This window comes from Emys orbicularis, chromosome 16 (genome assembly GCF_028017835.1).
Source record: "Emys orbicularis isolate rEmyOrb1 chromosome 16, rEmyOrb1.hap1, whole genome shotgun sequence".
NCBI lineage: Eukaryota > Metazoa > Chordata > Testudines > Emydidae > Emys > Emys orbicularis.
The window spans coordinates 11,917,067-12,171,025 of NC_088698.1; the positions used below are offsets into that span (position 1 = coordinate 11,917,067).

The window sequence follows — 253,959 nt, forward strand, 5'->3', positions numbered from 1 at the left end:
CCTAAGGGCTGCATGCATTTCGCATCGAGTGTTTTAGAAATTCATGCCTAGCTGGAATAAGAACATTGTGACGCACAATACACAAGTTCTGAACTTCCTAGGACTAAGGGGCTGAACAAAGTGTGTGTGTGGGGGAAAGAGTTAAGAGCCATTTTAAGCAGCCCCCATTTAATATGAGGAAATGCTGACTCTTGGAGCCAAAGGATTAGTTCTCTCCTATTTGGCCCTGTCTAGGTCAATGTAATCAAGCTCATACTATGAACCTTTGGCAGGCTATATTACCAGACACTGAGCATGTCTTTTCTTCCCTACTGACAAGTTAAGCTGGCTTGGCCAGCTGTACACACTTGATTCTGTTTTCTCCAGCACATCCAGGGGAGACAGACTTTCCTTGACAGGATCAAAGGTAGACAGTGCTCAGTCTCATTTTTAATTCATTCTAAAAGTTTGTTTCAGAAGATCCCCTTGGAACTGCAGGCAGATCTTTAAAGAAAACACCAGCTCCCCTGATGAATATCCACACACAAGGCTCAAGCTGGAAAAGAGTAGATGATCTCACAGGAAGATGGGAGCGCCAGGTTTGGTGATAAGCTAGTCCATTCCTGCAAGCTCAGGGTGTCCCATTCACTTACAGGCAATAGATTTCCTTGGCTCAAAATAGAATTTATTCAGTAAGAACAAACAATACATTGCAGAAGTGAGTTGCTCTCAACCCTTTTGGCACCAGTTGCTGTTAATCCCATTATTGGTAATGCGAAGCTTAAAACTCCTATTCTTAGTGTCATGTTCCATACATTAATGAAGGAGGTTGTTACTATTTCCATCTAACCCTTCTTGGCATGAATTAACAGAGACTAAAATTGCTGCAGGATGAAGCTAGAGTACTCAGCCCCAGCTTCTCTCTACCAGCTATGAGTGCAAAAGAAAAATGGAAGTTTGGCTTTTTTTTTTTTTTTTTGTAAGTTAAACAAATATTTGCAAGTCCACTGAAGGATAGAAAAGCAAGTTAGTGCACATGGGGAGCAAGCTTGGATTGCCCCAAAGGTCCATAATGGTTTTTAATACACAGTCAGTGCCCATGGCATTTCACTCCGTGCACTAAATTGTTTTGTACAGGGAGAAATTCCCACATCAAGACCTCAATGTCAGCCGCTGAAGGTTATGACACAACACAATAAGCAGCAGCATCTGTACAGCAGAAGGGGAAACATACTTTGGCTGCATCCCCACTGCAATGGAGAAGGAGTTCTGTATTGATGGAAACTCCCCTATGCAATGAGAAGGGAGCAGACTCCTTAACCACTTGTTACTGTTTTATGTCACAAGATTAATCTCTCAACAGTTTTTGGGTGACTGAGGAGAGTAATTACCACTCAAACAAAAAATCCTTAAGGCCTGGAATGGCAAAAATAAAACTATGGATTGGGAGAAGAATATGCAACAGTCTGACTGCTGCAAGCTAAAAAAATACACTTTTTTCAAAAAGATGACAAGTTCAACCACATGGAATGTAGACACAGTGTTTTCAGGTTTAAAATACAGTGCAAAGTCCAGTTTTAAAGGGACAATAACAGGTTAAAAGGCATTTAAAAATTAGTTTCCATACCTGTTACCAGTATGTTATTAAACAGAATTTGAGTCTAATTTACTGGTTTCAGCACTGATGTCATTAATTTACATTGTGCATTTCACCTAGGTTGGACAATGAAAGTAAGACTAGGCAATTTGGCTTCTATACTTTGATGTCATGTTTGCATTAGACACTTCTGAGGACTGCAAGTTTGAAAACCACATTTTACACAACTGAAACCTTGGGTCTAGGTCAACCTATCAGTGTCCCTTTAAAGGTAGCTAATCTCTCTGCCTTCACCCCTCCCCGATAGGGACCTACAGGCTCTGTATGAATGTAACTAGTTTGCAACACATTGAAGGGGAGAGTGCGAAAGACTGTAGGCACAGGATAGGATAGAAACCACCCTGGTCAACATTCTTAAAGGCATCTGTACCTGATATGTATATGGATCATCTGATTATTTTACTGCTCTCAGCATGGGTATGTGATATAGGGCACATACTCCTACCCCAGTTTTACACAGTAGTGTTGTTGAATATTTTCCTCACCCAGGTCCTGCTGAGTGATATTTTCCATTACTGAACCATTTTTCTTGGAAGTGTGAGTTCCTTTGTATATAAAATCCTCTTGTAGTTTCTAAAGGGACCCCAGAGCCTCTCCAAAGCGGATTTTCTGTCCAGGTTTGAGATGGAAGTTGAAGTCCTTGGGTGCCTCGAAGATCAGAACGATGGTCGAGCCCAGGTTAAACTCCCCTAAATGTTCTCCTTTCCTCATGGGGATGCCCTCCTTGTTATTGTTTGTTATGAAGCGGAAGTCATTGTAAGAGCCTTTGGAGTAACAGGGGCTGTTAGTACGCAAATCCTGCAGAGAGACAAGAGAAAGGAATATGATTTGTGAATTTTAGTATGCGCTGGGCTACAGTTTCAAATAGTAACATGCAACAGTGCTAAATACAAGGTGGAAGAAAAGATCTGTACAGCAGACACCCCCTTCACATCCTGGTCCTAGACTACATTAATCTAATGAACAGTAGTGCCAACTGAGTAATACTTGGTAGAAATCTTCTGTGTTTTAACTTTAGCTTGCTATTAGTTATGAGGAAATCAAATAATTAACCAGTTATGCCTTGTTTCCTCACATGAGTTATATAGTACCACTGACTCATTAGCAAAGTGAGACTTCAAAGGCAGGAGTCCTACTCACCCGGTCGAAGTAGATGCGGATGGAGCCAACATTTGTGGCTCCTACCGCTGTTAGGGAGAAAAAGCCATGTTTCCAATCACCACTAAGTACAACTCGCTCATTATGGCAGAAGAGTTCCTTGATCCAGCGGGCAACACCAGGATTCACAGACATCAGGGAGCCTGTAGTAAACAGGAAGAGCAAGATGAAGTATTCTTTGTTCTTGCAGCAGTATTTTGATAGATTTAAGGCACAATAGTTTACAGACCAAGAAAAAAGGCCAGATTAAAGCTCATTTCTAAGAAGTGAGACAAATACTAAGTATTACCAAGAATATGAAGGATCAGAAGATGCACAGAGGTTCTATTGCACTGTGCACAGCAAGTAAAGCCTTCAGCTGGGCAGTAGCAAAAATAGAACGGTCACTAAGGGTATGTCTACACTGCAGCTGGGAGTGGGCTTTCTAGCCCAGCTCCCAGCTCCACTGGAGATATACTAGGTGGGGAGCAGATAACACATGAGTGTTCTTTAGCTCACAGAGCTGCTCTATCATCCAGCATGTCCAAGGTCCTGCCACATCCCCTAGAAACAACAGGAGCTGAATGAAGGGAAAATATTTATGCCAGAAACTAAGGCATATTAACACCCCTCCACAAATGATGTATCAACCTAGTTAATTTTTGCCCTGGGCTCAGACCACAGCATTTCACCCTAATGCCATCTCTCAGAGTTCACAGCATCACCATTACATGCCCTGAAAACATTGCTATCACCAAACAGGCAAGGAGGAGGAACCCAGCTACCTAATGAACTCAAAACAGAATAAGCCTCTTTCTGAGCCTGGATTACTGAGCGCTCCACAGGAGCTGACTAAAATCTGACTACACATAACGGCTCTACCTCTAAAGTCTAAGGACACAGACAAAAGTCTTTATATCTAAGGGATGAGCTCATTGGGCTGCCTTGCCAAAGCTATAGGGAAAAAAAACCAAAAACCACCCCAGCCAACCCCGCCAGTCTCTCAAATGCCCTTTGCAATGTGTGAAGAAGTGGTTCTGTAGCACTTCAGATCTGAGTCACCATAGCTGGCCAGATGTGAACATGAAGGATTAATAAATGGATCTAGGATCCCGAAAGAAAATGAATCACAATAGGAACCTTAAAGGTTTCCACCCTGTAACACAATATAGGGGAGCACACAGTGCATTAGAATGTTTCATTAGAGCCTGTACTCCTATGCACATTGCTCTATTACAATGGATCTCCTGGCAGCATTTCCCTAAGAAACCCCTGGCTTAAAGGGTTTACTCAGCCACAAACCTTAGCTTCACGCTGAAGCTTGGCAGATCAACTTTCTTGCCATGTCTTGTCTCTCTCTCACACATAGCATCTGAAACCGAAACCAAGTCCAACTCCTCTCTTTGTTCCTAGGTAATTAAAAAAATGAATTTCCATCTGCTGGACTAAGGAGCATGACTGTCTGCGAAGGAGAGGGCAAAACTCCATAACCCCAATTCAAATCAAGTGATTGTGCTTAGTGTCATCCTCTGAGTCTCTGATGTGCAGGGTTATCCACAACAATCAGATGCCCCTCTAGGGCATCCTCTCTTTTACCAGCACCAGGGCAGTTTACTGTGGTGGGTGGGGAATGCCCTTGTTCCCTCTCAAGATGCTGACTGGCATTCTTCAAGCTCTTAACAGCCATTTCAGTAAAGTCTGCTGGAAACAGATCTGTCTCTCCCTACACCTCTGTGTTTAGTTGGGAGACCAAGTTATTCATCTTCAACATTGATTATTTGAGTTAAATTGGTAGACTACTAAGCCCTGAAATTCATTAGCACAGTATTCAGGATTTTGGGGAAGCATGATCCTCGGTGTGTTTTTTATGACAAACTGCTGCCCTCTGATTCTCTAGCACATCACAATTCAAGTGCTCTGACTGAGGCATCTCTCAGTAACCCCCCTGCTTTGACACCTGCTCTGTTTCCCCTTCTTATTTATGGAAGTAGAATCTACCTGGGAAGTGGCGTCTGTGCGACACTCTCCAGTCGGTGGGTGAGTGGAAGCAGTGATAGTCCCCAGGCGCCAGGTAGATGACACAGTGATAGAGCTCGTTCCCCTCCTTTGTGACTAGCTGGTTCTGCAATGAGCTGCAGGATGAGGCTGCAGTGGAACAGCAGAAGACAAAAGGGGTTAAAAGGAACAAACAGAATCTGTGAGAGAACGTGTTGTGTGACAAGTCTCCAACGGGAAACGTGCTACTGTGATGCTCAGAAAACCAATGTTAACAGCAGGTCACTACATACAGCCCACACAGTGACTCCGGGGGCAGTCACTGGCAAGAGAGCTTACATGGATGAATCCGCAACAGAATTCCAAACATGTAATAACCCTCAGTGAACACATTGGTGGGGACCATGCAAATCCCTTTCAGGGTACGTGGTAAGGAGAGGAGTCAGCCTTAGAATTAATTCCTTGAGTGTCCAGTGCTGAGCATGCTCTCAGGCCGCACCTTCTGCCACTATAAACCAACCATCCTCTCACTTGTGTTATTAACAACCCTTAGGTTATTAAAACAGGGAGAATGACAGAAATCCAATGTACTTCTCACTACTGATGCTGTTCACTTTTCCACTTCCCTCGGCTTGGACAGTGAAATCAGACTTGTCAGTGTTTGGGTTGTGTAAATGCTGCAGGAGAAGGCTTCTGGCAAATGTTGTAAATTTGATTTTATAAAAAAAAATCTACATTTTACGCCAAGCTGAGTTGACAGGTTCCTTAACCCCTAAGATTTCATGTAAACTGGAGATCGATACTTGGATCATAGAGGGGGATACAGAGCATGCAGTGGGAGGGATTTGCCTGGTCAATTTGTCCTTTGCCTGCTCCCTATTACTTCGGGGACAATTCAAGCTGACGGCATGTCCCTCTTCAAAGGCCCACTCTGGCTACAGGAAGCTTTGAAAGGTAGTGCTTCAAGGCCAAGAATCAGCATTTTAAAAAGCTTGTGTCCCTTTAACACACAGCTAGGTTTTAAACATCTTTGAAGTCCAAGCCCAGAAGAATCCAAAGAACTTTAAAGAGCCCCAGCTTCCCCAGACAAAGCAGCAGGGGCTTGAGACGGAGTCTCATAGAACACAAATAATTTGTCTTAAAAGACAGCTCAGAACTATTGGGGTGCTGACCGAAGTTGCGGTAATGTCCCAGCTTACAAAATGCTTTAGTTGCATTTTCATATACATTACAAAAACAATCCTGCAGCTTTCAAAAAGCGCTTCTTTCTGTGGCGTATTGCCCATACACAGGTTTAACAAAAGATCTTGTCACCCAAACCAAGAGCCTTGAAGACAGAGCTCTATCTCCACAGAGCAGGCACAGCAAAGGCAGTGACAATACAAACTTCCTCACAGTGCCTCAGCCCTGACCTGAAAGGCAGACCTCTAGGCATGAGAGCAGAGATCAGTCTCCATGCGGGAGTGTGGGGGGTTGCTGCTGCTGCTGCTGCATAAATTGGGTCTAATAGAGTAGTTCCTACAGCTTCAGTTTTTGCTAGCCAAACATCTGGGCATGTTTCAGCCTCCAGCAGGAGCAGCCTCATTATGGTCACAGACCTTGACATTACCCAGAATCCACCCAAGATAACCATGCACTTGAGGGAACTGAAAAGTTCAAATGTAGAGGAAAGGGCTGAATCAGAGGCTGAGGCTGCAAGAGAGGGACAGGCTACTAAGGAGATTGGGGAATCCAACATTACACCCCACATGTTATTCCTCAGTTTGAGCTATAATGAAGCAGAGTTGCCTGTGCTGATGGCAAAGATTTGAGAGCAGATAACTATGATTCACCCCCTCCCTGCAATTACTGGGAACAGTGAAATGACAGAAACAGGTTAGGAGGCAACTTACTTTGGCTAAACTGCATGTCTTCTGTGCTGGTGCACGGCCCCAGGAAGGACTCCAGCGAGTAGGTGACACCCTTCACCTGTTCCACTTCGCAGTTTTTCACTTGTCCAAAGTTCAGAATCTTTCCATCTGAGGGACTGATCTACAGGGAACAAAAAAAGTAAAATGCAGTGAAAAATCCATGCATCCCTCACGCTTAGCCATCAGAAACACAAGTCCACTGATCATTTGAACCCCAAAATTTCACATCTCTTCCCCTTTATATAACCTCTCTCCCCCCCACAGGGATAAGCCTAGCCTCTTTTTGTTTCGGACCTTTGATATTTTCATAGACCAGAAAGGCAAATAGGAAGGCCCATAAGTGAGATCCAGAAAGACCATCATTTGTTCACAGTGAATGCCAATGCTGTGACCACTAAAGGGACTTACAGGTTTCTCTTTCAATGAGAGTGCCTGCTCTAGTCCTGTGCCTCGAATAAGTCAGGCTGGACTTTTACCCACTCCAACCAAGTAGTTCAGTTAGGGCCATGATCTGTTGCCATACAGCCAGGCTGGATATGGGTGTAACCAAGAGCAACAACCCAGACAGAAAAGGGGTGAGTGATAGACCCACAACTCCACTCAGGCCAGCCCAATATTCGGAGTTTTGGCCTACAGACATAGCTCACATTCCAAGGTGAGGGATGGGGACATTTACACATCAATGTGTAGCTCCACTAGAACAGAATAAACATTGCAAACCCCTCGTTCTCTCCTCACCACACTGTGATAGCAGCAGACTGGCCGGGACTGGGGCTTCAGCTTCCTGCGGAAGAACTCGCTGAGGTTTCTATAGTGATGAAGATCTTCGACAGCTGCTTCCTTCATGTTCACTCCAAATGTCCAGATATACAGGCTGTAGACAGGCTTCCGGAGCCAGGTGGGCAGCTCGACCTGGTTCAATCGACCCCAGGCTCGTGAAAGCAGTCGTGTTGGTACCGATTTGTACAGAGAAACCTAGAGAGAAAGGAATTACACCATGCTATTTCTGGTCTTTCCACTGCTCAGCCCTTCTTCCCTTCCAATTCATTCCTACTGTGACTCCCTTCACTTCAGTGGAGTTACACCAAGGTTCTGGTCTTGTCAATAAAACAAGACCAGAACCTTACCCTCCATGCCCCCATGCTGATGTGTAGGGATGGGGGACCAGATGGAGCTCAATGTAAACCCTTACAACAAAAGTAAAGCCAATTAATTTGGATGATTCATCTTTTCTGAGAAAGATACAAAATCCATTTTGTCACTATAATTTCTGTTGTTGTTTTTGTTGCCTTAAGGCAAATAATAAAAGCACAAACCCATTCTTCCAATCGCAGCACAGAAGCCCTGCCAGCCAGGTACAGTGGAGGGCAGCTACAATGCATGCACCCTCTTCCCCTTGTATGCTGAAGCTTCATATGCGAGTTAGTGGAAACTGCTCCCAGGAGGCTCACAGAGAAGCAGTGCATTTGGGACATTCTATTATAGCACTAATTGGAGGCACTGAAATATTACTAATATATTTATTTTTTTGAACAACGCAAAGAAAACTGACTTAGAAATACATTTCTGTCTGCATTTCAATGCCTAGTGTGTTGCTTCTCCCAAGCCCATCTATTTCTGGAATTATAAAGTGCCTTGTCTACACATAAAAGGTGCACTGCTTTTAACTATACTGGTATAATTAAAGCAATACAACTCCTCTGGTGTGGACACAGTTACACTGTGCTTATACCTGTGTCGCTTACCATAAAGACCAATAAACTATATCCATATATTGCACCTTTCTACTGGCATAACTGTGCCCGCACGAGGGCTTATACCAGTGTAACTATAGTGGTCAAAGAAACAAACAAAAAAATCACACCGCAAATGATAGTTTTATCAGTACAAGAACTGCGTGTACACCAAGCCTTAGTGTTTGGGCAATTCCAAAAAATTCACTCACCTGTTGTTTGCGGTACTTGGTATCACCCACACAGCTCATGAGAGCATGTTGTAATCCCAAAGATATTTCAGAGGGCTCCAGCCTTCCTCTAAGTTTTACACAGGAAGCTGTTTTCTGCAAACCACTGGTAAAAGTTTGCAGAACAGGGTGGCTGGCTAATTCCAACCCTGTGAGTAAAAGGGTTCTCTCATTCCTTTCATTAGAGAAAGAGGCACTATTTATTCTCTACTCTATGGGTATCCCTCAATGTTAGGACCTGCAGAATGTAGCAATAAATACGAATAGATTCCTCTGGAGAGCTAGTCCTTTAGCCCGTTTGTTCTATTAAGCAAATTTATTTCACCTGCTAATGGATGATACTCCACTCAACTCACCTTCACTCAGACCAGTCCAGGATTCTGAGTTTTGACTGTGCTATGGATGATGCTTACAAATAAAATCCAACCATTTGAGAGAGAGAGAGAGAGAGAGAGAGAGAGAGAGAGAGAGATTGCCAGCTTAATCTTACTTCAGACTGAAACGTTTTAAACCAACTATTGTTACAGGTAACACTTTAGACCATGACAATAGAAGGATGAGAGAGAAATATTGCTGTTTTTTCTCATGTTTACACTTTACACATTTGACAGGCCTTGGACAGAGTCAGTTTCATGGTATCCCTGTAGAAACAGTTTCACCTATTTGTGTGGTTTTCCCACAGTTACAGAAGAAATTAAAATATATATATATATATAGATATAGATATATATATATAGATAGATAGATATATAGATATATATATAGATATATATATAGAAAATGTGATTGCAAAACCGCAAAAATTGGCAAGGTTTTTTTTTGACAAGACATCGCCTGAAAATACATACTTCATTTTTGCAAGTGATGGGGTTTCAAGTTGATAGTCTCTGTTTAATGCAATAGCTGTTGAAATGGCATCCTCTCAAGAGCGGGCACATTTGTATAAGTTTGCAGTAACAATGTCTAGATGATGTTCGCACACTGTAATCAGATGCGTGCAGGTCCATGTACTAAAACTAAATTTCATAGTTTGAGTCAGGGATGCCTGCATTAGTACATCCTCTGGGCAGTCAGGATTCCAGTCACCCAAGAAGGAATTGAACAGCCAACCATTCTCACACAAAAATTGCAGCAAAGGAGAGACTACATGAATGTGTCCATGAAAAGGGATGGAGAAGAGGCATGGTCTGCCTTAGCCCTAGCCCTGATATTTGTGGGTATTACTGTCTGAATGAATGCAGCTGTTTCCATTGATTCCCCTTGTTTGTTAGGGGATCATACACAAATTCTATGCTCCTAAAAATTCATCATCTGTCTCTGAAAGGAGAATTACATAATCCCTAAAGCTTCACCACGAAGAAAAAAAACCAGACAGTTGTGGTAGAGGAAGGTATGAACTGCAGTTCTGCTTTAATATCAGCCATCAGCACCATGCTGTCTGTCTCTCCCCCTGCTGCCAGCCTCCCTCCATTATAATAGAACATTTGCTCACAGGGTTGTTACAAAGTAGAGACCTGCTCACACTTACCCTGCTCATAGGCCTCCATCCCACTCTGGTCAAGGGTTTAAGAGCACCGAAAGGCAGAAGATAATAGAGAATAGTCAGAGGCCAAGAACGGAGTTTCAGAGCAGGCCTAGACATACAGCTCAGCTGGCCCAACCTCCGCCTCAGGGCCAGCTGGGGGAATTGCAACCTGTAGGATCACACACACACACAAGAGGGTCAGCCAACTCAGCCTCAGAAACACCAGCTCCTGACAGAGTTTGTTCAATGCTTGTCAGTGATTCTGCAACTCCCTGCTCCGTGACTTTGGTTCAAACCTGCTCCTTTCCCAAAATACAGGACCAGGCCACTTCAAAAATGAATATGAGCTGCCCAGGGCCTGGGGTTCATCGGCACAGGACAACTTCTATTACTCATGCCTACTGGCAAATTAATTAATGGCAAAACTTTTTGCATTAAACAAAGTCTGAGATAAGGTGAAAACAAGGCTGCAACTGGTCCAGCCAGCTAACAGTAGAACATACACAATATGTTATGGAACACCAAAAGGGGGAAAACCCAGGAACTTATTCTTCTGGTGTTTGAAAGAAGTAGCTACTTGAGAGGAAACATTTGCCTGTACCCTCTCCTGTTCTTGGAGAGTTAGAGTGATCAGCACAGTAAAGCACTTTGAAAGCTAGAATTCTAGGAATTAAATCCCTATTTAGGGCAAAAGTGTTAGGCAAGTGCTAAGGAAAGAACAGATGATATTCCAGTGAAACAAACAGCCACAAACCCAGGGCAATGTTGTCTCTGGCTCCAGGATTTCAACAAGGTCTGGCATTATGGGAATCCTGCATTTCAGAAGTTCCATCTACAGTGCTGTTCCTACATGCAACAGTAGGATGAAACTGACCTAATCCTAGGCTCTCATTCTGTTGGGGGAGAGACAGCTGCAGTAGCATAAGCACAATGTGCTGCTGCTAAGGGAAAGGGAAGGGTCTATATTTGCTTCTCTCTCCTGCCTGTCTTTAGCAGCAGCAGCAGCAAGAGGGAATCACGCCTGTACCTCCTGGTCTCTTCAGGTGAGCCCCAGAAACAGGCAGCAGCAGAAGCGGTCAACATCAGATAGTGTACGGCCAGCTGGCCGTACACTGACTGTATTGTGTCTGTCCTACAAAGGATCACAAAAGCCATTGGGGACAAACTGAAGTACTCCTGCAGCAGGCCTGCTAGCAGTTGGTTCCATCTGGCCAGCTATTTAACACTTCAGAGACAAACAGAAGTGGGATTTGTGAGTTAGCTATTTGGGCAGTGTGCACTGAGGTCAAAAGGCACCTTTCAGGTTTTACATTCCTTATTGGGCACCTCAATCTTAGACAGACGATACAAGAACTAAAACACACATACTGCTAGGGTAGCAGGGTAGTTACTATCTATGGCCCATTCAAACTTTGGCCTCTTAAGCAACTGGGTTTAGGTGGGGTTTTTTGTGAAGTAGATGCCTGAATTGAGAACAAACTCATTTCACATAAAGAGCCATCAGGTGGCTGACAGACTATGACTTGTGGTCATTACCAGCCTGAGCCAGAACTGAACCAGTGACTCAGCATGGAAAAGCTCCACACCCCATTCCTGTTTCCATGAGACATCTCATTGCTCCAGTTTATGCTGTTTGAGTCTTCCCTGGGCAAACTCTCTTATTCCTTTCTTCCCTTGGGGTCTCCCCAGGGTACCTCATGCTTAGCCTCATTCTCAATACTTCCTGTGTCTCATCATTAGGTTAATATCCACCCGACTCAGGACAAAACATCCAGGCCTGTTTGGCACTGTGCTAACTGCTGGGGAACAATTCTTCTCCCTGCATCTTTGGAGGGGACATAGTGTGCTGAGCATGATTGTATGTGCATGCTGATTGGAAGGGGAAGGCTCCTGCTACAAGTTATTTTGAAGATCACTCCCATCCCTTGCAGGATGAAAAGATCTGAAGAGTGAGCTGTAGTAACACACTCTACAGTTCTCTCCAAGAGAGAAAGGAGCTGGGAGACTAGAAAGGGCCAACTTGCCCTTTTCAGGACTTGGGTCAAAAATTAAAACATCACCTGAGAAGCTGCTACTGTCACCATGTGGGCTGAAGACGGTGCCTTTGGCTCACCGATTTACTCTGTAGGCTAACGTTACTTCCGCCAAGGCCAGAGAATGGCTGTGCGCTGGAGTGCAAGAAAGACCTGAGTAGCTGAAGTATTGTCTCAGCAGCGCTACAGCAGGCCTCAACAGCTTGAGGCAAGACCAGCGCACAGCACAGGAATAAGAGACAACTCACCTGCAGCTCCTCCTCCCTCTCATCCGCCAGGGCCCAAGAGCCTGACAGAGAGATGGCCTCTCCGAGAGTTTCGGAGGACAAGGTACTGCTCTTCCCTCCCATCTCCTTCTCCCTCCCTTCACTGCAGACGATCATGAACCAATCCCTGCAGAGCTGCATCCTGGCAGCTTGCTCTAAAACCCCCTTCCTTCCCACCGTCTTGGCCTGGTTTTAGAGGATTCCCTCTCTAGATTTTTTGCTCTCCCATTGATTAAAAGGGGACCAGAAGAGAAAGGAAACCTCATCATTTCTCTTGTTGTACAGCAGCAACCCCTCCCTTGCCAATTCAGCGCATTCGGAGATTTATAGTAATTAGGCCAAACAAAGGCTTTGCAGATGGTGGTCACTCCTTCTGCCCATCTACCCTCCCTTCAGTCGCCATCCTGCAAAGCAGAAAGCACCAAACAGTACCTGAAACGGGCTGTCCTATTTGGTGTGCCCCCGGCAGAGCCAGCTGGGCCTGGACTCTCCAGTTGCGGGTGCTGCTCCCCGGCACAGCTGCCGCTGTTCCCTGAACGTAGCCGTCGGACATGAATTTTAACTTTGCGGAGGTTGTAGCAAGAGGGAGGAGGGTTAGATAAAGCTTTACAGCATCTCACCATTTCCCTGTTTGCAGATCTGGTCCCTGCAGGGTGTTTGACTGACACATCATCAGGATGGCGGTCGGTCGTAAGTCTCAGTCTCTCTCTTTTTTCCTCTACCTCCCCTTCCCTTGCTCGCTTCAGCACAGGAGGGAGGACACGACGTGACAGCTCCTAATTCCCCCGCTGGTTTGTCTCCGGCTTCCCTCTCTGTCTTTCCCACTTGCAACTCGGCTACGAGGTTCCCAGCTATTGCAAACAAACAGGCATTGTGTCACACTTCAGCAACCCTCTGCAAAAGCAGCTTTGTGCAAGACAAAAGCAACCTCTGCCTACAAGCAGCCCCTGCTCCTCTCTAGCCAAGGTTGCCATCGAAGCTCAACTCCCAAACGAACACCCTGCAGTCTCAGGCTGCTAGGAACTAATGCACTATTATCAGAATTGCAGCTGGCTGGCCATGCACAGTTATCCCAAGAGCCAGCCTGAATGCGAGGCTGGGAGGAGGAGGAGGGATGGCGGAGAAGAGGAGGAGGGAGATAACTCATAGCTTCAATTCTGCACTGCAGTAACTGCAGCTAGATCAGTTCTGGGCTACTGAGCAAGCAGATGTATATGCAAACACTCACTCTGCCAGAAAACCCTTTCCTTCTCACACCGTCCAGCCTGGGAACAGAGGAGAGGAAAGGGAGGGAACATCTTTTCTATCTCATACAGTCCAGTTAGAGACCAACACCCATCTCAGGAACACCCTTTCCATCCCACACTGTCCAGCGAGGGAGCAGGCAAAGACAGAAAAAGGGAAAGAACGTTCCTTTATAGATATACATCCCTGCAATGAAACAACAGTTCCAGCGCCAGCTTGAGAAACAGGCTCTGCAGAAGTTCAATAGATGCTTTATACAGTGCGCAGTACTTCAACAATTTTTACATCCAGCAGAACTCAGAAGCCAAACCACCAGTACCATGGGGGCAAGAGGGATTTTTGCAGTCTTGAAGACTGCATGCCCATTTTGTCTGGCACAGCTTTCGGAATATTCATAGGGTGAGAAGTCCTCTTCCATATTGCAAATTATATCTGAAAGCTGTTGACTAAAAACTGGCATTCCTGTGTTTCTTGGCTGCACCTGGATTGCTAATGAGGGAAACTGGCAGCAACAGGAACCCAGAGCCAGAGATCAGAACTGAGCTTACACCTGACTTCTGTGTCAAGTCCAACACCAGAAATATTTTATGGTTCAATATTTAAGCAAAATGGTTAAACACTAATGTTTTAAGTCAAAACTAAGGTAGACAGCAGTTTAGGATCTCCAAAGCATGCCCACCCTACTAGACACCCTACTAGTGCCACAAGTGATGTGGAGTGAGTCAGTAAGGACTTTGCTGCATTAACCCAAGGTTGGATAGGAGGTTATATATTATGCTGAGGGGGAAAAGAGAAAATGGGAGGGAGGGGCAACATTTGGAACCACATTTAGTGCCAGCCTGAGAGAATCTTTCAGGAGGAAATTCATTTAATAGAAACATATTGGAGACAAATTCTTTATCACAGATCTGTTACAAGATTCAGGTATAGACTGATTTTTTGCAACTGTATATTAAAGGGACACTAGTAAATTACAATCTTATTAGTTTTTAAAAGAGTTAAAAGTAATTCCAGGCACTACACCTACCCCTTTTCCCCTCCTGTGATCCCCTGCCAGTTTTTGTGGTTTTATAATCATGCTGTCCTATGTTTTACAATGCTTCTTTCTCTCTTCTGTTGCTATGTGAAATACCCAGATGAAAAGGGGAAATTGACTATATACAGGGAAAGTGTCAAAATTCACAAAGAAAAATCTGGAAAAATAGCCGAAACCTTTCCTCTCTGTCACAGACAGGAATATTAGGAGTTGCTAGCAATAACAACAGGTGCAAATTTTCAACAGAAGTGTGATTTAAATCAACAGTGTCCCTTTCAAAACACTGAATCAGACCAAAGTGGAAATCATTTTCACCACCAAGATCACAAGAAATGCTCAGCATGCATGCAAGTTCCAGAATCTGTGACAAGGGAAAAAATACAGAACTGGTACAGAAAGGCCAGAAGACGAACAGTGCTGTCTAACAAACTTTTTCTCCTCCTCCTCACATTCCAGACATGCAGGGGCTCCTACACACAAGGAGCCTGCACAGGGTTTTCCTCTTTGCTGTGATTTTCATCTTGTTCTCCAAAGGACCCCACCCCCACTTCACATTTACCATGGATGGTAAAGGCCAGAGCAAACAAGTTTCATCTGCACTCACCATTTATTCCACTCTTCCTTCAAAAGTATGTGAGGTAAATACACATTTCAGCACAGTCTATTTCAATGGAAACAGCCCAATTAGCTCTCTCCTTTCAAAGAACTTACCACATCCTAGATCAAGGCGGCAGGGGTTTATTTCCCCAAGATTTTACAAAGGAGTGGAGTGAATTGAACAGCCAACCTGCACCCCAGAAGTGAATGAACATTGAAAATATAATTCCATTGTTTAATGTTGATACTACTGTAAATTCAGATCATGTTCATGGAAAGGGAACATGTGGTGAGGGCTACCCCCTTTGGGGCAAAAACCATGTCATGATAGACTCACCTTCCTAGGTGAAGTTCCCAGGGAGAGAGATGGATTTCAGTGCTATATAAGCCATACTTCTCCATGGCTACACAAAACTCACCTCCTCTAAGTAAGAAGCCTTACATTTCTCTTATCTTCTGTCCTACTGACCCCATTACACTCACCAAGATGCAAATACCGGACTATTACCCATGGATGAGAGCCTGCCCCTCCTCTTGGCTGAGACCTGCTTAAATACTGACATACAAACATACATGGCGAGTTGCCATGCCAGCAGCTACTGCACAGGAGGGATTAAGGATACAGTAGGGTTTGGCTGCTCAGAATTTAAAGATGCCTGCAATGGAAGAAAGGGGAAATGACTGGATCCTGGACCATGCCAACCCTACCCTCAGCCCAAGTGTTCTGAGGAAGGGCGAAGGAAGGGACTGGCCCAACTGAGTAATTGATGCCCAGTCTGAATCCCTCTCTCTCTGCTGAGGGATGAATGTCACGGATTTACACCTGGACTTCTTCTCAAATCTCAGGACAGTGCTGCAAAGCCCCTCTTACTAGCTTCACTGATGGGCCTCAGAGTTCTCTAACTCTTCTCTATGGGGAGTCTGGGGCGTCAGCCCCAAACCACTCCTACCTCCTTGAACTCATCCAGAATGCATATTAAGTGAATAAAGGAAGTAATGACCATCTGCACTATAAATCCCCTGAGGAGAATTATCTAACAACAGCTAATCTGTCAAGCTATGCAACTCCACTCTGCTCCATCAGTTCATATAAGCATCATATCCAGTGACCCCGTTTAATTACTTGCCTTCTTATTATTTCTCCAAGCCCTTCCCTCAGGACTCCAAAAACACTAAGCCTGGGGATTTACAGGAATCAGAGACTGGATTAAACCCACAACTGTACATTAAACTGAAACGACATGAGCACGCGGGGCTGGGTTTAGAATCATCCAGTCTGGATGCTAGAAGCCTCTCCCTCCCCACTTTCTTCACATGTTAACAGTATTGCCATTTAAAATAGATGATATAACTTAACACATACTGCTGGGGAAAGCTGTATGGTTAAGCATAAGCCATAAAAGTGGAACAAAAGAAAGTATCAAGCAGCAAAGATAGGGGTATTCTGAGACCCACATCACACTATTATACAGAGGAGATCCGCTGATAGTGACAGTATTAGTTTATCATCAATAGTTTAATTCCTTTCCCCTGGCCATAGTCAATATCTTCTGTTTAAACTTATATGTACAAAAAAGTATCATCTCTCTTCCTTCCTCACCAACTTATTATTCTGCAGAAATCCAGCAGGAGAAACAATAGCTTCCTCAACAGCCAATCAATCAGGAGATCCTGCTATTCTAAAAGCATAACAAAAAAGTGCTTTTGGACATTAGGGAAACAACCGTGAATTGGCTGTTGTAGAAGTCACATGATTTTTAATGCTGTATATTTCACTCCCCAGATTCCTGCTGGCACCTATGTAAACCTTAGCTCTCTTTGTGAGTGTCTAGGCACTGACTGAGAAATGTACCAGATGCCCTGATACAGCAGGTCTTTTTTCCATCTCTAGTTTCAAGGATTCTCTTGCCCATTTTTTATCTCAAGCAGGCTTCCTGTAATTCCCCCTACTAAGAGAAAGGTTTGTGTAATTAGCTTCCTTTAAATGGATAGTTGTACTTCTCAACAAACGGAAATAAATCAGCTTTTTAGAATGGCCATTAAAACATTTGTTTATTCAGCTCTAAAGACTGCACAAAGTTTTTGGTAAACAATCCTTGATCTCTTCTCTGGGGCAAGGAAACATGTCTTATCTACTTTCATAAAGCAACATGTACATGTACTCTAAGTATTTTGTAATATAGTCATATCTATGGTTCTATACACATATTTAATTTCATATGCTATCTGATAAAATGCCTTTCACACAAGATGTTCATAAAGCCAATTCCCTTCTAGGATACAGACATCTAAAATGGAAGCATATGGAAGGTGGGGAGGAATGGTTGCTTTAGACCTTCCTACTAAAAAGGAAAGCTCTGTTAAGCGCTCTAGAATCCTGAGTTGGAAACTGAACAAAGAAGCGGTGAGGCCTCACATACAATTCAGAAACCTACATACAAACCTAACTGAACAAATACTTCAGACTGGGGGCTGGGGCTATTTTTAAAATGGGACTATTAACTCTGTAAGTGTTGGTTCCTCAGATCAGCAGAACTCAGATTTCTAGCACACCAATTCTTTTTTAATTTGGCCTGAAAACCCAAGAAAACAGTGACTAAGAATTGGTGGTCTTTGGAAGTCTAAAAGTGCTTACCTTAGCTGTACAGCACTCCTGGCAGCTGCAGAGGCTGACTCTGAATGAAGCTTGTTTCAGTTCCTTCACAGACTTCTTGTTTTTAATCTACTGAAATGTGACACTGACCTGGCTTTTTTGTTTGGGTTTTCTAAGACAAGTGAACAAAACAATGGAATGTAACCCACATAAGTGTTCCTGACAAATGCACAGAAGACTGGTGCACCAAGAGGGAGAAAAAAACCCTAAGCCATGCCCTGCAGAAATCATATGCACTGATGTGTCCATGCCCATCCTATTAGCCCCAAACCATGGTCCTGTTTCCAAGATCAGCTGATTGTGACCTTCCGGTTCTAAACTACTTCTTCCGTTTCCTTGCCGTGAAGTTGGGATGTACCCACTACATTTAAGTAGGAGTCTGCTGTACTGTGGAGAGCTACATGCTGTGGAGTTTAGTATTACTCTCTTCAACAGAACAAGCTCAGCAAGAATGTGAAACTTAAGATAGTTTTGTTTTCAGCTGGATAGCTTTCTGTGGAGAGCAGAATGATTCTGTGAGACCACCACTACACCCAACAGGCCACCAGACCCCAATCACGATCACCCTGCACCCAGCAGTCACTACGTACTTGAATAATACTAAATCCCAGCCCTCTGGCCTGACACTGAATCCGACCAACCCAGCACCCTGCTAGACAAAGGAAGCTGTGTCTATGCATGCTGAAAGGCACAGAAAGAAGAGAGGGGGTTAAATTTAAAACAATCTGTGTTCGTTACCCACACACCCGCCCTGAATAGAAAGAAAGTATTAACCCAGCTGCCTATGCATCTTTCTATACCCTTAAAACTACCCACTGATATTGCAAAAAACGTTCAGTTAGTTCATCAGGATTTCTGAGCTGTAATCCTCTTCTCATGTCAAACAAGTCACAAAACAATCATCTCTCACATTTATACAGTTTCTAACAGTTTATACCCTAAATTCGGTAAATGTGGTGAACACCCCTCAGCAGAAAAAATACATTTTACTATAATATAGCAACAAATTATTTCCCTTCCACACAGTAGGTATATGTATTTCACCTGCAGCTGTTGCTGTTGGCCAAAATAAGCCTCTAAAACACTCCAGGAGAATAACTTCTCAGATCCCCAATGGCTGGCTGGCTCGCAGTCTGTCTACTAGATCTGATCTGAGCTGCTCTTTGCTTTAAGAAAGCAGCAGGATGCCGCTGGTCCTCCTGTCCAGCTCATGTTTCAGCCATTCAGACTCCAGGGTGGGAACTGTTAAGGACGTCTCAATATTATCAAAAGCATCTGCATTCCCACAAAGCCCCGGCTCTCTTTTTCCCCTTTAAGAGGAGGAGACAAGGCAGAAAAAACTGAAAGGAAACTAAAAGGGAGGGGGATAAGATTGCATGACAACATAGTCTCTCAGTTCCCCAGATGGCTTCCCAGCAGTGCATTTACAAAACAGGAGACTCATATCAGGGGCTTGGGAGATAGTATCCAGGCCTCCGTTAACAAATCACCAACTGAAAACATATTAAGACAGTTTAGGGTGAATACCAGGGACAGTTTCTGACAATAATGTCTGTTGATCATGGAACAGTCTCCCAAACAACCATATTACTTGGGAAATTTAAAAATTATACTGGACAAAGCACCAGTTCACTACAGAGCAATTCTCCAGACCAGGGATAACATTTGATACCAGTTGGATAGCAGAGAGCATGTATGTGAAATGATCCAGTTTGGATTTTCTGTTGCTGCTTCTTGACATGTCACCAGAAATGTTGATGTACATGTTCCCAGCCAAAGAGTACATACAGTTTTATAAAACCCTTCAGAACATTCAGATAGATTGCTCAATAGTCCCAGTTACACACATTTCAACAGAAGGTGTCTTGTGTAACGGAAGAGACACTGTAGCAAAAACTATCCATCTGAAAACACAGTTTGAACGCGACATTGAACTCTACATCATTTTAGGCTAGCTGAAAAATGTAGGGGAAATTGCAGGCAAAACTTTTGCCACCCCACCCCACTGTTCCCTCTCTCCCCCTGTTGAAATTTGAACCTTTTTGAAATTTTCTGATGAATGCTACATGAAATCAAATTTCTTTTGTATAATTAGACATATGTCCATACAGCACCCAGGCATCAGAAAAAACAGAGGAGAAAGTATGATACACAACAGGCCATCTGGTCTAGGGATAGGATTTCACTCTTCACAGGCAGAAGAGCCAGGGTATGGAGTTGCACAGGTGGAGGATTTTTCATGGATTCTTTCTTGGGATATCCTGGTCTATGATTCAGGATCTCCCATCACAGAACATACTATTACTACTACACCACATGCTGCCTTACTAAAATGGTACTGAGTAACGCTGCCTCACTTGTCCACAAGCAGCACTATAGAACTATCCCTGTGCTACCCATCCACCTCAGTAGGAAACATTGATTTGCAAAAGTGGCGAGCACCAAACAGATCCCTAAACGTGAATTTAGGGACCTAACTTTAGGCTTCTATTTTTTAAAGTCTTGGCCTGTGATATTAAGCTTCCCCCCTAGAAGAGATGGTTTTCACCTTGTTATTTGCCACATACAATATCAGATGTCACTATAAACAAGTGCCACCTCCTAAGGTTCACTGGGTTCTCTCTAAAGCTGTATCTTTACTTGGTTTTTGCCACTCATACTATGACAGCCACCATTACACAAAAAATAGTATTGCAAAACAAATTAGATAAGAACTGTGGAAGCAAATAAAGGACAGCAGTAAGGAACTGCCCTCTATTTAAACTCTACTCATCTTGTCACACTGTTTATCCAAACTCACTCTTTGGCCAAGGTTTCCCTGTGTAAATTATGCTATCTGTATATCAACAATGCCACAGTATCAACAGAGATGGAAGTGGGTGGAATTGCTCCTGGATACTATATATCCAGGATACTAGGCACACAGAGGCCTTGGCCAGGAAATGTTCTCAGATAGATTTGCGCTTACTGCCTCAAATTCCTTCTTCTACCTATATGATAAATATCTACCTCTTTCATTCAGAGCTCTCTGCTTTGCCTCATCTAATTAAATGAAAGCTAATCCCTTTTAGTAATCACAGCAAGAGACATACTAATAAATTAATCAGTTCAAGCTATAAGCCACATAATGTCTCCAGGAAAGTTATAAAGAAAGGTCCATGCCAGAAACCAAGTGTTCCCTGTTCTCCTGTAATAATATTTTCATGATTTTTAAAATTCACTGCAAAACAGCATATTTAAATAAAATTCACTGAAAAATAGCATAAACTTTACTGCAGTGATATCCTCAAACAAACCAGTACTGTGCCAGTGCATGAGAACCAGTTACTGAAAATGACTGTCTTAGTTTCAATGATGTGCAGCATCAGTGGTGAAAAAACAAATGATACACGTAAAATTTCAGCTTTAAAGAAACTACATGTGGCATACAGCTCTTCCACTCAGGACTGATTTAATGCTTTGATGAAGGAAAATCATGAGAAGACAACAAACCCTTGAAAACAATATTTAAGCCTTTGTTTAGTGACAAATATTAATCATACATCCTGTATGAAAGTTTTCAAAATATACTTGAGGCAGAGAGAAGAAATTGCTTCTATCCAGTTTCATTCTTTGATATTCCAACTCTACTTTTTTGTTGATCAAGATGAATCAATATTGACATACTATATATAGTTACATACTAAAAGAATTCAAGTAGGAATCATTATTGAGGCACAAGTTATTGCTTATTTTCAAATTTATTTCTGATTGTACATGAATCTACACACTTTGCTAAACAGAATTAAAAACCAAGCTCTTTCACAAGGGACCATATCTACCTGTCTGTTTTCACCAAACCTAGCACAAATAATAAGCGTTTTGCCAGTTATCACCCAAAACACTTCACTTCAGGAGAAGATTTAAGTCTTTAGGTATAAGAATTAAAACAACTAGATGTAGAATTCAAAATGTGACACCCTAGCAAACGCTAGGATTTTAGGGAGGCATTTATTTTTTACCTTGATCAATGGATTCATGTTATACAAAGCAAAAAAACTAATAATGTTAAGTCATCAGGTGAATCTTCCTCAGTGGCAACCCATATATTGAAGGAGGATAAAAATAATTGTATTTAAAGTAACTATTGTAATACCTGAAATTAGACAATTGTTTGAATCTATTTTTATTATTTATATCATGACTATCACAATATTGTGACTAGAATTGGGTGTCAACACATACTGGTATCAGTGTTTAGCATTAAGCTACATATTTATTTTCCTGTATGTTTATATCTATAGTCAGGACCACAAAGCATTTAAACATATGCTGTTGTATTTGTGATAAAAATAACTGGGACTTGCTTTGGTGCCAGTTATATATTTATTTTTTTTAATTGAAAAAAAATATACGTCCAGCATTTTAAATAGAAGTTTTATTCTTCATGGTGCCCCTTTTATGAGCTGCTTTTGTTAGTCCTTGGACCACACTACAAACAGGAACTATTTTTAGATACTTGGGAGGGGCAGACATTATGGTGATGGGGGCCATATATGTACAAAGAGATTAGATTTTACCTCTACACTCACTGGCCCTGGACAGCTGACCCTGTGTCAAAATAGCGTATGGGTCACCTCGGAGACTACAGACACCACAATAAGTTGACCTAGAATAGGGAGAGACTCCCTGAATATATTACGTCTCTAGCTGCCTTTCCTGCAGAAGTGAATCTCTTTCTACATGGAATTGTCAGGTCGAAGAACACAATGTAAGATAGTCTGACTTATGTCTCTTCAAACACACACACACACACACCCAGGACCTGTGGAATCAGGAAATTGCAGCAGAAGACCAACACTGTTCAGAAGTTAGGGGTATGCACAGCAGCTTCTTCCCCAGTCCAGTACTGCAGCGTTTCAGATGCCTCTCATATCCATGTTTTCTCTCTCTATAAGCTGTCTGCAGGTTCATCCCCTGGTCTTATAAACAAGGAGATAACCCTCTTCTCTCCCTTGCCAAGTTTGCTTCCAGGGATGCCAAAAATGCACAGAAGGGAAATAATGCAAAACCACAAGTCAGCAAAAATAGATGCTCCAGTTTCCAGTGAAAGGCACAATACAGCTATTATTTTGTTTAAACCCTCCATTGTTTGTAACACCCTCTTTGAAGTCTGAAAATTGTCTCTCTCTTTTCCAGGTATTTCCCATTTGGCAGCCTTCCCCTCTCCACTCCATGAAAACATACAATGGAGCGTAAGCCAACAAAGTAGGTACCAGAAAGGCAGTGGGAAAACCTGTCAGTGTGCTGTGTGTGTACCTGCTCACCTGGAATCCTGCGTAAACGTTTGAAATTCTTTATGCGATTCCCCCCTACACAAATAAATCCTTCAGTACTAGTCTTGTCTAAAGCTAAATCTATGCTTGCAGCTCAGAATTTAACAGCAATCCCAAAAAACCCAAGCCAGGGTATTAACACAATGGAATAAAAACAGTTGGGTAAGGAAATATTCCAATTTCACACTTCCAATGGGTTTCTCAACAATGAAATTTTTTTTTTTTTAACTATGAAAAATACTTTAGGGTCCTTTTAAATACGACTACTCCCCAGAAACTTACAAGTCCCATTTATGGTACATAAAGCCACAAAATATTTTACTAACCCTATTTTAAATAAGCTCAAGCAGGTTGGGAAAGGGAAGCATGGAGGATAGATCGCAGATAAATTCCTCGCAAACTGTTACAGTCCAAACTGTTCACATCTGGACTCTTCGGATCAAATCCAATTTGGGTCCCAAGTAAAAGTCAGTTTAGGGAGATTTCAGTCTAGTCCCTAATATACATATGCCCAAAACACAACTGACCAAGCACTCAGAAATGGAAGAGGAACAGAAGGATGCTACAGGTCAGATTGAGGCAGAGGAGCATGTCCTGCACTAGCATGAGTCCCTCATTTTCAGAAATGCCAAATTTACTCAAAAACAGAAAACGGGGTGGGGTGAATAAAGTAGTTTGTAACTAGCTGCCTGTATGTTTTGCAACAAAAGAAACCTAACATATATATTATAAACTGTTTGGTCAATGTAGAACTGTATAATGTATTTAATGTTCTGTACATGATATGGGGTTGTGTAATTTTTCTGTTTTTTTTTTTTTTTTAAATGGGTCATTTAGGGTACTACAGAACATGTCCATGCACCTGATATTCATACTTCAGTTTCACGACAACTTAAAGACAAAGTGACAACACTAAAGATCTACAATCACTAGAGTAGAGAAGGAACCACCTTTGAAGGGACAAGCTCTCTTTAAAGGTGTGGATGAGCTAGAGTCATTAGAGATTAAGATAATATTGTTCTGCGGGAAATAGTTCTCAGCAGGTGTTCACAAGGGATCTAGATAAGAATTGCCTTCATACTAATTCTGAATAGTAGTCACATTTGTATGGTACATTCCCTATCCAAGGATCTCAAAGCTTTTCACAAATATTAATTCAGCCTCAACTTTCTTGTGAGACAAACAAGAATTACCCACACTTTCACAGAGGAAGAAATGAACGCATAGAGAGATTATGTGACTTGCCAAAGATCATGCTGCAACTCAGTGGCAGCAGTGAGAACACAACCAGTAATTCCTGATTCCCACTCCTATGTTTAGGGGTTAGACAGAGCAATCTCCTTCACATGCTGTAGACACACTTGTTATCAACTAGGATAATAAACTCATCACAAAATGTTTTTCAATGCTCATATATGTAACTGCAGAATGCCACTACTGTAACATATATACTGACTGTATTTCCTGCTTTAATAAAAAATGAGCAGGGGATGGCTTTGTGTGGCTTTTATGCTAGATTCCATTTCAATACTCAACAGTTAGCAAATTTTGAAAGTGCATCAAATCTTCAGATATACTACCAACTCTCTAGCATTGTAAGAGTACTCCAAGGCTGGGACATGAGAACATTTCTTCTACTGAGCACAAGAACTGAAGTTCCTTTAGAATCGCTGCAAACCCCACGCCTTATGCTTTATGCCAGTCAATCATCTTTAAATTCTATCACTAAAATACAAGTAAAAAAGAAACTGACTTAAACTGTCCAAGCTGCATCTGTTACAGCAATTGGTAGAAGAAATATGTTGGCAGTACTAAGAGGTGAGAGACACCTACAGTTCTTAACATGTCATTACATTGGCTTTAGCAAGCAGGACTGGGAGGTGAAGAAAAGCGCTTTATGTCTTCTGTCGGTTCGGGTAACAGAACACAATCCAGTTTTCCCCTTGTTGAAAGGAAGCAAAAAAGCATGTAGCAAAATGGGGCATGTGGTACAAACCCATCACAAATATCTTACCTCCCATTCGCTTGCAAGCTTGATTGGTATCTCAATGCCCATTTTCTCCAGCTGCTCCTCCTTGTACTTTTCATATTGTCTGTATCCTGCATATCCCCCACCTGTGGCCAACAGAAAGTGGAAGGGGCGCAGTCGGAATGTTCGCACTACCAGTGTGGCGTGAAGCTTTCTCCTGTCTAACAAGAAGAGGCAGATCTTTAGGAAACAGGGCAGCTACAGAGTAAAGATGAAGTTATAAGGGAGGAAGGTCAGATCAGATACTGAGAAAGTTATAGATGCATGCAGTCATTCCCACTGACACACAAGATGCATACAAGGTCCTGTTACTGAAGATGCACATACATAAAGATGGGTCACTGCTGACCTGCGCCACCAGGAGCCACTTCCTGAAAGCATGACTTGTGATTTAAAAGTATCGCTGATCCCCAACCTCCATATCAGAAGACACTCTGGAAATCATGAAAATCTTGTTTTCTCAGATTGTTTGGCTGGGGCCTGATGAAAACAGCACCTATTATTGACGCATGAGGAAAGGAGCTGACAATATTTCCAGTACAAACTTTAAACAGACAAATCATGAGAAGTTAGCTGAAAGCTGACGCTGGCATGATACTGACCAAAAGATCATATCCAGAATTCCTCCCTGGATTTTAAATATCCACTGGAGTGGTAAATGTCACCTGACCCCATTTCCAGCAAATATCTTAGATGGGAAGTTCACTTGAATTCTAGCAGAAATGTAAAGATGAAGGCTCTTTCCACACCAGAAGCTTAACTGTTCTAACTACAAAAATATTTAAATATGGTTACTGCTTACACAATTTCCCTCTCCAAAGCAGACAGGGATGGTATCAAACTGTATTATACCCCTCTCACTAGGAAGTGGGGATCTATAATACTATTTGGTTAGCACAGTTCTCAGCGATACAATCCTGTCAACACTGCTCAGGGAAGCTGCACTGGCACCTTGTAGCTAGCATCAAACACATTTAAGTAAGGCTGTAATTTCATAGACTTTAGAACAAAGGGGACCCTTAGATAATCTAGTCTGACCTCCAAGGGCAGCCTCCCCATTGGTGAATTGAACCCCAATCTCCCTTGTGACAGACAGGGATACTCACCACTAATAAGGAACATAGTTATTCAACGTGCTGCTCCCAGTGTGTGCAGGATGGAAGCGTTTAACAAACTGCAATGGTTATGGAGGGTTTTTGTTTCTTTGGTTTTTTAAATGTGCTCTTATGTTACTCCACATTTAAATGCTCTTTCCAATCTTTCTCCTCTATTTCTCCCTCCATTTGATATATGCATTATTGTAATTACTCCTGAGGGCAGTCTGTGCGAAAAATTTAAAAATTCTGCACACAATATTTTAAAAGTCTGCAAATTTTATTTGTCAAATAAATGTGGAGACTCCAGCATGGCATTGGAGAGCACGAGCCACTAGCTGCACAAAGGTGGGAGATCACTGTGCAGCACCCCCAACCCGGGACACGGACTCAGCAGGTGAGGCTGCACCCAACCCTGACATAGCACAAGGACTGGGCCTGCCCCAGAAACACCCCAGAGCCCTGCCCCTCCATGCCAGGTGCACCAGGTATGGACAGGCAGGCTCAGCAAGGCAGTATCAAAGTGTGGAGTGGCTTAGTGTGGGGGAATCCAGGTGAGGGTTAAGAGGGCTCTGTGTGGGGCAATCTGGGTGCACGTGGCTCAGTGGGGGACCTGGGTGCAGGGGGACTGGATGCACAGGGACTTGTTAGGGGATTCTGGGTGCAATGGTAATGGAACTGTGCAGCGGAGTCCAGGTGGTTGGGGCTCAGCGGGGGGGAGGGGTCTGGGTGTGTCTGGGGATAGAGCTCGGCAGCGGGGTCTGGGTATGGGGGCCTCAGTGGGGGGATTCCAGATGCTGGGGCAGTGGGGCGGGGACCCAGGTGGTTGGTCGGGGTAGTCCAGGTGCAAGGGGAGTGGGGCTTGTCGGGGGGGGGGTTCTGGGTGCGGGGGGTGAGGCTTGGCGGGATAGGCTGGGTATAAGGGGGTCTGGATGCACAGGGGTTGGGTGGATGGGGGAGCAGCTCCCTGTACAGTGATCCCCCACCTCCGCAGCTGAGGATAGGTGCAGGAAGTGTGGTGGTGGTGGTGGTGGGAGTTTGCAGAGCTACAACTGGGGGAGAAATATGGGGGTGGGTCTGACATGGCCCCAGATGCTGTGCAGGGGAAGAGGAAGTCCCATCCTTCCCAGCCCAGCCAGGACTAGCAGCTGAGCCTGGCAGAGGGTAGGAGACACCAGCCAGGTCTTCCCCAGTCCTGCCCCCTGACTCACAGTGATTTACCTCTCTGCCGGCTGCCCCAGGCACCTGAAACATACTGCTGGGGAGGGTCGTATGACCACTCTTGTGGCTTCCCTTTGCTTCCCCATCAGAAAGTCATTTTTTTCCTGTGGGAAAGCAAATAAATCTGCGGGGAACATAAATTATGTGCATGCACAGTGGCGCAGAATTCCCCCAGGAGTAATTACTCCTCCTGCTGCCCCCCTGCAACACAGTTTGCCTATGCTTCATTTGCTTTTCTGATTCCCTATTTCCTCTACTCTACCTTTCCTGCAATTTGTCTGCTCTTCACATCATCTATTTTTCATAGCTTCCATTTATATAGCCCCCTGGGTTTCTTTTATGGTTTACAACTATCTTTTTTCTACATTTGCCTTCCCTTCTTCAAATAGTCTGTATCTTTATTCTCCCTTGTCAGCTGGGCACATGGTCTGATATATACTTGTGTAATGGGACCTGGGACTAAAGGAGCCTGCCTTGAGGAAATCAGCACCATTAGTCCTAGAGATCAATTACTACGAAGTAAGAAAGCATAGCCTCATACATGAGGATCAATCACTGATCTAGGCTGGATCATCAGGACTCTCATTAACATGGTACATTGCCCAATCTTGGGCAAGGAACGAACAGCTCCACATCACAGTATTTTAGATTTATTTTCTATCTTTATATATGGGGTCCCTCAAAGAGGTGCTACTTTACCATGGTTAAATATTAGAAGTTTTTACAGTGAATAATCAGCTGCTGGAAACAGAAACAAGGCATTATATAGAATTACAGTATAATATAACTTTGTGGTTCTCACCATAGAGGTCCCAACCACCATAGCTTTCATTATGGCTAGATGGTAAGGGGGATCCTGAAACCCTATGGTTAGATGCAGGCAGGGGAGGAGGGGTGTCCCTGAAACTTTTTTCGGTTATAGCACTGGGTCATGGTATGGAAAACATTGAGAACCACTAATGTCGCTAATAATAATTGTTAATTGGCAAGCTCCTCTTGAGAAACAAGAAACAAGCCTTACACATTGCAATGTTTCCATTTTCTGGCAAGGAGGATACTTCTATGCTGCATTGTTACAGAGCAACAATGAGAGAGCAATAATAACGAATGGTAATACCAGTACATTACAATAGCAGCACAAAACAAATGAGGGAAAGTGACAGCAGAAAGTGTTCTCCCAAAATCTTTATAACAAAAACGTTTAAAAACCCAGGCCTAATAGGCTAATTGGGTATTTTAAAATGTGTTGATAATTCTGATATTCATACTGCAGCCAATCTGAGATTTCTCAAATAATGTACCACATCAAAGAGGCAGCACTAATGAATAAGAATCACTTGGTTTTGGAAAGAACTACCAAAGGAAAAAATCTGTCTGGGTGTGGATGATCTAGACTCAGTGGGGTGTAAGGAAGCACTGCCCAACGAACAAGGTCTCAGAATCAATTTGCCAAAGAACTGGGTATCATGTCCATAACATTCTTCTGAAGAGTGGATGAACCAGAATCAAACACAAAGGGCCTGCTCCTGCTCCCACTGAAGTCAACAAGTAGCACTGGGCCCTGAGGTTAGGGATCACTTACAAACTAGCACATTATGTAAGAAACAATTATATTGACTCGTTAGGCATCTAAAAAGGACCAAATCCCTTTCTAGTAATGTGGGCACACAACGGTCAGATGGTTTATCAAAATCTGTGAAGTTTTAACCATGAGCAAAAAACAACTAGCCTAGTATGCATCATTTTTAGTGCCTGGATGCTCTACTAACCTTCAGTGCTTACACTAAAAAAGGAAACTTGATAAAAGGACCCACCTATCAAGTTTTTGCCTCACTGAAGTCTTGTTTACTTTACTTAATTTCATTTTTATGCATATAAACTTTAAAAAGTGTACTCTGATCAATGTGCCTTAAAATCTGTCTTTACGTATAATTAAGGCTACGACTCTGTCACGAAGGTCACGGAATCTGTGACTTCCAAAGACCTCTGTGACTTCAGCCTGCTGAGGCTGGGAGCTGCAGGGCCCTGCCGCTGCCTGCGGTGGCCGGGAGCTACAGCCCCCATGCTCCTGGCCACTGCTGGCGGGGGGTACTCCATTAATCCCAGCTCTGGGAAAAAATAAAGAATGTGGCAAAAAGGTTATGAAGCTCCAGGAAAAAAGTTTACATCAAGAGGAAGATATTCAGTAAAGGATGGGGAAAATTTAGAATTGTTAGATGTTTGGGGGGGGAAAGTCTCATTTATCTCTTTAAATTTATAAAAATATCTATAGCCACCCATCCTATGCTCTTGGCACCTGCCTTAGTAAATAAATATGAACAACGTCCAATACATAAAAAGATATCCAAAGCCCTCTAACACTCAGCTGCCCACCTCCCCTAAAACCAAAGGGGGGAAAAAAAAAATGAGAGGCTTTGCAGTGTGCCCAGAAGTTAACAAATCTAGGCTCCGGTGAAATAAAAGGGTAGCGAGTTCCAAAGTCAAAGCACCTCTCAGAGAAGAGCTCCCTCCTATTTATATCCAGGAGACTCCAGTTCAAGAGTCTCTACTGATTTCAGCTGTGATAGTATGGCATGAGGAGGAAATTCTCTCAGGTAACCAGATCCCAAACCATTTAGAGCTTCATGGGTAAAAATTTAGTACCTTGAATTCAACTCTAGAGTGACTGGAAGTTTTATCTCCTCCACACTCCCCAGCACAAGTGCCACAGTACTTCTAATTCAGGGAATGTGGGATCCAACCTTTGATCTTTGGAATGGCAACATGCTGTGCCTAAGTCAAGTTATTTTTTCTGGATGAACCTCCATCTCCTTGTAAAGGACAAAATAGGTTTTCAAACTCCAATGTGACAAGATTGCAGAAATTAGTTACTTATTTTGGCAACGGTGCCATGTTCAGTGCAGCCGATACTGCCCGGTGACTTCAACTGAACATCCCGTTCCCTAAAGCTATTAAGAGTGACGGGAGTTCAGCAGTGAGCTGAGCAAGGAGCTAAGGAAAGCTTTTGTCTAGGCAGATTTAAACAAGAGGAAACAGCATCTGAATAAGTTTAGGTCTTCAGATTAATGTTAGGACTTTGTACAGACAAGATCAAACTCACAGGTTGTTTCAGACCCCTTCTAACCTCTTAATTGGGGTCAGCAAACAAGGAGAAGTGGAATTTTTCTTCTCTGGACACAGGGCAGGACATAAGACCCTGCTGCAACACTTCCTCGTCCTCCACCACCACCACCCACCCACCCAAAACAAAAGTGAACTGTACAGAGCAATAGTGGATTGGGGGTGCTCAAATCCCACCAAACACTGTGACTTTATTGAACAAGAAAATTGTAGCTATGTAAATATTAATAGGTTACTATGGATTAATTTAAAAGAATCGCACCATTCAGAAATGTATACACATCCTTTAGCAAAGGCTATCCTACGGGTTTGGGATAGAACTAGAGATAAAATAAATTCTTTTCCCTTGCCAGTGACACCCACTGCAAATAATCCACATTTTAACTCAACCCATGAACCAGAGAATTTTAAAAATTGGGAAAGACATCAAAGACATACATGGTTGAGCAGCTGTTCAAAGCATTTTTTCAAACTTATTTAGAAATCAAAATTAACTTTAACTGGTCCACTCTCCCATGGTACCAGTACCTTCAAATTAGGTATTATGTTTCTCGACTGTCTAGAAAAGTTGTTTTATATAGAAAGCTAATTTTAATAGAAGCAATGGCTTCTGGATGATTAGGAAGCCCTCCTCAAAAATCTAATTTATATCAATCTTTGCAGACAGCTTTCCTAACAAAAAAAGTCCATATATGACATGCTGGGAAAAGGACCTGGATAGACAAACTATCCTAGAGGAAAGGGGTTTGATCTGGAAAAGAGGACCTGCAACCTCAGTCTGTAGTACACTAAAACAAAATTTCTTTAAGGCCAGGTCTACACTACCGCGGTAGTTCGACGGCTGGCAATCGAAGTTCCGGGTTCGATTTATCGCGTCTGGTCTGGACGCGATAAATCGATCCCGGAAGCGCTCGCCGTCGACTGCGGTACTCCAGCTCGGCGAGAGGAGTACCGCGGAGTCGACGGGGAGCCTGCCTGCCGCGTGTGGACCGCGTCTGAACCGCGGTAAGTTCGAACTAAGGTATGTCGACTTCAGCTACGTTATTCACGTAGCTGAAGTTGCGTACCTTAGCTCGAATTTGGGGGCTAGTGTAGACCAGGCCTTAGATACTGTTTCAGAGGTACTTGTGGTGCCAATCAGGTTAAAAATATATGTATAGACTAAACGAGGATAATGTTGGAGAAATTCTGGTAGAAAGATTTTATGTATATATGGTGGACAAGTCCAATTGTTAGAGGGCATTGGAATTGTAATATTGGAAAAAACAAAAAGCGTCCAAAACTAGAGGAATGGTTCCAAAAAATGTGGTAGTTATGGGGAAATTAATGCAGCAATTACATACCCAACAAAGTAGACAGAAGACAAATAGATATTTAGATATCTGGTTGCTATTTATTCAATCCTTGGACAAACAAACAAACAAAAGTACTTCTTCACATAACACACACTCTGCCTGTGGAATTCATTGGCAGGGGATGCTGTGAAGGCCAAAACTATAACTAGGTTAAAAAAAGAATTTAAGTTCACAGAGGATGGGTCCATCAATGGCTATTAACCAAGATGGTCAGGGACACAACCTCATGCTCCGGTTGTCCCTAAGCCTCTGACTGCCAGATGCTGGGACTGGACGACAGGGGATGGATCACTTAATAAATTGCTCTGTTCTGTTCATTCCCTCTGAAGCATTTGGCACTGGCCTGTCAGAAGATAGGAGAATGGGCTAGATCAGTGCTCTTCACTATTTTTGAAGTGTGGACCACTTTGGCAAAAAAAACTTCAATGTGAGAGCCACATGGGGTGGGGCCGAGGGGTTTGGAGTGTGAGAGGTGGCCCAGGGTAGGGCAGAGGGTGGGGTGTGGGGGTGAGGGCTCTGGGGTGGGGCTGATGATGAGTTTGGGGTGCAGGCAGGCTGAGAACAACCCCCAGCCCTCTCCCTGCTGGCAGCAGCTAGCTCTGGAGAAGGGGCCCTCTCTTCCCCCTGCCGGCAGGCAGCACGGGAGCGCCGGGGCCGGGGGAGAGGCCCACAGCAGCCCTGCAAGGCCCAACTTGCTCCCCTCCCCAGTTCTCCTCCCCCGGTCCCTGCTGCATAGCCCTTTAGAGCTGCTGCGCGACTGCGCAGCTTAGAGGGAACGTAGGGAGCCGCACTTAGGGACGATGGGAGCCGCCACCGGCTCGCGGGCCTTGTAATGAAGAACATTGGGCTAGATGAACTATTGGTCTGACCCAGTATGGCCATTCTTATGTTTTTCTCATGTACATTTGCCTGCAGAAAAAACAGCACACCTGTCCAATATTTTTAAATATTAATGTTTGATACTTGCCTGTTTTGATAAATAGGAGTAGAGTCAGTAGTCTCACTGAATTTAATAAAATCACCAGAAACAACACATCTTGGATGGTGCTAAGAGGCTCACTCTGTAATATGGTGACACCTTATTAATGAGAGATTTGATTATTATATTACTGCATAATGTTTCTCTAAACACAATAAAAAAAAGCTCACAGTTGTAATGATCATCATTTAGTTTCTGATATTTATATGGCAAGGATTTATCAAACTTCCTAAATAAACAGTTATATGAAAATGAACTGTAATATTTGCCCTCAAAGTGAGAGGGCCATGCCCAGATGGGCAGCATAACTATGAGGGCAAATATTATTCTGTACATGCCACCGCGTCTTAAGCCTTGCTCCAGCTACATGGAAAATTATGCTGGATTTCAACTCTATGCTGGAAAGGCAACGGTCCCTCCCTTAGCCCTGCCCTGATTCCCAAGTTCAGAGTCATTAAGGCTACAAATAACTTGGAGTTCTAATCAACCTTAAGTTGTATTTAATCCTTCCACTTGTTACATAGCTATCACATGGCTGAAATTGGACTTCAAGGTCACAATTTATGTCCTGTTTTGAGGGAGGTATGTTTTTTAAAAAAAACAAACAAACAAAAATCAAACAGGTTTCAGCCTGCTAATCTATCTGCTAAGCTCTGTTGCTTTTCTTCATATTATTCATGATTGGTTAAGCCTGATGTCCCCATACTAAATCATTCACTTCACAGCGTAAAACTCAAAACTATCCTCTCAGAAGGTTTCATATTAGTTAAAATGGTGTGGTTTATCGTCAGATTTATTATCTATGATTATGCTATTACACAGAGCTCAGTATGCATCCATACAAACTCCTTCATCTTCACAATTTCTGTCCAGCAAGACCTGCAAGATAGACAGACCTGGCTGGGTTCTTGGGCCACAGCCTTTTTGCTACAGGTACTCTCAAGCAATTAACTATCAAAGGAGGTCAGAACAAATCATGAAACCAGTCTATAGAAAGATGAGACTTACTCATTAATGACCCAATCTCATTCCAAGTCTCTTACAAAACGCTGACTCAATTACTTTGACTGGTTCTAAAATAGGTATCAAAAGAATAGCAGTTTTGAGCTTCAGTATTTGCGGAAATAGGACATTGCCAATACCAGCCCTTTAAAAATTCCCTAGAGTACACTTAATGGCCCAGTATTAGTAATTTAAAAGGAAATGTGTTCTAGAGCAAAGGCTTAGGAGCTAGGAAGGTACTGTGTAATAAGGATGATTCGGACACTAGCTTGTTGTTTGATTTGCGTATCTTAATTTCCTTGTGCTTCAATCAACCCAACTAGAAAAAGAGGTAAATCTGGAACACCTGGTTCCTATGGCTTGGTGGTTAGTGCTCCATCCTGCTATGCAGATGTACGTTTGAGACCCAGCCTCCCACTCACCAAGATGGAAAAAAACTGCAGTGAACCACACAGCTCCTGGGAAAGACAGGGAGTGCCTTGCATTAAACAACAGTATCATCTCTGGTAGATTAAAAAGTAACATCAGTGAGTTCCAGAGGAAGCGCAATTGATACTTGAGATGATTTTGAAATTGCCTGTGATAAGTTATGAATATTATGTGTTGACCTGATTATTGTGATGTCTACTGTATGGTTATAAGTTAATTCAATAACAGTATTGTTAGGGAGAGTGCAGATCCTGAGATGCGTTTCCCAGCAAACATTTAAGAGACAATGCAAGAGCCGTTTACTTTGATGCTCTGGCATGACACCTTCCAGAGCTCATCAACCTGGTTTTGGGGCAGCCGGTCAAAGCCTGTGAGCAGACACAACAAAGAAGTTTGTCTGGATTTAAAGAGGCAACCCCTCAAAGGACAGAGGAAGAGCTAAGGTGAACTCAGTTTCCAGAGGTTCAGAGTCTGGGGTAAAATAAGCCTGCCTAGGACTCTAGCTAACATGGACATGGGTGTAGATCTTTTGTTGTTTTAAAATCCTCTCTCTCATGTGATGCTTTGTCCCTCCTGTTAATATTAAACAATACTTCAGTTTAAGAAGTCTGGTTGGTCACTATTCACCACTGGTACAAGCTCCGAAAGAAAAGAATTGCAGGTACTGAACCCAGTCAGAGCTGCTTGGGTAAGCATGGCTGATGCACAATATTGTACCCTAGGACCTGGTTTAAGACTGGGAGAATCACAGATTCCACTCAGAGAGAGGTAAGGGCTAGCGAACCAAGACCTGAGTTGGCTGCACTCACAGGCCAGAGAGGGGATAAGAAGAGCAGCTAGCTCTGTAACCATGACTATTGTCCTCAGATTGAAAGGAAGGCAGCTATGATGCAAAGCTTTGAGGATCTTAGGGACTAAAGAGTGTGAAAAACAACTCAAAAGAAAAACCATGTGCTGCAGTCAAGATTTCCAGGTACCTAAAATGCCCTCAATTCCACCCCAACAAAAGTATTTCTAGTTTCTGGGGAAACATCCCCCTGCGTGGTTGAAAGTGAGATCAGTTCTGCTTTTCCTGCTTTAGCAGAGGTCGAGCACTGTTCTGGAGAAACCTCTCTTGAATAGCTATTGAATAGTGCTATTGTAGCCGTGTTGGTCCCAGGATATTAGAATTGCTGTCATTTCAATCTACTCCTCCACAGGTAATGGCAGATCAGGGACAAGAGAAAGGAAGCTGTTTGCCATGATTGGGGAAGCTTACAATAGAGGTCCAGACTATTTGTCTGAAACACTCTTGCTGCTTAAGTTAAAAATTCTCCTTCCCTAGTATTAGCCAATATGAGGTCAATCAAAGTTTTATCTATCTTCTGCATGGACAGTTTCTACAGTGAGAAGTGGAGATTTGCCAGTTTTATGGGAGGAAATACGCTGGAAACACAGGCACTGATTCCAAGAGCAATATACACACAATATTTCAAGTATGTATATACCAATTACATCCCTATTTAATGTAACGGGGGAAAAGAGATTCTATTACTACCAATTTGCCTTCATTAAATATTTCTTCCTTTCACATACTAATGTAATACTTTGTGTTGCTATATTACCTTCTATCCAAAGATTTCAAAGAACTTGACAAAGAATTAAGCCTTATCAAAACTCTTATGAGATGGGTAAATATTCTCATTTTACAGATAGGAAAACAGAAGCACATATAAGAGTTAAGTGATTTTTGCAAGGTTACACAGTAAGTTCATGGTACAGCCAGAAACTGATTGCAGTCTCTTGACTCAGTCTTTTGCTTTAATCACTAGGCCATCGTACCCCCAACAAGACTTACCTATTTGTAATCACCTGTTCCTTCAGCTTTGAACTGCTGTATTTGGACAGAGCACCTGCAACTGAAAATATATAGGACAAAAAGATCTCTCACATACCAGTGAAAAGGGTTCTGAAAGATGGCTGTTTCCAGATGACCAGATTCTTCCTCAGAGAGAGGTTCTTGTGCCAGGAGAAACTACAGTCAGTCAGCACACTATATACAACACAAAAGAGACAGGTGTCTAAATATGGACATATTTTACCATGTAAGTGTATATAATTAAACAAATACAGCTAGATAAACTGTATATTCAGAAGCAGACTCACAAATAAGAAATAATCTCAAAGATTATCACGAAATTCCTATTGAACCCATTACGTCCTAGCCTACTCTAACAGTTCTTCCACCATCTCTAGGAGATTGTGTCAACGTCTCTCACAAGATTTGGGTTATTTAAATGTTTAATCCAGTTTATCTTGATTTTTTTTTCTTTCAAAATATCTATCCATGTTCAAGTTACATTAATGCTGTTACAGAGATTCGCCCTTTGAGGGAGGTATTGCGTGTGGATCTCTGGTACATCCTTCCCAGTACAATTTATTAATGGCTTCATCACATATATATTTTGTTCTATTTCCACCATGTTTGTGACTGTGAATACAATTTGCTTCATACCATGTTCTTATTTGCAATGCTGTTTGGGGCAAGATTTATTCCAGTTAAGATTTTACAATATTCTGTTACAGTTAGATCACTTTTTAAATTCTAATGTCATCTTCTGTTTTATATACTGCCTGGGCCCAGATTTTCTACAGCCTGTTTGCAAAGTTCTGTCTCTCTCTCTTTTTTTTAAACAGCAAATTAGTGCTGGTAAGAGGAGTTGAATGAGTGCCCTGGAGCCCAATTCTTCCCCTACCAGACACCAATAACTCCTTCTGAAGTTAATAAGAGTTTATTTGTATCATGCCAGAGAGAGAACACGGGCTCTGGAGACTTGCCAACATGCATCAACTTCGATCTGGAGGGAATGTTTACAATGGAGAAAGGAGTTCAGTCACCATGGTCAATTCAAATGGCCTCTTGCCAACTCTGTTGGTAGATTCTGTAGTGTGATCATTTGGCCCCAGAAACATTTAATCTCAAATAGGTCAGTAAACAGTTGTCACATGGGAACTTCTTTCAGTGACAACTCATTTCATGCAGACTCAAACATAAAGGTTAGAGGGTCCATGTCTATTATGGGTCTTGTGAAACATCTTGTCCCTTTATTTTTAGAATCACTCTACGGACTATCGAGAGCTTAGATTCTTTATCTCTTTCCCTGTTACTCTGTGTATTCTTGAACCATGATGCCAAGTGGCTCTGCCGCTCTGAACACACATAGTGAAGCTCTTAACAAGCCAGCACAGTGAGGACCTTCTCTCCAGAATTACACATTTAAAATTTACAGTTTAAGCTTTTCCACAACTGTGCATCTGAAGAGGAGACATCAGAGGGGGAACAGGAGAAATATGCCTGTTCAAAGTCTGTGAATAAACATGTTCTTGAAGCTTGGTCCCACCATATGCTGCCATTGGATGGGACTACAGGCCCAAGTTGTTAGAAAATGAGAGCCAAGTGTTCTAGTGCTAATGAGCGTATCCTCCTGAGAAGGACGGAGCTCTTGCAAAAGCTAGTACAACCTACTCATCCCGTGAATGTGGGTGCCATGAGTGATATGTCTCAGTAGCGCTCTCTCTCAAATCTCTGTGTTCTTTTGGTTTGACACCACACTGAACTCACAAGTGTCTTACTACGCTACAAGGCATTGCACCAACTAGAGTCTTTGGATTACATAAGTTGTCACTTCCTTATGTGCATGTCACAGTCTGATCAATGGAGGGCTCATAACTGTTGGACTTTAGGACAGAGTCCTACACATCTACAGACTTTACACTTAGGACACATCTCCTTTATTAAAATTCTCCAAACGGCACCCAAGAATAGGCTCTCTCTTGTCCCACACTGATTGTGCGTAAACTGAGGCCATGTCTATACAACAGGTGCTACAGCAGCACAGCTATGATGCTGTAGTGCCATAGACCATGTCTACACTACAACGCCACAGCTATTGTGTTGAAGCTGTGCCGTGATAGTTGAGCAGTGTAGACTCTTACATCAATGGAAGGCGGTTTTCCGTCAATGCAGTCAATCCACCTCTCCAAAAGGTGGTACCTAGGTTGACACAACCATTCTTCCATCGATCTAGCCGCGTCTACCCTGAGGCTTAGGTCAACCTCAGTGCAGTGCTCAGGGTGCAAAATTTTCACACCTGAGCAACATAGATAGGTCAATCAAAATTTAAAGTGTAGATTTGGCCATAGTGTAGCCACTTTGTTGGAAAATATTTTCCTTATAAGTTTAAGGTTTACTATGACTTAGTTGTCACATAAGCATTCCTTTATTAGTCCCAAAGGCCACTTGGTGTTGGTTACATCCAAAGTACAGATATAAGCATATACAGCTATATTCTATAACCCTCAACAATACAGTTATAAGTACTGGCCAAAACACTTACAACAGATTCAGGCCCAGGAGACACCTTCTTACCATCGTGTGACCCAGAGGGGTAATGAAAAGCTCTGACAGCCCCTAAAAACCTTGCTTTTTATACACTAAGTGACCCTGTTAGCATCTACAAACTCAAACATTTAAATGTATGACTATTTATCCTCATTCCACTATAACAAAACATACAGGGGAGGCGGGGGGCATTTAAGAATCACATAGCAACCGTGTGACCCAGTCAAAAGAACTGTGGACTGCGACTCAGAAATCCTGGGCTCTATTCCTAGCTCTGCTATTGGCCTTCTGGATAACCTTAGCCAAGTCACATTACCCTCTCTCTGTCTCAGTTTCCCCATCTGTAAAATGGGGATAACAACATTTCCCTCCTCAAAGTTCTTTGAATATGCTGATGAAAATTACGAGTTAAGAGCTTGGTATTATCACCATTACCTGGCCATAGCAGCACCTCAATGGCAAATCTACATGATAACAGCTTTAATGACCACTAACTCCTACTAACAACATTTTTCGGTTTAAAAAAAAAAAAAAAAACCACTAGAAAATTCACTGACAAAGCTTCATTAACTCAGAGTTACGGTTGCCCTTTGGTATCTCATACCTGTCCAGAACACAGAATTCAGCAAAACTCAACCCTCTGAAAACCAGGAAATGAAGAGTTAAGGTATATATTCACACAGCCACAACTCTGCCATCTTTGAGTAATGCTCCAATACAGCCATAGCACATACTTGCATTCAGCTCCTGTTCAGTATAGTGCAAAAGCAACCTATAGCTGTTCCACACTCAAACTAGCCTACTCCACAAGAAGCATACCACATGCCTTATGCACATGCTATCTAACGCTGTGCTTTCACTTGTCCGCCATTAAACCCACAGTCATCTCCCATCCAACTGCTAACACCAGATGGCAAGAACATTCCTGTGCCCCGCCAATTACACAAGCTACTCAAGGGAGCGCAGTGCTGAATCTCCCAAGGTACACGGGAACCTCTTTCCCTGGATCACACACACTGGGCTCAGGGAAAGGGGTTCACACACACCCTTGAGGGGTACAGCCCCCCAAGTGGCCTCATATAATAAATCAGATCTCTGCCAAGATGCTCCTGCCACCATTCATACAGGGAATGCAGCTGGAGTCCATGTAAGGGCTAATGCTAGATCCTGGGAAGCAGAGCTGGGGTTGTACTTAACTCTGAATTGCCTGATTTTCCCAAGTTTGAGTTTTGCTGAACTCTGTCTTCTGGTCCGGAAAGGCACAATGGGGCAAACTTAACTGTAGGTTAAGGGAGGTTTTTTTTGTCGGTAAATCAGTCTTGCCACTTTGCCCTCAGTAACTAGAACCTATGTACCTGTCTGTCCTCGATAACCTGAAGCGTAGCAATGAACACACACATTCAGACTCTCACTCCCAATGTATCTGAGCTGAGAGGGATTGTCTGTATGGAAGGAGATGAATGAGGGAGGCTGAGTTCAGATCCCCTCTGCCCTCACTGACCCTAGCTGAGGGATGTGGGGGAGTGGTGCCAAGCCCCAGCCCCTCTGCCCTCACTGACACTAGCTGAGGGATGTGGGGAGGGGGTGCCAAGCCCCAGCCCCTCTGCCCTCACTGACCCTAGCTAAAGGATATGGGGGGGGGGGTGCCAAGCCCCAGCCCCAGCCCTCTCTGACCCTAGTTGAGGGGTGTGTATGTGTGGGGGGTGCACAGCCCCAACCCCTCTGCCCTCACTGACCCTAGCTAAAGGATGTGTGTGTGTGGGGGGGTGCAAAGCCCCAGCCCCTGTCCTCACTGACCCTAGTTGAGGGGTGTGTATGTGTGGGGGGTGCCCAGCCCCAACCCTCTGCCCTCACTGACACTAGCTGAGGGATGTGGGGAGGGGGTGTAAAGCCCTAGCCCCTCTGCCCTCACTGACCCTAGCTATAGGATGTGTGTGTGGGGGTGCCAAGCCCCAGCCCCTGTCCTCACTGACCCTAGTTGAGGGGTGTGTGTGTGGGGGGGGGTGCCCAGCCCCAACCCCTCTGCCCTCACTGACCCTAGCTAAAGGATGTGGGGGGGGTGGGCCAAGCCCCAGCCCCTGTCCTCACTGACCCTAGTTGAGGGGTGTGTATGTGTGGGGGGTGCCCAGCCCCAACCCCTCTGCCCTCAATGACCCTAGCTAAAGGATGGGGGGGGGGGTGTGTGCCAAGCCCCAGCCCCTGTCCTCACTGACCCTAGTTGAGGGGTGTGTATGTGTGGGGGGTGCCCAGCCCCAACCCCTCTGCCCTCACTGACCCTAACTGAGGGATGTGGGGAGGGGGTGCCAAGCCCCAACCCTCTGCCCTCACTGACACTAGCTGAGGGATGTGTGTGGGGTGGTGGGCTCCAGCCCCAGCCCTCACTGACCCTAACTGAGGGATGGGGGGGGGTGTCCAGCCCCAGCCCTCACTGACCCTAGCTCAGGGACGTGTGTGTGTGCCAAGCCCCTGTGCCCTCAGCATCTTTGGGGGCGGGCGGGTTCAGAGCCCGTCTCCACTCTCCCCACAGCGACACGTGCCGGGGTCTCCCAGGTGACAGCGGGGGGACGCCAGGGCAGCGAGGGCAAGGACACGCCTCCGGCTGCCAGCGGACAGGCTGGGACGGTTCCCCACCCTGTGCCCGCAGTGACCTGCCCTGCCGAGGGAGACAGCTGCCTACCAGCCTGTCTCCTCCCCGGCCCCCCAGAGCCGTCCGCCTCGGCGGGCCCCTCCCCCCTACCTGCTCCTCCGCAGCGCAGCCCCGCACATTCGCTCCATGGCCGTCGCCATCTTGCAGCGAACTGCCGCACGCTCCACTCGGCGGGGGTACAGGAGGCAGGCAGGGGGCGGGGCCAAGGAGGCCGCAAGCGGCCGTGTTCGCACCGCCCCCTGGCGGCGGCCTGTGGGAGCGCAGCCACAGCCGCCATCGGGCGGGGCTGTGGTGTCTTGTTCCTACCTAGGAGGGGGCAGCGCTGTCTCTGCGTGAGGGCACAGTCACATTTTGCCTTTCCCTGACCGGTCTCCTCTATGTCCTACAGTCGCAGGCCATTTTGCAAACTCGTATTAGGGCTCAACCACCCTGCACCCTTCCTCCTGGAGCTGGGTAAGTGTTAGCCCCATTGTACAAAAAATGGGGCAGAAAGGGGCTAGAATTGACGTGAAATCATGTAGCAAGTGAGTGGGGGAGCTGGGACGAGAACCCACAAGTCCAGCTGCCATATCACTTTAGCCTAAGCTCTAAAGGATGTTTGCTCTTGTGAAACGAAATGTTATTCTACATTTGTGATGAGTATTTTTTCCTTGGCCAAGCTGAAACAGCAATGAGCATATTTTCATTTCCAGTCTCTATTTTTTTTCACATCACAACAAAGAGCTGCAGAACTAAACAGTTGTAAAGCAGCCCAAAGGAAGATGCATTTCCCCCCCAGCTCCCTGCCTTTTCACTATTACAGAACTCATATCTGCATTGAAAACACCTCTTATCTCTGTCTTCTTTAAACATGGGGAGCCAAATGCAGCCCTAGCCGAAGAGGTATGACTTTACTAGGAACAGCAACCATTAGCACCACAGCTGAATTAGGCCCAGGGTGTCATAAGGGTGCAAGAACATTTTAAATTGTCTGTAAAAGTACCATGCAATATGGGCTCAGTTGATCCAGTCCCTTAAAGTGAGCAGTTATGTCAGGAAGCAATTTGGCTTAGGGTGACTAGATAGCAAGTGTGAAAAATTGGGATGGAGGACAGAGGGGTGATAGGTGCCTATATAAGAAAAAGTCCCAAATATTGGGACTGTCCCTATAAAATCGGAACATCTGGTCACCCTAATTTGGCCTAATGTGTATCTCCCATCTGTTATTTCTCTAAAGTACAGACTAACTATTATATTGAATCTTTCTTAAAAGGTCTCCTTTTGCCAGCACCTATTATTAGCGCTATTATTGTTAGGACATACAGGAACTATACTATAACTCCCTCCACCTTACAGAGCTGGGGGAAAATCCCATCCCTGCATGGAGAGCTGGTCTGAGGAGGCCAGGGAAGCACAGACTCAAGTAGGTGAGTAATGTGAAGATTAGAGTTAGCCATCACATGGGCCTTTTTAAAAAAAAAAAAAAAACCTGCATGTGAAAACTTGCTTCATGCTTGTGGGGAGGCAGCTGAAATAAGGATAATACAAGATGTTTGTCAGAGAGGTGGGCGTGAGGGAGTTGGAGTTGCCTGTAATGATGAATGACTATTATGTGTTGACTTGATAATTGTGATACCTAATGTTTGTATATATTGAGTTGATGCAATAGCAGGATTGGGTCAGGAAGGGTACCCAGGAAAGGCGTAGTGGTGGATATATCTCTCAGCAAACACTTGAGATACAATCCAAAAGCCATTAATTTTGATGTCACAATTCATCGCCTGTTGGACCTGCCACACAGGTTGCCGCAGGAGTGACTCAGGCCCTGTGAAGAAAGATGGGAATCAAAAGATCCAGGAGGATTAGGAGACATGCACTTACTCAGGGAGTGGACAGGTTTTTGAGACCGACACCCAGCCTCCAGCAGTTATGATTCTCGGTAAAATAGATGTGTGTGTAGACCTCCTGTTTTAAAATCCTTTTTCTCTTGTGATATTTTCTTCTCATTGTTAAGATTAAACAACACTTTGGGTTAGGAGGGCTACCTGGTCCCTGTATTCACTGCTGGGTATGAGCTTCTAATGAGCAGATCCACACGTGAGCCTAGGCAGACCTGTTTTGGTAGGGACAGTCAATACATGGGACACTGCAGGCCAGGGCCCCACTCTCAGCGTGGTAAAAACCACGTAATTCTACCTTAGGAGGGATAAAGATGGGAGATCTGAGACTGGGCAGAGACCCGAGAGAGTTCAGAGGTGGAGCTAGTCTTGTAACCATGACCATGGGAAAGGTTACAAGGCAACAAATGCATTACAGTATGTGTCTTGGAAGCGTCTAAGAATAGAGAAAGGAGCAGTGTAGTCCCAATGCAGAAGTGCAAAAGGAGTAAGTGGGGAACATGGAAGAGTAGGAGCACTGGGAAAATGAATGAGTATAAGAGGGAGTGTATTAGGTGGGAGGGGTGGGAAGGAATACTGGGGAAAATGAATTAGTGGGGAGGGAAGAAAGTGTGCTGGGAAAGTCCATGGGTGGGGGTTGGGTCACTGCAGGAAAAAAAAAAAAAAAAACAAACCCTAGGGATTTAGCCTTCTTTCTCCAGAACACAGGAACTGGAGTATATGTGCCATACCCTGCCAGTGAATAGGAAAGGGTACTGAAGAAATCCCTATTAGCAATAGTTTATGCACTAGCTCAGTTCTGTGACAATGAGTGATATAAACCTCTGCTTAAACTCTGTTTTTAATGTAGGCATGATGGCCTAGTGTGCAAATAATAGGGCTAATCATATCCCCTTCTAGGATGACTAACAGGTAACCCTTCATTCTAAGTGCTCAGAGAAGGGAGAATACATAATACAGAGAAACTTAGATTCAGATGACATTCATGCTAGAACATGAAACAGCAAGAGACAGGAAAGTAAGTAAAAGCAACTGCTCTGGCCTGAATGCCCAGGTAGGCACAAGGAAATCACTTTTGCCCAGATCTCAAAGGTATGCAGACTCTTAATTTCAAAGTAAGTTAGGAGCCTAATCACACTTAACAATTAGATTGACTAGCTACATCACTCAAGGCTGTAAAAAATTTCATGCCCTGAATGTCATAGTTATGTTGACCTAACCCCTGTGAAGACAGCTAAGTTGATGGAAGAATTTTTCCATCAACGTAGCTATTGCCTCTCAGCGAGATGGATTAACTACCTTGATGGAAGGGTTTTTCCATCAGTGCAGGAAGTATCTACACTATAGGGCTATGGTGGCACAGGTACAGTGCCACTGCTGAGGTTATGTAGCAGCTGTCATATAGATGTACCCTAAATATCTTTGAGAATCTGAGCCTTTTTGATTAGAGTTATTTGTAACTATATAGCAGGTATAAACTTTTTTAAAAACATGATTTTTGGCAGTGGCCTTCAGAGATGTGTGGTCGAGTGGTCTGAACAAGTCTCTTAACCTCAATTTCCCCATCTGTGAGATTGAGATAATTCTTACCTACCTCAGAGGCATAGCTGTCCAGTGAAAAGGGAAAGACCTATTCATTTTAAAAGCAAAAAAAGTTAGCGTTGTCCCTCTGTCTCACAAAAATGTATTTACTTCAATGCTTTTTACTAAAGATCTGTTTTTTTGTGTGACTACAGTATTTCTCTTACCAATGGCACAGATTTCATTTATTTCTCATGGTACACAGTGTGTGTAGTTCTCATTAACAGTCTTCAACCACTGGTACACTTATGCAGGGAAATTGTAAGGATTAATCACACAGGGGCTGATTTTCAAAGAGTAAAAGCCCCAGATATGCAGATATTTTTACACAATTATCTTTCTTTACATGTTTAATTACTCTGCATACCCAAATATCCAATTTGCCTATGCAATCAAAATAACTGCACAGGAAAAGACAGGCACAAAAGTCGGGTTCTTACTATTTGTAAAGTACTTTACAGATGAAAAGCACCATCCTGAATTAATAACTCCTCGTGCTGCTATACTAGAATGGAAACCACAAAGTGAGACAATGCCAGGTAGGTGTAGGACAGAGATTTAAATTTAACCACCACAACTTCTTCCTGGAGCACTGCGACATTATCCAGGGTACTGTCTGGACCAATGGACAGCTATGTCCCCTCAATTCTCCAACCTGGGATGACTTTTACACTGCTTCGCTGTGAGACTAACCACTCCTGGTCTGCTCTCTCTCAGTCTCCAGCATGTAAATCACTCCCAGCTATACTGTATGAGTGCTCTAGCCAGCCACTCCTGAATTATATTACAGATGGAAACCAGCAAATTCCCAATCCCAGACTTGTCCCCAGAAATGTGAGTCTTGTACTGCCTGGTACCCTCCTGGACAATACAGGCTCATAGAAAGTCCATCATTTCATTAATAGAAAATGATGTGCACAAATCTTGTTATCCCAAATGGTGTTTCCCAAACACTTCAATCCAAACACACCGGCTTAGATAAAACAATAAAACGAGTTTATTAACAACCGAAAGATTAAGTGATTACAAGTAATGAGGCATAAAAGTCAGAATTTGGCTATAAGAAAATAAAAGGTAAGATGAACTAATATCTCACTTAACAAGCTAAGTGAATTCAAAGCAAAATGTCTCTCTTATCAGATGGTTTTGCAGTCTTATCGGATGCCTTTCAGCCAGAACCCCTCCCCCAGTCCAGTGCTCCTTTCCTTGTCTTTCAGACGTTGTGGATGTTTGGGGCAGAGAGAAAGGGAGGAGAGAGAATCTGGGGAATTTGCTCCCATTTCTTATAGCAATTCTCGTATTTGAGACTCATCTCCAGCTGGGGTTCAGGCAACAGAAAGTCTGTTTGCAAGGGAACCACCAGCTGTTCCATTACCAAGGTGATAGTCCATTTGATTATGTTGACACCTAGCTTAGGTGTTGGCTAGCCTTTTGTATCTGGGGAACTGGTTTCCCCAGACTTGGAACATGTCTTATACAATAGAACTTTATAACTTCACGTACAATGTTGCCACACACATTTTACCAGGACAGTAGCGTTCAGCAGATGAGTTTTCAAATGATACGGCACAAGGCGTACTTTGTACAAAATCTAGTTTGTAAAAAGGGTGAACATTAAGGTACAGACTCACAAGCACAGACAAGGCAACTAATGAGTTCTGTTCAAGGTCCAGGTGGTGTTTGTGAGCCTGAAGTTACTGCTGGAAGCCTACAGCAAAAAATTAGGCACCAGGATATTGCATGCTCCCACATTGTGTCTGCCTGAATGTTGTCAGGATTGTACCTCCAAGAGAGGCCTGCGCATGGTAGAGCATAAAATACACTAATGTTTTCCATTGATGCCTAGGAATTGGGCCTCTTGCGCCTCCTTAATCCTCCTCTCACCTCATGGCTGCCTACTCAGACACACCCTCCATTTTTCAGTCTTCTCTGTTGTTTCTATTGGTTTCTTGTGCTGATGCCTAACCCCTCTTGTTTTCTGTCAGCAGCTCCAGTCATTGCATTGGAATCCCTGGTATGAGACAAGAGGAGGCTTCGGGTATAGTGGAATTACTGCTGCATTGTTGTCATCATGAAGGCAGCCACAGCCACCTTACTTGTCCTGGCTACCTTCACCCTGTTCTCTTCAGGTAAGACTGGTGCAGAGAGGGAGGGAGAAGGGCAACAGTCATCAGAACATGAACTCTCAGGCACTTTATGCTTGGGTTTTTTTTTTTTTTTGCTTCTTATGGTACAAAATGGTTGCTGTTAGGTCTGTGTCTATTCTGATTACTTCAGTTCTCATCTGGTATTAGTCTCCTTGTTTGATCTGTGGCAGATGTTGACTTCGTTAGTGATCCTTGCAAAAGCTTAATGCAGCTGTTCCTTGGCACTTATGTTGCAACATTGTTTGCTTTGAATAGTTGATGGGACCTGTTTGTTCTCTAGCCCTAACACAGTGAAACAATTTAGGCCTAGCCTACCTCTAAAATTTAGATCAACCTACCTACACAGTTTAGGACTGTGAAAAATTTCTTGCCCTAAGCACTGCAATTATATCAACCTAACTTCCAGCATAAATGCAGCTAGGTGGATGGAAGTATTCTTCCACCAATCTAGTTACCGCCTCTCGGAGAGATGGATTACCTACATCGACAGAAAAAACTCCTTTCGTCAATGTAGACGATGCTTTCATCTATGCTTCTGTGCTACACTGGAACAGCTACAATCCCACTGCTGTGCTGCTGTAGTGTAGACATAACCTTTTTATATTTGGAATGGAGCATCTTAGAAACTAAGGTTCTCTCTTAAATCCAGCTGAACTATGATTAAAGCATGGGGCTTGGCAGTTCCTGACAGTATTGGCAGCTTACGTAATTAAACTTATACATTTTAAAATAAAATGCTAATTTCTGCAAAAAACAAAACCCAAACCCAACCCTATATTAAGAAAACAATGTTACACAGCTAAGCACTTAAAAAATCAGGGAGCTACAATGGTAAAGTTGAATATACAACTCTTTTTGAATGCATTTGATCTGGTCTTTAATTACATGATTATTTTGTTTACACAGGGTCCTCTCTTCAGTTACATGATCACTTATTATTTTGCATACATCTTTTTTTTACCACTTTAAACACACAGCATTTCTTTGTACCATGTATGACAATGTATTCTGGACAAATGTCCACGAAAGTCATTTAAATTAAGAGTGCACAGTAAACTGTACTTGTACAGTATCAGAGGGGTAGCCGTGTTAGTCTGGATCTGTAAAAAGCAACAGAGAATCCTGTGGCACCTTTAAGACTAACAGAAGTATTGGAGCATAAGCTTTCGTGGGTGAATGCCCACTTCATCAGACGCAAGACTGTGCTTGTACAGTGCACCACAGGTTAATTCTAGAGCTTAAGATAAAAGTGAAAATTTACTAGCATCTATAGGCCAATTTAGGTCCCAATCCTGCAAACATTTATGCATGTTCTTAACTTCATGCATAAAACTAATCTCATTGACTTCAAGGGGGTTACTCACATACACAAAGTTAAGCTTGTGCATACGTGTTTGCAGGATTGGGGACCAAATCTGTAACTAAATTAGCTTCATAGTTAATTACCTTCTCCGCTGAATATCACCAAGGAAGGCTGTGCTGATGGCTGAAAAGAATGTATAGGACATGGATGCGAACTATGAAACACATTCCTGTGATAACGTACTATATTAAAAAACCTACATCAGTAAAGAGAGAGACCATTATCACAGCGAAATTAGAATTGTCCAAGAATGAAAAATATTACCAAAAACTATGCCTATGCATCTGAGGTTATAGAAAAAGTTGTATTATATACTGTATTATTTCAGAAACAATAATACTTTGCACTTATTATCAAGACTGAACACATGGAAATAATCAGAGATCAGACTTCATCAGTTTCTTTCTAGATGTGCCCTCGGGACATGTGATACTCACAGAATGTTTTCAAGCATTAGTTAACCTGTATGTCACCCCTGGCACGGTAGGCAGGGAATGTTCATTTTACAGATGGGGAAATTAGCACAAATAAGAAATCTGTCTCTGCTCCACAGTCAGAGAGAGAGCTGGGAAAGGAACTCAGAATTTGTGAGTCACAGTTTTATACTGTAACCTCTAAAACAGAGTTCCCTCCCACAAACCCACTGCAGGAGCTATGGAAATGTGTAGTCAGTTCTATGTAGAACTCTAGCCTGAATGGATGCGGTCAATTTAGTAGCTAGGTCTTCATCTTGTCTCTGCTTTTTAGTATCAATTCAAGGCTACTACTGATCTGGGACACACAAACAATAGTCATCATCCTTTTTATTGACAGTGTCATTTCTGCCCCCTAAGGTGAGTTTGGGGTTAATGACGACCAGCTAACAAACACAACTTGACACGTCTACACTAGCCGCAAAATCCTACTTAAAGTCATTTTAGTGAAAACATGGCAGCTAACCCAGTTTAAAACATAACCTATTTTCCTGGTAAAGAATGGCCTTCATGATGCTCCATTCAGCTCTATGGGCTGCTTTCATGGGAGAGAGCCAAGAACTGAATTCCAATTCCAGCTCTGTTACTGCTTTTCAGTGTCATCTTGGGAAAGGCACGTAACCTCTCTGCACATCATCTATAAAATGAGGATAATATTTCCTGCCTACTTCATGGCAGAGTGGTGGGGTGGCAAGGATTAATGTTTGTCAAGTGCTCTAAGAACTTAAAATGTTCTAGAAACATTGAGTATTTACAAGCTACCCCAGTTCCTGTTCCTCCTTGGCAGATTTTAGCAAGTGAAGCAAACTTCTCTAACCAAAGGCAAGTCCAAGAAACAGTTTTTCATTGTCCCCTGGATAACTTAGGCAGCTACATTGTTTAGAAACAGGCCCAAGCCGTAAAATTCCCATCATGATCTCAAAAGCCCAAAATTCGGTAGTGTTTGGATCTAGGGTTTTGGTTCAGCATATTATATAGAGTATCTGATTTTTGCAAATGACTGCTGATTGGGGTATAGATTTCAAACTCACCCCTAGATCAGGTGGTTTTTTTGTTTTGTTTTTGGATCTGGTGCTTTAATGTGGGCCTCTCACTATTGAAAACAGAATCCTAGCACTGAAGGGGTAGTCGTAGGGAAAATAGTCAGGAAATGCTGTTCCAGTTAAATATGAGACTTTCCTCCCTTGGGCACTTTGACCCTAGAAAACAGTCTACTTTTTCCTGTTAAAGAACGAAAACTAAAATCAGCTTTGGTCAGTTTCCTCCCTCCATGTCCCTTCTTCTGAATCTCCCTCTCTCCATTTAAAGAGCACGTGTCTTGCCTTCTGATCCTGCAGGGAAGAAGTTCAGATGGTGCACCCTGTCTGACCTGGAGCAGAGGAAGTGTGCTGAGTTATCTAAAGCACTCCTGGCTGTCCTACCTCTGGCTACAATCAACTCCTTTGCTAGGGTTTCCTGCATCAGAGCTCAAAATACTCATGACTGTATCGACAAGATCAGGGTGAGTCTGTAGAGAATCGCAGAGTTTATCTTAACCCCAAGTCTAGTTCTTCTGTAGTGTGGGAAGTGGAGGGGGTGTAACAACTACTAGTAAATAGAATCCATAGGGAAGTGAAATCTAGGCAATCATGGTGATGGTATTTCATCTGTGACAAAGTACACAGTATCTGGGCAGGCAAGAAGAATCCAGGTGATAAAAATTACTTATCAGTGATACAGCCAATGATGAGACAAAACAGAGATTCTGTTACACCTTTGTAATCCCAATGAAATAAATAAGAGCTGTGTGGGAGCAAATGAGCAAAATCTGTCTCCTCCCTACAGCTGTTAAATCATGAAGACATACCAAAAGTCCCCTTGGCTTTTAGGTTTCAATTCTAGTTCAACTATATTTAACAATTTTTCTGCCCCTCCCCATTTTTAACCTCTAGTTAATCTTTCCTGAACCAAAGAGCTGTCCTTTTTCCAAATAAAAATATCTTTGAATTATAATTTATATGAGATGAGGCAGTGAAGTGACTGGAGGTTTAAGACAACTTTCACTGAGGGGATGGTGCTTCTCGTAGGGCTATGTGCATTTAAGGACAAATTCCTCTGGGGAGAAAGGAAAATATAGCCCTGGCCTTCCTAGTAGTACAGTTTCACTAATGCATCCGAAACCTGACTGGGAAAAGGGAATTCAGTCTTCATGCTCATTCAGCACTGGCTTCCTCCAGTGGATCCCAGCTCTGACTTGGAAAAAAAGAACTGCTCCTGAGGTCAGAGAAGAACCTGGTCTCCCACCTCTTCATTCAGTTCTGAGCTCCTTGTTAATAGATGATAAAGCTATACTTAGTAGGAGCTGCAGATAGTATGATTAAGGACGGAACCCAGCCTAGAAGTGTCTGAAAGGTTCTTGGGGATGCATGGTGAGGAGAATACTCAGCCAGTATTTGTGGATTGGGGTGGGGTGGGGGGGGAGAGACCTGGAGTGAAATCCAGACCTCACTGAAGTCAATGGGAATTTTCACCATTGACTTCAGCAGAACCAGGATTTCATCCTTGGGGTGGAAGGATCAAAGGAAAGGTGGAGAAGGGATGTCATCTTGCCAAATTAGGCTTGTGAAGAATACTCAGGCTTCATGCAAGATGAGTACTGACACAGACATGTTACATATTTGACAATCAGTTCAAGTTGACTTTCCACCATGCTGAGAAACAGGGATCCAACCAAAACTGAGAAAGCGTTGTGAAAAGTCTGTGGTGAGAGCTCTAGTCTTCAAGTTGCTCATTGTTCCCATGGACAGAGGGACTCTCTTAAATGGATTTTTTCTTTTTTTAAAAAGGTGAATAAAGCAGATGCTGTCTCCTTGGATGCTGGAGATGTTTATTCTGCTGTGAAGTTGTACGGCCTAACTGCGGTGGCAAAGGAGATCTATGAGGAAGGTAGGTTAGCCGACAAACGCCTGTTTCTAAAATACCGTCACTGTAACCTAATGTTATCACTAAGAGAAAGAGTAACAGAGAAAGCACCACAATGGATAACTCTAAGATGACCTCAGCCCAGAGCAGTATAGGAGACTCAATCCTATCCTCGGTGAGAGAAAGTATCTGTAGTGGTTAGAGCAGAGGATCAGATTCTATTCCTGCTTTGGACAGTAGCTCACTACGTAACATTAAGTAATTTGTCCCATCTCTGTGCCTCAGTAGCTCTAACTGAGGAGCTCTCACCTATTTCAGAGGGGGTTTGAGAGGCTTAATAGAAGTCTGTAAAGCACTTCGAGATAAATGTCAATAATATCCTGCACTTAAAGAACATTTTCCATCCTCCAATCCTGTCCCCAGTACCTATAACCCACCCCTTCCTCTGTCTCTGGAGATCCATTTCCCACTGCATACTGGAGTTCCAAGCCTTGCAGATAGACTGAAGATACATCCCTACCTTTCCCCCTGATCACAAAGCCCTCACCAAAGACATTGACAAATGGGAGGGAGAAGAGCAACAGGACTGAGCGGTGGGTGGGAGGGCGTTGACTTACAAGGAAGGAGTAAGAACTAAAGGCTGGCCCAGCCAAAACTAAAATTATACGATTGAAAAGATCTGAAGGGAGTAAACCCAAAGGAGAGAGTTGTATTAGGCTTGGTCTACACTTACCCCCCAATTCGAACGAAGGTACGCAACTTCAGCTACGTGAATAACGTAGCTGAAGTTCGAAGTACCTTAGTTCGAACTTACCTCGGTCCACACGCGGCAGGCAGGCTCCCCCGTCGACGCCGCGGTTCCCCCGTCGACGCCGCGGTACTCCTCTCGTCTAGCTGGAGTACCGCAGTCGACGGCGATCACTTCCTGGTTCGACTTATCGTGTCCAGACAAGACGCGATAAGTCGAACCCAGAACTTCGATTCCCAGCCGCCGAACTAGCGGCTGGGTGTAGACATACTGGAAGAAATGGGATGAAATTAAGGAAGGGAAAAATATTTGGCTGAATATCAGAATCATCACGGAATTAAGAGGTATTAGACTGTGAAAGATTCAGAAGGTAAGTAAGTGCCAGAAGCCCCACTGGTTGCAGAATCTGAAACTAGATGGCACAAATGCTCAGTGCAATGTTTCATGGAAATAAGGCCACATTGGCCTTGGACAGATGGACTGGATTTTCTAATAGACCTTTTCCCTCTCTAAGTTCTATATTCCTTGCTTTGCATGTTGGTAGCTCTTGGCTAGGCGGTAGTGTCAAACTGAGCAGTGATGTAACCAACAGAATGTTCCTTTTGGACCAATTCTCCTTTCCCGGCTTATGCTGGTAACTGCATTTCTTACATTTTATTTGAGACTTTTTCCTTAGCCCTGGCACAGAGATCCTCGCATCGCTGTGCACTGCAGCAGTTGTCCTAAGTTTATTAAAGGGATAGTTATTCTTCCTGTATCTCCCCTTTCCCATCATTAGGAAACTGCGTGTTTGCTGTGGCCATTGCCAGACGAGGAACTTTGGACATCCAGAGGTTAAGGGGGGTGCATAGCTGCCACAATGGAGCCAGGTGGACATCAGGCTGGAACATCCCACTGGGCTTCCTCCTGGCTAGGAATGAGCTCCTCTGGGATGAGGATCAGCCTCTGAGCCAAGGTGGGTGAGTGGACGGTGACAGACACCTCGGGGCCAAGCTCCTGCCTATGTAAAGGAGAGTAAAGTGGTGGCAGGTGTGACACCTACTGAACTATATGGAACACACCAAGACCAAAGAGCTTTTGGGTTGGTGGACCAGTTATCCACTTGGGAAGCTTAACCACGTGCTGCTAGCCCTCTTCTGCCAGTGTCTTTTCAGTGATTCCTCACACAACAGAAAAGCTATCTTAGCAAGAGCAACAGGAAACACCTGTGTTCTGTATTCAATGGGAGGTTGGGGGAAGGGAAGCATTGTACAGTAGCTTCTACAGCATATCGTCTTACCTTTCTATCGTGCCTTTAATTCCAAAAGGATCCCAAAGCCTTTGACAAATGATGGGCCTGATTCCTCACTCAAATCTCACCAAATGGAGGATTGGATCCTGCGGCTGCCCGGCACCAGTGAGGTGGAGAGTAGCAATCATCTGTGGTATAGCAAGTACACAACAGTGAGCGGAGGCTGGTCAAAGACTCCAGGTTCTTACAGAAAGTGCCACAGATTCTTTAATGAACACACAGAGCAGACAGGGCCCTGGATTTTAAGGGTAGGGGGCCCCCATGCAGTAAGTGCACAAAACTGAATTTAACTCCCTCAGAAGGAAGAAAGATGGACTTGACCCAACTAAGATTTGACCCTGTAGTTTCAGGAAGTATTTCATACCTGAAGCTTAGACAACCAAGCTAGCCCTACTGGAGACTAATAACTTTTTACAAGTAGCACGTAAGGAATGCTACTGTTATCTCTTCCAGGCTTTGCCACTTGACTCTTTTTCTTATGTCTATAGTGATCAGTCAGTATTTCAATGCCAGCTGCATCCCAGGTGTTGGCGTCACCTCCCCTCAGCTCTGTGCTCTCTGTCAAGGACCGAAATCCTACGTTAGGAACAAGAACCACTTCTGTGAGACCAGCAGCAGTGAGCCCTTCTATGACTCTGAGGGAGCCTTCAGGTGACCTCACCCCCACTCTGCTTGCATTAGAAGTGGCTTTGGGGGGAAGAAGGGATGGCAGGAGGAGAAAAGCAGGTTTAAGTGCTAATGGATTGTGTTAATCTCTCTGCAGGTGCTTGAAGAACGGAGTAGCAGATGTTGCTTTCCTAGATCACTTAACAATAATGAATGGCACAGGTAAACCCAAGTACTCCGATTTCTGTTGGCCTGAAACTTGTATTCTTTTCTACCTGGATGCTTTGGGGGGGAAGATGCCTAATGCATTATCGATTCCAGTTTGAGTTTAATCTAGGCAAGCAACTCTTGAGGGTATGCCTCAGCTCTCCAAGAGTCGGAGGGAAATGGAGAGTGGAAGGTTAGGAGGGGAATGGTGGCTCACAGGAGATGTTTCTTGTCAGAACCACCAAAGCTTTCCATTTTAGATTACTGCCTTAGCTCTCAGCTGGCTGAAGAAGTCACTATTTATACAGCATGGCTGATAGTATATAATGAGGAACCCTTTAAAATTCCATGGGTAGCTCTGCTAGAGGAGCAGTTTTCATTGGCCAGGCTTTTTACCGGACCAAAAATTTGCATCACATACCCAAGGTCAGTCGTTTGAAGGGGTCTAGCAGCTTCTTTTTCTTTAAAGAACATTTAAATTATTGCTTCTCAGAAAGCATCTCAAATTCCCCAGCCAACGTCCTTGTGCTTTAACATCTCTCTTTGGTAAGGGGAGCAGCACAGAGAGAAACCTTCCCTGCTGACAGTTGGCATTTACTGTCCTGCTTGGGCACTGAGACTTGGAGCAGGCTCCCTTGAAAAATGCTGTCTCTCCTCTGCCAGGCCGGGTTTCACTTCACAGCTTTGATAGCTGCCTCGTTGTTTTAGATTCAGACCAAGAGGAATATGAGCTCTTGTGTCCTGATGGATCCACAGCGAAGCTGAGTGCCTATGGCACCTGTAACCTGGGTCGTGGGCCTGGGCGTGCCATCATCAACCGCCACAACTTCCAGAAGATCACCAAGAAATTCCTCACCCTGATCCAGGTAATTTGGAACTGCTAATCAGGTTCCAAGCCCTCTCTGGGTGTAGATGGAATGAGCTAGACTGCAGGTGTTGAGGCTGCTCTGGGACATCCAGCGTTGTCATCTGCTAGGACAGGTACCCTGGTGAGAGTTCCAAAGGCTACTGGAGAGAGAGGGCGAGTGCGCACAGCCTTTAAAGTTAGATCAGAGTATCAAAGTAATACAATCTAGGAGAGAGAGGGCAGGAGTGGAGGTCTCTCTCTGCTCTCTAGAATACTAACAGCTGCTCAGTGTAGTGTAAATTTGGAGAGATCTTTGCTCTCGCTACATCCCTCCATTTGCTATTAATGTGTGGAGGGTGGAGATCTTTAAATAGTAAGGTCCAGATCCTCAAACATATTTAGGTATCTAACTCCCACTGAAGTCAACGGGAGTTAGGTACCTAAATATCTGTGGGCCTAAAGGCTTGGGGAAGGGACCACTTTTGTACAGCATGTATTAAAATCAGTGCTTGATCCTGATTGGGGCCTCTGGGCATTAATAATATATATATTTAACAATAGTGTCCAGCAATTACCAGGAAAGTCTGACTCCGGCATCTGCCTCTACCCTCTTTCTCTGGAGAAAGGAGTTTCATTCCCAGTTCCAAGCCTGGACTCAAATCTGAGGGAAAAATAATCAAACATATTTAAGAGGCAAGTGCTAGGAAAGCAGTAATGCCACATATTAGGGGGAGGTAATTTAATAGTATGGGCTTGGACCACCCTTATGGGCACAGGAGGTGCAGTTTGCCACTTCTTTGCTCACAGGGGCAGCTGCACTCAGAGGGGAGATTCACCCATGGGGGAGCTTTAAACTTCAGCCAACTTCTGGTAGCGTCTTCCTGGGATACACACAGAATTAGTGCGTCTCCTAGGTCTTTTGCCCAGCCACAGCCATTTTGCGGGCTATGCCCACTAGTTCCCAGGTATCTCTTCCTCGTCTCTCTTCCCATCCCCCCCCAAATAGAACAGGTTTGCAATGGGGTTATGGTGCTACAGTCCCAAGCTCTATCCCCTCCAGGTCAGGTTTCTCCCACCACAGACCATCACCTGTGCTCTGCTGATGCACTGAAGCAAGCGCTGGGTGTATAGCTTGACTAGGAGATGAGTAAATGGGGGACAGTGTAACAACATCTGAGTACTCAAGACTGCAAATACTCAGGTGGGAGGAGTTACACAAGAGGGAGTAACAAGGAATCTTGGCTAACAATTACGCAAGGGAAAATATAGGACGAATATCAGGAAAAGCTTCCTGACAGCAACATCTATTTGACTCTGGAATAGTCTCCTAAGCAAAGTGGCCAAAGCGCCATCCCTTGGAGATATTTAAAATTGCAAGGGACAAAGCACTGACTGGGGAACCATCCTGCCGTGGCCCTGGGGAGATAGCTAGGTCTCCTCTAGCTCTAATCTGATTCACTCCTAGAAGCTCAGGTAGGAGTGAGCAGTGGACAGGGAGAGGCCAGGCCACTGAAATTAAGAACATAAGAATGGCCATACTGGGTCAGACCAAAGGTCCATCCAGCCCAGTATCCTGTCTACCGACAGTGGCCAATGCCAGGTGCCTCACAAGGAGTGAGCCTAATAGGTAATGATCAAGTGATCTCTCTCCTGCCATCCATCTCCACCCTCTAACAAACAGAGGCTAGGGACACCATTCCTTACCCATCCTGGCTAATAGCCATTAATGGACTTAACCTCCATGAATTTATCTAGTTCTCTTTTGAACCCCGTTATAATCCTAGCCTTCACAACCTCCTCAGGCAAGGAGTTCCACAGGTTGACTGTGCGCTGTGTGAAGAAGAACTTCCTTTTATTTGTTTTAAACCTGCTGCCCATTAATTTCATTTGGTGACCCCTAGTTCTTACATTATGTGAACAAGTAAATAACTTTTCCTTATTCACTTTCTCCACATCACTCATGATTTTATATATCTCTATCATATCTCCCCTTAGTCTCCTCTTTTCCAAGCTGAAAAGTCCTAGCCTCTTTAATCTCTCCTCAAATGGGACCCATTCCAAACCCCTAATCATTTTAGTTGCCCTTTTCTGAACTTTTTCTAATGCCAGTATATCTTTTTTGAGATGAGGAGATCACATCTGTACGCAGTATTCAAGATGTGGGCGCACCATGGATTTATATAAGGGCAATAAGATATTCTCCGTCTTATTCTCTATCCCTTTTTGAATGATTCCTAACATCCTGTTTGCTTTTTTGACCGCTGCTGCACACTGCATGGACGTCTTCAAAGAACTATCCATGATGACTCCAAGTTCTCTTTCCTGATTAGTTGTAGCTAAATTAGCCCCCCATCATATTGTATGTATAGTTGGGGTTATTTTTTCCAATGTGCATTACTTTACATTTATCCACATTAAATTTCATTTGCCATTTTGTTGCCCAATCACTTAGTTTTGTGAGATCTTTTTGAAGTTCTTCACAGTCTGCTTTGGTCTTAACTATCTTGAGCAGTTTAGTATCATCTGCAAACTTTGCCACCTCACTGTTTATCCCTTTCTCCAGATCATTTATGAATAAGTTGAATAGGATTGGTCCTAGGACTGACCCTTGGGGAACACCACTAGTTACCCCTCTCCATTCTGAAAATCTACCATTTATTCCTACTCTTTGTTCCCTGTCTTTTAACCAGTTCTCAATCCATGAAAGGATCTTTCCTCTTATCCAATGACAACTTAATTTACGTACGAGCCTTTGGTGAGGGACCTTGTCCAAGGCTTTCTGGAAATCTAAGTACACTATGTCCACTGGATCCCCTTGTCCACGTTTGTTGACCCCTTCAAAGAACTCCAATAGATTAGTAAGACATGATTTCCCTTTACAGAAACCATGTTGACTTTTGCCCAACAAGTTATGTTCTTCTAGGTGTCTGACAATTTTATTCTTTACTATCGTTTCAACTAATTTGCCCGCTACTGATGTTAGACTTACCGGTCTTTAATTGCCGGGATCACCTCGGAGAAAGGAGAAACAAAAAGTCTCCTTCCCTTTAACCTCCAAGTGCCCACCAATGTGAATTATTATGCAGTTTGTCATATGGTTCAGGGACTTCTGGGTGCAAGCCCTTGATTATGTCTCCATCCCCATATTTACATTCCCTAGTGGATAAATAGTGCTTGTTGCCTCCGCTTCCAGGCATCTCTTATTCAATCAAAACTGAACACCGACTACATAAGATTTAAGAAAGTTTTTACAAACCTCCATATCCTGCCCCTGAAATAGCCCAGGGTAAGTGAATAATTTAACCAAAACAGATACATCTTATGCTGTAGTTTGGAGCTCTTGCCTAGACAATTGCAGACAGCAGGCTCCCCTGCGGGAGCAGAAAATGAGCATCAAAGCAAATCATGATCATCCGGATGGGACAGGAGAAGCAGCAGTTCCTCAAATAACTGGGTCCCAGACCATGTAGGGATGGAAACCAACACCTAAGATAGATGCATGGAGGGTTTGCCCTAATCCCAGGGAGTGTTAGAGTTCTGAGTACTACATTATGATCACCCCATACTTGCCATGACTCTAGACAGAGGAGGTGTAGCAACAAGGCGGCTAGTCACAGAGGAGACGAGCAGCATCTCTACAGCTAAAGCCATTGTACTTTTCCTAGCATCTCTTTGGGAAGAATGGAAAAGAAAGGGCCAAGTTTGAGCTCTTCACTTCAGTGCCATTCAGGGGGAAGAACCTGCTGTTCCGCGATGCCACTCAGCACCTGCAGCTGCTCCAGGACAAAGCAGAGATCTCCCACATCCTTGGCCTGGACTACGTAGCCCTCTTGAAGGGACTAGGCCATGAAGGTGAGAGCTCTCCCAAGGGAATGGGACAAAGAGGCCCCCACCTCGTTGCAAGGGGGAGACATGCACAGACCCAAAGAAGCCAATTGGTAAAGACAGCTCAGTACATGGGTGATGCTAACCCCATTGCACTCTCTTTCCTGCTGCTGCAGGGAGCTCACTGGACAACAGTGTGATACGCTGGTGCTGCGTCAGCAATGCTGAGCTCCGCAAGTGTGAAGAGTGGGCCCTGAACATCAAATCTGACCCCCTGGTCTGTGTCCAAGCCGCTTCAATGACTAACTGCATTGAGTTGATCAAGGTAAGAACCTATATGGAGTAAACAGGAATGAAAGGCACAGGCATGTCTGTTCTTGTCCCAAACACTTGGGGGCAATGGAGATAAAACCAACCAACAGAGGCACTGAAGAGAATGAGACTGAAGGGTCCTCAGCCCCCCCAGCCACTGGAGTATGGGAGAGATCGGCACTCAGTTACATAAGTTACGCAGGTTCTAAATTGTCACTGTCACAATTTCAGGGTTAACTACACCTTTGACACCACCTGTCCTGGTCTTCAAGGGCACCTACTTAAGGTCTCAGGCTCTCAACCATCACCTCTTTGCATCTCTCTCCCTCCAGACAGAGGGTTTACACTTGCAGTCCCTCTGCACCTCACTGTGATTCCTCCAGCAGGTCTGACTTGGGGTCCAGTATTTGTTGTTAACCTTTTTCCATAGGCTACACAACAGCGTATAGCAGTTATCAACTAGCCTTCACACAGCAAAATACATTCATTTTTAGGCAAAAGTACTAGAGGAAAATGTATAAAAACCAACACACATTCCTATATGTATGCTAACAGCTTATTAGAGGTCACCCATCGGTCCTAATAGGCCGAAGTTTTTTCCAACCCTTCCACAAGGTCCTGCCCTTTTATGAATTAAAAGAAGGCTGAAAGTTAGTTCACACTTGGCCTTCTGACACCAAAAGCCTTTTTTTGTTTGAATCTATGAAAAACCAGATTGAATTAGTCTACACAGGCCTCCCCGGGGGATGGTACCTCTCTAGAGTTGTTTCATCTTAGTGACTCACCTTAATCACCCCCTACAGTTTTTAGTTCCTAAGGAGGAACTAAAGTAGCCCTCCTTCATGGAGTAGAACACAATCATGCATAAATATAAGACTGTGGTCCCCAAATACTGCATGGGGTTGCAATATCGGTCACAGTCCCATGTGTTACTCTCTGATATTGTTGGCAGAGTAATGAGGCCGATGCAGCCACGCTGGATGCCACGCATGCCTACATTGCAGGGATATGTGGGCTGGTCTCAGTAGCTGCAGAATGCTATGGTGAGTTTTCTGTTCCACAATAATCCCTGAGGGGCAGGCAGTGGGAAGACCAAAAAAATAAAAATAAAAAGCTACCATTAAAAACCTGGTGAAATTGCCACGCAGCTGTGGGCCTAGCTGCAAAGGCAGGGGAATGGGAGCCAAGAGAGCTGAATAGTCTTCTCAGTTCTTCCACTGACTGGCTGTGAGCTCTTGGGCAAGTTACTTAATCCATGCCTCAGTTTCCCCACCTACAAAAGGAAACCGTTATACTGACCTGCCTCGAGAGATGCTGCAAGTCTCTAATAAAGTGTGTGAAGTGCTTCACAAGTCTTGGATAAAATGCTATAAATGCAAAGGATTATAGAAATTAATGGATGGGGTGTAAGATTCTTAGCCTTGAGAAACCAAAATCTAGAGGAAGCTGCATCTCCCCAAGAATTCTTGAGGTAAGTTTACAATGCAATGAAAGACCTGTGGCTGGCCCATGCCAGCTGACTCGATCTGCAGGGCTATAATTTTCAGAGTAGACATTCAGGCTCTGGCTGGAACCTGGTCTCTGGGACCCTCTTCCTGAAACCAAATATCTACACTGCAATTTTATAGCCCCAAATCCCAAGTCAGCTGAACCAGCCACAGCTGTGCCACAGGTCTTTTATCACAGTGTAGACATACCTTCAGTGGTGGGTGCAGGGAGGAGACAAAAAAACCTTTTTTCTGCACCTGTGATGTCCATGACACCACATCCATTTTGGGAACAGGGAATGTGGCAGACCTTAAACCCTTTTCTGATCCAGCACAGCTGGGAAAGGGAGAAGACCATGATCTGATACTTGGGTATGAGGAAGGAAACATTCCCGTATTCCAATTCTTCATCTAGCTGAGCAGAGTCCCTCTGTCTCAGTAACAGTCGATGTCATTAGATCCCCTGCACTGAGTAAGTGCTCACTGCCTGACTCACAAGCCACGTGCACTTCATGAGTGCATTTTTCTATGGTGGGAATGCTGGCAATGTGAGCCCTGGAATAGGCCTTCCCCCCACCCCAATTAGACTCTCCAGATGCATCTTTCCTATAAACGTGTGGCGTTCTTTAGTGATTATGTTGGTATCTAGTACATGCTCAGCGCACACTGAGCAGCCAGTCACCAGTTCTTGTGTATATGGTTTTGGGTTTTTAAACATCACTCTGCTCTTGCTCGTCTCTCCTGCCCAGGGGAGGGGTGTGCCCCAGCTGCTGGGAGAACAAAGAAGCTGACCCACCTTGCAGATAAAGGTAATGGAGGATCTTTGAGGTATGGGTTTCTACTTTAATTAAGTGAAGTGGCTCACCAGGATGCTCAGGGCATGTCTACACTTACCTCCGGAGCGATCGATTCAACAGGGGTCGATTTATTGCATCTAGTGAAAATGTGATAAATTGACCGACGAGCGCTCTCCCGTCGATTCCGGTACTCCACTGGAGCGAGAGGTGCAGGCGGAGTCGATGGGGGGGTGTCAGCCATCAACTTACCACAGTGAAGTAGATCTAAGTACATCAACTTCACATACAATATTCACATAGCTGAAGTTATGTAACTTAGATCGATCCCCCTCCCTAGTGTAGACCAGGCCTCAGGCAACTCTGCTGGGATAAGACAGGATTCCTAAGAGCTGTGAAAGTGGGGTGACTCCCAACTACTCAGCAGAGCAGCTAACAGCAATTGCAGGGCTCTGCTGGTTCATACTTTACCCCCACTGAGCTGTGATGATGTCATGCAGCAGACGCTCGAACTTCAGCCAAAAAAACCCAAACCCGTTCAAACAAGGCTCCATTAGGGATAGAGGAAGGTTAGGAGACAGGAAGAGGAGTTCTCGCTGTACGTAGAGGTAGTGATGGTACCTTGCCCTGAGCTACAGCTGTTGGGACTTACGCTAGCATAAGGGGTGTGCGCGCACTAGTTCTGGAAGAAGGAGAAACCTTCTGTCTGGGGGCTAGAGGGTTCACTGTCCCAGGCAGCAGTGCTAGGGCTGGATTTTTGTGGCTCAGAAGACAATACAGCTCTCAGTTCCCTGCAACTGAAAGAGCTCAGTACAGAGGACGAGGGAAGGGGAGGCAGGAGTGTCATTTTAGGGAGGATACAACCGGTTCTAAAACTTACTTTTAACATGGAGACTGTTCCCATCCAAGATGTCTTGCTGGCTCGGTTTAACTGGTTGTTGTCATTGTCACACAGCACTGCCACCTGTCTACGCTGTAGCCCTGGCAAAGAAGAATGACAGGCATGTAAATATCCATAACCTGAGGGGACGGCGTTCCTGCCACACTCACCTGTACAGTCCTGGGGGGTGGCTGCTCCTCTCCAGGTACACAGTGGGGGCTCTGGAGAACAACACTGTGAACTGTGATATCGGCTCTGGTAAGGACTGCACCAGAATATCTACCAAGTGGACAAATGATGGTGCCAAGGGGGTCTGGGAAAGAAGGAGGGAGGGAGAGTGGAAGACTTCAGTCATTCGTACACATCACTTATGACATTCACCATTGCTCCACTATGTCCCTCCAGAATACTCTCCTGGTCGAATGGATTTCTAGTGGGAGCACTGCTAGTAACCTCGACATCTGAAATTATTTATAATGTGCTTGTCACCACAGTATGTTTAAAAATATTAAATACTGCTCATAAGAGACAGATACCCATCCTCCCCAACAACTGCCCTCCATACCCAGCTTTAAAACCCATAATCTAATACCTGATCAAAGTGTCTTGCACCATGCTCTGAAGGTTGGCGGATTCTGTCTGTAATGGATCAGAGAGGTCAAGTGTTAGGAACTGAGCTGCCCTCAGTGTGGCTAATTAAAACTTCCAGCTATCGGCAAGTGAGCAGCATCCCTGTCTGTAGGTAATGTGATGCAGTCAGTATTCCCCCACATACACAGACTCACCTGCAAAGTTTAGTTTTACTTATTTGCTGTCTGCCATTCTCCCTCACCCAGCAGGAGTTAATTTGTGAACTCTTTTACGGTAGGTCTTAGAGCATACCTACTCAGTGGATAAAGTGTCTGGTCCTCTAATGTTAGTAGCTGAGTGAGACACGGAGACAGGCTCAGGAAATGCAAACTATCTTACAATGGAGAAATACAGTAGCAGTCCCTGTCCTGTATTAGGAAAGAACATATTTTGAAATGCCCCACATTGACTAACCTCATCTCTTCCTTCTCTTAGCTTACCAGAGTTACTTTTGGAAGGGTTGTATGCCAGGAGCAGACAGGAACCTATGCAAAGTCTGTATTGGAGGTGATGAGATGGAAGGGGCGAAAGTGTCCAGCAGGTGTGCTGCGAATCATAATGAACGCTACTATGGAAACATGGGTGCGCTCAGGTAAGTCCCTCTGTTTGAGGCAAGGATGCAGCTTAAAAGCATCACCCAGAAATGGCTCATTTCTTTTGCCTGCAGGTTTCCTAGGCAGGACTCTTATTTAAAAGCTGGTGACCGTAAAAATTGCCTTTGGGTCAGTGTATTTTATTTCAACTGCGATTGCTATGGGACTGCTCAGCTGGCTGGTGATTTTAAAGTTATATTGCCATTTCTAATGGCAAACTAGACAAGAGAGTGATTCTTACCTCAGAATCCTCTAATGATACTTGGTGCCCAAACCCAAGCCCACTTGGAGACCAACTGAAGGGGTAATAGTTGGAATTTGAACAAGTAGTAGTGCAGGATATGAAAGGCAATTATGTAGGGAGGAAATCATTCCCACCACCTAATGGAAAGAGAATATAAAATAACTGGAGACAGAGAAAGCATAAATAGAATGTTCCAATCTCTGTATTTACAATGAATGTAGTTGAATAGTATTAGTTTGGCAGCCCTAGAGACAGAAATCCAGATGCAATATGGTATTGCGAGCTTCTTTATACTGCCCTGCCAATATGCCTCAACTCCAATTTGGGAGTCAACTTTAGGAATGAGGAGGTTATTCAGTCTCCATGCCCACTGAGACTTTGGTCTGTTTGCTGAGATTGCCAGCAAGGAGGCAAATAGTTATTTGTAAGAGACACTCGTTCCCCAAGACCAGCACTGAGACCACTAACTCATTTCACACATAGATTATCCAGTTGCTTCAGCATATGGTGGTACCTTTTGGCAACCAGTGACCTAGACTAGACTCAAATTAGTATCCAAACCCTACAGTCATCTACTGCTCCCAGAAGTTCTAGTCTCTCAATCGGATATTGTGATAAACTATTGCTTTCCCTTGCACTAGGTGTCTAGTCGGCAGTCCCAGTGGAAGGAGCTTTGGGGACGTGGCTTTCCTGGAACATCATAACCTGCTCAAGAATATTGAGAGTGAGATTCAGTTTGTCCCATGCTTTGAGAATTTCAGCTGGTACCAAAGTTTCTTCCCACACAATGATCATGATTCCGAAACATCCACATACAAAGGTCTAATCTGAGCATGCAGCTGTTTCGTCTGGGTTTAAAGTCTGCATTTGAATGCTCCAATAAAGCACAAGATTCAGTTACAATTTAGTTTGAGGGGGAAGAGGGAAATAATCAGCGACAGCAGGAAGATAGAGAGAAACAAGACTTGGAAAGTGCCCATTTGGGAAAAAGGCCCCGTAATAGCTTCAGAAGACCCATTGACTCTCCCTGCCATCACAGCCTTGTCCAGAGGCTAGTATAGTTGTAGTAGTAGTTGTATACCCTTATGCTTGACCAGAGAGTGAAGAAAATCGGGGTAGTAAGGTAAGAGATACTAAAATATATGCTGAAGTGTAAAACCCTTGTTTGTGCTAGGAAATGCTCTGAGGCTCCTACAGACTCTACATGACAAGTGAACTGATCTGACTTTATCATAATGTGTTATTTTGGACACAAGAACAGTGCATATAAATGGCTACAAAATCTCACTACTGTCCATGTGAAATTAGCTACTTGTCAAAGTTCTCAACTAAGTTACTTTAGAAATGGCAAAAAGCAGAGCAGTACAACGGACAGAAGGGCTGCCAACCGGCATGTTTTAAAATGGAAGTCAATTTTGGTTCGAGCGGCTTAAAACAGAAAAGCATTGAAACCCCCAAACACTCCTTTTGCCAATCTTAATAGCAGATAAAACAGATCACAGCCTTCAGGGAGAGAAGAAGAAAAGGAAACTCCATTTTCATTTGGCCTTGCAAACCACTAAGTAGAGTCTTCCCAAAAGCACATTGAAATTTCTGCAGTCTAAATTCCAGAGAAAGGTGTTTGTAAGACACTGTGTAGTCTTTCAGAAAAGATACATGTACCCATAAGGAATTGGACCTCCATTAGAACAGACACACCGATTAGCAGTTTCTGCAGAGCAGTTAATGGCTGAATGGTCATGGAGACTGAATTACCTTTTCTCTAAGAGGTCTTTCCAGCTGCAGGTTAAGATGGATTGATGGGCTGATATGGCGTTGATATACATTGCAGTTGTCGCAGCCTACAGTCACTGAAATACAAAGCCTCCCTACAGAAACTCCTATGTACTGTGACAGATCCAGACCAGTGGGGTACAGGAGTCTGGTAGAGGGCAAATATACTGGTCACTGGATGAGTAGTTTTCTGTTCCCTGAGTGATCAGAGAAGGGGCTGCACTAGAGTAATCAGGAACCTGCTAGAACCAGTTAAGGCAGGCAGGCTTATTAGGACACCTGGAGCCAAGTAAGAAGCTGCTAGAATCAATTAAGGCAGGCTAATCAGGGCACCTGGGTTTTAAAAGGAGCTCACTTCAGTTTGTGGTGTGAGTGTGAGGAGCTGGGAGCAAGAGGCGCAAGGAGCTGAGAGTGAGAGGGTGTGCTGCTGGAGGACTGAGGAGCACAAGCGTCATCAGACACCAGGAGGAAGGTCCTGTGGTGAGAATAAGGAAGGTGTTTGGAGGAGGCCATGGGGAAGTAGCCCAGGGAGTGGTAGCTGTCATGCAGCTGTTACAGGAGGCACTATAGACAGCTGCAGTGTAGAGGGCAGGCCCAGGTTCCCCCCAAAACCTCCCAATTGACCTGGACTGTGGGTTCTTCCAGAGGGGAAGGTCTCTGGGCTGTTCCCCAACCCACATGGTGAATCTCTGAGGCAAGAAAATCCGCCAATAAGCCCCGGACCCACCAAGATAGAGGAGGAACTTTGTCACAGTACCTACTATACATGCTCTGTAGATGACTCTGGCAAGTTGTACTTTTTGGACCCAGTGCACTGAGAGTTTTTCCTTTCCAATGCTAATACTCTGCATGGGATTTCACCATGTCTCAACTGAGATCTAGCTGATGGTGTGGAACACAGGATTTACTGAGCTCAACGCTACTGCCTCTCCATTTCCTTTGCAGGTCTGCAAAGCTCAGGTTGGGCTATGGGTTATACCCTAAACGACTTTGAGCTGCTGTGTCTGGATGGAAGGCGTGTCGCAGTCACAGACTGGGCAGACTGTAACCTCGGTCCTGTTCCTCCTAACATAGTCATGACTCGACCAGTGACTACCACCAAGATCTATGGCTTCCTGATGAAATCCCAGGTAAGGCAGAAGATGGGAAAGGATTGTTATCCTGTTCTGGTTACACACTATTGAAAACCCAACCAAGGTCCAGAGTCCAAAATCTTCCAAACAAAATAAGAAATAAAGTACCTCCACAGCCAGCACTAAAGGTTTAAGACGGCACAGGAGACTAATGAAAAGACCATTCAGATTCACTAAAGGAGAGTTTCAGCACCAGTAGCTCCTACATCATGATCATATTCTTGCTGAGAAACAAGCCTCTGTGGTGTTGCAACAGACAATGAGTTAACATGCAGGAGGAGACTGCAAGAGCCCCAAATAAGGCTAGCACTAGCTGAATCCTGTACATCTCTCTCTACGTGAGGTTGCTACATGGCTGAAAATTCACGTGCTTCATCTATTTTGTTTTCTGCTTTCTGAGTTTTTTCTTTTCTTTTCTGTTAAGGAAACTCTGGAAACAAATCTGGATTCTAAGTTCCATCTATTTCACTCACAGAAGTATGGAGAAAGTGATCTGCTCTTTAAAGATGCTACTCAGTATCTTGTTCACACAAGTCACCTGGGCTATCAGTCAATTCTTGGAGAGCCCTTCTTTCAGCTGGCAGAATCTGTGTTTAACTGCACACATGCAGGTAATGTGACGTAGTTCATGTTGCGCTAGAACACACAACCTTAGAAGCATCCCTGGACAGTAGCTGTCAGCTCCCTACTGACAAACTCACTTTTGCTACTTCAACTGCTGCTAGGGAGTTCCCCCAAAGCCAAAATTCCTTACAGCAACTTCTGCCCGTGGGCACTGGTATGTGAATGTTCTATGGAGCTTCCCCACAGACAACATTGTTAAAATAACCGTTGCTCCCAGCTCCCAGTAGACACAGCACTTCTGCAGTAACACCCAATGACTGCATGGTTTAAAAAGATTCTCACACTATGGAGAGACAGTGAATACAGTACAGTGAATAGCTAAGCAGGTTATAGTTTAATCTTATGGCTAAATTCAATGGTAGTGTAAAGCAAGCACAGGTTTATTGAAGACAGGTCCATTTATACCAGTTGTGATTTTGCCCCTTGATCTCCATAAACCAGCTCTGTGATTGGGGGGTGGGTGGGAAAGAGTCACTCATTTCTTACTTGGAGATGCCAAGGTTGGGGGGGGGAGAGGTCGGTTTTTTACAGTTAAAATTTTAATTTTGCCTTTAAAAGGGACACTGTCACACTGAATTATTAAAAAACAAACTCTTTTCAATAGTATGGCTGGAGAATTTTAAATTATTATAAAAGTCTTGTATAAAGCTACTGAGAGCAACATCAAGGCATGCAACTGGCCATCAACAAAACCATGAAGCCAACTATATATAAGGTGCTGTTAAAGGCAGAGTAAACAAACTGAAAATAAAAAGATTCATACTAGCATTTCAGTTTTACTGACCTTAGGTGCAGTATGTATGAACTGTTCAGACAGAACTGTAATTTTATAGTTGAGAGTTTTAATTAAAACACTATATTTTGATTTATAGACATCTTAGAATTCTGCAAACAGGATATCTGCACATCTTAGATATGCAGACATATCTACAGACGCAACACACAGAAGTTCCACAAGACATCCACCACCCAAGTTGAAATCAAGAGATGCCAAGAGGATTTTCACCACTTGAGACTGGCTATTTTCTGTTTCATAAAAGCAAGAGAGATCTCATTTAAATACTGAAAAAAACTGAACCTTGCACCTACTAATATATATGCTGATAATGCTGCTCAAATGTCACTCCCATTTCCTATCCAGAAGCGCTGCCTGTTACCTACGTTCACTCCACTTAGTGTGGAGTATGGCATCATGCAGCGCAGTAGAGATCAGACAGCAAACCTTGAGACTGGGCCAGTGTCATCAGAAAAGCAGCACCAGCAATTAAGACCAAAACTCCTTAGTATTTCCAGTTTAAACCCCACTCCCACAATTCAGCATCTTTATAAGGACAGAGGCTACGCTGTAGGCTACATTGGGCCTAGGAATTATTCCTCCCTTTACAGACCATGGACATAACACAGGTTATTGCCTCGTTCCCTTAATGTTTTATTTATACTACATTTCCATTTAAAACAACTTGTTATCTGAGGTAACTGCAACATTTCTTTTATATGCATAGATCTTGTTATAGTTAGCCACTACACACTACCTATATATTTACATGTAGCATAGACAAGCAATAAGTGTATCCATTTCTGCTATGAATAGGGAAGGGTTTATTTCTCTTCTGTTTGTATGACCAACCAAGAACGTGTACCAAATGAATCAATACATTTTGCACTTATCCCTTAGCAAATTAAGAATCTAGAATGAGTAAGTTTCTACCATCAGAACCAGGTTCCTATATTTTTAATAGGAGGTGGGGATGGTGGGAAGGGAACAACAATGGAGTTCCCATTCTTGTCCAAAACAGCAGTACTTAACAGGGTATTTCTCATGACTGAGAATAATCTAATTTGTGTTCATCCAAACCTTAGGGAACCTTCTCACAATGTATATGGTTAAACTGTACGCTTTTTACAAGAGGAGATGCTGGGACACAGTGCAAGATCTCTGAAAAAGAGTGTTGTCTTGTGGCACATTATAGTTCACATTAACTTTTAAGAACTCAGTTGCAACCTTGTGGAACCATTGTACATTACCAGGCAAGAGGCTGATTCCTAGACCCATTCTCTTCATTAATTAGAATGGGCTGGGAGTGCTGCACAGGCAGGCTCCTTAGCCCAGGGTGCAGAGACCACCACCATTCAGCAGGATATTAAGAGTGGCAAAACAAATCCAAGCCAGTCCTCTTCAGACAGATGATGGGAAATTTAAGTAGGGATTGTGAGAGAAAGTTAGTTTTATCACTTGTAATTTTTGTTTCCCATAACAGAGGACATCCCCTGGTCTGGACATTACACCTGGACAGGGATCTGTGTTCTCTGCAACATCATTTCATCAAATTCTGCAGCAAGAACTCCTAGATCAGATAACAAGATGAACATATTCTGTTGCTATGAAATATTCTTCATTTCCATCCCCTCCCATTTCCACTGGGTTTAGATTACCCTAAACTACCCAAGGGAGGAGGAGTAAGAAGTGAAGGCTAGCCTGCTGCATTATCTGGAGAACAGCACAGGATGTGAGGTCATGGGAGCCATGCCACTTAGCATAGCAAAAAAACACACACAAAACTTGAAAATAATCATTGCTGAAAATATCTCACAATTTTTTGGTCACCGAATATTTGACTATGAAGCCTTAGTCAAAAATACTGATGGATATAAAATTTGTTGATGAGAATTTCAACATTTTTGCTGTATTCTCCAGATGGCTTGGTTCCATTTCCAGGCCTCTTTTCCTGTGATGTTCTCCAGGTTGTCTCATACATTCTAGGGAAGAGAGAAGCTTGTAGCCATCTTTATCAGCTTGTGTCCCCCCATAGCTTTCTAGGCCCTGGCTGCTGTGCGGTTCTCAAGCAGTTTCTCTACTTCTGGCTCCCCTGTTCCCTGGCTCCCTTCTGCCTGACTGGATGAAACCGTGCAGGGAGCTGCACTGTAATCCAACTCAATCGCCCTCCTGGGGAAAGCTAACTATAGCTGAGTCCCAACATGACAAAGAAACCAAAGTGCACCTTGCTGCCAGGGCTGGCTCTAACTTTTTTGCCGCCCCAGGCAAAAAAGAAGAGCACCGCCCCGCCGTAACACCCTCCCCCCCCCCCCCCCCCCCCAGCACCGCACCACTGACCCCCCCCCCCCCCGAGCACCGCGCCGGGCCGCCAAAACTCCCTCCCCCCCAGTGCCATGCCCGGCCGGGCCGCCCAAACCCCCAACCCCAGGCCGGGCCGCCCAAATCCCCGGAGCGCCGGGCCGCTCAAACCCCCTCCCCCAGCGCCGGGCCACCCAACCCCCACCCCCAGCGCCGGGCCAGGCCGCCCAAACCCCTGCCCCCTCTGAGCACTGCGCCGGGCCAGGCCCGGCCGCCCAAACCCCCGCCCCCCCCCCCCCCCCCGAGCGCCGGGCCAGGCCGGGCCGCCCAAACCCCCGCGCCGGGCCGTGCCGCCAAACCCCGCCCCGAGCACCGCACAAGCCCCCGCCCCCCCCCCAGCGCCGTGCCGTGCCGCCAAAACACCCTCGCGCTGCCCGGCCAAAACAAACAAACAAAAAAACCCCATCGAGCGCCCCCCGCCACCTCAACATTGGCTGCCCTTCTGAGGTGCCGCCCCAAGCACGTGCTTGGTCGGCTGGTGCCTAGAGCCGGCCCTGCTTGCTGCAGCAAAAATGATGAAGTCTGGGGCATCTTGGAAAGGTGTCAAATACTGCAGCCATTGAATTGCAGAGTACACAGGGTCCTGCTTCTGGGCTGGATCTGTTCATTTCACCATAATTAATGCAAGTATAGGCTTCCTCATGCTCCCTTCCTTTGAGTTCACACACCATCTACTGGACTGATGCAGCACTGAACTTTGAACCCAGGAGGGGACTTCCACAGCTGAGAATACATAAACTAGTAGAAAACATTAATAAGACAACTGTAGAATGTAGGATTAATACAATTAAAAAGCATAACAACTTCAACTACAAGTTTTGTTTTACCAGCAACATTTTTATATGTAGTTAGGGTCTGTCCAGAATGCTGGATGGCCTTTGTTATGAGAAATACAAATCACAGAAGAAAAAAAATCAGTTTTCTGCAGGAATGACTGGACAAAACTTTAGAGCAATAAATCTCTTATATCAAAGTGATTAAATCTTAGTTTGAAGTCATCAGCCTGGTTTCTTCCACAGATTGTAGTATATGAAGAGCAGGCCTAGTTAATTGTTTCAAATCTTTCGTGGGTTATGAATTCTGTCTGACTGTTCAGTGTCTCATAGGCAGGAATTTACAATACCTTACTACACCTCTACCCCGATAGAACGCGACCTGATATAACACGAATGCGGATATAATGCGGTAAAGCAGTGCTCCGGGGGGATGGGGGGTGGAAGAGCTGTGCACTCCGGCGGATCAAAGCAAGTTCGATATAACGCGGTTTCACCTATAACGCGGTAAGATTTTTTGGCTCCCGAGGACAGCGTTATATCTGGGTAGAGGTGTACTTTGCAGAGATCAACCTTGTCGCCCAACACTAACTGCTATGTATAGTGTAGAAGGCCTGTGTTTAATTCCCCAGTTCTCTCCCCACTGTCTTTGGGGTAGCAAAGCTATATAGAAGCAGTGGTATTCAGGAGGCGCAGTGCAAGACTCAGCAGCTACCCCAGCTAATCAGTGACTTTTTTGGCATGCTGGTGCTTGCAACATGGAACCTCTGGTTTGGACAGGAGAGAGCAAAGGAAAAATAAGAATGAATCAGACAGGGAAAGAATACAGAATTCATGCAGACCATCCTGCACTTGCCAGTGTTGTTGGGTAGTCTATAAACAGGAAAACATTAGGACCAAGAAACCATCACACTCCCTTACCTGAGCGCCAAGGTGGTGTTTGAAGATTCATTTGTCTGCATTGTACGCAAGCCTGCATGCAGTTTCTTCATCTCGTGTGTGCAAAATGTTACACAGTAGCCTAAACAGCTACTGGCTAAAGAGAAGCAATATTTGCACTTCTATTCAAGGATTTCAAAACACTACAGACAATGAATTCATTCTCACAGCTCCACTAAGAGACAGATATTATCCCCCTTTCACAGATGAGAAACCTGAACTAACTTAAGACACAAAATTAGAGTGGTATTTGAGGAATAAAAACCCAAAGTCTTTAGTAAACAATTAAAAGGTTCTCAAAACAATTTATTTCCATAAATTAAAAACACACACACAAAAGAAAAAAAAAATCAGTGGAATTTTAGATTCACAAACTATTGAACAGAAACTAATCTGCTGAGGCATAACAGAGGCCAATGTTACAAAAAGAGTACAAATTTCCATTGAGCTATTTATTAACATGATAATATCAGACACACATCTCATTCAGGCAGTTAGCATCCACTCTCCAGCAGAGTGACTGACATCTACCACATCACAGAACCCAACTCTGAATAGGATACGGTAAATGAGAATGGCCTGACAAAAACCACATCCGGAAAGCATCAGAACTCAAGTGTACACAATCCTGGGGATACAGGGTCATGAGAGCCCCCTCAATATGCATCAAGTACCTTTTGCTGCTTGGTTTGCAGCTGGATGAGAACATTAAGCTTTGATTTCAGTAAAATAAAAACCCCGTCCATCCCCAGCCAGCTACGTTTCTCAGGAAAGAGCCCAGCAATGCAAGCTGAACATCTGACAGAGTACATGGGGACAGCTCTGCAAATTCGCCTTTTAAATGCACTCACAGTAATTCACAGAGCCATATGTACACGGTCTTTTCCATATGACAAAAAAAATCCTCACTTGGGTGGCTCCATTTTAGGAAAAGGCAAGTGTACACTTCCTTATGCTAGAGAAGCATGTCAATATCCCAAAGTTTGCATCCTCCACATTTCTCTCATAAAAAGACTATATGGGACAGAAGCAGCTCAGATTGGAGTTTAAGACACCCAATCATTGCACTATTGTCCCTCACAGTATAAACTGCTGCCACAACCAAAAGTCAGAGCAAGGCTGCTGCTCCAGGAGCACTGCAAACAGGAACAGAAGTTGTGGAGAACTACAAAAGCATGATTAAGGTTAGACCACCTGAAAAGGGGGGGGTAATCTAGATTAGTTTATACCTTCATTACACAGCTATAAAAAAACCTTTGATCATGATAATGCTGAAGTGTTAGAGTTTTCAAAAATCCTGGGGAATGTGGTACATTGGGGAATCACAGACCTGAGCAGTTCCAGCGATTGTAAGTGAAATGGAGCTGAATATTTTCATTGTGCCTCTCTGCTGTAGCAACAAAAAGAGCTTTCTGTGACATGTTATTTCAAAGTGACAATAAACAAGGCCGAGAGGAAAGAAGCAAAGAACAAAAGGTAAAAACAAATTAAATGTTTCAAAGCACACGCTAAGCGGGCAGAACCCTGCTTGGACCTGAGTTTTCTCCCCACCCACCCACCCACTTCACAAACCCCCACAGAGGTTACATCCCAACTCCACCATAGAGCCAGACGATCCCTCGTTAGCATTAATTCCACATCAGTATTAATTCATTGTGTAATAGTGTGTCATTAAATCCCACATTGTGGCATAAAAATGAAAGCGAAGTCCCCTACTGCAGCTTCCAGTCAGTCAATATCTGTGCTGATGTCATGAATTGTATGGGGAGTTTAAAAAACATTTTAGAAGGCAATATCCACAGTAGTGTGATTAGTTATTTTCAGGGATCCCTTTCATAATATGAGGAGGACTGACTAAGGTATCACTTAGTAACCTCAATGGATCAAATGGACCCGTACAGCAGTAGCCAAAATGGTATGTCAATAGGCCCAAATTTTGCCTCAACCAGCATAAAACAACCAAAGCAGTAGTTTGCATTTCTATTTCAGTTTTCCTCACTGGGTAAAGATGATCAACCCCCAAAACAAGGGTGTAAACAGTGCAAGAATCCCAGCAAATGAGCTGGGAACAAAACAAACCCAGAACATTATTCACTGAAGTCACACAGTGCAATCATCCAACATTTCCTGCCTGTTCAAAGTTCTTGAATTTAAACAGATGGCTTGTCAGTTTAAGTTCTCTGTCAGGTCAACAACAAAGCTGGCAGAGCAGCAAGAAAGATCGCAGGGTATCCTCAACCCATGTTTGGGCTGGGTGAGAAAGCTCATTCACTACATGTCTGACGTACACACTGATTTTGGAGGTAAATAGAAAGTTGCTGTAGGGGCACATTGGTAAAAAAAAGTGCAAGTGGCAGGGAAAAGAAACAATGGAACTGTTAAACTTTGAGAATGTCACCAATGACAGCATCCCATTAAGCTTTGCCTGAATAACTCCTGTAGGCACTGAAGAACAGAAATTACCTGAATTGCAGCTTCAAGTAAGGATCCCAGAGGGGAGCACTGGTCCTCAAAAGTATGGCTGAGAGAGTACCCAGTGCTACTTCAAATTACGAATGGCCTTAAGTATTAACAAAAACCAAAAAACACACTTTCTATACATTAGGAGGCTTGAGTGAAACTCTTTGTACAACACTAGCCATTAAGTACAGCACTGCTGTATACTGAACCTCTAATTATATAAGCTATGTGAAGCTCTATCCCAAACTAGAATTCTAAGTTAAAATGGTAGAAAGATGAGATGGAGAAAAATCTGCTTGGCTTGTTGAGATCAAATTAGTATTCTTGTCAGAATTAAAACCGCTAAAAAGAGTATAACTTCACACTGAAGTTCCTGGTGCCACGTCTCTGAGCATAGTCCCACTAACTGAACATTAGTAATAGCCTTCTGCTACTCCCTACCTTCCCCCCTCCCTCCAAAGGCAAAGCATCAGCAAACCAGGTTAACAAATCCACTCTACAATTTGTTAGAACTTAGCATTTAGCGCCATTTTTCTTAATGTGTGATTAAAAAAAACAAGGTAAGTAACAGTAAAAGGCGCCTTTCATGCAGCAAATAAAGGAAAAACACATACAAAGTGCAACTTATTTAAGACCTGGTCATGTATGGCTGCTGACGACTGAGTGCAGGAAGGGCAACTGAATCACAGAAGAAAACTTCTGGGCACAGACATGGAAGTAATTAAAAGCAAATCAACGATTTTTCTTTAATTTTTGAAGTTTGTGGTATCTCAAGAACCCACCTCCCTAAATTCATCTCTCTGAATTCATCTCACCTGCCTCTGTCAAGTTGTCTGGACAAGCCACTACAGTAAACAGCAGACTCAAATGAATATGCAAAAGTTCAGGAGTATTTCGAATCCTAGTGTCATTGAAGGTGTACTATTTCCTCCTTCACTCTCCTTATCCCACCTGCAGGAGGCGTTTAAATATTAGCCACAATTTCTAAAGAGGTTGGGGAGGAATAGCATGCCTCCTGGCTGTGCTACACTCATGCAGGGGAATTAAAGGACTCTCTCCTGCATTATATGTGTGTGTGTGTGTATGTATATATATATATTATATATATATATATATATATATATACATACACACACACACACACACACACACTAGCACCTCAAAGAGGGTGACAGCCAACAAATGATCATCAGGTATTAGAACTGAGTGGTTGGCAAGGTCTGGAGAAATAGGCAGATCCCTCCCAAGCAGATCAAAGCATTAAAGGAACTGAGCCATTTCCCACTAGATGCTTCCCTCAGCTTCCAGATGCTTGCTCCCGTTCCTCCTCCTCTGCAAAAAAGGCTTCAAGGTCCATTAGTTTCTGAATCAGGAGGGCATCTAGCTCTCTGCCCTGTAGTGCAGCCTTTTTTGCCCGGGTGAAACTACCCGCCACTTTAACTCTGCTTCGTGCCTTCCTCTTCCGGGGAATAGTGAAGTCCTGGAACTCCAGAATCCGCTTCCTCTTCTGCTGGCTGATAGAGATCAAGGATCCATTTTTCTCCTTGGGCTCCTCAAAGATGGTTTCCAGACACCTGGGAAGGGCAAAGGATATAAGTTAGAATATCAGAGTAATATACTTCTTCGTTCACAGAAGTGAAAGGAACCATCCTGCAGTGTCAGGGAAATGGACTATATGACTCAGGCCTTTAACATCTCTAACTTCTAGGATTCTACAATTCAATGATCCTTCCGGGGCCTCTCGCATGCAAACTTATCTGGAGCTCATGCTTCTAACCAATGACCACTTCTCTTTAGAAATAGTTTCACATCACCCAACTGTTAGTATATTTCCTGGATAGTTTCTTGTTGGTGCATAGATATGCAGGTGGAATCTCCCTCTGCCCGTTTTAGTCCAAAAGCGCAGACCAAGGAACAGAGGCATCTTTATCCTAAGGAACAGAGGCATTTAGACCTAGACAACGGATTTAAAAAAAAAAGGGGGGGGGGTGGAGGGGGGAAGATGTAAAATTGTCTGTAAAGCAGTATTCTTGGTATTTTGCACTGAGGGGGTCTGTCCAGACCCTATATTCCAGGTCAGTATAAATTTGGAATATCTTCTTTGCTTTTGAATTTTGGAAATAATGGGTACTGTACATTGGCTGCACAATTAAATGAATGCAAATAAAAGGTAAATACAAAAAAGTGAAATTTAAACCTTCAACATCTATAAGTTCTCAATTTCTGCTACTGTAAACTTCCTGTCCTCAATCACTCACAGATATTAAGGACAGATTTTCAACCTGCTTTCTGAATTACCTTTCTTCAGCAGTTCAAATCAGAGCCATCATTTCAACTCTGTTTTGAAGGGTGCTTATTTTTCTCTTTTTATTTCCCAAAGCCCTGTAGTTTCATATCTCCAACCAGTTCAATTACATATGCCTCACCCCACCTGTTGGTGAATGTAACCAACCTGGTCGCTGGAGGGGACTTGTAGTTCTTGTTTGTGTAAATTTCTTCTAAACTAAATTCTTTCTTCTTCAGCCTGGAAAAACAAGTAGTGAATGAAGCCATGAAGCCAGGAGAATTTCAGAATCATCTTCCCCTACACAGGCAACCCGACATGGGGAAAATGTGGTTTTCGTCCCCCTCCTCAAACTCCATTAATTAATTTGTAATGAGTTTTAGAAAGAGATCTGAGAAGCTAGTTTTGATGAACCTTTCAAATGGTGCTTCAGGAAGTTGTGGGTTGTGACCTGGCATTTCTGCAAGGATGAATGCTCCTCCTAGCATGAAGTGACATTTCTAAACAATGATACTCAAAGGCAAAATAGAAAAATACCCTCACAGGTCACTGCCTTCTGGGTTATGAATAGGGGTCTACCAAATTCGTGGCTGTATAAATCATGTCCATGAAATCTGGTCTCCGGCTGCCCAGCTCTGAAGACAGAGCAGAGAGCGACAGCTGCTGCCCAAGCACCCAGCTCTGAAGGCAGCACAACAGCCAGCAGCATTGGAGAAGTAAGGGTGGCAATACTGCAACCCCCTAATAGATTTGCAATTCTCTTTTGGGTTGGGGCCTCCAGTTTGAGAAACTCTGCAGAGAAATAACACATTTTTTGTGGGTTGGTCATGGCATAAATACACATCCATGAAATTTGCTATCTATGCCATGACCAACCCATGAAAAATGTGTGATTTCTCCACAATTTAAGTAGATCCCTAGTTATGAAAAATGGAGAGGAGGAAAAAACATTTCAATGGCACAAAAGATTAATTAATGGATTTCATCTCTTGAGACTTGATTTAAAATTTGACTATAGACAATGGTAATTCTTTTGATGCAATTTCAAATGTAATCTCTGAAGAAACATGTTATCCTCAACCATCCACCAACTTGCCACTTCTGCTCTTCAACAGTGGCCCTGGACTAGAACAGGTCAGACTCAAGTACATTGGAAAAGTTGTGTATGTCGTTGACATAGAGACTGCCCAAATTAATATTCAGCTTTGGTTTTCCTACATCCTGTTGGACAGTCAGGTAAATTGAGATTGCAGACCAAAAATCTCAGAATTTGGGTTGGTAGGGGATTCTAGAAGGTCATCAGTTCTCTCTCCCTGAATTGTAGCAGGACTGATTTATTTCTAACATATCTGTGTCTACTTGAGTTATTCACAGCTAGACTGTAAGGGGAATTCCATCTCCTACCTTGGCAATTCATTCCATTGCTGCTTCTTAAGTTTTTCATATTTATCCTAAATATTACTTGGAGTAGTTCAAATCCATTACTCCTAGTTCTTTCTTTTCTGATTTATGAAAATTGATCTTTGTCCTCTGTAACATCCTATTTGTTTGGAGACAGCCATGTACCTCCTCATTCTTCTATCCAGACAACATACCCAGCTCTTAACCTTGGCTTATGGAGAAACTGAGTACCAAGACCACCTAACTAGGAAAAGACTAACTGGGCAAGTAGAGAGAATGGACAGAAGAGGAAAGCCATTTATTGGAATGGTGATGCTACAGTGCTGGACACATGCCTTAGAAGTAGCAGATCCCAGTATCACTGTCCATTTAAGAGAGACATCTCACCTTTTTGGTCTGGGGAGTCCCATGGGGGTGAGGTTAGGATCTGGCTTGGGAACAGTTTTCCGGATCCGGATCTGAGAAACTCTCTTTGGCCTCTTCTCTGGCTCAGCCTTTTGGACAAAGAGAAAGAAATATAAAATAAAGGAGCAATTGCTTACCTATCAGCAGTGTTCTCTTCCACTTGGGGTCTCCATTTTAAGTGTGTGTAAGTAAAACATTGTTTGTACGAAGCTAAGGCAGGCTACATATCAGGGAAATTTTGTAATATAACACTTTTTTGGCAACAAAATTTACATGCTCCAGGCAATACAAATGTATATCTATTTTTACTATAATGTATGAAACATCAAGCCATTCAGCAAGGAGAGTGACAGAGTGACGCAGCTTCACCACTGAGTTTCTTTAAATCAAAACTGGATGTTTTTCTTGAAGAAATGCTCTATTTCCACCACAGGTTATTGGGCTTGATGCAGGAATCACAAGGACAAATTCTATGACTTAGGACATCAGACTAGATGGTTACAGAGGTCCCATTTGGCTTTAAAAAAAAATCAAATCAATGAATCTTGCTAGTGTTTGTCAGTGCAATATATCAAGGGCTTTCTGGGAAAGGTAAGGAGGAAAGCAGTCTTCCAGAATTCTCTTCTCCTCATAGGCCCTCTCTATCCCTTTATGTTTTGCTTACCTCTTTCTGCTTCAGCAGCAGCTACTCCCAATTAACGCAGGAGTAGCACAGACCAGAGGAATGCAAGGAGCTATAGTGATCCAGGTCTTGTGTGCCTGGGGAACGAAGGTCCAAGCTCAGACCTAAACCCTAATCCTTGTCTAGTTGCAGTGCAACACTAGATTTCTAGGTTAACAAAGCCACCATTTTACTGTATGCACAAACACTGGCTGCCTGCCTACTTCCACTAATGAAGACAAGAAGCCACTCACTTTTTTCAGTTTGGTGGCGCTCTGGGATGTGGGACACAGTGGGAAAGAAGCATTGAGTTCATCAAAGGGATGGACCTGTAATTCAGGTACTGAAAGCCTGAGTGGAGAAATTGCCGATTCCGGAAACGTGCAAGACTTTGGTAGCAAATCACAGAGTGAACGTTCCAGCCTATAAATTTGAGGAGGGGGAAAAAGACAACAACAACAACAACAACAACAAAAAAAGGAGGGGGGGGGATGAAGAAGAAAGAATATTTAGATTAATGCCGGATTTTTATCGTGACGGCATTCTAGAATCTAGGACATATTATAAATTAGAACCTTGACTGGATTGCTGTAACTGTTTTCTTTGTTCACTAGATGTATTTAAAAGGAGATTGGTCTCCCACATAAGCACCAAAGATACAGGAGAGTAAATACCAGTGTTTGAAGTCCAGCTCTTGAACAAGATAAAGTATCTGGGGTGAAAAAATGGACCACAATAATGTCATGTATCTTCATGACAAGCAGCACAGAAGGGCTTAAAGATTATCTACATTTGCTACATCCAGTCATCTACTGTTGTGTGTATATATGAAAACACACCCATTCAGAATCGGTGTTACACTGAGGTTTTGGCAGACAAACCCTTAAATGGATCTACCAAAACCTGAAAAGCCAGACTGCCAGAATGTGGAAAAACTCACATCCCCACCATATGTAACAAATATTACAGGGTAAGACTCTTACCTTATCTCAGCACTCGTGGTCCTTGCAGCTTCTGTTCCGTGGACAGTCATGTGTGGTAACATGGCATAACTAGTTCAAAAAGAACAAAAAACAAACAAAAAGACAGCTAAATTAGGACTACACCATAAAAGGGGAGGAAAGACTTCATCAGTATAATCTAGACTCCAAGGAAGCAAAGAAACGTCAGACATGTCAAATGACCCTCTCTCTATCCCACCCCATCCCCCAAAAAACCCAACATGACAGCAACCTACATTTGTCATTAGCGTCTAAGACTCATTGACAAATTATCCAGGAGGGAAATACTTCTATTTTCACTTCTTAACCAAAAAGTATGATGAAGAAACTCAGAAAATTTCAGAAGGGGAGGAAGCTTGTTTTAAGTACGAAAGCTGGAGATGTTTTCAAGAGAGCCTGGGTTCTCCGTTCCAAGCTGGTTTTGTTTGTTTGTTTGAAAGGTAAATTTAAAGTAACAAAAAAATAAGCCCCGACAGACTTGCCTGCCAAACAAAAGGAGCACGGAAGCCAAACAAGTATGATCAAGGACTTCCACAAGATTAACGCCACATCCCCTCTAACACCTGTTGGAATGCTCTTAATTGATGGGAATATCCAAGTCTTTTCTATAAAGACTACTGGCTACACAGATCTATAGGAAGAAGACCTACACAGCAGTTTGGGATCTTCTAACACTAAGCTTCTATTTTTTGTATGTGCACTATTAGCATCACAAGAAAAATTAAATAACTCAGTAATCTGGATCCGCCTTGACTTCATTTGTTAAGATTAAGGTCATGTCTACACTACAAAATTAAGTCAACCTAGCCTAAGTTGGCATACAGCCGCCGCAGTAATTACATCACTTCTGCATGTCTACACTTTGCTCCTTGTGTCGGTGGTGTGTGTCCTCACCAGGGGTGCCTGTATTAATTGTATTGTTAGTGTGGGGCACTGTGGGACAGCTCCTGAAAGCCAAAGTAAGCTATGTAGTGTCAGTGTAGACACACACTGACACTGCGTCGACCTAAGTACATTAACTGTGACTCTACACTGCTAGTGGAGGTGGAGTTATTAAGTCAGCAAGCAGAGCAGTTACGTTGGCAGGAGCAAAATTTAATTGTAGACACTTCCATAGTTAGGTTGACATGACTTCCATCAAATTAACTCTGTAGGGTACACCAGACCCAAGTCCCTTATCTGTTCTCTCCATTTGCCTATAGCTAAATATATTCAACCCTACTAAACTTAGAAAGCTTGAAACTTTGTTTTCCATGTATCCCAATCTGTCTGCTAAGGAGCGTATATACTTTTGCCGTAGATTGCAGACAGCATGGCAGCAGTAGGCATGAACGACACTTACATAGATACCCAATGAATTTATTTACCACATTTATCATTAAGTGCCACATGTACAGTGCTTCCTCTCCACCAGTATTCTAGTCGCTACTAGTCTGTCAGTGCTAGAATTTGAACTGGTATGTGCATGGAAGTCTCACCTGTTGGTAACAAAATATTCTGCTTTATGCAGTAAAAATGCAGGTAAGACTGATGAAAACATTCCACTCCTCTAAAAAGTTTAGTCTCAGAAAGGCAGTAATGTGGAAAAAGGTTTTGCTTAAAGTAAAAATTCTGATCACTATCTGGTAGCAACAGCTTTACAGGAAGGAAAAACTATTCCAGTGTTCACTGCCTTCTCAGTTATGAAAAAGTCAAAGCTAAGTGAAAGAATCCAACTGGAAGGGAACTTTCTCATCACAAGAAAAGGTCCATGTGAAGCTTAGGACTGCTATGATTGATAGTGTCAAACTCTGCTGACACTCGTACATATCAAATCCTTTCCTGATATTCACCCATCCTCATCAGAATAGCTTAATAAATTTTTTATCCTATTAAGTGTGGGCAAGGAGATGGTTACTTGACCTTGGCATATATTGCAGCAAATATATTTCTCCACAAAGCAGCAGCAATTCCTTTATGAAAGATTGTTTGAGTACAAGAATCAGTCCCCCTCGCACTTCTGCCTAATATAGAAATTACACCCCTTTTTAAAAAAAAAAAAATGAACAGCTTACTAGTTTACCCAAATATTTATAACATGTTTTGCATTTTTAAATTTTTTAAATTATATTTCACAGTTTCTGTTTTAAACATTTCAGCTGGCTTTTCCTCCCACATTGTCTTATGACCAAATCCTTCAAAATGTCACTTTTGTTGTCTATTTTAGAAGCAGAATTTGCTCAGTGCTCTACTTGAGAGTTCATTGAGTATCACCCTATCCAGCTATTATAGCATGATCCAATAACTTCTCTTTAAAGAAACTGAGAGTGGGACAGAAGAGTCAACCACAATTTACATAAGAACATAAGAAAGGCCGTACTGGGTCAGACCAAAGGTCCATCTAGCCCAGTATCTGTCTACCGACAGTGGCCAATGCCAGGTGCCCCAGAGGGAGTGAACCTAACAGGCAATGATCAAGTGATCTCTCTCCTGCCATCCATCTCCATCCTCTGACGAACAGAGGCTAGGGACACCATTCTTACCCATCCTGGCTAATAGCCATTTATGGACTTAGCCACCATGAATTTATCCAGTCCCCTTTTAAACATTGTTATAGTCCTAGCCTTCACAACCTCCTCAGGTAAGGAGTTCCACAAGTTGACTGTGCGCTGCGTGAAGAAGAACTTCCTTTTATTTGTTTTAAACCTGCTGCCTATTAATTTCATTTGGTGACCCCTAGTTCTTGTATTATGGGAATAAGTAAATAACTTTTCCTTATCCACTTTCTCAACATCACTCATGATTTTATATACCTCTATCATGTCCCCCCTTAGTCTTCTCTTTTCCAAACTGAAGAGTCCTAGCCTCTTTAATCTTTCCTCATATGGGACCCTCTCTAAACCCTTAATCATTTTAGTTGCTCTTTTCTGAACCTTTTCTAGTGCTAGAATATCTTTTTTGAGGTGAGGAGACCACATCTGTACACAGTATTCGAGATGTGGGCGTACCATGGATTTATATAAGGGCAATAATATATTCTCAGTCTTATTCTCTATCCCCTTTTTAATGATTCCTAACATCCTGTTTGCTTTTTTGACCGCCTCTGCACACTGCGTGGACATCTTTAGAGAACTATCCACGATGACGCCAAGATCTTTTTCCTGACTCGTTGTAGCTAAATTAGCCCCCATCATGTTGTATGTATAGTTGGGGTTATTTTTTCCAATGTGCATTACTTTACATTTATCCACATTAAATTTCATTTGCCATTTTGCTGCCCAATCACTTAGTTTTGTGAGATCTTTTTGAAGTTCTTCACAATCTGCTTTGGTCTTAACTATCTTGAGTAGTTTAGTATCATCTGCAAACTTTGCCACCTCACTGTTTACCCCTTTCTCCAGATCATTTATGAATAAATTGAATAGGATTGGTCCTAGGACTGACCCTTGGGGAACACCACTAGTTACCCCTCTCCATTCTGAGAATTTACCATTAATTCCTACCCTTTGTTCCCTGTCCTTTAACCAGTTCTCAATCCATGAAAGGACCTTCCCTTTTATCCCATGACAGCTTAATTTACGTAAGAGCCTTTGGTGAGGGACCTTGTCAAAGGCTTTCTGGAAATCTAAGTACACTATGTCCACCGGATCCCCCTTGTCCACATGTTTGTTGACCCCTTCAAAGAACTCTAATAGATTAGTAAGACACGATTTCCCTTTACAGAAACCATGTTGACTATTGCTCAAGAGTTTATGTTTTTCTAAATGTCTGACAATTTTGTTCTTTACTATTGTTTCAACTAATTTGCCCGGTACCGACGTTAGACTTACCGGTCTGTAATTGCCGGGATCATCCCTAGAGCCCTTTTTAAATATTGGCGTTACATTAGCTAACTTCCAGTCATTGGGTACCGAAGCCGATTTAAAGGACAGGTTACAAACCTTAGTTAATAGTTCCGCACTTTTTCTTCTCACTTTAAGAGTGTAACATTTCTTGAACTGAATTTTAGGGACAGCATACTGCATTTCAGTCTCTTGTTAACTGTCCAGAGAAGTACTTAGATTTTACTTGGCTTCTCTCCATTAGTAATAAAGAACATTTCACAGTGATTTTTTAAAATTGGCCTTTAGATGCAGGGATTAAATCTTCACTTATGTTAACTGACTGATAGTCTGCAATCACAGCACAGCCTGTTAGACAGTTTGACTTGAGTGGGAAGAAAGACTGATGCCCATAAAACTAGCTTATCAAGTGCTGCATTCAGCATTAGCTTCCCATGCCAAGTGCTACATCTCTCAACACAAGAGACTAAAAACTCACCCGATACACAGATGTAAATTTTTCAAAAGGGTTTACATTTTTCTTACGATTAGTGGTGGTGATTAAGAATTACCAACTCTGTTCAGTTCTCAAACTGTAGCTGGACCTGGTCACTCCAACACAGTTAAGAATCTATATTATAGAAAGCTGTACATGAACTATTGCTTCACAAAGTCTGGCAGAGAGATCACAGCTCCACAGGATGATTGATTATAAAGCTGGTTCCGTAGGACACTATTTAGCTCCATTCTTTTATTCCCTAGGAATTTTATTTAAAAAGTTCCAAAGCTTATGCTTTACACTTGAACTAGTATAGAAGGTTTTGTCAAGACCTTGGTAGACCAAGAGAATTTACATCAGTAGATTGAATACTTGATTAGCTCTGGCCAGCAAGGGCCGCTTTAAACCTCAGGGGTCTCAGATCACAGATAGTGAAATGTATGTAGTTAGTTATCTGGTAAAATTTTTGCCTACACCAAAGAGGGACACAGAGAAGCCAGGTTCAACGTTTCTTTAGAGATCACAGTGGTAGGCAAGAGAATTCATCAGCTTATCTATTTTAATTTATAGGCTTTTCTATAGTTCTCATAATTGTAGTATTTGATTACCTCTCAAACAGCCCACCCCTGTGAAGTTAGGCAGCAGAATTATCCTATATTATAGATGGGACAACTAAGGCACAGAAAGGTCACGCAGGAAGCTTGCAGCATCTGCAGAGCCAGTGGTCCCATCTCTCTTCATTCCCCATGTAATGCCTTAAGTCCACCCTTCCTCTCATGCAATTAGCAGCAAAAAAACAAACAGTCTTTATTTAGTTTGATAAACTCACTCCTATTTAGTTTGATAAAAAGGCCAAAATTCATCAGTGATCTCAATGGAGCTGCACTTATTTATGCTAAGAGTGCATCTTGCAGAACGGTCAACAGGAATAGTTATACAGAACAAGTTACAATTAAAATCAATGTAGAACAGTTCATTAGAATGCAATTAAAAGTTTAACTGAGTGCACCACAATTATTCCTTTCTGTTCAGATTTGGAATTTGCACAGCCACGTAAGCCCATCTTGTCACGGCTCGAGCTAGACTGGTAGCTCAGGTGTCTGAAAAACGTTCCTACCTCAAAAATCCAGTGGCTCTGCAGTCATTTAGAACAGAGTTAGTGAAGTAGCTCATCTTTCTGCAATATATATTCTGGTGCATGGTGTGTATGTATTGCAGGGAGGGAGAAGAAGAGTTAGCGGTTCTGCCAGAAGAGGAGATTATTAAAGAAACCAATGAAAACGTACTCAAATTCAGATAACAGAGGCGGTTCTGTATGGAGGTGTCTTCTATTGAGCCATTTCCTGAGTGGAGTGTGCAAGGTTAAACAGGAAGTACCGGAAACTGACCCTCTACTCCAAGCTTTAATACCCCTCTCCCTCCCCAAAAGCTGCAACTATATACACTATGTATTTATTCTCAGAAAGAAGTTGATGGATTTTACCTGTTCTCGATGCCCAGACTTGGCTGCCACTTGCAGTGATTGGGATGGAGAGAAGTGAATTCGGAGGGACAGGCAGAAGAACCATGCTGGCTCCATATGGAAAGTACCCTGCCCAGTGAGTAGGGCAATGAAGAGAAGAGGTCATCTGATACGGAAGTTGGAGACCTTAACCCTTTCAAGCCCTGTGTGAATTGTGACATAAACAGTCTCTGGACAGTAGGAATTCGACTGGTTACATTTCTTCTTCTTGTCCAGATCCTGTAACATCCAGGGGAAGAAAGTGCTAACACTGTGTGAAGGCCAAGCATGGAGCACCCTGTTCTTCTTTTAGCTATGGGATTTCTCCTACTGTCATGACTAGGGATTACGGCCTCTGTGGTTGTTCGAGATAGAGCAGAAGACTGCAGCTTCTTACTGAGATTAGTGTCTTCCCTGAAAGCTGCTGTACCTGAGCAGCTTGGGGACAGGAGGAAAGAGAAGGTCCATTTTGAAGGCTGTGACGGATGTAACGGTGCCTCTCCTAAAGCTGGTATATCAGGTACACACTGTTGGGATGCAATCCCCCTGAGGTTTATCAAAGAATCAGAGTCCAATTTTATGTGAAAAGAAATTGGGGAAATGGGGGTATTGAAGACTGATGATGGAATGTTACTACTCCAGTCTAAAATGTGTATTTTGGTGGAGTCTACAGGATAAAGTGCCAACGGCTGAAGGTTGAACATCTTGGTGCACAAGCCATCAGCCTGGTGAGAGTTTAACTTCATGTTAATGCATGAAAAAACTTCCAGTAGCTTTTTAGATCTAAGTTGGCTGAACCTTTCAACCACTGGATGGTCAGAGGAACATTGCAGAGTCTTTAACCTGTGGATGCTTTTGGGTGGGGCCAGTAGTTTACTGGCCATAGTAGACAGCCTGCTTAACAGTGTTGGTTCTTTGGTACATTTACTAAGTTTCAAGCTGTTCAACAAACTGCACCTATTGGCTCTCTGCTTTGACATGTGGTCCAGTCTCATGGCTATTTCTGCTTCCATTACTGATGGTTTACATGCAAAATATACAGCGCTGAGGAGTTTGTGTTCTTGCGTAGGAACAGTTTCAGGGGAATTCCTTATAAAAGCTGAGCTTTTAACTTTACTTTTTCTTACAGTTTTGAGCTCATCTGGTGTGGGAACCTTCCTTCGTGGCTGCTTCTTTAATGAAAAAAGTCCTCTTAGTTTGTATGTACTTCCAAAGGCACCATGGATTTCATCATCCCCAGCAAAGCTTTTAGCTTGTGGTTCAGAGAGAGAAACAGGAATGAAAGGGGTATTATCTGCTGACAATTCAATGTGGGTCCCTAAATGAAAGCTCAGGCTTTCCACTTCGGAGTCCATAGTCTTTAAATGCTTTGCATTATCATCATCATCCTTGGAAATCTTTGGCCTTTTGGCTTCTTGTAAAGTGCTATATATTTGTTTATTGTCACTATCATTTATACTGCTCATGACAGCGAAGAGCTGCTCTCTAGGACCTTCAGTCTTCATGACTCTTGAAGATGTCACCAGTTCATTTGAAGAACTATCTAAAGGCTCACTATCAAACACCACGCTCTCCTGCAATGGGATTTTTGCTTTCTGTTGGTCTTTTGACTCCTTTATTTGCTGTGCCTGCCCCTCACGGAGTAGGATGTTTTGAGCTGGATGTACTTCAGTCTCCTCACACATCTTTCGCTTAAGAGTTTGACATTCACCTACTTTGTCCAATCTCTCTGCATCAGACACCTCATTTTCTGCACTGATTGAGTCATGTGGCGTCTTTATTTGGTCTCCTATAACCTCCTTCCTGTTGTCTTTGCTCTGTGAACTTAATTCATAAGGCAGACACACTTCACTGCAATCGAGACATTTTAAAAGTGTTTCTGTGTCGTTTTTTGACGGCTTATTGCTACATATTGTGTTATAATGGACTTCTGACGTTTCTTTGTTAACTAAGTCTTTAGATTGCAAATAACTGTCTACGATTTCTGAAAGCAACTTGACATCTCCTAATTCTGAGTGATCTTTAACGCAAGTTTTTCCTTTATTTGAAACGTTATTCAAACTACATTCTGGGATCTGTTCATTAGAGTAGGCTTGTGAAAGCTTTTCATAAGGCTCAGCCTTCAGAGGCACACAGCTTCTAACTTTGTCACCAGAAAATTTCAAGTCTTCTAGCAAAACTCCTAAATAATTTTTATGGTCAAAAATGGAATGCATTGGCAGCTTTATTTTTTCTGCAGTTACTGCACTTTGCCTCTGGTCTTTTACAGATGGTCTTTTAAACTTCTGTACACAATCAATACTGTCTGATGAAATTACATCCATCTCTTTTACAATTGGCTCACTATCCCCTGCACTTACAGACCTCTCCTTGCTGTGAGCATGAGAAGCCGTACACACTTCTAATTTAACTGCATCGTTTAGGGAGCTAATTGCTTTTTCTCTCTCTTCAGATGCGCTGTAGTTGCCATCAGCTCTTCTTTCAAATGACTCTATCAGCTCAAGAGGTTCTATAGCAGAATAGTCATTACAAAGAGCATTTGCTGAAGATGAATCCTGGTCAACTATCTGTGCATTCTCTGATGATGCAGGCAGCTCATCTTTTTGAGGCAGGCAGATTTCTGAGTTCTGAGCCAAAGGTGTTTTTGAAGTTACACCTTTCAAACTGGAAAGCTCTTGGTTTGCACAGAACTCTTCAGATTGCACTGGATTCACTCTCTCTGGACCATCAGCAACTGTAAAAGTCACAAGTTCTGGCTGAGGACAAGCTTTATTTCTTTCTATGATTCTATGATTTACTGAAGAATCCAACAGTAAGCATGTTTCATTTGTGATCTCTGGAACGAGAGTCATATCTTCTGGTGCACATGAAAGACTCTTGCAGGCTGACTGTGAGACAGAAAAGGATTCAACAATGGTCTTAATTTTATTTTCCGGGCCCATAACCAAGCTGCCCATGTTCAATAATGCAGAAAGTTTGGTATTTTCTGCCAATATTGTATGTTCTTTTTGATCTTCCTTTGCACTACTGATAGAGTCTGTGTATTCTGAATGATCCGCATTTACCAGACTTTTGGAAGAACTATAACCCACCATACTTCCTTTGAAAGTTCCTTGATCTTCCCTTGTACTGCTACCTACATTATAATATTCTTTTAATTCTACTTTCTCCCCTTCCGATAGATCACTGATGGAATCTGTGTATTCTGAACAGTCTGTATCTACCATACTATTGGAAGAGTTATCCACCATTACGTCTTTGAAAGTTCCTTGAAAACTCTTTTCTCTTAAAGACTTATGAACCAATGGAGTTGTGTCTTCATCTTTCTTTAGAGTTAATGGTTCATTTTCCTTGAAGCAGATAGATCTTTTAGGTTCATCCACTGCACTTGTCATAGTTTGTACACCAGTGTTCGATATTTGCTTATTTGAGATGTCTAAGTCATACTGTTGGAACTCTAGAACTTCATCGGCTACTCGGGTTTCATTTTGCTTGTATGAAACTGGCCCATTAAGCTCACTTTGACATGCAAGATATTGATTTTCCACCTGACAAATGGTCTCATTTGGTTGCTTTGAATGTTTAAAACCCGACAATTCTAAGTCAAAGGATTCGTCCAAATGTTTTTCATGACTTGGGATGCCGGAGTCTGTGTCACTCTTTGAAGTAGTGCCTTTGGAAAGATTGTATTCACAAGGTAACACAGTCTTCTTGTACATCTTTAGTTCTCCCTCTCCCAGGACTACTGTTGTGTTGCCAAGTTCAAGATGGATACCAAATATGTTTTTTTTCAAATCTCTGTTGACTGACTGTTCACTAGTCTCATTTTGGTGACTGCCTTTATGAGCCTTTACACTATCCACAGTTTCTATTCTATCAATTTCATCTTTCTGTAATTCATAAGAGTTAATTTGTTCTTGTCCCTTATCTGTATCAGAAGTTCTCTCTCTGGTGCCAGAATCTAGCCTTTCCTCTGTTATTTCACTATGGCCATCATAGAGTTTCGAGCTTTCTACTTCAACATTTGTATTTGAAATCTCCACTTCTGATAATCTAGTAGTGGACTCATCTGGAGTGCAAGCTGAATGCAATAGCTTTTCTGCTGTGGAAGTACGACTTGCCATATACTGAAACATATTGCTGCAATTCCAACTATCTTCACAAGGAACAGATTCACATGCTACATGAGTGTTCTCCTCGGGAGGGTTGACTGCCTTTTTATCATTATGTATAAGTAAGTCTCCTGTTTCCAAGCCACTGACTTCTTCAGTCTTCAATTTAGCCTGCGCTTTAAAGGAATCCTTGTTCAGTGTAGCATTATCCAAGCTGGTACTATCTGATAAGATGAAGCAGGTCTTGACAGCTGAACAGTGGTCTTTTATACACATGTCACTTTCTTCATTTTCCATATCCGTGACCATCTTCTCTGTATCCCCCAGTGCAGAGTGCATGCTCTTCTGGGAACCTTTACTTGCTACATTAGAAGTATTGAAACTCCTGTGATTTAGTAAAGACAATTCTTCCTTTTCATGAAGCAGAAGGCCCGCATGTTGTGCCTCCACTTTTGCAGAAGAAATGATGGATTCTTTCTTAGACAGCCTGTCCAGGTACACATCTCTGTTTGAAACTGCATCAGCATTACAAGAAGAAAGTTCACTTATAACCCCGAGAGACACTCTTGATTTTTCTGCATCACAACTAAGAGCTTCATCTAGTGTGTAAGCAAAGTTAGTTTCTTTGCATGTAGGCAGGTTGACATTAACACTATTTGCTTCTGGAGCTTTACCAAAACTGTTGTTCAGATCTTCTACCACTGAACTGCTGTTGGTTTCCTTTTCAAACAGTTGTGCCTCAAGGGAAACTTCATCTACCTTGGAGCCATAGTCCAGAAAATCATGAACAGTGGGAGGAGAATTTGCATATTTATTGTAGATATTTTTAGAGCATGTATGCACGTCTCCAGTCTGAATACTGACAAGGTTTTTTGTGTCCACCAACAGAGTTCTATTTTCTTTTGTATGTTGTTTTACTACATCACCCCAGCATACATCATTAATACATATTTGCCACTGGTCCCCATCCTTTTTTAAGTTATTAATTTCTGAAGGGATTCTTAAATCTCCTTTTGGAAACTCCTCAGTTGATGAAGCAACAGAACTAGGAACTGGCGAATTAGAGCTCTCTGAATGAACATTTTCTTGAATATCATACCCACTATCCATGCCACAACTGCTCTTCATAGCAGTTTCTCTCTGGATTTCAGCAACTTTCCCATAACCATAATTGTATGAATGGTCAGTGCAACTATCCATTTCCAATTGTTCAGCCTCATCACTGGACATTTCTTCACTCTGCACTGGAGAGAGCTGTTCTTCTATCACAGGTTTGGAGATCCAGTTCTCTAGAAACTCAGTTCTTTGACTATCACCATCACAGCTTGGGCTTTCTATCTCTTCAGCAAGATACTCCTCCTGTTTTTCACAGATCTCAGTAGTGTTGTCTTCCAGTGGCATATTTCCAGATTCCAGACTACACAAACTTCTTAATGAACCACATAATGCTTCAGAGCTTTCTTTTGAGAGAAGCATATCAACTTCAACCCTACTTTTAGATACAGGAACAGCACTGTTGTTATGAGGGCTGTTTTCTTCATCTTGCTGGTAAGTCTGGTAACTGGCAGGTGCTGCATTAGTTTCATTAACATGGCTTGATCTAGACAACTCTACTTCTCCAGTCTCTGAATCAAAAATAGCACAACCCATTGCGGTCAATGACACTGTAGTACAGGCTGTTAATCCTTTATATTCTCGCTTTTCTTGTGGATGTTCTTTTGTTGATCCAGTCTCCACAACTCTTAAAGGCTCTAAGGGAACTAAGGTGTTGGTTTCTGAAACCTCACCACTGGCCGTGATAGTGTCTATATCTGGGCATTCATTGTTCTCAGATGGAAGACCTTTACTCACTCTGTCATTCCTGTATCCTGCTTTACTAAATATCCTAGTCCCATCAGCCTTCATACCTTGTACTTCTTCAGTGGGCTTTGGCAGAATTTCAGGTGTCACCTGTACATTTGTTTGGTTTTCTTCTGCACAAGAAAAAAAATAAAATAAAAAATAAAAAATCAGTACTGCACACTAAATTAAAAAAACCTTCCATTTGACTTTCTTCTCTACTTAATATACAATTACGAACAGCACACTTTTGCTAATTGCTAATTAATCACTTTGACAAACCCCAACACCAGTTTACTTTAAAACAAATCAAAATTCTATTTTAATCCTAACTGTAACCTATTTGCATGGATATTAAACATAACTGGTATGGATCCAATATTATCAATTTCCAGATCACTGTAATTCAGGAGTTCAGAGCCAGAGATCATATGAATTCTATCAAACTAGTGCTTATTTTCAGTTGCATTTTTCTATGATGAATAGCAAATTACAATATGTACAGATTCAGAAGAGTGGGAAGTAGACAAGATGTGTATTTAAATTATCTGGTGGGACAGAGTCAGCGGTTTCAAAACTGAATGAATTTATACTCTCTTAATTGTATTACAGGAGAGAAGATTAAAAAGTCTCCTCTTACTATAACTTTTGTACTGCCAACTACTGTTCTCATGCAGACAAGGAACTAGAGGAAAATATGTATGCACAGTTGAAATGAAATTTTGCAATGGAGCAACTGTTTCAAGAGCATTTTGTATTTTTATTCCCTTTCTCTCTTCCAATCTATCCAAATGTTACCAAGGTTAAAAGTAAGAAGCTTGAGGTGGAAGAGACCCATTAGATTGTCCAAGTCCATTTCAATACCGAAACAGTCTGATTACATCTTTTTCTTAAATCTCTTTACTAATGCCTCTTCTTTCTCTACAACAAAAGGAGTGCCTCAGCTTCACCTTTGAATATTTTAATAAATCTGTTTCCATGTGTATCTTCTTTTCTAACCACTTCCTTTAGTGCGTTCTCCCACTCTTGGGTAAAAAGGATTTTCCTTTTAGTAGCCTCTACTTCTGTGCCAACTAGCTTCCTTCAGTTCATTTCATTTGTAAATTTTTCCTAGTTTGATATTTCTGGATTGGGAATCCATGCTCCTTTTATATAGGTGTTCAGCACGTTATCACTAAGATCACCAAAGATGTCTATATGTGTATGGCTCCATGAACACACTTAGCATTCTATTTATTCTCTATCACTGCCTAATCCCTGAAGTGCCACCGCGTGCAGAACTCTTCCGCCAAAGGAAGCATCCAATTAAGCTTGCAGGTCTATCTTATACAAGTGGTAAACATATTGATAGAGGTTCAAGTGTGCCTTACAAATTCCATCAGACTGCACTGAGACGAACTGTATATTTTGAGTGCCCTTCTGACATCTACAGAGTATTGAACACAAGTGCTGTATTCCATACACATGTAGACGGTTACTTAGCCAAGGTGTCCTGGGGAACCTTCCGGTGTCAGGATAGAGTGAAGTCTATTTTCTGTTGAATGCAGTGCGCTATTAGTGCTGCAATGTGGGATTTTAAAGTCCGATATTTTAGATGTATTGTCAAGCCCTGACTTAGGGACTTCAGAACATATCTTTGGCCTTGACTTGTACAGTACTGCATGATTGCACCTCCATTGGTACTTGAACCCATGACCAGGCTCTAGAATACAGGCTGTTGGGCAACTTCATGTGATGTATGTAAGGTGGTGTAGAAGGCCAGCCTTCCCTTTTCAATTACTTCCTTTTAAGTGTCATGCAGCTAAACTTCACTTTTCTGGCTCATGTTCAGAACTGGACCCCCAACTGCATAATCTCTCCTGCAGGGAAAGAAGATGGGCAGATAGACCAATAGACTGATCAGGTCAGAAGACCAAGGCTCTTTGGACACTAAGGAAAAATCAGAATCACCTGAGCTTTGTATCATTTTGCAGAGTATGAATACAGGTGGCAAGACATACAGAAAGGATTTCAGCCATCTCTTGGACAGGATGTCAATTGCTGTACCCTTGTGGTTCCTTCTCCTGGAGGTGCCTTGTTGCTCAATCTTGACATGATTAGATCCAGCGAGAGTGCACCCAAAAACCTGACTTGCAATTAAAAAAATAATCTTGAGATGGAGGCTCCACTTGCTTGAGTATATTAACTGTCTGCTGAGCCAGCTTACCAGGACAGTAGATTTTCATTTTATGAGCGCCTGTCATGGATCCTTCCTCCTTTTGTACTGATTTCCTTTGTGTGTGTGCACCCCAGATGTTCAGGTGGCATCTACAGTTATCAAAATGCTGCTCTGGCTCAGTAATCCTGTGACAAGCTAGATACATATTGTTCTTTAGCCATTAGCACAGAGACTTAGCCATCTTTCCTGGAACGTAGGTGCCACAGGTTGATAAATTGGTAAAATATGCCAGGGCAATTAGAGAAGAAAACTGACAATTTCACATGTAGAGTCTTGCCCAACAGCATGACACTTAGAAACAACAGTCCTTGGCTTTTTTGTAGTTAGGGACCTCTTTGGCTGTGTGTTTAGCATCCAAGCTCTTTCCTCTGCAGAGAGCTCTTTGTGGCTCTTGCTATCAATTCACACTCTACAGTGAAAGATCAACTTTTCCGGCATCTACTGATTCTTGTACTGACTTATGACAATACTGTTCTTATCTAAATATTGAGCTGCATACTGGCTAGCCATTTCCATTTATTCTCTGTGAGGGCACTCTTAGATATAAGCAAATCATCCAGCAAGGAGTAGACATAGATCTCATCTTGTTTGAGAAAGTTTACTGACGTTACTAAGTTCTTTCATAAAACTTATGTATATTGCTAGGTGAGAGTGTATTAGAAATGACAGCTACTGTAAGGAAAGCATCCTCTTATAAGACAGGGTTATAAAGATGTATAATCATATCATGTCTCAGCTTGATTGACAACAGCATATCACCTTAGAACAGTGTTCTGCTGCTTGTGCAGGGAAAGCCCCTGACGGACCAGGCCAGGCTGGTTTGTTTACTTGCCGCGTCCACAGGTTCGGCCGATCGCGGCTTCCAGTGGCCGCGGTTCGCTGCTCCAGGCCAATGGGAGCTGCTGGAAGTGGCGATTGGACATACTGGCCACTGCTTCCAGCAGCACCCATTGGCCTGGAGCAGCGAACCGCGGCTACTGGGAGCAATGATCAGCCGAACCTGCGGACACGGCAGGTAAACAAACCAGCCTGGCCAGCCAGGGGCTTTCCCTGCACAAGCGGTGGAACAAGTTTGGGAACCACTGCCTTAGAAGATAACCAAAAGAGTGAACCTAAGCATTTCCCTCTTGAATCCCAGTTCTCTCACACATCAGGAACTTTGGCCTAAATTTTCAAAAGTGACAAGTGATTTTGTGTAGCCAACTTCAGACACCTTAAGGCACCTGATTTTTCAGAAAGTAAATGCTCAATATTACTTAAAATCTGGTCTTCTTTAAGATAAATTGCGACACCCAAATGTTTAGGCAATATAAAAGTTACAAGCCTCTTTGGAAAAAAGTTAGGCATTTAGGTCTGATACTGCCTGCATCCTCCTGAGCCTTTGGGAACCAGGAAGGGAGTAAGGACCCAGGCCCACCTCCACTCTCCAAACTTCCTCTGGTTCCCAAATCTAGACTGATGGGTTGCTGCCTCCATATTTTTTTTTTTTTTTAAACAGAGAAGAGGTAATTCAATAAAGGAAGATCATAAATCTGCATGTGGGAGTCAATAACTATCACATAGCCCTGATGTGCTATGTTTAGTACCCATTTGTCCAATCTAGTTGGGATTCTATCTTTGCTAACTTTGTGCAACCTGCTTACTAGGTAGGGCTCTAGTCCAGTGGTTCTCAAAGCCGATCCCGCTTGTTCAGGGAAAGCCCCTGGCGAGCCGGGCCATTTTGTTTACCTGCCGCACCCGCAGGTTCGGCCGATCGCGGCTCCCACTGGCTGCGGTTCAACGCTCCAGGCCAATGGGGGCTGCAGGAAGGGCGGCCAGCACATCTCTCGGCCCGCGCCACTTCCCGCAGCCCCCATTGGCCTGGAGTGGTGAACCGCGGCCAGTGGGAGCCGCGATCGGCCGAACCTGCGGGTGCAGCAGGTAAACAAACCGGCCCGGCCCGCCAGGGGCTTTCCCTGAACAAGCGGCAGACCAGCTTTGAGAACCACTGCTCTAGTCTACTGTAAATCTATCTGGAGACCAAGCAGTCAGCAGGACAATACCAAGAGCTTTCTTTGAAAGTCACCCTTACATCATCCCTGTCAGGTTTTATTCCACTTTGCTTTAGCACTTTGGTTTACTCCCGTATTTCCCAAACGGGACGCATGAAAGGCTTGGCTTGCATCCTCTTATGCATCCTAGCGCTGGCCAAGGTCTTTCTGGACAACTCCTTGATAAACCATGTCCACTCACCCTCATAACAATCTTCCTCCTCAATACCTGAAGGACACTAATAGTTGGTTTGCCTGTATGTCAACCTTCAGTCACCTTATCCACATGATTGTAGGACATCGTTTTAGATCCCACTGTTCTGTGAAAAAATATTAGGGTGTCTAATTAAGCAATTGCCAGGAAAGAAAAATTCCCCAATGGTGCTCCCTGGCTATCTGATTTCCTTACTTTTAAGGAAATTAGCTCAGACAGGGAAACTGTCCAAGCCAGTAATATCCTGGCAAAAGATGTAGAAGTTGCCATAATTTCTTCTCAGGGAAGAATCTCTTCCTAGGTGCATTAGATCCTTAGACTGCATCTACTTTGGCTAGACTGCATCTACTTTGGCCTTAACCATATTCTCATTCAGTCGCAATGGAATCCTCTAAAGCTGCAAGCAGCAGAATATACAGCTCCAATGGAAAATATTTGGCTTCTTCACTCATTTTCTTCCACAAGAAGGAGGCTTCTCAGGAGTGTTCCAGGCCTGCTAGTATACTTCAAGGGAGATTCAAAACATTAAGACAAAAAGGCTTGTTCTCCTGAGACTTGGTGTCAGTCTGACAATTGTCTCTCTTCCCAAGAAGGGGATATGGAATTCTCCAACCTACACTTTTTTGGGGGGTGGGTTGGGGTGTGTGGGTGCTTTTCTGTAAAAATCTCCTTTGATAAGCTAGGTTCCAGACATTCACGGAATGATGATGGGGAGGAAGAGGGATGGATTTCTAGAAGATATGTTCTAATTCAAACAAACATTAATTCAGGGAAGTCCTATGGCCTGTGTTATACAGGAGGTCAGACTACATGATCACAATGGTCTCTTTTCTGGCCTTCCAGTTTATGAATCTGCGTTGCTTGGGCCTGCTCCATCAAGATATTAGAGATTTGATTAGTTTCTCTAGGATCTGCTCATTCCCTTAATCTGAATGAAAAACAACTGATAGTCAGGAGAAGCTTCCAACACTTTCCTCAACACGAAGGGAGGACAAGAGGATTTTTGCTTCCTTTTGGGTAGAACATGTTCAATTTTGCTTCTGTCCTTTTAAGATATTACATTCTTAGCCCTTATGGCTGATGATAACCTTCTAAATGAACTGAACATAAGCCAATGCAATGCTGTCCTCTTTGTAGAGCAACCTGAAACAGCTCTGCAAAGTACTGAAGGGACACCACTATCTTGAAATTTAGTCATTTAAAAAAAAGTTTAGAATAGTTTCACATACTATGGCTACTCCTGAGTCCACCTTACCATATATGGCTTTACCATCACAGTCTCCTATTTTAAATCCTTGTTTGTGTGTGGAAGGCAGAGAAAACTGATTGCACAGAGGACAGAAATTTAAGTTGTCAGTGACCAAATTCCCCATTAATATTGAACAGGTGGTTAAACTAAAAGAAAGTTTAACTGTAAACATTAAGTATTTCACTAATGATCACTTTAACAGAAACACTGATTTAATGTAATTGGCACCAGTGGTAGCTAGCTACTGGAATCATAGAAAAGTAGGGCTGGAGGAGACCTCGAGAAGTCATCAAGTCCAGCCCCCTGGAATGAGACATGAAGAGGAGTTCAAATCCCCAAAAGGTTGTCCCCTCCAACTACAAAGGGAAGGATAAGAAAAGGAAGGAAACATTGTAACAATGATTTTAATGTACCATGTAATTTTGAAATTCTATGCAAATTGCTATGTTGAGAATATTAAGACTGCACAGATAAGTGCCTCAAAAGCTGGACATATGGTCGAAATAGGACTTAACCTTAACATTGCTTTCTTTTGCAGATGCATTACAATACAGTCTTTAATTACATGATCACATTTCTCAAAAATACAATTTTTTTGTAACTTTGTAGCATCTCGTGCTAGGTTTTCATTTTAATATGCTTTTCATTCTTTTATGCTCACATTTTCATTGCTACAATGGTGCAGCAACTCTTTACTGACTGAATTTCTACATTAAAAGTTCTCTTCTCTGTAATTTGCGTATTTTAGTAATTTAGGCCCCAATATTGCCAACGTCGATGCACATGGCTAAAGTTAAGCATGTGTGTTTGTACAATTGAAGCTTTAATCTCTATGTACTATATGTAGTCTCTTCAATAAGCTACAAAGTTTTCTTTTGTGAAATTAAATGGATGAGGCAGTTAGCTGTAAAACTATTTTATCTAGAAACGTATGTAGCTCATGCATGCCAAAAAAATTTCAACATTGCTTTAGGCTTTACTCTTAAATGTGGTATGCTATGTATGGAGGGTTTATTCCATACTTTTCATATAAGTGACTTTCATGGACTGTCTAGCATACAAGTTGTAGTACAAAATATTACAAGAGGCTACATGTGTTTAAGAAAAAAATTGTATATCAGAATTCAGAAATGGTACGTAATCAGATTATATCACAATGTATATACACAAGGCACAGAATTAAAGGTTACACATGCAACCTTAACTAAGTATTTCCTGACTTGAATGTTGAGCTACAAACAAAGTTTTCTTAACTGAATGGAATTTACTTTTGAAAAAGAGTAGAAAAATCCAAGAGTTAGCAGACCCGCTGGCTTTTAAAAAAAATGGTAACAAGTAAATTCCATAATCTGGAAGCTATTTGGTTTATAATCTGGAAGCTATTTGGTTTAACACCACTAGATTCCTTGTCCCAAGCACCTTCTGAGGCTTATATGATTGGGGCCCCTGTCTTGGTGCCATGCAAAATGTGCAGCAGCCCTCCTTAATCTCTTCATTGCACTCTTCCTTGTGCTAGTACATTAGCCATAAACATGTACAGCCATAAAAATGAAGCAGTTTTTCTAGCTGGCATTTTATGAATTTAATAAAACTCCTTGGTAAAATATACTGTGCAGCATGGAATTCTCAAACTATTTTCAAATCAAAACTCTTTGCACCAGAACACTCAAAGACACTTCTTAACGAGAGTTATTTCCACATCAAATTTCATTGTGTGTTTACTTCTGGTCATTTCAACAATAGTTTTGTTCAAAAGAGGTCACAAGTTTTGGAAAAGAATTTCAATTTCTTTATGTTCAAAAACATCTGAACAGTATTTGCTCAAACTTTTGAAGACTTTTTCCATACTTTCAGAGACCAAGACTGGAAAACTGATCTCCACGCAAGCACAAGCTTGCTGTGTTGCTTAAGGCAGGTCTTTTCTTGGTTTTGTTTTATGCTCAGGGTATGTCTACACTACCCGCTGGATCGGCGGGTAGTGATCGATCTATCGGGGATCGATTTATCGCGTCTCATCTAGACGCAATAAATCGATACCCGAACGTGCTCCCCGTCGACTCCGGAACTCCACCGCTGCGAGAGGCGGAAGCGGAGTCGATGGGGGAGTGGCGGCCATCGATCATGCGCCGCGAGGACGCGAAGTAAGTCAATCTAAGTTGATCTAAGATACGTCGACTTCAGCTACGCTATTCTCATAGCTGAAGTTGCGTATCTTAGATCGATTCCCCCTCTCCCCCAGTGTAGACCAGGCCTCAGTCTGAATGATAGTAATTCACAGAACAGCAGCTGTAAACAGATACATCTGGTGCCACCAAATTACATGCAGGGACAGACCCAAATCTTCTATTTGAAATATTAGCTTTTAGTATGAAGTCAACAAAATCTGTGGTGACTGAGAACTCAAGATAGAACAGCCAAGCAGGCCTGATTTGCAATAAACACAGGACTGAAATCAAAATATGGTTGTTCCAGAATCCTGGAGTTAAACAGAGTCACAATATGCCTGCTTGCTGTGCAGAGAAAGAGAGAATAGCCACCAGATGCAGGCAAAGTGATCAAAGCATTTGTGGACAGAAGTGGATCATTAACAGGAGGACTAAGAATTAGGGCAGAAACCCCTCTCACTTTGGAAACTGCATATTCTAAAGTGTTAGATGGTGACTGAGTCAGCCAATTATTGTTTCTTTTGCACATCTCTACCGTTAACAATTTTCATGTAGTTTTGTATTACCTTATTTCTCAAAATCAAACAATAATTACTAACAAGAGCATCTGCACCGGAGTCAACAAGTATTTCAGACTAAGAACTACCAAATATGGACTCTCTTCATCAGAGCATTTCAATCACATCAGCACATGGCCAGGAGAGAGCACAGGATTAAGCTTTGCTATTGTTCTACACGAACAGGGCAGTAACTTCCACTACCAAAAAGAACAGAGGAGCTATCCCTGCAATCATTCACGCACTTCTGTTAATGAAAGAGGATCCTGAAGGAAAAAAGCTGAACAACTGAAATACACACCTTTACTCTTCAGAGGGCTTGCCATTTCAGTGCAGCAGATTCTTGAAAATTCTCCCCCACTTCGGTTTATCTGAGGCTTCTCCTGAAATAAAGGAACAAGTCACCACCATAGCAGCAACACCTGAGACTAACTGGTAATTATAGTTTTCAGAGTCTATTCCTAGACTCCAGGGACTGTACCTGTTAAGCCAGGCCTAACTCTGGACGCAGTAAGCATTAGCATACCACATAATATGCTAGGCTTTTTTGGGGAATGAGGGAGAAAGTCATGCATACACCATAAGCACACTTACAAGTGTGGTAATACAGGCAAATAATTGAACTGTAAGCACTTAATATGAGAAATTCTCCTTCCTTTCTGACCCACTGCCTCATCACATCTTTCCTCTTAAAAAAAATTTTTTTTAAATCCACTCACTGTTGAAGATACTGCATTAGTCTTTCCTATCCTCAGGAGGAGACAATTCCAGAGAAGATTTAAACTCAGCATCAGTAAAGCCTTGCCAAAGTAGCAACTAAAGCAGGAAGTGAGTTTAAATACAATGGAAAGCGTCCCAATATGAAACAGAATGGTAATCCTTCATCAAACCCCAAACCAATTATTATAATCCCTCTCAGTGGAATCCCTTGTGCAGATGAAAAACGCACAAGAAAATATTACCCTCTTCACTGTACTACCTTAACTTCAGCATTTTCTGACTACTTTAATTATACAAACTTACTATTGCATTAACAGTTTTTTGCATTATGTTTCCTAAATTTTGTTGAAGGATGAAGGGAAACACACAAGCACACACATTCTATAGGTACATTTCTTGTAATTACTATACTGCTGTCTCTAAGAACTACACACTCCTTTAAATGCACCACTGAAATATGGACAGTTCAAGAAATTTGCATATAATAGAAGCACTGGTTTCCCCCTGAAATGGTTAGAGGGACTAGGGAGAAGAGTGGGGACCCATCTCTCTCTCAGGACAAGGAGATTATCCCTAGGACCTGTTTCTCAGCCAAGAAAAGGGGTCTACAGAATTGCATAAAGACCTAATTTTCCACCCAGGAGAGTGAATGAGCAGTCTGGGGACCCACGCCCCCCCAGTCATTCATTTAAAAATTTTACACATTCTCAAGGCCCCACTACTTGGATGTTGGATATTTGAAATGGATGTATGATAATTGATCACTCACTCAAAATTAACAAAATTCTGAGAGAATAAGAAAGCTAGAATGGCTGAGCAAGGATACAGCAGAGCCAGGTGAAAGTCTATGGAAAACACGTTCTTTCTGACCTAAACAGTATCTTCATTAGCACTCATATCTTTTTTCATCCTTGCCTGGCTCAAAAATGGATAAGGGGACTTAATTCAAACTTAAAAAACAAACACACACAAACTTCAGAAAAATATCTTATCTTTGACAACTGAGCAGTCATGAAAAAAAAATGTAATTAAAAAGGTGAATATTTTAAGGAAGTTATGAGCACGTGAAACAGGAGGTTTTAAGCCATTCTTCAACCTTAACTACAGCTTTTTGCTCTCAACCAAATACTGCAATAATAATTTGTGGTCAAACAGCAATATTAAGTGTCACATATCACTGTACATTTAAGAAGGCATTTGCTAATATGTTTAGTTTCTTTTAATGTACTTCAGTTAAGTAGTTTTCACCCAGATGCACATGAAAGCGAATTCATTAGTAAAAGCACTAGAGTGTGAAGGCCCTAGAAATTCATCAGTAAAGGCACTAGGAAAGGCCAACTATGTGTTCCTCAAAAAAATTATTAATGAACTATTATGCATTTCTACAACACTTTCCATATGGAGACCTCAAAGTGCTTTCAAACATTGTCTCAATACTGCTTATAATATTCCTTATAATACTGGAAAGGAAAATGACTAAGTGACTCATACTAAGTGTCACAGTAAATAAGTTGCAAAGCTAAGAATAGAATCCAGGCCTTGTAATATTGTACCCTGGTTTTGAACTGCTAAATCGCAGTTTCCTTCTTAAGGCAACAGCAGTGTGACAATCATATTTATTAACTCCCCTGCAATAAACCCTCACCCTCAAAATTTTAAATGCAGACATGCTCCAGAACTCACAAGTGGATAAAAAGGAATGTTTAACAAAATATTTTAATATATTTATCTATAAAATGACCTATTCATGTACTAAACATTCACGTACTAAACATTCTCTAGTATATTTTGTAAAATAATGAAGTCTTAATCAATAGGAGCCTTAACTACAGCATTTTGCTATTTAAATCCTTGCTGAGAAATGAAGAGAGAATTGCCTTTGTGTGTATGAATTATAAATGTATCCACATTAGCAAAGTATTATATTTAATTTGCAGTGATGGGTGAAGCTGATGGATGCAGAGTGAAGACTCTTGATGGAAGAAGCGTTTTCTATTTTGTCCCTTGGTGTAAGCTCTGGCTCGTGTGCACTCTAGCTTTAGCAGCTACTTGACATGTTGAAGCCCATGTCACTTGTCCAGAGAACAAATTTTCAAACAGAAGGAGCAGTCAATTCACAGCTGTACTGTCCAATATTTTCAGAGCATAGAGGAGCCAAACCAATTGAGACATTTAGACTTTTTTCCCCCCAGTGATAAAACTCCAAAATCCACTCCACCTCACAATGTACGTTTCGGGTTTTATAAATATCTAGAGCAAATGTATATAGTTATCTTGTCTTGCCCTCCACACTAATTTTCAATTAATCAAACCCAAAGCCACAGAAATAGTTGGAAGATGAATCAATGATGCAAACTAATGTAAAGTCAGTCTACAGTGGCTCTACTGAAAAGAAAAATAAGAACTTTGAAAAATAGAAAATGGGATTAGTCATATGATTAGGAAGATTTCACTATGAAATCAGCTTTTTTTGGAACTGTAGAGAACCATCCTTGTTTAAAAATAAAAATTCAAAACCAACTTCAGTCTCCCATTGAAAACATGCTAAATTTAAATAATTCTCTAGTACAACTCCTACTATTTGCTTTGTAGTTTGTGTACCCATTACTGCTGCTACTAGGAAAAATAGTTTTTTGTTCACTACCCCCAGCAAAAAAGCCAAGTAAAAAAAAAAAGTATGAAGTGTGGTTTTATACAATTAAATTACTACCAAGCTTTGACTTAAATCTCCTCTCTCACACAAATTTTTAAAATGATAGGGGATTTGGGGGGAGAGATTCTGCTCAGGGAGAAAGAAAACAGCAGATGCAATTGTAAAGTTACGTGAACATCTGTAACATTTAAACTACCTTAATATGTATTATAAAGATATCAAAGAAACCTAAATGTCATCATATGACCACATTATGGAGAGACAATTATTTCTCAGAAATTTAAGTTTGAAGTTCACTTCCTGGTATAAGCTCAATTTTCAGTTCCTTACTTTAATCAAACTTTCTCATTTACTGTATTTACATGCTTTCAAGTGTTTGGAATTCCTTGTGCCAAATAGTAAAACCTGTAACACGGAATTTTCAAGTTAAACAATTTTTTTTTAAATAATACTTCAATGTTTGTGGGGGTTTTCCCCAGTGAAGTGTTAATTTCAATTTTATCTCTAAGCTCACAAACTTTTTTGCCTTGGAATAATAATTGGAACGTGAATGTCTGCTGGAGGAAAAAAACAACATATGAGCTGAGAGGCCTTATTATTTGAAAAAGGAAATAGAGACACTGATCCACTGTCCAATTATTGAAGAGTTGAGTTGAAAGATACAGCAGACTGCAGAGACTGTACTTAAGACATAAGTGATGTCATATATGGTTTCAGCATAAGATCTAGCACTGCTAGTTATTTTAATCTGGTACCAATAGCATGACCACATAATGGCTAATTTTGTTACCTGTATTATGACATTTTAGACTACAATGTATCCTCCTCAACAGTTGGGAAGAGGGACATTTGGCATTTGTGAAGGGTTTTTTTTAGGGCTGTCAATTAATCACAGTTAACCCACGCGATTAACTCAAAAAAATTAACCATGATTAAAAAAATTAATCGCGATTAATCACACTTATAACAATAGAATACAAATTGAAATTTATTAAATATTTTTGGATGCTATGATGGCAAGACTTAAAGAAAGAGAACAAAAAGCACATTGACATCGAGTCCCTAACAAACCCCTCTCTGCTATGTTCAAACATTCACTGTAATCAATTTCTTTCTTACCTGTCTCAACCACCACTTTTCTTCAGAGGCTAAAGCACAACATCCAACAAGCTCTTCCTCAGCATCTTGTGTTTCTTTCGCAGATCGTCTCTCTTCCTTCTGGCTCCCATTAGCACAAGTGTCCTGCTTCCCCAAGCTTCCACTTTTGGCCTCTTCGTTCTCAGCAAGGTTTCCAGCCCCCATAGACTCTTCAGAAAGGGATCCTGCCAGCCCATCAGATGTAAGCTTGTCCCCATGATCCAGGTTATCAGTTTCCTGGGAGCAATTTTCCACCCCACTAATCCTGTGGGACTCAGACAACAAACTGCTACTATGTGCTAGCACAAGTGTTGATGCTTCAGGTTTTGTATCTAGTCTAACATTAGGATCAGACCCAGCAGTAAGCTCAGTAGAGATGCTGACTGGCAGTCCAGTGTACAATTCCTGTACCACAGCAGACATGGAGGAATCAAGGGGATGTGGGTGGCTTCTCTCTTGGGACTCCACTCCAGATGATAGCATCAGGCAGCTGAAGACTGTGCCTTTCTAAACTCACCCTAAAAGTAAAGACAACACTAAATCACTACACAGACACACACATATACACAAAAGTAATCATTGTTTTTGTTGTTGTCCGGGACAAAGGTACATACGCCCGAGAAGCACCAACAAAGGGACAGATATTTAGAAAGTTTGGTCCCTTTTTAAGGCACTCACAGTAGGGCTCCTCCTCAGTCAGCAAACCAAAATGTTCAGCCAGGTTCTTTGAATATTAACTTGAGCCTGAATAAGTAATAAGTAATATAAAATGCAGTATGTCAACATTCTATTGTAACTTTGCCCTAATAAAAAGTTTAAACCAAAAAATAAAAGGGTAAGTGCTTCAAATGTGTGTGTTCAATAAGAGTATGTTCCAAATGAATTCCTGGTAAGAAAGTGATTCTACAATTACTGAGCGCTAGAGTAAGTGCCACACAAACCATGAATAAGGTTATTCCTCTCTTCTCACATCAGCAGTTCCTCCCTACCCCAACATCTCTTCTTAGCCTAAAACTAAGACCTTGTAGCGTGTATGAGCGTCTAGGAAATGGGAAGAGAGAAAATGGAGAGAAAAAGTATTTACTAGCACTTGTGGACCTAAAGCAGGGTGTCAAACATCCTACCAGTTTGATGGTAGTAGCCAAATTTCCTTTACTTTTCTATATTTTTAAAAATTTCTCTTTAGATGGAAAAGCCATACAAGAAAATGCATCCTAACACATGCACTATCACTTGCCATTCCTTGTGACTTCCCCATTATAAACAGAGGAAAAAGATGGTGCTATCACTAGGTTTGTTATCTAAAGTGAACCTTTGATTCATCTTATAGCCCAGAGCCCAACTCATCAGTATCCAATGGCCAATACTATGCTAGCAATAGCCATGCTCAAACAGTTATTGCTAGTACAGTTCTAACCATAGTGTCAGCATGACCACAACATGGTCAGCCACAAATTCTCTGAACTACATTAAGTAAAGGGTCACTTAAAAAAAAAATTTAAAGAGCCCTGATGCAAGAATACTATATACTTAACACTGACATGCTCATGAATCTCCATTGAGAGTTTCTACACAAAGCTAGGTCAGGTGGCACCAATCACTCAGCTAACAGCCAACAGAAGGTTAATAAAACCCAATCCTATTACTCAAATGTTGATCTTGCTGCTCTTTACACAGCTCAGAAACGTAGATGAACATCCATCAATTGTGCTAGCTCAATATTTCTATGCTATACATAACTAAAATCCCCAGGATTCTAAAAAAACAATAGGGGAGGAGGAATTTTGCTCAAAAAAATTTAAAACCTTTATCTTCAAAAACTTACACCATTTCTAGCAATACTGACTAGCATATGGCTAATTTTAAGAACAACAACATAATATGGTCTCAGTACACTAATGATCTATAGATAAATACAAACACTGACCACATACAAGTTAAATAAACACTAGGCATGGTTTCTTTCCTCAAGAATTGGTAATAAAAACATATGGGTTAAATTCTACAGACCCTGATTTTTCTCCCTCTTTAAAATGACAATATCAGCTGTAAGCAAAAGACAGCTGAGAGGTTGCAGAATCTTAGCATTTATTTACCAAAGGTAGGAAGAAGGACCCATTTGCTAAAACACTCCAGATTTATTTTCTTCTAGTCCTGTCTTACAGCACACGAAAAACACATTCCAGTCGTCTACAACACCTTTTCTTGTGATCCTGAAATGCTTTACACACACAACCTCTGCCAGGTATTAGGGAGGTTAAGTAACTTGCCCAAAGTCACATTAACAAAGTGAGTTGCAGACACAGGAATAGAACCCACGTCACCCAAACCCGTGACCTGTTGCAACATCTAGAAAGTGGCCCACCAAAAAGCAAACAATATAAAATAAAATTATAATATATATATACATACACACACAAACAAGCCTTAGGAGGTCCACTTCAATGAGACAAAAGAAAAGCAGAAAAGGTATCAAAGATATTTTCTGTCACAGAAGCTAACATTTTTACTGTAATCTGGCACTTGTGGATTTTAATTTGTATTCTACTATCAATGGGCTTTCCACCGTCTGACTAGTGACACTGTAGGTTACACAAAGGCTAATCCCTTAATATTTTGTTTGAAAAAGCCTAACAAACATGGAGACTAGCTTTGTCACTGTTAAATTAGAAATATTATGGAAAACTGCTGATTATATCACTGTTCATGAAACCAGCAACCCTAAAAACACTTATGACCCAACGGATACTGACCACTGCACCCAAAGCCCTTCTTATGTATGACGAGTTTGTAGACCTTGTTGGTTCTCATTTTGAATCAGGTACTCCAAGTAAAGAGGACAGATGACATCTTGTCTCCCTGGTAAGTAAAAACAAAAACAAAACAAAGAAACTCAGCCCTTTTCTTATTATAAAACTCTTCTACAGCTCTACATTTCAAGAGGAAAACCTTACAGATTCCAGTCTCAAAGAGCAACACCAGCAACACTGAGGCTCCATAAACAACGCATTTGTACCAATTCCATAGCTGCCTCAGATTTCCTATTTGTCAATATGCTTCACGCTGGTCACTTCGGACTTCACAGTCACTATTATGATAGAATTTGGGTCTTTCACATGAAAAAGACAGGACACCACACTTTGAACTAAAGAACAATTTCTATTAGCTGTTGACAGTACAACACAGAAGCACTTTCTCTCTCACAAACTCACACACACACATACAATCCAGAATGTAAAATTCAAGCCTAACCCTTTAACCAAAATGCTGCAACTTTTCTGGGCTGCAAACTCTCCATAATCCCTCAGATCAACCCCTGCCCCCCATGACAAAACCTGGGGTCAATACCTCATCTCGATGACACAACACACTGCAGAATGACAACCCCTTGGTCAGCAAAAGGCCCCCAGCCAGCACTGCCCACTACTCAGACAACTACAGGAATCAAGGAATCAACAATTAGGGGTGTCAGATCTCCTGCGGTCCAATGCTCCACCCTACCCGTGGGAATGAGCCCCCTGGGGGAGCAGACACTCCCCAGCAAACAGAAACATAGAAATGAAGGGATAGAGGGGACCCGGTCCAGTCCCCCTGCGCTGAGGCAGGACCATGTAAACCTAGTGTCTCCATCCCTGACAGGTATCTCTCCGCCCCCTCACCCCAACAATGCAGTGACCATGCCTGAGGTGGACCCAACCCTATCGCCTCCCCCAAAGAGAAGAGACCCCCCCACAATCCTAGGGAGAGCGCAATTCCTCCCATCCCCATGACAACTACACCCCCAGAGGGGAGGCAAATTCCCCCCCTCCCCGCGGAGAAGGAGATGAGTGATAGGCAAATAAACCCCAGAGCCAAAAACTACGGGGGTGGGGGTGGGGGAAGGGCAAGAGCAGGCCCCGGCTCCCCGATTCTTACTGCTCCTGGCGGCGGCTCGAACCAGGACAGGGGGCGGCTCCCGAGAAGAATCACCAGCACGGCCCACAGACCTGCCTCACTTCCTCATCCGGGACTTGCAGAGAGAGCGCGTGTGACGTAACTCCTAGCGCGGCACCATAGAGACGGGAGGGGAAAGAGAGGCTTCCTCAGACAGGGCCGCGTCACGGCGGTAGGCGGGGCCCGTGGTGTGGGGAGGTCATCCCCCATTCCCGGCTCGGGTAGCAGTAGTAGATCCTGGCCCTGGGGCGGGAAGGAGTCCTTCTTAGCTAGCTCCCTCGCAGCCCCCAGGGGACAGTATCAGACAACTTAGTGCACCTCTCCCGCTGGCCCCACTTCACCACAGCAAGACTTACCAAGATTAAACAGTGAAATACATAAAGTCAGCAGCACTGCATCACATATAAATGGCTTGTAGTCTACAAGCAGGTAAAACATGCCCAGGTTCCATGCTGATGGGCAGAAACACTCATAACAACATGCTACTTGGTGGCATGATATAGTGGAACACATGTCAACTCCTGCAATAAAACAAAATTTGTCCTGTTATACTCAGCATGTGTGGATGAAGAGACATCAAAAAAGTTAAATCCATGCAAAGTTTGACTGTTCATTTCTCAGAAATAGACAAAGAAAGGCATGAAAACTTTTTTTTTTTTAACATAGCCACTCATGTTCCTCAGAAAAGATACATCACGTACATTCAGATTTAGGCTCTGATCCTTTTCCCATTGAAAGCAATGGCAAAATTCCTATTGAGTTGAGTGGGAGCAAGTTTGGCCCTTTATCTGAGACTTCACATTTATTATTATTTAAAATATTTATCTCATAATCAAACCCCTAAAAGCCAAGCCAACTAGAGCCCCATCATGGTAGGCACTGTATAAATATATAATGAATTACAGACCTTGTCTCAAAGAGTTTACATGCTAAAAGACAAGATCTGGCATTTCGTCTCATTCCTTTTTCTGATCCCTAAGATCTGCAGGGCTCTTGTCCCCACAATAGCTATCCTAAAAGCATATGTTTTCCCATTATTTCTTGAAGTTACTTTCTTTTATCCCAGTTCTGCAAATCTATCCATGTGAGAACACTTTTATGCCCTGATTAAGACATTAAGTTTCTATACAAATGCAGGGGTCTGCCAATGATGATCAATTTGCAGGATTTGGTCTTTGCTGATTTACAGCCTATTCTTCTTGGTCCAGGAGAAAAGAACCTGCATGACATAGGAAGGAAAGAGGACTGAGGGAAAGTAAGAGAGAATAGAGAGAAAAGAAAGAAGCAAAGTTTTTAAGTTGACTTATAGCAGTCTGGCAACCTCTTTTGTTTCTGTTTATAATTGTTCATATTTAAAAATTGAATATTTAATTTCAACCTAACAACCAGATGGTGCTTACTTTTAACTAACAAGTAACAATATACTGGTCTAATAAACTCATTGGGCCTTCAATCTCAGAATTTATTCAGCCCACTCTGGGGTTATTTTATTTTCTAAACCGTAAACTCTTTCTAGTTACCCCATCAAAGCGGTCAAACAGGCAGCACCCATGGCTGCAAAGTTCTAGAATGCTTGGTATTATGAAGCTAAATGCTTGAAGCTGAAGAAGTGGGTTTTTACCCACAAATGCTTATGCCCAAATTAATCTGTTAGTCTTTCAGGTGCCACCGGACTCCTCGTTGTTGTTGTGGATGCCGATTTACACGGCTACCCCGATACTTGTCTGATGCTGTGCCCTGGGGGCTGTATTGTTCAGGTTTGGGAGACCGCGAGGGAGCTAGCTAGGAAGGACTCCTTCCCGCCCCCCACCCCAGGGCCAGGATCTACTACTGCTACCCGAGCCGGGAACGGGGGATGACCTCCCCACACCACGGGCCCCGCCTACCGCCGTGACGCGGCCCTGTCTGAGGAAGCCTCTCTTTCCCCTCCCGTCTCTATGGTGCCGCGCTAGGAGTTACGTCACACGCGCTCTCTCTGCAAGTCCCGGATGAGGAAGTGAGGCAGGTCTGTGGGCCGTGCTGGTGATTCTTCTCGGGAGCCGCCCCCTGTCCTGGTTCGAGCCGCCGCCAGGAGCAGTAAGAATCGGGGAGCTGGGGCCTGCTCTTGCCCTTCCCCCACCCCCGTAGTTTTTGGCTCTGGGGTTTATTTGCCTATCACTCAACTCCTTCTCCGCGGGGAGGGGGGGAATTTGCCTCCCCTCTGGGGGTGTAGTTGTCATGGGGATGGGAGGAATTGCGCTCTCCCTAGGATTGTGGGGGGGTCTCTTCTCTTTGGGGGAGGCGATAGGGTTGGGTCCACCTCAGGCATGGTCACTGCATTGTTGGGGTGAGGGGGCGGAGAGATACCTGTCAGGGATGGAGACACTAGGTTTACATGGTCCTGCCTCAGCGCAGGGGGACTGGACCGGGTCCCCTCTATCCCTTCATTTCTATGTTTCTGTTTGCTGGGGAGTGTCTGCTCCCCCAGGGGGCTCATTCCCACGGGTAGGGTGGAGCATTGGACCGCAGGAGATCTGACACCCCTAATTGTTGATTCCTTGATTCCTGTAGTTGTCTGAGATTATGGAGAGTTTGCAGCCCAGAAAAGCTGCAGCATTTTGGTTAAAGGGTTAGGCTTGAATTTCACATTCTGGATTGTATGTGTGTGTGTGAGTTTGTGAGAGAGAAAGTGCTTCTGAACTGTGTTGTACTGTCAACAGCTAATAGAAATTGTTCTTTAGTTCAAAGTGTGGTGTCCTGTCTTTTTCATGTGAAAGACCCAAATTCTATCATAATAGTGACTGTGAAGTCCGAAGTGACCAGCGTGAAGCATATTGACAAATAGGAAATCTTAGGCAGCTATGGAATTGGTACAAATGCATTGTTTATGGAGCATCAGTGTTGCTGGTGTTGCTCTTTGAGACTGGAACCACTTAGGCAGTGGTTCCCAAACTTTAACAACCTATGAACCCCTTTCACTAAAATGTTGTGTCTCGTGAACCCCCTGCTAAAAATGAATATTTCCAGGGAGTTTCTTCTTTACCTGAGTATAAATTATAAAAGCATGATCTTGGAAATATAAAATTTGTTTTTATGACATTCTTATTGCACACTATTTATTATTAATTATTTATCATTACAGTATTTTTATTACATTATGAAAACGGCAACACTCTTCCAAGATCTCACTTCCGTAGCTTGTATCACTTTGAATAAGTCTGTTCTAAGACAAGGCTCCTATGTTTCATCAAGGAGTATCAGATGTGAAACAGCATTAAGGTATTTAAGAAGCCAACTCAAAGAGTTCCTCCTACACAAGTATTCAGATCTTGAACAGTCCAGGCAAACAACGCACGTTACAACAAAGCTTAAACTTGTTTTTCATAATAATTTTAAAAACAGCAAAAAATATCCACCTCCCTTTCCATTTCTTATAAGGGGTCTTGAAGTTTAAATCTGCTCAGTGTGATAGATACACTTGCTTTGATCTGCTTAGCTCTTGGAAGACCAGGGGCTCCGTGCTGCTGGCCCCGTGCTACCCGGAGTCTCTAGGGACAGCCCTGTCTGCCATTAGGGAATTTTTCCCCTGAGAACCCCCTGTAACATTTTGTGAACCCCAGTTTGGGAACCACTGCCTCTGAGTTCCTCTTGAAATATAGAGCTGTTGAAGAGTTTTATAATAAGGAAAGAGCTGAGTTTCTTTGTTTTGTTTTTACTTACCAGGGAGACAAGATGTCATCTGTCCTCTTTACTTGGAGTAGCTGAGAAGAACCAGGATTCAAAATGAGAACCAACAAGGTCTACAAACTCGTCATACATAAGAAGGGCTTTGGGGGCAGCGGTCAGTATCCGTTGGGTCATAAGTATTTTTAGGGCTACTAGTTTCATGAACAGTGATATAATCAGCAGTTTTCCATAATATTTCTAATTTAACAGTGACAAAGCTAGTTTCCATGTTTGTTAGGCTTTTTCAAACAAAATATTAAGGGATTAGCCTTTGTGTAACCTACAGTGTCACTAGTCAGAAGGTGGAAAGCCCATTGATAGTAGAATACAAATTAAAATCCACAAGTGCCAGATTACAGTAAAAATGTTAGCTTCTGTGACATTAAAATATCTTTGACACCTTTACTGCTTTTCTTTTGTCATTTTGTCCTCCTTTTTTGCTATCCCTATTGCCTCTTGCTTAGCCACAGATTTGGGAGAGGCTGTAGTGGCCCAGTAGTATTGCTGCACATGGATATGTGTGGACTCCGAGTTTGTGGGTCCCACTGGCAGGATCTAGGAGCTCTGTGTAGGGTTTTCCACTTTATTCTTGTTGAGGTTGTGTGCGAATGGAGCCTTTCATTTGTCCGGAATGTTTCCTAGTGGTCAGTCAAGAAGAGTTATTGATGTGTTCCTGAGAAAAATCTGATCATACAGCTCTCACTGCTGCCTTGATAAAAGTCATGGTCATGTAGTTACAAAAGTTACATAGGATTCAAAAACAGCATTTCATAAATGTACTTTCTGGAGACTTAGATGCTCAGTTGCCCAGCCTCTTTGTTTTGTTTACCCACTGTCACTTTGGAATCACAATCACAGCATATTAATTAAGTTCTGTTAATAGTCCTTTATAATTCACTGTATCCCCACCAATGTTTTAAAACTGAGAAAAACAAAAGAAGTGTGGAGATTTTGGGTATTAAGCCGAGACTGGTTCCTCTTGCAAACAAATATTGTATGACAATCCTATGACTTGGAACAGCGGAAAGGTCTTTTTTCCCCAGAATTATCCTGCCTCTTCAGTCTGGTCAGAGTAGTTACTGTGTGAAGGATGTACTGAGTGGTAAATTAACAGATGGATGTGCAGCATATTACAGTGCATAAGTTCCTGTGTTTTCATTTTTATCTGTTGATTGCAGGCTGTCTCACTGAATTGCTATCTTTGTCTTCCAGATGACGAATTAATGATGAACCCCAAAGTGTTTCTTCACATCAAGCTGGGAGATGTTGTTGAAATTGCACACCCTAATGATGAGTACAGGTGAATTGTCTTTCTGCTAATATCACCAAGTGTAGCTGGAGCACCTAAAATACTAATCTCTCCATTCCTTTAGTGTGTAACAACTTGAAGAGTGAGTAGACACTGAGGGACCACTGGGTATGCCATACAGATATTTTGCTGCAGCATAGAGCTATATCTTTCTGTTTGAAAGGAAATAAAGGGGTGACTTTATCAAATGGCCTTCTTCTGTAGTCTGACATGTTCCATGTTATGTGGCATTAGAGGCTTTGCTGGCCATACTTGGGATGAGTAGCAGCTGTTCTTGAAGTAGTTCCTCAGGCCTTTATTTTCTTTCTTGCTGTTACATAGCGATGGTTCTTTAATCCCATGGGTCCTGAGGTATAGGTTTGTATAATAATAATTTAGCTCTTTTAGGGTAAAGAACGGTAACGTTGATCAGATCAAGGGAAAGAGATGTTTTAACTTGTTCTCTTAGAAATTGTTGGGTTCTGAGTACCTTTTCTGCTAGGTGAGTATTGTTAATGCTCTAGCTTATCCCCTATGCAGTATAACTAGGTGCCTTTATTGTGATGGAGGAATTCAAACCCTCCATGGTGACAGCAGGGTAGGTGGCTGGATTCTCCATGTCGTTGTTCACCTTCTCTCTCTTGTGTTCCAGCCCTCTGCTCCTGCAAGTGAAGTCACTTAAGGAAGATTTGCAAAAAGGTAAGACTCCAGACTCTTGTAGTGTGACTATAAGGCTTAACAGAGGAAATCACAATGAAATTAACCACAATTTCTAGGTTTTTTTTTTTTTTTTTTTTTAAATGACTCTCCTTATTGTAACTTGTCAAATCTCTGCTTTTCTCGTGGATCAATTGGGGGCTGCATGCCTGCTAGCTGCAGCAAACTGCTTGGAAGACAGGACAATGCAGTTTCCATTCACACTGTTCAAGTGGAACGGGGATACCTAGATCTAAAATGTATTATCAAAATAATGGCTTGCTTTGTATGTCCATAAGCAGGGCCTGTTCTCTCATTGGGGCTGTAGCAAGAGATGGATTAAATGGGAATAAGTATGCTCCCATTTTTCTCTTCCTTATGGCAGAAACTATAAGTGTGGATCAGACTGTAGCTCAGGTATTCCGACTGAGACCATACCAGGATGTCCATGTAAATGTTGTCGACCCAAAGGTATGTAATGTTACAACCGTGAATAACAATATTTCCATCTGCCTCAGCATTAGCACAGGGGCAGTCCATTTTTTTTGTCAAGGTGCATATTTCTTCGTCAAGGTCCAGACTCCAGAGAAAATAATAAAAATAATAACAATAATGATAAGTAAATAAAAAGATTTTGGGGTCTGTTCAAAGGCATCTGGTGGTCTGGATTTGGCTCACGGTCTGCCTATTGACTACCCCTAATTTAGCACAAATGGGAGTCCTTCAGATATCTTGTTTGCCTTAGAGTTAGAATTACCCCCGCCCCTTTTTTTTTTTAAATGGTATTTTCTCTTGTGCTTCAGATCAGCGCTGGGGGTGGTGAGTGTGCTTAGACCTTTACTTTGAACTTCACTAATCCCCAGAATATGCCAGCCTGCCACTCACGATTGTCCCTGCATTCCAGCCATATGAGCTTTTTCAGTATTTGTACTGTTAGACCTTCCCTCTTAAGAGCATTTACTTGCTTTGAAAGGGCCTTTCATGTAACATGAGGTCATATAAGAGAGTGTTGTATTGGGAACACACACTGAAATCTATGTACTGATTCCTTTTTAAGGATGTGACTCTTGACCTGGTGGAGCTGACCTTTAAGGATCAGTACATTGGGCGTGGGGATATGTGGCGACTGAAAAAAAGCTTGGTAAGGCCTATGATTGTAATGTGTGGGATGGAGGGGACACTGCCTTTTCTCACTGTTCATGAGGCATGAACATGGCTATCCTGCAGAGCTATGGAGCACTGAGGAAAAGCTCAAGGGCAATTGCTTCGGAGAAATTTGCCTCATTCCTTTCTGTGCACTAGTGAGTGGGACTTGAGTGAGAACTGTATGTAACAATATTACAGTATTTAATTAAGTTGCTTCACAACTTTTTTCTGGAAAATAGTGTTCATTCCCATGGATCACTGGTAGCCAACAGTATTAATGGCTGTTCATCATATTCTAAATTATTTTGACTGAACAAAGAGTATTTGGGAGAGGTTGGGTCCAAGTGAACGTCAGCCAAAAATGTGCTAGAATTAACTGTTCATGAGATTGCCACTTGTTAGACAACAGCTGAGGATTCCCACATTTCTGTATTCTGGAGTGCAGCCAGTGGCCAATCAGATGAGCAGTATACCAGATAAATGATAGCTGTTTCTCTTGCTCAGGTGCTCTCTGCTATATTAAACTATGTCCATTTACCTACACAAGCCCTAGCAGAATACTCTCTAGGTTGAGATGTTAATTGTAAATGTGCTAAGTGGCCTCCAGCTTTTAAGGTGGACTTTAGGGAGGGTGATCAGGGTCTCAGGGTTCTAACAACTGTTTCCTGTGAATCATTCTAGTTGCTTTGAGAGTTATTGCTTTTTCCATCATCTATAACTCTTCTGTCTTAGGTCAGCACATGTGCCTATGTCACCCAAAAAGTGGAATTTGCAGGTATCCGGTGAGTGCTGAATTGTCCTGATTTATTCTTATGAGTAGATGTAGAGAAGTGTTTATATGTAGAGATATTTGGCTGCACAAGTAACTGAAAGGAGAAATGCTTTGGGGGTTTGTATACCATGTTTTTAACTCTTCTAGCCATTAGTTAATTAAAATGTCAAGGCAGAAAGCTGATGCTTTTAGCCATCCTGCCCAGGTACAGAAAACTTATCTGTTGTTGCCTATGCCATTAAATCAGTGAGCTCAGCACACCCAATATGAGAACAAACAAAGGGTAGGTATATTTTCTGGACTCAAATCTCTGAAATATCTTATTCCCTAGTATATTCCCTCTTCCCATTTCAATGCTCTAAGTATCCTTTTTCTCCCCAATTTACCTATTTAATAGATTTGTGGATTATAAAGCCAGAAGAGACCATTGTGATCATTTAGACTGGCTTTCTGATTAACACAGACCATGGGACTTCCCCTGAATTAATTCCTATTTGAACTAGATCATATCTTTTAGGAAAACATCCAATCTTGATTTAAAAATTACCAGTGATGGATAATCTACCACAACCCTGGGCAAGTTGTTCCAGAGGTTAATTATCCTCATTGTTAAAAAATTTGAGCCTTACTTCTAGTCTGAATTTGTCTAGTTTCAGCTATAGATTCTTGTTATAACGTTGTTCGGGAGGTTGAAGATCCCTCTATTATCAAATTTCTGTTCTCCCCTGTTAGGTACTTTAAAAACTGTGATTAAGTGACCCCTTACCCTCTTCTTTGTTAAGCTAAATGGATTGAGCTCCTGGGATCTTTCACTCTAAGGCATATTCTCCAATTCCAATCCTTTATTCATTCCCATGGCTGTTCTTTGAATCATCTCCAATTTATCAACATCCTTCTTGAATTGTGGACACCAGGACTGGATACAGTATTCCAGCAGCAGTTTCACCAGTGCCAAATACAGACATAATTTACTCTACTCCTACTCAAGGCTGCACAGTTTCCAAGCATCCCACTATCCCTGTAGGCCACAACATCACAATGGGAGCTCATATTCAGCTGATATTATCAGCCATGACCCCCAAGTGCTTTTCAGTGTCACTGCTTCCCAGGATAAAGTTCCCCATCTGGTAAGTGTGGTTTACATTCTTTGTTTGCGCCCAGCTTATCAAACGATCCAGATTGTTCTGTATCCATGACCTGTTCTCTTCATTGTTTACCATCTCCCATTCTTTGCACCATCTGCAAACTTTCAATGATAATTTTGTTTTCTTCCAGGTCACTGATAAAAATGTTAAATCATATAGAACCAATCCCTGCAGGACCCCACTGGAACCATATCCTCTGTGTCCCCCATTTACAATTACATTTTGAGATCTGTCATCTAATTTCTAATCCATTTAATATGTGCCATGTTACATTTGTATCATTTAGTTTCTTAATGAAAATATTGTGCAGTACCACATCAAATGCCTTTCAGAAGTTCAAATATATTAATCCACATTATTCTCTTTATCAACCAAATTTCTAATCTCATCAAAAAAGATATCAAATTAGTTTGCTGAGATCTATTTCCCATAAACTCATGTGAATTGGCATTAATTATATTACCCTCCTTTAATTCTTTATTAATTGAGTCCTGTATCATTCATTCCATTATTTTGCCCAGGATCAATGTCAGACTGACAAGCCTATTACTACCCGAGTCATCCCATATACCCTTTTTAAATATTGGCACAGCATTAACTTTCTTCCAGTCTTCTGGAGCTGTTTGATCACTAACCTCCTTTACTTCATGTGTTGTGCCCATACTGTTTCCAGCAATGAGGATGATGCTTCCTCTAGAGACTGTCACAGCTGCTCTTATATCACCCAGAGGTGTGGGTGTAGGCTTTCTCTGCTATATGCTGTTTGATAGATATCTCTATTGGTGCTGGTCAAAGGAGTGATCATGCTAGTGCAGAACACTAAGCACTAGGCTGGCCTTGGGAATTCTGTTGGTAGTGATCCCTCTTAAGTCAATGACTGATGTGGCAGAGGGAAGTGTACCAAATGAGACATGACCTGTTTGTCTGAGAAACACTGGGCCTCATTACAGGAATAACTGAATGTAATCAGCTGTTTACTGTGGCTGAAATTATCTTGAGCGCTTTCTGTTCCAAGAGAGCCTTAAAGCCTATTTCCCATAGTTACACTGTGGTTTATACTACCCTGGAATTTCCATTGTGTCCCTGTGTTCTGACGCTGATTCAGTGGCATAATTCTTTGTTTGGTCACTTCATGGGTGTAGTGCAGGCTGCTCATTTCTGATCTGGAACTAAAAGGAATGAATTGCACCTGATAATAAATAAAAAAAATAAACCTGTGGCAGGAATTCTGAGCAGTATGCAAAAGACCTTAAAGCTCCACATTTAAGTGGTCTTCTTTATATCATTTGGTGACTTGATCTAATTGAAGAGGGACCTAGTGATGGGACAAATCTACTCATTTGGCTTAGGTGAATGCCACATAGTTTGCCTTTGGTATTTGGTGATAATGGAATACTGTTGTGACAAGAGATTTGGTGAGAGGGAGCAAAAGAGGGGTTGTGGTAGGGAGCTGCAGTGAGAGGTCACTTGGCACTGGTGCCACTTGGGGGCAGCCATTTAAAGTATGTTTTGTTTCGATGGATTTTACTCACAGACCGTTAAGGGCTATATTCATGTCCCAATTGAATGCAATGTTTGTCGTAGTTCTCTCCTCTCCATACCAGCTCTCTTTAACAAAGGTTATTTTTGCACTGAATTCCTTTCTTTGTTTTGCTTATAGGGCACAAGTGGGTGAGCTATGGGTTAAGAGTGAGAAAGTCACATGTGGGTACATCAGTGAAGATACCCGGGTAGGATTTTTAAAACATTTTTCTCCCTTTCTTTCAGCTGATGTTTCAGGGCTTCCAAACCAGTGTCTGGTCACTGTGCCATTGGCTGTAGCCATATTAGTGGTTTGGTAGCAGTTTTGTTGTTTAATATGTTACTGTATGAAATTTGATGATCTCCTTTGGTTGCTCTTTTCTTTGGACTGAGGTTGCGATGAGCAGAAAGTAGGTCTGTCGATTAATCGCAGTTAACTCTCGCGATTAACTCAAAATTAATCACGATTAAAAAATTAACCACAATTAATCACACTGTTAAACCATAGAATACCAATTGAAATATATTAATTATTTTTGGATGTTTTTCTACATTTTCAAATATATCGATTTCAATTACAACACAGAATACAAAGTGTACAATGCTCACTTTATATTAATTTTTATTACAAATATTTGCACTGTAAAAAACAAAAATAGTATTTTTCAATTCACCTAATACAAGTGCTGTAGTGCAATCTCTTTATCATGAAAGTTGAAGTTACAAATGTAGAATTATATACAAAAAAACCCTCTGAATTCAAAAATAAAACAATGTAAAACTTTAGAGCCTACAAGTCCACTCAGTCCTACTTCTTGTTCAGCCAATCACTCAAACACACGTTTTTTTACATTTGCAGAAGATAATGCTGCCTGCTTCTTGTTTACAAAGTCACCTGAGAGTGAGAACAGATGTTTGCATGGCACTGTTGTGATATTCTATTATTGTTTAACAGCGCAATTAATCACGATTAATTTTGTTAATCGCTTGATAGCAGAAAGCATTTATTAACTGGTTTTGTTTTCTGAATTGGCAGAAAGGATAACATAGCTGTTGAAATGTAAACTCTGAACAAAATGGAATTTTACCAAGGGACAATGTGCTGCCCCATTCACTAACCGATACTTTAAGTGAAGCCCTTGGAAGTTCCTTTTCATTATTGCTTGCTCACAAATTAATGGTGACACATGCTGCTGGCTGTGAAGGATGTGGGGAATAATAACAAATTCCATAAATCACATGATTAACACCATCAGTGCAATGAGTTCAACTATATTAAGAATTGCACAGGACTTTGAAAAGCAACCCCCTCAGAAGTTACTGCAGTGCTGTCTATCTAGTAGGCAGAGCTTATGTGTAGCTTGATAGTTAATGCCCATGTTAGAGAATGCTGGGATAACTGCTCAGGAGCTAAACAGCTTCCTTCTAGTTAATAGCCTTATGAAGCCTTCAACAGGTATGTCACCACTTGACACTCTCTCTCACTCCTTGGTAGGTGGTGTTCCGCTCAACTTCAGCCATGGTTTACATCTTTATCCAGATGAGCTGTGAAATGTGGGATTTTGACATCTATGGTATGTAGATAACTTTTTCTCACTGACATGATTTAAATGTCCTACCTTGTCCATAGACAATGCATTGGAAATATGAAGTTAGGGTCAGTTGCCATTGACACCAAAGCTGTGCTTTTGTTCCCATCATCTAAAACCTTAGCCCTGCTTGTTGTCGTTTGTCATGTTCCTTTCTCTGGTAACATCAATAGTGACTCTTAATGCCTGTAAGGTGGGCTGCCCTGATGCTAATACAACTTTTTGTACTGGAACCCTCAAGGTAAAGTTACCTCAAAACAGGGGTGTGTGGGGGTTTGTGTAATAAAAATGGCAGCTTTCTGATGCTTTTGTGTTGCTTTTTTGTTTTGTTTTTTTTGCAGGAGACCTGTACTTTGAGAAGGCTGTGAACGGTTTCCTTGCTGATCTTTTCACCAAATGGAAGGTACTGTTGCAGTTTCGTATAGAGCCTGCTTCTAAAAGAACAAGTCATCCCTTGTATTTGTCCGTTCTCCAGTATCACTTGTTTATCTAATGTGCTGATAGCGTCTTTAAAAAGAGCCACAAGCTGACTAGTCAAAGTTAAGACCCTGATTTTTTTTATTTTATTTTTTGTACACATTTACTGAGTCATCAATTGTAATTTCCAGTGGCCATGACTCCCTTAGCCATGGACCTTCACAGACAAGGGCCTTGGCACCAAAAAGTTCAGTTTAAATAAGAAAATCACAGCAATCTTGAATAAGACACTTAAGATGGGGGTGAATGTGAAATCAACAAATTAGACGGCAAGGATAGATTTAAATCCTCAAGAGCTCTAAATCTTGAAAACGTCAAATGCATGCAAAGTGTGACTGACATTGCCAGGTGTCCAGGAGGCAAAAAGTGTGCATGTTAGGGTTGTCTTATCTCCATGCTGCTTTTTGGCAGTGTTATGAAATTGATAGGAGCCGTGTAAGACTTTATGCAGCTGGAAACTATGTGAGATGTCTGTTTTATTGTGAGTATATTTTGTTTTAATATTGGGAATGGGGGGAAGAGGATGAGAAGTTGCTTTCTGGTTATCCTATTGAATATCTCAGGGTTTCTTTCTCTCCACTCCTCACCTGGGCCATATTTCCCTTCTGAAGGGAGACTGAGCGATCTGGTCAAGGTGCTCTCTACAGCTCATTAGTGCCATTTGGTGTAGCTTGGCACTACAGGACCTACACAGCAGTGTTGTACAGCCATATAAGCCCCGTGCATTGTTTAATACAGGTGTATCAGTGTTTGTTCTCCTTTTGTTTGTGATAATCTCTGCTTCCTATTCTTTTGTGTGTGTGCACTATTAGTTACTGATGAGTATGTGATTTCAGGGAGAAGAACTATTTTTCTTTTTCCCCCCACTTCTTTCTATTCCTCTTGAACAGGAGAAGAACTGCAGCCATGAGGTGACAGTGGTTCTATTTTCTAGAACTTTTTATGATGCAAAATCCATAGGTAAGAAGCTATTGAATAATATTTTCTCCTCTCTTCCTCCTTCTCCTCCTGCTACCCTTCCCCCCCCCCCCCTCCATACTCTTGCCTTCAGTCTGTCCCCCTTATCTCTTGGAGGTTGGTGTTAGCTAACAATAGTTTGTGCCAATGGGGAACTTAATTCCATTATTGGGTACTGTGTTCTGTAGTTCAGTAGGAATGTGTTACGCAGGGAGTATCAGTGACCGTGGATGCTTCAGGAGATGCAGACATTCCTCTATCTTCCATGGTTTCATATTGCATATGTACAACTTGTACAACTCTGAGTCTATTTTTATTATTTCTGTTAAGTCCTTGTTCTCCTCAGAAATGGAGGGGAAGAGAAGGGATCAGTGTATCTGTAAACTTGCAGAGAACCTTATTTTCTTGTACCTTAACTCAAGTATATTTCACAAGGTGAGCACAGCTTCCCTCTTTGTGTTAGGTGGATGCACTCTCTGTCCAACGGAGTCCATGCCAAACACAGTGGGTGCTTGATCAGTCCCTGTGTGAATCCTTTAAGGAAAAACCTAACATGAAAGGATGTAGGGCATATATGCAAATTGTTCCCAAAGTACTCACTCTTGTAGAAAGATCCCTGTGACTTCATTTTTAATCCAAATTTAATATTGTCAGAGAGATCTGATTTTTTTTCTTACAGATTTAGATGTACTCTAGAAATAACTAAAAAAGGGAGTAAGCGTATTGGGACCCCCTTCTGATTTCTGAATGAACCAGCTTCATCCTTGCTTTCCTCTCCATTTCAGACGAGTTTCCTGAGATACACCGTGCCTCAATTCGGCAGGATCATGAGGGAAGATTTTATGAAGATTTCTACAAGTATATTTTCCCCTGTGACGGTTTTGTGTTTTAAGGGATATTTTTGAACAAACGCATATGTAATTCTTATTAATGAGACACGTTTCTTGCTAGAATACATCACAAGGGCAAGATCTTAGCACAATGAGAAACATCCCTCTCTGAGTCCTGGCAAATTGACCAGTTCTCCCCACACTCACATTTGCAGCTACTTAGTTATAGAAATCGATGACAAACTTCAGAGGCTTTAGGGCAGGGGTAGGCACGCGTGCTGAAGGCGGCACGCGAGCTGATTTTCAGTGGCACTCACACTGCCTGGGTCTTGGCCACCGGTCCGGGGGGCTCTGCATTTTAATTTAATCTTAAATGAATCTTCTTAAACATTTTTAAAAACCGTATTTACTTTACATACAACAATAGTTTTAGTTATATATTATAGACTTATAGAAAGAGACCTTCTAAAAACGTTAAAATGTATTACTGGCACGCGAAACCTTAAATTAGAGTGAATAAATGAAGACTCGGCACACCACTTCTAAAAGGTTGACGACCCCTGCTTTAGGGCTTTCTCTGTAGTGCTAATGGTAGCATTTTATGTAAGACTTGGCTGTCTTTAGAATGAACTCTTTGTGGGGTGCCAGTGCTGAAACTTTGATTATATTTCCAGTTACATATTTGAGTCCTGTGTCTGCTGATCAGGATATGGTTATTGAAGCTTTCGCCAGCTGGTAAAGTTCGTCTAGCTTGGAATGCCAGTTCCTCCTTTAAAACGAAATGATGCTTTTCCATATTAAACATAGAACATGTTACTATATTTCTGTCTTACATGTAGGCTATAATGTAAGATCTTGTATAAGCCACAGATTGTAAGGTCTTCAGGGCAGGGACCTTGCCTGCTTTGATGTTTGTACAGCACCTAGCACATTATGGATACTAATACACATAATAAGATGGATGTCTGGTAGCTATCTCACCTGGGAGACCAAGTTGTAGAAGTATTCGCTCTCCTCTTTATCATTCATTTCCTCAAGCTGTAACTTGTGCATCCTTCTCTCCCTCTTAAAACTTCCTCTGAGAAGCCTCATGCTCTCCTTCCTTCTATGGTCCTCAAAAGTTGTGTTCCTTTTAGGGTTGTAGTACAGAATGAGAGACGAGAAGAGTGGACGTCATTGCTTGTGACCATTAAAAAACTTTTTATTCAGTACCCGGTGCTGGTGCGATTGGAACAGGCAGGTAGGGAGATCATTTTTGTTTTTTGTTTTTTTAAATGAAACTTAGCTGCAAAGCTTCTAGCTCTGGGTCTAGCAACACTCTACACTGAGGTTGCCTGTTCCAATGCTTATGGCACAAATGACATTCTTGCTGCCTCCATTTTCTTGTGGCTGTGTCTGAGATGGCCTGGGAAGCACAAGTTCTGACTCTGTATAAGGGAGAGGTGTGGGAATAACTCTAAAGTGTAGGAAATGTCCATTTGTCTGCATCTATTAAAAATGAAATTATTTCTTTCAATTTCTTGTTCAGATGGCTTCCCCCCAGGGTATAATTCTACCTCAGCACAAGGGAACTACCTGGAGGCCATAAATCTTTCATTCAATGGTGAGTAGTGAAGAATAAACTTGTGCAGAGTATAGAGAGGAGGGACCACAGAAAGCTACAGCCAATAGATTTCTGTGGAGTGCTGCTTGCCTAGCACTAACCTGTGAAAGCAAGGAGGGGAAGACTATTTAAGGTGTCACGTCTTTCATTCAACAGTAACTAGTCTGTATCTATTTCAGTGAGAACTGGTATTCAAGATGAAAGATCTGAAGTTGGGCAGTTTAGCTTCTTGGAACCAACTGCAAAGCTTTGTCTGCATTAAATATTTTATTTTCCTTTGTCTAATGTGTATCGGTGTGGCTTCTAGACATCAGAGTCCTCCAGTCACCATAATGTAGTGGCTTTATTTTTTTGTAGAGAGGCATATCATACTATTTGATCCAGTTGCTCCCTGTGTTTGACATCTTGTCTAAGTGGCAATAAAGCAAACTCTAGCAGACAGGACAGGCACCCATGTATATGCATGCCTACACCCATCATCTTTTGCCCTTCTTCCTACCTCTACTGCCAATCCACCATGTCTTTCAAAATCAGGGGGGAAACATTTTTGGTCATGGCCTTGTAGCCACTAACTGGCTGTACTCGTGTTTGGGGAAGGTTGCTTCCTAGCACCATCAGTAGTGAGTTATTTCTTGAGCACTCATGAAATCTTTAACATAATTTTATTTTAAAATATGTCTGTTCCTTGATTCTAATTTATCTCATAGTGTTTGACAAGCATTACATAAACCGCAACTTTGACCGGACTGGACAGATGTCTGTGGTTATCACACCTGGGGTGGGTGTGTTTGAAGTGGACCGTCTCCTCATGATCCTGACCAAACAGCGCATGATAGATAATGGTAAAATAGTTTTCATAACTAACTGGCAATGTTTTACAACCTCTGTGTATGCAAACAACCTTAATTTCATCCAGGTCCATTGCTTCCCTTAGCTCTCCAAAAGTCACCATCGCAAGGTCCTGTATCCATCTCGAAGACAGTTTATAGCTGGAAGACTTATTTCCAAATTAAGTGCAATAATAGGCTGATTTTTAGAGGTGCTGCACGCTTGCAGCTCCAGTTAGTTTCACTGGGATTTGTGAGTGCTCAGCACTTCTTAAAATCAGGCCATGAGGAACTTTCCTCTGAAAGACAATTTTATCTGATATGCATTAGTCATGGGGAAACTTTTTTCCTATCTCCCTTCCTGCACTCTGTATGGGTAAACCACAGCAATAACAACATCTGGGCGCACCTATGCTCTCCATCATTTTTGGCATTGCAGATCACTGTCATGGAAGCAAATGCATTGTGTTAAATATTAGACTAGAAAGAGCAGCCTGCTTATAAAGAAGGCTGATTCTGCTTCATGGTAGTTAATGCGAAGAAAGTATGGGATCATTAGCAGTTTATTGTAATCAGATTTAAAAATTTGGTTCAAATGCAGCAGATTTATGTAACTTTAACTCAGATTTATGACCTGTTTGGATTAGGCCAGCAGCAACAGTTCTGGATCGTATGTGGCTTAACCCCTTCGTTTCTTTGTTTTCAGGGATTGGTGTAGATTTAGTATGCATGGGGGAGCAACCACTGCATGCTGTTCCACTCTTCAAGGTAACAGAATCTTGGATCCCCTGAAAGTGCTGCTTATTATGAGACTAGTTGGCCAAAACTCTCAGTAATTATTGCATCTGTGAACTCTCTTCTCTTAGCTGCACAATCGCAGTGGTCCCGGAGATTCTCGCTTAGGAGATGACTACAATATTCCACATTGGATAAATCATAGGTAGGTGTGTTGTTGGGGTGATAGGTAAATATCAGCTAGTGCTGAGCCTTCATGCTGCATGTTCTTCTCCACTGACCTGCTGAATTCTTCATTTCATTCCATGTTGTTAGTTTCTCCTGCTATGCATGCAAAGCACAAGTAGAGCAAAGTGTATACATACAAAATTTCGAAGGTTATAGAGCAACTTGTAAAGGAAGGAGTCTTGCTGAGGTTCCATGTCCAGCAGACCCATTTCTGTCTTTGAAGTTTGCTTAGGCAAATGCAGGAAGTTAAGCAAATCAGAATGGACTGGTCAGATCACTTCAGTAAATCCTGAATAAGCTATTATGGGTAAGGAAAATGGGTCTGATGTGGGTAAAGATTGGAGCAGGTATATGATCCTAGTGAAATACTGAGGGCTGTAGTGTGATGCTCTCAACCACCAAGCCATGGTATGGTTATATTCCATTATTTCAAGTATCTTTTTGTTAAGTACTCTGACAGTATTCTCTGTTTTCATAAGAGGCTGGACCAGAGGTTGAATTACCCCCCCACCACACATACACACACGTGCACACATTCAACAATATCCATATAGCTGCTGCTAGCATAGGTAAGTTTCCTCTTCATGTCTCTGTATGCCTGGGTGTCTTGACCAGTAACCACTTACACAGATTCTGTCATATTCTGTCCTTCCAAGTAGATTGATCTTCTGATAGCTCTTTGCCTTATATGAAAGAGTGCTCTAGGACGTCTCATCTGAATCTTTTCTTACTGCAAGATACTCATCGCAAATAGTTGACTGGTTGCAAATTCAAATGGGAGAAGCTTGGGGGGGGAGTAGCTTATAAACAATTATGGCGCGATCATTAGGGGCAGGTAGATTAGGGAGAGAGTCACCAATGGCACATAGCATCATATCTTGCAGAAGTTAATGGAAGTGAACAATTTTCTGGAGAAAGAGGAAGGGAATGAGAGAGTTCAATTGTTAAATTATTGAGGTGAACTGTGAGTTAAGTTGCATTTGAGAGTCTAAGGGTGGGGCTTTATAGATTCCAGTTTTTCTTGAACTAAAGTGCCTTTGTAACCATCTATCCAAATCTTTCCTGATGTCTACTTCATCTCTTTTCCAGAAAGAGCCTGGCTCAAAATTCTTCCCTTTTCCCCAGTCTGTACAGGCAGGAAAATAACCCAAACTCAACACTTTTATTTAAAATGCTCATTTCCTAAAAGTTAACTAAACAAGCTTTTGTTTTTCCTTTCCAGTTTCTACACATCCAAAAGCCAGCTCCTATGTAACAGCTTCACCCCACGGATTAAACTGGCAGGAAGGAAGGTAGGCTGGTCGCTGGGATCTCTTCTTCCTGTCATCTGGACAAACTGGTGTCTCCTTAGCTGAGGCATGGTGTTCAGTCCTTGTCTTTTCCACATGGCCCCTAGTCCATATTAATTCAATTGTGACCTAAAGGAACCCCTGCCGCCTTATCATTCAAAAATACTTGTAATTCTTTTTGGTGCCAGGCTTCAGAGCCCTCTTCTAGCTCTGTCAGTGGTGACAAACTGGATTCTGTGCTAGTGACAGAATTCAAAGCTGTGATTCTTGGGGTACATCTGCACTGGAAATTAATGTGTAATAATAGCATGGTGTACGCATACTCATGCCAGCTCTAATCTAGCTAGTGCAGGTAACAATAGCAGTGTAGATGTGGCGTCATGAAACCCAGCACAGGCCAGCAACCCAAGCATGTAGTCAGAGTATCCAGCAGGCTTGTACTTGACCAGCTAGCCAGTATGGAAGCCCATGTTGCAATATCCTCATTTCTACTGTTACCCATGCCAGTACCACACTGGTTACACCTTACTTTGCAGTATGTACCCTTGGTATGATAGGGATTATGAACGTGGGGCTAGTTTGAAGACTTGCGCTTCCCAGTATGGGGTGAAGGGAAGCTCATGGTATTTAAAAGTGAATTGTTCTAGCTAATATGGGATATTGGAAAGCCTCTGTCTATCATGGGAAAATTTGAGGGAGAAGGGACACTGGGGAGGAGGAGAAAAATGTCTCGGGGGGTTGTGACTGGGTGTCAAATTTCTGCATCACTGAGATGGTCTGGCTGCCTTATCTGGGTCAGCAGAATAAACCCTGTAGTCTGATACCAAGTGTTAAGTCTGACCCTCAGTCACTGTGGGGTCAAATTTCCTTAGAACATGCTGACCTGTTTTATTTTCTTTATCACATTTCCTGTGTCTGCTCCTCCAGTTGCTGACAGAGAAAGTGAAAAACGGTCGAGACCCCTGTGAGTAATTCAGTACTGGAATGACCCAGTTGATTTAAAAAAAACAATAAATGGCTCTAGCAAGGCAAGTAAACTGCAATGAAACCACTATTGATGGGATTGAAAAGGGGATAATTGCGGCAAAAGGCAGCAAAACAAGACGCATGTGTCCTGGGGTGCTGGTATAGGTATCTAAGCTGACTTCCTGGCATGTGATCAATGGGGTAGGTTCTTAGCCCTGACTGCTTGTCAATGGCTAGAGGAGATGGTGTCAAGTTGATGTATAGGCCTTGGCCCTCTAGCAGTGTGGCTCGAGGGAAGGATGGGCCTTGACTGCCGTGCTTGAGGTGCTAGAAATGCCTTGTATACAGAATTAAATAATCTCTGGCTTTTCATACTGCAATACCACCTTTTTTCAGGAATGTGTGTGTGAACAGAAGGGGGAGTTATTTTGTCCTTACACATGAGGTCATTTCTGCAAACCTGCACATCCTGATTGGAGGTGGTCACAACACCTCATACAAATAGGAAGACTTGTCAGCGAATGACTGAATGTAAGGGAGGAATTAATAGTGGGTCTAAATCGCTGATTCCCAGGTGATTGCTTTCCCAGTTGAGCTAATGGATCTGTTTCAGTTGTTCTATAAATGACACTCTTCTATGCAGTTCCTTACCATATACACCACTACCTCGATATAACGCCACCCGATATAACACGAATTTGGATATAACGTGGTAAAGCAGTGCTCCGGAGGGGCGGGGCTGCGCACTCCAGTGGATCAAAGCAAGTTCAGTATAACACGGTTTCACCTATAATGCGGTAAGATTTTTTGGCTCCCAAGGACAGCATTATATCAAGGTAGAGGTGTATTTGCGGACAATTCCTTGTCTCTGAAGTGATAGCTGGCTGCTTCTAATTTGTCCAGCAATCTCAGATTTTGAACAGTAATTATAAATGAGACTCCAGTATTAAATGTTCTGTGTTCCAGCATTAGGGGCTCCTAAAGATGCTGAGAATGCCCTTCCCATTCAAGTTGATTATGATGGATATGATGCCCAAGTGTTCAGACTGCCTGGCCCATCCCGAGCCCAGCGCTGTACCACTTTCAGGTAGGAAGCTTTTAAGCAAACTGATTCTGGTTCAGCTTCACCACTTCAGTGCATTTGCTGACATATATAAAATGCTCTTGGGAAAGATGGGGAAGGCTGAACACCAAGAGCTTGGTCTGAGAATAATGTTTAGAACTAATATTTTCAGCTGGTATCAGTGAGCTTTCTGCTGGCGGCCTTCCCACCATGCTACTGTGAAGCCATACTGATGCTATGGGAGCAAGTAAAAGGAATAACTATCAATATATTTCCATCCAATTTAAATTTTGCTTGTTCAAACAGAAAAATTATTGTAGCCATCTCTCTTTTTCCTGTGCTCCTGTCAGATTTTGCAAGCTAAACATGGTTAGGCTGGTTTCATACTTGGATGACTTTTGAGGAACACATCGGAACTGCTGGAAGTGGAAATGGTCATTCAGAGATTGGTGCTCTGTCCTCTGAGATGACACTAAACAGGGTGGGTAGGGGTTGTAGAATTCCTTAACAACTGAAAGGTTAATTTCTGGATGTGAATTGAAATAGAGCTCATGACCATGGGGTCACTGAAAATTTCTGTGGCATTCCTCCTGAGTAGGGTGTTCATCCTGATGTCCTGGCCAGATGCTTTTTTTGACTAATTACATTCAATCTCCCTAAGTTCCTGGTGCAGTTTCATAAAGATGGGCCTAATGGGGCTGCTTCAGAGTGTCATCAGTTATATCTTTCCTTCAGGGCATGGGAGGCATTGTATTGGTCTAGGGGAGCTTTGTACACAAACATCTGCATACGTGGATTCATTCACTCATGTACTGAGCTGATAGAGCTCAGCTTGGAAAGATGCCAGTACCTTTTAAAGACCTTTAATTTAATTTTAAGGGAGCTCTAGAACGCCCTGGCCAGTCTGGTTTTCTAGCTGTGTAGGGCCTGGTTCCTTCCAAATCCCATCAATGCCATGGCTGGCTGGATGGCTGCAGAATTGTGGGAGGTGCTGAGCAGGCTCCCTTTGGAGCACTGCTGCCTAGCTAGGAGATTTCTAGTGTTCAGTATCCTATGTTGTTGGATAACTATTTAATATGCTAGCTAGGGAAGGCAAATGTGCCATTGCACTCATATATTCAAAGATGGTGACACTAACCCTTTACCACTATGCTTGGATTCAGCTATCAGTCTACAGGTTCCTGGATAAGTGGGAAGCTGTTGGATCCTCTTGATTTGCCCAGGAAGTGGGATTTCACTTCAGTGCTATTGAACCTATGTATCCTTCAGTAGGTCTGCGAGGGAGAGAGAGAGCCGCACCAGGAAGAGCTCTAGCTCTTATGATGTCTCGTCCAGCCCTTCCGTGCAGAGCCGCACCCTGCTCCCAGAGGAGGTGAGGAGCCAAGCTTCCGATGACAGCTCCCTGGGGAAGATCTCCAACATCTTGATGATCCCAAGGCCTCATTTGCACCAGTATGAAGTCAGCAGCTCCTTGGGCTACACCAGCACCCGAGGTCAGACTGAGGCACGAATGGAGATAGGGAAGTCCCTTTGGTTGTGGGGTAGGAAGAGAGAGGTCCTGAGTTCAAGTCAGTCACTTCCAAAGCAGCACAGAGGGGGCAATTTTCACTTCAGCATTCATGTTACAGCTTTGAAAATGTGTTTATCCACAATGCACACCTCTGCGCTCTGAGTTCAGTGCTGTCTCTCTCTTTATACTCGTCCAGTTCCCTTTTGTGTTCTTATTGGCTCACCCTATATAGGCAGGTTTCAGAGTGGTAGCCACGTTAGTCTGTATCAGCAAAAAGAACAGGAGTACTTGTGGCATCTTAGAGACTAACAAATTTATTTGAGCATAAGCTTTCGTGGGCTAAAACCCACTTCATTGGATGCATGCAGTGGAAAATACAGTAGGTATATATATATATATATATATACACACACACACACACACACACACACACACAAGGAGAACATGAAAAAATGGGTGTTGCCATACCAACTGTAACGAGAGTAATCAATTAAGGTGAGCTATTATCAGCAGGAGGGGAAAAAAAACACGTTTGTAGTGATGATCAGGATGGCCCATTTCCAACAGTTGACAAGAAGGTGTGAGTAACAATAGGGGGGGGAAATTAGCATGGGGAAATAGGTTTTACTTTACTTTACTTTTTTCATGTTCTCTGTGTGTGTGTGTGTGTGTATATATGTATATATATATATCTTCCTACTGTATTTTCCACTGCATGCATCCAATGAAGTGGGCTGTAGCCCACGAAAGCTTATGCTCAAATAAATGTGTTAGTTTCTAAGGTGCCACAAGTACTCCTCCTTCTTTTTCCTATATAGGCATTGACACTGATCTGCCCATTTCCCTTCCCTGTTAACATCTTCCTTTAAGAGATCTATATTCTCCTGTGTCCCCTCCTACCTTTGGATCATCTGTGATATGGATATGTGCAGCTAATGTTTCATTTTCCAAGCCACTTATGAATCTGTATAATACAATTGCTCTCAACAGTGGGTCCTGCGGGACCCCCTTTATAACTCCTCTCCATGAAGATTTACTGTCATTAACTATAACTTTCTGGATCCTTCCTCCTGCCAGCTAACAGAGCCATTTTGCTATGTTCACTGGTGTCTGCCCTTTTTATCAATTTCGTCCTCTGACAGCATGTGGTGCCTTCTCCTAAGCCCTGCTGAAATCTAGGTAAATTGCACTCTCTGTCCACCCTTCACCAGTACTTTGAAGCTCTTTAGAAGAAATCAGTCAGATTTTTTTTTTTTAAACTCAATCTGCTCTTAATGAAGGCTGCTTATGCTTTCCTTTTCACTGAGGTCTTGCCATCTCATCTGACACCAGTATCTGCCCTGTGATAGGAGTTGGACACGCTGGCCTGTAACTGCCTACTGTCCTATTCAAAACTTACTACTGCTTTTGCTGCTTAAGTTCTCCAGTACTTTCCCTATATCAAGCAATATATAAAGATAGATGCTGGTATTTCAGATAGTTTCCTTAAAAGTAAAGCAATATCTGAGGGAGGGGGTCAAAGACTTGGATTCTATTCTCATTTCTACCACTGACCAACTGTGTGACCTTAGGCAAGTCCCTTCCCCTCTGAGTCTGTTTCCCACTGTAAACTGGGGATAATTGATACTTACCTTTTGTAATGTACTTCATCTATGGATGAAAAGTGTTATATAAGCTAGCTAGCTATTATTGGGTTCTTAAGAGTTCTGCAATAGAGCCCATCTGCTCCTACTGATGGATATCTGTGTATGTCATCTTCTGTAACCTGGAAACTATCCCTCTTGCCTCACTAAACCTGATACAGGAGCGTCTGCCCCATATGGGTAGGGTCTTAAGCCTCTTCTTCCCCCTTCTCATTTTTTGCTATAACTGTGCCCAGGATGTATTCTATTAGCTCTTCCATTTCTATTTCTGCCACACCTGTTTTCTTCTTTAATTGGATCTTTCGTTTTACTGCTTTTGGGAACTCTGTTTCCTTATTAAATATCCTCTTTCCTTGTTGTTTGCAGTTTCTTCTGCACTCCACATTTTTATTGCCTTGAGTTTCCTCGTGCATGGTCTGGACCTTTTTGTATTCTTAACTTCTTCACTAACTTTCCCTTAGATGCCCTGTATGCCTTTGTCTAAGACACTTCTTCTGCGTTCTCCAATCCTCACCACTTCCTTCATTTCTTTCCTTCATTTACACTTAATTCTAAATAGATGCTTTTGTGCCGTGCATCAGATAGTAGTGACTTAAACGAGCTCACCAAGATCTTGTATCCTGTGGTGAAAGCATGCTGTAGTTTAATGATTCCTACCACTTCTTTCAATGGTTGAAACTGCCCATTTTTTAAAAAAATTGAGTACTTTACTTCCTTAGATCTCCCCTTTGCCCAATCTCCTATAATTTCGCTGCAGTTGCTCTCTTTAAATTTCTGCTTCATCATCAATATTTTGTTATAACTTGTCAGGAATGTCTAGCGTTCTGGGTGAGAACCCCCTGTTTATTATTGAAAAATAGGAAGAAATAACCGTTCTTCATGGCTTGTTTAGAAATTGCTTCCTCTCTGGCTTTCCTACTGTAATGCTTTTAAATGCAGAAAATCCTGGTTCTGTGTTGTCTGGACTCCCATTTATAGTGTAATTTCTGGATTAGTACCATCTGCCTCCTTCAGCCTCCCTCTGCACATCCCCACTTGTCCTAGTGGCCCTTATTTTACTAAGTAGTGCACTAAGTGTGGCTCTTGTTTGGTTTTATGTTAACTGAAAATTGTGTTTCGCAGATGTCCTTGAGAATATGCTAGAGTCACAGCAGCGAGACTCCAGTGCACCAGGGAGGTTTCATGTAGGCAGTGCAGAATCCATGCTGCACATTCGTCCTGGAGGGTATACGCCACAGCGGGCATTAATAAATCCCTTTGCACCATCCCGCATGCCCATGAAACTCACATCCAATAGGAGGCGTTGGATGCACACTTTTCCTGTGGGTGAGTCTTTGTTATAGTATGTTTTTTGAAACTGTTAAAGCTTTGAGCTTTAACATGGGGAGGGCACCCCTCTAGATAAGCTGGCAGAGTGAACTGTTCTGGTTTCCTGAGGTAGAATGCAGCACAATGGGGACTGAGCCAAGTACTGACTCAACCTGATGCCCTATTGTCTCTTGGGAATGTTGTCATCTGCTAGTGTCCTCAGTGCTTGGAGCAAGTTTATGGAAGATGGAGGATATGGAAGCCCAGAGTTCTCCTTTTTTATTGTCTGCAGCAGATGGGAATTTCTGGTGGCCTTTACTAGACAGGAGATTCTGGCGGGGCTGTGCCTGAGCTCAATAAGGGAATTATTATGGAAGTGCACACCTTTTATGTTCCAGGTTTGAGATTCAAATTCTGAACTATGCCCAGCTTGCCTTGAGTCTTGTAAAAAGGCCTTCCAAAAAGTGTCTCTGTATTTTAGAATGAGAATCTTCAGTATTTCATTTGATACCTCCTGCAGATTGAGAGGACTGTGCCTTACAAAATTTCCAAGGGACATTGTAGTCCTCCGTATCAATTAGTGGTGCTTCTGCTGTGGAGAAGGAGTTGGGGATGAATTGGGGAAAACTAACGCAACAAGAGAAGATTGGGTGAGACTGATAAATATATAATTGGATAGGTCCATCAGGAGAAGCAATCCAGATCCACCACCAAACTCGTCAGAACATGGCAGAAATGCAGGGCAACGGGCAGCGGGATCTGACGCACTCCTCTGCTGAGCTGCTGGAGCTAGCCTACCATGAGGCAACTGGCAGGTAAGGCCATCACCCAAGTAAAGAAATTGATCTGAGTTTTTAAAAAAAAGTGTGTAAAAGGCTAGCCACATATCGGATAAAGAAAATAAAGGTTCAGGACATACATATTTTGTAGTATGCAGCATCAGCGCTGTGTACATATGCCACAATTTTTATTGTCAGGCATAAGGCCCCAGGAGCAAGCATGGAAATAGGGCTTATTTTCCCGCAGTTCATGCATACTTAGGTTACTTCTTGCTGAATGTCTGAGACCCATAATCAGGCCAGTGTATCGCTCCTGGGATCATCCAGGAAATGGCCATGGCAGGTGCCCCAGGCCTTCAATAACTGCCTTACTACTTGGTGCAGGGAAGCGGTTCCTATCTCAAAAGCTGTAACTTGCCATTCCAGAGAAGTATATTTCGAGCATAGGGAAGGGTTTTGCCTTATAGTACTGTTTAAGCAATTTCAGCCCTACCCCTCTTTTCCCCCACTACTGAGACCTGGTGAGAAATAAAGCCATGTTTGACAGGATAGGGAAATGTGAAAAATGCAATGCAAGAGCTGGACTGCCTGTAAGAATGGCTAGCTGTTCTTAAATTAAAGATTTCTGTTTACCTACAAATCTCATTCAATGCTCCAAACAGTATTGGGAGCTTACACAGACCTGCAGTATCAGCATAGTCACTGCATCTTGACCCCTGAGAGAGCTAAATCATTCAGTAGTCACTATGTATATGATTTTTTTTTTTTTTTTTTAAGTTATTTCGGAAGTTAGACCCATCACTAGATCTAGACTATCTGCTGAGCTGCACAGTTACCCTCCCCCACTCCTCCCACCAAGGTATTCCCGTACTAGCTTTTTAGCTACATCTCAATTAACAAGGTCTTTATTATTTCCTGTATCAATGTTTTTCACTTTTTTTCATTAAAGTTTTTTTTAATGTTCAGTAACTTAATCACTTTAGAATTGTCATTAACTTAATCTCTTTCCTCCGTCATTAACTTTAATGGGTCTGTTTCCTTTCAAGCATTACTTTCTCTTATGTCTTAGCCCTGGTCTGTGCTGTGGGGAGGGGGAATTGATCTAAGCTACGCAACTTCAGCTACGTGAATAACATAGCTAAAGTCGATGTACTTAGATCGACTTACCGTGGTGTCTTCACTGCGATGAGTCGACTGCTGCCACTCCCCCTTTGACTCCGTCTGCGCCTCTTGCGGCGGTGGAGTACAGGAGTCGACGGGAGAGCGCTCGGGTCGATTTATCGCATCTAGACTAGACGCGATAAATTGACACCCCGCCCCCCCCGCTGGATCGATCGCTGCCTGCTGATCCAGTGGGTCGTGTAGACATACCCTTTGTAAAAGTCCGTGTTGTTCCCCTTTCATCTCTTGGCTGACATTAACTTTTACTTTTTGCTGCTCTGGCATTTCCCTTCAAGCCCTTGCTGTGATTGACCCTCATTGTTTTGGTTTCCTCTCCCTTCTTTATTTCCAGTACAGTGTTGTTTCACTCTCCAATCTTTAAACAGTTTTTCAGGAAGTCACACTGGTTATTTCTTCTTCTTTGCAATTTTCTTTTCCAGACAAGTTTTAGTCTCACCTTTTAAGCAATGGTGTCTTTTACAATTCTCTAACCTCCTCCCACTCATGATGGATTTTAATATTCCCATTACTCTACGCTTACCAAGTTTTAGTTCCCAAATTTTGCTTTTTAAAAAAGAAATCTATACACGCTGCATGATACTTCATATGAAGCCTTTCCTTATATGTTAAATTATGGTCACTAACATCAGGCTTTCCTACTCGCATAGTCTCAGTTGGTTCCTCCCTACTGAACATAAATAGATCCATGGTAGATTTGGACCTGGTTGGAATTTCCATTTTTTAAAGTTGGACCTGTGCATAACATGGGAATCTTCTTCATCCTTGTTTAGCTGTATTTGTCTCCTAGTGGATGCGTGGGTAGCTAGTTATCTATGAAAACCATTATCCTGTGAGAATATAGTATAGGTCATTGCCAGAGATTGGGTACCAAATTATAGGGATCAATATTCTGCATTGGTACAGAATCTCCTAAGATCCCTCCAGGCCTGTCCAGGTCCCTGTGTGTTGTATGGAGCATTGATTCACCAAAGGCCGAGCTTAGACCCCAGGTTGCTTTTGCATCTGAGTTTTGATTAAAAGACTTGACCTAACTCTGAGAGGCGGTATTGTTTCTCTGTAATGAACCAATCTGCCAGCATCTTGTTCTCTCCAGGCACATCACTTCTCGTCATCCAGGTGACAGCATCTCCTTCCTGAGCTTCAGTGGAACGGATGAGTTTTCAAGCAGTTTGGTCGGCAGTAATGGTGCAGGTAATAAAGTACTAGTCAACAGAGCAGGCTTGGGGGTTTTAAATAGAAGTATGAAAGGACTAGTGATCTGGAGCTATGGGAGGATGCTATGTAAGAGGATAACCGTCATAAAGTAACAGAGCTAGGAACCATGGAACATGGGTGGGTCCAGGAGCTACAGGGTACAGGTGATGAATAACACTAAGCACTTTAATAGTTCCAAACTAATATACAACTGTACATTGAGCAATTAATGTCCATTATCCCCTCATTGTTTTGTATCTGTCTTTCTGCTCCTCTAGTTACATTTTATAAATTTCTTGGTATAGAAAAGATGTCCATTGTTTGTTTGTGCTTAACAAATAAGCTCTTACTGTGTGTTCAGTTGAAAGTAAGGTAATCTGCTCCATTAACGCAAAATCTGGTGTCCAGACATGGGGGGGGGAGGAGCAAAATTTTCTCTAATGCTCCATGATGTGCTTTACTGTGCTATACTATATTGAGTGTTTGCCTTCTTGAGTTAAAGCGAAATGAATCTGAATATGTATTAAAATATCTGAGTTGCTTGTTTGAGATGATTCCATCTTTCTAATAATTCTCAGAGAATAAAGTCTGTGGTAATTAGTAGTGAGCTATAGGCTTCAAGAGAAGTTGTAAATAGGGTTTTCCATTTTGAACTGTAGGTGCTGGTTGCCGAGCTTTTTACAGCCTTTAAGGCCCGGATCCAACAAAACAGTTAAGCGTGTGCCTATTTTTAAACAAGATTACATAATGTGATTAGCTGCTTTTTTGGATTTGGGCCTGTGTGAACAATTGGATGAGAATCTGTACTTGAGGAAATAAGATGCACTTTTAAACATTAAATTGCAGATTATTAGGAGTGTGTCTCTTATACTGAAAATTACTGAAAATTTCAAAATTTCTTCTGAATCTCTTAAAGCCAGTAAAACAAATTTGCCAAACTAAGCATTCAGTTGCAGTAACTGTCTGTTTGTGGGCTAACTTTTCAAAGTGTCATCTACTATTTAGATGAAACGTGATCAATGGTAGAATTTCCCAACACTTTGAACAGAGTATTTTAGACTCCCCTTGTTCTCTTCTTCTTTCTAATTTCACAGGTTCATTTTGAGTTTTTGCCTTCCAATGTATAGTTATGATTTTTGCACTTATTACACACATCCCTCCACACACTACAGTGTCCAAAACAATTTGCTAGCAAACTTACTGCCAATAACATTTCTTTGCAGCTATAATTGTGTGGAAATCCAATCACTGTAAAGTTATTTCTATTTCATGTCCTTGCCTGGGTTTCATTTGAACATGGTTAATTTTCTTACCTTACTTTTATATCTTCCAAGTTGATTTCATATTTTTGTTCTGGTAGTTGTTGGATTGCACCTCAAATACTGTATATAATTTGTGCAACATGAATGCACAGAATATATAATTTTTCCTAGTAATAATTTTTTTCCCCTTTTTCAACTGTATTGTTTTGAGAAGCCTCAAAACCCCTGTAACAGACACATATGTGATTTATAGGCAAAATTATGTCTATAGTTATCATGCTTCTTAAAATTCCCTATTAGCATCTCTTCATAACTGAACTCTCTAATGAGCTGAAGCCACTACTGCATGGATGTGACTCCAGCCTATATCTTTCCATTTCCTATGGCATGAGTCATCCAGAACAGATCTTTCCAACAATGATTTCTAGTGAATCACATCAGGGCATCATGCTCCTGCCTACAGTATAGTTCATTCAGGTATTGCAACATGTGCCTCCTTAGTAAAAAATTACCCCAACTATTTACATTGGCATTCGACATGTTATCTGTATTGTCCAGCAGATGCCAGATGACAGTTTAGAGAAAACAAGTCTTATTGCATTTTCCTAAGTGGATGGCGGATGTCATTAATGGGTTTGACGCAAGATTAATGGCAACTTGTCCTTGCCTCCTCTTCTGATTTCCTGCCATCATCATGGAATCAAAAACCCATCTGTTCTTACAGTAATTGCTATATAATGTAGAGAACATGATTTTCTTGGATATTCATTTATTGGATAAAGCGGCGGGTTCCAACTTTATAAAATCAGCCCCTGTGAATATTTAGAAATTCTGCCCAGTATGTGTTCGCCAAGTTAGCTGAACTATGAGTCCATTTCATATCATTAACACTATAGTTAAGATGTTAAACACAAAAGTTTAAATTCTGTAGTCAGTTACATTAGCATAAATCCATAGTAACTCAGTTTAACTCAATGTTAGTTTTGTTCAAGTCTAGCACAGAGAGGAAAATTTGGCTCAAAATCTGAAAATGCCCACAACAGTTGTAATTTTTCCCTCTTGATCATGGGTATATTGTCTCTTTTCCCCTTTATGTTAGAATGGTGCAGAAAGTACAGTTTATAAATGATTGAATGTCCATATATTCAGCACCTTAGTTACTTTTATCATCCACAAATATTCCCCACTTAAAGATATTTTAGCAGTGGTTTGTTTTTGCAGATGTAATCTATTGCAATAATTCTTAGAGGGTTATCGCTTTCCAAATTCCCAGCGCTCAGTAAGTGCCCAGGCAGCCAGGTAGAGCTATACTGGCTGAATCCAGAGGATCATCTGTTGTTTTTTTTTCCCTCAGAAAGCCATGTACACTGGTAGTCTGTGTCTAAAACATCTGGGCTACCTTGAATCCCCATAATCTACTCTCATAAGTTGTTTGAACTCTGTAGTAAATCTTATTTTTCCTCTTTTGCTATATAAATATTTCTGTGGCAGTTTCCATTGTTTGTTTTTACTAACTTTAACATCTTCCTCGATACGTTCTATATGTATTAATTCGTCTCACTTTTTTTCCTTAAGTAAGAAAAAAATCTAATAGAAACATCCTGCGTGTTCAAAAAAAGTGCCCAATTTAGGAAAAATTGGGTTAGCCTTTAAATGTGAAATCTAGAGGTTAGCAAGCTTACTAATTATGGGTAACTCTCAATTATTTTTTATTGCAAGCATTTATAAAGCTGCCCATCACCATGGTATCCATTTTAGTACTGGACCACTTTAATTGAATTTAAAGATGGTGGCTTTTTATGTGTTGGCTGTTTTTACATATTTTATGTTATGCAGTGCCCTGAAAATCTTGGGGGTTGGGAGAGGCATTATACAATTACTTTGAGCTTTACGCACGTTTGTGTGAATTTCTCTTGGAGGGAAGAGGAATGAATGTTATGCACAAATGATTATTTGTAATAAAATACATGTCTGCCTCTCATAGGGATGAACCTCAGAACCCAGAACAAAGATTCATTGGAAGATGCTGTTTCCACCTCTCTGGATCCAAGTAAGCGGGAGGGGAAGGTTGGGTAGACAAGGGCTGGGGTGTGTGTACATGCAAAGGCATTAGGGGTTGGTGAGCAAGGAGTTGGGAGTCTAGTGAGGCCTGGTCTACACTTAAAAATTAGACCAAAGTAGCTATGTTGCTAAGGGCTGGGGAAAATTTCACGCGCTGAGCGCTGTAGTTTGGTTGACCTAACCCCCTGTGTAAAGAGGGCAGGTCGACAGAAGAATTCTTCCATTGACCTAACTACCACCTCTTGGAGAGAGTTTTCCATCAGTGTAGTTAATCTAACTTCATTGATGGAAAAACCGCTTCCATTGATGCAGTATTAAACTACGGCACTGCAGCTGTAGTGTAGTTGTGCACTGAGTATGTGGCAGCAGACAGGTTTACATTCGGCTTTCCTGTGATTGTCAGTGGCTCTCTGTAGAGCCCTTATATACTATGGCTTTACATGTTCCTGTCTAAGAATTCATTAAATCAAAAGCTGTATCATTTCCTGAATTCATCCTCTGCCCATAATTTTTATGTAACGAGCTAAAGAGGCTGTTGGACTCTCCTGATCTGCCTCTGAACCATAAAGGTTCTGTTTGGTGCCAGCTGGACAATCTAATGAAAGAGAAGGAAGGCCAGCATTTTATGTACAAGATACCCTTTACTGAAGCTTATATGCCTCCATCTATTACAAGAGTGAGGGCATGGCTCTGCTTCAGAGAACATTTCTTGCAACAGTTTGTCTTGTATCAGTTTCTTGCAACAATATTTTCCCCCCTCATTAATGTTAAAATAAAATGTTTAAGGTAAAGTAAAACAGCTTTATCGATGAGATCTGTGCAACAATGATTTATGTAACAGTAATCGCCCAGAGCTCTTAGGGCAGGTTGATTCAGGCATCCCTGGACAGATGATTGATGTAGATTATTTGATGTTGAATTATCTGTGTTTTAGATCTCCAGAATCTTACAACAATAGCCTAAATTTAGAGGGATGTGGGGGGAAAGCAGGTTACAAGATACTATTTTTCCTTTCTTCCCACCTCTTCTGGCTGTCTTCTATTTTTATAACTGTAGAAATGTTCTCTTTTCTGCTGTTGTATGCTACCTATTCCAGAAACAGGCTGTCATTCTTTCCCTCACCAACCTCTCCTACAATCATCCAGGAGGAGGAGCTGGTCTGATTTGCTTGTCCAGTCTTGGAATGTTGATTTTTTTCTTTATATGTTTCATAATATGAAATTGCACCTGATCTGCAGTAACCTCAGCAGCACAGCAGCTATTTCAGCTCTAGCTTACAATCAACAGATAATTTAAGGTATTAACTTTGAATCCCATTTGCATGATGGGATTGAATTAGCATGTGCACTGCATTGTTTAACAAACTGTGTCTTTCTCTCCCTCCCCTTTTCTCTCTTACTCGCCTTCCTTCCCTCCCCATCCAACCTGCTGGTGACTTTCATTCATATCTTACACTTACCTTTCTTTCGAACTTTCCTCTCTTCACACATCCTTCTTCTCCCTCCCCATCCCTAATTTTTCATGCGTGACCACACGTGCCCCCATTGTCTTCTCCCCATGATGCAACGAGGCAGTTCTGACACTGTCTGCTCCCCCCGTAGTGCCAGGCTTCTGTTGTACAGTTGGGGTGGACTGGAAATCTCTCACTACTCCGGCATGCCTTCCTCTCACCACGGACTACTTCCCAGACCGCCAGAGCTTGCAGAATGACTACACTGAGGGCTGCTATGATCTGCTCCCAGAAGCTGACATTGACAGGTTTGTGCCAACACTTCCTCTTGTACAGTCTCTTGCATTGAACCAAAAGGTTCCAGATAATCCCAGGCAGGGATAATCTGGTGGAAGATGAACATTTTGTGACTTTCATACAATATATAGAGTTAGCCTTTCTCTCTAGATGACAGCTTTGCACCTTTGTCCACTGGTAACATCTGTCAGTTTTGCCTCCCTCTGGATGTTTGTTAGAAATTAGTTTGAGTACAAAACTTGACATGGTTGTTTGTTTTTAAAAAATACAACCCCCATATTTCTTGTGATAAATGTCCTGGAATACTGAGTATCTCTTTTTAAAATAAATAAATAAAAAATACCCCTCCTCCACCCCATTTCCAGAGATACTTTGTTGGGAGAATTTTGGAAGGAAAACCATCGTGGAGTGATAAACCAAAAGACACTCTGAGATTCTCTTGCAATTCTGTAGTAGCCACCATATAGCAGAACACTCTCCCCAAAACCATGCCGCTTCCCTTCAACATCTCTGAAACTTCCCACCAACTATGAAGTAACAAAACAGAGCTATGTTGACTACTGCCCTGTTAGGAAGGAATAAAACCTCTCACAATGAGAGACTAAAATCTTACACTTTAGGCACTTAGAAGGTATAATAAATGGCTTTATTAAAGTAAATGAATCTGCTTGGAGAAATGTCTGCCCCTCTAAGAGCAGGATACCAGTGTTCAGGAGAAGAAGGGAATATCGGGGCTGTTGGCTACAGCACAGCACCAGGAGTGAGGGCTTCTGGGTTTTATACTAAGCTCTCCTGCTGATTGGCTCATCATTGCCAATCTTTTAACCTCTTTGTGCCTTAAATTGCCCTTTTCTGAGGAAGGAAAGTATTCTCCCCATTTTAAAGGTGTTTGAGTTTTAATTCATGTTACCGAGCTGCTTTGAGACTCTCTGATGGAAAGTCTTATAGAAGTGAATATCATTATGAATATATTTGCTAAATAGTACGAGTGCTGAAAAATACAACTGTCAGAAATTTAACTGCTGCTGTTGTAAATAAATCTTGATGGTCAGAATGCCTCTTATTCTCACTAGCTTCAGAATTGTTTGCAAAATACCAACTAATATTTCCAGACAGTTTGGTGATATCCATCCCCATGAACTGTTGATAGAAGTGATAGAAATGCAGCTGTCTTACGTCCGGGTCTTGCAAGTAGATCTGTGCAGGCACAAGGCTCCAGCTGTGCAGATTCCATTGCAGTAATAGGGCCTCAATTGGGAAAAGTGGAAACAAGAGCAGGTGTGTAGCCAGTTCCTTACGCTGATTGGTCTTGTGATTAACCCCTTGTGCTCAGGAGAGATGAGGAAGGTGTGCAGATGACAGCCCAACAAGTGTTTGAGGAGTTCATTTGTCAGCGTCTCATGCAAGGATATCAAATCATTGTGCATCCCAAACCACAGAAACCGACTACCACTGTGCCACCCCCTCTGAGCAGCAGCCCCCTCTACAGCCGAGGTGAGTGTCACCTGCTTTGTAGCTCCTTTTCTCCATAATAAATTCTGTCCTGTCTTTCCTTCACTCCTCTTCCCCCCAACAGCCTCCACAGTCATCAGTCACTCATTCTTTCTCTTCACATTTTACTTTGTCTTACATGATTGGTTACTTGGAGGGAGAGATTTCCAGATATGGGGCAGCACAAGTGCAGACAATGGAGAGTCAGCTGTGACTGCAGGAGATGGATATGGGGTTGGGGAGGTAGGGCAGAGTGTATCCAGGAAAGCAGTTCTGAACTCTGTTTGGAGACTTATAAGAACCCCTGTACCCACTGGGGTTTGAAATATGTAGGTGAGCCAGTTTAACATAGTTCGTGCTAACACAGGTTTAAATACAATTTGCCTAGTCACTGTAGAACAGGTACAGCTATTTCTGAAACTTTTTTTTTTCAATTTTAGTCTAGAATAAGTCTTTTGAAACATGACTTAAAAATGGCTGTGTCCAGTCCAGAGTGGGCAGGGTTAACCAGAACTGCCTTAAAACCATGCTTCAGCTATACCCAGTGTAGATGGTCTCTAGATTACGTGGGGTAATGCAGTCCCGCTTCCCTGTGTTGGAATCACAGTCTAAGTACAGGATTTGATTTAAAATGTTGTTAATGATGTCTTTTGGACAAAGTTAAAGTAAGGGGAGGCTTGAGGGAGGTGAATGTGTGAGGGTAGGAACGAGAATTATTACCCTTTGTGGTTTTGGGTGGGAAACAAAGGCTTAAATGGTGAGATTCGTTTGGAAAAACAACACATTAAGGGATTAGCTCCAGGAGTGAAGCACAGAGAAGGATGGAAAATGATGCTGAAATTACCAGCCCATCAGTTAGGTGCACAACACTTCCTGCAGCATGTCTACTGCTGATCTTGCTGAGCAAGCCTTCCTCAAAGAAATGGTATTAAAGATGACTCTTGGTTTAAATAGCGTTTGGAAGCTCATTCATGGAATGTTACAGTATAGGTGCAGTTTGTGCAACAAAGCTGTGACTATTAACATAGGTGAACAGAAAGATGTTCTCTTTATGTATTACTTCTAGGCCTTGTATCACGAAATCAGCCTGAGGAGGAAGATCAGTATTGGCTGAGCATGGGCCGCACGTTCCACAAAGTCATCTTAAAGGACAAAATAATTACGGTCACTCGATATCTGCCAAAGTGAGTATCTCTCCAGTCAAGTAAGTTAGCACCACCTGTCCAGCAGACTTGCTGTCTCCTCCTACCTGTATTTGCTTGGATGACTGTATTCAATGCCTTCTGTTACGAGGAGGAGCTGCCGTTGAGAGTGCCAGGATTGGTGAGGCTTGCTTTGTCTTTGTCAGATATCCTTATGAATCTGCTCAGATAAACTACACCTACAGCTTGTGCCCTTCACATTCTGACTCTGAATTTGTCTCCTGCTGGGTCGAGTTCTCCCACGAGCGGCTGGAAGAGTACAAGTGGAATTACCTGGATCAGTATATCTGCTCTGCTGGCTCTGAAGACTTCAGGTGAGAGATCTCATTTTCCATCCTAATTGCTCTTTGTCCTATTTTTTTCCTTTTTTCCTTTCGATCTACAATTGACCCAACATTTTTCTCTGTAAAGGCTTGAATAGCTCTGGTGACATGGTACTTGAGGGAGTGTTTGACCTGCTTTCATTGATACGCTATTATCAGCTCTGTTACCCTTGTTTGAATTTTACATAGCACCATTTTTGCATTGCCTGATTTTGGTGCAAAGTCTCACGCATGCTGGTATTTGTGATCTATTTCTTACCTTCCTCCATCCCCCGTGCATGCAAAAAAGTATGATGACGTTTTGTCATCCTTGGACAGTTTCCCTGACTTCATTCATTTCTAGATGCAATTCAAATTTTCTTTCCTTAGTTTTTAAAACCTTCTGTGGACTTACTCAAGTTACAGACCTTGCTTGACTCTACTCCCTCCCCTCTGTCGACTTTAAAACTGGCCTTCTCTTTGTCCCTTCACAGAGTATCCCCAAAGGTGTTGAGCGCCTTTTCCTCTGTATCGTCTATCGAGTGAACCAGCCTCTTTGTATCTTTCCATCTCATTTCAAGTCTCAACTGAAATCCTCTGTGCCTTAGCCTGTATCTCTGAAATTTATTTTCCTTTTGCTTTTTACAGTAAAACCTTGCTACAGCATTGCCTAATGGGTTACATTAAAAGTGAAGGTCCATGTGACATTATCAACCTGAAAATTAGTTTTTCTGTACTGTGTTTCAACATGCTTGGTGGTAAATACCTCCCACTGACATTCATCCTGCTGAATGCCCCATCGCATGTAGGTCATTTGATGCTTTAATGGCACAGCCATGAGAGCCGTTAAAACCATGGATGTAAGCGAGTATTAACTGCGTTAATTGAAGTGGGAGTGCAGTGGGGACCTGGTGATCTTTGCAGTTGTAACTCAGTGATATTGTAATCTGCTTGTTGGACTCTAAGCAAGTTGGCACACAACCATGTTGTATAGAATCTCTCATTCACAGCTGTGAGATAGGCTGTACCCTGTCTGCTTTTTTTATTTGTCCACCATGTTCCTTCCTCCAGCCTTATTGAGTCACTGAAATTCTGGAGGACGCGCTTTCTGCTGCTCCCAGCCTGCATCAGTGCCACAAAGCGCATTACAGAAGGTGAAGCACACTGTGATGTGTATGGAGACAAGCCCCGCTCTGATGAAGAGGAATGGCAGCTCTTGGATGGCTTCATCCGCTTTGTGGAGGGTTTGAATCGCATTCGTCGGCGCCATCGATCAGACCGGATGATCAGGGTGAGTCAGTGTTGTAACTAAACCTTAGTGGGGTGAGAGGCTGAATTTTTGAAGCACTTCTAGCTCTCTAATAACATTCCCAATTGACTGGCATTGCGGTAAGCGGTGCGGTGCTGTACTGTACACTATGCCTGTTGGCTTCATTGCTTTCTGCTCAGAGACAGTCTGTTGCTGAAACAAGACTGATATTTGGGAACCACCATCCACTGAAGGACTCTTTCACTGCTTTGTACTGTGGCAATGGTGAATGTGGGGGCACTGTGCATCCTGCTTCTAAGGGAATGATGCTCAGAAGATCCCTGTCCTCTATGGAATGAAACAATTCACTTTTCTGAACTGAGCAGGCTGAGTGCTGCACTCAGCAGCTCGAGTAAAGGAAGTCATACAGGTCGGTGGATCTGTTGTCTATAATTGTACTTTGAGAGTCACCAAATGGCCAATACTATTAGCTGTTGTTTACAGGAATATGAAATTCACCCAAAGAGTCCTGTGCTGCGTAGGAAGTGTATAAATGAAGGAGAGTATGTTTAGTAACTTTGCTAGTTCAGGGGGGTCTAATTATTTTTCCCATCTTAGGTTTTGTCTGCAAGGGGGAGAATGAACCACCTACCTATTTCAGAATAACTCGCCTGTGTGGAGATACTGTTCTGGAATAAATTCTGAAATAATTACTCCATTTTGTGAGCACAGTAATTATTCCAGAACAAAGTCACTTTTATTTTGGAAAAGTCCCCCGATGGGGAGCTATTCTGGAATTGCTATTCTAGTCAGTTTCCCCGTGTAGAGAAGCCCTTGCTCTTTTGTTAGGTGCTGTCTCCAAAGTATTATCACTGTTATAAGGTGTGACTTTATTGTTGATCAGCTGAACCTTGAAGACCTTGACTCATTGTTTCCTCTTCTGTTCCTTTTTACTTAGAAAGGGGCTGCTCTGAAAGGCTTGCAGATGGCTGGCCCAATCTCCTCTCACTCTCTGGAGCCTTCTGGGCCTCCTGTTGGGAAGAAGGGAACCTCGGCCCTCTCAGCCCTGTTGGAAATGGAAGCCAGTCAGAAGTGAGTCTGAACGCTTAAGTTAATAAACACCCTTATCACAGAGCACCCACCTGGCACGGGCTTCAGCACATTGGGGAATTTATCATCAAACAAAGGAAGCACCTCAGATTTTGCTCCCTGAGAGGAGTTACAACCGTGGGGCAATGCCATTCTTTTCAGTAGGACAGGGTATGTTACATCTGTACAAGTGCAAGGGTAGCAAAGAGAGAAGATTATATTAGTAATTTACAAGGACATCATCACCATGGTATCTTGGTGCATCACACGTGAAACATGTTTGTACCACTTGCTACGGGCAGCAATACTGGTCCTACCCCCGAATGAATCACCTACCCACTATGAGAGAAATAAGGAAAGTGGAGGAAGTGGTAAGGAAGTGCCTTAGTTTAGATCCACCCAGCATAGTCTTGGCTAAAAAGATGAGCCTTGCACCAGGCTCTGAAGGATGACCATCTCTGACACTGACAGTTCAGAAGGATTGAGCTCCACATTTGAGATCCTTCCATCCAGCTGGTAGGATACAACACAGTCAGTATAACATTACTTTGTATAGAATTGTTCATAAAACATTTGGGGATATGGTTTGTCGAGTCCAGTAATATATCATTAATATTCTTGAGTTATGACATCAGACATCAGCAGGTCTCTCAACTACACTCACATTCCAGTAATGAAGTTCATGTTCATGCTTGCTTATATCCATTACTGTTACTGTTCTGAGGGTACTAAACATCATATGGGAATGTGTGTGATCTATTAAGACCAAGCTAGCAGGAAAGCTGTACCAATGTCAGTGCAAACAAAACTATTTCCAGACCCTTGCTGAAGACACCCTGCTTCCAATCCGGTTGTGCCCATCTAGGACTGACAGCCATAGCTCCTCAGATGATCTATCCATTGGGGGTGTGGGAGAGAGGCAGTCTCTAAGCTAACCAGATCCCAAACCGTAGAGATCTTTATGGATTAAAACCAAGATCTTTAATGACACAACAAATTTATTTGGAATCTCCTGATTAATGTTGTTAGAATATTCAAAATCTTCATTATGAACTAAAACACTTCAGAGGAGGTGGTAGGAAAGTTACTTCAACTCAGGAAATATAACATACAGGGAGGAAAGAGACTAAACAGGGAATTGCTGGTGTGATTCCAAATTCCATTTTGTGATAACACTAGAGTCTTCTTTGCTCTCAGTGCTGTGGGTGGATTTGAGAGTAAGTCCCATTATCACAGACACTCTAACTCCTTGTTAACGCCCACTCGTGCTAATCAGTTTTACGCACACACTCGCATGCACCTTCCCACATGAGGAGAGAATTAATTCAAGTCCTTGAGCAGGTGACACCAGCAGGGAGATGAGTCTTGCAGAAGGATTTTTGAAGCCACAGCTCATACACTGTAGGAGACACTGCTGGTTAACTATGTTTGCATGTTAGCTTTGTGAGCTGCCTTCCTTCTCTATTGGAATAGCTTCAGTGTGTTTGATTTTCTGGTGCAAGACTAAAGCCTTGTCCACACCTGAGATTTCAGCCACCAGTGTAGCTGCACCAGCGCTGGTGCAATGCAATTTATATTGGTGCATCTTAGAAACTGAGCTACCTTGTTTTAAATCACATCTACACTAAAGATTAGGTATGGGTGCGGCTGCACTGGTAGCTAACAACTCAGCATAAGCAAGGCCTCAAACCTCCTAGTTACCTCTTCCCTCTGTTTTTGTGTTGGGCTTAGCAATGCATTGTGGGATGGGGGCAAGCACCTGTTCATTTTACATGAAATGTCAATTAATCTTCTTTTCTGTATCTCAAAAATGTTTGTGTCAGTTCATACTGGCTCTGTTTTGACTGAATGTCCATATTTGAGATTCATCAGCTCAGGCAGAAATAGTCTATAGGTTCATGTAAAAAAAAAAAAGACCTAAATAATATATTTTGGCAGTCCCAACTACCATTTTCCTCTTAAAAACAAACAAAATGCTCAGCTACTTGTAAGAGATTTTCACTCTAACAACTCCCGTCATAAGACAACAGAGTTAGTCGCATTTTATAAATTCTAGTACTATTCCTTCTGCAAATCCCTATGGAGAGTGCTCTATGATAGCTGCATTTGCACAAAAGTGTCTGCCTAAAATGGCTGTAAAACTGAGGCTAAGTAGATGTGTTACCAGCGATAATTTAGGAATGATGGTGAGTAAATTCCAAGAGTGCTGGTACCAGATATACCACTGAAAACAAGGAGTTTGATGCTAGTGTACTAGGGGAGAGCTTTGAACATATTCAGAGGGCAGCAAGTACTGTGCGCTAGGAAAAGCAGTTAATAGATTCAGGACTCCAAAGTATTGTGTATATGGGGTAAAATCCTTTTCTAAAAAGCTGATAGACCCCTTTGAGGTTGAGTGTAGGGGAAAGCATCTGTCTCTAGAAAGCACAGCAATGCTTCCTCCCAAAACAATAGTTTTCAGCCAGTGTATGGTCCAACCTGGGACACTATGTAACAATCTTTATGGCTTTTTATCCTTTGTTTTAGGACCCTGGGGGAGCAGCAAGCAGCAATGCTTTCTGGGAAGAGCTCTGCCCAACCTGCTGAGAGTGGGAGCATTGCCATCACTCCCACCTATGTGGACAGTCCACGCAAGGTAACAACACTCTGGCCCAGTCTCTAGTTGATACTTGAGAGAGTCTCTTCTGAAATTAACAGAGTTCTTGGAGTGATTGTACACACAGATTCCACTCTTGATTCGCATATGCGCCATACGTGTGAGGTCAGATTTTTTTTTAAAGCTAGCACCGTCTGTTGGGGCTGCTGCTTTGCATCCTAGATGTCCTTGTGCATCCCCCTCCCACCCCCAAAAAGGCAGAAAGGGTGGGGCAGGTCCAGCTGTCCCTCAGTTCATTCTCAGTTCATGTCCCCTGCAGCGTTGGCCTGCTTCTGTGTGCACTGTGCTTAGTTAGTCTTCTTGCCCATTGGCAACACACAACTTGTTTTGCTTTATTTTAGACAGGTTCAGGTTTTAAGATAGAAACACCACATAGACAGCCTCATACAGGGGCTCTAGCAAAATGGCAGAAGCTAAATCTCTGAGGTTTGAAACCTGCCCCTTGTGGGAAGCTTCAATGCCACTTAATGATGGGCTCTTTAAGTGCTTATTTTGTTTAGGAGAGGGACGTATTCCTGAGCGATGTACCGTATATCACCTCTTTTCTAAGCAAACTCAAAGATAGAAAAGCCTGCTTAAAATTGTTCCTCTTGGAGCACTCTGCAAACCTCATTGGACACTGAAAGGAAGGATGCAACTCTAGACCTCAGTCCTCCAGTCTGTCATTCTCAAGAGCCCCGGGGAGCCGAGATTCCACCCTAAGCCTCCAGAGCTATGTTGACCGAGAAGCTCCAGTTATTTGCCTCCGTTCTGGCTTTGACGTCTGATGGGGTCGGAAGGAGCACTGCTCCAGAGCTGAGGCACAGGTGCCTACTGAGTCAAGACACAAGATTCATAAGTCTGACTTGTCTCGGGATTAACTATCAAGGGGCAGCCAACAGCCTGAGAAGGGCCCCTTTGGTATCTTGGTACTGACCATTAAGAAAGCGTTGATGGTACAGTACCCAGGGCATATACAGCATCCCCTTGAAGATCTGGGTTTGAATGTAGTTTGTATTGCAGTTGAACTGGCACTGAAGTTTTGACCTTTTCACTAATAAACACGTATTTGTGTTGGAGACATGGACCTCACTGAGCTGCATGAGAGGAGAAGGTCAATACACTTAAACTTGGACAAGCTTGGTGCAGAATATGAAGACTGAAGTACATTTGCAAACCTTCAGACCCTAATTTGTGCTATAAAATCTCATCTTAAACCTCTACTGCATAGTAACCTGCACTTCTTCACTCCTCTCCCCTAGTTTAAAAACCACACTGCTTTTTGCACCATTGCTGGGATTTTGCATAGCAGGACGTGGGGGAGGAGAGTGATATGGGGAACCAGCATGCTCTACAGATGGAGGAAGGAATAGCTTGGCTGTCAGTGATTCCTGCTGACTCCATTGGCAAAGTATTTTATCACATGCTACGTAGGAGACCTTGCTCTAAGCACAAATGCTGCTGGCCATAATCGAAAAGTAACCATATTAAAATCTGTCCTTCATGGAAGATTTAGTGTAGAGTTCAGACAAGTTCATCAGTCACTGGCAGTGCTTGGATACTCCAGTGATAAACTCTTTTATAAATACCTACAAATAGAGATTTTAAAGAAAGCAAAGGGTATTTTCACATTCACAGGTTACAATTAAATGTTTCCATTTGTATATGAAAGATTCCGAACAATAGCAAACCTCATCAAGCAACTTCAGACTCACCCAAAAACATCAATAAGAGCATGTCTCAGACTTCTGGAATACCTGACCTCATGCATCACATAAACATCCTAGAGCTCAGAGCCATCCACCTGGCATGCAAGGGATCCTTGCTGCTACCCCAGGATCAACAATCCAAGTGCTGACAGACACTACCACAGCTGTGTGTTATATCAACAGACAAAAGGGAGCATTCTGAGTCAGTCACACCAAAATGCACCTTCCCAGGCTGCAGGACACTATGGTGGATCAACGCAGCAGGCAGTTCTCAGACAACCATGAGTGGTTAGCATGATGAGTTAGCTTGGTACAAAAACCATTTGGGGAACACCTGGCAGTTTGTAAAGTTGCTTGCATTAGCATGTGTGTTTGGGGCCACAGCTCACCTGCCATGTTCCTGCACCAAAGAAGGTGCCAAGTTTATAACCATGTGGTGAAGTCCGTGAGGACATAAGTCATGTGTACATGTACCCCAGATACAGGCCCAGCTTAGTAACTTCAGACTGGAGAAAGGCTTGTGCCTAAAGAAGGCAACAAAGAATGAAAACACAAATGAAAACCTAGAGAGGATCAATTGCTTTATCTTTTTGGGAGGAGGCTCTTGGCACAAGTCCTTGGTTAGCAGCAAGGGAAGAGTCCATGCCAGGTATGTGTGTAGGAGGGGGAGTGCCCATTTAATTTGTGCATGCTTTGACATTGGTGAAATAGCTTCTCTACAGTGAATTTCTCTCCCTCTCCCCTGCACCGTAATAGAATTTGAGGCTGTGTTCAGAGCTGCATGTGCTTGGACAGGCCCCTGATCAGTGTGATGGTCTAATGTGATTGACTGGGGCATCTGTAACAAGGAGGCGGAATGTCTCAGAGCAGAGTCTGCTGATGCTCTGAATTCTGATGTGCCTGCCTATCTGGACGGAGGTGTCTTTTTGGTTTTTCACTCCCTCCCTGTGGTGACTGCACACTTGCACAATGCTGTCTTTGCTTTTCTTCACCTCCTTGTTCCTGTCACTGCTGCCGCTGCTACTGCTTCTACTTCCTCCGATGCCTTCAGGATGGGGCCTTCTTTATGGAGTTTGTTCGCAGCCCACGCACAGCTTCGACCTTCCACCCGCAGGTCAGTTTTGAATCAGATCTTCCCATCCCTGGCATCTGGATTGAAACAATGAAGTGCATCTCAGGTCCTGAACTTGTAACTGAGGAAGCTAGGCCTGGGCTAGTTACCACATGTGCTCACTAGTTTCTGCAGTGGTGAGATGCGCATTGCACCAAAAGGACAGTAATTAATATAAAGGGACTGCTGGTGAATGCACTTATTTCCATCCACAGCTCTGTATTTGTATTGTGTTTTGGATACTCCTGTACCCTGCCTTGTTATTCTTTACTTGCCAAATACTCAAACTTTTCCTTTCACATCGTTAGTAAGTTCCTGATTTCCACCTTCCTTCACTAAACAAGAATGGCAATAGCTCTTACTTGTCTAATTTTCTGTTAAATATCTCCTGTGATATCTGCTTGATAGCTGGTGCTGTATTGAACCAGGTCAAGGTGCCACCTTAGAATTCTTAGGTCACTCAGGGATGGAAACATTGTGGAATTCACTGTGGTCTCATGGGGTAGTAATGTCAGATGCCATTTGCGCACTCCTTAGTAGTTGGTTACAGGGTAATACATCCTCAGAGGGTGCTGCTAGTCCAAGCCAGCTCTGGGGTTGGGAGGGATGAATGTGCTGTAACTTCAATATGGAGCATCTGCCACTTTTGGCTGTATCGAAAGGGCACACTTTGCAAAGTGTGAGAGCTTGGGTGGTGGCAGCGAGGAGAGGTGACACAGAGTAAAGCCTTCTCCAACCCCCCGAACTGTCTGTCATCCTCCATCAAACTCCCTGCCGAGGGGAGCTGTATGCTGTCAGTCAGGCCCTGTGCTTGAATCTGGGCACTGTGGAATCACAAAGGCAGATAAGCCCTAATTGTACACCTGTTTGAGTTAGACTTTCTCTGCCGTTCACGTCTCCCTCACCCACTCCTCTTATGTAGCTTTTACGTAATTTGTCTTTCCCTAAGCCATATGTGTTAATGGCAGATGGCAGCTGATAATTACAGCCTGTCTTTTGCTGAATCTTTCTGCATTCCCGTTCTTTCTGAAAGGCTTTTATGTTAATTTTTGCTAACTATTCAGTCTGCCATGGACTAGTACAAGTGTTCCTGCGGGAGGAAAGTGTCCTGTAGTATCACTCAGTGACATGGCGGTGGGCGAGTGCCAATCAGTCTCCCGATACTACCCTAAAAAAAATCAGATGGATTATGGCTTCTTTTTAGAGAGAGAGGAAGAGAGAGGTGTGCATGGGTGTTTTTTGTTTTGTTTTGCATAATGAAAGCTGAAATCCCTCTGCTGAATTCACATGCTTCAATCTCAGAGAAAGAGCTGAGGTTATCTTTTAAATTGCTCACCCCTTCCATTCAGTGACTTGAGATCCTGTTCTATCAATTGCCATGGCTGTGTGGTGGTGCTTATTCTCTTAAATCTAAATCCTTTCTTGTTCGTTTTAAAATTTGAAAATATCAGACTGCAGCCAGCTTTGCTACCTTGCCACCAGTTCTCTTAGCATGGTTGCTGCTTACTTGATGATCTTTATGTTAATCTGGGTCAATTTGGGACACTGATGTTATGAATTGCAGAGTTGTCAGTAGCTCTGACCAAAACAAGATTGTGTTTGTCTTTGTTGTATATGTATAGCTGCATAAAGGACTGCTTGCCCCAGGAAGAGTCTGAGCTGGGGTGCTTACGAGAGGCTGGGGTAGTGGGAAAAGGATTGTGCTGTGAATTACAAGGTGTTGCTATGTCGCGCTCCTTACAGGTCTCTATAGATCAGACAGTTCCTCCAGCCCTGGATGGCAACATGTTGATAAACACAGGCCAGTCAGCTGATAGGGGCAGCACTCAGCCCCTTGGAAGCTCCCAGAATATAGGAGACCAGGGATATGCCACAGCTGGCTCCATTGAGAACAGGTAAGAAGAGCACAGCAGTTCTGTAATGATATTCTGTTCAATACATTCCTCTTGCTGGTAACAGGAGTGGGGGTACTTAGCATAGGAAACATAGGACAATATGTGCTGTGCTCATGCCATGTGTGTCAGCACTGGAAGGCACATGTCACTTGAAGACCATGTTCTGTGACTTAGATGGAGAATGCTGTCCTTGAATAGTGGCGCTAAAACCAGTCTTCTAGCCCAGTTGTCCAGCATTGAATGGACATGAGCCTGATTTCCCCCACCCCAACAGTCTGCTCCTTCCAGAACTTTTTTGTGGTCTATTAGTGGAGCACTCTGAGGAAGCCAGGGTTTGAATGGACGTGGAAATCCAATACCTTCTCTTCTCTGAGGAGAAAGGGGTCTCTCCAGTGCATAGTTGGATCAAGTGGATTGTTGGAATCCAAGGGTTCCAATCTGGTGGTGAAACATGGTGGGGGAAGTGGTATTAAAAATAAACTACAGTAGCACCAGTTTCCCATGTTAGTATCTTTAAAATGGCATGTTTTGAATTGCTTCTGAACTACAGTGCATGCAAATAGGGTTTGTATAGCATGAGTAAATCCAGTGCAAAAATGTGCTTACAGCTTTCACCTGTTCTTTAGTCATCTGTTTATTCCTTAAAGGTAACTAACTCCTCCCCTTTGCTCTGTGCTGCACTAAGGAGGTTTCCTAAGGCAAGAGCTACATGCGTAGACTCTCCTGCCTTTTGCAAATTACTGGCACATGCACCAAGAACAGAAGATAAACGTGGAACAATTACTGCTGTGAAGAGAAGAAACAGCAGCTCTCCTAAACATCTGCCAAACTAGACTGGCAGCTACAGGACTGTTAAACACAATTTTGTTTACTTTCCAGCTCTCAGCAGTCTTCTGCAAGCTCCCTGACTTCTTCCTCCACTCTGATCGAGATTCTTGAAGCCATGAAGCACCCCACGTAAGTTTTGAGTCAAAACATGCCTAAAATCTCACTGTGAGGCTTTGAAGCAGGATTTGATGGGTGGACACCCAATGGAAGAGTTTCATGGTCTATGGTGGAATAGCTTTTCTTTAGCAATCTTTGTATTATTCAGTTCTAGCCTCTCCCAGCAGGAGTCCCTGTAGAAATTAAGGTACAAAAATGTGGCTACATAGAGTTCAGGTGCTACAGTCCCAGGCCTGCCTAAGCAGGAGTCACTGTAGAGGGAGTAATTTAGGAGCTTTCTCCATTGCAAAATACAAACTTCTGCAGTCTCAGAGACTAACGGTACACAAGCTACAGAGAACTTCCGATTTCTCATTCTGGGTTTTCCTCCTCTGCAGTAGTAATTTTTCTGTCTTTCTGTGTGATTTCAGTGCATGTTAATTACATGCTTAACTTGTTGGTATTCAGTACAGGGATCCAGCTGCTCTCTGAACAGAAGGGCCTCTCTCCGTATTGTTTCATCAGTGCTGAGGTAGTCCACTGGCTGGTGAACAACCTGGAAGGGGTGCAGACCCAGGCTATGGCCATTGACATCATGCAGGTGAGAGAATTGACAAGAGGGCAGGTGGATGAGCCAGAAATGTCCCATTCAATGGGGAAAGCATAGATTTTGGGAAACTGTAGTGTGTGTGTGTGTGTCATTTAAAATCCTCTTACTAATATATATTTTTCAAGAGTGTCTCCACTACTATGTATGTATAGGGAAATGGGACCTTCTATCACCAGGTTTTTATACCTCTCCTTCCCCCAATAAGTGTTGGCTTGAGATGGAGATCACAATAAATATGCAACAATGTTTGTTTTGTAAGTCAGATACTGGCTGGAAAAAATATTTTCTTCAATGGTTTGATTTTAGATGTCCTATCACAGAACAGCATGATGATGTGCAATAGGTGTTGCATTTTTTCCCCTGCTGGTGTGATGGTGGCAGTTTTACATACAATCTCACACTGACTGGTGGTTACCAAAAGCCCTAGTTTTAGCTAGGAGTGTAAGTCACTGCAGTGTGGTTGTATTTTCTTCTTCCTGCTTTGGGTACTGGAGCTGTCACGAGAACAGTGAGCATTAAACTGTTCTGTTCAAGGATACTTAAATAAGTACACACACTATATGTAATACTCACTCACTCTGCATGGTAGGTTTTTCTCTTCCCTGTTGAACCACATCAGGGTTTGTGTTTTGAGGCTCAGAAATGCTCTAGAATTCACTTCTACTGAGACTCCACACCAGCTAGCACAGAGGATCCTAGAACCTTTCTGAGCCCTGAAGCCATGTGATGGCTACTTGCAGCTCCCTGAAAACCCATATGTAAGACAAAGGCACATAAGTAAGAGGGCAAACGCTGGAGGTAGTAGGCAGATTGGAAAGAGACTAGTTAGTAGGGAACTTCAAAGGGACAAAATACAAATTATCTGGAAGATGAGGACTTCTGACCCTGTTCACTACTAGCCTGCTGGGTTTTCAGCACGTCTAGGGAAGCACTGCTGCCATTCTCATCTTTACAGGTGAGGATCTTGAACCTTTAATGTCTCCAAAGGAAAGACTCACTTTCCTTATGTCTCCCCATTCCCACCCCAAAGCCCCGATTCACCACTGAAAGCTGCTTTTCATTTGTTTTTTCTTTAGAAAATGCTGGATGAGCAGCTGATTGTTCACGCATCTGGAGAGGCCTTGCGCACCTTCATCTATGGGTTTTACTTCTACAAGATTGTCGTTGATAAGGAGCCGGACCGAGGTCAGACTTTTATGTAACTACTGAGCTTTCCCCTATTGCCCCTCAGTGTAGACCTTGAATTTTGTTGAGTTGTTGTAGGTGTTGCAGCAGAAGTGTATCCTGAGAAGGGATTTGAAAGGGGAGCACCCTTAAATAAATGTTTGGAGGAGGGGGGATAGTGTATAGGGATCCAAAGAGATGCCCTAGCCTTTGTGAATGTAACAGCAAAAAATAAAGGGTAATTTAATGACAGATGGACAACTCAACTCTCCCCACCCTCCTCACCACATACCCTTTAGAAAAGATCACCAAATTTCCTTGAACTGTCGACTCAAAGGATGGGAATCGGAGGACAAATGTGAGATCTCCAGCTCCCTCTGAACCTAGGCTCTAGAAACTCAGGAAGTGTAATGGTACCTTGTGTGTTAAGGGGTCGTTGTTCTTGACTGATGACTCTTTCCCATTGCCTTTATCCAGGGGGTATGCAGCAGCCACCCACTATGTGGCACACAGCGGCAATGGACGATTTCTCCACTTTTCAGAGGAAATGGTTCGAGGTGGCATTTGTGGCAGAAGAGCTCTTGCACTCAGAAATCCCAGCATTCCTCCTGCCCTGGCTTCCCAGCCGCCCAGCCTCTTATGCAAGTAGGCACAGTTCCTTTAGCCGCAGTTTCGGAGGACGGAGCCAGGCAGCCGCACTATTAGGTAGATGCGGAACACAGATGACATCTGGTGAAGTACAAGGGAGTAGTTTTGAAGGGGAATAGCAGCCAACCAAGGGTATGATCTCACGTGGACCAGTAACAGGCTGCAGATCTCATGCTGGCCGTACATTTGTCATGCAGGTGGTCTCATTGTCATGTCTCTGGGATGCGTTTCACTGGCTGAGAGGAACAATCTGTACTCTTGGTTACCTAAAAGTAAAATATTCCCACCTTCCTCTAGAGTTTGAGGAAGAGATAATACTCCTCTCCCGTCTTCATGGGAGGCTGGTGTGACTCTTCAGAACCACATGATGGAGTTCAGTCCCTGCTGGGCACATGGAAATGATGACATGTGAGAACAGAGCACCAAAACTTCATTTAACTAAGTCTAAAGTCTAATACTTGCTCAACAAGTGTTTGCCGGTGGCAAGAGCCCTGGTGATACTCTTCCTGTGGAGAGTGGAATGTAGGAGAGTCCTGTGTACTGTGACACTTGGAGACCGTGGTGGCATCAATCTAGGCTGAAGAACTCCAGGTCAGACACCTGGGGCCACAATTACAAAAAATACCAGCAGTGTGAATGAACTGGGGTTTTGAATCTGGAACATCAGGGCATGCAATGGGAGTGGGTATCATTATCCCATCTTGAAATCTCCTTCCATTGTAAAGCACTTCTCACTAGAGTGCCACAGAGACCACATGGTGCCTTTTCTACCACTAACAACCAGTGAAACTCACTAGTTATATGTCCTAATATGTGTGCTTTGTCATCTTGTTGTTGCATTTCCAGGCCAGCTTGAGTCACTTGCTCCTGCCATATGCTATATGTTCCCTGTAAAACATGCTAGAAAAGTCATTGCCATAACTTCAGATTTATAAGATGCATCTTATAAAGTCCCATCTAAATTAGAAAGCGAGAACCCCCAATGCTCTTCTATTATATGTTTGACTCTTCTGAAGAGAAGTGACATCACCCTTCTTGTATAGTCATTGTATCTTCCTAATCTGAAGCTATGGTAACCTGTCTATATTTTTGAAAGCTTTGTTCGACGAGGAACAGCATAAGAAATAGAAAAATGAGAGGAGGGGCCTAGAACAATAAGCTAACAATTCTATTATCTTAAGCTACTATGTGAGCAGGAGGCTCTTTACCTACTACACACTAAAGCTAACCTTTTGGCCAGTACAAAACCTTATTGGCATAATTAATGAGCTCGGTGAACCTGAGCCCAGCCTGGTGTCCAGATAGTGTGTGGTTCAGAGGACTGAGGCCCAGGAGACCTAGGTTCTGCTCATGAAACTATGTCTGACTCACTATGCAGCTTTGGTAAACCACTTCACTTCTCTGTTCCTCAGTTTCCCCATCGTAAAATGCGGATAATGATCCGTAATCTGTTTTGCTGTCCTGGGATGAAAAGCGCTTCCATACTGCTACTGTTGTCCATTATGGTTTGTTCTAAAGGATGATTGGATTTTCCTACAGTAAACAATGTGGTGTTACCTGTTCTCAGAAGGAAACCTGTTTGTGTGCCACTTCAGTGCTGTTTCTCATCTAAACACTCCAAAAACATTACCAGTACATCTGAGGCAGGAAGCTTTACTAACCCCAATGGCAGCCGGTCCACGTGACTTCATTTGTTCCTCTCTTGGCTTTGGCTGCATTTGATTTCTTCCCCTCCTCCACCTTCCCTAAATGTCAGCCTGTGATATGAAACAGCATGCAAGTGTTGGGAGCTCTGGAACAAGCTCTGTGTACCCGTAAAATCCTTATCCTTGCCAATTTCCCTGTCACTTGTCTGATGATTGTCCCTTTTCCCTTCCCAATGAAAATCTGATCTGTGATATACATAATCTTGTCCCTTTTGATTTATAGCAATGCATGCTGCACTAGTAATTATAACCATGTACATATTTAATCTGTGGTTGAAGAATAACCTGTCTGCTCCTCTCCAATGTGCACTATAACTCATTAGTTAATACTGGTACAAGACGCAGTTGGGAAGCAGGTGAGTTCTCTTAAAACCAGTCAAGTGTATGGAAAGTCAGAGGTCTTCTATTATAACGTCAAATTAGGACCATTTTCTAAGAACCCATTTGAGTCGCCTAAATTTAGAGACACTTAAGATGCTAATCCAGTGATAGTTTTGAAGTTTTGGGATTGTTAGGAGTGCTCCTATGGGGATTTGCCTCCAGTTGTTTGGTCTGTGAATAGAGGCACCGGGTAAGGTAGAAAGAGACAGTTTGCAGTCTTGATGGAGAGTCCTGTGTTACCAGTAACTTGGAGGAGGAACCATCTAGCAGTGGAGCAGGGAGTTCATTCTTCGGCGTGTGCTAATTTATACAAATTGGCTGGTGTATTGTTGTGTCTGGCGGCTGCGCTGGCAGACAGCACCTGCCTTCCTTACTGATTGAGCTGCTTCTACTTTACCTCCTATTGGGATGCTGCCCTCAAACATCCCAAAGTGGGTTTCTGTGGTGGTTCATCATTTACGTTACATTGCATGGCTCCTGAAAAGCTGGTATTGTAACTTTAAGATGAGCCCCCAAGCTACCCACAACAGTGCATCTTCAGTGATATCTGAGTAAAAAGCAGGAAGAAAAATAAAAGAATAAGACGTTGGTATGTCTGACAATACCTGGCCTAGATGGGAGTTGGAGGAGATAAATCTTTGCCAGGAAGTGATGAGACTTGTTTACAAAAGAGCATCTGCATGGTGCTCTCCAAGATGACATCTCTGGCATTTATTATTATTTATTTCTATCTCTTTTTCTGTTGCCAAGCTAAAGTAATTGCAGCATAAACAATGGGATGTTGCACTGTTAACCCAGCCTCCCAGAAAATGGTCTCCGGACAAATTAGAGCAGAAGCAAAGGTGGGAACTCTGCCCCTGCCCCAATTCCCTCCATCTTGGGGGTGAATTTCAAAACTTAATTGGGAACTTTTAAATGCTAAGACTACAAAATATGAGCAATTCCTTTTCTCTGCTTAAACAATACCAAACAACTAATGAAAGACAGTTCAAATATGCAGGTTGGGAAATATCACAGCAATATTAACACAGCCATAGTGCATATTGTTGGTGTTTTATGTCCAATATTGAACAGCATAGAAACATATTAAACTAAGGCATGTAATAAGAAAAACAAGAAATGGCAGCCTAGTTTAAGGGGTAGGGCCTTATTCCTGGCTTTGCTGCTGACTTGCTGTGTGACTTTGGGCAAGTCCCTCCCCCTTCCTGTGCCTCTGTTTCCCATCCCACCCTTTGTGTTTTAGGCTGGTCTACACTGAAGCTGTAAGTTGACCTAAGTTACGCTACTTCAGTTACATAACTGAAGTTGATGTTACTTAGGTTGACTTACAGCGGTGTCTACACCACACTGTGTCGATGGGAGACACTCTCCCGCCGATTTACCTTGCTCTTCGTCGACAGGAAAGCGCTCTCCCATCGACTTAGCGGGTCTTCACTGGACCCGCTAAATTGATACCACTGCATCGATCGCAGCAATGCCAAGTTAGGTGTAAGTGTAGACAAGCCCTCGCTTATTTAGAGTATAAGCTCTAGGGGGCAGGGACTTTCTTTTCCTATGTGACTGTACTATGTGGCCTCGCACAATGTGGCCCTGATCTTGGAGGGGGCCCCTAGGCACTACAGAAATACTAATTTCAAAAAGGAAAAGAATGCTACCTAAATGCAATAAGCTAAAGATGATAATGCTGTAGGAACCTTTTTGGTTTTTTGCCTTTTTAAAAATTTTAATGTGCAGCCTTAACTTTGCATTAATGTAGACCACTTTTGTGGGACTCTGGAAACTAAATGCATTCCTCATCTCCTTTTGGCTGTCATTGTAAACTCTGGAATACTCCTTCCCTGATGTAAAAATGTGCAGTGTTGTGATTTGTATGGAGATATGTAAAGAACATTATCATCAAATTGGAATGCCTCAGAGGCAAATGTTACACGGTTAGCCCTCCCTAGCACCTTCTGTTCCACACTGGAATACTACTAAATTATAGAACAGCTCCACTTTTAATTAGTAGGTTCAGGGACTGATTCACTTCCTAGAGGAGAGAGTCACTGTCTACCCCAGTTTAGATGTCACTGGACTGTTTAGAGTAATATGTTCTGGAGGAAAGGAATTGGGGCAGCAGAGTTCCCTGGCGTGGATGGAATTCTCTTCTCCTTTTCATTCTTGTGATTTAGGCTAGCAAGATTCTTGGACTATTTTTGTTGGCCCTAAAAGTGCAAGGCAGGGGGATGAAGCAACCCGTGCCTAAAACTGTCTCATTTTAATTTTCTTTCTCTCCCCTTTCCCCTCCTGGATACATTTTTTTTTAAATACTCTTGACTCCATATCTGCATAGCTGCCACAGTACCTGAGCAGCGGACCGTGACGCTGGATGTGGATGTGAATAACCGCACTGACCGCCTGGAATGGTGCAGTTGTTACTACCATGGCAATTTCTCGCTGAATGCTGCCTTCGAGATCAAATTGCATTGGATGGCAGTAACAGCAGCTGTTCTCTTTGAGATGGTAAGGGTCCTTGTGTCCTGGATGCTCTCAAACTTGCCAGGCTGATTAAATGTGTGTCCTTACCTGAGTGCGCAAGGAATTAGTGGGAAGTCAGTGAAAAGTGCTAGGACAGATGCTGTGGAGTGAAGTTTGTATCTTTTTGAAGGACAATTTTGCTGATTGTTGCTACTGCTATGCATGTGTGTTGCTGAGTTTGAGTGTCTCTTATCATTGTTATAAATCAGTGTGTTTAGTCACTCTATCCTAGGTGTAGCATTCTCTTACTTTTAATGGGTTAACTCACCCTGTGCAGAGGGCCAGCGTGAGGCCAAGGCATCATTTTAAGTCCCGCTTGAGCCACTGTGTGTAGGCTTTGACCCTGTGCAGAGAGCCAGCACAGTTTAACCCACTGTGCCTTGAATTTTAAAACGAAAAGCAGTGACAAAGTTTTAATGGAGCCCCTTGGGTAGGCAGCCTGTTGTCCCAGTTCAGCAAAGAGGCTTTTTAAAAACGCACTGACAACACCAAGGATAAAAATACAAGAAAAACTATTCTCTACATTTGCTGTTTACTTTAACTTTGTTTCTTTTTCTTATTTGGCAACTTCTGTATCAAGAGACTGGCATTCAGAAATCCCAGACTGTTTACTCCCCATTCAACCCCTTGGCATTGGTCACGTAGATCCTCTTCCAATGGAAATTTTGTTCCAGTTAAGCAGTCCTTGGCCACTCACTGTAATCAGGCTAAATCAGTTTCCTTAGAAATATCCCATTTTAAGTGCATTCATAAGAACAGCTATAATGGGTCAGGCCAGTGGTCCATCTAGCCCAATATCCTGTCCTCCAACAGTGGCCAATGCCAGATGCTTCAGAGGGAAAGAACAGAACAGGTAACCATCGAGTGAGCCATCCCCTGTCGTCCACTCCCAGCTTCTGGCAGCCATAGGCTAGGGACATCCAGAGCATGGGGTTGTATCCGTGACCATCTTGGCTAATAGCCATTGATTGACGTATCCTCCATGAACTTATCTAATTCTTTTTTGAACCCAGTTATACTTTTGGCCTTTACAACATCCCCTGGCGATGAGTTCCACAGGTTGCCTGTGCGTTTTCTGAATTTTTTGTGTGTGTGTTTGTTTTAAACCTGCTGCCTATTAATTTCATTGGGTGACCTATGGTTCTTGTGTTGTGTAAAGGAGTAAATAATACTTCCTTATTCACTTTCTCCAAACCATTCATGATTTTATATACCTCTATTATATTCCACGCCCCTCCCCCCCCCAAGTCATCTTTTCCAAGCTGAAAAGTCCCAGTCTTTTTAATTTCTCCTCATATGGAAGCTGTTGCATATCCTTAATCATTTTTGTTGCCCTTCTCTGTACTTTTTCCAATCCTAATAAATCTTTTTTTGAGATGGGGTGACCAGAATTGCACACAGTATTCAAGGTGTGGGCGTACTGTGGATTTATATAATGGCATTATGATATTTTCTGGTTTATAATCTATCTCTTTCCTAATGGTTCCTAATATTCTGATGCTGCACATTGAGTGCATGTTTTCAGAGATCTACAATGATTCCAAGATCTTTCTTGAGTAGTAACAGCTAATTTAGAGTGCATCATTTTGTATGTATAGTTGGGATTATGTTTTCCAATGTGCATTACTTTGCATTTATCAACACTGAATTTCATCTGCCAGTTTGTTGCCCAGTTTTCCGAGATCTCTTTGTAACTCTTCACAGTCTACTTGGGATGTAACTATCTTGAGTAGTTTTGTATCGTCTGCAAATTTTTCCACCTCACTGTTTATTGCTTTTTCCAAATCGTTTAGGAATATGTTGAACAGCACTGGTCCCAGTACAGATCCCTGGGGGACACCACTATTTACCTATCTTCATTCTGAAAACTGACCATATATTCATACCCTTTTTTGCTATCTTTAACCAGTTACTGAGCCATGAGAAGACCTTTCCTCTTCTCCCATGACTAATTAGTTTCCTTAAGAGCCTGTGGTGAGAAACCTTGTCAAAGGCTTTCTGAAAATTCAAGTACACTATATCCACTGGATCACCCTTGTCCACCTGTTTGTTGACCCCTTCAAAGAATTCTAATTGGTGAGGCATGATTTCCCTTTTCAAAAGCCATGTTGACTCTTTCCCAGCAAATCATGTTCATCTATGTGTCTGATAATTCTGTCCTTTACTGTAGTTTCAATCAGTTTGCCTGGTACTGAAGTTAGGCTTACCTGCCTGTAATTACCAGGATCACCTCTAGAGACTTTTAAAAAAATTGGTGTCACATTAGCTATTCTCCAGTCATCTGGTACAGAAGCTAATTTAAATGATAGGTTACATACGATACTTAGTAGTTCTGCAATTTCACATTTGAGTTCCTTCAGAACTCTTGGGTGAATACCATCTGGTCCTGGTGACTTATTACTGTTTATCAGTTTGTTCCAAAACCACCTCTAATGACATCTCAATCTGGGACAATTCCTCAGATTTGTCACCTAAAAAGAATGGCTCAGGTTGGGGAATCTACCTCACATCCTCTGTAGTGAAGACTGATGCAAAGAATTCAGTTAGCTTCTCTGCACCGGCCTGATCTAATTGATCATTCTGATTTATGTGGCATGCCTTAAAAAATACAATTTTGAAATCTTGTATTTGTGCTGCTTTGCGTATGAAGATGATTGCATGCTCAGTATGCAAAGCAGGCAAAGCCCCTTGGTAACTGAGCGTGTCTGATTTGTTCTTGGCGAGACAAATTGCTCTTATGCACATAAGTACTCCTTTCCATGCAGCTATACATGATGTGATTCATTATTTGAATCCCTTCACAGGTTCAGGGTTGGCATCGGAAAGCTACATCCTGTGGTTTCTTGTTGGTTCCAGTCCTGGAGGGTCCGTTTGCGTTGCCCAGTTACCTATATGGAGACCCACTTCGAGCACAGTTGTTCATCCCACTCAATGTTAGCTGCTTGCTGAAGGAGGGCAGTGAGCATCTGTTTGATGGTAAGAAATATTCCCCAGCCAGCCTTGGGTACCTTCTTGTAGGGAGAACTCTCACTGGGATGTGAATCACACCTACGATATGTTCACTGGCTGGATAAGATGCCTGCCATTACATTCCCTCCCATCTACTGTTAAGGGTACAGCTCATTCAGCATGAGGGGGGAAAGATGAGGAGGGAAGCTGTACTTCAGGGCAGTTGGCACACACCACAGCATCATGTTGGTAGTGAGAGGTGCCCATCATCAGGGAGAGTTCCATGTCCTTCATTCTCCTCTGTTGCCATGACACTGAATGCTCCTATAGAAACTATATCAGTTAGTTACCCTGCTGTCATTTTGTAAAAATTATAAAAGCCCATTCTGCCAGCAGCTCCCATCCGTCTCGCTAGCCAGTCTGCATTTGTATCTTGCATTTGTTCGTTTCCTCCTCTCTGAGATTACATTAGCTAGACTTCCATGGTTAGCATCCTCTTTTTGTTGCCATGGTTACATTCTGGGTAGGAAGGTTTGCTCATGAGATTAAGTACTAGGAACGGCAATCCTTTTTTTCTTCAGCATGACCTCTCCCTTCCTAGTGACGCTATTGTGATAAGCCTCAACTGTGAGCCTTGCCCAGAGGTCAGAGCTTCATGAGTCCCAGCATAGAGATCCATCATACAGCTGGTGCAGAGGGATGATCTGAAAAGGATCACAGTTTACAAATTTTAAAAATTCATTTTATTGATTAAATTGTTCTCACCCCTGGTAACACTCTTCCTGGAGTCTGACTGTAAATGCAGAAAGAGCAATGAATACTCTACATGTTGTGGTACAGGTGTAGCCCCACTGGCTTTAAATAGGCTATTTTTAATGCTGTGGTGCTCAAAATGGTGGTCACGCTCTTTTTTTTTTTTTTTTTTTTTTTTTTTTTTTTCTGATCCTCACTAAATAAAAATATATTCATGATTTGGGGTTAGGGACCCTCATGGAGGGCTAGTTGGTTTTAACTCCAGGCCTTCCCCCTTGCCAAAACGAAGTTCTTATTGATGCCCAAAGGTGGGCAAAGTGGAAACATAGGGCAATATTTTGATAGTATCGCAAGAGCAACAAACAGTGAAACCACCCCTCTCAAATCCTATGTATTTACTGTTTTTATGTATTTACAGGGTCACAAAAGCCAAATCCAGGGTTGGTTCATGAATCAACTGTTGGTGTTTTTAAAAAACCCTCTTAATGGAATGCGGGGAGTTCAGGGCGAGTGCTGACAGATAAAATAGGACCAAAGGAGGTGGCTTAAAGGAATAGGGGGAAGCACACAATGGAGTTGGCCTGGGGAAGCCTCTTATGGGTTGGTAAAGATTAAATGGTTTCAGTTGACCTTTGTCTGGTTCTCTTGTTTCAGGCTTTGAACCTGAAACTTACTGGGATCGCATGCATCTGCTCCAGGAGGCAATTGCACACAGGTATGTGCGGAGCAGGGTAGATGAGAGTTAAATCCATCTTTGGGTATGATGTTGGAGTGTGGTGTAAAGATCTAGTCAGATATTGGAGCTTTAAAGTAGTACTGTTAAACTTGAAACCATGGGCTATGTGTCTCCCTGAAGTCCTCTGAAGGATACTAAGTTAATTAGAATGTCTTCAAATGTGCACAGTTGGCAGTGGGTGGGAATGGGATGGATGCTCTCAATACGTGGGAGGAACCTTCTCGCTCATTAGCAAACCCTACTGATTGTCTTAGGTGTAACATCAGGTTCTAAAGGTGTCCCATTCTCTTAGGCTAGAAGCAGGTAAATTGTCTTATCTCTGATAGGGACTGTCATGTCATGTCTGTGTATAGAACTTCGGACAGTCCTGATTTGGATCTCTGAGTGATAACTTAAGTGACTGATAATAAGCAGGTAACTGGGATCTGACACTTGTAGTGAGAGGCTGGGAACAATTTAAGGAGGAATTGATGGTGTTCTTTTGAACACTGCTTAGTGAGAGAAGGGCCAATAAGGGTGGAGGAGTTCATTGGAAGGCACAAATAAGCTTCCCAGTGCCGATCCTTCCTGCCTTTGGCTGGCTGTGTAACATCCTGTTATGGATCTTCACAAAGCCTTCAGTGTGGTTCCTGGCTGGCAGTTGGTTTCACAGTGCTTAACTCAGGCTCTCTTTCTGTCATGGAGAAGCTGGCTCTTGGAATGGACCTTTTCTTGCTTCAAAATGGTGTTTTCTTCAGCCCAGAGGGGGGATGTGTGTTCCCAAAGCAGTACTAGTCCTCTGACAGGACTGTCCAGCCTGACCAAACAATTCCTATAATTTGATGCACCATAGCAGAAGCTTTTCTGTAGCTTTCTCCTAATTTTGTGTGTGTGCGCGCACACACACACACAGACACTCCCTTTTAACAGACTGCCAGATAACATCCCACATTGGGTTATTGGTTCCATTGCTTCATACATTACCTAGGAGAGCAACCCCACCCCCGTGCTCAGGAAAAAACAGGATTGGAGAATCTGGGGATCCCTTCCTTCCCTCTTTGCCTCCTTCCCTTTGGGCCATGAGAAGGATGTGCATATGTGTTGGGGAAATATACCCCCTCCCCCCCCGACCCTTTCCCATCCCATGGATTGTAGGAGTCCCAACAGGAATAGCCTCATTCTTTCTAGTGTTTGTTTCCCCAGATTTGGATTTGTCCAAGATAAATACTCTGCCTCTGCATTCAACTTCCCATCTGAGAACAAACCCCAGTACATCCATGTCACAGGTAAGCAATGCTTGGTAGGTAATGAGAGCCCTGGGGGGATTATAGGCAAGGGAGAGCCATTCTTGCACTCCTAGTTCCAATGTTCTCCTTCAGTAGCACTGATCAGCTGGCAAATAGCTGTAGCAACTGGGACAAAGAGTCATAACAAACAGAAAGCAATGGAGAGACCAGTCATCTCCTACAATAAGTATAAAGCATTATTACTTTTGCCATTAGTAAAAAGCAGCAGGTTGAGTACCTGCTTTAAGGATCTCTGAACCTCGTTACCTTTGCAGGTAGCAGTGAGGTAATGCTGACTGCATCTTTACCTGCTACACGAGACAATAAATGAAACTGTCTAGTTTTCCCTTAGAAACATTTGGGTCAGCTGACACTGCTAGGATCTAGACTTGACCACAGATTAAACTCCTGTCCATTTCCCACAGGGACAGTTTCACTGCAGCTACCTTACTCCAAGCGGAAATTTTCCTGTGGGCAGCAACGACGGCGGCGCAACTCCACCAGCTCAACCAATCAGAACATGTTTTGTGAAGAGCGCATTGGTTACAACTGGGCCTACAATACCATGCTGACCAAAACATGGAGGTCCAGTGCTACAGGGGATGAGAAGTTTGCAGATCGGTTGCTGAAAGACTTCACAGAGTTCTGCTGGAACAAAGAAGGCCGGCTCATCCTGTTCTGGACTGGCTGTCTGGATAAGATGCATGCCAGTGCACCGTGAGATAGTGCATCTGCAGGAGAGACCATTCAAACCTTGGGAGTGTGATGAGGAGGAAGATGCAGAGAACAGCCCGATAAGACCATTCTTAGGGTGAATTTACCTTGGAACCCAGCCTAATCTGAGCAGTATTCCTATTGATAATCAATAGAATCTGAGTAGGCTTTTGGGAGAAGAGACTATGGCCCAGGGCCACTCCTATCACACCAATACTCATCACCTGAACGGAGCCATACTTCAAATAGTTGCATCCCCTACTTGCCAGAACTCAGCTAAACTGAGAGAAGGCAAGACTTTGAGACCAGGGGTTTGTCACAGGAAAGAGGTCACCATATATTTCTGTGATCTTTGGAAATGACCAGGTGTTGTAAGCCTGTGACATGTCAGGCAAAATCATGCCTCACATCTCTGGCATGTATGTTTGTGTGCATATGTAAGATACACTGTATTATACAATCATGGTAAGTGTTTATATGTTTTAATATATTAAATAAAAAAATGCAGAAAATCAAAAGTGTAATGTTCTGCCATAATTCAGGCAGTGAGTAAAAGAGAAGGTATTGGTGAATAGAGCCCTGCGCAGATACAAAATGTGTATCCTCATCCAATCCGCGATCCGTGGATTTGCAGGGCTCTATAGGTCAATAAAGGAGTATGCAGAAGATGGAGCCTTGCCAGAGGGAAGTTGTTTCCTTAGAGCAAGCATGAAGCTTTAATGCTCATGAAAAGGTCACAGTTATTTTAAATTTCAGTTAAAGTGGGTCTCTGCCCTTTAAGCTTTCAGGACTTGCTGTTCTGGGCTCTGGACCCAGAGATGTGTGTCATGCTGCAGGAACAAGGAATCAGTTGCTGTAGGCGAGGATCCAAGTCTAGGGAGAAATCAATGACAGCTAAACATAAGATGGAATGAGGAAGATTGTGAACAGACATGAGAGAGAAAGATCATAAACATTGTTTCAACAAAAATGTGTCTAAATCACAAAAAAGTTTCTGTATCCAAGACCCATTGTGTGAGTGACTATATCTGATATCAGATAGTACGCATGTAGAAAAGACTGGCTTGAGCTGCCAACCACCCTCTTCGTTTAATTCATCTAAGTGTATTGTAATTACCAGTGCATGTCTGATTTCTATTAGATGAAATTTTTTTAAAAGTTATCTCCTACCATTCACTTACCTTGCTGTCACCTATTTTACTCAACTGGATTACTATGTAAAGTATCATTTTACATATACAATAGCCACTTAGTGTAACTAAGCTTCTTTTTTGTTTGTTTGTTTTAAAGTTGATCTCTACATTTTTCTATGTGCAAGGAAGTATGGGGGGGGGTGGAGGGGGAGAAGCAAATCACATTGGAATGTTTACTTAAAGGTTTTATAAACGACCCCTTTTTAAAAAATGAGACAATCCTACCACAGGTATTTGTTGGTTTCTAACGTTCAGCAGCTATATTTATTTCTGGACGGTCCAGTCTACACTGAAATGTGGTTAGATTTTAAATCCCTCAGAAACCTAACTTTGAATGAAAATGCTGCCCCATCTCTACTAGCCCTTGCGTTGCTTTTCTTGCAGCACTGGGGGGCCTGTTGTATCCCCCACTGCGCACCCGCCCCTGCATGCTGTGGGGTGGGACGAGAGCTTTGGCCCTGTAGCGTTTACAGGCGATGTACCAGGAATACATCGGTCTGAACCGAGGCGGCACTGCAGGGCAGGGCCCCAGCGCTGGTCCTGCAGTGAGTGTTTTCTCGGGGCGCAGCCCACGGGCGCCGCGTGTCCGGCTGAGGGCGCCTGGCCGGGGGGCGTGGGCGGGATGGGGCCCCGAGCTCCTCCCCGCGGCCGCTCCCGGCGCCGCTTTGCGCGGCGGTGGCTGTTGGCATCGCTGGGACTCGGAGCCCGGCCGGCGCCAAGGCAGCCGATGCCCGCCCTCGGGAGGTACCGCGCGGGCGGCTAGCCGCGGGGCTCGGGCTGGGGCGGCTCAGCCTCCCGGGGGGGTTCTCTGGGGACCGCTGCGAGCTGCCCGCGGGGCGCCCTCTAGGCAGGGCCGCTAATGACCGGCTCCCCCCAGCTGGGACACGCGGGGTGCTCACGCCGGCCCGTGCCCTCGCGGGGAGAGGGGGCAGGGGCCTGCTCCAAAGCCGGGGGTAAGCAGGACGGGGGGGAGGGCTGAAGGAGGCAAAGCGGCGGGATTGGGGTGGGGGCGCAGCAGCACAGCACATTCTGCTGGCCCCTGAAAAGCGTCTGGAAAAGAGGTTTTAAAAGTGCTGTTCCAGACCCATCCAAACACCGTGGTGGGCTTCTGCCTGTGTGTCATGTAACAGCCGGAGTCCCCTCGCTTCTCCTGCTGGCATTAGCTTAACCACTCTGCCATGCCCGGGCCTCGGTGGGGTGTGTGCTAGGCCTGTTAGCCATGTAAGAAGATGAGGCTTTTTTAATCCTACATTCATGGAGTTTTCGCAGCTGCATTTGTATTTAGTGGCTATCACTTGGGAAATCCATAAGCCTCCATCAGAACAGTATTAGCTGTCTGACCCCACAGGTGTTGTAGGGGACTGTTCCTGGCCCACAGCATGTGGAACTTCCAACCACTGGACATGCACCACTCCTTCACAACTTTGAACATATTCAAAAACACAATTTCAGACGTGCATTCTGTTTTAATCGCTGTGGACTCATGTAGGATGACTTCTTCCTCCCACCTGTGTGGGTTTTTTTTGTTGTTGTTTTTTTTAAGTGATGCCTTTATTTGCTTTTGGCTTGTATTTTAGTTTTCACCTATTGTTTGCAAGCTAGGAAATTCTTTTTAAGGTGACTTGTCCAAGGACAACTGGGATCAACAGTGTGGTTGTCTGATGATAAAGTGTTTGTCCTGGTTATTTTTGGAGCCAAAATGAGTTATTAAAATGAATCTGTTGAATGGATTTGCATGTCCCTCTCTCAAGGACAAGCTGCTGAGCCAATCAGCACTTATTATTCCTGTGTGTGCTGTGGGCCTGATCCAGTGCCCCTTGGAAGTCAGTGGAGAGATTTCAGTGGGTGTTGGATTTGTTCCTGTCTGACTTGAGGTTGAAAATGAAAACTGGACTCCCAGTTCAGAACCACTGTAAATGCAACTAGGGTTTTGTCTTCACTAGGGGCGGGGGGGGGAAAGGGGCCATTTTTAACCCATGTTAAGCTAACCTGTATTAAAATCTTGGTGAAGAGAAGGTTGTTGTAGTTTTAACTCATGTTAGCTAGTCAAGGTAAACTCAACAGTAGAATTTCCTAATCTTCAAGCAATAGATTAAAAATAAAATATAAAACTAATGCTAAGCAGCCAAATAAAGGCATCATTTAAATAAAAAGGTTGGGGGAAGAGGAGGGAGAAGACTTAAGCGTGGGCCAACAATGATTAAATGCTAGGGTTTACCTTGACCAGCTAATATGTTTTAAAACGTACAACTGCCTTGTCTTTGCTAGGATTTTAACACAGATTAGTTAACAAATTTAAAAATACACCCTTTTCCTCATCAAGAAAAGGCGTACGGCTTTGTCTTCACTGCAGTAAAAAGTGTGTGCTTAAATCAATGTAGTTACCTCAATGTACAATCCTAGTAGAGACTAGGCTCTGAAGTTTTCACCTCTGAAGTTTTAAACCTCAGTGAAACCTGAGATCAACCCCAGCTAGCTACATCGAGGTAAAAACTACCCGTGTGTTATCTCCACTAGGATAATAGAGTGAGATGGCCAACTTGATGCAAAACCACACCTTTTTTGCAGTGAAGGCAAAGCCTGAGGGTCAGCAATGAATGACTTGCCCACGTGGTCTAGTCCAGTGGTTCTCAAAGCCGGTCTGCCGCTTGTTCAGGGAAAGCCCTTGGCGGGCTGGGCCGGTTTGTTTACCTGCCGCGTCCGCAGGTTCGGCCGATCGCGGCTCCCACTGGCCGCAGTTTGCCGCTCCAGGCCAATGGGGGCTGCGGGAAGGGCGGCCAGCACATCCCTCGGCCCGCGCCACTTCCCGCAGCCCCCATTGGCCTGGAGCGGCGAACCGCAGCCAGTGGGAGCCGCGATCAGCCGAACCTGCGGCCCGGCCCGCCAAGGGCTTTCCCTGAACAAGCAGCGGACCGGCTTTGAGAACCACTGGTCTAGTCTACTTAGCTAAACTCTTCCTCTGGCTCTTAGCCAGTTGCAGTCTATCCCAGGGGTTCTCAGACTTTAGTGCACTGTGACCCCCTTCTGACAACAAAAATTACTACATGATCCCAGGAAGGGGGACTGAAGCCTGAGCCCACCCATGCCCCGCCACCCAGGGGAAGGGGCCAAAGCCCAAACCTGGGCGGTGGGGTTCGGGCTTTGGCCCTAGGCCCCAGCAAGGCTAACACCAGCCCTGGCAACCGCATTAAAACGGGTTCGCGACACACTTTGGGGTCCCGACACACTTTTGGGGTCCCAACCCACAGCTTGAGAACCACTGTTCTATCCTATCCTTCTAGAGGAGCATATATGGCTAATTCTGTAGGTACTCCTTCCAAAGTCCAGTGTGCAGAGCAGTTACCACTTGATGGCATTTACAAGAATACAAGAGACCAGTGAATCAGCTACAAGTCACTTGTCCCTGTAATTTATTGCACTGTGGAATTTTAGATGCTCCAAGTCAATGTTTTTCCAATGGGCAGTAAGTAACTTGATCTCACCTATCCAGACTGAGGTTTTAGTTATTCCATTCTGCTAGGTAATTAGATTTTGCACAACCTGGTCGGTGGTTATAATTATGTAGCAGACTAAGTGTTTTGGGGGAGGAGCATTTTTATAAATAATTATTTTCAAGATCCCACATATTCAATGTATTTGCTCTCTTTAACTTTTACTGATGCTCATTTGCCCTGTATTTTAGCAAGAAAGGGCTTTTGCTCTCTAAGTTGGATGTTTACAAAGTGTTCCACTGTCTTGTCATTTGGGGCAAGTCACTGCACCTCCCTGTGCCTTAGTTTTCCCACTTGCAAACCTGGAATGCATCTTGTCTTACAGGAGGATCAAGAGGCTTAATTACTCTTTGTAATTTGAGAAACTCAGGTAGAAAGTGCTAGAAAAGTGCAGCAAAGTATTTTATCGTATAGTATAAGGGAGAATTAGAAGCTAGCAATGTGTCTTGATATGGAGGGGAGTGTTCGTCTAGGAGCTCAAACATCAGATGCTGTTTCTTTGTTGCATAGAAGAGGTGTCCGGAGGAATGTAAGCATGAAGCGGTTCATGGCACTGCTTAATAAAAATAAAACCAAGGACACTCCACAGGCCAAGCTGCTGGATCTAGCAGGACAACTCTGCCGCGAGCTTCAGAGCATGTCTCCCAGCCTGGAGAAGCTGGTTGAGGCAATGATGGGGTGCAAGCTTCAGGAATATTTCCTCACCAACATCAATGTAGTCCGAGCCTGTGTGCTTGTCCATATCCACAGGGGTCAGCATGACACAGCCTGCAGACTCCTGGAGGTAGGAATGTGTTCTTGGTCACTTCAGTGAAACTACAGGGAGGGCAGGAAGTGGTGTTAGAAGAAAAGCTATGATAACATACATGTCAGGGGTCAGAACATCAGTGCTTACAGCAACAACAAGGAGGAGACTAGCCTGTTGGGATCCCTGAGGAGTTTGAGGGAGGGGTATACAGTGCTGAGCTCTGTAGGGAAATCCTGGACAAAACATCTGTTAGTAAAAGAAAGCAATTTTTGGAATGCAAAAGACTCCAGGGACCACGCAAGTGCAATTCCCATTGGAATTGGGATCCTTCTTGTGCTTAAAGCTCACCATGTCCTTAAGTGTCTTGCTGAATCAGGTCCTGAGTGCTCAGCCCCTTGTGGGATTGAGCCCATGGGTGGGATGGTGTGAGGAAGCTTGGGCTGCCAGTGATAGTGCTGTGTGTGTTCTGTGGAGAGAAGAGCCTCAGTTTCCAGAGCTGTCGGCTTAGGACCATTCACCAGGTCTAAATTCACCGTTGTTGTTTTTTAAAGCAATAGGTGCATAATGAGCTCTTTTCTGGCATGAGGTGTCCTGTGCAGGTTTGAGGAGTAATAGTGGGCCATGCAAGAGACTCATACCTTTGGGGAAGGCTACCAACTCCACTGATCCAGTGTGAATCCCTTTCAGTACGTTTCAGGATGCTGAGGGTTTTTTCCCCTCTGTAAAAGTCATTGGTTGACTGTCTGGAGAGGGTGTGCTCAGCCCTGCCATTGTCTTAGTGTTGCAGGGCGAAAGAAAAGAAGGAGCTGGTGCAACTTTGGAATGAGATCCACTACCACAAAGTCATGGAGAAACATCACACAGATTCCCTGACACCGGTGCAGAAATTTCGGTGCAGGAAGAGGTACCTTGGCAGTGGGATGATCTGGTGTTCTTCCTTTACTGTGATTTGGGGGTGTGGTGGATGGAAACTAAAAGGCTGTATTCGCATCCTAAGATGGACATTTCTTGGGGAACAGGTTTCACCGTTAACTTGAAACTTTGGCCTACTCCTGTTGCAATCAATGGCAAAACCTCCATTGAGTTTAATGGCGCAGCTTGGGGATCTTGGTGATTATACTTTCTTTTTTGCACAGGAATCCTCCACCAGTTTCCCTCTGTCCTGAAGGCACAAAGAATCGAAACTATCCAGAAAAAGTGCGCCAAAAGCTGCACAGATTTGCTGCAAATGTGACAATGAATCCAAACAAGGATCAGCGGGTATGGATGCTATATGCTACAGTGTTACTCAGGCGGTTGCTGAACGTTGCCTTGCACAGGAACAGCAGCAACTACTGTGATCAAGGCTCCATAAATGTTTCCAATCTAACCCCTTGTTTCAGTCAGTTTTTGGACTGAAGTTTCTCATGTTTGATCATTGCCCAAAGGGGTGTGCGTTTTAATATTGTTTTAAGCTTAAGCAAAAGAAACTCAGTTGTTCTGTGGAGCAAAGAAGTGGGAGAAAATGTCTTCCCTGTTATAATAGTGTTTTAACAGCTCTAATGTTGAACTGACTGGGTGAAATTTGGCAGGGAAATAGCTCTCACTGAGAAGCACTGTCGGTGTTCTGGTGCTAACTGGTTGTGATTTGACTGAGTTATAACCCATTTAAAAGTGCACTGAGTTTTCTTGCTAGACTTGTAAAGTTTGCAGCCAAGATAGTCAGCCCTGTGCATATGTGCATCTAGCTTAGCTGGACAGAGACAAATGTTGTGAAAGTGGCTGAATGAGCCAGGACTTGGCAGGAATCCTTGTCTGATTCACTGTTCTATAAGGTAAAAACTGCAGCGCTCCTAACATTTTCACTCAAGGGGCTCCCTCCTTCAAGCCCCCAAGGTGTATGGGGAACAGGTTATTCTGGGCATGTTTAGCTTAGTTCTGCATTGTGAAATTTTTTTTAAAAATATTTTTCATTAAAACAGCAGCAACTTACAAAAATCTGTGTTAAGAGAATGCTAAGGTTGCTCAGTTAAGCACTTAAAAGTCAGGAAATGACAGTGGAAAGTAGCACACTAGACCATAACTTTGTCCTGTTGTGTGTGGGCATTATGATATATGATCATGTAATTTATCAAGTAGTTTAATATAATAGATAATTTTTCTACAGCCTTAGATATGTGCATGTGTGCTACTTTGAGTCTCTTAAAGTTATTTTATGCAATGCACACAACAAGCCATTCTTACACAGTATTCCACTGATAAAATATAACAACATAGAATAATAGTGAAATTTGCTAGCATGTATAAGGCCCCCAAGTTTGTGACTAAATTAGCTTTGTAGTTAACTTCCTTGTTCCCTGAATTACACCCCAGGAAGGTTGCACTTCTGATTTGAAAAGAAAATATATAATACATGTATGTTGACTAAATTATTAAACTACTTACTTGAGAGAGAGGAAAATCTATTATATAAATAGCCAAAATCAATAAAGACATGGTTTCATTATCACAATGATAATATAGTAAGTTTAAAAGTATGAAAATATATTACAAGATGCTACACATGTATCTAACAGAAAAAAATGTTATACTGTATTTAATGAAAGAGTACAGTAATGAATATATACAAGGGAGAAGAGTAAAGGTTACATGTGCAACCTTAACTGTGGCATTTCTGGTCTTTTGATTGTTTAAATCAAATGTTCTCTTAATGTATTTTTTTAATGTAATACACAATAGATTTTAAAGACCTGTCATAGATTATTTTTTAAGGCCGGAATGGACCATTATGAGAGTTTAGTCTGCATAAGGCAGGCCATAGAATTTCACCCAGTGATTCCTGCGTTGAGCCCAATAATTTGTGTTCCACTGGTAAATTACCTTCACTTTTAAAAATGTGCTTATTTCCATTAGTTATTTATTTATATCAGTTAAATTACAAATAAGGCAAAAACCCATTGGGATTCTTGGGATTCCCTTTCTCAAATAGGATGTCAAGGGAGAATTAACTTTTTCTGTTCTCTTCCTCTTTATGAGCTGATCAATCAGTGGGAGCGATGCATGTTTTCCAAGGACCTGCATGAGGGTCTGGAAGCTCATATTGTCAGATTGCTTTTGGAAACTGGAGGAACGAGTATGGTTATTTAGATGTGGTTTATTCTTTTCCCCCTTGGTTACCTGGATTTGCAGGAGGGTTTGGCTCAGGATATGAACCTGCAGCCAAATCAGGTCTATAACTGGTTTGCCAATTACCGTCGTCGTCAAAAAACCCGGCTCAGTCGGCTGGAAAAGTTCATCAGTTCAACCGATGAGGAGCCTTCAACTCACCAAGCAAAACATCAGCCTGATAATGGATCCTGCATTCCACAAGCTGCAGGTTGGTCTCCTCCCAGTGGGCTTGGGATGTGGTCCAGCAAAAGGAAGCCTGTTTTAGTATCACCTCATGATAAACAGAGGGGCACTATTAGCTACCCCTGCTTCCTTGGGATTAGTAACTCAGCATTACTGAATTAAGCAGACATGGCAGGATTATGCTCTGGTACACAGGCCTCCTCTCTGCGCTGTTAGAATAATAGAATCATAGAATAATAGGGTTGGAAGAGACCTCAGGAGGTCATCTAGTCCAACCCCCTGCTCAAAGCAGGACCAATCCCCAACTAAATCATCCCAGCCAGGGCTTTGTCAAGCCTGACCTTAAAAATCTCTATGGATGGAGATTCCACCACCTCCCTAGGTAACCCATTCCAGTGCTTCACCACCCTCCTAGTGAAAAAGTTTTTCCTAATATCCATACTAAACCTCCCGCACTGCAACTTGAGACCATTACTCCTTGTTCTGTCATCTGCCACCACTGAGAACAGCCGAGCTCCATAGCGCCATCCTCTGTGGAACCGCCCTTAGCCATCAGTGGGTGGAAATAGGGAGTTTGTATCAGTCACCTTCTCCCTGCAATCAGGGCAGCACTCTGTTCCTGTTGGGCATCATTGTTGACACAGTGGGTGTCAAAAGGGTTATAGCAGAGTTGCCCCCTACTGCTGCATCCAACTGTTATCATGGTAGACACCACCCTGGAGAGGGTATAGCAGGTGTCACGGCAGTTGACAGTGCTCATGCATTGGTGAAGTTGGCATCTGGTTCCTTCCAACCCCACACCTCCATGGATGTAGCATGTCACTTTCCTAATGTCTTGCCCTTCACCAGCCTGGCAAGTGAAAATCCGAAGGTTGCACCTACATCGCTCACACTATCCCAATGCCTTGTCAAGGTTGGACTGGGTACAAAGCGCCAGTCTAGATCATGAATACTAGGAGTTGCTAGCAACACAATAATAGTTTATAAGTAGAGGAATCCCGCTCCCCAAGCTAGGAAGTGGGGCAGCCCAGTGCAGACATGTGACCCTGGACCCGCAATTCACTCCAGTAAAACGCAGTACAAAACCTGAGCATTTCCATTCACCCTTCCAGGGTCATCACCAGAATTCAGTCATTAATAATGACGGGGAGAGCCCTGTTGTATTTGCCCACTAGCACCAACCTCTGTTAGTTTCCTTTCGGCGTCACAACTGTACTGACCCTAGGGCTCCCAGGAGTCTTGTGCCACCTGCCCTGTTCTATGTCTTGCAGATGCATTTCATGCAGGCGTTGGCTCAGAGCAGAAAGAGATTACCCTTGTGCCCTGTGGTCCGGGGTGGGAGCAGTCAGCTGCAGGTCTGGACTGTTCTGCTGATGGGACCTTTTCAAAGTTGCTGGAATCCAGGTGATGTATGAGGGAGTCTCATCATTATAGCAGAAGTGCAGTGACTGTGTGACTTTAACCTCCCTCACAGGACTGACATTCCCATCAAGCTGGCAGTGCCCAGTGAGACCAGTTTGGAGCCTTGACTCCTTTCATAGATGGGAGTGATCAGTGCCCCCAAATCAGCTGCAGCTATTCTGAGCAGCTGGCACAGACTCCCCATTCCCCCCTTGACTGGTGCTCCGGGGTTCAGTTGGCGGTGACTCCTTTCTAGGAGAGAGGGGGCTAGGGGTGGAGCTGCAATAGGTACTGAGCAGCTCTCTCTCCCATTAAGAGATGATGATGCTCTTAGTAGAGCAGTAAAGTCAAGCCTCTCATTCACTGCATCACTATAGCTTTCTGCAGAGCAGTGAGTTACAGGAAATGAGGTCAACTAAAACTTCAGCGACCCCTCTCAACACGGAAGAGCCAGCAGCTTTCTGCAGTAAGGCTGAGCATGGAATAAGCCTTAGCTCTACCACCGTGGAGACCAGACAGACGTCAAGTTACACTGCCACTAGCCCCTGGCTGGAGAACTTTGTCCTGTGCTCCTGTGGCTCGCTTCCCTTCCAAACAGAACATCTGGACGCAAGGCAGCCAACTCCCAGTGCAGAAGGAGTCTCCGGCACGAGCAGCCAGTGCCCCCTGTGGAGCCCTGGCACAGCAGGTTAGTGGAACTGCCCTCTGTTCAGAGCCATTGTTGGTTTGAAAACGCCTTGATTTTTTCGTCTTAGACCTTCCTGCTTCCACAGGCAGCCTCCTCTGTCTAGTGACAAGCAGGGGAGCTGGGCTTAACCTGAGCGCTTGTGTCCTGCTCCCAACAGGTCAGGGAGCAAGTCTGAAAATCTAGACCACTGGACTTGACCAGGGTTTATTTTTACCCCTGTACCTCTTTGCTCAGGCTGCAGGCCCTCCAGCCACTTCTGTGAGGCCGCGCTTACTCCTTAGCTGCTCCTCTGGCCAACTCCCTTCAGCTGTTTGCTGTTCACCTTACTCGGCCACTGGCTTTTAAATATTTAAACCCCCTTGATTCTCAACAGCCGAGTGCTGCTTGCACCCTTTTTCACTTTCTTTTGTCCTTACTTGCTCCTCCTTGTCTTTCGGACCTCTCCCTTTCTTTCCCCTGCCTTCTCACTCGCTCCATCCTGTCCCACCTCATGTAGTTCACTGACCCTGCAGCTTCCCCCTGTCTTCTCCCCCTTCTCTGGAATGGTCTCATTTGGACACATTCATTCATGTCTCCAGAGCCGAGAGGGGAAGTTGGATGGAAGCAGGTGGGGAGAGGAGCAGCCAGTTGTGCAGCAGCTAGGTGCCAGCTAATTACTGTGGCTGGCCATAATTGCGGGTGTGGGATTGTGGTGCGTCTGTCACGCAGCCTCTGATGAGGAAGGCTGGGTTTGTGGGCTGAGCCTTGTTATCTGTAGCTCTCTTAACATTGGCATTTACTCCAGCAGGTGTCAGAGCTTCTATGAGCAGGGTCCCTCGAGGTGGCTGTATTGAGACCAGTTCAGAAAGCTTCAGTCACCAGGCAGATTTAGAGAGTGAAAGTTTCGTGCTTAGAGAAGGACAGCTAGGGTCCCTGGAAGCCATTCTTCCCCACAGGTAACAGGAGTGGAGGACACAAGTGAGAATGGAGTTCTGTGCTCAGTCCTTTCCCTGGTCTCCAGCCTCCCTGCCTTTGAGTAGGGCTTAGGGAGCAATGTGATGATACTTCCCACTCCAGGGGCCTGATTCTCCCACTGCCTTGGCCTTGTATTGACGTCTTCATCTGTGCACAGGGGTGTGAAATGCTACATAATTGCACTCATTGTGTGCAGCGTAAATGGCTCCACATGATGCAGGGCAAAGGAGAATCAGGCCCCCAGTCTTGTACAAGAAGGGACAAATCCATCCCACCCCATCCCCATCTGAACTGGGTTCAGCGTCTGAACTGCTTGCCCAGCTTGTTTCTAACAGTGAATGCCACCCATCCTGACTGTGATGGGCCCATCCTCAATCCTGACAGCTGGGTCTATGGAGCCTGTGAATCAACCTGAAATAGCTTTTGGAGATGCACAGCATCAGGACAAGATTGTTCCATACAGCAGGCTATCAGAGGTGGCAGCCCCGGAACTCCAGCTGCGCTGTGTGTCTCTTTCTGCGCCAGGTTTTCTATCTGTACCAGATGTTTCATGGTTGCAGGTTTCCCCCTGCAGGTTTTGCAGCTCATGGGATGCAAAAATGCCCTGGTACCATCATGATGTTACATAGCAGTAGATGCCACAGAGCAAATATCATGAAGTTGCTTTTGTTTGCTGACCTGCAGGACAAAATAGAAGCAGCAACCTCCTATCCCAGCCCTTCTCCTCCATTCTTTCTACCATTTGTGTAATAATGACATTATCAAACACTATGTAATTAATTCTCACAGAAGTCCTAGTAGGTAGGTAAGCATTATTATCCCCATTTTATAGATGAGGATACTGAGGCACGGAGAGGTTATGTGACTTGCCAAGGGCACAAAGGGAGTCCGTGTGAGGGTTGGGAATAGAACTCAAAACTTCTCATTCCCAGTCCCCTGCTGAAACATCTTGACACTTTTCCTGTCCTCCCCAGTTGGTCTGGTGCTTGCAGCTCGTGCCAGGACTAGCATTTCAAATATCCTATACTGGGTGGTTTGGGATTGCCCAGGCCTGGGGATTGTAATAGACACAATGGGGAAGGGCTGCAGGCTGAGTTCTGGGATTCACAGTCTTAAATAGCAACTAAAGCTCAAGAAGGATCACAGAGGAGCTAGTGACGTTCTGGCTGGATTTAAAACCGTATGTTCTGTTTCTAGAATGAATCATATTTATTTTTAAAATATGTTCTGCAATTGGGGGAAATGTATGGTAAATGTCTCCTTGTTTCAGTATGTGATGTGGGTACATAACCAATGTCAAGAAGCTGCATGCCGTCCCTCCTTATCATACTCCTGGCAGTGGTAACCCTTGCTGATTGCAAGGACACCTAGTCATGAGGACAGAGTTAGTTTCCTTTTCTCCTATCCCTCCTGTGACTGCTGCACATTGACTTATTACCTGCCTCAGTTTCTCCCAGGAGGGTCCTGAAATTGGCACAAGATGTAGAATTTTCAAAAGTGACGTAGGCATTTAGGGACCTGAGTCTCATTAAAAGCCAATGGGACTTAGGGGCTCCTTAGTCACTTAGATGCTTTTGAAAATGTTACCCATGGAGACTGGAAGCCACAGAGGATTGTCCTTAATTGTTATGGGCTAGACCTCTAATCAGTGGACATCTTTGTGCTTGGTGGGCCACTGTAACCCCAGCTAATCTTTGCCTCAGAGGAAAAGCTCCGGTTCCTTCCACTCAATAATAACAACAGTAATTAATAATAATAATATCGCACTTAGCTCCTTCCATCTGAGGATCTCAGATATTAATGAAAGGAGCCTCTCAAACACCCTGTAAGGCAGGTCAATGGCATGGTCCCCACTTTACAGATGAGAAAAATGAGGCCTAGAGAGGGACATGACTTACCCAAGGTCACATGCTGTCAGTGCCTGGAATGGACTTCCAACTGCATGCTCTCACTACCAGATCACCCTCTATCCCTTATTGGCTGGTGACAATTGCAGGGGCAGATCTATAGGTCAACCGAAGGAGCCTCAGTCTGCTTTTGTCTCATTGTAAAGGTGCTCACCCTGACTGGACTCGGCCTGAAAGCTCATTAGAACAACTCCAGTAGATTTCCTGTATCTGTTCATAGTCTGTCTTAAGCCCCTGGACTGTATCCAAATCCGGCTTTGTGATTTGCAGGGCCCAGGGCTGCGAGGAAGGAGTGTGGGGGAGGAATCGGACTATCTGGTCGTGCTGCTGGGTGGGACGAGTTGTGTCCAGCTAGTAAACTGTGGCTCTGTGTGGGGCCCCAAGCAATGGCCAACCTTGCTGTGTCCTCCTTGCTCCTCTGGTTGGAGTGGGTGAAATTTGGCACAGCTCATGATTCATGCAGAGCAAAACTCCCTAGTGATGGGCATTTGAAACAAAAGCCCACTCACCCCCATGGAGCAAGAAAACCTGGATTTTCCAGAGATCATATTGGTTTAGGATGTACAAATGCTTCAATACTCATTGCAAATTGTGGATCCTGCCTGCATTGTTGGGACCCTAACTCAGGCTGCTGGGAATGCTTCTAGCAATGGGTCCTCTGCTCTGCATCCGCTGTAAGCTAAGTGACAGTGAGGAGCGTTGCTGGAAGCAGGATGGACAGCGCTGCTAACACAGCAGGCAGGATCTGGAGGTACCTCTGAGACTTTGAGATGGTTATTGAGAGAAAGGGAGAGATGTGTTCATCCCATCTGCCAAGCCCCCTCCCTTCCTTGGCCTAGCACCTGTGGCTCTGAGCATAGCTAGCATTTCTGTTCTGACCTTTGGGAAAGCCCAGATGTGAAGTCTGGATGAGGGGTAAACTGCAGGCTGAGATCTGAGACTCTCAGCTAGAGGCCTTGAAAGACTGTAGAGGCGGCACTAAGGATGTTTTGGTTAGTTCCAAAAGCTGTGTGTTTTGACTCTAAAATCATTGTTTTTATCATATTCTCCAGGATAGACACAATCCTTGGTAGATGTCTCCTTGCTGTAGAGTGTGTTCTGGGTACATAAGCAAAATCAGGAATCTATGTGCCAGTCCTCTTTAGCACTCCTGGCACTGACAATGCTCTCACTGCAGGATCTGTTTAATCATTCTAATAAGGGTGGGGAGGGGGCGTGGGTTTACGTAATGCTCACCTGTATGTAAACAGAAGCTTCTCCTGCAAATGTCCCTCCAGACCCACTGCTGGGAGGCTAAAGTAAATGGTGCATGATTGCAAAAGGAACACGAGGAGGTCCCAGGTTCTTATGTGAGCTAACTTGCTCTGATGGTTTTTCCAGTTCCCCTCAGGCTGTGCTTGGCAAATCCCAGTGCCCACCAGTTTCCACATCCCATCTGGAGGAAATCCAGGCCTTGGGACACAGCCAGGTAAGAGAATGCACTCAACCTACAAAGGAAGAGACCTCTGGAGCGTAATCACATCTTCCATCTCCATCTGGAGAGGAAGTAGAAAGTAGGGGGTTTCTTTAAGGATCATCATGATGGGACAGGTAACAGCAGCATATCCCATTGCTGACGTTCTTAGGATGTGCTGAAAAAATGCACGCAAGTGTTCTATTTCCAGGCTCTCCCACCAGAGGTAGGTCCCCTCCCCTGACCAACATTTTCAAATGTGGCTGCCTAAAATTAGTCACCAAAACTGGTATAAGCACATAACTTAGTGCTTTGATTTTGATAGGTGCTGAGCACTCATAATTCCCATTCATTTTCAGAAGAGCTCAGCACATTCAGTGCATGTTGGGTGCTGGGCTCTTTTGAAAGGAGGTGCTGAACTCTGTATAGGAGCTGAGCTCGTCAGAAAATCCAGCCTTCCTTGCAAGGGAGCCACCTAGCTATTCCAGCCACAGCCTTTTACAAGGTGGCATTTTCTTTAGGAGATTGAGCATTGAATGTCTAAGGGTTAATTTCCACTGGCTTTCTCCCTCAGTACAGGTGGGATTTATCTCTTGTGAAAGAAATCTCTTTAGCTCCTCCCTCAGCCATGACATCATGTCCTGTCCTATAAAAGAAAGTGAAGATATTGGTACATTTTTGAGTGTTTCTTTTTGAGAGCTGTGTGACTAGTGTTCTCCTTTCTCCTTTACTATTCTCTTGATTCCTGTGTCCCTTAAAGGTCTTGGATCCTATGTAAGGCAGGCTAGCCTGGCTCTGACATTCATGCGCATTGACTTGGATATTTAGGGCCACTGCCTGTAATCTCAGGATATTTACAGTGTGATAAGATTTCTTCCTAAGAAGAATATAGACTCCTTCAGTGCTGTCCATTGCTTACTGGCTTTTGCATGCTCAGAGGCAAATCCTTGAAATGGGAATAGCTGGTGAGCGATTTGGGTCTCTGACTGAGAAGCCTGCTATGGGGAATCCCCTGTTGCTCAGTCCCATTATTTACTCACAGAGTCCAGTAGGCATTCAGGAAGGATTAGCTCCTGGTGGCATATTAAAGATGTTGATTCATGTCGTAGCAATTCTTCTCCTTTTAATGCTCAGAGACCTCCCTCTGCCCCAAGGTCTCCAAACCCAATCTAGGCAAGTTGTCAGAGGCCAATTCCCTGGGCAGTCTCCTCCAAGTACTAGAGAGGGATTTTCTTTCACGTAAATTGCTTATCTAACCCTCATTAAATTAAACATGTGTCACTGTAGCTGCTGATCCAGCAACCCGTATTCTTACAACATATCATTTAACTCACTGTTTATGCACACTGTAGGAGGTCTGCACAGAACTGTGTATAGCTAACCACCCTAGATTCTGCATGCTTAAATGGTGTGCACCTTCTAACAGCAGCTGTATGGTTTGAATTAGGGATGTAAAATATTAAATGGTTAAACGGTTAACCGATAAGTATTAGTCTCACTGTTAATATATTGCAGTTAACATTGGGTTGGGGGTGGGGGTGTCACATAATGGGATGGGGCTGCAGAAGCGGAACTTTCCCAGCCTCTGAGTTCTAATGTTACTGTGACAACTCGGTTGTCACTGGCTAGGAAGGGAAGGGAGGGGACGCATGAGGCTCCGCCCAAGCTGTTGGCATGACCCGATGTGTGAGCGTGTGACACTGCCTCATGGTGCCACAGCCTGTCCCTGGCCCCCTAGCCACACAGTTCAGACAGCTGCAGCCCATGCCCCCTCAGGAATCTCTATGTGCTTGGCATGGGTGTGTCTGGGCACCCAGCCCCACTGTCCCCATGGCCTCCTGCGGCTGCTGTACAGGCTGGGGCTCTGGGGATCACTGCCTCCATTGGCACACCCCCTCCTGCTGGCCTGTTTGCCATGTGTCTGCAGCGGCTTTCAAGGGACCCAGTCAGGTCAAAAATAATATAATTAAAGCACAAATCTTCACTTGGGTGCCAGTACTAGGCTAGTACGGCCTCTGAAAAATGACAAAGATAATATATACGTGGGCTATATTGTGAACTTGTTAACGATTAAACCATTAACCGATATAACCAATATTTTAATAGTTTAAATAGGTACTTTTAAAAACAATATTTACATCCCTAGTTTGAATCTATTCTCCCAGTGTCATTTTAGATATGACATTCATTACAAAATGTTTCTTACTGTCCCTGAAAAGGGATTTTTTCCCCCTAACAGCCATCTTATAGAAGCAGAAAGCAATGCTGCAACAGGAAATAGTAAACAAAACAAATAAGTTAGTTTCCTTACTAGGTGACCTGCTTTTTAACACTGCTTTTTAAGGCAGCAACATCCCCGAGGATGGCAGCAAGAAATCCAGTGTGCTGAGAGTTGTGGTGACACATTTCTGAATTGGATGATAATAAACAGTACAACTTAAGAAATTTCCATCTGACATCCATCTTGAACTACCTGTCACGTTTATATCTTGGCCTCAGATTTACTGGCGTAGAGAGCACTTAGCGTCAGTTTCTGTTTTTCTTATACTGATATAATCTGCTGGAACAAATGTTTTGAAAAGATATTTTAAAATCTCTGTTAACCCTATTGTGGGAGGCAGCTGCAGCTCTGAAGACAGTAACAGAAATACCCTTTGAGCCTCTAAGAGTGGCAGGATGAAGATCTTGGAAAATGACCTTTTTACAGCCATAACATGAACCAGATGAGTAGGAAAGTTTTGGACATTGATGATGAATGAGCCTTTTCTAAGATTTCCAGGGCTCGCAGTCTCTCTGTTGCTAGAGCTTTCACATTTCTCCCATCTGCAAGGGAGACATTGTGGGTAAACAGTTTGTCCCTTTCATTCTCTCACTCTGTGTGATGACTTGCCCTGTCGGTACTCAGGAAATGGAACAAGAATTCCTCTTGCTTTCAGCCCCCTCTGTACGTATACCCCATTGTCACCCCGGTACCGGCCCACACACATCTGTGCTCTCCTATCTCTGCTCAAGAAGGAAAACAGGAGCTCCTCTGCAGATGGTAATTGCATCCTTAAAGGAAGTGTACAATGAAGCTTGTGGTCCTTTATTTTGTCTTTCAGGTGCTGGAGAATCCACTAAGCGATCCCATGACCAGTGACACATTCTGGGCAGCATGGCTACTCTTTGAATTCTCAGTTGGTGGTCGAATGTAACTCGCATAGCCAGACTTTGTATGATGGTCTGCAGTTCTGCAGTGATTGCCCCTTTCTCGCCAAAAGAGGCAATCAGATAACACAGTGTAGTTAACTGGGAAAGGAGACCTTTTCTAATTGTTACCAAGTTCATTTTGGCTACAGTTTTATCAAGAGTTTCAAAAGTAACAAACAAAAGCAATGCTCCCTGAGGTTCTTGCATATCACAGACTTTAACTGGGACAATTTGAAGCTGCGTAGCCCGTTGCAAGTATTTAGTGTCTGGTTCTATGGAAGTTAAATTGTTCAGGTCACCCCGTATTCATAACTGTGTATCTGGACGAGATGGTTCTGGGTCCCTCTATTGTTGTTATTGATTAAGTTGTGTAAAAAGCCCCTCAATTCAAAGGGAGTAAAACCTCAGAAATGTCATCTACAGTGTGGATGCCCTGTGGGTTTGTTAGAGCTGGAGAATTTGGGACCTAGCTGAGCCTTGATACAAAGCTGTCTCCTCCCACCTCTGCAGTTCACCTGTGCTGTGAATTCTGGGGCAGTCCAAATCCCATAGTGCCACAGATCGCACATTTTGGAGCACTATAGAATTCATAGCACCCAACAAAACTGTATTATAGAGGATGAGATGGGGAAAGCCAGAGTATCAGGGCCCAGTGGCAGGTGGACCTTGAATTCCCCATGAAGGTCAGAGGAATGGAATGGGTGGGGACATCTGAACCCTTTCAATCCACACTTAGAATTCCCAACTCCAGCTGGACAGGAGCTCTGCAACTAGTCCTAATGGTTGCCTTTCCCACAGTCTGCAGAAGCCTGAAACTGAAGGCCTGATTCTCTACTGCCCTGCACTTACACCTGTACAAAGTGAATGTAGAACACTGCCATTTTCATTTGGTAGCATATTAAATTGACTTGCGTTTATTTTGCAGGTACACATTGACTGCTTGAGGTGCAGGGCAGTGGAGAAGCAGTCCTTGTATGTCCCCAAGTACCTTGCAAAGCAGCTTTTGGGTTGTGCAGCCCCAGATTCCCTCAGACTGCAGGAGTATGTGACCTCTAATAGAAATTGGTAACTGTATTCAGCTGAAGTCTAATACCTGAATTTTGGGCAAATATCTGAGGCTCCTCACAGCTCTGATCGGAGGAGTACACTGCTAACAATTCCTCTATTCAGAGACTTTTTCCCAAACCAGCCTCCAAGCCATCTGCTTCTGCTCCCTCTCCATTGTGTTTTTTTGTTATATCACAGATCAGGAGCCCTACACTTTTCCTTTTATCTCACCCCGGGGCTAGAAAATGGAAATTGTGAGAGAAATAGGGGAGGGGAGTTCATTTGCACCCAGGCTCAAAAACACTGAGGGGCAGATCATTGTTTAGCTTTTTAAGTATTCACCACAATTGTGTATTTTTTTAAAAAAGATTCTGTATCACAAAAGAGGATCCTCCTTGCCCAGAGTCCAGGCTTAGGGTTCACTGGTGGAAGGCTGATGTCCACATTGACTCTCTTGTAATGAAGTAAGTTTGCAAATAAAGGTTATGAGTGGACATCTCTCTCTGTGGTTCATTTTCCACACAGTAGAATATTCTGTGGTTATAAAAAGACTTTTAAAAAGCATAATTCCACCAGGCCTCAGGTATATTTGTGCTACTGCGGGGTGTGCAGGCAGCTCTCTCAGGAGTCCATCTCTATGGTTCTTACCTAAGTCTCAGTACCTGCACTGGCATTTGATTGCTTTTTCTAACTTGGTTTCCAAAGCTTTTGCATCTGAGACACTTGTGTTTGGAGGGGGCTATATGAGATTGTTGTTGTTTTTTTAATGAGGGGGATTTAGATGAATTGGAGTGTATATGTGGTCAGGAGGGGAGCAGTTATTTGATGTAGTGGAGGCAGAGGGCCTCTTTCAAGTCATTTTGAAATGTGTTCTTCCTGTCGTAACAGACTGGCTTTGTGCTGTCATTTTCAACACTGGCTAGTTAACCCATCCCTCTCATGTGTAGAATAGTCTTGCAGCATGGAAGGGCTGCCACAGGCCACTTGTCGTTCTTAAAAACTACATAAATAATAAAATGCAGAGAAGAAAATGCTGGTCCCTTTAGAGAGCTGATGTTTCAAAGCAAGTCTCAGTCCTGCTTCCTTCTGCCTCCTGATTGGGTATGGATCCTGGTCTGCCTTTAGCAACAGAGACAAATATATCCATCTCCTTCGCAATTGGCTGTAGCATGCTGTCGAGCCATAGCAACAGCGGAAGATGGCTCTGTCTGACAGATACATTGGGCTGCAGTATCTTACAAGAACAATAAAGCAATGGGCACTTCCCTTGTGTATCTAATGTGCAAGTGGCAAATGAATAAATAAGCATATTCTGGAGGAAATGCTGGAATCTTCACAAGACATGGAAAAATAAGCACGCAGGTCCAGAAACTGCTTATAACAGGCATTTCCAGTGTGAACAAAGGGCTGCATTGTGATCTCAGTGACTCTGGTGTAAAATCCAGAGTTGAAATGACCTTCTGTTACCCCATTCATTAGGGATCCTGGTAAATGTAGACATCGAGCACCAGAGAAGGTATTTTATCATCTACCCCAACAGAATAATCTTCCACTGTCATTATCTATTATACAGTCATTCTGTGGTATGTGCTGTATATACATGGAACCGTAGAGGGTTCCATGTCACTGTTACTGAAGAGAAATGCCTTGAATTACAAGGAAAATTATGCCTGTGCTGTAGTGAAGCATATTTCTGGCATCTTCCTCTGAAACATCTGGTACTGGCCACTGTCAAAGACAGAACACTGGATTATTAGACCATTTGTCTGACCCAGTGTAGCAATTCCTACGTTCTTATTGATTACGGTTAAAGACACCATTTTCTAAGAGAAATAACACACCAAGGCATGCAGTTGTTTGAGAGATCATACTTCTTGAGTGCTGGAGGCAATTATCCTTTGGTCTCTTACCTCACAACAGCAGTCCACCTTGTATTGTTTTGTTATTTTTTTAAAAGTATCCAAGAATTTAGATTTTTTTTTTTTGTGATGCAAGAATGAAGCTCAAATCAGCAGAATTCCTGAGGTAGACTTATCTGGAGGCACTGGTAGCTACTCCATAGTGAAATTTACATGAAGATTTGCTCTTAAAGCAGGACTAAAACTGCTCTGTTTCACAGTTTAATTAATTAAGTAAGTAAGTTAGTTTCCAAATTTGGTACAAGTATTCTTCAGAGGACAATTGAATTTTCTAGGTTGTTTCCCAGATGAAATATTTTATTACTTCTCTTATCTGATCCTTTAAGTCTTGGTCTATTGTACCCAACAAATCAAAAAAGTGGGTTCTTCATATTCATCTGCAAGACACATGAAGTCAGGTGGCTGAAGCAGAACCCCAATCTGACCCCCAGCCAGTCTTTGCATCATGTAGCCTCAATAATATTGAATTTTTATGAGAGACTTTGAGGAGATAAGTGCAGTTTAACAGGTATTTGGAAAAGACATTCTTGCAGAAAGTCTCAAAGGATCTGGCTTTTCATGTTGACCTATTGGGACCAGAGTGGAGTTCAGAGATATGCTATCGTTTCCCCATCTGTGAGCTGGCACAGACTGGATCCATGGTGAGGGTATAGAAGACCCTCACCATGGATCCAGGATATAGAAGACCAGTGAGTCAGCACTGTACATCAGTGACCGCTATTGCTTGATCCTCCCTGCCCTACAAAAAGTGGTGCTGAGAGGAGTTAGTCTTTAAGGGAGAAGGCAGGGAAATTATTTAAATGACGTTATCTAGCACTATCTGGGTCAGTATTAAAATCATCCACTTTGCATCTTGCCTTGTTCTAGTTTCCTGTGGTTTACAGCCCAGATATTTTGCTGTGGTTTCCTAAAGGTTTTGCCTGTTGATACAATACAGTCAATAGAAACCACAGGAGTGCAGAACTAAACAGGTTCAGAGTAGCCCAGCCAGGGCAAAATCCTGCCCTGCCTACAGTGGGTGTGCTAGCAGGAAAATGGATGCAAAGAAAATCTTCACCTGTGCAACAGCAGGGTAGGATTACAGTCCTGTGCTCCCTTCAGTGCTAGACCAGGACCCAGCTAACACAATGTTGACCCAAGAAGTGTGCTGCACCTGTTTCGGGAATAGCCAGGTCCTTCCCTCCTCCATGCGTATGCTGCCATATGTAGCAGACTGTGGATATGGGTATGTGGTCTTCCTGTTTGGAGCAGCAGTAAGAAGTACTGCTGAGCATGTTGCTGCTCTGCTCTGTGCTGGCACTGCTATCATTCCTCCACCCTTATAACATGGCACAGCCTAGCAAAGGAAAGATTTCGCCCCAAATCGAAAAAACCAAAGTTACAGCATTTCTGTGTTAAAATGTAAGTATGACCCCAGAGAACAAAACCCAGTCTCTGCCTACCCACTGTGTTAAATGATCATGGAAAAAGAGATGGAAATCTGCCATAAGCAACTTCTGCAAATCCTGATTAGTAGTCACTCTCTGCAACGAGATGAGTGGTTTCCATCCATTTCCAAACAGCCACCACAATCAGCACCTGTGGCAGTCCCAGCAGAGAGGCCAAGGGCGGAGTGGGACATGGAGACTGAGCTGTCACCTTGCTTGCAAAGGTGGTCCTTCAGGGTTAGGAATGAAGTACATTACCCGGCAGTTTGAGGAGGCTTGCACAGCAGTTGCCCATGAAAAGTTTCTCTGAACTCAATCTACTGAACTCAAACACCAAAGAGGATTAATTATATGGGAAATAGATTTACCTGCTTTGGGTCCCCTGCGCAGTCTCTGCCAGCAATCGTGTATTGAAATGGTTGATCAGAGACCTATCCTAAACAAATGGCAGAACAGGCAGCTTCCAAAGTGAATATTTTCAGGTGGCCGCTCAGTGCTCAATTTTCGGTGCTCAGTTTGAGTCAACTCGGGCCTTGTTTTCAGAGGAGCGCTTTTAAAAATCAGGCACCCTGTGACTCAAGCTGGGCCTCTAAAATAAGAAGCCATTTTGGAAAATGTAGGGTGTAGTACTTTCATTTTGTCTCTCCACCTCATTCATCTTATCCCTAAGGTCTTTCATGATTCAAAATAGATTGTAAGGTTTGAACAGCTGTAAAAATTATTTCTTGTGAAAGTTTTGGTCCAATTTTTTTAAAGTGGCCACTGATTTCTAGTGCTTCAGTTTTGGGTGCCCAACCCGAGTCACCTTGGACCTGATTTCAGAAATGCTGAACACCGAAACTGCATATGAAGCCAAAGGAAGCTGTATGTCCTCAGCCCCGCTAGAAAAACACATGCAAAATATCCTTTTTTTTTTCCTTTTGATGTTTACTGATGATAGAAGGAAGATTTTTCTCTCCTACTTTTCCCTAGTGTGTTCTAGTGAATTTTTGTGATGACAACTTATCTTGTTTTCCTATTTATTCCTGTATCTCTAGTTAGTTACTTTTGATTAATTACATGATTGTGACTTTTTTTTTTTTTTTTAATTTCCTGTGGAGGGCACTATGGTCTGAACCAGCCCTCTAAGAGTTAAAGATAAAGCTGCTTTGCATTAGCTGCGATGTGCTCACCATTGCACAAACATTCCACTACTGAGTATGCTTCACAGCTCCCTGTGCATATCTTTGAATCATTCTGGCAAGGGAAATCACAGCCATAATCTTTTATTCAAACAAAGTGCTCATTCTTCATTAGACTCTGAAGTGAAAAGTGCTTGAGAATATTGTATTTCACATTGTGAGGGGTGTTTATCATTGTCCAGGCATGAGCTAGTGCTTTGAACACGCAAAGGGCTACTGTTTGTAAATGCTGAGTATTATTAAATATTGTGCAATGACCCCAGGCAGGTTTCACTGTACAGACCTCCCTCCCCACTACCCTAATGAGCAATAGCCTCATTGATCCTGCAGAATCCACTTCCCTTCTCTCGAGTACTTCCCCACATTTGATGAATATGTTCTCACAGCACAACCCCTAATGCTTTTGTGTAGAACCCAGCGTAATCTTTCTCACGCTTCACTCTATTCCGTCCTTTTCAGTTGTGAGGACGTTTCAATGCAAATGGCTTACAGATTATGATCAAGGTGAAATATGATGAATTATAGACCATACCATGACTGCTTAGGGGACTCTATCGGTTGTTAAAATGGGATGTATGGCTTGACTAGAAATATGTGATTGAATTACAGTCTTTCCTAGTTTGGGAGAGATTCCGTTTTTCTATGTGATACTTAAACTATACCCCCTCCTGTCTTCTGCTTTGACCCCACCATTGCTTGCAGCATTCTGCCCTCGCTGATGTGAAATTCTCACTTTAATGCAATAAAAATGGTGGCTCTTAGCCTGCGATACTCTACAATCCATCCATCGTCATAGTATCACCCAGTCCCCCTAGTCCCAGGTGAACTCCCCAACACGTCCCAATCCAGACCCTCAGAATCTCCCTCTCTCGCCTTCTTCACCCCTCTGCCCTCTTTACTTCCTGGCAATTTCAGATTCTTTGTGGGGGGAAGCTAGTTAGCCTCACCTGCCCATCACTTGGTAACTCCACCTCTTCTCACTCTCGTTTACTCAGTGCTTTGCTCATTTTACTCTCTCTGCTTATCAGAGTCCCTAGGGGAAAAGGTCTCCTTACTGCAGGGGAAGGACAGACGGAGGGCTGCTTGCTCCAGGGATGAAGAGGCTGTCAGTAGCAGGGACCTTTTAGGCTGCTGTTGCAGTGTTCCCATGACCCAGAGGGCATGCAGAAGTGTGTGCCTCCATTGTGCAGTCTGCTTCTGCAGCTGCCCTCCAGGGTACAGGGAAGGAAGAGGATGCTTCAAAGTCTCTCACCACCTGCAGCCAAGGAGGTTGGCCTTGCAGCAAAATGAGGGAGAGAGAAGATGGTTCTGGGAGGGGGTGCTGGCAGCTTTCCCTGCCACCTGCGTCCTCCTTGCCAATGGCCCCTGCAGCTCTGCCCCCTGTCTGCTGCACTCCATTCCTGCTCCATGTCAGTAATAGGAAAGAAACTGATCTAAGACAGCTTTGCTCTTCCTATTGCTCCAGTGTGTAGCAGAGCAGTGAGGACAAATGACATTTTAACAAGGGACTCTTGCCAGCCCCGTGTGGCATGTCAGTTCTTTACAGCTGTCTGACATTCGAACAAAGTACTGGTGCTGCCGTAGGTGGTGATGAGATTCTCAGCACCATAAATGTCCAATCTCTCCAGCTATAAATCCCTGCTCTATTTGGTAACCATGCCAACAACTTTGAATCCCATTTTATAAGAACAATATTTCTGAGCTCTGATGGGAACCCTGGAGCTCTGCAGCATTATGCAAAATGCCTGGAGTCTGAGTTGTGTGGGAAGCCCTGGCACTCTGCAGCATGGTACACTACATGTAATGCTCTGGTTAAGGGTCTGTCAGCATCTCCGTTTATAGTCTCATTTTTTCAAGGGGTTCATAATTCAGCCCCTAAATATTGTGACTGAATGAATCTCAGTGCACAAGTTCTTAGTGACATATTAATGATTATTTCTTATTTGTATTGTGGTAGCTCCTAGAGGCCCCAATTAGGGACTGAGGCCCCGTTGTGCTAGTCTATGTACACATGTTTAACAAAAAGACAGTTCCTGCCCAAATAGCTTGTGTGTTTTTAAATCAATTATCTGTCCCTTCTTTGGCTATAATCAAGCTATCCAAATGCTAGATAAAATCTTGACTGATTTCGGATTTTGCCACTGTCAGACTCGGAAAGGTCTTTGATTTTAAAGGAATGATGTTTGACATCATGTGACATGCCATTTTGCAAATTCATGGGAAAAGATGTGTAGTGGTGCAGGTGGCCCACTCCAGCAGGGGGTGGGGCAGAAGCAGCCAGGGAGGCTGTGGAAACCTGCAGCTTAATTAGGGCAAGGCTTGTTAGGAGCCAGACAGGAGGCAGCTACTGGGGCAGCCCAGATATAAGGAGCTGCCCAGCAGAGCAGAGGGGAGTCTCTTCCTGACAAGCAAGGGAAGAGGACTGGCTCCCAGGATAGTACCTGAGATACAGCAGTGCTGGGCAGGCTCAGGGGAGTGTGGGGTGAGCTCTGGTCTGTTACCTGCTAGGCTGCAGGCCCCTGCCAGAGAAAGGGCCAAGAAGGTGCAAGGGCCAAGGGGAAGTGGCCCAGGGATGATAGGCAGACAAGGGGGAAAAGGAGTGCAGAGAGGCTGCCGCTAGAGGGTCCTTGGGTCAGGACCCAGAGTAGCGGGTGGGCCTGGGTCTGGGTCTCCCCCCACACACTTCCCCCTTGCACTGCAACTGGCCGGGGAGGAGCATGGCCAATGCAGACTGCAACTTGCCCCAGAAGTGAGGGGCTAGACTTTGGGTTGTGGTTGGCCCCTGTGGCAGGTGCAAGCCAAAGGAGTGCCGTGACCCCGGAAGGGGGGTGAGAAAGAAGTAGTGGGCACTGCCGGAGGGTTAGTGCCTTGAAGAGGACACTGCTGAGCGTGGGAGCAACACAGGTCTGAAACAGCAGAGTAGAGCAGACAACGGGCAAGACACCCGCTCTGGAACTGGACTGAGCTAATTCCCGGAGCAACCAGCAGGAGGCACCACGGTGGTGAGTCCCGTGCCGTTACAGGATGCTTGAGATATTTTAGACTGAAGAATGGCTATTACACAGGGGAAGCAACTTTTTAAAAGACATTTCATGGGAGTGTTAGTTTTTGTGGGTAAATCTACATTCATATGACAGACTAATACAGATTATCTGGTTTAGCAGTTAAATAAATGTACCAGTTTTAAAAATACATGTTCATGTGCGCTCCTCAAGAGTCTGAAACAGCTCCACACGACTGGAAAGTACACGACAAGTTTCCGAAAGTGTAGGCACAATTTATGGGGCCAGTTAATTATTACTAGAGATAACCCAAGCTGCAAAGTTTGTCCCTGGATCCAGCTCTTTCCAAAGTTTTTGAGCATTTGATCTGTGGTTTTGGTTTGGGCCTATCTTTTATTATTACTGATTAATGTAAGAATCAATAAGGATATCTCCAAAAAGTCTAATTACCTGTTTTTCAGAGCCTGATCCCACTCACAGAAAGCTCCTTTTGACATCAGTGGGACTTTAGTAAGGATTGGACTGATAGTATTCATTCTGCTATGGTTTTAGAACTGATAACACTGCCGTCTCTTAAAAATATATGCTAAACAAGAAAAGAAAATTACATCACAAAAGAACTACACTAAAGAACACAGGATTTGCCAAGTCTTATTAGACCATTAGCCTCTCAAGACCAATGTCTTGGCACCAGCCATGATATGTGCATGGTTGATTCTTCAGAGGAAGACAGATCCTTCACCCCATAATGCACCTGTCACTTGCCCAGTGCTGCACATTGGGACAAGTCAAAATCCTTTTGACAATCAGTTATATCTTTAAACATCAGATTTTTATCACCCATATTTTATGCCTAATTACAGTTTGTTGTTATTGGCCATTAAATTTATCTAGTCCCGTTTAAAAACTAACTACAATATTACAATTAACATTACGGGTCTAACCTAAACTCCTAGGGTATTTGGAGTTAAGGCTAAAATTTAAGATTGACGTAAAAGACCAAATTGTACTCTTGGTTACAACAGTGCAAATACCACTGAAAACAATGGGATTATACTTGGCATGAATGCAAGCAGAATTCACCACCTGCCTATAACTCATATGGACGAGCTTTTTCCATTCTTGTTGGTAAAGCCTGGATGTCACCCTACATTTTTAGGGAGGCAGTGTGGTCTAGTAGCTCTGTCACTTACCTTCTGAGTCACCTTGGACACTTTTCACCGTTGTGTGCCTCAGCGTATGTCTACACTTAGGGCTGGTCTACACTTGGAACTTATTCTGGCATAGCTCCATCTCTCCGGGCTGTGAAAAATCACACCCTGGAGAGATGTAGCTATGCCAGCCTAACCGCTGGTGTAGACGGCGCTAGGTGCATGGAAGAATTCTTCCATTGACCTTGCTACTGTCTCTTGGGGAAGTGGATTAACTACGCTGATAGGCAAACTCCTCCTGTCACTGTAGTGAGTGTCTATACTGAAGTGCTACAGCAGCAGAGCTATTTAAGCGAATAGAAGAATAATGTATCCACTTACTATAGGAAATGGAGCCCCAACAGAATACTAAAAACTGTACAGTATCTATATTTGAAGGTGATAAATGGGCATATTGTGGGAGTGGGTAGAGAATAAGCACACACCTTTTTAACTACACTGCAATGCCTGAAACTGAGCTTCTTGGAAGCATGAAGTGGGATAACAATCCACTGCTGGTCTGCCCTGACTACAGTGAGCTTCAGGGATGGACAAGGCATATATTTGGGTTGATATTTATTTATTTTAATTTTTATTTCTGCAAATGAACAATGTGGTAACTAACATTTCTGCAGGCACTGCCAGCACCTGCAGCACTTCTGTAATATTGCCCATTAAAAGTAGTATTTATGTACACCATTTACTTTGTCAGTTCTGTAAATATCTAATACTATAAAATAAAATATCCACTAAAATATAAATTAGTGCCACCACTTAGGCAACATAATGTGACTGGCATATTCCCACTGACCCCATTATTGGAAGGTTATAATAGCTGGTATGCAGGGTTCACAGTGACCACCAGTTTCATTGAAATGGGGGGGATATGTGAAAAATACACAGCTTATATTGAAGGGAGAACTCTGTGTTCTATTTCTCATACACAATGCCAATAATGCACAGGTAAAATCATGCACTGGAGAAAATCCACAGGCGATGGCTGTACATAGAAACATTCTGCACACAGCAAAATTGTACATAGGAGAAAAATCACACATTTGTAAGGCAACGTATGATGCGTTGTATGATTGCTGCTAGCATACAGTTAACAGTGCTGTATGACCTGAGGTATTAGCCACCAGCTGAGGGGTGCCTGGACATTGGCTAGGGGGGATTCTCTGGTGGTCAGTGGATTTTATGGCAGCCAGGCCCTTCCTTTCAAGGGGCTAGTAACAGCTACCTTTAGTGCTAGTGCTATAGCTATAGTGTGTATGCATGGCAGCAGGCCAGCCCCAGCACCGCCTCCTTCCCTCAGCTGCTCTGCACTACCCCCTCCCTGTCTCCCACCTCCACCTTTGCAGCAGTAAAATGCAGCATTCGTAGTGCGCATGCGTTTGCCCCAGTCGCGTCCTGGGGTGGTTATTTATAGTAAGTGACGTCACCTAGAAATAGAACGCGGGGGAGCAGCGCCTCCTCCCCTCCCCTGCGGTCTCCTCAACTCCGCCCCCTCCTTGCCCTCACAGGGCGCAGGCGCAGGGGGCGGCAACAGTGCGCGAGGCACAGAGCGGGTAGAGAGAGAGGCGCGACTCGCGAGCTGTACACGCTGGTGAGGGAACAGAGCGAGCGGGCGATCTTCACTCCGCCGCGGTCATTGAGGTACCTACCAACCACTGCCCCGCGAGCGCGACGCGCCAACGGCTGCCGGAAAGCCCGACGGTCACTGAGCGCAAGGCGCCAACGGCCGCGGAGTGAGCGCGTTCGCGCGCCAGGCAACCCGTGAAGCGCAAACTCTTCGCTTAGTCCCCGCGTGAGAGGGGTGCCGCTGAGTGCCCAGCCCGGCAGTCACTACGGAAGCGGCCATGGGGGACCGAGAGCAGCTGCTGCAGCGTGCCCGCCTGGCCGAGCAGGCGGAACGATACGACGACATGGCCTCAGCCATGAAGGCGGTGAGTAGGGAGAAAGGTGTTGGCTGCGGGTCCCACGCGGAGGAAAAGCGGGAAGCTGGGCAAAGGCGGAGTTGGGCCCCGGGGGGAGGGGAAGGATGCGGCCGGTCTCTGGGTCCCACCTGAGGGAGGCAGGGTGCAGTGGAGCCCCGTACCACGGCACACTTGCTGCTGGGTCTCCTCAAGAATCATGGGTGGCGCCTCGTAACTCGACGCGGGGAGCCTGGGATTTCTTTCGGCCAGGCTGGGAGTGGAGGGAGCTGGTCCATTGTCAGCGGACGGAGCCAGATTCCCCACCGCTGCAGCGGGGTGTCCAGCCCTTCCGCTCTCCAGCAGCAGTGTGTGAGCCGCCCCCCTCTCCCCCCCCGGTGCGCTCTTGGCCCTTCCTCGCGGAGGGTGTGTACTTGGGTGCCCCTCTCCTTTCTTTCTCAGCGGTGAGTAGCCGGGGCAGCGGGTGGAATAATGCTCTTGTCCTTTCTTTGCCGGGGGGAACTTCCTCTTCCCCATCGATCCTGCCCCGCCCCTGTCTGACGCCGGACCAGCGCCCCCCCGGGGTGGGCCGGAGATGTTGGGTTTGACCTTAGAGCGTTGGTTTAGCGCGTCCAGGTAACCTGGGACCAGTCCTAAAGCTGTAGGCGCGGGCTGATGGTGCTGTGTGTGTGGCCCGGTCAGTCTCTGTGCTTAGAAGTGGGTCTGGAGAAGCCTAACATGGCAAGAGGACCCTTTCCTTTCTAGATGTTTCTATGGCATCAAGAAGGCTTAACTGGAGGAGGCCTTACCCACCAACCTGGGGAGTTTTCATTCAAAGATCGTGTAATAGCTGCATCCGGGAACATAAACACTCACAGCACAAGCTCCTTCAAGACATGCCTTTCTTCTACTGCGTCGAGAAAAAGAATTTGCTTGCTATATTGCCTACAATCTGTACATAATTTTGAATACTTAAATGTATTCAAATAATATTTAAAGGTAGATTAAACCTGCTCCTTTAAAACAAAGCATTTAACAGTAACTTGTACTGAACAGGTAATAAATTAGCAAACCAAACTTCTCATGTCTAAATTATATGTGAGATCCAGTGAAGAGTATTTTAGCTTTTTAAAATTAAATATTGAATTAACATTCAATATCCTTCCAGAACATGTCTTCTCTACCTAATTCTTATTTATGATCATATTAATTTGTATTGTGTTAGCACCCATTAGATGCCCAGCCAATTCATAGCCCTCTTGTGCGGTGGTGCTGTCTAAATAGACAGTCCCTGCCCCAAAGAACTGGGCTTCATGTGGAGTTCATATTATAACAAAATCAATCCATCCAAGATCCAAAATGTTATAATACATCAGTTTATATCACATGCCTTAAAATAAAAATTAAAAAACCTCTCATTCTGTTTGGTACTGATTTTTATGGTCTGCTTTATATGTAGTCTCGTACAGCACAGCCTGTTATATGGCTAATAGAATTCTTACACAAAAGTGCTCTTGGATATGTCTGTAACAGAGCTATTATGTTTGAAGTGAGCAATTAGCAAATCTAGTAGTGCCATTAATATAATTTAAGTGGGAATGAGTCTACCCTTAGAAATACCTTTCATTGCTCATTCTAAAAAATACTTACTTGGACAAGCCTATGTACAGGTTTTAGTGAAGTCCATTGGTGATCCAGGAAATACTTTGTAAAATTGGGATAAATTTAGGAATATAAAAATGACAGCTGAAATATTTTTACTATTTAAAATTTCCTATTCAAATATTGGAATGCATGAAATTAGAAAACAAAAGCAGAGTGGAGCTACCATCTTTCAGGAAATGCTGCAGATAATTAGTGTTTGTCTAATAGACCATTTTAAATTTAAAAATATTTTGCTATTTTTTTATCATTCCATCTTGCTTCAAAATCATTTGCCTTTGCTTACCATATTTCCTTTACCTTCCAATAATGCATATGACAATGCAGTTCCTCTAGGGCTCCAATGTCACTATTTGTCTCAATGCATTGAATTTTGACAAAGGTGCTAATTGCTTCTTTAATATATACCTCACATAAACAATTATAAACATACCCAAAATTGAAGTTAAAATGTTTCCACTTTATTACAAATGATGAAAACTGTAGTTATTCCTTGAATACAAAAATAGTTAACTCCAGTTTCTCCAAATATATATTTAATAAAATGTTGGTTAGCTGGATACTTTTTTGCAGGTTTTCATTCTAAAACATGATGCAACTTTTAGAACATCCTTGTACATTTTGGGCAGGTTTTTGGGAAAGAGTGGGAGCTTACACTTTTGTACGAAAGGCAATGTGTTATGTGGGCTCTTACAATTACACACAACTAATGTTTCCTCTAATTTCAGTACATATAACCTAAACAAAAAGCTTCTATCATTTAAAGTAGCCCTACCCCTGTAAAAAATAAACTAATTTACAGAGAGAAATATTTGCTATCTGACAATTACACACACAAATGTAAACTGATGTGAATAGTCTTAAACTAAGACATTTATTGATATGAGGGTGCAAAAACACTTGTGTATAGTGGGAGAAATACATCCCACGTTTTCTGCCAAATAGACTAAAGACTTTAGCAGTATGTTTCAAGTTAATGGTAGTTTTGTAAAAAGCTAGTTGATGTAGAAATTCTAATAATTTAAACCTTATAGGAAATACTGTATATTTGTTAAAGTAATAGTACAATTATTAACTGCTGTTGAGTTTTTCTTCTTGGCTGAATGCCAGCCTTTTCCCACCTACCATGATGAGTAGCAGGAGAGGAAGATAAGACTGCGGTGTGACATAGACAGTGAGTTTGGTTTCTTTCAGAACCCTAAAGTTCCCTCCAGGAGAAATACAGTCAAATGTACCTCTGTAAAATGGCATTTTGCCAAGGGGTGTGGTACATTCATTTAATTAAACCCTTCTCTAGGGCGCCAGCAAACTAACATTACTTCTTGTGCTGGACTTCCGTATTGATGTTTTAAATTATTATACAGAGAACAGGAACAGGCCATAGCTGTGAAAAAACAGATATACTAAAAGCATATTTTTATTTACTTTAAGTATGGCACTTCACATGTTTGTGATGTTTGAACAATTATGTGAAGAAGCAATATTGCATTAAATGCTGCTTTGTTCAAATGAATTTCAGAAATGGTATGAAATATTGACTAATAGCAAAAAGGAGTTAAGCTATTCTGCTATATACACCATGAGCTGTAGAACTCAAAAAATATGAATTCCTGTGCATTTTGCTCAAGATTTTGATTAGTGTGTATTGCTATTTAATGTAGCAACATAGTGACCATATCTAATAACTTACTCATTTCAATTTAGTGTAAGTAGAACTGAATTATTAATTTGAGAGGAAGTAATCTTGAGTAATACTTGTGTGATATGTGGAGTACTGAATTCCTTGCCAAGGCTCACTGCAGATGGAAAGAAAATATATAACATTAATGAATATGGTATGCACACCATTTTCAGTTATATTATTTTTATTTCTTTATATATATAATAGGGCTCTAACTTAATTTTTAGGGAGCTGTTGAAATTTCCTTTTTCATATAAGGTGTTAAAGAATTTTGACAGATTTGCACTTTCAGTATTACATCGTCTGGCTCTTTTCTCTTTCCAGTGATTGTCCCTTTTTGGTAGTACTGTGTGTGTGGAGAAGCAGGGATGCTTTTGATCTAAGTGCTACCCCTGCCTGCTGCAAGACTGTCTAGTGCTTTGTGCTGGTTTGATACTAAGGGTATGTTTTCAATACAGAGTTAACTCATGAGATTGGCTTCCAAGTTAGCCTTGCCCAGGTGTGAGCAGTCACACTGCAAAGCCATACCCAGGTTACTGTGTTCTCACTGATGCTGCCTGTCACCTGTGTTTCTCTAGGACTTTTGGGGTCATATGATATGACTCATATCCCATGTTCTTTATGCTATGGTAAGCTGAGCCTCTCTGAATCTTTCTCAGTCCGTTGTGGGAGAACTTGGATGCCCAGTTGGTCAGACCTGGGGAGAAGGGTGTCAAATTGTAGAAAGACATTAGAGAACTGTCAGTACTCATGATTTAGTCGACGTCAGCACTGCACAGTGGGGCAGTTACCAGCCTGAGTTAAATCGGCACCTGTACTTTAATCTACACTCCCAGACAGGCTAGCTGGGGGGAGTGTGTTAGAAAAATGCAAAACAATAAAATTCTGAGTTAAAATAACTCCATTAAGTAACTTATTTTTTGTAAATGAGGTATAACTATCTATCTGAAGCTAATCTTATTGGGGACCATAAAGTCTTATTCCTTTTGTTACTGTTGTTACTGTTCTAATAAACTAGTGCTTGAAAATATTTGACCATTTTTGACATTATCTGACCAAGCTTGACTGGGCAATTGACCAGTTAATTTTGGATTGGTCAAATTTCCAGTCTTATGTGGATGGGAGTGGGGTTAAGGGCAACACCTGAATAAGAGCCTGAGTTAACTGCATGAAGACACACCCTCAGTGGCTCCTTTTCAGATTCTTAGCACTGTTGTGGCTTGTACCATAGTAATGTGAGAGCATGCTTTTTGTTGACCATCAGGTAATAGGTAAAGTTTACCAACTGCCAAGCCCAAGAGCCCTCCACCTCCAGCAAGTGATGGGTATAGGGGAAGAGAAGCTGCCTTCTGTCCTTCAATCCAATGTTTTTCAACCATGTGTGGGAGATGGTGGGGTTGAGAAGCTGTCTGCATTGCCATGGACCTCTTCATTACATCAAAATGTGCATCATCCATCACCAACGGAAATTTATTCCTGCAGTGGGTAAAGCAGGAGGTGACTCCTTGACAGCCACCTGCCTTCCATTTCTTCTCCTACAGTATACCCTAATGCAGTTGGCCACTGAAGAAGCTTAAATGTGCAGGCCTGCAACACCCTGCTTCTTTCACTGAAGCAAACTACAGGAGTAATGTGATTTGGAACCTTGAGACTCCTGTTAGATACCCACCCATCCAAAGTTGCAGGTAGCCTTCTAAATGAACGGACAGCAGAGTGAGTGAACAATAAAATAGTGTAAAAAACCCCTTCCAAAAATACAAATGAGAAGAAAACTGGGCAGGAAAAAGAAAATGGACAGAAAAAAGTGATATTCTGGGACATAGGGCAAGGGTTACATTAGAAAGGAGGGGTACCCAGCAGTTGATCACGGGAAGGCAGGGAGTGCTTCTTCAGAAAGTGTAGAGCAGTGTTTCTCAAGGACTGCTTCATAGACCAGTGCCAGTCCCTGAGATTTCCCTTACATAGTTTAAGAAGGCAGCAAGCTGCTCCCTGGAATCAAAAAGATTGAGAAACACTGTAGAGAACTCCTGCCATGAGCAGAACAAGAGCAGTGCTGAAATAACTCAGTACACTGAATAGCCTCCTAGCATGAGCTGCTGCTGAGTTGCAGATCTTGAGTCCCTTTTCCTCCGTTGTAGACAACTGACAGGCCAAAGAGCTGAGGTTACAGTGGAGTTTTACTCCACCCAGGCAGCCCCTGATGAAAAATAGGACTTTCCAAAACTGTGTTGAGATTTAACGGTGTATGGTCACTATAATTCTACACTGAGTTTAAGGCGCTGTATGTACCACATACTGTGTTGTAGTCACAATTGTGTACAGAGGTGAATGTGCCAACGCCTATTTTGAAGGTAATCATGTCAATGTCAGTTTCTACATGAAACTAATCTGATTATGACCCTGTGGTGAGGGGGTGTGGGGAGCAGGGAACACATAGATTTGGGAATGGTGTGGGTTTGTTGTTTTCTCTTGTATGTATTCCTCATCTAAAAAATATTTTCAGAATATGATTCCAGGTTGAAGATTCATGGTGATGCATAGATAGCTTCAGCTTACAGCCTACAAGATTCCATACCTCTCATGTCTGACAAAGGCAAATGGGAAGTGGTGTTGGGACCACTACTGGGTGAGATAGTTAAAGGTACCCTGCAAAAAAAAAATGGAAACTTATTTTTTGTACTTTTTTTGTTTCTTTGATGTATAAAGACAGCCTGAAAGCTCTCATTCTCTCTCACACACTCTGCAGGTTTCAGATGTATTCTGAAAGTTCTCTCTTCCCTTAATTAAACGAATTAGTGCTGAATCCTTGATAGTGATCTCTAAGCAGAATATTTGAGAGAAAACAGGTGGTGTTAACAGTTTTGAACTAAGAATAAAAATAACTGAGTTAATCAGGTTTCGCTTCCTTGATACTTGCAATCTTAAAATCCTATTTCTTGTTCCACCATCTGTAGTCTTCCAAGGGTAGAAAACTTCTAACATTTTAAAAAGGAAAAAAAGGGTCAGAATGAATCTTCTTTTAACAAAAACACCTTCCCTTTCAGGCTACCTTAATAAATCATAAAGCAGCAAAAAAGTACCCACAACGATTTTTAGGTTTTTTATCACCTTTTTAATATCTTTTTTACAAGAAGACAAGGTATTTGCTTCCTTCAACTTGAATGCTAATTATCCTTCATGACCCTGGCTTTGCACTCACTGTGGGAATTGCATGTTTTGCCACATGACTTCCCCAGTATGGATTTGCAAAGGGACTGTATCTATAGAACAGCTGTGTGGAAAGCAAGCCCTATTTGTCATACTATTTTTGGGATGTTGAAGTTACCAAGCTGTTCTTGGATTTCCTTTAATAGGAAAAAAATTCTTGAAATGTATGTATGGCAGAACAAAATCTTCTGATTTCCTCTGAAACCCCTCACTTAATCTGGCATTGGAGTATGATACAAAGACACTGCTGGTCTCCTTGCTTAGTGGCATTACAGCGATGGATATGAATTGGATGTCCATACTGCTGCTTCTGTATCTTTCAGCAGCCTCTGTTCCAGTTGACCTGCTTGCAGAAATGACTTAAGAGATCTCCAGAGTGTGGTGTTGAGGAAACTGCTTATTTGCCTTGAGGTTGCTGCTTATGTGGTATACCACTGGATTCTGTTCTGTCAGTTCCTCCTGGTCAGTACATAATAGGCCACCAGGAGAAATAGTAAGACTGTTTGAGCTATGTAGCGATATGTGCTGGTGAAACCCAGTTCTGTCTTTTAATCAAATCCATTAGGTGTCTATCTGTGAGAGGATCCTGGATAATGTTGTTGTTGTTGTTTTTTTTTCCTCACAGGTGCCTCTGGTAAGGAAGGTGCAACCTTCCTCTTGTGTAATACATGTTCCATTTAGCCTCATGCTTGTGACTTGTTTGTGCTCCTAAACACCTTTTTGGAGCTTCAGGTGATGCAGAATCTATTGGCTCACTAACTGGTGCTTCTTGTGTGGAGCATGTTAGACCTGTGTTCTGGAAGTTTCACAGCCTACTATTTTTCTTGTAGGTATAATAAATTGTGTTCATTTTGATCTATAAAACCATGTGTGGTTTGGATCCTGGCTGTTGTGTAGACTGATGCTTTATGTGCAAATTAAGATCCGCTGAGAGACTTAATTCAGTTTTAAAGATTGTTAGTTGTCAGGGGTTTGGAGGAAGGTGTTCTCAGTTGAGGTCTTTTGATGCTACGAGCTTTCCTGTGTTGGTCTGATCATCAGTTTGACTTTTGCACCAGTCCCCTAAGTATTCTAGTTATTCACCCTTTTGCTTAAGGGAGGGTATGTACATAACTTGAGTTTCTGTTGTGATTGGAGAGGGAGAGTTCTTCAATTATTTTTGTCAAATGGCTTTGTAATTAATATGTACTAATTTGCTGTCCAGTATCCACGTGTTATAATGCACTTTATTTTCAACTTTCACATTTTTAAACTTTTCATTATGCACACAGTTGTGGGGAATTAGGGATGCTTAAGTTTGAAGTAGAAAGAAAGGGTTTGGAAAGTAGAGAGAAACTAAGCGGGAGGGAGAGAGAAAGGCAGAAGCATGGGCATGGAAAGAAGTTGGACAGCTGATGGGTTACGTTAGCTTTAAGAAATATGCTATAGATACAATGAACTGAGGCTAAAGATGGCGTATAGTTCCTCTAAATAGCAAGCACGACAAATAGTTTTGCTTTGGTTATCATTCAAATTGTCTCTTTAAATGAAGATGTCATTACAGAGGACTGTAGCTGGTTCTTGGGTACCTAGCTTTCCATAGGTTGCTTTGGAAAATGCTGCCCCCTATCATACTCTTAGATTTTGAGTCACTGAGCTGTAGAAGCAGTGCATTATGGAGGAATGGGTAGCAAGCAAATACTAAAGAAGTTAATTACTGTCTCTACAGAGGTTTTCATGGCAATAATGGTTGCACCACATTTAGAATTCTAATTCTTCATTAAGATGAACTATTTTATATCTGAAAAATTAGACACCATTCTTGAATAGTTTATGGGTTACTGCGGTACTCTAGAAATAGACGTTATCCTCTTGAATTTGGCGAGGAGAAATTTAAATGTCTGATTTCGTTATTTGTAGCATGCCTGTGTATTGCAGTGTAAATATACAAATTTCTTTTAATAGTTATGAAATCATTTTGGCTTCATCTCATTGGCAATGGGAAGCAACGATTTCCTTTGCCACGTTATTTTTTTCCCCACAGTTGTCACACATTTTTAATATGGTGTTGCTAATGAAGTATGCTTATTATTGTAGACTCAGATAAGTCAAAGCACTTGCATTCACCAAGAACCACCCCCAACTTAGAACCTCCAATTGTTTGCCAAAATAGAACTTATCCTAATCTAGAGTCTAGAAACTTTCTTCACAAACTATAGTAGAGTGCAATGAATCATATGTATTCTAAATATGCGATATTTAAAAATATTACTGAAGCTTCATGAGTCCGTATAAAAGTTGTAACAATTCATTATGTAATTATTGCAATATGTATTTTTAACTTACTCCCAAGGAATATTCCTCTCTTTTGAACCTTCCAATCTACTCCATTTTATATAATTTCTTCCCTTGCCCAGCTTTGAAATCCTGGGTTGCAACCACCATTTTAGCTGAAAACAGGACAAATTTTAATCAGATTGTGTGAATTACAGTCCCAAAGGTGCAGTGAAGGACGTGTTGTGGAGCAGTACAACCCAGTTCTCCTCCAGTGGCTGAGCATACTGTCTCTTCAGCATGCACCTTGGACCCCACAGTAGGGTTGAATATGGAGAGGAACTGAATTGTCTGGCACTGCCCTGTACTGCCACTAGGCTATTGGGCAGTATAACACATTTGAATTCAATAGGAAAAGTGTGTAGTGTATTTGCCTTCTTGGAAAGACTTTCCAAATCAGTTGTCTTCCTCTTGAATACTTCTGCATCTTGCCAGTTAGATGCACATTGTTCAGTGGCTGTTCTTAAGTCTCCTTGGTGAGACTTAAAAGTGTAGTATAAATGTTTACAAATACCTTAGGGAGATGGCATGGTAAAGTTTAAAGTGAAATATGAATTTTCTTAAAGGAATTGACTTGCACTCAGGTCTTCAATTTTGGTTAAAGTGAACAAGAACGCCATCATGTCTAGAAGGAATTTTTTCCCCTTGCAGTTTCTAAGTTGGTATGATGGAAATATTGAATGATGATTGCATTCTCTTCTTCCTCAAAGCCAAGCTATTTTAAGTTGATCTTTTTGTGTATATTTGCAGGTGACTGAGCTGAATGAGCCCCTCTCCAATGAAGATAGAAACCTGCTGTCTGTAGCCTACAAGAATGTTGTTGGGGCTAGACGATCTTCCTGGCGAGTCATCAGTAGCATAGAGCAGAAAACTATGGCGGATGGGAATGAGAAGAAGCTGGAAAAAGTTAAAGCATACAGGGAGAAGATCGAAAAAGAGCTGGAGACAGTCTGCAATGATGTTTTGGCCCTCTTAGATAAGTTCTTGATCAAGAACTGCAATGACTTCCAGTATGAGAGCAAAGTCTTTTATCTGAAAATGAAAGGAGATTACTACCGCTATTTGGCAGAAGTTGCTGCTGGTGAGAAGAAGAACAGTGTTGTGGAAGCTTCAGAGGCTGCCTATAAAGAGGCTTTTGAAATCAGCAAAGAGCACATGCAGCCTACTCACCCGATAAGGCTTGGGTTGGCACTCAACTTCTCAGTGTTCTACTATGAAATCCAGAATGCACCTGAGCAGGCCTGCCTTTTAGCCAAACAAGCCTTTGATGATGCCATAGCTGAGCTGGACACACTAAATGAGGATTCCTACAAGGACTCCACACTTATCATGCAGTTACTTCGAGACAACCTCACTCTCTGGACAAGTGACCAGCAGGATGAGGAAGCAGGAGAGGGCAATAACTAAAGAGCTTTCATCCCAGCCCTTCATCATCCACTCCACCATCCCCATTAGAACCATCCCACAATATTTCCTTGCCACAGTCTCACTAAATATCTAGTGCTAAGCATATCTGTATTGTCAGCACAGCTGTTCAGATCTGCAGTCCACTTTATCAGGGGGCAGTTTTGGATAAGTCTTCATGAGCATTGCTGGATTGATTGATTGATCTGCCCTGTTTATCATAGTTGCACTTGAATGGTGCAGAAAGATGCATATTAAAGAGGCATTTTAGTTTGCCTATTGATTATCAAATACGGGCAAGAATAATGGAAAGTGAATTAATCAGAAGTCTAATCTTAAATTTTCCATTTGAAACAAGCTGATAGTGTTTTGTTGAGCAGTACATCTTGTGCATGCAAAGCAAATTAGCCACCCCGAAAACTTTTCAGCCGATGAAAACAGTTAAAAAGCTGATGTGAAGTGACAACTTAATTCTATTTATCAGTTTACAAACTGTTCAGAATGTGAGGTTTTGGTAGCAACTTGTTTTTTGCCTCTTTAACTTATGATGTGCACAGACTTTCATTTAATGCAATGCATCTACTTAAAAGTTTTGATACTTGTAACCTTTTTTGCAGTTGTTTTGAAAAATCATGAATTTATTTTTTGTAAACTCTTTGGCTGTTTAGTTGTCTGTGTATTCTGACAACGCCATGTCAGTGTTAGCCCATGTTAAGATGGATGACTCTCTGAGATGCCAGACTTCTAAATTTAATGTTTTGGAATTAAATGAATAAAATAAAATGCTGCTTCAGAAATATTATCTCTACATGAGCTGTCCTGTCATCTTTTCATAAGAATGGAGATTTATAGAGGTGTCCAGCCTGCAAATACAGTCCTAAATACATTGAAGAGAATGTAGCAATCCAAACTAAATACGTAACATTGCTCACCTATATCCCAGTGGGGCTGCCAATTGCATATTCAGTGCAATAACTTGCTAGTTCAGCTGTAATTCAAGCCTGCCGGTCAATGTTTACAAGATTCTAAAGAGTATTGCTTGTTGACATACTAATTAGGTAAGAAAAGATTTGTATTTACTGCTTCTGTCCATGATGACTTGTAGATTTTTTTTCCCCTTAGAAATTACAACCGAGTTGCTTATACCCATTAACGAATTTTGAATTAAGTTTCTTTAACTGAAACCATAGCATTATCTTGCACTTGTCTATACAAACAAAATGCAATCTTGTTGCTTAATTAGTGTTGGATCTTAAGGAGTTCCTCTCAAGCTAACCTAAATCTGATCCCCAGATTCACTCATTTGCTGTATCTTCACTTACAAATTAGTTAATATGTATTGATTCCTTGTCTGCTCTTGCATTAACCTATTTAGTCATGTTCTTTTCCTACCTCAGACACATTTTTAATCCATAACAGGCCATCACCCCTCACCCTGTGGTTTAAATTCAGCCTGAGGTCACTGTGCTGTCCAGCCAGCCCCTGCAGTTCCTGAGAGCCCTAGGCAGCAGAGTCCCATTCTGGAGTGGAGTTGAGCTGGCTGAGTCTTGGCTGAATAAAAACACCTTTTTTCTGACTCCGCAACTGGCCAGTCAGCCACAGAGGTCTCAGAGAGGAATTGCTTGACACCCTGCTTCTCTCACCAGTTGCTCACAGCTAACAATGTCCTATGTAGAGGGAGGAATATTCAGCTGATGAGTAGCATACTTTACCCACCCTGGTTCTACTGTGCAAGGCTGTGGTCGTCTCACAAACCGCTGCTGTTCTGAGCAGCTTCGTCCTATGTCCTTTCTGTGTTAAAACCTACTAAGTCCAATTACATTTTGTCAGCTATGTTTATCTGTTGCAGTATTAACACCTCCATTTCTGCCTACATTACAGTTAAAAACATTAGTAATACAAATAATACTCTTATAACTGCGTGCTACGCAGCTATTAAAAATGGTTACAAGTGTTTCCAGGAGGAGACAGCAACTGTATGGTCATATCTATGAGCAATTTGAGGAGGGAGAAGGAGCGATCTAAGAAGTTATTTGGGGAGGTAGCAGCCTTGCAGGGATTGAAGAGTACTTCCTGCAAGAGTTACCTTGGACAGTAGAAGACTATAATTGAAGGTGCGTGAATACTCTGTGTGGCATGAATTTGGCTGGAGGGAAAATAGGGCTGTGACCAGGAGAAGGGTATGTGTGAGGTGGTGATGCTTCTTCCCTTAAACATTTACAGGAATATGGGGGAAATCACTTTTTCAATACTTAAGGAATGCCCTGAGGTAACTATTTTCTTGAGCTCTTATGAGAGACTTTATCAAAACCTCTTTCAAAGCCTATATAAATTACATTCAGTAGTTCTCAGTTTTCAGAGAATTGTATAAATTGTATAAACCATTGATTTTAAAAACTCATTTTATTCTTAATTTAGACATGCTTGTTTTTCTCCATGAGGTACTAATCTAGGTGCTTTATTTCACTAATGAATTTTTTTTTCCTGATCCTCTTGTGACCTCAGAGTAATATTAACAAGGTTGATGAATCCTTCTTTTGGAGCCCTTAGAAACTTGCTCACCTGCTCCCTTTACTACCTACCAATGAAGATTGGCTTTTTGGCAGCTGTTGCATCAATTTGAAGCGTAGGGGAGAATTGGGCCCTCATGGCAGTCCCCCTTATACAATGTATAATAAGGACAGGGTTAGTGCCAAGTACTTGCCCAAAATTGTTTGAGTTCCATATGAGCCAATTCATTCATCTAGTCTTCTTCAAGCTTCACCCAACTGTGGGGAAAGTTACTACATCAAATATGTAATGTTTAAGAGTATTATGATACTGTAACAGGACAAAATCATTCAGGAACACACTGGCATTCATTTGCTGAAAGGGTTAAGGGTCAGGCAGTAACATAAATTATTGAAACCGATCAACTGCATAAGAACATGTTATGAGTTAGCCGGGTTTGATCCATCTAACCACATCAGCACTTTCCACTGGAGCTCCGTCAGCCTCTACTGTCTGTTTGGCAGATGTCCTTATTTCTGAAATCTAGATCAGCTATGTAGAGCTTGGTCCACACCTTTTCAAGACAATATTCTGGTAGGGCTGTTCTGTAGTCTAAGTAGTACTCCCATTTCTCACCATTCTCTTTATGGTAAACGTGGTTCTCTGAGATGTGTTGTCCATATGGTCACTCTTGGGCTGCATAATTTTTTTGGCCAGCAGTGTCTGTTGGAGCTGGGCCTCCCTATCTGAGTGCAGAATGGGCCCAACTGTCCCTCAGTTCTTCCTTTAGCCGTACAGAATCCCAAAGGCGTAGGACTCTGTAGTAGCAGGGAAGGAGGGTGGGTCATGGAATCCATGTGGGCAACATATCTCTAAGAACCATGTTAATGTAAGGTGAGCAACTATTCTTTCTGTTGAACAACTTTTCTAAAGTAACTCTCCAACACTGTATTTCCTTTGGATAAAAAATCATGTTTCTAGACTCCACATGACAGTCCAGTCTCTAATACTCAAATCCATAATATGGGTTGGTTGGGCTACAGTCTATTCATAGGTGAGCAGAGCTGCCATTGTCTATACAAAGAGAGACAACATGCATATTGTCTTTACTTGCATGGACCTCTCAGCAGCTGGCACGAATTGCATATTAGTCCTGGGAATGTTGTTTGCCCACTATGGTGAATTTCAACATTTGCTCAGGATGATCGATGGAGGTGAAAGACTGCCCATACCAAAGGGGTTGTTGATTTTAAAAATGCATGCAATGAACATAATTTAAATGATCATGCAGAATTAAGGTGTGGGTGAAAACTGATGATAATGTAACCTACCAAATATTCTGTAACAGTTTGGGGCCAGTTTGAAATCCTTAATCATACCTATTGCAGGGAGGGAGGAAGGAGGAGGTGGCGGCGGCAGTGGGTACAAGGGGAAAAAATGCATTTGGATGCTCTGGGTTCCAACTGTAAGGCAACATATATATTCTATCCTGTTTTATTTGGAAAATATTGTATAGATCTCTCTACACCCATAAAAACTGAACTATTTTAGCACTCCTGTCCAAAATAAAGCAAAAACATCAAACTTATGTAACGTGCATCTGAAACAAAAATTTATTTAAAAGGAGATAGAGAATTAAAACTTAGATTCCACTACAAATCACATTTACGCTTGAATCTTCTCATGTAATAGTCTCTCTAAAGTGTAATATGGACTGTTTTATTAATACCTCCCCAAATCACACTGTGGTTCTCTTCCAAAAGCATACCCTTCATCCAGAGTGTAAAAGCTGACCCTGGCAACTACCACTGCATAGATCTGACAATAAGTGCTCCAAAAATGCCATGCTTGTGGTTTAATATAAATGTTTAGGAACTTACATTTTATAATGGCCATTCCCTTTTATGTATCATAGTCACCTTTTTATCTTTAAAAATTGCAACAAAGACAGCAATTATCAGATACTCTGCTTTAGGTTCCCAATCCTGCAGAGATTTGCACACATTCTTAATTCTGCATTTGCAGAGTGTATGAAATTAAGCGTATGTGCAGATCTTTGCCGAATCTGGGGCTACAGGTGTAATAGTACAGTTTTTGAAGAGATTAGTATGAAAAACATGAAGTACTTAAAGCTCCATGTGGATATAAGGGGGTCTTAGTTCTGAGTCTTTCTTTTTCTTAGGGTTTTGGGATAGATGGATTTTTTTTGTTTGTTTCAAAAACTGTCTCCCTACCTTTGCAATGTTTTATATGTTAAAGAGCCAGTGTCTGGAGGAATAAGGTACTATAGACATCCACCATTCACTGATATATCAGAGTACCGCACAAGAAAATAAGTAGGTGCCTTATTGAGATATGATTCTCTTTCTGACAAGCTAGCACAATGTGGCATTTCCTCAGCATTTTACAATGGTGGTTAACATTCACAACCATGTCTGTAAGAATAACCTGTAGATGTGATCATCCAGGCCACTTGCATGGGGTCTACCTAAAGGTCAGTTGCTCAGTGGAGTCTCTTCATGCTTATGCTTTCAGATAGAGAAAAGTTAGTGGGATTTGATCTGTGTGTAAGGTGTGCTGGCAAATACTTTAGGGGGGGCAAGGAACCTAAAGGGCTATGAGAATTTCCTCCTGTATCCCACTAGAAATTCAAGACCCACGTGTGGGAATCCAGTGAAATAGCTTCAGAGAAGAACAAATAGCAGCTAAGCAATATGTTTGATACTAGGAAGGGAAAAATTATTAAGGAGAATAAGATTGCTAACAAAAGTGTGCACCACTAGCCCAGACTTCCTTTGTTACAGTTTCATTAACAAAGAGGATTCTTCTGGAGATCCATGTTTGCAAGAGTATTTGAGCTAAAATTATAATTTATAAATATGAAAGATTTAAAATACAATATAAAATTTTTGTAAGTAATAAACTTTGAGTAATAAAATTGTTAAAGATGAGGCTCTAGAGGAGCACCCAGTCATTGGATTCCAAGACTATAAGCCCTGGGATCTCCAGGTATCCTTTCCTTCTTTATGGGGCTAGGTGTCCATAAAATATTTTGTGGAAAGATGAATAACAAAGGACAGCAACTAATATGTCAGCCTGAAAACATTGGTTTAGGTGGATAGTTTTACTAGAAGTTAGAACAGTCTAAATTTTAGCAGTCACCAAATTTTTTTTTCAGAATTTTATTTCTAGTAAAGGTAGTCTCTTTGGATCCCTCTGAATACCAAATAGCATATTTGAAAGGTAGTCCTATTAGTCTGTTCTCTTGTCTATTATATTACTATAGCTATTTATAATAAAGTAGTTTCCACGAGGTAGGTGAACATAAATTATTACTCTTACTTACAGGTTCCAATATTACTGTTCATGGTACAAGAATGCAGCAATAGAAAAAAAAAAAAAAAACCATGCTGGAGGAAACAATATTTTGAACCAACATGTAAGTAGTTATGGGGGGGAAACCCGTGCGACTTTGAGTTATAACTCTTACCTCTTTCCTCGTCTATAATTCCAATACTTTGATGGTTTTACATTCCTCAATTTGTGTGGAGATTTGACAGTTCAATCCCATGATAGACCATACTCTACAACATGTAACTTGTCATATTTTTCTGTCTTTGGCAAGATGACTGAGCCTTTTTGGGCTAAGTACTCAGCCCTTCAGTGTACTCAAAAATTTGGTTTTGTTTTGCTCTCATCAAAGATTGTTCCAAAACTGACCTTAATTGCCTTTTCATTCACCTAGCAGAGCTAGCTTCTAGAATTTATATCCTATGTTTCCTTGGTAATGGCACGCAACCAGGGTATTATTCCACAGTACCTGGTCATTCAACTTCACAATGTGATTGTGAGAGTCTGTAAGTCCTCTAAGGGTCATACAACTCTGTAGGGTAAAATATTTGAACAAAGAGAATGTCTACACTTTAAATGCTACAGCTGCACAGCTGTATCTCCTGGAGAAGTGGTAGCTAGGTCAATGAAGAATTCTTCCATTGTCCTAGCGCTGGCTACACTGGTGATTATGTTGGTTTTAGCTACATCTCTCAGGGGTGTGGATTTTTCACACATTAGTACAGCTCTGTCTCTCAGGGATAAGTTCCTAGTGGAGACCAGCTCTGAATGACCTGCCTGATGTCCGCTCTGATCCTTTTTATAGGATATGAAAGGTAAAGGGATGTGGCTGCCTGGCTATAGAGAGAACTTTTGTTCTAGTCTGATCTTCTAAGGATTTTGTCCCATGTCTAAGGGAGAGAGTCTTCAGTGGTGTACTTGGAGTAAATTACACAGTCATTAGGATCTGGAGTTTTGATTTATCCTCCTTACCCCTTTCACATTTCCTTTAATTACTGGAATTGTTGCCATACCCCTGAAATGCCTTATTTGGCTGCATTTGATATATTTTGAGCTGACAAACAGCTATAAAAGCCATCCAAAGGATAGTTACAGCTAATTTAAAAAAACAACCACTTTTCGCCAAAGTTTAAAAATCTCAGAACATAAAGTATATTGCTGTAATAATCACTGGAATCAATGGTTACTGAACCCCAACTGTGTGACAGGGGTATACTCTTTTTGTAATCCTGATCTGATTTTGGGTGACTGGGAACAGGAAATAAAGATCAGTCGCTTGGCAGCCCTCCTGTATGTGACACCTTTACTAAAGTTGCTGCTTTAATGTGAAATATTTCGCTTTGGTCATTTGTTACTTTGATATTTTGATTTTGTTGGTAACTGTCCCCAAAGTATTTCAGTGAGGGTGTGATCCTCTGAAGTCCCTTTCCAACATGCTTTCTTCATATTTAAATACTGAAGGCAGGTTCATTGTGGTATGACTGATGGGGAAATGGTTGGTTTCCACAGTTTAAGCATTAATCTGATTTTGTCTTTACATAAAGTTAATCTAATTGCTTTAAGTACCAAAGAGTGTAAGGAATATCTTTTTGTATTGCCAGTCTCCATTCATATTATACTAGAGTATCAAAGCACAATTTCTCTTTTGTTTGTTTTAATAGTTCTCCACACCCTGGGTGACTCAAGAATCAGAGGCACAGAAATTAGTGAGTCAGTGGCAACAAGTCCAACAAGTGCATTTTGGGACAATAGTCCTTGAAAGTTTCACTCTTGTTGGTAAGAATATTGTGGTGGGGGACAGACTTGATAAATTATATAAGGGTTAGTTATTCTGTAAATGCTATGCATTACCAATGCAGCCTTCTGTTTGCTGCTCCCAAAAGAAATGAATTCCTTATTTTTATTTGATAGCTCATTTTGTTGTATGTGATATTACACTGAAGACGTGATCCAGATGTTAGCACATGACCGTGATTATTCTCTATTTTAAGGAGTGAATATGCACATTTGATTGCTGTTAAAATCTTTTTGGTACTCTAATAGTAGGGAACTTGGAGGCCAACAGGGTTGTCTCTGCCTCTATGTGACAATTCAGATTCATTTTGCATTCAAAATAAGATATAAAATTGTGAATCTTTGGATGTCTGAAAACTTGTATGATGAAAAAAACTTTAAATCAAAGTATAGGAGGCAAGAGCCATTTGAGGCAACATGCTTTGGAGTAGTTCTTGTGAACAGCCATAATCCTAATTTTAGTTTATTTTTGTTTAAATCATTTTTCCCTCTCACTGATTTGATTTTGTTCTTCAGATTATTTAGTTAATGTTTGTAAAGAGCTTTGAAAATGAAAAGCACAATTGCTGAGTGACCCAAAGGGTCAAAAGTGAAAGTTAGTGAACGTAGTATTTTTCAAATCTGATATTACTTCTTAGTTACATTACAAAATGGCAGTTTTAGTATCTTTTTAATTCTATCCTATCTCCTACAACTGGAAGGGATCTTGAAAGGTCATCGAGTCCAGCCCCCTGCCTTCACTAGCAGGACCAAGTACTGATTTTGCCCCAGATCCCTAAGTGGCCCCCTCAAGGATTGAACTCACAACCCTGGGTTTAGCAGGCCAATGCTCAAACCACTGAGCTATTCCCCCCCACCCCCTTGATACTTTTGCTGCTGCTTAAATTGTTGGACATATTAGATCAGATCTGATCTCGCTGTAAATCTGGAGTAACTCTTTTGACTTTAGTGGGGTTAGTCTGGTTTTACTTTGGTGTAACCGAAATCTGAATCTAGTTCATTTAGTAGAAGAGCCATCTAATATAAACTATGCTACCTCTAGTGCCACTGGCCAGTAAAATAGAGTAGAATAGACTTTAAAGTATCAAACTCAGGTCTTTTAGATAAATTTGTTGTTCCACTGTATGTGATTCTCTCTCTAGCATAGAAAAGGTCACTGAAAATCCAATTTAAATATTGAACATAAGAACGGCCGTACCGGGTTAGACCAAAGGTCCATCTAGCCCAGTATCCTGTCTACTGACAGTGGCCAATGCCAGGTGCCCCAGAGGGAGTGGACCTAACAGGCAATGATCAAGTGATCTCTCTCCTGCCATCCATCTCCATCCTCTGACAAACAGAGGCTAGGGACACCATTCCTTACCCGTCCTGGCTAATAGCCATTAATGGACTTAACCACCATGAATTTATCCAGTTCTCTTTTAAATGCTGTTATAGTCCTAGCCTTCACAACCTCCTCAGGTAAGGAGTTCCACAAGTTGACTGTGCGCTGCGTGAAGCAGAACTTCCTTGTATTTGTTTTAAACCTGCTGCCTATTAATTTCATTTGGTGACCCCTAGTTCTTGTATTATGGGAATAAGTAAATAACTTTTCCTTATCCACTTTCTCCACATCACTCATGATTTTATATACCTCTATCATATCCCCCCTTAGTCTCCTCTTTTCCAAGCTGAAGAGTCTTTAATCTCCCCTCATATGGGACCCGTTCCAAACCCCTAATCATTTTAGTTGCCCTTTTCTGAACCTTTTCTAGTACCACTATATCTTTTTTGAGATGAGGAGACCACATCTGTACGCAGTATTTGAGATGTGGGCGTACCATCGATTTATATAAGGGCAATAATATATTCTCAGTCTTATTCTCTATCCCCTTTTTAATGATCCCTAACATCCTGTTTGCTTTTTTGACCGCCTCTGCACACTGCGTGGACATCTTCAGAGAACTATCCACGATGACTCCAAGATCTTTTTCCTGACTTGTTGTAGCTAAATTAGCCCCTATCATATTGTATGTATAGTTGGGGTTATTTTTTCCAATGTGCATTACTTTACATTTATCCACATTAAATTTCATTTGCCATTTTGTTGCCCAATCACTTAGTTTTGTGAGATCTTTTTGAAGTTCGTCACAGTCTGCTTTGGTCTTAACTATCTTGAGCAGTTTAGTATCATCTGCAAACTTTGCCACCTCACTGTTTACCCCTTTCTCCAGATCATTTATAAATAAGTTGAATAGGATTGGTTCAAGGACTGACCCTTGTGGAACACCACTAGTTACCCCTTTCCATTCTGAGAATTTACCATTAATTCCTACCCTTTGTTCCCGGTCTTTTAACCAGTTCTCAATCCATGAAAGGACCTTCCCTTTTATCCCATGACAGCTTAATTTACGTAAGAGCCTTTGGTGAGGGACCTTGTCAAAGGCTTTCTGGAAATCTAAGTACACTATGTCCACTGGATCCCCCTTGTCCACGGTTGTTGACCCCTTCAAAGAACTCCAATAGATTAGTAAGACATGATTTCCCTTTACAGAAACCATGTTGACTATTGCTCAACAGTTTGTTTTTCTATGTGTCTGACAATTTTATTCTTAACTATTGTGGCTTTCTGTTTATTTGAAGGGGTTTGCAAATCACCAGACACACCCAATGGCTACATGTTTAGGAGGGCGAAGTGTGTAGTTTTTTATTTTTGATGATCTTTGAGATAAGGCTCTATCAGTTTGACTTTTATGGTGACAAAACATTTGCATTCAGAAGCTGAAGTTCTGAGTGATCTGTTCTGCAGGACTGTCTCCACCTGGTTCAATAAATAGAAGCTATTTGTTTTCCTGTGTAGATAGGTTTACTGGGAAAGATACGGAGAGAACAGATGTGTAGTAACTTCCCAGGACCAAAGGCAGGTTCTGTCAATTTGAGGGAAACCTTAAACAAGATCAAGGCTATGCACACAATCTGCAACACTTGTATTTCAAAAAAAGGTTTAAAAAAAAAAAAAAACCATAACTACTTCTTGCCACCTTGTCCTTATGCCTCTACCTCTAAACATGTGACACCCCCACCACATAAGGGATGGGTGTGACAGTGGGATGTGTCTATATCCAATTATAAACTGCATTTTATATTATTTACTGCACATATCACATATATAAACTTGTCCATGGCAACTTATTGTAATGCATTCCAGACAATGCACTACCCAGGAAAAGAGCTAGACACCTTTTTGATGGCTTCTCGGTGATAGTTCTTCAAGATGGCAATCTAGGGCCATTGACTCTGTCTCTGAACTACTGGCCTATCCCCATGGAACAATGGATTTTCTACATAGGAGTCCACACGGGGGACGGGACATGCATGTTACGTGGATCACATGGCAAGAGAGACAGAGACTCCTTTTAAAAGTGGGTGAAGCTCTGTGCAGGGGGCCAACCACTGCCCCAAGTAGGCAGGAAGTGCAGGAGAAAAGGCAGGAGGGACTCTGCCCAGCTTGAAATGCTGACAAAACTTGGAATTGGAAAGTGTAATTCAGACCTTGTTATTTTTCAAAGATCTGTAACTCTTCAGTGCTTTTTAACAGTAAAGTGACTACGGTTAAGAAATTGCTTTGTTAAGCCAGTGTTCTTTGCTTTCCTGCCGTATTTTCCCCATACGGATTAATCTAGAAGCCCAGAGAGACAACAGCCTAGGTGGAGCTCTGGGGAAGTTTGGATAAGTGACTAGGAGGGTTTGGATGTCTCCAACATTGATTTGGGGCGGGGAGGGGTGTAAAGTGGCTGAGCAGCTGTGGCCCAAGGAGGGTCATCGTCAAACAGGAGGTCTGAGCCTGGGAGTGTACCCTATAGACCAGTGGTCACCAACCAGTCTATCATGATCGACCGGTTGATCCTGGAGACTCTCCTAGTCTATTGCAATCTCCGGCCACAGCTAACTCAGTGGGGCTGCTGCTAAGGCAGGCTCTATGCCTGCCACAGCCCCATGCCACTCCTAGAAGCAGCCAGCATGCTCCCGTGGGGGGAGGGGGGCAGGGGTCTCCACATGCTGCTCCTGCCTGCAAGCACCGCCCCTGCAGCTCTCATTGGCTGGGAACGGGTAGCTGTGGCCAGTGGGAGCTGTGGGGGCAGTGCCCGCAGAGAGGGGCAGCACACGGAGTCATGTTCACCTCCCAGGGGCCGCAGGGGCATGTTGGCCCCTTCCAGGATCAGCGTGCCCACATGGTGCACTAGTGGCTGGCAAAGTGTGTGTGGGGGGTGGCCTGGCTCGTGATGGGCAGGAGGTGCCGATGTGCCTGAGTGGGGCTGGGGCAGGCAGGGAGCCTGCCTCAGCCCCGCTGCACTGCCGACCAGGAGCTGCCCAAGGTAAGTGCCCCCCAGCAGAAGCCTGCATCCCAGCCCCGAGCCCGCTCCCACAGCCAGCACCCCATGCCCCTTCCTGCACCCATATTCCCAGAGACCACACCCTGCACCCCCTCCTGCACCCCAACATTCTGCCCCAGCCCGGAGCTCCCTCCTGCACCCAAACTCCCTCCCAGAGCTTACACCCCTCACCCCCTCCTGCACCTCTATTCCCTGCCCCAGGCTCAGCCCGGAGCCCCCTCCCAACTGCGAACCCCTTGGTCCAGAGCCTGCACCCCCTCCTGAACCTCAACCCCCCTGCCCCAGCTTGGTGAAAGTGAGTGAGGGTGGGGGAGAGCAAGCAATGGGGGGGGGAATGGAGTGAGTGGGGCGAGGCCTTGAGGAAGGGGCGGGGTAGATCCTGGGTTGCACTTATATTCAAAAAGTGATCTTGTGCAAAAAAAGGTTGGAGACCACTGCTGGAAACAGCGAGTAGACCCTATCCAGATCTAGTTGCTTTAGCAGCACATGGGATCCAGCAATTAGGTCCACTTGCAACGGACTGGTGACTGTACAGTGGGTTACTGGGCCAGGCTGTAACAGCAGATAATGTAGCAGAATACTGTCTACTGCTGCTCCTTGAATGTTGCAGAGGCTCTTTTATGTGTGGCTTATTTCAGATAGTTACTTCGTTGTCTTGGTAATATAATCGATGGTGGGGCTGATCATTTAAACTCCAACTATGTTGCTATGATTCAGCTATTGCTTTGTGCACATCAGTTTTGAAACCAAAATGTTTTCAAAACTTTATTAACATAAATCTAAATAACTTCTAGCTTTGGAATTTGAGGCCTCCATAGGAGGATTTGCTCAGGAAATATACTTTTGTTTTAGCTCTTAACCAATAATAACCAATATTTATTTATTTATATTTATTTTTAATAAGATCCCTCAGAGCTCAGCTGAATGGGCAGATTTATTAGAGGAAAAAGATAAGTTTCATCTGATAATGAAAGAAAAACATACATGGATCAACAACAATCATTTAGAAACATCTTCAGGCTTAAAACTATTTTAGGTTAGTCATTGAGCTCAGCTCAGCCACCCAAAAGCTTGAAAAGTAAGAAGTGCACATCTTTTGTAAAAATATATTTGAAAACCAAGTTTTTCATTCAAAATGGTATTTCTCAAGTTTTCTGGGCAACAAACTCAAAACACCTCAGGATTCTCTCTGATTATGTCCATGGCTCTTTTGGTAGTGGACAGTGAATTACACCTGTGCAAATTATGTGGCAATGCGCATGCACAGAATTCATGTCCCCCTGCAGATTTCTTTGCTTCCCTGCAGAAAAATTACTTTCTGACGGGAAGCAAAGGGAAACCACACAAGCAGTCATGCAGCTCTCCCCAGCAGTATGTTTTGGGTGCCCAGGGCAGCCGGCAGAGAGGTAAATCACTGTGGGGGAGGGGGTGGAACTGGGGAAGACCCGGCTGGTGGCTCCTACCCTGTGCCAGGCTCAGCTGCTAGTCCTGGCTGGGCTGGGGAGGACGGGACTTCCTCTTCCTCTGCATGGCATCCGGGGCTGGGTCAGACCCACCCCCAGATTTCTCCCCAGGCTACAGGAAGCTCTGCAAACTTCCCACCCATTGCTCCTCAGCTGCAGGGGATCACGGTACGGGGAGCTGCTCCCCCTACCCCTGTGATCCAGACCCCCTCATACCCAGACCCTCCCACCAAGTCTCACCTCCCCACACACACCCAGAACCTCCTCTGCTGAACCCCACTCCCCCTGCACCTGGACCACCCCAACAAGCCACCCGCACCCAGATCCCCACTCCACTGAGCCCCAACAAGCTCCACCTGGATCCCCATCCCACTGAGCCCCACTCCCCCAGCACCGCTCCTCATTGAACCCCCCCACACCGACCCCCCTGCTGAGCTCTATCCTCTCCCACACCCAGACCCTGCCCTGCTGAGCCCCAACCACCTTCACCTGGACTTCCCCTGCCGAGTCTATTATTATTGCACCCAGAATCCCCCAACAAGCCCCTGTGCATCCAGATCCTCCCCACACCCAGATCCCGCACTGAGCCTTCCACACCCAGATTGCCCCACATAGAACCCTCTCAACCTACACCTGCATCCCCCCCAAACTAAGCCCCTCCACACTTGGATACTGCCTGGCTGAGCCAGCCTGCCCACACCTGGTATGGAGGGGCAGGGCTCTGGGGTGTTTCTGGGGCAGGCTCGGTCCTTGCGCTGTGTCAGGGTTGGGTGCAGCCTCGCTGCTGAGCCATGTCCCAAGGGGGCGCTGCAGTGTGATCTCCTACCTCTGTGCAGCCAGTGGCCTGTACTCCCCAATGCCATGCTGGTGCCTCCACATTTATTTGACAAATAACATTTGCAGAATTTTGCTGAATTTTGAAATATTGTGCACAGAATTTTTATTTTTTTGGCACAGACTGCCCTCAGGAGTAAGTGAATTCCCAGAAGTAGTAGTAGATCCCATCCTGGTTTCCTGTTGTAGCTTAGCAGTATGGCAATCTTAAAACGAGTTCCTTTTAGGTTCAGCTTGTAGACAAATGGTCAGAGAGATGCTTGGCCATTAGATTTTGTTATTATATATTTTTTTAAGACTAGAACTAATAATCCTGGCCTAATGTAATTTTAAAAAAAATCATAATTTGCCTTTTTTCTATCTATTTGTTTATGATTTTTGCCTTATTCTATTGTGCTTATGTAACCCTTCTGCCCATCTAAGTTGGCAGCAACAAGGGCCGGGTTCTGTATCTAGGGGTTCTGTTTCAATAACGCAATGCAAAACCGGCTCGAGCCCCCACCCAGTGACCTGGGACAATTACATACCACCCCCCGGGTGCCTCTAGGAGGCAATACTTCCCCTCTCGCAAGGACGGAGTCTGAGTGTAGCAGAAAATGTTTAATAACATGAGGTAAACGACCTCAGCATTAAATTGGAAAAACACCACAAACATGATTCATAACAGAAACCATGAGCAAAAAAACCCACCCCAGCAAACTGGGCTGTGTCCTTTCCCTTTGGTTCTTGAATCCAGCAACCCAAAAATCACCCAGAGTCCCCAAAGTCCAACACCCCCAAAGTCTCTTGGGTCCAGCAACCACCCAACGTCCCAAAAGTCCAACAACCCCCAAAGTCTCTATCCCTGGTCAGTGCAGCCCCAGAGTAAAAGGGGGGGCACGCAGGGTGTTAAGGGGCACCTTACGTGATCCGAGGCCAGCCGGCCATCTGTTTCTCCATGGGGGTTCCGTCGCAGCCTTCACCACAAGCCAGTCCACTTCCTGCCATCCCACGAACTGCTCCGCTCCGCTCACCGATCTGTGAGCCGCTCCAGCCGTCCCCACAAACAGCTCCGCTCGCCGTTCCTCGGGCCACTCCAACCGGCCCCGCAAGGCTCCGCGCCACTCACTGCTCCTCCAGTTGTCCCCACAAATTGCCCCGCCAGCTGCTTAGCAATATAGCTTCAGGCTCCCCCACTAGTTAACACAGCACTCAGTGATCTCAGCTCTTAATAACTTTAGCTCTTTTGTGATTTCAGCTCATAGTAGGGGAGCCCCAGTGCTAGTGCACCATTGGCCCAAAAAGCCTGTAACTAGACTCCTAATGGAATCAAAGTTAGCTCTGACATTCAACAGTGGAGGTAGTGCAATTGGTGTTTCAAACCCTCAGAGGGGGCCCATACCATCTGGTACAAATACCCGTCCCCATCCTCTCTCAATTCATTGGGTTTTGTAACCCATGCCCCTTGTCAAGCAAGTGCTACTTAGGTAATGGTGAAGGACTCACTCAGTCCTTCTGTCATACAACAGTTCCACTGGCCTTGATTCACAGAATCAGGGTAACAAAACTTTATTCTTCCTGCCCCAATAACAGAGAAACTGCGGATCCCACACCAGCCAAAGTAACCACTTTCAGTTGCTGTTGTTTCATGCCAGGCGAGTGGGTGTGCCTATGCAAACAAGATCAGCCCCTGGAGTTCTTTTCCACACTCGCCATAATTCACCACCAGATGTCAGGGTAGAGCTCATCCTGACTCTGCTTACACTTATAACTAACCCCAGCTTTTCTGTTTTGTTTTGTTTTGTCTTTGACTTTTGTTTGACATAGAAGGGTTACAATCAGTGTAGTAATTCTGGGGTAGTGGCATGCTTATTAGACTTAACATAATGCATGTAGAGGGACTATATGCTATAGTGTTTCATGTTTTTACTGTGTTTGAGACTGTTCTTCATTAACTAGTATCTCCAACATTTTGCTAGTTGTATCCTGCCCCCTCTCCATTTGTTTTTTCTGTTTAGATTGTACGCTCTTCAGGGCAGAGGCTATCTCTGCCTATGTATTTGTACAGTGCCTAGCACGATGGAACCCCAATCCTGACTGGGGCTTTTGTGTGCTACTGCAATATAAATAGCAATAATTGTTTAGGTGAGAGGCCCATCTAGCTAGGCATAAATGTCATAAGACAATGTATATTCCCTGTTCAGTGTACTACTCGCGCATCAACTGTTTTCCTTGCCCTATCTTCCTTCTGTTGTGTTTACTTAAATCTAAGCTCGGAAACATTGCTTGTACATCAGAAATGTTTGTATTAGCAATATAAAAGAGGGATTTATGTTAAGCGGGTAATTATAAATGGAAATAAAAAGGAAGAAGATTAGAGGATGAAATATGCCCATCTCCAAATTTCATAAGAGGTCAAGATTTCTCTTGCAGTGTTCTAATATCAAAAAGAATGTGGTCCAATCTGGACATATGCCCAGGGGATAAAAGCCATGCTACAAAAGCCTACCAGCTCCGCATATAGTGGTGGTGTTATACAAGACTCTTTTGTTCTTTCATTGATGCAATTTGATGCACCAATCTTAATGACCTATTTTGTCCCTGTTTGAAATTGGCCATGCACCACACATCTTGTATATGAACCATGCAAAATCTTTGAAAGTTTTATTAACGTCTGATTGTAATGTGTAATTAAGTCTAGAAATTGGCCAAAGGATTGAACCCGTTGCACACTTGCAAAATAAAGAGAAAATAAAACACAATTTAGTTAGCATGAGAACTACTAAGGAGATTACGCAGTAGGGTGGGGTATTTATTTCAAGCATAGTAGGAATACGCTGCATTGGTATTCAAGCTAGACACAGTAAAAGTTGACTCCTACTGGAAATTGTGCATAATTCCAATCTGCTTCAGTTTTTCATAAGGCTTGCTGCTCAGAAGATGGAGTTCAATTAGATGTTCAAGTGTTTCCTAGAAAAGTAAATGTTCTATGCCTCACACGGGATCACCAACTTGAAAAACAGTCACAGCTAGAGGTTTTCATGTTAGAGAAGATGATCTAGTATGGTATGCTTCTGTGACATATTAAGTACTCAGTTGGGAAATCATATTTGATATCAATAAATTATTATTTAATATTTATATTACAGCAAGCCTCAGAGGATCCATTTAGGATCAAAGCCCAGTTGTGCTAGGCCCAGTACAAACAGAGAGGTAGGCAGAGTGTCTGCCCCAGACAGCTTACAATCTTACAAGCAGCATAAAAAGGTGGGAAAGCGAAGGAAAACAAATCAAACATGCCATTTTATGTATATTTGCTTTTTTGTTTTTAGTTCCATAAACATTGACTTTTCCCAAGTGCTCTTCAGCCTAGCTTCATGTGTTGTCTGATTTGTTGTAGGGGTCACAGCAGAAGTAAGTCCTGAGGAGGGATTTGAAGGTAAGGGCTGGAGCTCTATGGATCAGTTCAGGAAGAGTGTCCATGCATAAGGTATGATGTAGAAGAAAAAATGTTTAAAAACTTGTGGAAGGAGCAAATTGTGAGCAGATACAAGACTGTGCGGGTATGTCCTACTGTGACTTCAACATTTCAGGCTCTGTGGAGATCTGGGGTGGTGGTTGAGAATAACTTAGTTTGATAGGGACACATATCAATCTAGGACACATGGCTATCAGTATTAATGATTTGGGATCAAGGCCCAGGATTCTCATCCTCATTGCCCACAGGAGTCTCTTTGATGGATTTTACAGTTAGAATCAACAAGTTGTTAGATTTCCCCCAGTTGTAAACTAGAAGCAGTAGGAACCAAGACATGACTACAAGCCACTGTCTGTTGCAATTAGAGATGCTTATTCTTTCTTGTCATAAATGGGAAAGCTAAAGATACGCTAATTATAGCTGATAATGTCTTAAATATTCTATAGTTAGTTGCACATTAGTGTTGGGCATGAGTGTGAAGAATGGTATTTACATATGTGTTGTTGTTTTCTGGTCCTTTAATGTTTCCTCTATAACGTTTGGATATGACTGCATTTAGACAACTTCTAATTCCATAAAGGGCTAGGTTATCTCCCACAAGATTTTGCCACATTGTGTATGTGTTTGGGTTTTTCTCTTGTCTTTCATTCTCTATTAATTATTATTAGTAGTAAATATTATATAACATAGCACACAATGATCCGGTCAGGATTGGGGCTGCATTGTGCTGGACGCTGAACAAACAAAGACAAAAGGGAATCCCTGTCTTGAAGGGTTTACAATCTAAAGACACAATCAAATGAAAGGCTGGGTATGTGAATTAATATACAAGAAACCCTTCCATCCATCTGTTAATAATCCTGAGTTCCAGCTGGTTGAGTGGATGGTGAAGCAACTTTGCTTGAACAGTATGGTTAACATCCAAATTCTGTGGTGTTCAGATGCCCCAGGGAAGTCAGGCAATGTTGTATCCATGCTGCCATCTTTTTTGTCATTGCCATAAGTACCACTCCCAGAGAGATTTCTTGTAATCAGACCTCAGCATCAGTAAGCTCTGACTGGTTAATGGTATGACATTGTTCCTGCAACCATCAGCTTCCGCTGGCAGCACTTATGTAACTGATATTAAACTCCAGAGATTTGGAATAGCCATCAGTAGTTGAAGTATGTTTTGGATAGCTGTGAATAGCTGGTATTTCCATGCTGCGGCATATCTGGTTCTAGCAGACTTCACTATTGCAAATAAATTCTTCTGACCCAATTTAGAAGCTGTGGCCACGTGAGGGCTTATTTCTTGCTTGGTATTTGGCTGTACAGCCAGAGTATATTAATGGTGAAAGGTGTGGCAGGGTAATATCTACAGTCCAATGACTGGCACATATATGCATTTGTTCTTAAAGACCATTTTCCAAGGGATTACATGCCTACAATTTTGTATTTAAAGGAATGTGAACTATATTTGATGTGTTGTGACATCCATTGAAAATGGTCAAACCCACTTTGGGGGCAGTCTGCTAGTAGTTGGACTTTTCTGGTAAGCTGTCTGAAGAACTTTTCAGTTTGGTAATGGGTCTAAGGGAAGAAATAAACAAATCCACGGGTTCCACATGTGTTCCAGTAGGATCATACTGGAAACCTCAAAACCCACAGTGATACTTTCACTAGTTGTATCCATTACTCCAGGTGAATTTCATTTTTTGCTGAGAGACACCGAAATCAACAGGCCGGATCCTAGGCCCTGCTCCAACGCCTTTCCACACCTTCAGTGTTGCAAAGGGAACATAAAGCTTGTCCGAACAGGGCAGCTGTGAGGAATCTGCTAGTGTTGGGGTATCCCTAGCTGGTGCACAGCAGGTGAAATAGGCTCCACGCTGCACTCTCCTAGCTTCCACTAATGTAGGGGGCGTTTCATGGGTGGGAGTGTGTGTGGCTGGAGCATGTTGTGGTTTAGGCGGCTGTAGTTGGCATAATGGCTCCTTAGAGATGGTGTTGTCAGACAACATAATTTAGAGGAACCTGAGACAGCCCTAGTGATTGGGGGAGTGCACACATGGCTGCATAGCCACTTTTGCACCCCAAGTGGTTGCACTAAGTGGAGCTCTGAATGGCGCAAGCAAATATCTGAGCCAATGCCTCCATTCCAACTGAGCATGTATTAGTAGGACTTAAAATCTATGGCATTTCAAGAATCTGAAACATAATTTAAACTTCCGAGGAATGACCCTACCCAAGCTACTCTAAAGAAGAGGCTGCTGCTAAACAAGGGGATCTGGATTGAGTCATGATTCTTCTGCTAACAGGTAAGTCCTTCTAGCACATTTTATGCATTTTGGAGGATTATATGGAGTTTGAGAGGAATTTTACCCCCAGGCTGAGCTCTGTTGCTGCAGCATCAGCGTTGCAGTAGTGCCAATGGTTCCTGAAGCCCAGCTCTGCAAGGGGCAATGGCTGGTGGATGTGCATAGAAACAGATTCACTGACTCTGCTGTATTAAATACAGAGAAAGTGATCCATCTGGGATGAGAAAATAACAGTTTCCATGTTTACTGTGTCTTAAAGATGCCAGAATTTGGGTCTCTATTATTTTTTAATTTGTACTCCAGCACATTCTCAATACTTCAATGAGAGTTTTGCTTGAGAGAAGGCTGAATATAAATTGAATGAAGACCTCAGTACTTTAGTCAGAATATGTGAATTCTTGATGTGTGCTACCAGGGACTGAGTGTTGTGAGGACGATAAGAGACAATCAGGGACCATCTGCAGCAGCTTCCTGTCTCCATAGCAACCAGAGCAGTGCTGAAGTAAAGATCTCACATTATGGTTTCTGCAGCCTGAATTTAGAGACGGAAGCAGGAGGCATGAGTATGTTTGCCTGGAAATAGTGTAGCTGTCTCCCAAGTATTTTGCTGGTTGGCCAGCATGGTGACTTAGTGTAGCCATGTTGGAATTCCAGCATGTCCTTAGGGAAGGAACATCTCTTGTTGCTCACTAGTGCCCCCTCTAGATTTCTAGTATTGTATTTGCTGACTCTAACAGAAGTCCCATTAAGGCTTCCTTGCCTATAAAGATACCCTAGCAAGGGGTCTCAAGGCATGGCTGAGTTGGATTTAAAGCATATGCTGGCACTCATCTGTTATATTGGTTGATGATACCAATAAATAAAAAGAATCTGCCAATATTAGTGCACAAAAGTGGTTTGATATCTTGAGTTAACCCTTGTCCTGGCTTCCATATCTGCGGTTTTGCAGTTCTCTTGGTTTTCAGTTATTTGCCCAAGCAATTCTCTTTCCTTGAATTAACATTTCTTCTGGTTTTTTAGTTAACATTGTATCAAACATACTACTTTTTACAATTTCTTTTATGTCTTTATAATAAAAATCAACAGTATTTCCAGTTTACAAACATAATAGAGAGTGCTATTCTGCCTCATTTTATGAACCAATGCCACTCACTGGAATACAAGGTAATCTGTAAAGACCACATATCTAAAATTTCATGGGATTTATGAAAAATCCCATAACGTGTACATTAAGATGGGAAAAGAAATAGTTAAGCTATTTCATTTTCCTGATTGAGTGTAAAAACATTTGGTTGTGCAGTTTTAGGCTTATCTATCTGTTCTGGTTAGAAACTCAAGGATAAGAGGTATGAACTCAACAGGCCTCTTATCCAGTTTACATGCCTGAGCTTTTCTTTGATATCTGGTGACAGCTGGCCAACTACTGGCCTGAAACTCTGACAAGGTGCACAGCCATAACCTAGAGGGGAAGGTTTGACTTTATGGGTCTAGTAAGACTCTGATCATGCAAGTGACATCATGTGTGTGGACTGCTTCAGCTGCATGGAACCCTATTGAATTCAGAGGAGCTCCATGTAGGTGTAGGGGCCTGCCCAAGTAGCTGGGTATCTTAGCGATATTGTCAGGCTATATTTTGATCGCAAATGTGTAAGCTTTGTTCTTAAAAAAAAAAAAATCATAACTAGAAACAAACATCATTATTTTCTGCCTTTATTTTTTTATTCCAAGGAAAACAGTGTTACCCCCTCCCCACCCCCACACAAAAAACCAAATGTTTCCTTATTTTTCAAAGCCAATATTGGATTATAATGATAGTGCATGAGAAGTTGAAAGTGAAACCGACTAAAAGCAAAGTGTAAATGAGTGAAATTTTTAAGTTTCTCTTGCCCAAATTGAGATGCAAAATGTGAACAAATAGCAAAAAAAAAAAAGACAGATAAATTAGTTAAAAATTTTAAGCAATTTCATATGATATAGATAATTAAGCTTGAGATGTTACGTATCTTTTCAGAGTAATATCCTCAGAGCTGCTGCTTTTTCTTTCGATTTGAGTGAGTTCTTAACAGAAACAAAAATTCCATAATGAGATATGTTAGGGCCTGAATCTGATCTCAGACTAATTGTATTACTGATGTGTAACTTCATTGTCTTCAGTGCAGTCAGTCCTTAAAGTCTTGTTTACAGTTGGAAATTTACCAAAATAGGTATTCTGGAATAGCTCCCTGTGTGGGCACTCTTATTCCAGAATAAAAGTGCCTTTTTCTGATTTAGGCCTGATCTACACTACGAGTTTAGGTCGACTTTAGCCGCGTTAAATCGAATTAAGCCTGGACACGTTTACACGACGAAGCCCTTTCTTTCGACTTAAAGGGCCCTTTAAACCGGTTTCTTTACACCACCTCCGACGAGGGGATTAGCGATAAAATCGGCCTTAGGGGGTCGGAATTGGGTTAGTGTGGACGGAATTCGACGTTATTGGCCTCCGGGAGCTATCCCACAGTGCTTCATTGTGACCGCTCTGGACAGCACTCTCAACTCAGATGCACTGGCCAGGTAGACAGGAAAAGCCCCACGAACGTTTGAATTTCATTTCCTGTTTGCTCAGCATGGAGAGCACAGGTGACCATGCAGAGCTCATCAGCACAGGTAACCGTGATGGAGTCCCAGTCCCAGTCCCAGGATCGCAAAAGAGCTCCAGCCTGGACCGAACGGGAGGTACGGGATCTGCTCGCCATCTGGGGAGATGAATCAGTGCTAGCCGAACTCCGAAGCAGTAAAAGAAATGGCAAAATATTAGAAAAGGTCTCCAAGGCCATGAAGGACAGAGGCCATAACAGGGACGCACAGCAGTGCCGCGTGAAAATTAAGGAGCTAAGGCAAGCCTACCACAAATCCAGAGAAGCAAACAGAAGGTCCGGGGCTGAGCCGCAAACATGCCGCTTCTACGCGGAGCTGCATGCCATTCTAGGGGGTGCAGCCACCACTACCCCAAGCGTGTGCTATGAGTCCCTCACTGGAGAAAGACACAGGGAAGCGGGTTCGGCGGACGAGGAAGATGAGGATGGAGAGAACATAGATAGCTCACAGCAGCAAGGAAGCGGAGAAACCGGTTTCCCCAACAGCCAGGATATGTTTATCACCCTGGACCTGGAACCAGTAACCCCCGAACTCACCCAAGACCCTGTGGGCACACAGGGGACCTCTGGTGAGTGTACCTTTGTAAATATTACACATGGTTTAAAAGCAAGCGTGTTTAATGATTAATGATTAATTTGCCCTGGCAATCGCGGCCAGTACAGCTACTGGAAAAGTCTGTTAACGTGTATGGGGATGGAGCGGAAATCCTCCAGGGACATCTCCAGAAAGCTCTCCTTCATGTACTCCCAAAGCCTTTGCAAAAGGTTTCTGGGGAGGGCTGCCTTATCCCGTCCACCATGGTAGGACACTTTACCACGCCAGGCCAGTAGCACGTAGTCTGGAATCATTGCATAACAAAGCATGGCAGCGTATGGTCCCGGTGTTTGCTGGCATGCAGACAACATCCATTCCTTATCGCTCTTTGTTATCCTCAGGAGAGTGATATCATTCATGGTCACCTGGTTGAAATGGGGTGATTTTATTAAGGGGACATTCAGAGGTGCCCCTTCCTGCTCTGCTGAACAGAAATATTCCCCGCTGTTAACCACGCGGTGGGGGGGAGGGGTGAAGTGACCATCCCAGAGAATTGGGTGTGTGGGGGAGGGGAGTTAGTTGGGTTTGTGCTGCATGTTAAACCTGAAACCGCAGCCCCTCCTTTTACATTGCAAACCCATTTTAAATGGCCAACCCAACGGGTGCTTGGTATGGTTAATGAGAGCAGTACTGTTTTAAACCATCCCCACTTGTTAACAAGGTTAAAAAAGCCAAAAGACTGTGTCTTACCATGGCTGCCTGCAAGCTGAAATCTGTGGCCTGGCACTGCGTGAGTGATCTCTCACACCAAACCGGCAGGCCCTCAATATAAGAGGAAAAATGCGACCTTGTAACGAAAGCACATGTGCTGTGTGATGTGAACAGCAAAATCTAACGTGAAAGACTGTACCCATTGTTCTCTAAAATGTATCTTTTTTAACCACCTCTCCCTTCTCCTCCACCAGCTGCAAATGTTTCACCTTCACAGAGGCTAGTGAATATTCGAAGAAGGAAGCGAAGGACGCGTGACGAAATGTTCACTGAACTACAGACTGCCTCCCACGCTGACAGAGCACAGCAGAATGCGTGGAGGCAGTCAATGACTGATTTTAGAAAAGCCCAATATGAGCGAGAGGAGAGGTGGCGGGCTGAAGAACAGAGGTTGCGTGCTGAAACGCGGGCTGAAGAGGAGAAGTGGCGTCAGCTTGTAATCAGAAAGCAAGAGTCGATGCTCCGGCTGCTGGAGCATCAAAGTGATATGCTCCTGCGTATGGTTGAGCTGCAGGAAAGGCAGCAGGAGCAGAGACCGCCGCTACAGCCCCTCTGTAACCAACAGCCCTCCTCCCCAAGTCCCATTGCCTCCTCACCCAGACGCCCAAGAACACGGTGGGGGGGCCTCCGGCCACCCAATCACTCCAGCCTAGATGATTTCCAGAGCAATAAGTTTTAAAGTTTTAAAGTGCAGTGTGTCCTTTTCCTTCCCTCCTCCCCCACCCATCCCGGGCTACCTTTGCAATTATCCCCCTAGTTGTGTGCTGAATTAATAAAGAATGCATGAATGTGAAGTAACAATGACTTTATTGCCTCTGCAAGTGGTGCTTGAAGAGGGGAGGGGAGGGGAGGGTGGGGTGCTTGGTTTACAGGGTAGTAGAGTTAACCGGGTGGGTGGGGGGGGTGGCGATTTCATCAAGGAGAAACAAACAGAAGTTTCACACCGTAGCCTGGCCAGTCACAAAACTAGTTTTCAAAGCTTCTCTGATGCGCACCGCGCCCTGCTGTGCTGCTCTAACCGACCTGGTGTCTGGCTGCGCGTAATCAGCGGCCAGGCGATTTGCCTCTACCTCCCACCCCGCCATAAATGTCTCCCCCTTACTCTCACAGATATTGTGGAGCGCACAGCAAGCAGCAATAACAATGGGGATATTCTTTTCGCTAAGGTCTGAGCGAGTCAGTAAGCTGCGCCAGCGCGCTTTTAAACGCCCAAATGCACATTCCACCACCATTCAGCACTTGCTCAGCCTGTAGTTGAACAGGTCCTGACTCCTGTCCAGGCTGCCTGTGTACGGCTTCATGAGCCATGGCATTAAGGGGTAGGCTGGGTCCCCAAGGATCACGATAGGCATTTCAACATCACCAACGGTTATTTTCTGGTCCGGGAAGAAAGTCCCTTCCTCCAGCTTCGAAACAGAACAGAGTGCCTGAAGACGCGAGCATCATGTACCCTTCCCGGCCAGCCCACGTTGATGTTGGTGAAACGTCCCTTGTGATCCACCAGGGCTTGCAGCAGCATTGAAAAGTACCCCTTGCGGTTTATGTACTCGGTGGCTTGGTGCGCCGGTGGCAAGATAGGGATATGGGTTCCGTCTATCGCCCCACCACAGTTTGGGAATCCCATTGCAGCAAAGCCATCCACTATGTCCTGCACGTTTCCCAGAGTCACTACCCTTGATATCACCAGGTCTCTCATTGCCCTGGCAACTTGGATCACAGCAGCCCCCACAGTAGATTTGCCCACTCCAAATTGATTCCCGACTGACCGGTAGCTGTCTGGCGTTGCAAGCTTCCACAGGGCTATCGCCACTCGCTTCTCAACTGTGAGGGCTGCTCTCATCCTGGTATTCTGGCGCTTCAGGGCAGGGGAAAGCAAGTCACAAAGTTCCATGAAAGTGCCCTTACGCATGCGAAAGTTTCGCAGCCACTGGGCATCGTCCCAGACCTGCAACACGATGCGGTCCCACCAGTCGGTGCTTGTTTCCCGGGCCCAGAATCGGCGTTCCACGGCATGAACCTGCCCCAGTAACACCATGATTTCCACATTGCTGGGGCCTGTGCCTTGTGAGAGGTCCATGTCAATTTCCTCATCACTATCGTCGCCGCGCTGCAATCGCCTCCTCCTCAGCTGGTCCTGGTTTTGCTTTGGCATGTCCAGGCTCTGCATATACTCCAGGACAATGCGCGTGGTGTTCATAGTGCTCATAATTGCCGCGGTGATCTGAGCGGGATCCATGATCCCAGTGATAGCTATGGCGTCTGGTCTGAAAAAAGGCGCGAAACTAGTATCTAAAGACCAGGGGAAGAAGGGAGGGAGGGAGGGGCGAGTGACGACATGGCGTACAGGTACAGGGAATTAAAATCAAGAAAGGTGGCTGTGCATCAGGGAGAAATACAAACAACTGTCACACAGAATGCCCCCCCCCAGAGATTGAACTCCTAAGCCTGGGTTTAGCGGGCCGTTGATTTGACGGAGGGAGGGGGGAAGGAAATGAATACAGAACAAATCTATTTTTTACATCTTAAGACGACAGTGCAGCATGACTGATAGCCCTCGGCATTTTCTGGGTGCTTGGCAGCAAATACTGGGCGCGTACCAGTATGATGATGATGGATACCAATCATAATATACTATTTATTGCCAAAAGGCAAGGGGTTGCTGCTGTGTAGCAATGTAACCCTACGTGTGCCAGCCACATGTCTGCCAGCACCCAGATCGCCCTCGGCCTTTTCTGGGTGCTTAGCAGACAATACTGGGAAGAAAATAGTATACTACGACTGGTAGCCATCATTGTCCAACGAGGACGGTTAAAGGCAAGGGGTTGCTGCTGTGTAGCAATATAGCCCCACGTGTGCCAGCCATATGTCTGCCAGCACCCAGATCGCCCTCGGCCTCTTCTGGGTGCTCAGCAGACAATACTTGGCAGAAAATAATATACTATGACTGATATCCATGATTGTCCGACGAGGACGGTTACCAGTCGTAATAAACCATCTACTGCCAAAAGGCAAGGGGCTGGTGCAATGCAGCCCTACGGCTGCCAGCCCCACAGCTACCAGCATCCCGATCGCCGATGAAGGCTACCACTCATGCTGCACCGTCTACCGCCAAAAGGCAGTTAGCTGCTGCTGCTGTGTAGCAATGCAGTCCCACGTCTGCCGGCACCCGGAAGACATATGGTGACGGTGAGCTGAGCTGAGCGGGCTCCATGCTTGGCGTGGTATGTTGTCTGCACAGGTAACCCAGGTAAAAAGGCGCGAATCTATTGTCTGCCATTGCTGTGACGGCGGGGGAGGGGCCTGACACAATGTACCCAGAACCCCCCGCGGCACTGTTTTGCATCATTCGGGCATTGCGATCTCAACCCATAATTCCAATGGGCGCCGGAGACTGCGGGAACTGTGGGATAGGTACCCATAGTGCAATGCGCCGGAAGTCGACGCTACCCTCGGTACTGTGGACGCGGTCCGCTGACTTCATGCACTTAGAGCATTTTATGTGGGGACACACACAATCGGCTGCATACAACCGGTTTCTATAAAACCGGCTTCTATAAATCCGACCTAATTTTGTAGTGTAGACATAGCCTTAGCTTACTCCACTTTGGAAGTGGAATTAATAATTATTCCAAAATAGCTATTTCAGTAAATTTCCAAGTGTAGGAAAGCCCTTACACAGTGTAAATGAAATCAGAATCAGACCTTCAGCACCTTGTCCTACCTTTATTTTGTCCTGCAATCTTTTGTTGCAGGCATGTTCTTCTCAGTCAGTAGGACATGTAGAGAGCCTGGAATTTACAATATTTAACTGGTCAGTTTAGCCTTTCTGAGGATGAAAGAATCTGCAACTAACAGGTGTTACAGTTTCAGGGTAACCGCACTTATATTCCCCCTTTATGGACCCTCAAGGACATCCACTTAACGTTTCTGGCTCCCAGCTGTCACCTCTCTTAGGTGGAGACCCACATCTCTCCCTTCTGATAGGGGGTTTTAAGGCTGCACAGCTCCCTGCCTTACACTGTGATATACCCTTTCTGAGGATGAAAGAATGTGCCTGTCCTTTGCTCTCTCTCCAAGGACTATGAACAGTATAAAAGGGCTATGAATGGTGTATTGCCCACAGTTACAAGTTACCAGACGTCTTTCTAAGCAAGCATATTTATTCATAAGGTAAATGCATAATAGAAACCTAATGAAAATAATAAACAAATTGACACACACTAAACATACCTGGAGTCATCCATCAGTCTTGTGGAGCCATATTAGGCAAAAGTCTTTCCAACCCTTCTGCAAGGGTTGGAGTCCACCGTGGCTAGAGGGCCCTGTCCACTTGCTGGTTCAGAAAGAAGGACCTGAGTCAATTTAAACCTAGCCTTTTTAAATCAAAATCCCTTTTTGTCTGTTTCTGGGGGGTGGGAGGGGGCAATGAAACAGTATATGAATGCCTCCTTAGGTGTTTATAAACTAAGGAGGTGTTTTGGAGGTGTTTATAACCTAGGGTGATGCACCTCAATCATCACACTGTTTTTATTTTTTGGCAGACTTCTGGCAACTCTTCCCCTTGGAGCTACATATAATCCCTGGCCCACAGTGATACATAGCTATTCATAACCTTCATGCAATATGTTTCCACAATATGTGTCACAGGCATGACACAAAATTTGTGCCATGAAGTGTCACTGTGATTAGTATCAGTTGCAGAAGGTTCACAATGGGAGTGTCAGAGATGGTTTTGAGTTTAGCTTTGTATTTCAGTCTTAATCATGTGTGAAATGCTTATTTATTCTGTTTGTATGGTATGTATATTGCTTAATCCCCCAAAACATTTCTAATGATTGCTTGTGGCTTTAATAGGAAGTGCTGATGGCATTGTATATCTGGTGGGAAACTTTACAAATTATTCATCTATCTATCCCAATGCCAGTCACAATTATGTCTGGGTGCTAATCTCCAACTAGAATAGCTTTTTCTCTGGAGTCTATGCTTTCTGTTACTGCAATACACATTTACTGGGGAAAAAAATCAATAACTCTTAGCATTATATACCCACATTTCCTATGTACTTAAAACTTCACAGGCACTGTAGCAACTGATAAAGGAGGATTTGAGTCTCCACATTTATTAGGCTTTATTAATACATCACACTAAATTTATGTTGCTCATACCTATAAAGTTGGATTTTTCTCTGTGATATCTAGTGGACCAAATTCTGCTTAGTTGCACTGTTGTAAATAAGAGCAGAATTTGGCTCATACTTAATGTCTGCATTATACCTGTATGTGCAAATATAAAATGTATTATTTGCCATGGTAATTTTAACTTATTAGGCATTTGTATATATTATTCATTATTATAATTAGTTAAGAAAATATAGTTTAAAAAAACCTTGTAGTGAATTTTCTTTTCTTTGGTTAACCCATTTCTCCTGAACCTTGGCGGTTTCTTAGATGTACAAATGTGTGTATTGTCTTCTGTCTTTATAGGAACTCAAAATCTAAGGGCATCAGCAGTAAAACTGAAACTGGCTTATATTTTGCCACCATTTCTGTGTCCTTAAAAATACCTATTTTTGGAGATATGACAGCCTAGAATGAAACATAGGTCTCCATTCATGCAGCTGCTGCAGCCTTACAGCTCAAACCTGTCAAAAATGTTTTTTTTCCTTTCTCCCACTTGCTGTTCTCTCTTGCATTCTTCTCCCTTAATTTTGGTGCTGGGCTCTCTAAGATTATCTCCGTTTTACTTTTTCTTCTGCAGAGGCAGCTTTTGGAACTTGTGAAAACCTTGGGTGATAGGCTGGGCTAGGAGAACTCTAGGAGAACTCTGTTTGTGGGACAGGCCTGAATTGTACATGGGGCATGTGTAATTTGCTATTCTCTGAGTGCATTTTTCAGGGAGGGAGGGGGACAATGAGAGCCTTCAAAAATAATCTTGCTGAATTGAAGCTGGCCCTGCTTTCCTGCCCCTGTCTCTCAGACAGGGTATTTATTTTTGTTCATCAACAGTATGTGAGATTTTCTTTCTCCCTTTTCTCTCCCCCTCTCCTTTTCCTGTTTTTCTCCCTCATTCCCCATATCCATCCTTGTGCTGCTGCTTATCTCTGAGATTTTCTTTCTCTCCACTCTCACCCTGCCTGTGATTAAGCGCCTGGAATATTTCCAGCCTGATGACTGCAGAGTTTCGCAATGAGACTCTTGTGGGAATTACTGCAGTAGGGCTGTCTCTCAAAATGCACTGCTCATAGGAGCCAGGCTATACTATACTTGCCTGTGTGTGTGAGTGTGTGTTTTGAAAGTGCCTAGTATGTTAAAAGCACTGCTGCAATTCAAATAATAATGGTCTGGTGCAGGAGTACCTGTTCAGAGGGATGTAAAATTATTTAGTTACTGATTATTGCTACAAAACATCTGATATGCTCATCCCCAACCCCCCATCTTCCTTTCTGTTGAAATTTATAGACATTTTCACAAGTTCTAATAGCACTGACCTTTCCATTCTGCTTTTTTGTGAGTTAGGTCTGAACCAAAACCTGTTTCTAACCCCCCCCCCCCCCCATCTCCCTCACCATCACCACCACAATCTCTCTCTCATTGGGCACATTTGAAATCCAAACCTACAGCCTGAACCAAAACTCCAGATCCCAAAAGTCCTGAACTTTGGTGGTAGTTGAAATCTGGATCTGCATTCTGTGACTTGAGTTTCTCTAATGACCAGAAATGAACTGTGTCCCTTTTGGTCGAAGAAGTCAGTCACATTATCATATTGCAGATTTGTTTGGTAGTTTTCTTGTCCTTTGTTAAGCCCTCTTGTGGGAAGGAAAGGTGGAGGAGGCGTCTTCAGGGAACATAGCTGAACAGAAACCTTATTAGCTGTGTGTGAGTGTGAAATTGAGTTGGGATTTTCCTCAAGTCATGAGATAACCTTGCCTTCAGTGGTATTATTATGCCCTCCATGGCTAGAAAAATGTGCATACACTCATTCTTAACCCATCGCTGTAAAAATGGCTTTTATCACAGTGTCTGCTCACTAGACTGAAAAACAGATTGGATCTGCTATCTCAGAAGCTTGAGGGGATAAATGGATCTTTTCTTTAATTACTTAGCTTCCATGATGAGGTTACTTTTCAGAACATGAATATCCAAAGTGTTGTGATTTGTTGCAGTGCCATATTATTGCATCATGTTGTGATGTTACAACACAATGCAACAGCAACACAACACAAAGTCAGCCCAGAACTAAGAAACAAATGTTTTATTTTTGTTTTTCTGTCTCCAAGCTAAAGTCAGGACTTCTTGGGTTCTGCAAGTTTATGATGGCCCTAACTTTTGATGCAGTTAAACTTTATTCAAGGACATTGTACTAATTGCTTTGGACTGAAAGCAGGGACCTGCTATTTGTTCTTTGTCTTTTGCACAAGGCTGTGTACACTGATGGCACTCTGTGGTATCACTTAATATCAGAGTTCCAGGTGCCAGAGTAAGCAATTTTCCCCATGAGGTTTACATCTGTCGCTTGAAGAGGTTGCTGTCAATATTACCCACTGTCTGAAACTATCCAGAATTAACAAGCAAGCTAATTCAGAACTAAGGTTAAACTTTCAACAAACTCAAACATTTGAAAGTATGTAAGCAGGGGGGAAAGATCTAGAAAGGTAAGGAAGAGAAAAGAGGTACAACTAACCTACCTCTTTATTCCCCTCTCTGTGGAGGTCTGAAAGGGCTTCTGGTCAATGGAAACAGGACATTTTTAGCAATAATTGGCCAGATTCTGGCTGGTCCTGTATGGATGCACAAGGGGTAGGAAGAGGAGGACAACTAAGCCTTGACTCTGTTGCCCTGCATAGGAGTATGAGTACTGCCAGGTTAATGTCACTGCTACACTAGCTCCCCAGAGGGGATGGTCAAGGGTAGGACTGTGACACAGCCCTTCCTCTGCACTGGGCTTGCTGCACTGTGGATGACTACACTCCCATTCCAGTCAGCGTTTTCCTGGAGGAATTCTGGCAATTCCTGTGGAGACTCCTGCTGCTGCGTGGCCCCTCCTCACTCCGCTCCAATATCTCAAGCCATAGTCTGACTTAAATAATTTATCGGTTAAGGTAGATCAGAGTGTCTTTATTGTGGGGGTTTTTCTGTTTGTTTTTACATAAAATGTTCTTAGATTCCTCCTCCTCCTCCTCCAAACTTCCACTCCATTCCCCATCCCCCTCTCCTCTTCCTCCTCCCTTCTCTTTCTCCTCACAAGTCTCATGTTTTATCTTCCATTCCCTAGGTATCTTTTATCCAGCTCCCCCCAACAGAATCCTCTTTCTGCTTTCCTCCCCACAATCCACCCACTAAAAATATTTTCTCCCTGGCCTCATGGAGCATCACTATGGTGATGTCATGATGTCATTGTACTAGGAACTGTCACCTAGGAGATGGCGTGATGTCATTGTACTGGAGACAGTTGCTAGGGTGATTGCGGTGGGGAACAGGGGCTGTCATATGACCCACATCAGGAAATGCTCCCATTAAGGAGGAAAGAGAAGTAAGTAAGTGTGTGTGTGTGTGTGGAGTGGGAAAGAAGCCGCCTGAGATTCAAAAATCTCAGTTTTCGGTTTATCTTGATATAGAATACTCAATTAGACTGGTCTCAGCTTATCTGTGTTCTCTCATGTGTTTCCTAATGTGCCTGTCACCATAGGTAGCATCAGGCCATAATAAAAGTGGAATAAGCCGTAGTCCAGTTGTGTTCCCTGATGGGATGGGTTCTTATCTTTATTGCTCTGTCCATCCTCTTTTGCTGTCAGGTTCCTCTCATTTCCATGATGAATAATCCAGACCTGTCACTGACCACACAGATAGCTTTGGTATGTTACATGTGTGAACTTCATGTGGCTGAGGGGGATATAGTTCTGTACCTCAACCAGCAATCTGAGTTTCCCCCCTTCTGCCTCCCCCATTTCTGTTTCCAGTCTATCACTGATGATGGGAACATACCGTAGTAATTCCAGCAGCTCCAGGAAATGTCTAACATGAAAGGTGAAACAAGTTAAACAAAAAGGAAGACGCAGCCATTATAGGTCAATAATGGCCAACCCCAGATGAAATCCCTTCTGGAAGACACCACAAAGGTGTAGCAGGCAGAATTAGGTTGCAGGAGTTCAGAATTTTAAAATACAATATGGTCAAGTAATTGGGGAAAAGGTTTGCGAGAGAGGATTGTTCTGATATCCTGGATGAAGCACTGAATCACTGCATTTTCTCAGGCAACCTATCTGGCCTCTGCCTTAATCAACCCAGCAGGACAATTTGTAAAAAGCTAGGAATCTCCGTGACCAACCCACATAGCATCTGAGATGAACTTTCCCGTAGAAACGAATGACCAAAAGTAGCAAGTAAGACTTCATCTGACCCAAAGACAAAGAGGACGAGAACTGTCCAGTGGTTGGGGTGCTTGTCAGAGACCTGGGTTTGATTCCCCTGTTCCGCCAATAACACTCTCTGTGACCTTTTGAAAGACACTTAGTCTCTCTGTGCCTCAGTTCCTCTATCTGTAAAATAGGGATAATGGAACTGCTCTACCTCACAGGGGAATTAAAGATAAATGCATTAAAGTTTGGGAGGCACTCAGATATATAAATGGCCATATTATAAATACATAAAGTAGATAAATTATTTAGATTTACCCAGCCAATAAATATTTGTGCTGAAGTAGGAGATATGTTTAAGTTGATACTGTCCTGCAGTGGTAAGATTGGCTTCAATCCTTGGGTCTAGTGAAGCTGTGCTTGGTGCAAGACCTGGGGGCTAGAAAAGGTGACTTTATACCATCTTTGTGCTTCTGCATCTTTGGGTCTGCCTGGCCCCCAAAATAATTTAGAGCAGCCTCAATAAATGCAGTAAATAATGTACAGTTACCTGCAATAGTCCACAGGGACTTGTTGTGGCACCTGAGGAATCACTGGAGTACAATCTACTCCAGCATTACCCCTAAGCCAAAGGCTATGCAGGGGAGTGGCATGGAATAAACGATATGCCATCTGAGGATTTCCCTCTGTCCTTTTCAGATGGACACATAAGCCAGTTTTTGCTCCATTAGACAGAAGTGCCTTATGAAGCCTGAGAAGCTGACCCATTGTCTCACCAAACAAAACTGCTAATGTTGGAGACATGAATGGATGGGGAGGGAGATGGATGATGTGTCCAGGTAAAATGGGTGGCTTGAGCCTGTTGCTCCAAAATAGCATGCGACTCAGAATGCTGTTTGAATGTTCTGTTAGAATGGATCTTCTTCTAATATTGACCATATATGGCTTGTTGGGAAAACATTGGACCATGTCCTTCAGGTAAGTACTTAAATTCTAACGTTATCAATGGACATCAAAAGATCTGGTGCCTATGGCTTGAGTATGCATGAATGTGTATATGTGTAGGAGTGTTTGCAGGGGTGTGTGCTTATGTGCATGTACATTTGAATAAATGCTGAGGTGTGTGAGATTTTGTGTGGGACAGTGTGTGAATGCACTTGAGTGTGCATAGGGATGTGTGGGAACGTGGCTGTGTGGTAGGAATGGCATCACATGGCAGGTGTGTGTGTATGAATGTGCATGTGAGTAGCTCTGGTATAGCAGTGCGTATGTTTTGCCTGTAGTCACTCTGTGGATGAATACACTGTTATGAAAGCTGCTTCTCTAGCCTCTTTGTGTTTCAAACGAATTTCTTGTTCCCCATGCAGTCATAGGAGTAACTAACTACACGACAGCAGAACAAATTGTCTCTGTTCTTAATGTCTGTGAAAATTTTCCAGAGCTCTATTAGAAGCTATAGCTTGCAAGCTACTGCATTTCAGTGGCATTAAGCAGTTGCAGAAATCTGCCAGAAGCATTAGCTAATAAGCATAATTTCTGTCTTCTCTGCATCTGCTACGGAGCCAGGATATGTATATGCAACTCAGATCTCCTGTTCCATACTAGCCACAGCCTCCAAAGGAGTAGAGGAGAGGGTCTTGATAAAGTGGTCATCTCAATTAAATAACTACCAAAATAATCAGTTACCGAACTCCCTCAGATATGGAGAATGAGCAGAAACAAAGTACCAGTGAAGTGCATCCAGTTTTTTGTGTCCTGATAAAGTGAACCCTGAAGCCTTGTGTCTAACTCCTAACATCTCCAGGCCAGTGATTCTAAATTTTTTTCATACCATGGTGTGTTACATCAGAAAAACATGTTTGGACCCTTCCCCACATAGTTGTGGGTACCTCCTCTCATCTAGCTGTACAGAGAGGATGGTTAATGGCCCTCCTGGAGGCTGAGAACTCATGTGCTAGGCTAAAAACCCGAAATCACACTAATTTTATTGCATTTTGAGCTGGGAACAGGAATTCCGTTGGAGAAAACATTGCCACTGGTGGCAAGCCTGATCTGAGAGCTCAAAACAGGAGAATTTTGGGACCCTTGAGATTTGTGTAGGATTCCAAGGTTCCTGATATGAAAGGTGTAGTGTAGAAACTTGTGATTGGGGTAGGATTTGAGTGTTCATTGGCTTTATGATTGTCTTCAGCCAATCAGAGTACAACTATTTGCACATTGGGATGTTGAGAAATAACCTTACACTCAATATGCAAATCAGTCCTCTTGAGCCAATCAGACATCAGGGACTTGCATAATTGGGATATGTGGGTCTATAATTGTACGGCTTTCCTGGGTCCTCGTTGGCCGAGGTAATTCCATTTCAATATCACTAACTATAAAGAGTTCTGTAGAGTTTCTAGATAGGCCTGATTTATTGCTCAGCTTTGCATCCCTCCTCTCCCCCGTCCCCATGTCCTCTTTTGTTAGTGGGTACAGGACAGCTAGCCCCCCAGGAACAATCCTATACTAATAACCAGAGATGTCAGACTAATAAGGGATTACGCTGCTTTCTAGCAATTAGAAAGCACAAGGGACCAGGGTCAGTAAAACCCTGAGGGGAGGGAGTTGGGAGTGGGAAGAAGTAGCATGCAGCAATGCTGAGCAGATAGCTCTGTGCGTGAGGCAACTCAGCTTTTACTGGGCAATACTGCCACCTAGTGGAGTACTTTGCTTTTACATTGAGTCTGTACTGTGCTCTGTAAATGAGATCTGGGGTCTTATGCTAGTAATAAAATCAAGGATAGTTCTTCTGGCATCTTAAGTGACTGGCACAGAAACTGCTCTGTAGAAGCTGCACTGTTTTAAATTTGAAAGATATTTGTATAACTGTTTGCCAAGTCTGAATCTGGATATTTAAAACATTTGGTTCAGAAATATATCCTTTGCTCAGATATGGTATTAATATAATTTACATTTTGAGAGTGTAATTCATCTGTAAGGATTCCAAATGCTTTACAACTACATGCATAAATGCAGCAATCTCTGGGGTGGAAGGGCTGTAACTGACTCATGGTATGCTAACAGTGTGGGGCTGGAAGGAAGTGTCTGGCAGTCAGCAGGGATAATCCCTAATTTAAGTGAATTTAGTGATCATGAAAGGTGCTAGCCTATCTGAAATCCTGAAAGGATGTGGAGAGGGGCCACAGAGCCAGGAATAAACTGAACACAGACAACAGATCATGAAATGGGAATGGGAGTGGAGTCAAAGGTGTGAAACAGGGGAAGCAGATTGGGATTCTCTGCTCAGTATCCCTTAAAATGTCCACTGCTCCATGAAGGAGTCCAAGGAGACGGTGAATGTTGCCCAGAGGAGCCTGCCCAGGTGCATGAAATGACCAGGGAATGGAAAAAGACAAGTTGGAGAGCTTGTAAATCCTCCTTCATTAGTAGATGGCCATTTTGGCCAGTGCAGGGAGGAGGTTGATGAGAAATGTTGTGACTTAGTGGGGCCTGGAATAGGGTGTGCATAGAGGAGCAGGTGTGGGGAAAAGTTTCAGCCAGAGCCTCAGCAAGAGACAGATTTAAACTAGCTTGGTATGTTATACCTCAGGGGTTGGCACGCGAACCGATTTTTGAAGGCACACGACGGCTGGCTGAGCGGCTCAGCCCACCGCCACTCTGGGGTTCTGACTGCTGCCCCATTGCCAGCCGGGGTCCCAGCCACCAGCCCCACTCAGCGCCCGCTGCTGGCCTGGGGACCCCCAGTGAACCTCAGGCTGGCAGCGGGCTGAGCAGGCCGGCGGCTGAGACCCCAGCTGGCAGGAGCCGGCGGCCGGAATCCCAGAGTGGCGGTCGGCTGAGCCGCTCACCCCGCTGCCGGCCTGGGGTTCCATTCACTCAGCCGGCAGTGGGCTGAGCGGGGCTGGCGGCGGGCTGAGTGGCTCAGTCCGCTGCCAGTCTGGGGTGCTGGCAGCACTCAGCCTGCTGCCGGTCTGAGGTCTCGGCCACCAGCCCCGCTCAACCCGCCGCCGGCCCCGCTCAGCCCAGACCGGCAGCGGGCTGAGCAGGGCCTGGGATCCTTGTCTGGGGTTCCAGCCACCAGCCCCGCTCAGCCCGCTGCCGGTCTGGGGTTCCATTCACTCAGCTGGCAGCGGGCTGAGTGAGGCCGGTGGCCGGGACCCCAGACCGGCAGCAGACTGAGCCGCCGGCCCCCCTCAGCCCGCTACCACCCTGGGGTTCTGCTCACCCAGGCCGGCAGGAGGCTGAGTGGGGCCGGCGGCTGGGACCCCGACTGGCAAGGGGCCGGCAGCTGGAGCCCCGGGCTGGCAGCAGGCTGAGTGCTGCCGGCACCCCAGACTGGCAGCAGACTGAGCCACTCAGCCCCCCACCGGCCCTGCTCAGCCCGCCACGAGCCCGCTCACTTTGTAAACTGGGGTGAATGGAACCCCAAACTGGCAGCGGGCTGAGCAGGGCTGGTGGCTGGAACCCCAGACAAGGATCCCAGGCAAGGATCACACTAAATTGATAAGATCTGCATATGAATTTTATTTTAAATGAAGCTTCTTAAATATTTTAAAAACCTTATTTACTTTAAATACAACAATAGTTTATTTATATAATATAGACATAGAGAGAGACCTTCTACAAACGTTAAAATGTATTCCTGGCATGCGAAACCTTAAATTACAGTGAACTTGGCACACCACTTCTGAAAGGTTGCCGACCCCTGTTATACCTCATGACTGCAGTTTAGACATGTCTATAAAAAGAGGCTCTGGGTGTTGTTCAGAGATGGAACAGTAGGTGAATGTGCAGACTGCTCAGGTAGTGTGCTGGAGGTGGGCAGGGGAGCTCGCAGGCCAGAGGCCTGTTGACAAGCTGCTATGGGCCAAGGGGATTAATTTCTTCATTTATCTCATGTAGAGTCAGGAGGAGAGGAATCCAGACAAGATGACAGTGAAGAAGTTAAAGTAACCAATGGCTGGCCTCCTCATGAAGTGCAAATGCAAGACCCGCTCATCTCCTGGTAAAATGGTGATAATGGATAATAGACACAGTAAGTACAATCAGAAGAAGAGAGAGTGAGATGAATGGATAGGCTTTGTGGGACTTATTGTACCCACAAAGGGGAATGGATGCAAGAAGGCAAGGTGTTTGCCTTGCAATAGACAGGAAAGGCTCTGATATATTTATATGGGTGATTTTTAAAAGCCATAAGGGTCATCAATATATAGATTAATTAATTTAGTATCTAATAATATAGAGTGCAAAGTGCCTTACAAAGCAGGGTTAGCATCATTATCCCTCTTTTACAGAGGAGGAAACAAAGGTGCAGAAGTCAAGTGATTTACCCATGGTCATATGGTGAATTAGTGATACAGCCAGGTATAGGCTTCAGGCTTTCCGACTCCCAATACACTGGACCAGACCACTTCTCTGTCTACTGAGTGGAATTGATTCGGAATATTTTAATCATGGTATCTGATAGTATAATGGTAGGTGAAAGTAATTGTTAAAGAAGTTTACGAAGTCAGCTTTTCGGGGGCAAGGACTATGCCTCTTTATATGTTTGTAGAGTACTAAGCACAGTGTTGTGCTCCATAAACAATAAGAGCAAACTGCCTACTTCAGGAAAGGAAAGGTAGGAGACTAATGAGCTGAGGCACCCAGTGTGTGGAGCCTGTCAGGAAATCAAACTACCCATGGATGCTGGAAGGATGGGGACTGAACATTGCTGCTGATTATTTATCCATCTGGTGAAACTGCTCTGCAATATCAGTGCTGTTTTCACTGGAAACTTTCTGTGCTCTGGCCCCTCTGCAGAACTGTGAGAGGCTGATTTACTGCACTTAAGAGTATTACTGTTCCCTGTTGAACCTTTGTGACTGACTGCCCCAGTCTGCAGGCTTCAAAGAGGCTGCACTCACTGTTGAAACTTGCTGATTGAGTTTTACATTGATCATGCTGTAGTCTAATGCATCAGATTGATCCCTAGTGTACTTCCACTGAAGCTAAAGGAATAGTGACACGGATGAATTTGATTTTACATTTGATGTTCAGCGAGGCTTGTTATGACACAATAACAGCAATCTTGATTGCATGCATCCGGCTCGTTGTGTTTGTGTGGTGAAAGAGATTAAACAGGTTCTTCATTTAAACAAACTCGCCATTTGGAACAGCTCTGCTTTCTTCCCTTCTTCCTTTTCCTCACCTAAGCTCCCTCTATTGTTTCAGTACAAGGGTTGCATTTACTCACACCTATTTTATTCAGTTAACCTTGAATACAGGAGGTCCCCACGCTAATTGTTTCGTTGTATTTATGAATAGTTCTATCCCCTTTCTTTCCACCTGTCTTTCAGATCTTGTTTCCATTCATTTTATAATCTTTCCACTGTTTCTCTTGTTCAAATGAAACAGTTAAACACCTTTTTTCTCTGACTAAAGTTTCTGACTGTTTCAGTTCAACAAACCAAGCAGATAAGCGTAGATTACAGAGCTTCCCTCCCCGGAGAATAAATCAGTGACGTTTGATAGGGAGCCAGCTGAAGAACAAAGAGAAGAAAGGGTCCATGTGCTTCTATTTGAGGAAAAAGAAAAGGCGATCAGTCAGGTGTCTACAGCACAGCACAGACAAACCTAGTTACGTTTTACAGTTCTGTTGCACCAGAAGCAATTCCTGTGAAAAAGTCCCAAAGTATAAACGATTTGTTTTTAATTTATTGAGACTGTCCAGGCTTTAACAAGTGGCTATCTGCAAATCTGCCATCTTTCTTTGTTTCATTTTCCCATTCTTTTGATCTTGGAGCTGTTGTCACCTTCCAGTGTTGAGGATCCAGTCTTTAGCTTACAGGTGAGGCTCTGAGGAACCATCTGTTGACAGAATCTGAATCTAAGCGATTTAAAGATTGCTGCCAGCAAAAATAAAGTAAGAAAGGGCAGAAGTCACTTTGAGCATGAGCTTGATTCTTGTGCACACCTGTTCCTGAGCATTCTTACCAAAAGGCATTCCCACAGCAGATGTACCAAAGAAGTACAGATGCTTGACATCTTCAACAGACGAAAGGGCATCTTTGTTTCCCACTGCATGTATTTTGGCTGAGGTACTGTCAAAATAAGTTTTGTTATGAGCCTAATCTTGGAGGTCAGAAGTGGCGTGTCTGACATTCAGCCTCATCACAGTGGCCCTCCAAGATGTTAGATGTCCAATTCTATTCCCATATTGTCCTCAGCTGGGGCAAGTGTATATCTAAAAGACAGTGGAGATGGCTGTAGCTGGCGTCTTCAAGAATCAATCTGTTGCCAAAAGACAGTGAGGGCCTAGAAGTGATTCTCAAATCTAGCCGAGTTACGTCAACTGTAACATTGATTATATGTTATGCCTCTACCAAAATTGGGTGAGGTGGCTGCAAATAACTGTATGGAGTTCTGTAAACAAGATATGGGTTAGCATTGTAGCTCTCTGAAAAGCCCCACATAATGTTTTTGCCATATGAACTTTCAAATCTTTAGTTTCCCTCTATCAGAAAGACAGGCTGCACACACTATTGATTCAGCAAGTAATAAAGGACTGAATCATGTGGATCTAGTTCATTCTGTTCAAATACATCTAGTAGCCTATATTACAGGAAGAAGGAAACTAATTGCCTGTAATAGATAGAGACCAATAGATGTGGAATTGTCAGTGATATGAGAGACTCTGCCCATACCCATGATAGGTTGGTGAGTGTAGTATCCCTGCCCCAATCTTGGCCGTACTGAAGGCCATACTTTATATTTTAGGATTAAAGAGCCTAATAACCTCCCCCATCCCCAAAAGAGATGCATCCTTTTTTTGCAAGAGGTAATTCTCCATTACCAAAAAAACACTATTTAGAGTATTAATTCTGGGGTATTTGGGGGGAGAGAGAACCTGAGCTCAGCACAAAATAGTTCAGACAGTTTATTCACATACACAACCTCAATAGGGTCATCAAGAACCTGCCCCTCCACAGCTCTGTGTAACAATCAAACCTAATCAAGAGCCCACAGCTAACTAACTGAGGAGGACTTTTCTTCACTAGAAAATTAGGTCAGTTTAGCACACAAACATGAGTAGTTGCTTTAACTTCTGTGATGTAGAACATAACTTTGCAGTCAGCGTAGATAGGGACAAGTCATGTGTGGCTAACTGCACTCAGCTGGTCATAGGTAACGCTGGTTTCAGTAAGGTTTACCCATAACCTGCCGGCATGATCTGAAACCCAACAGCCCTGGTCTGCGCTGACCGTTAAGTCGTGTTTTTCAGGTTAATGAGAGTCCTCAAATGTGGTCGAACTTTCTAGGGAAAACAAGCCATGAAAGTCTAGGTTAAGCTTTCATGTCAATGAGCTCCTGCTCCCCAATTAGCAGTGCTGTGGGTCAGCTCCTCAGAGCTCCCGCTGAGCCCAGAATTGGGGCAGAGCTCCTTGCAGCTTTGGGTAACTTTGGGTACTGTGCAGAATGCTGCCTGTAACTGCTATTCAGGTTTCTACAGGGCAGGTGGCAGCACTCTTACCTTGTTATATCAAATGACACCATTTGAACTACAGTATGAGAGTATAAATGATCTAATTATCTGGCACCTTACATGAAAGACTCCCTGTTCCAACACTTGTCTTCTGTCGCCAAATGTCACCGGTGTGGTGCTCTGCTCTGTTCAATGTTGATAACAGTCGGCTGTGTGCATGTGTTCCCTCTGTGTGCTGCCCCGGCTCTGCAGATCGCTGACACAACAGACCCTGAGAGAACCCCCAATGACCACAGACTCCGATAAGGTACGAAGGCACCCGGCCAGGTTTATTGTCAAACGAAGCACAGTGATAGTTTCCCGCAGACTCTACAGGACATACTATGAATATGTGCCCCCTGACAATGGACCGGTTGCCCCCTAGGCCAGACAAAGACCACTCTTAAGGGGTACACTTTTATACACAGGTACAAACAAGTTACACATCACTCCCAACGTATAGAGGTGCAACCCCTCTACGTGTTAGGGTGCTGCCTCTCACCTTGTACATGTTGGTTCAAACAAAACAACTCTATCCATCATATTACCCTTTTAACCCTGTCTTTAGGATGAGTGAGCATGTTCCTTGTTATCTATGTGGAATGTGTTCGTACTGCAATGTTCTGGTACCATCCTGGCACTAGTGCTGAGTACCTTTTAGGTATGTGTATAATTGCAACATCAGCCTTCCTGCCAACTTCTGTGAGTAGGGCATGCCTCTGGCTCACAGCTTAACTTTGCTTTATGTCAGCAGTCTTGACCTTTACTTTAGTTCAAGCTTTAGGTCTCATACCAGGCCTCTGATACAAGGGTTTATGTTTCAGGGCCTCATCTTACCACATCTTCTTTTATGCTGTGGTATAGAGGTTAAAGTCCACTAAGCTATCTCTTCAGCATTTGTCTACCCTTAATTAGATTACTTATTCCTAGGAACATGACACAAATCTGTGACTTTTTCAGGGTTACCTGCCCACCTCCAGCTCCATTTAATACAAAGCTTGTTTGCTACTTTCTCCATCTGCAAGTTTAGTCTTTTTTTTTTTTTTTTTTTTTTAACATTGTTCTCAGATTTATTTATTTCCAAGTGTCTATATAGTTCCTATATCTTCAGCCAGAAGATGCTCATGGGGTCATTCTGATGGATTAACCATATGATTTTCCTTGCAGTGAACAAAATATTAGGGATGCTGTGTTCATGTACGGGAGCAACATAGCCAGGTCAGATAGGAAGGAACCCTCTTACCCCCACACCTGTTTTTCTATTGGAGTGTTGTAGTGGGCTTATGACGGGGAAGAATGCTATGTTAGGATGGGTGTACTGCACATGGACACAAACTGTTTTTTGGAACATATAAACAAAGGGAACTGGATGGTTCAAAGTGTCTTTTACCTCTGCAGTAGCCTTTCAACTCTCTAGGTCAAATCCAGTCCATGCTGGTACTGATTTGAAGTCCTTGTCATCTGATGGCTGATTAATTGTTTATAAATCGTACGTGAGATAATTGGGTAGCCTCAGTTCAGGTTCTGGTAGACAGGTGTAGGTGTCCATATTCCTAAAACAATCACCAGCCTTCATCTACCATCATTTAAACCACCATCATGACAACTGCTGGCCCCATAAACAGTCCGCAGGGAT

The 253,959-nt window shown here is 43.1% G+C and overlaps 5 protein-coding genes across 7 annotated transcripts; 3 read left to right on the top strand and 2 right to left on the bottom strand.

The window, feature by feature from the left end:
• Nucleotides 1-964: 964 nt before the first annotated feature.
• Nucleotides 965-41,708, bottom strand: PISD (phosphatidylserine decarboxylase). 3 transcript variants are annotated; one of them, XM_065417761.1, is made up of 9 exons: nt 41,659-41,708; nt 36,475-36,572; nt 33,098-33,208; nt 25,326-25,501; nt 7,417-7,653; nt 6,661-6,799; nt 4,772-4,918; nt 2,777-2,937; nt 965-2,434 (listed from the first exon to the last, which is right to left on the bottom strand). In XM_065417761.1, exons 1-9 carry the CDS (start codon nt 41,706-41,708, stop codon nt 2,210-2,212), a joined length of 1,344 nt encoding a protein of 447 aa, XP_065273833.1. In that variant the 3' UTR covers nt 965-2,209. The 3 variants fall into 3 exon arrangements, with proteins under 3 accessions (XP_065273833.1, XP_065273835.1, XP_065273834.1); XM_065417763.1 differs by lacking the exons at nt 25,326-25,501; nt 33,098-33,208; nt 36,475-36,572; nt 41,659-41,708 and adding exons at nt 10,170-10,335; nt 13,086-13,138 and having other exon boundaries at nt 2,777-2,823; XM_065417762.1 differs by lacking the exons at nt 25,326-25,501; nt 33,098-33,208; nt 36,475-36,572; nt 41,659-41,708 and adding exons at nt 10,170-10,335; nt 13,086-13,138.
• A 5,389-nt stretch (nt 41,709-47,097) lies between these two features.
• LOC135890635 (melanotransferrin-like) lies at nt 47,098-68,817 on the top strand. Its single transcript, XM_065418057.1, has 17 exons — nt 47,098-47,155; nt 50,347-50,510; nt 51,835-51,934; nt 53,437-53,613; nt 54,438-54,600; nt 54,713-54,777; nt 55,471-55,628; nt 59,275-59,461; nt 59,611-59,759; nt 60,699-60,789; nt 61,983-62,042; nt 62,983-63,165; nt 63,973-64,129; nt 65,016-65,098; nt 67,093-67,277; nt 67,705-67,891; nt 68,777-68,817. Exons 1-17 carry the CDS (start codon nt 47,098-47,100, stop codon nt 68,815-68,817), a joined length of 2,208 nt encoding a protein of 735 aa, XP_065274129.1.
• A 7,689-nt stretch (nt 68,818-76,506) lies between these two features.
• On the bottom strand, nt 76,507-109,653 carry PRR14L (proline rich 14 like). The gene is made up of 11 exons (XM_065417923.1): nt 109,571-109,653; nt 109,004-109,090; nt 108,409-108,514; nt 105,638-106,173; nt 101,447-101,528; nt 86,744-92,846; nt 80,944-81,012; nt 80,215-80,383; nt 79,282-79,388; nt 77,662-77,733; nt 76,507-76,783 (listed from the first exon to the last, which is right to left on the bottom strand). Exons 4-11 carry the CDS (start codon nt 106,136-106,138, stop codon nt 76,507-76,509), a joined length of 7,380 nt encoding a protein of 2,459 aa, XP_065273995.1. The 5' UTR covers nt 106,139-106,173; nt 108,409-108,514; nt 109,004-109,090; nt 109,571-109,653.
• Nucleotides 109,654-111,581: 1,928 nt separating this feature from the next.
• On the top strand, nt 111,582-170,647 carry DEPDC5 (DEP domain containing 5, GATOR1 subcomplex subunit). Its single transcript, XM_065418054.1, has 43 exons — nt 111,582-111,664; nt 113,291-113,408; nt 114,506-114,593; nt 115,234-115,280; nt 115,663-115,748; nt 116,335-116,418; nt 117,156-117,205; nt 120,001-120,070; nt 121,357-121,435; nt 121,792-121,853; nt 122,818-122,887; nt 123,670-123,742; nt 124,851-124,954; nt 125,243-125,317; nt 126,025-126,159; nt 126,851-126,912; nt 127,011-127,084; nt 128,330-128,399; nt 129,324-129,360; nt 130,329-130,449; nt 131,698-131,918; nt 134,701-134,904; nt 135,566-135,701; nt 137,941-138,038; nt 141,288-141,353; nt 142,966-143,122; nt 144,445-144,605; nt 145,669-145,786; nt 145,951-146,118; nt 147,178-147,397; nt 148,314-148,447; nt 150,971-151,079; nt 153,840-153,902; nt 155,643-155,794; nt 156,674-156,751; nt 157,187-157,319; nt 158,405-158,513; nt 158,970-159,197; nt 163,560-163,729; nt 166,549-166,720; nt 168,101-168,161; nt 169,365-169,447; nt 169,873-170,647. The coding sequence occupies exons 2-43, from the start codon at nt 113,351-113,353 to the stop codon at nt 170,166-170,168; spliced, it is 4,782 nt and encodes a 1,593-aa protein (XP_065274126.1). The 5' UTR covers nt 111,582-111,664; nt 113,291-113,350; the 3' UTR covers nt 170,169-170,647.
• Nucleotides 170,648-199,834: 29,187 nt separating this feature from the next.
• On the top strand, nt 199,835-211,269 carry YWHAH (tyrosine 3-monooxygenase/tryptophan 5-monooxygenase activation protein eta). The gene is made up of 2 exons (XM_065418055.1): nt 199,835-200,227; nt 209,808-211,269. The coding sequence occupies exons 1-2, from the start codon at nt 200,141-200,143 to the stop codon at nt 210,462-210,464; spliced, it is 744 nt and encodes a 247-aa protein (XP_065274127.1). The 5' UTR covers nt 199,835-200,140; the 3' UTR covers nt 210,465-211,269.
• Nucleotides 211,270-253,959: the final 42,690 nt, after the last annotated feature.

Coding starts and splice junctions, on each gene's coding strand:
- DEPDC5 (XM_065418054.1), top strand. CDS start 113,351: ATGAGAACCAACAAGGTCTACAAACTCGTCATACATAAGAAGGGCTTT. Junction 127,085..128,329: donor CCACATTGGATAAATCATAG/GTAGGTGTGTTG, acceptor TTTCCTTTCCAG/TTTCTACACATCCAAAAGCC. Junction 158,514..158,969: donor TGATAAGGAGCCGGACCGAG/GTCAGACTTTTA, acceptor GCCTTTATCCAG/GGGGTATGCAGCAGCCACCC.
- LOC135890635 (XM_065418057.1), top strand. CDS start 47,098: ATGAAGGCAGCCACAGCCACCTTACTTGTCCTGGCTACCTTCACCCTG. Junction 54,601..54,712: donor GACTCTGAGGGAGCCTTCAG/GTGACCTCACCC, acceptor ATCTCTCTGCAG/GTGCTTGAAGAACGGAGTAG. Junction 67,278..67,704: donor GCTTCCTGATGAAATCCCAG/GTAAGGCAGAAG, acceptor TTTTCTGTTAAG/GAAACTCTGGAAACAAATCT.
- YWHAH (XM_065418055.1), top strand. CDS start 200,141: ATGGGGGACCGAGAGCAGCTGCTGCAGCGTGCCCGCCTGGCCGAGCAG. Junction 200,228..209,807: donor TGGCCTCAGCCATGAAGGCG/GTGAGTAGGGAG, acceptor GTATATTTGCAG/GTGACTGAGCTGAATGAGCC.
- PRR14L (XM_065417923.1), bottom strand. CDS start 106,138: ATGCTATCATCTGGAGTGGAGTCCCAAGAGAGAAGCCACCCACATCCC. Junction 81,013..86,743: donor AGTCTGGGCATCGAGAACAG/GTAAAATCCATC, acceptor TTTTTGAACTAG/TTATGCCATGTTACCACACA. Junction 80,384..80,943: donor ACCACGAGTGCTGAGATAAG/GTAAGAGTCTTA, acceptor TCAAATTTATAG/GCTGGAACGTTCACTCTGTG.
- PISD (XM_065417761.1), bottom strand. CDS start 41,708: ATGGCGACGGCCATGGAGCGAATGTGCGGGGCTGCGCTGCGGAGGAGC. Junction 36,573..41,658: donor GCTGCGCTGCGGAGGAGCAG/GTAGGGGGGAGG, acceptor TGTTGTATATAG/TGTGCTGACTGACTGTAGTT. Junction 4,919..6,660: donor AGACATGCAGTTTAGCCAAA/GTAAGTTGCCTC, acceptor GTTCCACTGCAG/CCTCATCCTGCAGCTCATTG.